The following is a 288,358-nucleotide window of genomic DNA, read 5'->3' as shown; positions in this document are numbered from 1 at the left end:
TTTCCTTGAACTATTTTACATCTAAGAAGTATTATAATATACATTTTTCCCACAAATGCTTGTTAACTAAATTTTGTTTGGTTGTTTAGTTGTTTTCTATGTTCATCATTTTGCCTTTATCCATTCAGCCATACCCCATGTTAAGAGAATGTATGACATGCATGAGAGATGTATGAGAATCGGATTTAGAATGAATACAAAACTTTAAATTCCATCATGACCTTTGGCCTTTTCTGTTCACTTTGTTGCCCTATAATAAAAAAAAAGCTCTAGATTTGATGGCTCACATCTCACTGTAATCATTACTGAGCTAATACTCCTGCCCTAAATGAGCTTTACCTCTTTATACCTCTAACATCTCTGCTACCTTTCCCTTTCCTCTCCATTTCACACCACAATCTCTTCTTTCTCTCCTTCTCTCTTTCTGTTTCTCTCTCTCTTACAGCTCTCCCTCTGTCAAGTTGCCCATGATTATGACTAGTGAGCATAATGCATAGCCATGAATAGGACTGTCCGACTGATTGTGATGTATAGTTTTTCATTACTGGTCCCCGGCCCCCGTCATTAGGCACAGGGTATATGGGTGGAGAATGGTAGTGGGGTGGGGGGTGAATGGTGTGCGGTGTGGAGGGGGGGTATCTATTTATCCACTAATTTGTAAGGGAAAAAGCCTCCCCCTCCATGTATAGTGGCAATCAGGGGACAAGGTAATCGCTGCACCTGATGAAGAGCTATGCCCAGACAGGAGATTGTGTGGAGCAGGCAAAGAGGAGTCTTGTGTGCCCAGAATCTATCCTGTTTTGTGTAAATCAGTGCAGGAGAAGGTACCATACAGTGGAAGGTAATAACACGTCACATGCAGATCATGTTTTATTTTTCTAAATCAGGAGTCTTTGATAAAAGCAGTCCATGCCATTCTCAGTACTAAAACACACTATAAGGACAAGTGGGATTAAGTGCAAGTGACTGGAAGAAAATAAAATGGCTGAAGAAAGAACTGGGGTGATGGGGCACCATGTTTGCTATGTGTATAGACTGAAGGATCACTGGAATATTTGAACAACAATTTAATGCATGGACAAAAGATAACAGCAAGCTATATAAATCTGAATAAAAGTATAATGTTCAGGGGTCCTATACCACAATACAATGCTATAAATACTGCCCATAAGGATCATGGCCATTTCATGTTTAAAAAAGTATGCAGAGAAGGGGGGGATCTATGATAACAAACCAACAATCTATACCAAGACACATGAAGTTTCCACATAAAGTATTGTTGCTTTGTAAAAACATTTTAACAAATATAAATCTTGTTTAGTCTATGTAGCCAAGAGTTTCTATACCAGAGTTCATTTTGGATTAAACAGATAGTACTACTGTATACTCTTGTGTTGACTTAAACTGGTTACATCACACTTTATTTCTAATCTATTGTTGTCTTGGAAGTGGGCAGTGGTCACAGCTGTATCCTGGTTAGGCTGTCTCAGTATCACATACAATAATATCACATGATGATGTTATTCTGTAGCTCAAGGGAAGTTTGGTAGCGTGATACAGGCAGGGCCGCTCACAGCTGTACAAGATCTACAAAAAACAAGGAGGAAGAGGAGGAAGTATATTCACACACACGCTTAGACAACAAGCAGGATGTCAACATGCTGTCAACAAATGGCAGACGACCAAATAATACTACATCATCTTAGAGGAAATGATTATAGTGATTTTGCATAAGCAATATTTACATTAGCCAAAACTGGGTATTGTTTAAATCGCCAGCTCTCATACAAACAAAAACGTAGGCTATTTATAAATTGTCTGCTACACCATGAAGGCATATTTCAGGTTTGTGAAGTTTGTTGATTGTCAGTGGCAATAAAACTTAATTGGATTTTGAAAAACAAAAAATTCAAGCATAAACGCGTGTACATCAAGTCATATGAATTCAAATATATGCGATGTTGAATTTATCCATTACATATTGCCTGTTTGCTATTCTTGCAATGGAAATTTTAACTTTTAAACAATGCTAATAATGACACAAAAAAGCCATGTTCTTAGATAGCACTGAAGTCTTATTAAGATACAATGTTCAGTGGAGCATTAGCTGGAACACGATGGCCAGGCAGGGCACAGGAATCTATTAGCCTCTGTGTAAATGGCTTGGCTCTGGAGCACGACCACTTGCTTTGTAATTATGCAGCATTTTGGCCAAGAAGCTGCAGCTCGCCTGCCCAAGCGCTCACTCATAAACAGACAACCTCCACAATTAGTGTGTTTTACCTGATAATGAAATTATGTAAATGACGCCAAGGTCCAAGAGATGCTGCTTATTTAGTCCAAACAGGTTCAAGGCCCATTACCATATTTTTGAACATCTGACTTAATTAGGAAGACGAGAGGAGTCGGGAGAGACATGAGAGAGAGCGGAGAGACAAAGACTTTTAACTGCATCCATTGGCCTCATAAAGAGGTTATTAAGAGTCAGGCCTGAAGATGGCCACTAATGATGTGTTGGGGAAATTAGGCCGATCAAACATTAAAAGCCCAGGCCTCCTCCTGTGGGCAACGCGGCAGCCAAATGGGTCAATTAGAGAGGTATTATTTCTCTGCCTCTCTTAAGCAAGGCAAAACAAGTGCAAGCTGATCTGCATAAAGTGTTTATCAAGAGCGACATGTCCACTTAGGCCTGATCACACTCAAATAGCTCACCCAGCTCGTGCAAACAAGGGGGAGTGCACCGGGACCAGAATCTGCATAGACTTACAAACAACAAACGTGTTTATTCTGACTTTGAATGCAGCAAAGATAAAGATATTAGTGACCCTACATCAAAGTGTAATTGAGTATCAAGCCCATAATGTCCCGGTTATAAATTAGAATAACCAGATTAATGTGCAAAGCGCTGGAAATGGCCAAAAATAAAGTAGAGGCATATATCACAGCGGGCCGAGGAGGAGAGGCGTCCTGGCAGAGGGTCTCCTCACAGTAAATTGTCATTTTATCTCTTTTCTCTGTGTTTTAGCTACCGCAGAGTGGCACATTTTCAATTAACCACCACACCGTTAATGGAGTTCAATTGTGACTTCAGAGAGGACATAAATTGCTGTGGGTTAAATATGCTTTGGTTTTAGATTTTGCCTTTCCTCCTGCTCTTTTTATGCTTCTCCATCGTGTGTAAAAGGCCCAAAGTGAGTGCACAGAGATGGGAAGAGTGGGCATCCTGGCAAGAAACTGTAATTCTTGTGTGGGGCTTGAAATAAATTAGCTCCTAGCCATCGGAGGTTAGGCTAACATATTAGGATTTTCCATCTGCTTGCTTTAAATCATCTAGCGCAAAGGGCAGCCTGCTCATCTCTCACACTGGAGGACAGATTGCATTATGGAGCAATATACCTTTATTCCCCCCATTTAATCCGCAGCCGAGAGCCACCAGTGAACGGCCAGAGGTAATAAGGCACGAGCCATGTGTCCAATTAGAGGTGGACAGAAAATACACACATGCAAAAGCAATATAGATGCTATGTACAGAATGCAGAATGTGAAAAACTGGTGGACTTTACCAATACCATGGGCCACACTTTTACAATACACTGACACAAATCTGTAATGCTTACACTGAACATATGATGGGAATAGACAAACCATAACCTAACCTAATCTTTATTTCAAGTTGTTTCTTTAGTTCCTCCTTCTCTTTTTTTTTCATCCTTATCTGTAAATTATTTTATTCTTCACTAAACTATATTATTATTTACTTATCATTATCAGCTATTTTATGGTTATGACATTACAACTAAATGGTAAATTCACAAAGTCACATTTTTATATAGCGCTTTTCCAACTTCAAGGCACTCAAAGCGCTTTACATCAAGAAATCGCTCACCCATACACAGACCCCGGAGGCAAGGTGCGTTAAGTGTCTTGCTCAAGGACACGATGACAGTATTCATCTGTGGGAGCTGGAAACACTGGCGATCGGATCTGACCGCTTGGCCAGTGATGTTTATGTCGAGAGAGGGATTCAAACCATAAACCTTTGGACCAGCGGACAAACACTCTGCCAACTGAGATGTACTGTACTTCAAAATGTTATAGTATTTACTTATGACTATTATCTATTTCATGGTTCACGGCTGCTAAGAACTGTTGTCCTCCTCTGTTGTATTATTTTGCTTATTCATTTTGTTTCCTTTATTAAAGGTCATAGCTGGGGGAGTGAGGTCAGAGACATTGGTGCATGGACAAAGACTGGTATTGCAATAATACCTATCTCACTCTGTGTTTATTTAAAAAAATGGTAATACATATATTTGAAACATGTTTAACCAATGTCATACCCATTGAAAAACACTTTGTTCACCTGGTGCTTTGTATTACTTCTAGCAGTGTCGGAATCAGGTTGAAACATAGAAAACGCTTAGCCAAAACCACCCAGACACAAACGCCACTGCTTCTTTTCAAGTAGCCGGTGTCTCGTCTCTGCCCGTGCATCAGTAATCAACCTTGATGCTTGCTGCTGTTGTGGCCATTGATTTTTCTGTTCCACATGTGGGTGAAAATTGCACTTTAAGTTACCCTGAGTGTTAAATTAATAATGAAACCGCAAGAGTGCCCTCTCCTGACTTTCAATTAACACCATCAGGATTAGAGGGCTGAGAGAGGGATGGCGGAGAGGAGAGAAGGAGAGATGGAGAGGAGAAAAAGGACTATCCATGACATGCACGCTCAAGGTCTGATACTCCGTCCTCTCTAGTGTAAAGATCAAGTCAGCAAGGAAAGATAGGTCCATTGTTTCTGAATATTGTCCAAAACCAACCAGATATATGCCAAGTTTATTGTAGCAGAATTATAAACAAAATCTCAGCGTTCCAACAGGAAGCTCAAACTAAAAGTAACACAAACATAGCAGCAGAGGACACAGGTGTCTGCTGACTCGAGACACACGCACACTACAGTCGGATCTAGCCTTTCTGTCCAGAGTTTTGCCAAAGGAAACATCTGTTTGATACAAATCTATTTAGGGAAGACTGAATCAGAAGAGAGAAACTAGGCGAACGTGAGCTCTTGCTATTCATTAAAAAACACTTATTCATAATAGTTATTGATTTAAAAGTTTTGTTTTCAACTCCAAATTCATTCTCAATAACAAAAAAATAAATATATGGGCCTATATTATGCCAAACTGACATGCACTTAGTAAGTTACAGTTGCAAAATAAAGATATGTCTATTAGAAGCAACAAGCTTGTATATTTAATCCTGACCATGTTAAATTATTTGCAAAGGCACATTTCATGACAACTAGGGCTTTTAGGCAATTCCTCCCTACACTACAGAAAATACTATGAATTCCAAATTTGTTTTAGATTAGATGTATTAAATTTAAGGTTTTAAGCAAAAATAGAAACCGGTGATTACAGTGAGTATATTAGTAACATGCTTTGTGATGTGTTTCTGATCTGTTTCCTTGGACACCCAAAGCCAGGTGCAGTGTGTGAAGTGTTGTTGTTCTCCACTTGATGTACTCCACAGCCCTGTGCGCTCAGATCATCCCCACTAATAACTTCCTGCTTCCTGTTTCTGACTCTGCGATTTCCCGTCAGACATAAGCATCTGTTTGAGAGGCTAATCTTTTACAGATATCTTTTTTAACCTGCTGTTATTGTTGTTGTTGGTGGGGTTTTTTTTGTTTTGTTTTTTTCTTTCCAGTAGAAAATGGTTAGCTCTTTGGAATTGTATAGTTTGTTTTTGAACAAATTTGCACTAAATTAGTTTGTAACATTAAAATTAAATCAATAAGGGACCATACATATGTTCCTAGCTTGTTCAATTGTTGTATGTTGACAAAAATACAGTATTTCATTTCTGTGGATTCAAATCATATGTCAGAGAATGATTCACTTATTTTTTTTTTATGTTTTTGTTTCTTTGATTTGGACAAAGAGAGAGTCACAGATGTAACAGGATGTTTACAGACCCTCTGACCCTGCTTTATTCTCTAGTCCTCTCTCTTTTCCAGATAAACTGGCTTGTGCCCTCCAAAGCCCCCCAACTTATGCACAGTTTCTATTATGAGTCTGGTTAGCAGCTTTCTACAGTAGTAGGAAGTATCCAGGCTATGACGTAATGCCAGTTTCCTCTCTGACACATTCATACAATGTTTTGACGCTGGTCAAGGTGAAAGCAGTAAACAGCGGCGGACAGAGCAGGACATGGATATAGGGTTAACTAAAGGTTGAGCTGCAGCAGTAAGAACAGGCAAATTCATTCAGGACAAAATGACACCTCATAATTCAGATGAAAACGCACAATTTCCTATCCTATTCTATTGTTCATCAAAAATGTGATACTGACCATAACAATGTTTGTCAAAACTACCCAAAAATGCAACAAAAACAATGTCAGCCAAATCAAAATCACAATTTGGGAAGCTGAATTTTTAAGTTTTGCAGATTAGCAGTTAATACTTCTGTCTTTTCTTAAATGCTACTATTAAAATGCGCACATTGAATAGAATCCTCATTTGAAAACAATTATTTATTAAATCTTACTCACAACTGCATTTTTTCTACAATTGTTATTATCTTCGTCTTACCTTATTGGTGTAAGTAGAGAGAGGAATGGGGAATGACCACAGCATGGTAAGACTCATCGTTGACAGAAGTCATCTGCTTGGAGGTCTGTTACAAACCATGGCCTTTGTTTGACATCTGGACATCTGTAAAAACAAGACCAAGGTTAAATTAATTTCTTAATTTAGAAAATTTAACAAAAATTGATACCACAATACTCTTTATATAGATCAAAACCATTTTAAAATTGGGATGGATTTTTTTCAATATTGATATCTGTTTAGGCGAGTATGTAGTTTTTTATTTTTGTTGTATCAATTTGTGGGTATTGGGTATAGACAACCCATTGCATTGTTCCATCACTTATAGTCAAGGACACTAGGGGAGCCATACACATATGAGTGGTGCGAGGAGTTAACACAGAAGTCCCTGACACCTTGTTCTCCACATCTGAGTCGTAAAGCTCTCTGCTCTTGTGCTTACATCAGCACTGCAGCTCATAACACTTTGTGAGCAGTGGATTATGAGCTTCTTCCACAGTAACAGGCTCCTGTACCATCTGACACCGGAGATTTCCTCTCTTCTCATTCACACTTAATGGCTGACACTGTCTCCTGTGAGCAAAAAAAATAAAAAAAATGTGATAGTCCAAATTGTCACCACTTTATCATTCTTCATATGCCTCACGGAGTTACAAGAGGCCTGACATTAACTTCCCCTTAGTGCAATACACCTCATGATTCTCACCAGTGAAGTCAGAACAGACTGTGTGAGCAATGCTTTATTTCCTCTACGAATGTAACTTTTTCATCATGCTGTTACATATTCTTAGTTGAATATACTAAATACGATGATAGACATTAGGGCTATACAGCAAATCAAAACAATTTCAATTGGCACAAAAACTGAAAGGCAATTATGTAGCCAGAAACACGGTAGATTAGTGACACTAAGAAGTTCAAAGAAACACAAACTGCTCCAATCATCATAGGTAAAATGTTCTGCTACCTCTTGCAGGCCACTGTTGTAAATGAGAATTCTTCTCAGTCAACCTGTAGCCAATTAAATAAAATTTAAACAAAGAAATAAAATCCTCAAAGGAAAATTCCACTGATTGTACTGTCTTTAGGAGCTGCAATAAGTCTAATTTAGGACACAATTACTTCCTACCTAATCACTGGTCTCTTTTCTTTGAATGATAGTTCGTATGTGTCAGATGAAAGATTGATAAACAAAAAAGGTATGTTAGTGTTCTTTAAAAATACACATTTTTGAAGACTACTTGAAGAGTACTTTGTTCGTCAAATGTTTTAAAGTAAAAAAAAAAAAAGATGGTGTAAACTTGCAACTACTTCAGAAAACAATGGCTTTTTTTGGAGCAGCTCTGAGAAGTTTTGTATGAGCTGAATATTTTCCTAAAATGCAAAACAGGCCAGAGACTGACAAAGAAAATGAGGGGCTGCAGTTGAGGTGATTGGGGAGGGCTTGTTTTGCTTCCCCGGTCCTCCCTCCTGACATACACGGCGAACACAAATATCATTCATTAACAGTAATGTGCCATCTTAATGCTGATGGATGGGACCAGGGCCCTTAGCCGCACACACACACAGGCTATAAAACACACAGAGACAATTTAAAGACAGTCCTGCTGAGGGAGCTGCAGTGGCCCCATCACTTAGCACACATGCACACACTCACACCAGCCCAGAGCCAGGCTCAGGTGTCAGGCCGTACGCTGCAAATGAAGACATTTCCTACAGCTGGCAACCTTTGATGGCTCTATGATGCCTGCGCTGCTCACTAACTCTGCACAGAGGAACAGAGAAGAAGGATGAGAGAGGCCAGCAAATACACATGAACGCTGAGCCAAACGGTCTGGCACCATCCAAGCCTATTCCACACAATGGAGCTGTCAGGAGGCTTAAAAACTACATTGTTATTAGAACAATTCATATCTTCATCAAATAGCCTGACAGAACATTACCAGGAATTAAGAACTGATATAAATAAAACAATAGCCTCAGTGTATACAAATCTAAAAGAAACTGTGTTTGTAGAAAATCCTGACTTATCTGTACTTGGTGCTGAGAGAAGGACAAGTAGCTTTGATTCTCTCTATGATAAACCTTTGCAGAATGTGACCAGAGCGCCACAGACGTCCTTTTGGTTCAGTCAAACTCTGCTGCTCCAGCTCACTGGACCCTCTCCTCCTGCAGGTCAAAGGTCGAGTTTGTCCACAGCCCTGTTGACATCGTGTCCTGGTAAGTTTTCAGGCCATGGCTTTTGGAGTGGAATGCATCTCTTATTTGATTAGCAACACAAGCATTTTAGCGAAAACAGACAGTAGCCGCAGTGTAAGAGGCAGAATGATTTCATTTAAAAATAAGTAAATAAGCAGAGAAATGAAACGAAAAAGTACGACGTCCCAGTTCCATGCAGTGCAAAAACTGATTAAACTAATCAAACTTCAAATTAGCGTAAACTTTGTTTACTGCTGCATGGGCTAACTGTGTTGTGTAGCAGTTTGTCACCTCTAGGTGGCGCCGTTTTCTTATTAAGAAACAAATCAAGTTGCTTGTTTTTTGGGTTGTTTTTTTTTTTTTTTTTTTTCAAATTCTACTTGACTTTTTAAAACTTATTCTTACATTGGTTTTATGTGCAAATAATGTAATCATTACAGAAAATAAAAGATATATATTACAGAATTATTTTATGCTGTTTTGTAAACGACTGGCATGGGTTATTTCACACAAAATTTTCACATTCACATTTTCACATTGATTTATTAGAATGCATTTAAATAGGAATTAGTTTCTGACACGAAATATTATGCCCACAACAAAAATGTATTGTTTAAAATATGACCATTTTTTGTCCATTGTCAGAGCTATTGAAATCAGGTTAGTGGTCACTTCTCACTTTCTCTAATATATTTCCTCATTTTGCTCCCTGCTCCAACATCCCATCACCTGCTGGCTATTTCGATGATAATATTAAGATATGAGAGCACGAAAAGGGGAGATTTGGCTGATGATATTAGAGGAGAGGGATGGTTAGAGAGATGGTTGCTGTCATCGTAATGCTTCTGCGACACTTCAATGTGCTATAGTCATTTGTGCTGAGGTGCCCTGTGTGTGTGCCTGTGTGTGTGAGAGTGTGTCGTAATATGAAAACTGATGCCAAAGTCTGACCTCCTCTGCCCCTCTTATTTCCATCCAGCCATTCCACCTCTTTCTGGAGTCAGTGGAGCCATTGGGGTTCAACCAGGGAGCACTTTGTCCTCATTAGACCTGTCCCGAACCAAACAGCACAACAAAGCAAGGTGGGTGTGTGTTTGAAAAGACACATTTTTGTCATTTATCACTGCATTGTTAATCAGGGGTTTTAATAGATCATATGCATATAACTTAAGTGGCAATCAATCAACAGCAGAGGGAGCAATAGACAAGATGTGCCCCCAAACTAAAGCATTAGGGAGAAAAACATTGGCTTATACCTCTTCTATAGGTTGCATAGAATAATATTACTCAATGTGAAAGAGCAATACTCAGATCTATAATGTATTATATGTTAAGTGCACAGCTAATACCTCCGCAGTCATTATTATTATTATTATTATTATTAACTGGCTACTTGTATTCTCTCAACCTGTACTCTCTCAACCGCTAGTTGTTTTACTCAGTGGGGGAACATAACAAAGTACCCATAGTAAAGTACTGTATTTAAGTACACATTTTAGGTATCTGTACTTGACTTGAAAGCTGATAGTTTTTACTTTTACTTACTAAACTTTCTACTCTACTACATTTTTGAATAGGACTGAAAAATAAAAGTATTTTTATTTGAGATCTTCTGAAAAGGCTGAAGGGTTTATTTTGAACACACCTGTAATTTGAGCAAAAAATAAATAAATAAATAAAAGCAGCTAAAAAGAAACAACAAATTCAGCTGTTTTTAATGAACAAAATTCAGCACAAGTTTTATTTTTTACTCTTTAAGTACATTTTTAAATAGGTACTTTAATATTTTTCCTTAAGTAGATTTTTTTCATGTGATACTTTAATGCTTACTATTATTTTCTAGTGTTTTTGCTCCGGTATCTGTACTTCTTTCATCACTGGTTTTACTACTACTGCTATATAAATTTCAAAGCACATTTTGCACTTGAGAATGAGTAAGAGATTCAAGAAAGATTTATCTCAATGGCAAATTTGCTACCACAGAGTATTAAATGTGCACTGTATATGTTTTCTGGTGGGGGCCTGTCGTCTGCTTGTGTCAGGGAAATGTTATTAGTTTGCCTCAAATGTTCTACAGTGTGGTAAAAAATATATTCTAATAATTTATGCAATTACTTATATTATTATTACCATAAATACTTGGCTTGGTGGAATCATCTGCTTTTCTCCATGGAGATTTTATACCATTATACCTTTTACCTAGTAGCCCTTTAAATTCTCAGCTAAATCTGCTATAAATAATTCCTTAAAAACCATGAGTATTTATTGTGTAAATATTTTTCATCTTTCCTGCTACACATTTGCACAGTGTGGCCCAAGCCCCTGTTTATATGCAAGTCTCCAGTAGGCCAGTGATATGTGAGCAGCACTGAGCATTACCATGCGGAGCAAAAGTCTTGATATATAAGTTCACGCTCTCTTCCATGAGACTTTATGGTTATGGATTATGCCCGTTCCATAAGTGCGGCTTTGTGCTATGAGTGAGGCAGAGATGTATTGGTCATATAAAAACTGCACCTCTCCTGTAGTTATTCATTTATTCAGTCTACTTCTTCATACTTGAAAATCCAAATCCAATACATTTTCTGTTTTTGTATTGGTATATTACAATGCTCAAGCTCTGGTTTGTGTTTCTTCTAGTAACCTTTGCTGCACTCTTATTCTTTTATAGCATAACAATTTTGGAAAAATATCTAATTTCAATGTGTATTTGATTTGTGATTTACGAACTGCTAAACTGATACAAAAAATCTCATGTATTTTAGCACATTTACAATTTTCATAGTACAGTGCTACAATCTGCCTTTGTCCATGTGTCTTGAAGCTGCTTGATGGTCACTAACTGTCCAGCTTTTACCTGAAGCAGTCATGTAGAATAGATAAGGTTCTCAGTACAACTGACAAACCATGTGTTACACTGTCCACTCTATAACAAAGGAGGGCTGTATAAAGGTCATTGACAAGTACAAGTACCGAGACATTGATTAAGTGAGACTCTGGGATATGTGCCAACATTTTTAAAATGTAAATATTGCCTGGTTTACTCTTGTCTAAAAAGTAAAAAAAAAAAAAAAGTAAAATTTGGATAAACTAAACAAAACCCCTACAATGGACACTTGAATGAGAATTCCAATTGTAAAGAGTTGTCAAAATTCTTCTTTAGCTTCTACCATTTTTTAATTAGATTAGATTAGATTCATGATGATGAATCTTTAACTGAATATACCCTGAAAAGGCAAAGAGACAATTGTCCTCTTCCTCCTTCAGCTCCATAAAAGTCCTGGTGCTTTGTCCTGGTTTCACCTCGCTGCAGGCTACGAGCTCTCACCCTTCTGTCCCTCCATTGAAATTTATGAAAATCATCTGTGTAATATTCAGCCATGACTGCCTCTGTGTATATATATACACACACTTATACGTATATACCAACATTATTAAATCAGCGCAAAGTCGGACGATCCCATGATTACATTGAAGTGGGGAGAGGAGACGGGGAGGAGAGTGTGCAGAGAGAAAAATCAATGGCACTTGGTAATTGCATATTAGAGCGTTATTTTGTGCATTGATATTGATAATACGTATGTTTACATTTGCCGTGATTAAAATCAATGCAGTAAAGTGAGTTATGACAGCGCGGCCTGATGGGACAGCTTTATGGCTGAGTGCGACTAATGAGGTGGTTGATGGGAAGGAAGGATCGCCTCAATCCATCTCTGCTGAATACTCTCTTTACAAGGGCCTACTATGGGACAATACTGTGGTAAGTCTGTACATCTACACAGCTCTTGTTTAGCCTACAAAAACATTATCCAGATTCACTAAATATTTTTCCCAAATATTTTTCCCAAACACAAAAGTAAATATTACCTTTTGAATGTGACTTGCCTGTTAGTTCCACAAAAAATACAAGCAGTCATAAAATGTTTAAGGCCCAGGTTTTATTTCAGAGACATGAAAAATACTAGTAATATGTGAAGCTACCAAGGTCCAAACTATTAGGGTACATTCACACTTGCACAATCACCACATCAAAATTGGGACTAACCCCAGAACTAAACCTGGACTATACCAGGACTAAACCATCTACATAAGGACAGAAACAAACTAAGACAAGTTTTAACACACCCTCACTCATTGACATTTAACTTGGTGACATTTTAACATTTTGAATAGGTGTATTTATAACAATAATTAACACAGAAATATATGTATTCAGTGTTATCTGTGTTTATAGAAGAACTCACTGAATCGTGCAGTTACATAATGAGCAGGCACGTTTCCACTTAACATTTAATCACAGTTAGCATGCTGTGTATAAGTAAAAGATTCGAAACACATACATATTGTTACAGTGGCTGTGTAGCTCTGTACAATGTTGTTTCCCAAGAAGGGGTATGGGGACTCCTGGGGGTAAGCAAGTACTTGCCAAGGAGTACTTTCAGATTTAAAAAAAAAGGTGTAATTGAATGGTATTTGAATGTAAAATATTTTATACAGCACATTTTGCATCCTTAAGAATGTTTCTGTGGGTCACTTTTGGCGTAATTTCTATTAAAACTAAAAATATAGCAGTTATAATTTGCATTATATTAGTAAATGGCTCTATAATTACTAAAGAAACACACTAATTGCCGTTAATAGGGGGTACTCAGAGTGTGAGATAAACCGTTGGGGACCACTGCTGTGCAAAATGGAAATGTCCAAAATGCTATGTCTAAAGTTAAGGTAAAACAGGCCACTGCTAAACTTACTGCTCCTTTGCTAACACTGTAGAAAGGCTTTTACTCTGTCTATTCTACCTTGGCTTTGTTGAGTGTTTGTAGTGTGGGTAAATATATTAGGCGCTGTAACAGTAACCATAGCAGGAGCCAAAGAGCCTCTTAATGTGCCCATAAATGTGTGTTGTGTTTGTCCGACTGGAACTCACTAATATAGGAATACACCATCCCTGCAGACCACAGACAAGAGAGACTCCTCTAAGTGGTGTCAACATATTCAGTTAAATGCATCCACACAAGCATCTAGTGAGACAAAAAGCTCATCCCCACTGGTAAAATGTGAAGTTAAAAGCTGAAAGACTGGAAATGTTCAAGAACGTCCAAAATGGACCATTCACATTAAATAAGTAAAGTCGATATGCTTTTAGACGGAGCCAGGAAATGACTACACACACCTGGTAATGGGGGTGCATTAGCAGGCCACAAATTCAGTTTAGTTTCCACAAAAAGGCAAGCACAAAAGTGGTTGTTTAGTCTGAATTTACTATCCCTACGTATGGGTATCTTGGTCCAAAACACTGCCTACTACCAAATGCCCGTTTAATGGCAAGTAATTATCCATTTCCTGTCAGCAAACAATATAATGGGCAAAAGTGTAGCATAGTGTTTAGTGTATTGCTAATATGGATAATTATCTTGCCAAAGGACACAGTAACAACATGACTTTATAGAGTAGCTATTATCCAGCTCTCATATTTTTGTAAGCATAAAACATTTTCTCAAATCCATTTAAACATCCTATAATTACACATAATTGACTTATGTGAGCTTTAAGCCTGTTTTGTTTCAGTCACACATGTTTGAGTATCCCTTTATTATTAGTCTGTCTACATCTCCAAAACTCAAAATGCTCTGTGCCACCTTGCGATGTCATGAAGTGTTCATTTTCAAGTTAACAGCAGTGGAGCACTTCCTGTATTACAAGGCGTGTGTTAAACGTGTGAATGAAACCAAGCACAACTCCAGGTATGTTCATGATGCAGAAACAACTTTATAATATAGATTATAAAATAGTGTAAATGAGACTTTTAAATTAACTTGATGAGTTTGTTTTCCTGACAAGCATGATAATATGACACAGTATTGACAGGCCACAGACGTTGTGAAGATGCCTTGTTTCCCTTTGAATTTCCACAGCAGACAGTTTACTGGAGGTGTGTGTGCATGGGCCTGCAGCGGGCCGGCCGATCGTTGCTGCTCCGGCCGTGGGGACAGTGAAATATAGCCACAATTAGCCCGGGACACAGTTCAATGATGATAGAGAGGCTCGGCGGCCCTTAGACCATGATTAAAAGGCCTGCCCAGCCCAGCGCTGATAGAGACAACTGAGCACACATTATTAGTCCTACCATCAGCAGCAGCTTCATTTTACTGCAATACATATGGCCTATGTTCATTCATCATTCCCTCTGCAAATATTTGGGGTTTAATTGGCATAAGTGGAAGGGCCTTAACTGATTTGTAAGGGGAAGTGCGCTAAATCCTGATCTGCAATCATACCTGATGCCTTTCCAGTTTGAGATAAGACAAAAATATTCACATTTTTTTAATTCAGAATTTTTGGCTCGTAAGCTTTATTCAACAGGATACTAGCTTGAAATGGTGGTGAAGAGCAGGGAAGTAACAATAGACAATAATAACAAATAGACAAAATTAAACAAATAGCCAGGATCCCACGAGGTTGGCACATTTGTTGCGGCTTAGATCATTCTTATCAGATTCTTAAATTTGAAAAAATATCTAAAATATTCTTTGCTAGACTTGAATGTACCCTTCTTCTCATAAAACTAAACTGTGCAGCAATTATGTAAACATGGTGCAGCACATTTACTACTTCTTTCTATTAATATATGTAAGCAGTGCCACAGTTCTCCTGTCTCCTCTGTCACACTGATAGATCAGAGCTGAGACCTTCTTTATCTTCTACACCTCAGCAGTCTCGCAACTGCGTCCCATTTACCCAGGACTCTGTCGACTTTTTTTCCGCCTGTACAGGTCGGGTTATGCAGCGTTCTGTCTCTGTTCATGGCTCAGGGTGCAAAGGTCAAAGGTGAACACTCAAGCTTCAAGGATAACAAATAGTAGAAACAGAAGAATGTTTTTATATAAAGCAATGTAGGCAGCATGAGGCTCAGACGGTAGACGGTAGATCAGTCCCGCATGGCATTTTATTTTGGATTTTGTTTTGTATACATTTATTTGTTGTTGTAACTTTAAATTGTTATTAATTTTATGATTCAATTTACTTGCATTGCAAATAGTAGAGCATATGTTTTTACATCAGGCTTAGTCAATAGGCCTAACTTGGAAACCTTTATTCATATTAATTTCCTACAATAAAAATCCTTAGCCAGACATAGGTTAGTTTTGAACTACTGCATATAAAATGAGAACAAACCTAAGTATAATTAGTATTTCAAACCCAATATAAACTCTTACACAGTTATCCATATAATCCTGGTGACCATCCCAAATTGTGTTTGTAAAAAAAAAAACCTTGACAGATGGAGGAGTGGTAATGAAATGAAGACATCAGGAGCATGAAGAGGAGAGAGGCAGGACAGGGGCGGGCAGTAAGAAGAATCGCCTCTCGCTGCTGCGCCATCAAGGGAGAAATTACACATTTTCTCAGCTTTTTTCCCAAGCCTGCGGCCCTCATAGATCAAACTGTGTGGATGTACTGGGCATTTTTTCTACATGAAATATACACAGCAAATTTAAAGTGTTCAAATTTGGGGGTTTGCTTTTTTCAGCGAGTGTAGAGTTCATTTTACCCCCTCGGGCCATTTCCTATTTAGTTTAACTCCCATTTCACATATAGTGGGGATTGAGAGTCGTGAAGGATTTTCCTCATTTAACTCTCAGTGAGTGATTTTGAGTAAAGAAACTCTGGAACTTTTAACCCTTGTCTCCAGAGAGCTAGATAACCTTCACAGAGTTACTATGGTAACCACTCCCCTTTTGAAAGGTTTGGTATAGTGCAGTGACTGAGGTGGTGTCTGGACTCGAAGACAGTTTCTGAAACCAGGTTTTGGACTTCAATCAATCACTAAGTTCAGGTAAACATGTATTTTATTTATTTTATTAAAATGGAAAGCAAAACTGTGAAGGATAGACTAACGAGTCCAAACGGTCAACCTGAAGCTACTTTGTTCCAATGTGACCATTACAAAACGTGATTGCTTTTAACCACCGATCACTGTTTAATATGAACACGTAAGTGAATCCAATCAACTGACATTGGATTCCCAATATCTCCATCAATGAACTGTAGAGCCACCTTGGATTTAGGAATCAGCCCGGTATTTTTAGCACTTCTTTAACCCAGATTTAAGTACATGCAATACATTTGTGAGTTTTTTTAGCTTTTATATTTAAAGCTAAAAAAAAAACGTGCAACATTAAAATGAGTTCTCTTTATAATAGAACTCCTAAAATAGTAATGTTTGGGACCTGACTGGTCCATTACAGTAGGGGAGGTAGGGTTTGCTGAATTTGCTGTGTAGAAAGCAAAAATCTATTGCACCTGTGTTTTTTGTTAGGGATGAGGTGGATGCATTAAAGCAGTGTTCTGTTTGGTCCTGGTTCTCATCTTCTCTGCACGCTGTAAGTCCCACTGTCCCACTGTCTTTATCTTCATGATGGCCATTTGTGTTTTATGCTGTACACGCAGGAGACAAATGAGGAAGTCGATCATTCTCAATAAATATGCAACAGGTGACTTTGAAGGAACTCATAAGGAAAATTAAATGTATATTTTGTGAAGTTGAATTGTATAACACAGATGTACTGATTTTGGGATAATGGTGTGTGTGCGTGTGTGTGTGTGTGTGTGTGTGTGTGTGTGTGTATGTATGTATGTATATATATATATATATATAACATATATACATAACATATATACATAACAACACAATACTAACAGTACATCATTGACATTAACAGTAAAATATTATACAATTTCACCATTCTCAGTACATGTTTCCTACAGTCCAAACTAATATTAAAGATTTATATGCAGGTTTTTACAGTAAATAGATAACAGTACAAATTAACTAGACTGCTGCTGACATACTTGATTATCTAAAATGTGCTTTTATCCATTTCTAGTAAAGTGAAAGATCTACAGACAATTTCAGACTGGAAGCTGATTCCACTGTTTGAAAAGAAAAGGCTACCTGAGCAAAGGCTGAGGATCTTTTTGGAACTTTGTTCAGAACAAAGCTTTATACGTTTTTCAATGGAGGTGGAGCTGCATTATTAATACTTTTAAATAGGTTTCTTAGATTTGAGTATAGAACTAAATTGTCCAGACTGAGCATTTTGCATTTATTTAGGATATTACAGTGGTGATAATGAAGTGCCTTAAATGATCATAGTAGTAGAAAAAAGTGTGCACCATCTTATAATGGTAAAACAAATGAAGCAACATTCAGTGCTTGCTAGCCAGGGTTAAATCAGGCTAACTTTTCCAGTATTATGAGTCATGTTTAAGCTATAGCCAGCAGCAAGTGACACCCCACATGAAAACACACAGAAAAAACATAGTGTCACTGTTAAATGAAATATTGTGATAGATTTGATTCCCTAGTTGTAGATATCCGCCTGTGTCCTCTCAGCAGAGCTCACATCCTGCAGCAGAGGACAGTGGACGTCCCTGACAGCACTGTCCCACTGTCACACTGACTCACAGGTCAGGCTGGAAAACACCTGACATCACAGCGTTACCGTGGTATCAGCACCTCGCTCTGATTTCCTTGTTTTGTCAGGTGTGGGCTGCAATAGAGCCTTTCTTTTAAAATAGCACACACATCCGCCTCTATGGTCACTGTTAATATGTTTTCCAAGAGAAAGAGGTTCTGTAAATCATGAATTATGTAATTCTTGTCATAAAATATGCAGATGTGAGACAATGTCCAAGTAAAAAATAAGCTTAAAAGTCCTATATTACACAACATTGACTCTCATGATGTTTGAACCATGTTATAATGCCGTTACCTCATTAAAAACATACCCGGAGTTGTGTTTTGTTTCATTCACACAGTAATCTTGTATTATTAGTCTGTCTACATTTCCAAAGCTGAAAATGCTCTGTTCCAACTTGTGATGTCATAAAATGGTAGTTTGCAAGTTAGCATCTACCTTTTACATTTTGTTTAGTAGAGATGGGCAATTCCAGGGTATGGAGTTTGAAAACTGAGCAGAGCACTTCCTGTATGACATCAGGTGGAACAGAGTGTTTTCTGTTTGAGAGAATAACTCATCTTAAATATGCAGGATTTGTGTGTGAATAAAACAAAACACAACTTCTATGTTTTTTGACAGGGAAACAACATAACATAAATCAGAAAATGGCATAATATGGGCCGGTTAAAGGTGCAATATGTAACTTTTCACCTGCTTGCCACCATAGAGGTAGTATTTTGCCTAGAATGTTCCACGGTATGTCATTAAAGTTATATTTTTCAATGCAGATTATCATGTTACATGATTTGTGGCGAGGTGACCCTTCTCACCGTGAGAATGGATGTTTTTCAAGGTACTTAAGTGATATAAACACATGCAGTTGAATAAATGCAAAATAAATATGTTTAATACAATACTGTGGAACATGTCAGGCAAAAGAATAACATCCATAGACAAGGACATAGCAGAACCTTCACCTGAAAAGTTACATAGTGCACCTTTAAGTCATCTAATGAAAATAGTTAATATGTTTGTACACAGCAAAAAATGAAATAGTGAAATATAGCCCATTTGCTATAGCCTTTACAGTAATGAAAAAGCATGCTACCTTTGCCCTGCTGCCCCTTGACAAACCCACCCCACGACTGATAGATGTAGTGATAGCCGTGATAACGCACATAAGTAGAGGGTGGATCTTCATGTAAAATTCACTTAGCTGCCATATTTTTCCGCTCTTGGGACAAGATTAATTGCGGTATAACTTGTTTCGGGACGGGGTGGAGGGCTCGCACGTTGAGAAAAATGGTTGAACCCCTCTCCCCCCACCAGCTCCTGTGTCTACCATCTCTTAATACATCCTGAGAAATTGAGGTTAAGAGGGGATATCCAGGGGGTTATCTGGCGTTGCGGCTCGTACCGTGGGGCGGAGATTGATGGTATTCATATGGTAATTCCTGCCCATTGTCCCGGGTTTGCTATAATCTGAGAGGGGGGGGCCTTCTTATGCTTCCCTGTTCAAATCAAGCTCACTGTTACTTTATCATGTCCGCAGATGCTGATCGCAAAGACAGAGACGGATGGAGAGATGCACCGCTACCAGGTATTTTGTGTGTAAATTAAAAAGGAGCTAAGTCAATCATACAGGGCAGATGCAATAAAATAGGCCTATATGATCTTAAAAGTAGTAAGATACAGTTTGATCTTCTCATGACTTAAGCTGCATTCATTCCAAACATTTCCATCAGTCTTGTTTGGTGGTTTTACATTTCTAAATCCGTCTATTGAAAACCATCGGATTGTGTGAATGTGTTATACTATCTGTCTTAGCCATCTTGGACTGCTGTTAAGAAGTATATTGTAAAAAATATGGAGATGAATGAGAAAACAACATTATTATAATTTAATAGTCAAAGTACCTTTTGTTGGCGGTTTAAGAAATACACTCAAAAGAATGAAAGGTTATTGTAATGCACAGGTCAAATATAGTAAAAAGGGACAAATCTCAGATGCCAATAGGCTATTTAGCCCTTCTTCCATTTAGTATATTTTTGCATATGCTGTAACTACAAGCTTACAGACCATTTTGTTTCAGTCAAGGCAAGGCAAGTTGTACAACACAATTCATACACAAAGTAATTCAAAGTGCTTTACAGAATAAGAAAGACAATAAAATCACATTGCAACTAATCAAAACACAAATAATTACAAATAATCATCATAAAATTTACTTTAAAAGAGAAGATTGTACAATAAAAACCCACATTAATGCTGGGTCACAACATTCTATAAGCCAGTAATATGTAATTCAGTTGGGGGGCTAAAATGATTGTTAAATGCAGTTTTTTATTGTGATATAGAAGGTTCATCGGTCTAGTCACTAATATAAATGATCAGGTTCAACATTTGTTAATTTACCTTTTGGATATTTGTAATAAAATCAATTCTAATCAGTAGAAAAAGTGAGTCGTGGCCCCCAGCTAGAAGTAAAACATCATTACATTAAATAGAATCTGAAAATCCTCAGTATCGTCATTGTATCTTCTGATTAAGTGAAACCTAAATCCCACCTTCCTTTCTTACTCTGTTGTACTTTTGGACGTCTTTTGCTCAGAGGCAGCTGTAGTAAACCTGTGTGTTCAGTCTTTACTCTCACATACTCGATCCATACAAACAGACCCATAGCTGCCATAATAAATGTCTTATCTATATACTGGTGGATCTATATATCCACTACATGCCTGATCAATAGTCATGAATCTGAGAGCATGAGATGGACATGCTGTTTCCTCCAGAGAGTCAGCCAGAAATGACCACAAACAACATAAGCTCCGATGTATGTTATAGTATTCATATAGATGTACTGGTGATGAAATGGTAGTTTTTGTTACCATCACGTACCATACAAGTTCACAAAGAGCCCAAACCATTACCATGTCCCACAATGTTATGCTTATGGCTGAGGTAATTCTTCAAGTTACTTTTAAAATGATACTTTTTTCTACTCAATTTTCTACTTTTTTCTACTCAATTTTTGCCATGCAGCATTTTATTTAGTTTTATTAACAGTACTCTTTAGTCTCTAGAACTTTGCTGAAGTGTCCGTCAAACAGTTTTTTATGCTTGTTCTAGTTACAGAAATGTGAAATGTTAGTCTAAATAACAGTAATGAAAAGTTTGGATTCTGTCTAAGCCCACATTTTAGCTCAGAATGCGAAAAAGTGAAAAGCTAAATTTGGTGCTGTCCCCATTTGGCCCCGTGCATAGTTATTCTACAGGAAGTAAAAAATGTAAAAGTGCCATAAATTGAAAGTTGGCTGTAGAGGAGCCAGAGGAGCAGTTCATTTTCAGCCCTAAACCACAGCTTTGATTAAGTTAGTCTGCAGTGGTTTAGTCCGCACACTTCGGATCAGTCTCTTCATTGACTTCCTGAAGCTGTCTGCTGGTGTGAGCACTTTTCCTCATATCACCCCACTGAACACACTCCCAAAGACACACACACTTGGGCTGGCTCCCTTACTTAATCAATACTCATATTAATCATCTAAAATATCTGCGTGACAAACCAATTATTAACGTGTGCCATCGAGCCCAATACGCTGATAATGAATTTAGTGCAAACGGCGTGGACTCCATCCGTTCATTAACTGCTGATGGCGGCTGTAATGACTGCTCAATGTCATTGGGATATTCGAGCAGTATTGATGAAGCACTGAAGCTGGTGGTCACATGCTTTCATACACATTTACAGTACATAGTTGTTGTTGTTGTTGTTTTTTCACCATGTACACATCTCTATGTACAAAAATGTTTTAACATGCATGCTTTCTTACCACTTGATTTTAAGGAACATTGTAGTTAGGAGGTGGGCAGTGGCCTACCACCAGAAAGTTGACACTTTGTAACTGCATACTGACATTGTGTCCTAAGAAACCTTCCTTTTAAAAAATCATTCCAAATACCCCTTAGTAAATGCTCGTAAGTGCCCTAAGTTCCCTAGGGGCCCCTGATTGGGAAACACTGCTACAGGGCATGGCACTTTTGCTTTCAGTATGTAGGAATGTAATATTGGGTGAAATTGGTGTGACATTGACATTGTGTGACTGTGTTAGTCTCAGACTCTCTAGCAGTAATTGAAGTTGTTAGACAAAATTCTACACCCACTTTTTAGTATCAAGATATTAAACTTCATCCATTGCTCTTTATATTTACAATATTATTGGCCTGAGCCAACTGTGACACAGGTGAAAATCTTCATATCTTTACTCCACATTTACATCTTGTCACGCGACTCCTCCTTATGACTCTTATTGATGTTTTTGCTCCTCGCTCCAATAAGCATCTAATCAAGAGCAGAAGGATCAGATGAGATCACAGGGACATGATGGATCTCCAAATCATTTACTGGGGCTGGCCCACTCAGCCTAACCACAGGTACACATCAGCCTGACTAAATCTGCAGAAAGATGAGCTCCCGGATATGCACCATGGAGTCTGGGTTAGATAAGGGGAAGGGACTACTGCTGCCATCTTCCAAGACCATCCTTCAGGTAATCCACAGCTCCGTAGGATCTAATCAACTAATTATGGACTGATATAATTATGGCTTGACTTATCATAAGATCATACGGTCTATCTGTATATTATCTGAAGTGTGAGATCCAAAGGCCATCAGTGCAAATATAACTTATTTACAATGCGTCCTAGATTTTCCTTTCCACCAGAGTAGTCTATTTATATGATATAGTTGTAATTCAAACTCATCGACAGAGCATAGTTAAAATATAATGTTCAGTATAAGTATTATATCATTTAAAATCATGTTAACCCACTTGGAGACCTTCAGGAAACTCTCAGAAGTTGTAAAAGTGTTCCTCAGTGACATTGTTCACAGTGTGAATAACGCTGCATCATGTCATGTTTTGTCACTTTTTGGGTCAGTGTACAGTGAGAACCGCTGCCCTCCATGTTGTCTCATGTCAGTTTCCTCTCCTGTTCCAACAGCTCTCACATTTGCATACAAATGAACATCTAAACGGCCTCAATGACATAATTGACTCGCAATTAGAAATTTTCTTGAGCCGGTCACTTTGCACTGGACAGACCCAGAGCACAAATGAGGAGCGACACATAGAAGGGGAGAAAAATGGCTGTGATTTTGCATATTAATGAGAGTCATTAGCTGTCTTTGGCAATGGCTGACAAGGGGACCTATTTATGCCCTGGCCTCTGCCGCCTGACTGAAGAGAGGGTCCACTGCAGCGACCAGTGCTAATTGTTTCTGAGCATGTTGTCCAGCTGATCATCATCATCACAGGGAATTAGCTACAGAGTGACGCCTTGGCTGGTGCTCTGTGTGGCCTATTATGATAACTCTGTGTAAGCTTTTAACTTCTGCTGCTCGACAAGAGCCAAGCTTTTAACATGTGCCCATTAAGACCTTGTATCCTCCTGTTTTTTCTCAAGTAACAACTATTAAATTCAGAAAACTGGAAAGGTGAGCCAGAATACCATGGTGCAAGTCGTCATTACACTAATGTTTCATATGGAAAAGTCTTCAGAAACAACTTAGTCAAGGATCCTTGAAAATGACATTGTTTGTCACTATTAGAAGCTAATTTTTCTCCTTGACTTATGAAAGTAATTTTTTAATCATTAGCTTTTGGCCCACCATGTTTTGGAGAGACGCAGTATTAAAATGAATAAACAAAAACCTCAGTTGGGTTAATGGATAAAATGACTCTTGATTAAATTCACATCTTGTTTAACCAACCACTTTCAACACTGGCAAGTGTCACTGTCCAAAGTGCTGAAATTCCGAATGACTTCATTCTCTCAATCTTCATTTATAAAATATTGATTGAAGTCAATTTATTGCAGGATTTTCCTATACAGTGACAGTGCCTATAAAATCATGATCCACTTGTCAAACTATATAATCCCTTCCATCATTGTTTCAATTAACTAATTTGGACAGTATCCATCCATAAAAAAGAGACCCAAAACTCCCCATAAACCAGCAGTGCAGATGAAGAGGTAAAGCGGGTGCCATGCTGTGTAGTTATGGAGACATAAAAGGAGAGCACACAGCCATGTCCGATATGCTGCCCTTTCTGCTAACGGCTTGAGAGGCCACAGAGGCTAACTGCCCCTGCTGCCCCCTCCACCTCTCCCACCTGGACTCACATGCAACCTCCGCTAACATGCACATATATGCCAATACACACACACACAGGTTGTATGTCTTTTACCAGCTATCGGCGACGTCCCTGCCACAACTGCCAGTGTGTTTGACCTTTCTGTCCAGGCCTAATCGGATTGTGTCCCTCTTTATGAAATCAGACGCTAAAGGTCGATGGGCTGTTTAACATGGGGTGGAGGCCCAGAGCTATGGAATTTGCCTTGGTAGTAAATTACCTTTATTATGTTTGGGCCATGTGATCCCACACTGTCCCAGAGGCATGGGGGGGTGACATGCTACATGAAGATGGGCAGCAGAGGGACAAATGCAGACAGTGGTCAAGTGGAACTTTTGTGACCTACAGAGCTGGCATTTTACTTACTTATTTCAATGATTTTAATCCAGATTTGGTGGTGGTGCAAAGTGTACAAATGTAGAATATACATGAACTCACAATGTATAGTTGTATAAGCGCATAAGTCAAAATCAGACCACTGACAAAATCACACAGATAAAAAAATAAACAAAATTCTGATCAGTTCACATTGTGTTACTGAGGAATCCACTTGGGCAGAAAGGGCATCTACACTAACCACCAGCTTCAAGAAATTACAGTATTGTTTACGGCAACCAAAGATCAACGTCCCTCACACATTTCTGACAATGAGGTTTACTCATTTTTACTCTTAAAGCTAGGAAGTTTTAAAGTCAAGTTATTTTAGTTGCTTCTATCTTCTCCACCTTCTATCAGATCATGGCAGAGGCTTGATACTGACAGAAAATATAAAAGACGTCATGCCCAATATTGGAAGTGTCTATTTCCAGAGCCTCAGCCTTCTCTTTTCCTTAATCTCTCTTGTGCTTCTTCCCAAACACAGATCATGTTTGATATGTCGTGCTGCTGTCCATTTGAGCCATGCTTGTGTCAGACTTCCTGTCTGACACAAGTATGGTTGTCATATCAACCTCTGATCCATTATGCCGGTTTGTTCCCTCTCCCTGATCTTTGGTCACATGATGCGGATGGGACATGGCAACTGTTATGTGTTCTGTATGTGAAGTCGTGTGGCGTAGGCTCTGGGCAGTGAACAGAGCGATGATGGAGCTGAAAGTGATAGGTGCAGACAACAAAGAGAAAAGCTCTTCAAGGCTCATGTGCACGTCTTCAGAGAGACTAGGCCTTAGCCAAGACAACCAGGCGGTCCACATGTGATGGCTTTGGGGTCACTCATTACCAATAATTACTACAGTACAAAAATTATACAAGTACAAATACAAGATCTTCATCATCAACTCAAAGTTAACACAAAGTTACTTCCCTAAAAGAGTTTGTTTAGGGTAATCTCTTGTAACACAGGCTAATCCAAATATTTAGAAATTCTTTTTAAAATTATAAGGTTATCAAAGCTTTTGAGGCAGTGATTGTATTAGAAAAAAATACAATCACAAAAATAAGTCTTTTCTCAGACATTTGTCTCTTTATAATTACCTGGATATACACAAAACATTATACTTTAAGTAGTGATTGGTATGAAACAGTTATGCAGTATTTGCAGTTCTTGATTTCTAAGAATGAACAATGAAACGTAACAGGATCTCAGTCATCTTCCACTAAAAGCCTCAGAGAAACTATTACAGATAAAATATGGTCATAGTCCATTTCAAACTGAACATGCACACATTCATAACCCCTTAAACCAATTGTTAAAATGGCCCGCTCTGTGGATGAGCTGCAAATGTTTTCAGACTAATACGGTTCCCTTCATCAATCGCTGCTAATGTGAGGCCAGGGTTGGTGCCATACAACTTTATCTCAGCATGTTGTCTGCAAACTCAGGGGAAAGATGCTGCAGAAGAAGTGGAACCTAAACAACAAACAGAACATATGTCAGTCCCTGCTATAAAAAGGCAACAATGGAACTTTGGTCACAATGACAAATGTATATTTTTATCAGTTTGCATCCATGTTACCATATTTGAAAAAAAGCCTACATCCCAGGTGATTCATATGCCTACAATAAAATAGATCCAATAGCCTGTTTACTATTTCCACAAGATGAAGCGAGACACGAGGCTGCATCCGAGAGAACAAGACTAGATGAGATTTTGACATAATTTATAGTTAATAAAATAGTTTTGGCTTTTATATTTACTGTAGCGCTTTTTAACTACAGTTTCTCAAGAGGTGCAAAAGGCAACTCATCAGTGCTTAATCATGTTTTTGTCCAAACCAAATGTAAACACATGGAAAAGTCAGAAGAAAAACAATTCAGTGCAGCTGCCATAATGAAATTCTGACATAATTCTGATGCAAAAATCAAGTTCCTGTTGAGAATACACCTGTGTAAATGAAATCTAAATGTGGGGGACTTTTGTCTGTATAAAATCAACTAAAAGACGATGCAAACTCTGTGGCTGCCCAACTAACACTCCCAGCACTGCAGTTAAAAGTGCTCCACATTGTGAAATCATTGGGACACACATTTGGCAACCCAACAAAATGCTCATTAGATTAGTGCACGCATAAAGCTCTAATAGTCAAAGTTGGAAAAGCTCATTTGCACATTAAACACTCCATACTCATTAGGCCTGGACTCTTTTATAATTACAAAGTCCACCACTTAAGCCCATAACATAAATACAACTACGCATCCAGCTGTACAGTAAAAACTATTGAGAGGATAGATATGCTCCATCAAAAATTAACTTGAGAAGCTTTGATAATTATACAAGTGTGTTAAATATTTAAGAGACAGCGGACCGAGAGCTGTTACGACAACTTCATCCAAACAATAACCATCCCAATGTGCTGACTACTTTGGCGTTTTGCACTTTTCCATTTGCATCTGTGCTTTGTGCTACAGAGGAAAGAGGGAGGGAGAGGGAGATGATTTAAGGTAATGAGAGGAGTAAAACATCATTAGTGCAAATTAACTTTTGTCAGCTGAGGTGATCTTGGTGGGGGCGCTTCTGCCACTGGCGGCAGCTCGCGTAATGGCAATTTATGCATTAACGTGTGTTGCTGTTGGTGTGTGTGTGAAGGTGTGTGTGTGTGAGCGCCTGCTGATGGCTACCAAGGACGCTTTCAGTCTTAAAGGGCAAGTCCATCTTAAAGGCCTTTCAAATAATGTCTACAGTGTTTTACAGTTTTACTCAAATATATGTGAGGTATATAACGGCCAAGACTGTCTGTTATTGTCTGTTAGTTCACTGTATATATAAATACTGTTTGTGCCCTGATGAAAATAACATGTAGAGTGCCACCAATGTCTCTTTTTGACTTAGCCTTTCAGGTATAGTCTGTCTCCTAAGTTCATTATAGGCCTATCATCCTTGTAGACCACCTACTTCCCCACAATCGGAGCCCAAGAAGCACTCACTTTCTCCATTTTTTGGGAGATAAATAATTTACGGTTATAGTGACTCATTTAATATTTATCCCTAAACTAGAAGAAGTTCAAGTTTGTTACCAGTGGCATGAGCTGTGGGACATCAGTTAGTGCTTGCAGTTGGATGCACTAACTCGTTCAAAATGGTGTAACTTTTGGCTTTTACTAAACTAATCAATTCTTCTCTAATTATGTGTTCCCCTCAGCGCACTCCCTCCATCTTCCTGTCTTGCTGGAGCAGTTGGAGCAATGGCGATGTTTAATGCATGTCGTTTGTGTTGCACTCAGGGCGACGGGATGGGCTCCACTCCATTAATTAGCACCAAACGATCGTCAGAAACAAGACAAACCCGGGCACAGGTCAACAGCTCTAGGTCTGAGGTATCAGTGAGGTCTGCCCCAAAATGTCTACGGTCAACAGCCGACATACACTCACACGACACTCATCTCTGGGGACTTTCGTAAGTGATATATCCATTCCTTTACTTTACTTTGAAATCTCACTAAAGCAGTCAGCCAGAGAAGGCTTTAATTCTTGATTTTTGCCATTGAAGAGTGACCAACACTGCTGATAAATATTATTCTTATAAATCAAAACTCAAAAATATCGTCCATAACTAGTCGATCCAGAGCACTGATAGATCCTGCCCCACCCCATGTCCAGTTCAACTCCTCATTCTCAGCCATTTTCATTTTTTGACCGTAGCAGTTCTTTTGCTAGAATCCGTTGGATAACAGTAACCACAGGCGTAATTGTAAGAATTAGGATACTGCTGATTGTTTATTCTTAAGTCTCTTTTTGTCTAACTAATATTCTGCAGCCAAGAGCCAATGTTTATAATACTGAGTTATTACAATAAAATCAACTAACTTGAATTTCCTCGAGGCACACAAAACAAATCTCGCACTTCTCGAACAAAAACTGCAGGGACTGGCGGTTAATTAAGCAAAGGGTGTAAATTATTTCTAATTATCACCATAGGACCCCAGCAGAGAGAGTGGGGCAGCATCTTCTATGTTAATCAAGCAATGATGAATAGTGCAGGCTCATACAAACATGGTTTCTTTATGGCTCCCCTGTGCATTGCTCTCAGCACACACCGCACACAACACAGTGGGCGTGGGCCACCAAATTAATTGTATGAAGTGAGCTGGGGAGGGGATAGTTGCTTATATCTGGATGGTATGAAAAACTTGCATTCAGCCATTACAATAAAAACAGAAACATATCTATTTGAATATAGGGCCAGTAGTGTTCTTCTCTCGGCCTATAGGTTTCATTGTCTTTTTGCTGAAAATGATTATTATAACCACTATAGTACTGAAATAAGTGTTTTTCTCACTTTTTTTGCAAAATGCTGTATCATTGGAAATATTGAGAGGGGCTATAAACACTATGTCACATGGGACATGGGGGGATATGAATCTGTCTGCATATTTCAGTTTATTACTATTTTACACAGTGTCTGTTTGTGGTTGGCTACTGAAAAGCATTGTGATTATGATAGTCCTGGCAATGACATATCTTAATCTGCTTAGTTAGTGACCAGGGGTCCCCAGCTAACAGATTATCAGCCAGATTTGAGTAATAGACTCCTCATTTGGTTTTAATGCGTTTTGCATAGAGAGCAACCTCCCCTCATCACTCTTAAAGATGAATCGGTCTCTCCGGTTACAAGATAAAGGAAGAAAAGAAACTTCTAAAGATATTAGTCTGCCAGCAACTACATAAATCATAACGTTTTGCTAATGAAGGTAATGTTAATGTACTAACATAGCCACTGTACTGCATACAACAGGCTCCACTGTTGTATGCTGAAAGAAGATAAAATGGTCAAAAAATCCAAATGTATAAAGTATTCCATTCTGTCTCTGTAATTACTGCCAAACTGTTAATCACCATTTTATGACTGACAAGTTTTTGCAAACTTCGAATACGATTTTTGACCACTTTTCTTGTATATCTCCAGATTCTTGATATTGCAAATTTCAGATAATTTTTCCTTGGTTCTCTTCACAATTTTACAAAAATAAATACAGTATGAACCATGACTCTTAAAAAAGAACATTCTCAGTGATGTCAATTAGTCTCAGAGATAAATGATTAAAGTAACTGTCTCAGAAAGTTATAACAAACTACAAACTACAACCTGCTGTTTCATCCTGAATGAACACAATGTGTTTGTTCTATTCTTCCTTTTGTCTTCCCGACTGCCTGAGGACTGAGCAGAGATGGAGGTGATGTGTGTCTCGGTGGGACGTCCTGTAAATGATGGGCAGTGCTCCTGACATAAAGGTCTGCTGTATTTACACTGAGGGCTGCTGCAGCTCCAGCTGGGGAGCTGCTCTCTCCCTGTCCCAGCCAAACGTCATCTGTCTCCAGGCCCTTATTAAACTCTTCCACTGTCTCATCAAAAACTCATTAGTCTTTCCCAGGCTTTCATACATTTCCCTACTCGTCTTCATCTCCAATAATCACTTGAGTATGATTTAGCCCAGAGCATAATCGTTTTTAATTGTGATATAAATTATTAGTATTAGATTGGGTGAAGTGATAAGTTTGTCTGAGTGAAAGAAGAAAGAAATGCATGCACAACATAGAAAAACTGTTAAATATTTACTGACTAACCAATCAAGTAAGCCCCAAACCACATAATGCATAATTATGCATTCAATTAAATGAAAGAAATTAAACAATTCTGCATAATTAAAACTTAAAACTCCATATTACTTTTCTGTCTAAATGTATTACAAATTTGGTTTATAGTGCGATAGTAAAGGGTTAATCAGTTCTGGTGTTTTTACAAAATACAAAAAAAAGAAACATATATATATATATATATATATATATATATATATATATATATATATATATATATATACCCAATTACATTTTTAAAGGTGCACTGTGTAACTTTTCTTGTGGCAAGTATGCCTACATAGACATGTTATTTCTTTCCCTGGAATGTGAAAAACTAAATTTTAGTTGTGTCTGAGACAAGCAGGTGGCCTACGCTCCACCAGAAAAGTCACGCAGTGTGCCTTTAAATTGCATTAGATTTTCAACATAATATTATTTTGTACATTTTCCGCATGTGTTCCTTAGACGACCTCATTAGACTCCAGCCCAACAGTATGGCTGTATTTGTTTACCGCCTACACAGAAGATACCACAATCCCACAACCAAAACACACACACAGACGCAATTCACCCCTAAAATAATAATAAAATAAACAAAAAAACAAAAACAGACAAAGCATCCGTGGGCCTTACCTCTCTCCCATCACACACCGGGCTCACGCGCTCAGTCTGACATGCACAGTTTGTTTGGTACTTTTAATTTGACAGGGCCTCTCTTTCTCCCCCTCCACACACATATCCCTACCACCACCACCACCACCGCCGCCGCCACCGCTGCTGCTGCTGCCTCTCCAAAACCTACACACACATAGACTTTTAATTTGACAGCGCACTAACAAGAGCCCGCTGCTTGTCAAATGTTCTCCAATGGCAGCGGGGATCTTGCACAGCCAAGGGGGTTCGCGTTCAAGGACATCTGTGAAGAAAACACACACGCACACACACACACACACTTTCAATATAGGCTGGCTGCTGGTGGAGAGGGGAAGGCTCTATCCTGCTATGCTCCTGTTGGATTTTTCCCTCTTTATCAACAGATCTTTTTTTTTTTCTATTCCCTCTTTAGGTCTTAAGTAGAGAGCTGAGAAGCCGAGATAGACCAGGGGAGATTTTGATTTTGTCACACGTATCAATTCGGTCTTCAGTCCTCAATCCAAACACCAGGAGGCCTTTTCAAGTTACTCCAAAGGCAGAGGCAACTTTGGTCCTCAAGGAAGGTGTATGTGTGTGTATGGAGTCTGTAGGGGATGTCCCATGCTGTCTTTTGCAGTTGGTTTTGGTGGGACACTTTGCTCATTAAGGAGAGAAGAGGAGACTGCAGTGACTAGTGGCTGGCTCCCTGCTCAACCGGATCACAAGGCCAGCCCCGCAGAGTGAGAGGGAAAAAAGAGGTTTCAACCCAGTGTTTGTGGTAGTAATAGATTTGTGTGTAAAATCATTAGGGGACCCCGTGGTTTTTGGTCCCAATTTTGGTTTGACGATGATTTCCCATGGACTTGCAAGTTGCTGCAGTTTTCTACCACTAGATGGAGTCATGTGTTCAGCACAAATACAATAATATTCCACTGCAAGTTGACTAAACTTTATATGCTAGACTTCCGAAGATTGAGTAAATAGGGGATCCAGCACATGTGTAATTAAGCATCTCACATGTGGCACAACATTGTATCTTTACACTATGGTGGATTACATATAGTCCTCAAATCACTATACCCAACACCCAAGAACTGCCAATTTAGACAAAGTGTAGTACAGTATAAATTGCTTTTGTATGAATCGATTGACAAACTACACATGCCAAATGGCCCTTTCAGTTGTAATCTAAAAAATATCAGTAATGATTTCCTTGGCCCTAAAAAGCCAAAATCTTGAAGTCATGTCAAAAAAGGAAAATCCAAATGTCAAACAAACAAAGAGATATGATCTCAGCGGGAATATCTCTTCCCATCTGTTACTGTGTGTTCTGGTCAGATAAAATATTGCTCATCCACGTCCAATGATCTAGAAAGCTGTTTGCGTCTGTGGCATCCAAAATGTCAATGTGTACATAAACTACTATTTCTCTTTTTTCGATGACATTAAACCAAGAAAAAATATCTCAGCAAAAGTTCATTTGTTGTGAATACTTTGGCTGATAACCCAAAGTGCATTAAGGGAAATGTGGCATGTTTTATTGTATTTTAGATTATGAGTTGATACCTTAGGTTGGAGTTGGGTGTTGTGATAATAAAAAGCCACCCAGATTATTTGAATCCTGTAAATCACAGCTAAAAGTCAATGTATAAAGCCAAGGTCTATGAAACTATCACCGCAGAATAGAGAACATAGACGATATGTTACCGCATTGCCAAGTGCTACCACTTAATACCATTAATCTTGAGGCTCCCCCCGCGCTCTGTCTCTGCTTGGGAGTACTCAGTGTCCTCTAAAAGTATAGATCTTGACCGCAGCACTTTTCCACAGAAGAGGGAAAGGCTAAAGAGAAAGCGCTGACCCCTCTTCGTCGCAATTTTCCCCTCATCAACTTGTGAGACTTCATTAACTTACATGGGGTAATTTTCTTCTTCCACTGCCTTTCAGAACGTGGGTGTGTTATGACATTTTCCTCTCAACCATTTCTTGCCTTTTAATATCCTTATCTGAAGACTTTTTGTAAGGTTCTCATTTATTTCCATTAACATTTTCCCCTTAAAATAATTAGAAATAATGTTTTTATTGCAGTGATTTTTTCTTCTTTTTGAAAACCAAAGATCAAATATGTTGAGTGCTACACTATGAAATAAAGGCTGAGGCTGGTTATAGACCATGTTCAGTTTTTCATGGGATAGAAACATTTTCACAACTATAATGTAATGCTGCCCTCTTTGGGAACATTTGTGTAACAGGTCCTAGACTCACAACTAATACACTCAGTACTGTTACTTTAACATAGTTCTCAACTGAATTAAACCATTACTGTAGTTCTAGTAATGGTTCAATTAAGAATCAGTATTAGTTTTTTTGTTCTCCTTTTGGGTTATTCCTTGTTTACAACAAATTGGTAGCTTTCTTCTTATTTCTACCTGTTAACGTTGTCTCACAGCTCTGTATGATTCTCAGAGTGCCAGAGCCAGGGCTGGAGCACAGACAAATGGCAACCAATCGCTCTTCCAAATGTCAAATGTGACATGTAAACATCCAGGAAACACCACTGTTAGACCAATTCAGGTGCTTGGTTTTTAAACAGACAGGGACTTTCCGTGAAAAATATTTATGTTATATCAATATGTAAATCCCTGCCAAACACCAAAAAAATGAAATGGCAATGATGTGTCATGTTATTCACAATTTAAAAAGCATAAACTATAAATTGCCTATACAATGTCAAATATTATTGTGAATGTTTTTGTTTTTGTTTTTCACTTTTAATCAGACCAACAAGGAGATTGCAAAGTCATTGAGCAAAGGTTAATTGTGCAATAGTTAACCAACAATCTGCATAGTTCTAAATGTTCCTCATTATCGACTTTCCTAGACTTATTTTACTTGAGAATCCATTCATTGGCATTAATACAGCAAGTTGAAGGAGCATTCAGATTTATTGAAGGCACATCAGTTGAATAAACACAATAGTTGGACATACGTTTTAGTAAATTCATTCTTTAAATTACTCAAACAAGGGGGCATTTTCTTTACATTTCCAAACAAAGGTAGGTTCTGTTCCTTAATGTAAGCAGCCCTTACAATATGGAGTTAAGGATAAACATGATTTTTAATAAATAGAGAACAATAATGCTTTTCTTCCTTCTTCTAACAGCCTTTAAGTTAACAACTACTAATCTACAATGCATCACATTTCACAGCAATATTTAATACAATTTATTATCCTAAATAACTCAATCTAATCCAGTGTATGATTAGTTTTGTGGTTACGGTATTCCTTTCAGGAGTAGTAGGAGTGGACAGGGTAAGGCTTTACTGCCAAACACAGTGGCACTAACAGTTTTAACCAGAGCCTTAAGGATCAAGTGCATCAGAATGCTAATCACAACCCCAATACAACATGTGGCACTGTGTAAAATGTGGAGCAAAACAAACTCTGTGGTGGATATGGTAAGAGTTTGTTCTGTCTGCCATGGGATGATCCTCGCAAGCATCGATTAATGTGCAATTGCACAGCTGCTGCTTGAGGTATCATCCCATGCACACAATATCAATATTTTACTCCACTGCCTTTTTAAAATGCCATATACAGACACTACAGGTGTATTTACCTTCATGGTTCAATGGACAGACTACCTCCTTTGATCATGTAACAAATAAGCTAAAAGCTTCAACACCAATTAGAAGAAAAAACTAGCTACAAGAAGTTGCTGCAAAGGCCAGTGCAAAAAGAAAGTACTGCTTTTACGTGAAATGGTAAAATATTTTAGAATTTTGTTTAATGATGTCTAATTGGATTTTATTGGATTTTAACTGTTGTCAATAAAGTAAATATTACCATTTTACACATTGCCACAGCTTTTTGCATTTATTGGGATTGTATAATTAGTTTTGTGGTCCATTGTGAGTTAAGACAAACTGTTCTTGTTGATTTTAAGTCATCATTGATTTTGACTTTGTACGTGATGTCTCCTCTTCAGCTCTGTCCCTTCTAAATCCTTCATGCACGTCACCAGAAAGCTACGACACTTGGCTGCATACTCTTCAGGAAAATCCCGGAAATGGCTGACATGCGAGCTGGAACCAAAATCAAAATACTCTGCCTGGACGCCTTTTCGCCTGAAGCTCTCCACGAAATCCTCAACGTCCTTGTGTCTTATGACTTGGTCCGCTTTGGAGTACAGGTAGTAGTGAGGCCATGCAGGTGGATTATCCCTTACTGCGTCATAGTGATTCTTGTGTATATACTTGGTCAAGGGGTACAACACGATTCTTAACATAAAAACAGTCACGGCGAAAAGGGATAGGAGGATGTACCTGAGGACGGGGCTGATTTGAGGTCCAAGGATGGCTTTGAGCGCACGCAGAGCCCCTCGCACATTACCACTACCGGGGGCACTGTCAACCACGGCCCCGATTACATTCAAGGAGCTAAACTGTTTGTCGGTGTGCAAGAACTCTACAATGTACCGGTACAACATAAAACCGCCATTACTGAAAACGTGAAAGAAAATAGGACTGCTCTCCACCTCATAGTCAAAGAGGATTTCCAGCAGCTTCAGGGCGATACTGCTCAGCTCCTTGTAGCCAAAGGATTCGGAGATGAAGACGGTCTTTATGGGGGCTGTGTAGCGGATAGTCACGCATCCCTGAATAAAGCACAGCACAGAGAAAGAGAAGAGAAGTTAATAATAATTGCATTCAGTGAATCTGTGCAAAAAGAAGAGGGCTATAAGTTCATCATACGGTTGTCACAATGCGAAAACTCATAAGGAAAAGGCGTTTCAATGCAGATAGATAGATATGAATAAAATGAATTTAAGAAACACCATTTTGTTAGCCTATAGACAACACAAAATAAACATTCTTTCTTCAATATTACCATGTACAGTAACGATCAGCACCTCTCTAAAACTACAAAATTTGGTCTTGTTTCAGTATCACTTCTTCAAATGCGTATGTACTTACTGTTTTATTTCATGTTTTAATGTTTTGGTATGGGTTATATGGATAATGATACATTTGACAAGTATAATGAATGCACTAAGATACAAGATTAGGTGAGAAACATTGACCATATGACCAAATTTGGTAGAGAATGAAAACAAGGTGAATGATGTGTATGTAAAATCAATTCTCTTTCTAAGGGGATAAGTAAGCTATTGACAGACCTGTACTTAACATACCTGTTCGTTGTAAATGGAGCTGTACTTGGACAGGTGTTTGTCTTTGCTGCCAGCCCAACCCAAAAGGATCACTACTGGCTCCTTTGTCCCCTGCCAGTGCCTCTCTGAAACAGGACACACAGGCTAAATGACACCTTGTAAAACAGTGGCATATGCAGAGGGCTAGCAGGTAGGCTAAGCTAACTGAACCATGTTACTGTACAATGGATGTGATGCTCACCCGACGTCCCTGCATCTGGAAACACGATATTGTAGTCCATTTCACTGTCCGCCATTTCGGTATCAGTGTGTATCAGCTGATGTCCTTAAGCGTGTAGCTCATTTGCACCCTATAAATCTAAAATCGAGCGTAAAGTAGTGCGATGTGAGCTTTTATTGCACGTAGAGAGCAGAGACAGGTCAATTGACTGTCACTGTACACTTCTTCCTCTTGCAGTGATTCAAGGAGAGCGGAGCAGTTCATAACGCACTACTGCCCCCATGTGGTAAAACAGGATTATTACATATGAGGCCTTGTAGTGTATGTAATGTAGTCTCATACACTGTTATTTCTAAAAAGCCAAGACAGACACAGAAGCAATGTTACAAAAAAAAAAAAAAAAGTTTTATTTATTGGCGTGTTGCTTACAGTGTAAAAAGTAAGTAGCAGTCTCCAAATTTACAGAAAAGCCACGAAGATTCATTACTATACAAAATTAAATTGTATTTTGTGAACTTCATTATAATACTATTAACATTTTATCTGAAATCAGTGTGTCGATAAATTAATTTACTACTGCAGTTCTTAATGTTATACAGTATTCCAGTATTGGTTCAAAACATAATTGTGAATGAGAAATGTGAAAAAAGGTTTATATGACAGCCTGAGAAAAGAACAGAAAGTAGTTACATTCAAAACCACTAGTGTCTTGACTCCCACACTCTCTCCATTTTTTGCACATGTGCTTTGGATGACTTGGCGAAGGTGCTTTTGACTATGTTTAGTGGGACAGATTTGCCACTGAGGTACACCTTATTGAGACTACTAGGAAGCAACTGTACGTCCTGCTTTGGCTGTTCACTCCTAGCCTCCCCCTCCTCACTTTTTTGGTCAGTGACACAAGAATGAGCAAATATGTATCCTGTCATAAAAGCATCAAACCCAGCCCTGTGTGTCCCTGTGTCTTGTTTCTTTTTCTGTGGTGAGTGGATAGGAGACTTTTTCATTACATCTTTATTCATGCTTTCCACACCATTGCCGGTATCAATGGTTGGGAGGTCGCTGGTTGTAACAGAGCTTGTGATTTTATCTGTCTCATTTGGCTCATCAACAGACTGTTCTTGAACATCTATTTCCATATGAGGTATTTTGTTTTCTGGTGCACCTTCAAAAATAGATGAATCCACTGTATTCTCGCCTGCTTTCTTCTTATTTCTTTGTCGCTTCCTCTTTTTTCTTTTATCCTCCTTGTTCTTTTCATCTTGGAGAACAATGAGGTCAGTGTCGTGGGACAATGGACACTGTGTGCCATTTGGACACCAACCAAAAGCCTGCACAGCAAAAAGAGATGACAAAAGTTAAATATAAAAAGCACACAAATAATGTATTAAACCTAATAAATCAAAGCACTCACAGAGAAGCGTTCACATATTTCCGTGTGTGCCTCTGATGAGATCACATCTGAGCACTCTCTGAAGTCCACATAGCTGGACATATGACCCCCGTATTGACAGAACTCTACTTGGACATGAGGTCCAGCAGCTCCAGAGGTCAAACCACGAAAGTTGTCCAGTTTACTGAAAGAAAAAGTAAGTTTATGTTATCAAACAAAACGGTTTATATAAATCTCCCAGATTTACAAGAGGAGTATCACTGACCATTTCTTATAGGCGTACTCCAGGTAGGATGCGGTCAGCCTGAGCTCAAACTCAGTGACATATTTGGTATCGTAAATACCCGCAGGAAACATCTCTGACAGATCAGCCGTGAAGGTCGCCAGTTGTTCAGGCAGATGAGCATAAAAACTCTGGCAAGAAGAAAATATAGCTCTGATAACAATTTATAACTAGTAAACATTTATAGAATAATAAAAAACAGCATCTTACTTAGTAGAGCTTCATATCACGAATCATGTAATGTACCTGGTATAGAAAGGCCATGTCTATGAGGCCATTGTGGAGCACCAATGGTTTTCGGGCACGCAGCAGTTCAGTGAACAGGGCCCTGATGTGAACACCCTGATAATCAGATTCTGCCTGTTATGAAGGAACAGCAAGAAGAAATACAGTAAATACTTATTAATCTATGTAGTAGTCCTTGTGTCATTACCTTGTAATTGCCCTTGAAATAGGGGATCCCATGAGCATACTGCTTGTTGAAGTCAAACCCGTGCTGCACAAGAAACTGCACAGACTGAGGCTCAATGATGTACTCCTCTGAACACAGCAGTGTCAGGTTATACACTTGGACCAGGTACGAGTCTGCAGGCTGAGGCAAAGGAAATATAATAAGGTTTACCCACTCTCTAATTACAATGGTGCTGCCAGTGACTTACCCTGTTGTCTAGTTTTTTGTAGCATGCAAATCCAAGAGAGAGGATGGAGCGAGAGCGAGCAGCGTGACATATGGCCTTATATCTGTCCTCTATAGATCTTGAACAAATAAAGCAGAAATGATTAGTAAACTAATTTCAAACACTAATAGTGAAAAAATTAAGATGCACACAGTATAACAATTCTAACAATATTCTTACTCAGCTAGTAGGGATTTCCTGTTCCCAAGACCACTCAGTTCCTAAAAAAACGAGAAAACACATTTGTTGCATGTTGTACAAATACTAGCTACAATTATATACATATACACAATTGCGGTATGCCTACAATACCTTCAAAACATTATACGATACTTACGGTGTCAAGAGCAATAAAGGAAGAGGTTTTCAATGCAACAACCATAGCAGGCCAAAGCTCCTTAAAATTGTCATTGTGAACGTCAATGACTGGAACTACGAAGGAGGACATCACTTTGCAACCTACTGCTGCAGCTTTATATTGAAACTTAAAAGTTATCTTCTTTTAAGACCGTTATTGTGTAACGTTAGTTAGTTAAGACTTCGGAGTAGGTGAAAAGTGAAATAAAACGTACAATTTGAAGATGCAAAAACCGTAAACATTTCAACGTGCTTTGGAGTTTTGTGCTTGATCATGTGACTTAAAGGACCTCTATATGGCTAAAATGCCTGAGAGATAATAAACGAGTAATAGATATAATTAATTAATCACTGCTTACACGACGCCAAGACATACTTCTATTTATAGTGAATAGACACTTATTTCCTCATTTAACTTTAAATTTCCTTTCAAACTTTAGCAGTTTTAACTGTTTTTGAAAAGGCATCCAGAAGAGCCACCCATAAACATGACGTCACCAAACTACACTGCGAAAAGCTCCAGCGCCATTTTGGCTCAAACAAAGTCAAAAATATTTTATCTTCGTCAAAATTATTTTAAGAAAAAAGCTTAACTGCAATGTAAATCGTGTTGATAACTACACGTTCGGTTTCTAGAAGTAACGCTGAACTGCATATGTAACTTTTTCTGCTTGTTGTGAGTAATTTTAACGACTAAAACCCCAAGTAATTGGTTATTTAATATCTACCTCTGGGCGCAACTCGCGACCAAAAAGCGCAGTTTTCGGTTGTCATTGAAAGCATTCGCGTTTGTGGTGGCAATGGGAGGTTGCTCTGCTCCACATTGCTCAAATTCAACTAGTATTGGCAAACAGCTGTTCAGGTTCCCCAAAGACCCAGTGCGTAAGAAGAAATGGGTTGTCAATTGTCGACGGGATTTTGAACCTACCCCTCACTCTAGACTCTGCGAAGTAAGTAAGCGGCTTAACTAAAACGAGTGTGGTTATTGCATTTTACCATGTTTTATTATATTTCCCAAACCAGGATCACTTTGAGCACAGTCAATTTGAGGAAGTAGCCAGATCTCCAGCTGGTGGGAAGAAGCTGAAACCCAATGCAATTCCAACAGTTTTTAGTATTGGAGAGCCCCCTTATCCAATTGTCACAACGTCATTCATTTCCATTCCTCTAAAACCAGAACCAGGCAAGTCATCCACTTAATCTGAAAACATGTTCATCAATCCTAATGAACTAAATAGTAAATACATTTTCTTTTAGTTGAGAAAGACTTGAATGTGGGGGACCATGGCTATGCAAGGCGCAACCCGCTGCCAGGAATGGAGGAGGAGGATGGAGACTGCCCCAGAGATGAGCAGCAGCCATGCAACCAATGTCAGCTCCTCAAGAAGCAGCTGGAGCAGGAGATGCAAAACTCAGCAAGGCTACAAAAAGAGGTACGCATTTAACATGTACTATTCAGAGATATATTTATGTTATTGTACATGACTGTGAACTCTTTTGACAACTTATATAATTGAGTCAACCATGCAACCATGGAATGTAGTTACCTAATAATAAATGTGATTAGATATGTATTGACAATAATAAAAGTAAAATTGATTGTCTTTTGTTCTTGCATATGAAAAGTTTTATAGATACTACTGACTTTTCCTCTCTCCCCATTAGGTTGAGGAAATGAAGAAGCGTTTCTATCGGCTTGACCGTATTGAAAAAGGCCTCCAGAACTTCTTATATGAGGATCAGGTCCGTGCTTTGTCCCTCACCAAACGCTCCCGACGCGCTGTCTGGTCTCCCGAGACAATCATTAAAGCTCGGAAAATTCGTACTGCTGTTGGTACCAAGGGCTACGAGTACCTACGTGAACTGGGGTACCCTTTACCCTCCTACAGGACGCTGTGTAACCGACTGGAGACTAAAATTATGGTGACCACGGACATGAGCTGTGAGGAGCTGGCTGAGCTGGGCCTTGGCCTCATGGCGACCTGTGACAGCCCCACCCAAGGAGTTGGAGACAATGATGAAGAACTCATTGGTGTTTTGTCCTGATTTGTTGAAATGCACGCTGACTTCAAAATATCTGCACAAACCAAAGAACATATATTTTAAGTCACTTAACCTGATCTGCAAAATAAGATGGGGCTGCAGATGTGTGACAGTTTGAAAAATATATGCAAATTAGGGATGGGACAAGATCTCAGAGATAAAACTGGCACAAAAATGTGTACCTGTGGAAAACAAACTTGTGAGATATTCCCTTTCATGTGTTTTTTTTGGACAAAAAAAGGTTTAACATTGAAAAATATGAAATAAAATAAAACAATTTGAGGCCAAATTTCTGAACTAAACTAAGTTGTTTATTATAAATATCTTAACTTTTTATAAATAAATTGTCAACATCTCGCCATTCCTGTGGACCCAATCTTGTGTTGTGTTTGGTCTCATGGAAATTGTGACCCGTCCCATCCCTAAAAAGATGTCTTCAGAATTGTATATATACTAAAGTTTTATTCAGGGGTATGTATTTCTGCAGCTTGTGTGTTTGGTTAATGGAGGATGGTAAATGAAGAGGTTTCTAGATCAATATTTTTGTTTGAATACACATTGAACTATTCAAGTTGTGACAACTGACAAGCCTGTGTACAGACAGTAAAAACAGAGATAAACCTTAAACCTTATTAAACCATAAGCACTTTGAATCTAAACCACAGATTTAACCATATACCGGTAATTCTTTTCATCAACCCACCTCAATTTTAAGCATGTTATGTTATGATATCTCCTTAAAGTATTAGGTTCAGTATCCAAATTCTTGCATTTAGTAATGAATGATGTAACTCTGATGATGCCATGAGTGTGGTGACAGGAATCTCTAATTGGCACATGACTGTAATGGCACTACTGATATTTTAACTATAAAAAGCTACAGAAATGTTGGAAGTCTTTCTATATTAAGATGAAATTCAGTAGTACCCTTTAACAATGTGTATTGGATTATCACTTTGCATATTGTGCAACCTTGCTAAATTTACTCTAATAAAATGTTTGTGTTGTCCAGTAAATTGAATGTCGAAACAGACAAACAGAACTTTGATCTCCTTCTTATGAGTTCAATTGATTTTCACTGTTGATCACATGATCTTCTAAAGCCGTAAACCAATCATGTCAACACAAGTAGTTTGGTGAAGTTGAAAATAATTGTTTATATTTGAGCTTTAATTAACACACTGTAGTTCTATTAAATTACAAACAAAATTGATATACATCCATACTGTGAGTCATACAGTAATAATAATAATTTCTTTATTTTGTGTTTTGAACTATTTAAAAACATGCTCTAAAATACCCCTCACTTACACTGTTGTTTTTCTTTCCCCTATCTATATCTCTGTTTGAATTGGGGGAAGTGCTATATCATCACCAAAGTCTTTAAAAACAAGCAGAGAGCGGAGATTGGACACAGGGAGCAGAGAGGGGAAGCAGGTAAAAAATATTTAATTTCTATGTATAATAAGATAAAAGATATTTTTGATCCTTGAATTACTACGCTCTAACTGTATCTTCACATATTTTAGCTTTTTAAAATGCAAAACAGCAATCATAATCTAAACAATTGGACATCTAATACTTAAGGTGCATTATATAACCTTCTGGAGGAGAGTACTTGTCACCATGGAGATGTTTTTGGATCGCTTGGAATGTTCCACAGTGTCCCATTAAACATATATACCTCCAAGTAGGCGACATCTTTTTTTCTTTTTTTGGAGAAACACATGTAATTGATTAAATACAATATAGGTAAATTTGATACCAAACTGTGGACCTTCCAGGTAGAGGAATAATGTAAATCCACGTAAATGAGCAGGCAACCTATAGTTACATAGAGCACTTTTACTTACTTTACTTTTTTTTCTTTATATATTAGTCTATATTTGTAGCTAACCCTTGCCCTTGTTTGTCTGTCGAACAAACCTGCCCCTCTTGCCCCACACAATGGCTGTTTACTGTTCTTCCATTATTTTGGGACCAGTGTGTATGACCATTTACTTCTGGATAAAGGACTCTGGACTAAAAACCTAATCTGATTGTCAAAAGCGTCACTGGAGATTTTGGACGAGAAGAGACAGCCCCTTTGTCACAGATGTTTTACATTTATTTATAGGTCTCCAGTGAGGGACAATGGGCTCTCTCTCATCTTTGTGGCTGTGTCTGGCCCTGCCAACTGGGCTCTGGGCCTCACATGTCACTCTGCTGGTGGAGGGGAACAATACTGCCACGAGGATCTGCAAGCCTGCCCCCTCCTGGGACATCAATGGCAAGGCACCCATGAAGGAGCTGCAGGGAGATGTGGTGGTAGTGGCCCTCCTGAAGGCTAGCTGACAGCTCTGTCTCCAGCAGGCGGCCAAGTAAGAATAAACTTTATCAAGTAACGTGCTATTGAATTGTGACGATATGTGACTAAAGAGTACAATTCCAACACTTGAAAATAAACTATTCTCAGCCCAGGACTAAAACAGGGTAAGACTGGGAACTAATTCAGGACTGTTCTTGGCCTAAAAGCAGGATTTCAGCATTTCTAGACAAGAATGTATATAATACTAAATGCTGGCCTGAGTTTGTGACAGCTCGGGTGCAGGTTTTGGTTGTTTCCCGAAAGAGAGGTCTATACATAAGAATCTTAAGTATTATCAATGCTAAATATTCTTTGAAAAACCCAGCAGTGTATTGTTTTAAAGGTGGTACAGATGACAACAGGACAAAGGTCAGGCCAAAGCTTTCATTGTTTAAACTCTGGATTAAGTCCAATATTTGATAATTGATGTTGTCAGTGCTAAGAAAAAAGCAGGTGCTTTCTTTTTTCGGTGGGAATGTTATGGATAGAGTCAAACAAAGCAAGCTCAAAAACATGGTATTTGACTGAGAAAGAAGGGCTAAACCAGGGGTGAAATACAGAAGAATAAATAAAAACAAATAATTAATTATTAGTTGAATTGCAAATTATTACTGTCGAATAATTATTTCGCATTTCCAAGTGCAGTATGTAACTCTTCTGGTAAAGGGTACCCCACCTAGCTGTCTTCATGGAGATGTTATTGGTTTGCCTGGAATGGTCCACAGTATGACATTTCATTTATTTATCACCTCCATGGAGATTTGTGGAGGGGTGATGCAACAAAAAGAACATTAAGTAACTGAATAAACACAACACTGATTTAATATCATACTATGGCACTAACACTAACATCTCCACCCTCCACCAAAACAGTTACACAGTTAATAATCTGTTATTGATTGCATTCGGTTTCTATTCCTGTAGTCTTGGACACCTGCAGGAGAAGCTGAACCGTAGCAACATGACAGGGGTGTCCTTCCTGATCGTCAATGAGCAGAGGGCTTTATCCAGAGCCATGTACTGGGAGCTGAAGAGGAGGGCGCCCCCTAGTGTTCCTGTGTACCAGCAAGCACCTTTTCAAGAAGATGTGTGGGACATCCTGGATGGAGACAAAGATGACTTTCTCGTCTATGACAGGTATATACTCATAAAATAGCTTACAAACATTATATTATATTTTAGTTTTGCAATTCTTACACAGGTCCAACCTTCTCTATTTCATCCACAGCTGAATTAGCATAAATAAATAAAATAATGAAAATAAAACATGTATTAACGTTTGTCTTTTTTATTCCAGATGTGGTCTTCTGACTTTCCATGTAGTCCTTCCATATAGTTTGCTGAATTTTCCCTATGTGGAGGCTGCCATCAGAGCTACTTATTTTAGAAATATTTGCAACTGCATAGTAAGTAAACATAAAAATCTGCAAAAAATACAGTTAACTACAGGCTTCTGATTACCAGGATTTTAGGGGGCAAAATCTGGTAAATGGATAAAACTAGACTTTTATGTTTTTACACATTACATTTTACACATACATTAATATACAGCAAAAAATAAAAAAAAATTAAATTAATAATAATAATAATAATAATAATAATAATACAAAAAATATAAAAAAGACTGTTTTACATATTACTCGGGATATGAAAGTATTATATTATATGTCAGCACAAACACTGAACTGGTCTTCTGTAAAGTTAATCATCTTTACCATCTGATACTGTAATATTTTTACAGGCCCATTCCAACCATACCACCAGTTTCGGCAGTTTCCTGAACAATAACTCGTCACAACCGGATCAGACGACACCTGTCCCTTCAGTACCTACAGCAGAGGAAACTAACCCATCACACCATCACCACCACCACCATCATCATCACCACCATCACCAATCCCACCAGCACCACAACCACTCACAACCAACCCAGGGATATATCCAACAAGACTCAGATCCGACACAATTCTCTGGAAAGGAGCAGTCCTAAAGTTATTGTCACTATCTATTAGCACAACTGCCATAGCAACTAACAATTCAAAAGTAAATGTTATTCAATGTGGTCCGTAAACAGGAAACTCAACACGAGGATACAACTTTTTGTTACTGTCAGGATAATATAATGACGCTGACAATGACATTTAATCCATAAGGCAAGTATAATAATACAGATATTGGTGCTGTTGTATATACACCGTAGGTTTGTCACTTGATGATAAGGTTAAGCTTTTGTAATTTTTCTTTTTATTGCTTATAAAATACCATATTATGAATGCGACCATCACACTCTAACAGCATACAGTAGTAATATGTTTAATATTAGCTGACTGATAACATTGTGAATATCTTCCTGTCTCTGTGTGGTTGAGGTGAGCCAATATGTCCAGTGAATGAAATCTGCAGTGAAAACCTGACATCAGGAAGCTGCGGGTGGATGTATGTGGAGATGTACTGACTCACTACCAACCAAACAGTAAATCAACAAGTTTACTTCATAAATTGTTATCTTTCAGGCAATACTAATGCTACTTACTACTTATATAGCATGCGCAATCTCCACATGGTTAATTGCAAATGTACCACAGGATATCAATTTAATTAGTTTGTTACAAGGGTAGTATTTGTTTTTTTCATTGTATTTACTCTGTGTGTAAAGTATACAATAAAGTTATCTATTCTTTATTGTATTTTTAACATAGCATAGTCTGACATATCTGACATATTACCAATACTAAATTAATATGAGCTGGTTGCACTGGTGAACGGAGGGCAACAGAATGATATTGTCGTAACCAGCGGGGCGTAGGGACCAAAAGCTGCGAGACTCACGAACTTTTACAATGTCTTTATTCACAATAAGTGTTCATAGAAACCAAAGTTCATTAATCAGTGTTCATAGAGACCAAAATTCATATATCCACAAGGCCGGGGAAACGAGGCAGCTTCATAGCGTAGTGTCTGGTATTACATAGTTCATTAATCCAAAGTAGCTGGGGAGCATGGGTGCGGGTCCGTGAGCGCAGAGAGACAAAGTGCACGGCAGTGAAGACATAAGACATAACAGGGCGGAGGTGCGGGTGCTGGGGAAGTCCGGAGCTGGTTCTGGGGCGGAGATCTGGAGCAGGGCAAAAAAGGTTCCAATGAGACAAAATAGACAAGCAAGAATCAAAGTACTAAGCCATGAGCATAATCACGTGACACACGCGGACGTTCCGGCGCCGAGTGACTCGTCCGAACCCTCTTATCCGCGGCAGGTGGCGTTGATTGCGCTGATGGGGAGCAGGTGCGCGTGGGAGGAGTCCGGATTCCGCCCAGCTCCGGAGACAGACAGGTGAGGGGGGAAGACGAGGGCACAGGGAGAGCAGAGCAGGAACCGTGACAGATATGCAGCCTGTGACACGGCTTTGAAAGTTGTTTAGTCATTATTTGATCGTCCAAAAGCAGTGTGGCCAATAGGATTTGTCACTGAGGACTTGAGCTTCTGCACAGCCATATGTCCCTTCACAAGACGTTAGACCAACAGTTGACCGGAGGACAAGAAGCCACTCACAGAGATGGTAAGGCTTAGAAAGTTTGAGCATATTTATATTTACATGTACAGTATATCACAAGGAAATTGCAGTTGCCAGTGTACTTTTGTGCTTATTTATGTTGTGACTGCTCATTCAAGGTGTAATCTTATCGTCCTATTATTAACATCTTGTTATGCGTTGTTTACATGTGTGGGATTCTTGTCAAAGCTATCATCTGGTTGGGATTTCCTCTGCAAATCCTCATGAAGACAGTCCCATGTGGGTTAAACTGCTTATACGTTCATCCTTGTTGTCCGACTACTGCACAATACTTATGCTTAGGTCACAAAGTGAGAACTACACTCTGGCTTAGATAGGTTTGAAGTTTGGGACTTAATTCAATTGATGTACTTCATTGTAATTTACAATAACCTTTAGTTATATTAATTTACAATTTCAGCCAATAAATGATAACTTGGCAGATAGATATTTATGGATACTATAGTGTTATTCAAGGATGCTATGTGGATTCACTAACAACTAACACATGAAGAGTTTGTTAAATAGGTGACGCCTCTGTTTGGTCAACTGAATCAACTATAAACAACTAAACAACTAAAATACTGATTAAACTATAAACTAAACATACAGAAAATGTAATTGTAATGTCTGTATGAATGCCTAGATGGGTACTTAAAGGGCCCATATTACACTATTTTCTGATCTATGTTATAATGTTCCTCTACCTGGAGTTGTGTTAATCAATTTAGTGTAATATTAGGGCCTTTAAGGGCCATGTTGCTCAATAAAAATAGCAGGTCTATTTCATAATTTAATCTAGCCTTTAAGTAACTGTGATACAGGTAAGTTTTCTTCCTACCACCACTAGAGGGAGCTAAAACCTTGTCTAATGAGCACAAAGCATAGCAAAGTCTCACCTGAAACTGAGATGTGCAGCACCATGGTAGTTTCTATAACACATTTCCACAATAAACCAGGAGGTGGCAGCTCTGGCTCAAGTTGCCTATCACTTGTTCACTCATCAAGCAAGTAGTTTATTAGTCATTATCTGTTATCTGGAGATGCGTTTGGATTAATGTTGTATAATCCATGCATTGTAATCTCTTTGATCAACTTTATCAGTGGGGGTTGTTGCATCTTGTGTCAACATTTTTTCATGATTACAACTATGACTTTTCTTTTCTCAATGATTGGCAAGTTGAAGAGCAAAGCATTCTGGGTGTATTGAGCACTCAGAAAACTAATAGCAGCTCTTGTGATGTCAATTTCAGGGTGGAGTTACCACTTGGCAAAAACTCCAGGTGTTATATCAAGGGATTCTAGAAAATGGAGGTATGTTTTGAAGGGTTTGTCAATTGCTTTGAGTTCTGATATTGTTAGACGTAAGAGTGCCATTATGTCTCTTCTCATCTCTGTCTAGACAAGAGGACAGACAAATGGCTGCTGGTCTACTCTCCAGTGCCCATTGCCTGTATATTCCTTGGATATTTGATAATTTTATGGTTAGGGCCGAAGCTGATGGCAAATAGGAGCCCAGTGAACCTCAAACCGGTGCTGCTAGTTTACAATTTTTCCATGGTGTGCCTCTCAGCTTACATGTGCTATGAGGTAAGATGTACATTATTATTTAGCTTAGTGGAAAAAGGTTTCTACCAAAACATTACAGCCACTGGCCAAAAACATACTAACAAGTAGGCCTTTCCACATAAGAAATATTGTATTGCTGAAGTAAATATTGAAGATAAAGGATAATTTATGAGGAATCATTGTGACAGGCCTACTGACAAGTATCATTCAAGGTTTTTTCAGTGAAAAGGCATATATCATTTGGAGATGTCATGGCTTTTCCTGCAGGTCCACATTACTGCATTATACTTATTTATCTTTCATTTTTGTTCATTAAAGATGTTTGTATTGCTCCAAACTACTGTGAAATAGCACCTCTCCACAGATCTAACCTGTAACTTAGCTTGATTGATTTCCTCTTCGAAAAACATACCCTTTGTTGTGTGTTTTTTTTCCATTCACACATGTTTAACACACAAATCCTGCAAATAGGATTAATTCTTCTCTCAAACAGAAAAGAAAAAAGACTCTGTTCCACCTTGTGATGTCAAGTGGTAATATAAGAAGTGCCCCACTGTGTATCTCTACTTAACAAAACGTAAAAGGTTAAGTTAACTTGAAAACTATCACTTCATGACATCACAAGGCAGAACAGAACTTTGGAGATGGCTAATAATAAAGGATGGCTCAGACAGGCATGAGTATGTAAAATGAAACAACTCCACTTTCAGCTGGCATAATGTTGCTCCTAATAGGTCTATGTGTTTTGTCCACATCGTAGACATTATCCCTGAAACAAAAAGTGATTTGCTCATGAGTTCTTTGACAAAATGAGATTGAGTGTTTATGTATGCAGACAGAGACAAACCAAAGCAGAGATGAAAGCCGCTTTTGTGTTTTCAGTTCACTGCCTCGTCCTGGTTGGCCAAATACAGTCTGCTGTGCCAGCCTGTGGACTACAGTGACAGCCCACTGGCTATGAGGGTAATGCCTTTTACTGTGCCCCCACAATAGTCTGGTTAAGTATGACAGCACTCAACATTCTTTTTGTTTTTTTTATCACCAAAAAGTATATAGTGTGCATGCAGATTTAGCATAACATTGTAAGCATGAACATCTGTAACCAGGAATACTGTGGTGCTATGTACACAGTATACAGTTGAAGACTTGTGTTGTCTCAATGTGGATACTAAGGAATATACTTGATAGTAAATACTTAGTCAGATACCACAATGATAGTTTAAAAAGTATTCTTTATGTAGACAATAGAATGTAATTTCTAACATTAAATCATATTCCTTTCTTTAATATCATCATGTCTTATATCCCTCAGTCGTCCAGGTGGGTTACATACTGGTCCATAGGCGTATACAAGTCTATGAGGTTATACTTGTTCTGATAAAGCTCAAGATCATTCTCAAGCTATTCAGGAAAGGTTCATATCTGCCCTGTAAATCTAGTTTTGATATTAGTTTTAGTTTCAGTCAGTATCTGAGTTTCAATACTTTTGACAACCCTAGACTCATGTGGAAAGTATATTTTTATGATTATCTGCCAAGTGTGTTCATAATTTCATCAGAGTCGCATTGTTGACCCTTACTGAGGACAAATGCCATAGGATATCAATTTAGTTACTTGTATGTTTTTGTCATTTTGATTTATTCAGTGTTCATATGAATTAGAGTGTTATTCTGAGAAAACATGTACAACTTAATGGTGGTTTTCAATTGTTGGTTGTTATGTGGACAGATGGCCCGAGTGTACTGGTGGTTCTTCTTCTCCAAAGTGATAGAGCTTTGTGATACTGTGAGTAATCACTGTACTCAGAATGTAGTCTATTTATTACCAATGTAGTTTTTATCTGTAGTGATAAAACATCAAAGCTATTTTAACTGAATAATGTTATTAACAAATAAGTGATGTAATACAGAAGTGATAGGTTAATTTGGGCGTTTAAATGTCAAAATTATGTGTTTTGTCAGATGTTTTTCATTTTGAGGAAAAAGAATAATCAGCTGACCTTCCTCCATGTTTATCATCATGCCACAATGATTTTCAACTGTTGGGTTGGAATTAAATATGTAGCTGGAGGACAAAGTAAGTACCCCATACCCCAGCATTACTAAAGTAGTGTACAACATGTCAAAAATAAAACAGATTTTTATTCGCAGATTTCTTCATTGGCCTGGTGAACTCTGTGGTCCACGTTGTGATGTATTTGTACTACGGGTTGGCAGCTTTGGGACCAGGCATGACCAGATATCTTTGGTGGAAACGCTACCTCACCTTTCTGCAGCTGGTAAGTTATAAATCCAGTCACATGATACAGCAAGACAGTGTGGACTTTGTGCTAGTCCCAAACCTGGATAAATGGCACAGCTGTGTTGAGAAGGTGTAACAAAAATTTGAGAGGAATTTGGGTATTTTAATTATCCCTAAAAGTAAAGTAAATATGTTCTCTATTTCAGTAGTGGGTAGTGTAACAAATGGGGTCAAAAATGTGAGATATGTGAGTTTATAGTACGGCTGAGCAATTAATTGAATTGAAATCATTTTAATCAATTTGAGTCTAGGTCTACTGCCAGGTTTTGGAGGGAAAAACTATAAATTTTTGTGGTAAATCACAATGAAGTCTGTCTGAATTGTTCATGTTCTAGAAATTAATATTGAAAGTCGTCTTTTGTTTGTTTTTAATAGAAAATTGTGATCAATCAATAAGAAGAAATCACCCAACCCTGATTTATACCAGGAAAAATCAGCAGGTTTTCAATACTTGGGCTTGTATTTTTGGTGTTGAGCGGTCTGAAGTGGTCTGAGAAAAAGTTTGGTTTTAGTTTATAGAGTATGGAATGATATGTAACACAAGTATAACAATGTCCTCACATAATGCAGTCCAGATCTGATGATGCTGTAACATAAGGCCCTCTAATTGCTTTTTCATTGTTTGGACTGGCATAACAAGACAGATTAGCGCCACTGATGCTACTCAGCTAGCTACTGGACCATCTGTTTTCCGCTTATGGAGCTTATGAGGAGACAATGCAGCGGGTAGAGGTCCCCCTTGGTCTATATAGAGCAGCATATATAGGTCAATATTGCAGCTGACTGGCATTATGTAACTGACCAGTGAGTCTTTGTTAACTGTTGGACTCACGACTTGGTTAAGATACTTGAACTAATTAAAATGGCAGTGTTTTGTTTAGAATGCGAGGTGGTGATGGAGGCGGGACTTGTAATTTTCAGTAAATGCAAGAATAGTTCAATTACCAGGACAATGGTTCAAAATAAAATTTCTTTCCATTTTCTTACAACTCAATAGTCATATTGTGTGCACAGGATGGTCTTTTGGGGTAATTTTATGTACACATAATAAAACCAAAATAAATGTAATGAATGCTGAAATAAATAAAGAATTGGTGAAAATTTATTAAAAAAATCAGGAATTTTTGAGCAGGCAAATTGGACCAAAGAAAGTGTCTGGTGAGAAAGAATAAGACCATTTACTCCTGTATTAAATGTGAGTGGCCCAGGCACTTTATCTTTCTCATTGCAAGATGTGGTCAGTGGCTTAATGGAGACCTGTTTTTCCCATGCATCTTTTTGCTAGCTTTATGTTTGTTGTTTTATTTATGTCTTATACCTTTTTAAATGACCATTTTTTTCTTCTTAGTTTCAGTTTTTCCTTGTAACGGGCCACTGCACGTACAACCTGTTTGCGGACTGTGACTACCCAGACTCCATCAACGCCATGCAAGTGGTCTATGCCCTTAGCTTGACCGCTCTGTTTTGCAACTTCTTCTACCAGAGCTACCTCAGCAACAAAAAGACTGAAAAAACATCCTAGCAGTAGAAATGCTTGTGCTATATGTAGAGATACAGTATTATGTTACATAATCCTTATTTATTGCAAATTAAATAATAATAATAAAATATTCAAGTCAAATATGTTTCATTTTATTTTATTAGACCTGGGTTAATTTAAACTGGCTTACACAAGAGTGTTATATGTAGCACTCTGAAATGAGTTCTACACATTTATCAATCTGGAACAAATCACACTGAAAACAATTGGAAAATGCGGAATGACATGACTAATATTTGAGTCTGATTGGCCAAAGCGTCAAACGAAACAAGCCACTTTTGTGAGAATTGAGAGAAAGGCACAGACCTCTTTCCTGTCCACAAATGCACAACGCTCTTACCTTCTGTTACCTTCAGCACATTTTTCACAAACAAAATAGTAAAAGAGGCTGTACACTGTGTTTGTTTTGGTTCCTTTGGGCGTTTAGTCTTTGGCTTCCACCCAAACTCAGTGCTGCTCAGTCACTGGTTCACCAGCTACTGGGCGAATTTGAACCTTACAGTGGGAGTATCTCAAGATGGATTCTTGTGAATTTGTGAACTCACAAATATCGTGATAATCCATCTTGCTGTGCAAAGTTTGGGTTATATCCTGATTTGATTATTTGATTCCTAATTTTAGTTTGAATGCTAACATAATGATAATTCTTGGTTTAAATTTGATAAACCTTATTTGGAAGTGTATAGATGTAAGTTAAATTAATATCCTCATTATTCAGCCTTAAAACCCTACCCACATTTTGCTTAGACCATATATTATTGTCCAACCTGGCAGACATTATCATCCATATCATTCACAATACATAAAACTACGCCCCTTTTTTACATTTAATCTCTTCTGCCAACACGGGCCCCCAGCACAGCCTGTGGCCCCCGTTAGCCCATCTGTCATGATACTGAGGAATAATTATCTATGTCTTCAATTAATCTGACCCTTCTCTCCCTCTTGGGGCTCTGCCATGATATCTGTTTTTTTATGCTTGAAAAGAAATTTCATGATTTTATGGTTATTTGTGATTATTGACACAAGGCAAGGACAGTTTATTTGTATTGCACAATTCATACACAAAGTAATACAAAGTGCTTTACAGAATAAGAAAGACAATAAAATCACAGTACAGCAAATCAAAACATAAATAATCACAAATAATCATTATAAAATTTACATTAAAGGAGAAAACTGCAGAATGAAAACCTTTCAATCATATGCACAGCTAAACAGAACCGTTTTGAGCCTGGATTTAAACATTGTCAAAGTAGAGGCCTGTCTCATATCTTCAAGAAGACTGTTCCACGTTCTAGCAGCATAAAACTGAAACGCTGATCCCCCATGTTTAGCAGTAGAAGAAGTAGAAAACAACAGTGCAATCCTTCATTTTAGTTTGTACAAACAACCAAACTTTCCGAATGATAAAGTAAAGTTAATGTGACCTAAACAGCCAGATAAAAAAAATGACTACAATTACATTTTAATATCATAGATTGACTTGTCGCTTCATTTCCTTTCTACAAGTCTCATGATAACTGAATGATTATTACGACCCAAATAATCCTAACTATTGATTAATGAATCATCTCGACATACTTATGTGGGCTGAAAATCAACAACAGTGGACTACATTAAACGTATCTATAAATTTTACAGGACCTGCCATTTTTGCATACGTCCCTTTGGTTCAGCTGCTATTTTCCTTCCTTTATCTCTCCCGGCATATTGGTTTTGACAGCGTTCTGTTCCAAACTCTACAGGGGGCAAAATAACAGAACAGGGCACAGAATAAAACACTTTGAAGTGACTGAATCAAAGTTCCAAAGGCAACTGCTAAAGCGAATCATTTTAATACCAATCAGCACAATGGGAAAACTTGACGAAGTTCAAAGCATTGGCAGCACACAATAAAGAGCATGCTGTGTCTTCATTGATGGTTCTGTGCACATGGCAAGGTGAAGAGTTTGTAAAATACTGTTAGTAATGCATGGACTGTGCAGCTGCAAGATCCTTGAGCCTCAGAAGGACAGACTGTATTTCATAGGAATCTGGATAGAAAATTTATAGAATGATAAAAGTTTCTATATTGAAAAAATTGAAGAAAGATACAAAATCTCTATCCATGGCTTTCAGTTTTCTGTTAACCTACAACTACAAGATATAATGTTTTCTTTTTGGTCAATAATTATTAATCACTTTTCATCATTCTTGTGTGTAATTTTGGTTATTATCACAGTAAGTAATCTGAAAGTGTGATATTTTTGAAGTCATTTACCCTTAACCTCCCCTTCCGGCTAGGAACTGACTTAAGAGGTATGAGAATATTTCATCTGGGCTTTGAAATTATGGCAACATTGTGCCACTCTATCAATGAAACGTCAAACTTCAATTGTAAATTTTGAAACTATTAACTGTATTCAAAACTGACAATTAGATGCAAGGTTCAACAAAAGGGGAGGTTAATGTATTATTTCCCTCCACTTATTCATGAGTTTCAGTTTCCTGTTTCTATGTGCCATTTTGAGGACTTTTCACCATTCAAAAGATAGAATAGTTTGTTTTGAATTGCTATAGAATTGTTCAAGGTTCAAGGTTACTTTATTGGTACCAACAGGCAAATTTCATGACCATAGGTGAGGGTAGATTGACTCTGCACCGATCTACCTGTCAGTCTCATGCCCCACCCTTCCTTCACTCGTGAACAAGACCCAGAGAGAGAACTCCTCCACTTGTAGCCCTCGCATCCAACATGCACTGGAAACAGGCCTGACTTACTGCCTGCAATGCGAACACAGCTCCTGCTCCGGTCATACAGGGACCGGACAGCCCTTAGCAAAGGGCCCCGGACCCCACACTCCCGGAGCACCCCCCAAAGAACACCATAAGGGGGGTGTTTTGAGCATCTGGAGAAGGTCAAATGCCTTCTCCAGGTCCTCAAAACACATGTGGACTGGCTGAAAAAACTCCCACGAACTCTATAGAGCTGGTCCAGTATTCCGCAACCGGGACGAAAACCGCACTGCTCCTCCCGGATCCGAGGTTCGACAATTGGTCGGATTCTTCTCTCCAGTACCCTGGAATAGACCTTACCGCGGAGGCTGAGGAGTGTGATTCCCCTGTAATTGGAACACACCCTCCGGTCCCACTTCTTATACAGAGGGACCACCACTCCGGTCTGCCACTCCACAGGCACTGTCCCCAAAGTCAAGAAAGACGTCACACAGAGACGGCCTCAGCCTTCGACTGCCACCCAGATGTCTCTGCACCGGCCCCTCACGGATCCTCCCGCAGGTGGTGGGTTCACGGGAGGATGGTCCCACATCACTCCTTCAGGCTGTGCCCGACCTGGCCCCGTCGTGAAAGGCCCGACCACGCTCGCTGTCGAGCACCCACTCCAGGCCTGGCTCCAGGGTGGGGCCCTGGTAACGTCGTCCAGGCGACATATTTGGCCTTGTTGTAGTATTTATCATGAAAGGCTTTTGAACTGCTCTTGGTCTGACCCATCGCACAGGACCTGTTTGCCATGCCTCAACAACATGGCTCCTAGGATTATTCGGGTGCTCAAACCCCTCTAAGACAATAAGGTGGCAGTTCAAAGAGGGGCTAAGGAGGGGTTACTAAACACATCTTGATCACTTGTACCTTATACTGTTTGTGTTTAAAGGAAATAAATACTATTTTCAGCCTCTGCACTGGTATTGGTTGATATTAGGTAATGGCAGATACTTAAAGTCAAAGTATCAAAATTGGTGTCAGAACAGAAAACACTGGATTTGTGCGTCCCTAACCCTGAAAGCCATGAAAGTGTAATATGTATAATGCCTCAATATCCAACACATTGCTAACACCCAATGCTCTGTACTTCGTAATCCAGGCCCTTGTGAGGCGTTATAGCCGTATTTCATCGCTGCTGAAGTCATCAATCTGCTTCCATCTTAAAACAAGTGTATTGGAGGCTTATGAACACTCAGAGCCTGCAGCCCATTTAAAGTGTATGTCCCTGGGCCTTGCTGCAGGCAGTGCTCCAGGTTGATTACTGTTGAGTGCTCAGACAGGATGGACTCTCTGCCACACGGACTCTTTGATCCAGTTATGATATGAACCAGATGACAGACGTTATTTAAGACACTCACAAAAAAGCTCAGGTATCATTGTGATCCTAATGCGCTCTCCTTTTTCTGTAAAGCACTTTGAATAGGCTATTTTGTGTGTGGATGAACTGTGCTTAAAAAATAAACTTGCCTTGTCATCATTTGCCTCTGGATGACTCAATGTTTATGTTATAGCCAGTGGAGCATCGTAATAAAGTAAAATTAGTGAAGTACTGCATTTAAGTAAAAATTTTGGTATCTGTACTTTATTTAAGTACATTTTTGGATACTTTTTACCTTTATTTCACTACATTTGAGAGCAGGAATCTACGTTTTTTAACAAGTCTGAAAAGTAAAAGTATTTTTTTTATTATTGTTTGAGATCTGTTGAAAAGGCATGTTCATAATTTGGGCAAACAAAAATAGATAGGATAGGAAAACAAAACAAAATTCAGCCTAAATCTTTATCCCAACATTAAAAAATCCGTACACTTGAAGCTTTATTAGGTCTCAAAATCTGCACAAAATACTTTTTGCTCTTTAAGTATACTTTTAAATGGGTACTTTAATACTTTTACTTTTAGGTGAGTACTATTTTGCTCCGGTATCTGTACTTTTACTTAAATAACAAAATTAAGTACTTCTTCCACCATTGCTGATAGCCTATCGTTGCCATACTTAACCAATTAGCAATTACAGCAAAAGAAGTAATAGTGTACCATGACCACATAGGCCTATATCCACATCCCAAGTACAGCTGGCTTTGGCCAATCTTATCAAAACCAATTTAACCTGAATATAAGCCGATGTTTTTACTGTTAAACTGCAGGGATAAGAAAGAAATTATGCTTCTCTTACTAAAGGTACATTTAAAAAGATGTTGAACTTTGTAGGACTAATGATTTGCATAATATTAGCCCTATGGATGATCACAATTGTAAAAGCATCCTTCTGCATTTAATTTCCAAATCTTGTGAATGAACCGGTGCATCGGTCTCCTTGGTAACACTGTCTCACCCTGTTTAGGCTGTGGTCAGCTAAAGGCACACTATAATTAATAATCAGGTTAGAACGAGAGGACAGTGAAGCGCTCTCCAGGCCGCTGCTAACTTTGGAGAGCTACACAGTGGACACACACACGCACCCACACACACACACAGGCAGCATATGCGCACACATGCCGTTGTTGATAGTGGGAGAGGTTGGAGACCGAGGGCCGGATAAGTGTGCTTGAAGGTGAGCCACTGGGTTGTTTCATACAATGAGGGTTAACAAGAGGCTGCTGCAATCTTAGCATAATGGGAGCGCACTCAAAAACAGACAAGCTAGTGTTAATCAGCCAACCAGCTAGCTAGTGCCTCCTGTCAAGTATGTGTGCGTGCAATTACCGAGCATGGAACTTCAAGTGGGTGACTTTTTAAAAAAATCTCTTATAGAACAGAAGGAAATGCCAATTGTCTCCGCTTCTACATACATTTTGCCAATTCATGCGAAATCATGTCCGGTAATAAGCACTTATGGATTGGCTTGTTGTCCAGACCGGCAGCCCATCTGTTGGTGAAACTCCGTGTTAAAGGTCCTATATTACACAAAATTGACTCTTGTAAGCTTTAATTCATGTTTTTCAATGCTGTTACCTCATCAAAAGCATACCGGGAGTTCAGTTTTGTTTCATTCACGCATGTTTGAGTAATTCTTTATCATTAGTCTGTCTACATCTCTAAAGCTCAAAATGCTCTGTTCCAACTTGTGATGTCATGAAGCAGCAGTTTACAAGTTAACAGCTCCCGTTTAGCTTTAGTTCAGTAGAAACTGGCAATTCCTGAGCTGAAATTACCCAAATGATTCTAGTGACCCCATGGAGCACTTCCTGTATTGCCACATGACATCACAGAGTGTTTTCCTGTTTGAGAGAAGTACTCCACCTAAATATGCAGGGTTTGTGTGTTAAACATGTGTGAATGAAACAAAACACAACTCCAAGTACGTTTTGATAATGATCCAACATTATATCATAGATCAGAAAATAGCGTAATATGAGCCCTTTAGAAAATTTTATCAATATGGAAAATTCAGAAATACTTTGTGTAGACCTATTTTCATTTAATAATTATTTATTTATTTATTTAAATTTTATATACAGGCTCAAACTAAGGAATGCATGTAAAGACTTGAGTTATAGAAAGCCCCAGCAATTTTGTCAAGAGTTTATTCAAGTAAATGTGGATGAATTTGTTACTTTGAGAGGATTGTTGTTTGTGGAAGATTGGGCCTATCAGAAAAATATAATCTAGAAGCTAATATGTAGGTCTATAATAATTTGGCACACATTCAATGATTATAAATAATGATTATGATAATACTCTTTTCACTTCCTTTCTTTGTTTCTCCTCAATAATTTTACTCTCCATCACCCATCATCATACCAACACTTACTCGATGAAAGCTTATACCCTCACTGATCTCTCCATATTTTGGCTTGACTTCTCCTCCATTACTTCCTTGTCCGCCCCCGCCCTCCCTCTCCCCTCCTCTCCCCTCCTCTCCCCACCTCTCTCCACCTCTCTCCACCTCGCTTCCACCTCTGATGATTGCCGAGCACATTTCATTTGACATGAAGACAAAGGGCTGCGTACACATGCGGCTTCTGTACAAGTCTTGTGTAATATGAAATATTAATGTGGGCAAAATTTGGCTGTGTGGATGGAGAGCGGTGGGGGCTTCATAATCACCAGTGACTGCCGCTTGCTCCCCCAAAGGATGGCAAGGCTGTCAGAATGGATTGAGAAACACTACAGATAACAACAACAGAATGCTTACTGTGGCCTATTTCTGTCTGTGTGCTTAATGGCTGCACTGGCACGAGGCCCGAGCCGCCGAGACACTTCTCCCTTATTAGGCTCTTCAATGGTAAAGGTGCAAAATGTGCATCCGTCAGTAGTCATGGTTAAATCTGTTGTGATAGACCTGTTTAATTACAATCACATCAACTATTTAAGAGTCCCCGCAAGAGGAATTGGCATGTTTCAAATGCAGTTATGATGTTCTCCAAGTATATTATCCCTAATTGAATAATAAGATTTAAACTGTGGATATACTCCCTCAGCAACACGGATCTGGGTTCTGTCCTTGAGCTGTTTCCATGGCTTTCATATTTCATTTTTATTGTCTCTGTGGTAATAGGCAAAATACATTTAAACAGACCTTGCAACAATGCTTTGGTCAGTCATACACAGTGTTGTCTTGTGAGAGAAAAAAAAAATCATTTGATTGTGTTGTAAAAGATATTTTTGGAAAATGGCACAATTTAGGTAATACAAATATTGCAATTCACAGTATATCTTAGTGGTGTCTGTCTAAGCAAATGCATAACACATACATTATATCAAATTATTTTACCCATTATTTTAGGAAAGTACAACCATCCTTGAACATAAAATGATTTGACTTTTTGCTTACAACCATAAAGTAACACAACACAAGATTTTGTTGCCATGTTTTACTACTCATTCATAAAAGCTAACAATTCACGTGGTCATCCTCATGCCTCCGTCACACCTGGCCACTCCCACTGCTCCACATGTCTTTACTTTGTCTCATTATGACTCAAATATTCTTGCTCCCCTCTACAGTGCAGCTCTGCGCACAAACACTGCACACTTACAGAGGCTGCGGTTGCATCAGTAGTGAATTAGCGTGCCGTTCCGCGTTATTAAACATGACACTCGGCCCAGATAATGGCGCCTTTCTTCATCTCAATTTGGAAGGCTAATCTTATTGCTTTGATTAGCAGCAGGCTCATTTGCATATCAAGGCCTTCGCTACTTTAATTCCTCCATTGCAAATCTCCTCTTTATAGCAGCAGATAAAAGGGTTCTATCTATATGTATCTTTCCTTAGCATCTATTCTTCCCACACTTTCTGTTCTGAGTAAACTTGCTTTGTCTCATTGTTTTGCGTAGGTTTATAATCAGTGCATCTTTGTAGTATTTTTGTGTATAAGACATACATCAAGACTGAAGACCAAATGATGACTTCATTCTCAGGCAGTTGGGCATTAGGTAATGGATAGTCAGGTTCAAGTTACATATTGACTCAAATTATGTTTATTGCGTTGAAACATGGTGTAAGATGTCCCTTTTATTGTATAAGCAACTTGCACTATGGTGTACAATGGTGGAAGCTTCTTGTGTAATAAGTGCTCAATGAGAAGTGCCTCATTGTGTAACATGATGCAACATAATATATTTAGAATTCATATTTTTTATTCTTGTGCTCGTTTAGGTGTTAAGGATGCCAAGGTCCTATATTGCACAAAAATGATTCTTGTGCGCTTTTTGTAGCATTAGGTTATAATGCTATTACCTCCTCATCCAAATGATAGGAGTGAAGGTGTATGGAGTTTAAAAACACAGTGGAGCACTTCCTGTAATACCACATGACATCACAAGGTGGAACAGAGTGTTTTCTGTTTGAGAGAAGAACTTTATATAATATACCAAAATCTAAATAAGCAGGGTCTGTGTGTCAAACATGTGTGAATGAAACAAAACACAACTCCGGGTATGTTTTTAATAAAGAAATAACATTATAACATAGATCAGGAAAGTAGAATTATATGGGCCCTTAAAAGAACAGACAAGGAGCATATTGTAAAGAAAATCTAATTCTCAAATTGTTGCTTAAAATGACAGACTTACACAATAGAAGTGGTTTAGTCATCACTTATTTAAGCACAATTTAGAATGACATTATCGGCCTTTGTCTGGTATCACACTTGACATTGACATTTATAATGATTGTGTAATTAACATGGGGCGACATAGACAAAGATATGAAGAACGCATTCCAGTTATATTTGCAAAGTGATACCATAATATACTGACAACCTATTATTATTATTATTATTATTATTATTATTATTATTATTATTATTATTATTATTATTATTATTCATTTCTTTCTTTATTTTTTCCACCTTCAAGGCACTCAAAGCACTTTACATCAAGAAACCCCTCACCTATTCACAGACACATTCATATACACATTCATGCACCAGTGTATGTAGACACGGGGATGAGGTGGGTTATGTGTCTTGTCCAAGGACACAACAGCAGCATTCATCTGTGGGAGCTGGAATCGCACTGCCAACTTGTCAACCGCCAACTTCTGGACAAAGCTTGCAGGTTTTCAAACAAACACTTTCATTAAAAGTGCTTTATTGTCATAGGCAAATTGTACAGCAATATTTGTAAAATATATTATGAATTGCTGGGACTGTAGGTACATTGCATAGGGCTAATCGGACCCTCTTGTTTTTTTGGAGGTATAGGCAAAACTTGAGCATCTAGAGAAGTCCAGTAAAGGAATTAAACCCAGGATCTTCTGCATGTAAGGCAAGAGTATTAACCACTGCACCAGTATTTATTTTTATTAATTTTAATTTTACTTATCTTTATTTATACAGGGAGAGCCCAATGAGAGCACTCAGAGTCTCCTTTTCATGGGTACCCGGTTCAAACACAGAAAAATAAAACACAACAAAACCCAAAACAAAACAAATAAGTAAATAATTACATTTAAAACATTAAAAACAGGTACAAGCATGAGTATAAATGTCTGTTATCAGATTATTAAATTACATTTGTGGCCAAAGTATGTAACTCAATGCAATGTCTCAGTGTGTATCTGTAAAACGTTCTATATATCTCCATATTGAATAAAAAGTGTTTTTCTTGATCCAATCTTTTCTTGTATTTATGTGTCTATACTTCACATACATCATTAGGTAGTTGAAAATCTTTGCAAGCACATCGCAGGGTTGCAGAATAAACACATGAACCTGCTGTATAATGTCTTGATTGTAATGACAACCTTTTCAAATTGCCGTTTGTGCACTTCAGACCACTCGCCCCATGTTTGAATGTGAGAATGTCTCAGATAGCGATTCTTTGACACGATATTGGCCAATGCGGCGTTTTATGTGTCTATAAAACGCTTCAAGGCCACGTTGACTTTTCACAATAGACGCTGATCTGGAGAAAATGTCTGTATTGTGTGGAGATAAGTGCAGCATCAAAAAGCTTTTTACCCATTGACTACTATTCCGGCGATTAAACATGCTTTGGGTCCAAACGCACTCATTCAAGTCCGATTCTGTTCAGATGTGATTTTATGTTTGTGTTGTTTTGTTATCTTCATTCAACCGACATATTTCATTTCCTCCAGAGTCCAAATTAACCTAATTGTTTCTCTTAATGGTGTGCTTTGAAATTGCAGAGGAAGACAAAGACGGTGTTGAGTAGTGTTTGGATGTTTGTGATAATAGATATGCAAGGTGAGAAGGCATTGGGCGGTCAATATGGAAATTTTTATTCATTGCATCAGTAAGTTTGACTAAAAACTGAAATTACTACCTTAATCTGCCCTTCCCTACTTTACGAGTTTGGTGTTGTAATACACACACTATAGATGGAAGCTTTCTCATATTTCAGACATTTTACAAAGCCCGTGTGCGCAGGCGTGAATTATTTTATGGTTTGTGATGTATAATTTGAATGTCTAATCCAATTCACTTTATTTTTATAGTACATTTTATAAAATGTGCTATAAAAATGCACAATAAAAATACAGTATAGAAAGTCAAAAATAAATCTCACTTTGACTCCACTAATCCTCACTAAAGCAATAACACTCATAAATATCAAAGAGGAGCAAAAGTATCAATATATTAGAATAAGATTATAGTTATTTGGTTATAATCTGGCACAGAACATGTTTGGGTTTATGAGCCAAAATCTAAATGTGATTTTGGCTTGTCCTTCTGAGAAAAAAAAAAAAAAAAAAATCTAAATTAACCATGTTTCTTGCAAAAATTCATATATTAAGGTTGTTGGTTCAAATCCCGCTCTCGACATAAGCATCATTGGTTGAGCAATCAGACCCACTAACCTGCAGTTTGGCTGAGTGATTTTAACTCCCAAAGTTGAATACTGTCGTTGTGTCTTTGGGCAAGACACTTAACCCAGCCAGCTCACCAGTGTCTGTGTGCACTGGTGATGAATGTGTGTGTGAATGGATGAGTGGCTGGACGTAAAGCGCTTTGAGATCCTTGAAGGTGGAAAAGCGCTATATAAAAATAATAATAATAATGGCTTACACTTGTAATGCACTTTTCAAAGCCTCTCAAAGTGCTACACTATAGTCATTATTCATTCTTTTCCACACTTGGTAATGGTAAGGTACTATTGTAGCCACAGCTACCCTGGGGCAGACTGACGGGAGCGAGGCTGCCAATCTGCGCCATGGGCCCCTCCAACCACCACCTATCATTCGCGCACACACCATTTTCATACTAGGCAATGTGGGTGAAGTGTCTTGCCTAAGGACACAATGACAGAACTTGGTCTGAGCCGGACTCGATCCTCCGACATTCGGGTTGGGGGACCAACACTCTAACCACTGAGCCACTGTCTGACCATTTGACTCATTTATGTGTCTCCGTTATTCTCACACTACGCACATGTTCTACTTACTCTTTGTCATAGTATTTCATGTTCATAAATCCAAATAACAAAACTGGTCTGAAGTCAAGTCTACCAATTCACCTTAGTACTAAATAATTCCCATTACCACCAGATGTCCTTGAAAGTAAATCCCCCTTGTAAAAACTTAATGCATCAAACGTCTATAATTTTGTAGATAAGCTAGTGCGCTGTGTCACTGAGTTTAAGTGCTAAAACAAAGGCCTTTATGTGATTTTGAGTAGTAAAAGAACACATCATAAAGCGGTTGGAGCGGGTTCACTGACCTGGATGAGGCAGTGGCCCTGATGAGCAGTCAGCAATTTACCCTGTATTCTCAAACTCCATAAACTGCCATTATAGTAGGTTATTGGCCTCTAGCTCACGGCGCATTGTGGTCATCCGTAGCTGTAATTGCACTCTGGTGTGGTCACATGTATTAGACAAGGGAGGTAGTACAGTATATAAGCGGGTTCAACTCTCCTCTGGGCACCTTGCTCTTCCCTTGTCTTGCCTCAGCACCTCACGCCTCCTCTCACTACATCCACAAAATGTCCTTCGCCGGAAGATGGGAAACTGAATCTCAGGAGGGATATGCGGAGTTCTGCAAGCTGCTTGGTGAGAACAGAACATGAATTTAAAAGTGGACTAGCTAACTTTTCTAGTGGGAGGTCAGCTTCTTGCTTGCTTGGAATTAATTAAAACTATGTACCTCCATGGAGATATGCAGGTGATGCTGCTGACCAAATTACAATTGCAATTGCAGTGAATGAGTTATAATGCTATAGTGTGAAACATTCCGGGCAAAGCAATAACATCTCCATGGAGACAATTAAGTGGCAGACCCTCCACTAAAAACGTTACATAGTGCACCTTTAAACAATAATCAATTTTCAGTGACTTTGCTGCAATGGAAGCTCACAGTTTCCTATTGTTTTAGAGAAAAGTAGCTACTTTTATTTAAGATAACACACTCTCTCACACACTCTCATGAATTCTTTTAAATCAAACACAAACCACAAACACATTCCTTAAGTGTAATGACAAGCAAAAATAAAATCTACTTCTTTAAAAATTCTTCTCTGGGCAAGGCAAGGTGAGTTTATTTATTTAAAGTAATTCAAAGTGCTTTTTCGAATACTAAAGACATTAAAATAACAATATAACAAATCAAAACATAAATAATCATCATAAAGAGAAGAGTGCAGAATAAAATAATTTCAGTCATATGCACAGCTAAACAAACTCTAGCACAGTAACAAAACACCCATTCTCCATAGGCATCCCCGACGACGTCATTGAGAGGGGCCGTGACTACAAGCTGATCACAGAGATCACACAGGATGGAAACACCTTCACCTGGACACAGCTGTACCCCGCCAACCACAAGGTCACCAACACCTTCACCGTTGGCCAGGAGACTGACATGGAGACCATCGGAGGGAAGAAGTTCAAGGTAAGGGCTATTTGCAACTAAAGTCAGCTATCAAAATATGGGGACTGTGGGTGTGGGCTATTAGTCTCCCATGTTTCTTTCTTTCTTTCTGTTTTATATTGTTGAACATGATACTTTGAATGCAATGCTGAGTGATTCTTGGTGAAAAAGTTTAATACAATATGTGTATTTTCTCCTCATTACTAGTATTTTGTGGCATTTATTATTATATATTTATATTTATTACTCTTTTCAATACCTCTTTTTAATATATTGAGAATGTGCAATTATATATAAATACTTTTCTGTGCTGTATATCTTACGTACTTCCATAGTTTGAAATCGACCTTTTCAAGACTGAAATGCAGTTCCATTCATAATAATTTCCCCTTGTTTACAGGCCACAGTCATCATGGATGGAGGCAAGCTGACGGCTACCTTTCCCAACTACCACCACACCTCAGAGATCGCTGGAGGCAAGCTTGTTGAGGTAATTTAAAAATCTCATACTTGAAAATCTAACTGCATCGGACATAACTTATAACGATAAAATAAGTATCTGTCTGTCTTTCTGTTTCCATAGACTTCCAAAGCCGGGTCTGTAGTGCTGAAGAGAACCAGCAAGAAGATCTAACTTTGACCTCCTGTAGTTAATATCAATAAACTGTGCTTAAAATACCAACTGAACTCTGTGTTAATGTCTTTATATGGAGTCGTGTCATAAAAGCATTTAGATGTAGACTTACTTTTTATGTCTAGAATGTGCACTATTGAGATGGCACTGATCTGGAGCGTAGCCAGGCCCACTTCAGCTATGATAATAAAGAGATGTAAACTTTTTATGGCATAGCTCTAAACTCTAATATAACGGTCCTTGGCCTTTAGTCAGTTTCGCAAAGTTTCATAAAAATCACACAGCCCATAAACATCAGCAGATACAATAAAACCAATACTGTAAATGAAAAAGGAGTGTTTTATGGCTCAATGAAATAAGTATGGGAAATCCTGCCAGAAATGTCACTTTCAGAGCATATATCAATCGGCAGACACACTGAAATTATGATCTTAAAGGGAAAATTAAAGGTCTTATTATTACGCAAAACTGACTCTTTTGAGCTTTTAGTCATTTTTATAATGTTGTTACCTCAAGCTCAAAATGCTCTGTTCCACCTTGTGATGTCATGAAGTGGTAATTTTCAAGTTAACAGCTCCTTTTACCTTTTGTTTAGTCGAGATTGGCAGTTCCTGAGCTGGGAAAATATTGAAGGTGTATGGAGTTTAAAAACACAGTAGAAAAAAGTGCACTTCCTGTATTACCACTTGACATCACAAGGTGGAACAGGGTGGAATATTTTCTGTTTGAGAAAAAACACAGACTATATTTGTAGGGTTTGTGTGTGAATGTAGCAAAAGAAAACTCCAGGTATGTTTTTGAAGAGGAAACAACATTATGACATAGATCAGAAAAAGCGTAATATGGGCCCTTTAAAAGAGAAAAGCTATTACCAAAAAGACACAAAAGAACATTAAACCAGATTAGAATAGAATCATAGTTCTTCTAAAATGAAATGCACGTCTCCCATTTGAACATGGCGGGAACTATAAAGTTGAGCGTTAAGAGTTTAAACTGGCAATGAGTATGTTTTCAAAAATAATAGCATATTGTCAATTTATTCTCTTTAAAAGTCAAACATTATCTTAACAATAAATAAAACCCTATTTTTGGCGGGTGACAATTCTCTTTTTGGACCCAGTTTTCTAACCCATCTTTATCCTTCAACCAATTGTTGTCTTTTCCTCCATCTTGCCCATTTCTCCATGGCTGTGGGCCAGGCAAACAATCAGTTAATTAACCAGCTCAGTCCCAGGATTATTGAGGAGTCTCTCTGAGGAGCTCTGAAAGCCCTCTCATGTCTCCAAATTTACAGCTTCATTACACGGCCCGCAATAAGGTACAAATCATCTGAATAAAAAAAAAAAAAAAAAGGAAAAAAAAATCAAAATTGCCGGACTACCTCCATCTTGTGTGCGCGTGCGTGAGTGTCTTGGCCTTGACTGGAGAGCTGTGACTCAATAGCTCCCTAATGAAAACAAAATCTGTGTTTTTTGCCTCCGAGGTGGTGATTGTTTTGGTGTGATAATGAGACATGCCCACTTGCCAACGCACAGGCAATCAAGATCTTACACTCGTGAAAAATGAGGGTTGGAAGGCAATGTGCAAAGGTGTAATTTGAACGTGTTTGTGTAGCGCAGTGCTGGTGCAATCACGCTGCAATATCACTTCCTTTGTCCGCCCAGACAAACAGGCCTAATTGGCTATTTCCTTGTATACGGCTTGTGATTGGCCATTTTGCCCTTTTCTGATTGGTCTCCATCTTGGCACCCAGGATCGGAGAGGAAATGGCTGCTTCAAGGTCTAAGGCTTCATTATATAAATAAATACATAATAATTATTAGAAAATGTGTCTACAATAAGAGCAGCTGAATTGGATTTCTCACATTAGAATTTGATAATAATTGGCTTAAGGGTTTGTGTGTGAGTTTATTCCTCTGTTTTTCTGATGCAATTGCATGTTTGGAGAGTTATTGTCAGGTAAATGACAAAAACTGAGATGCGGTTTTAGACAAGCAACAGCAAGAAAGCAATAATAATCCTCTCAACCCTCTCCTCAGCTCAAATCTAATGTTGTTGAATCATAAAATGCACATACGATTGTGTTAAGACATTGGCTGCTTAGCTGCTTAAATTTGTTTAGAGTTTCTTTAACATATCTTCATTATGTGTGAATTCAAGTTTCCAAAACCCAACTGCAATGGTGGAAATGACCAGACCACACAGGATGTCGGTTGTACTCTTCAAAGCTTAAAATAGTACATGAGGAAATCCACCATTTGCACTGGAAAAGATTACATTTTACTGTGTTAAAATAAGACTTACCAGTGGAACAAGCATACATGTTTTGGTTTACTAAAAATAAGAAAACAACAAGCATTTTCTTACTTGAAACAGGAAAGAAAAATACTACTGCACTTGAAATAAGAAAAAATATTCATGATCTACTAGTAAATCATATTTTAAGACAAAATATACTCAAGTCAAGATAACTTCTACCTGACTGAAGTACTTCAAGTAACTTTATCATCTTTATCTTTATCATTTAAGATTGTATTTTTGCAGTGTGTACAAAATTCCATGTTGCATAAATGCTGCATCATACTCACTACATGATAGAGTTTTGTTTTTGAGCATGTCTGTATTTCAGCTTTTTCATCATTTTGTAAGTGGAATCTACATTTAAAAATGTTCTACGCAAAGAAATACAGAAAAAGTGCATTCAAATCCTTGACAGTTTTTTAAGGAAAGTTACAGTATAAATAAACTAATCCACAAGAATGTTCTCTTTAGCAGCACTACCAGTCTGCTGTTTGTCGGCCCACATCTTCATATCCCTGCAGAGGCTGAACCAGTGCCCTGTGCAGCCCAGCTCCGGACCTCTCTCTGGGGGACACTGCAGCTCTTTGTTCAGCTCTCATGCCTCACATTCTCCACCACTGCCCTGACTTCTTTACATGCCTGCTCTGTGGGCAATCGAGCCTGGGCCAGCAGCCTGCCAACTGGTGATCCGAGGGTCCACGGAGACGTCCAGTCAGTCAGACCAGCCTCCATTCATCCAGGCGCTGCGCGGCTGGCTCCTTGTCGCCCTTTGGCCCAGAACAAGGCCTCTCTCTGGGGGACAGTAGTCAGCTTTGTTCCCTCTGTCATGCCTCACATTCCCCAGACCTGCCCTGGGTGTCCCCCGAAGGCAGAGGGCACAGGGGAGGAGTGGCCTGTGTGCGCCCCCATGTTCTCCACTCCTCTGCTGATATCATGGGTTCATAATGCCCCTCCATCATCTCCCTTTAGGATGTGTCTCTGCTGCTTTTACCGCTGCCCTCTCTGCTCTTTCTTTCCATCAGTTTAAAATCTGGCCATAAAACTGACAACCAGCACAGCGACAGGATCAATTTTTCACTTTGAACAATTTGTGCTCAGATGCCAGACACACTGAGCGTTCTATCCATATGAGCCACGAAATGTATGCTTGTCTTTCTTTTTTCCCATTCTTCTTACTTTTTTCACAAATGCTTCTTCTTTTTTTTTTTTTTTACAAATCTACAAATAATTTTTTCATAATATGTTCTTTCTCTTCCTTTTTTTCTCAAGTAATCTCAAGTTATTTTGGTACTTATCTTCCCTAATTCACTTCTAGGTACTTTCCGATGAGGTTTAGTTCACCGACTACTTTTAAAAGTTCTTGCCTCATGGGTCACAAGGATAACAAACATATTCACATGTATTTTTGTAAGTAGAATTCAAATCTCATAAAGCCCATGCTGATGATTCGCTAATAGTGAACAGTATATTGACCTGCACTATATAACAAAATATAATAGTTACTTACATCATAATTGATCTTGTTCTGCCCCACCCACTTTTGCCCCTAAACGCTCCAAACCTACACTTTTTTGGTGGTGGCACTTCCAGTTAAGCGGGAATCTCATTCATTTTAATGGAGAATTTGAGAAAATATGATATAAAGTAGTTTGATGTTTGTGAAATGCTCAGTGTTCATGTATACCGACGAGCCAACAATGCACCTTTTGTGTGGGAGGCTTTTAGACGGCTTTGTAGTCCAAATAGAACTCATTTGCTGTCATGATTGGCAGTCACTCCCAAAATAAAACAACCCAATGGCGCCCACAGCAACTTCCAGAATAAGGTGAAGAGTGTGGTAAGTAAAAGTCTAGTTACATGGTCATTACTGATGGAAACTTGGCATCTGTCATTCTAAATGCATAAACACTATGATCTGTAAACATGGTAAGCATTTTCTTGAAAATCGTACGAAAACAGAACCACAAATACCTCATGTCAGTTGTCATGCTCTCTCCATCTGATTATCATGCTCTTATTGCCCTGCCCAGCAAAGACCAAACCTCTTAAAGAAACCTTAAGAAACCTGGTTCTGTTTCCGGTAAGTACTCAGAGGTTTGTTCATGCCATATGTTGCAGCTGTACCACAAACTTCTAATCCTTCATTCTCCTTGTCTAACACCTGAGATTATAGCTATTCACGCCGCGTCCTACCAGTGCACCTCGTTTTAGCTGCTTGCACAACACAAAACCTTTCTCTGAACGGCAGCCCTGTCTGTACCTACAGCCCACTTCTATTGAGACAGGAGAAGGGTGGGGGCGTAGGCCATAATTAAAGATGGCGGCCTTGCTGTCACACAATGGCAGTGCACAGTGAAAGCTTTTTATTGCATGTATTTTTCTCAATAGGAGAGTGGGCAGTCTACCCTCGGTGAGCGTTTAATTGGTTTAACAGCTGGAGTGGAGGAGGAGGTTGGAGAAGAATGATGGACCAGGAAGACTTTGAGAATGAGAAAGACAAAGGAAAAGTATTTTGTTGTGGCTGGCGGTTTTGCTAAATGTATTAAGGTCGAATATGTGTCTACTACTGGGTTTAATAGTCTAATACAGGATTTTTAGAATGACTATGAACAGAATTTCAAAGAAAAATAATTCAGTGAGTCTAGCATTGATGACTGATGGTTGTATATGCAATAATGCACTAACCATGGAAATCTTTAGTTCAGGTGCTCATTCTCTTTCCGTCAAATTTCACACAATACAATCACACAATTATGGCCTAAAATCATTCAAGGTCTATCCATTGAATTGTCTTTTTGTTCATACTATTACTGTCCATCCCTTCATATTATAGCAAGAGAGTTTCACAAGTCAAATTTTACATTGTAGTTTACATTGAAGATTACTGCTGTATTTGTTTCACTGACAAGATTCACTCTTCTATTTCAGAAGAAAATAAAGCCAGGTGTGAGCTTGTTAGCTGGTGTCACAAAATCCCCACAGCAGCATCATGTCTAGGATTAATATGATTATAAAAACATATAGAGATTTTGAAAACAGTGTATCCCTGGTCCCTGTCTGACGTTTGTGTATTCTGACAGGTGTCTTTGTCCTGTAGGTGCTAGTGTGTCCTTTGGGTGGGTGCAGAGTGGAGCAGTGCCTTAGGGCGAGGTTAGGCCTTCTTGTCCTCCAGAGCTTTAGTCTAATGGAGATGTGCTGTTGAGTTTAGGGCCAGCCCTCAGGGGCAGCAGCAGGGATTAAAAATGTAATCCACTGCACATTAACGCACCAGATTGGAGATTTCAATTGAGAAGCATCATGCCATATAGCATACTGCATGTCTTTCTTTTCATCTAGATGTATTATTGGACATCTTTGATGTGTGCTGTACTTTAAAATTATAGTAAATGTAAATCATATTGTTTTAGTAGAAAGAATAAGTTTAGGTCCACTGTAACGTATCAGATATTGGAGAAAAATATAAGTTTGTGTCATATGGCATACTGTATTGCCTTTTTCAACGAAGGCTATGAACAAGCTGTTCCTAGTTGTTTAGACTGGTTGTTCTAAATATGGTATTTTAGCATAAATCTAGCTTACTGTCACAACTCAACTATATATTCTCAAGCTAATTTGAATAGAGAGCAGAATAGAGAACAGATCTAAAACCAAAGGATAAAGTATGAGAATTTTCATAATTTAAAAAGGGAGCAGTTCTCAGTAAGGTAACCCCACCCCAAACCTGTAATTATTGATGTAGGACAATATCTATCAAACTTCCCTAAAGTCATTATTACTGAATATTTCATGTGAATTGCACAGTGTGAGGCTGTATATAGGGCTGGACGTTAAAGATGTGTGTTTTGTTGACGAGGGATTTCCTCCAGCTCCTCTCCTCCGAGACAAAGAATCTTATTTCACACCTCATTTCATCTGCCGCCATGTTGTTGTGAGTCCTTGTGTTTAGGCTACATTGCATTAACTTACATTCATTTGCAGGCACTTCCCCTGACCACCTCCAGCTTATAGACCTATACTCTCCCTCACCATATAACCCCAGTGAACGCGCTGATCCGATGGTTTAATTGCATTAGGAGACTGGAGCCTGACACCTTGCACTTTTCATGGTGTGTATCATTAGCGAGAGTGCAGTGCTTTATGAGTATTGTGACCTCGCCAAAGAGACAATTATACTCGCACATGGCACAAATCCATCGCTGCCCGTCGCATCACGTCCATTCATCCATTGTGAATGAGAGTGGAAGGCATTTAAACGCAATTTTGCACAGTCAAGCCTGATTGGATAGTGGTGGCTTGTTTATCTGGACACAGAAAATAGCTCAATATTGTGCACAGAGACAGACCTAAATAGAAGGAAGCATAAAATGTGTTTAGAAACCCTATGCATCTGATTTCTGCCAGTAAGAGATGGTTGGCAGAAGATTATTAAAAGAAGCCCCTGTTTGCCTTTGACGACATCACCAAAATGTGAAGTAAAATTATGAAGTGCAGTTGGAAAAGAAACATTTTTCTATATCTACCTCGTCGTGCAAGATACATAATGAAATATCTACATATGAAAGTGGAATGAGCTCCTCACTTTAGGCTGCCGGATCTAAACTAAACTAAACTAAACTAAACTAAACTAAACTAAACTAAAACTAAACTAAAATATGTTGGAATCAAACCTAAAAGTCTTTATTCTATCCGAATCCTCACTACCAAAGCCCCTGCACATGCAGACAATCATTCAGACAATCATCAGTGCTAGTGCGGGCTGTGGTTGTTAGAAGTGTGAATTCTGGAGGTTCTGAGGGTTCACATGCAGTATGCTCTGTTAGTTTAAGAGAAAACATGTATGCGTCCTCTATATGCAGGTTAAGGCACTGGTAACCTAGGTTTAGTTGGTTTGTTTTTAAACCATTAAGAGCTCAAACTATCCCCCCTTTAATATTAACTTGATCATAATGTGCACAGTAAAAGCAGAATTTAAAAACACAATTTGGCCTGGCATAGCATGTAGAACTGTGCATCATGTGACCCGTGGCTTAACTAAAGGGAATCTTTATGGTTGTGTGGTATATCATGAAAGTAGAGGTATTGTGATGCTTGGTTGCAGATCTAATGGCTTTTGCATATTAAACGATGCTTGTCAGAGTTTGTTTTCCACATCAGTAAAAACACATTTCACAGTTTCAATTGCTTAATTACTCTTTGTGCTGTGAATAGTGGAGGAATGCTTTTAAAGGGACTTTCTGTTTCCAATGTGCACATTTTAAAATGTGTTACTTAATGTTTTCAATCTAAAAATGAAGTGCTTTCTACAAAGGTCCTTCAAGAAGCCAATTAAGAAATTATAAATTTTTATTTATTTTTTTATACCATGTTTCTTAGAAATGGCATAAAACATACTCTTGAGGACATAACTCAAACTGAAGAATTTCCTTTCTATAAACTGAATGGAGGTTCCAAAAAAAGAAGAAAAAAATGAAATACCACAAAGTACATTCATTCATTTTTTTGTTCATTAAACCCCCTTAAGAAAGTTCTAATTATTATGGCGTGTATGGTCCAAAGGTATATATATTTATTTATTCTCTTTGTTTCTCCTTATATTCTGGGTCTTCAGTTGGAATATATATTCCAACAGTCTTTGTCCCTAGTCGTGGTTAATAAAACAGCAGTAGAGTGTAGCCCATACTTCCACATAAACATGTTTATTTTATGTGCTCCGTGTATGGGTATTACCTTGGTCATATTCGGACCATAACCAAACCAATACTCCCAACTCATAACCATAAAGCACAATGATGGGCTGATTTACATAATGGCCCTGCTGTGAAAATGGAAACTGATTTACTCCTTAATGTATGTCACACAAGGTAAGTAATACACACAATAAAAGCACAGGTGATGCTATACCAGGAGCTCAAAAAATTCACTTTTTCAATAACAATATGGATGCTGTTCACTCTGGAAGGTGCAAGTTTCAAACATTTCATGCATTTTTAATTAACTATCAAATTTTGCAATCTTTTAAGAATTTGATCACATAGACCAGGGGTGTCAAACTCAAATTCACAGAAGGCCAAAATTAAAAACTGTGACTAAGTGGCGGGCCAAAACAAATATTTAGTGAAAAATTTTAACAACATTTGCTTGTTGGGGTAGATTAAATTTGAGTGTGGCGTCAGGTAGCAGATGCTAATGAGTGTCAGCAGGAGTGATGGGGCCTGGCACCAAAGTATTTGCAAAGCATTCGGGGATTTGTAGTATTGGAGGTGCATGTGCTATACTGGCGCGGCAGCCAGCGGGCCAGCTCTAATATATAATTGATATGATCTCGCGGACCAAATATAATTATATCGAGGGCCAAATTTGACCAAATTTGAGTCTGACATGTCTGACTTAGATGTTCCTCTTTTGATGAAGGAACATTGTCAATGTGAAGGAATCTGGATCAGGTATTTGTTAGCTTCATGTTGCTAACCAAGAAGCTAACATATCTCTCTGTGCAATCTAATACTATTTGTTTACTGACCTTTATTTAACCAGGATAGCTCTGCTGAGATGAGTTTTAGTTTTAGTTTCGTTTTTTGAAGACGTAGACTTGTAGGCTGAGCTTTGAATAGGACTGTACTGCTTGCCCTAAGGAGGGTTTGAATGGGGCCTGGGGGAGATCGCTAAATTACTCAAACATGGATGTATGACATACCTCTTTTGATGAAGGAACAATGCTATGCTAGACGGTAGAAAAATCCAAAAAGCTGATTTAGCATAATTCTCCCTCTTTTAGAATCTGTTGTTCTGGCCCCATAGAGGACCCTATTGTGCATGTTTTTATTCATTCAGAAAACCTATGCATTCAGGAAGAGAATATGCAAACTCCACACAGAAAATCTCCACGCCACCTCAGAATCAAACCCAGGACCTTCTTGCTGTGAGGCAAGTCTGCCAACTGCTGCACCACCAAATTTTTGTGTCCAGCTGTAACTTGAATGAGATAAGCAACTTCAGTGTAGAAGCCTTAAAAGTTCACTATAACTTCTCTGTCTCGTGGAGATGAGCAGGTTGTGCCACCAGACCAAGTTACAAGTCAGCTCTGCAGAGATCTGTGTCTTTTTAAGGAATAAAAACACCTAAGAACACTTCTAACTGAATACATGTAAAATATATATGTTTAACACCATACTGGATCATTCCAGGCAAAGCCATTTCTTTTTCAAATGGAGACCCCACCAGTCAGTGCACCTTTAAAGAGGGAGCCTCATAATCAAAGCTCACAGTAGATATGTATTTTCCTTTTTTGGTATAAAAAGGTGTAATATTGATCTTGATGTGTTAGAATTCATTTTAAGACATGAAAAAGCTTACTAGGACCTCTTTAAAACAACCTTTGGTGTATCTGTAATGAGTTTCTAGGACCCGCTACTTTGCTTTAGAAATGTCAGGCATGTCCGCTCCTTTATCCGTACCTCCCCAATCTCTCCTTTGTTGGCACCTTCTTTTCTCCTCTTACTGCTTTTCCTCATAGAGCCTCTCCTTTTTACACAGTTTGTTTTCCAGGCCTATTCTCCGACTGGACGTCCCACTGGGGGCCTGAGAGCGTCGACAAAGACCCAGGGCCCAGAGAAAAGAGCTGCAAAGACAGAAAAAGAGATGGGCTAAAAACACAGGGTTAGAGGTCGTACTGAGAAGACACACAGGATAACAGAGCAGAGAAAGAGCAAGAGGAAGACTTAAGATGGAGGATAGTGGGAAGGGAGAGGCCAATGAGGAGAGTGAGAAAAATGGTCCCGGGTACCTCTGGTTCATTGGTGCTTAGGATAATGGTGGACAGCATCTTTTGTCAAGATGTAACATACACAAAGTGGCTAAGTGCAGAATGTAGGCGCTAAATTCAAGTCAATGCTATGGTGCTGTTCCAATAAGGAAATATATAGCGTGTTTGCTAAGGGCTGGAGACAAGATTTATAGACACATTTCTTTGTTAATACACGTTGATGCATTTCGAAAAGTGAGAAAGCGAACAATTTATATCAATAAATCTAATTAAACATTATTTGTAAAGCTTTTATCATAAAAAAAATGTAAAAACAATGTGATTTACAGTCATTAAAACAGTCCTACATGCCCTTCCCCCATGAAGCTGAGTACAGATGAACCAACTGAGGAAGAATTATCAGAGGCACCATCTGCACCAGGAGTAGAGAGCCACTCGCAGCCACCAGGACACCAACCCAGGGCCCAGGGGAGAGATGAGGCCGAAATACCAACCACCGGGAGCCCACCAGACAAGCCCTAGTAGCTACAGCCGACCACCACTCCACACAGAGGGACCCCGGAGATCCTAAAATTGAAGTAAATACAATAAATGAAATACAAATGAGTCATCAAAATATGGTCTCAGCAAGAGATTTGTGTCTGTCTTGGGGAAATAGAACTTATGTCCTTGCACTACACACTGGAGGTAAGGTGAATGTTTTGCATTTGGATACAACATCAGATCTAAACCGGGTCTATGTTACTTCAGGTCGAACTTGGAGCTCAGACAGGTCTAAAATAAAACTGCACCACAGCATATCTAAACAAGAACCTACCCAAAGGAAGAAGAAAACGTGAAATTATAGGACTGTAAAGGACCTTGCATACCACCAGCGGTATACGTACCTCAGTTTGATAATAACTGGTGTAGTATTTCCCCCAAAACTACACAAATGGAAGTCTCTTTTAAATCTAAATTGTTGCAAAATAGGTCTACAGTCAACTTTTATTTTTTCATTTTAAGGCTGCCAAAGATCTGTTTGTGATTTGTGTTATAATACTTGTCTAAACATGACAGGCACTAACAAAAGACAAGCTGCACTGCTCCCAATTTACACCCACACAAACACCCTAGTGATGCCTGGATGTCTAATACTATAAATAACTTCAATCTTTATTTTATCATTTTATTTATAACAAGAAACTAATCCAGGAAGAGAGGGTCAGTTGGTGATTGGACAGATTTTGATACCACACAATTATTATGAATAAAATTTTTTGACATTTCAAAACCAACTAATAGTAGTTTCTTCAATATAAAATCAAAAGTCTTCAAAAATGGCGCCTATAAACAAAAAGCTGAAACCCATGCAGACTGATGACTTATTACAATGACCCCACTATGAGAAAAATAATGTCTTGAATTGACAATGCGTATTTGAGGTATACACTCAATGTCCTCCTGATGCATTGTGGGAAACTGAAAATCCACAGTGTTAAGGCTTTAGAAAGACCTCTACAAAGCGATGCAGTCGGTATAGCCCATAGCTCCCTATAATCACTAAGGGGTTATTTTGGACGCAGCCATAGAAGTGGAAAGAGTATAATGCAGAGGGAAACAAAGATACAAGAAAGGGACAAGGGGACAGAGGGAAGCCAGGATGGAAAAAGCTATTGGATTTGACAACAACAAGAGCGTCCAGCTGAGTAGAAAGGTGCGTGGAGAAAAGGAGAAGAGACAGAGTTGATGAAAAGAAATCAAGCTTGTGAATAAGAAGGGGAGGAAGGGGATCGTGTTGCCTGGAGGCGGCTTTGTCAGGGCGTACATTGTAGAGGATGGAGAGTCATAAGTAGCCGCTAAAAGGCCTGTGCCAGATCTGCGGAACGAGAGGGCCTCATCAGTTGGATCTATGTGCAATTTGGACAGGAAGTAAAGTGTATCCAGGGTTAGTGTTTTAGCAGGAGGTGGGCTGATTGCACACAGCCCCTCCTACTGGATAAGTACAGACGCACAAACAGTCTGGGGAGGTGGCAGGAGGTGAGGGTGGGGGGTCCACAGCATGTCCGCACTCAAGAGCAGCCATCGTCACCTCAATGTTATCGGCTTCAGCTCGCACTCGCAGTTCTGTCTGAAAAAAGAGGGACATGTTCATGGGTTTTCAACTTTCTGTTCACAGACAACACTTTGAGGAGATTTGACCATTACAACATAAAATGACAATTATTTGTAAAACAGCGGTACTTTTTCATCACCCCGAAACCCATGGATGTCTCTAATGTGAAATGCGCAACATGCAAAAGTGAAAGGTTTATAACTTTGTAAACAAGTTACGTTGCAGTGTTGTTATTAATGACCTATTTGGGTTTGAATGTGGTTCAAATGTAGGGTGAGATAATGCATAGCTTCTGACTAAAACCAATGTATTTACAACGTTGCTATTTTCAGTTATGTGCACTGTCATCTGAATGCAGTCAATTTAGTTTCTCTGGAGTATTAATTAAACTCAATAATAATCCATACAAGCAAAAAAATACATATAGGACTACTTTCGTTCTCTTCACAAGAATTTGAGCAAAAACAACAGCACGTGACAGTACTCCACACCAAAATATACCATATACTAATCATAGTACAATCCTAAGAAATATTAAAAAGTAAATAATGTCTTTACATAATGCATCATTTTTATCAAGGAAAAAGAATCATACTTGTGTTCAGCAACATGATAATACACTTAAGGAGCTAACAAATGATTGTTTTGCATACTTAGCCTACCTCTCTTTTCAGTGGGAAACTTGATAGTGCCTTCATTGTTATTGACGGAATCTTAAATAGTATTTACTGTGCACATAGATTTTGTAAGGTGTATTTATTTGAATGCTAATGCAAAGAATCTTCATATTATTTACTATGTACAAACTTTGACCATGTCTGAGTTCACTGTAATTAACAGAAAGGATCTTTTAAAAAACAGACAAAAGTGTAGTCAACAGCAAACCACAAAACCCAAAACTGTGTATCAAAAATCTGGATGTCAACAACACCTGTGTATTATTGTATTTATTCAATTTTCTTTCATAAAGCAGTCAGAAGAACACAATGTCCTTCATACTGTGTGGACCTCTCTTTACCCATTTCCACAATACATTTTTTTTTTTTTAAACAAATACAGATTTATTGTTCCTTTGTTTCCAGACACTTAAAACACACAAAATCAAATTATTATTTTACCCCCCCCCCCCCCCCAACCTCCATATTTTTAAACAAAAATCAGGTCACCATTTCAATAGCACATAACACAAAAGAACACAAAGAATATCTACTTTGATAATTTTTATAATTTGTGGCTTTTATATCCTTGAAGCAGCACAAGATAAAGAATCATTTGATTAGAGTGCCTGGTGACAAGCGCAACAAAAGAAAAGAAAGGATATTGAATAGTTGATGTTTGCAGTCTTTGTGCTTTCGATGTGAGTGTTTCGAAAGGAGAGTGCGAGGATTCGAGCAGGTTTCATGATCGTGTGTTTGTCTGTTGTGTGTGTTGTGTGTGTGTGGCTCAAGGCCAGAACACACAATGACAGACAACAATAACATTGCACAGTAGATGGAGACATAAGAAGGGGCAAGGCGAGAGCTACTCAAAGGACTGAGCTGGATATAGCACACAGGGTGGGCATGTTTACCACAGGAAAAAAGGGTCATTCAATACTAGTAGTTTTCAAACTTTTCACACCAAGTACTACCTCAGAAAAAGTCATCTGGCAGCTAAACCAAGATTAGGGCCAAACCAGGTCTGCAGTGATCTAAATGGGAGTTGGGATGCACCACACTGAAACGTACCTTCAGGAAAAAGGATATTTCAACACTAATGGTTTTCAAACTTTTCACACAAAAAGTTGTATTTCCATGCACCAGTTCTAGACCAGGGCTAGAAAAGGACTAAAACAGGTCTACAACAATATGCAGTACTTAGCACAGTTTTATTTATTTTTATTTTGAACATTTAATTTTATAGTTTTATAGTATTATGTATGAAATAAGTTAAGTTGAAAACACATTTCTGTTTTATCTTGATACAGACAAATAAAGTTATATTCTATTCTAAATACGAGTTGGGATACACCACATTAAAATGAAAAAGCCACAACTTCCATGTTTGTCCTTGTTCGTGCTATTACTTCAAGCTGAACGAGCACATTAGCTCTGTCATAAAGTCCAGCTTCTTCAGTTGAGGCTTGCTAAAGTAAAGCCCAGTTGTCTACAGATGGATTTTTGAAAAAGCAATCCACACATTTGTAAGGTCGCGTCTGGATTTTTATAATTCTTTGTATGTGAGGCTGGACCAGGGCTCCCTGCAGCGCTTACAGAAGGCACGGCAAGACAAGTTTATTTGTATAGCACAATTCGTACACAAAGTAATTCAAAGTGCTTTACAGAATAAAACTGACATTAAAATCACACAAATCAAAACATAAATAATCACAAATAATCATCATAAAATTAACATTAAAACAGAAGAATGTCCAGAATGTCCAGAACGCTGCAGCTCATCAAAAACTAAAAGATGAGAGCACATCACACATCGCACCATGGCTCTTATTTAAAATTGGGTGCAATTCAAAATGTTATTGATTGTGTTTAAATGTCTGCACTCTATGGGTCCACTTTATTTGAGGGAGTTACTCCACTCAGACCCCTGAGGTCAGCTGACCAGCTCCTGCTGACTGTGCCTAAGGCCAGGCTCAAGACCAGAGGTGAAAGAGCCTTTTCTTTGACAGCACTCAGACTATGGAAGAGCAGATCTGACAGGCAGACTCCCTCTGCCTCTGAAGCTGTTTTTAAATCTACTATATAAATAAATTGAATTAAATTAGTGAAAGTCTATTATTATTATTAGGTTTTCTTGAAGTAATAGGCCTATTGTTCCGTTTGAGAATTTAAGAAATCGTTTGACTTTGACACACCTATAATGTTGCTGTCTTCCTGTCCTCCAACAAAAGCCTACAATGTAATTGCAAGTTGGAATACACCACATGGAAACAGCTTAGCTAATTGGCTAAGTTCCCTTATTCAAAACAATGGCATGTGGAGCTACAGTGTCTTGGTTGACTTCTGTTTAAAACATCAGATAAATAATAGATTTGTTTATTGTTAAGACCCTGGATTAATTACTTCACCAGTAGTGTTTGGGTTGCGTTGCTACTGCCACTTGTGTATAGGCCTACTCCACATCATTCCTGTCATAGAAGAAACATTTGAATTGATACAGTGCTGCAGTGTAGACACCAAGGAATCACTTTGAGTAGACCATGCTTTTTTGATCATTGCATACCCTTAGAATTCTTTTTTGTTTCATATGAAATTTCAGATCTAGACAACATTCTTTTTTCACTAGTGCTTCAACTCTGTGGTAAACAAGCCAGAATCTATGTCTCCTATCACATATTAACGTACCATTGCCTGCATAAATGGATACATATGACTTGTCTTTACTGAAGCGCTGGATAGGATAATGAGAGGAATGACACACGGCAGTTCTGGAGTCAGACAGAAAAACAGGAAATGTGGAAGTGGAGGGCTAATAGTAAGGGAGGAATGAGTGAACAGGGAGAGCTAGTAAGAATGATTGCCTATTGACTTGATGAAAGTGAGGATGCATCATTATATAATTGTAAATCCTATAAAGATAGGCTGTAATAGGGCCCTCTCTCCTCCCAATGCTACTCAGGTAATTCATCCCTCCCTCTCTCATTCTCTCTCCTCCCCTTTTCTCGCCCTGTCACCCATCAATCTTTTTCCAATTACCTACTCTGTCTATCCACAAATCCATCATAATCATTTCCATGGAAACGGGTTGCATCCTCCATTGGCTTTGGGTCTATTGTTCGATATAATTGCACACCAAAAAGCAGTCTTTAGAGTAGAAAGGGGAGACACATCAGGATATTGTCTCCGAAACTAATATCTCTCCAATGCGTCCAAAGAGTCAACTTCAAAAGGGAGATTGCCTGCTTAATTTCAGTCCTGACGTCCATTTGTCAGGTGTTTATGAGTCATTTTGTGGCTTTCTACTAAGCAAGCGATAGTGTCTTCCTGCACATTAGAAGTTTGATTGTCAAATCATAACTGGTCTTTTAAGGTCAGTAACTATGTTGTTTGTAATGAAACTGGAAATTGTATTAACCTTCTATTGTATTCACACACGTTATTGACTTAAACAACAATCAACTACAAATAGAAAGTGCTACTACTACCAGCTACTATCTACAACATATCTTACATTCCATATAAAGTACCTGTTGGTATATCTTACCTTTGAGTAATTTCTTGATATTTTTAAATAGTTTTACGCTAAAAGGGAAAGTGTGAAAAACTACTGTGACACAAAATAAAATGATTACTGAGTTGTTGATGTTGCTATTTGATATTTCAGGTTGATTATCCGATCATAAAGCAGAATGAGCCTCAGATGAGTCGTTCATTTGAGTTGCCAATTCCTAATAATTCTGGAGGTTCAGGGTCTGTCCATTGTTGGATATGGGAACAAACTATTGTTCTTTATATGCATTAAGACACTGGCAACTCTTTAACTTTTTAACACACCTATAATGTTTCTTAATTTTTACCTGAATGTAGATTTCCAACTAACATCAAGTCAGTCACAATATGGTGTAAATTGCAGTGAGTGTGTATTGGGCAGACACATCTCAAAGGCATCTCACCTCCCTGTGAGGCTATTCATAGACTTAGACCAAGGACATTATCAGCTCAGGTGATAAAGCAGATGATCCATGCATGTTCCTTTGATTATCAATATGTGCAGCCATTAGTTTTGTCTTAAATCATTTACATTAGTGATATTGGACTAATTATTTTGAAATTGTGCTTATACAGATGTTTCTCTTAAGCTTATTATGAAAAAAAAAAAAAAAAAAACACAAAAAAACAACAACAAAACATTGCTGTTGAGCAAAGAGGGATTAGGTCTAAAGACAGGCACACTGCATGTCTGGTCTTGTGAGAGTCCACTGCAGTTTGGCCGTCTGACACTAGTGAGCTATCTCATTCACACCAATATGTCAGCATGCAAAACAGCCCTCGCGCACACACAAACACACACACACACCCGCACGCACGCACACCCACCCACACACACACACACACACACAAACCTCAACCCAGAAGAATTAGTCTGGGCATTGTCCCTGTGCAACCGCAACAAAAAGTCAATATAATAACATTCAACATGCCTTTGGTGGAGGGAAAGACTTGTGGCAGTGTGGCATGGCTCTTTGAAAAGATGTTTATTTGCTCTTTTGTGTTAACTGATATGCAAAAGACACATAATGGTGTAAATTAAATTTGCAGGACACTGGTGAATTGTTATGTATAAGGGAAAGCCGGGATCATTATCAACGCCTATTTAAAATGAGCAAGGGAGGGAGACTTTGTTGTTTGAAAGACAATCTGCAGGACAGTGTTGTTTTTTCATAGCTTTGAAGTGCAGAGATACTGAATAGCATTTGAAGGCATGCTTAATTTAGGTAGTTGTTGTTTGTTTGAAAATGGCATATCACATATCGGAATATATTTGGGTCTTTATTCATGTGCCAGCAGTGCTCGTTTAAAATGTCCACTCTGGTTTTGATTGAGTCTACAAAGTATCATGAGTGGTTGGGCTGATCCAAGGCTCACATGCCATGCTGATGAGAGAGAGTGAGGAGTGTTTTGTTATTGTGAGGCTCAGTGACGTGTAACATCCTCCAGCAGCCATCAATCAGACCGCACAGCCCCCCTCTGCCTCTCTCTCCTCTGTCTGCACAAACGTCTAGTCAAATCCAACACACAGGAAGTACACAGCACTCCACTGATACAATAAGAACTAAAGACTGACTGACCCGAATGTGATTTTGTGTCAGAAAGATTGAGCAATAAAAAGATCTGATTCATTCAACACAGTTTAATATAGTATAATGATTTCCTGTTTATGAACTGCTGAAATATTATTTTGATTCAACAGTGCTATCTGCATATTCTAAATCTGCATGCTGGATTGACAATGGACCTTTCTCCAAGTCAATAGCTAAACTACAAATAACCCACAGTGGGCATCACATTATACCATATGTAATCCCCCTTAAAACTTTAAAAGTCATTTTATCTTATTTTGAGTAGGCTACCTTAATTATTTTCTATCTCAATGCAATACTTTAACTCATCTTGGAGACTTGGGAAACCCACACTCTCCAGATATATCATTGCCAACCCTTGATCCACTTGACTAACCACTGTATTTTTCTTAGCTATAAGTTCATTACCAAATCTGTTCAACTGCTTGGTGTTACTTTTTAAGAGCATTCATTTGAACAACTTATAAATGCTTGGGGACTTTATGGCCTAATGTTCTCCTGCCTATATGCTGTCCACACCCACTACAAGAAGCATCATTAAAATATACACAAAAAGAAGGCAGCAGGCTACCCTAAAATGAGGCATTCTGACTCAAACCTAAATCAAAATCGTGTCATAAAAGCACAACTTTTTATGATTTTCCATACAGATGTTGTATTATATTGTTGTATTGTTTGTATGCTCTGTTGTGTTATGTTTGTATGCTCTGTTGTAAAATGTTCCACGTTATCTCTAATAAACCAAAAACGAGTGTTTCATTCCCTTTATTTCGAAGGGCATGGCCGGATGTGTGCTGCTGATAAGTTGTGTGATGTGAAGCTGGCGGCGTGCTGTCTGTGCGTGTGTGTAGTGCGTGTTTGTGTGTGCGCGTCTGCTTCCTGCTGCTGCTCGGTCCGCACAGCGTCCGTCTCGCCAGTGTTGAACAGCTCGCCATGGCGGAAGGACGCCGAGAACAGCCCCATCCCCTCCTCTCCTCGCCGCCGGCCAGCAAGCGACCCTGTCTGCGCCCTGCTCCCCGGGGTCCCGGGCCAGGGCCCGGTCACGGCAGCGGCTTACCGAGCTCCAGGTATCGCTCCCCGGAGTCTCTACTGGACTGCGCCGCGAAGGCAGTAGCGGAGAAGTGGGCCTTTGAAAGAGTAGAAGAGCGCTTTGAACGGATCCCGGAGCCCGTACAGCGCCGCATAGTCTACTGGTCTTTTCCCCGGAACGAGAAGGAGATATGCATGTACTCTTCGTTTCAGTGCCGAGTAGCCGGAGAAGAGAGCTCTACGGCGACTCCGAGCGGAACAGGGACTACGGCTTCCGCGGCTACAGCACCGGGAGCTGGTGGAGGATCTACCCCCGGTACGACAGCCTCCACGGGGGCAGCTGGGTCGGTGGGAACCGGAGACGGACTGCCTTTCCGCCGCGGTATCAGACTACTTGAGACGGGCTGTGTGGAAAACGTTTTACAAGTTGGTAAGTGCGATAAGCAGTGTTTGAAGAATGCTTTTTGGGCTTGAACACCGCGGAATGTTGAGTCTCCGCTGCTGAGGACCTTTTACTGGGGATGATTGATTGAAGTTTTCCTTGCTGTGGTGGAAAGTATGCGAAGCGTCTATCTTGGCGACAGATAAACGCGCACATTTTGAGCCCTGTAGTAAACTAGCTTTCCAGTGGAACATTTGGTTATTTTCTGCTCAAATTGACTTTGCAAAAAGAGGAAGCGCTATTAATGCTTCGCTAGCGCAGTCAACCAGCTGCTGTTTAAATATTAAAGGGCTTCTTTTGTGCCTGTTCGTTTCAGCCTGGTGCCTTTTGCTCGGGCGCACCACAGATCCGTGCGCCTCGGTGAGGGTGCTCTGTGCCGGGTCATGTGTTTTGGGGAGTGTGTGCTCTGCGGGCTCCGTCTGAACTCCGGAGAGGAGCAGGGGGAGGCGCGGAGCAGGCTGACAGACGCGGGTACAATAGGACCCTGTGATGTAGCGTCGGAGCATTCTGTTTGTGCGCGTTCCTTGTTGGAAAGTCGTTTTTCTGAACTCAGCAAGAGCTTAGGCGAGGGACAAAGGCGGTTATTGGGTCTCTTATTATGATTAATCCAACGTTAATCCCAAAAATCCTTCCAGTGCTTTTTGTTTATTTGCTGCTGCTATACTGGTCGGACCGGACAAAGAGCGGAGTCGCCACCAGCGTGGAGAATACACGCTTCTGCTTGTTTATGTTGCGGTTGGCTCTTGAAGTTTATATCTTTTCCGGTGCAAAAACTTGAATGTATTTGTTTGGTTGAATTGGTTGGAAGCCTCGCATTGCCCAGCCGCACAAAAGACTTTCCAGTCGAAATGATCGATACGCGTCTCGCATTTCTAGCTCTGCAGAGAAGGGTCTGTTTCTAAACAAAGGGCCATTCCGCAGAGCTCCCCATCTCCTCCACGCACTCTCATTAGCTTCGCACCCACGGCCACAGAGCGAGCTCAGGCACCAGGGAAAATTGATGGGATGAAGCCAATGGTTAGGCAAAAAGCAGCTCTTTATGGCATCACCGCGAGGATTTTTCTAAGACCAGATGGTAGCAAGAACCACTGGAGCTTGTCTAGGGGGTTTCACGTTGCTTCAAGGTATCTGGGGAATTGCTGAAAACTGGTGGCTAGTGCCTTTTCAGCGGGACTGCTGGATCTAATTGCATCCTATGACTGCTCATTGATTCCAGCCCTAAAACAAAATGAAACAGGAGATAGAATGGTGCATTTTAGGAAGTCTCTCTCCATAACTTAGTTTGTCAAGTTTGTGGAACCAGATTTCTGTCAGTTTACATGCTACACATGAGTTTGTTAAGGATAGTTTTCAGTCATTTTCAACTACTGACAATGTTGTGGCCCATTTTTAACACATATTGTTGCTCATGTTTTTTGTTGTATCAAGGTTTACTCAAAGTCTTGGTAAATAAATTCTATTCTAAGTCATGTAGTAGTTGTAAATGAGCTATTACTTTTACTATGTTACATTCATAATGACGACATGACATAAAGTAGGCAATGTTTCAAAAATGAATGTAAATGTTGATTTGAAATATTCATGGTAGAACAATATGGCATTGTAGAATTTGGCTACTCTGCTAATAAATACTTTTGAACTTTCATTTGTGTAATTAAGTGAACAACTTTTGGAAACAGTTTTAAAGTGTGAAAGCAAACACTCCAGTCTTACCTGCCTCACCTGTAAACCGCTCCATTCTCCCCTCAAGGTCAACCATAACAGTCAGGCGCCTACAAGGTTTTGTCTTTCTGTCAACAAAACATAACAGGAGCTGAATAGCAGTGCTCAGATAAGATTTGGGTTGCTCTTCCCTTGACTGAAACCCTGGGAACAGCTTACTCTCTCATTTACTAGTAAGAACAATTGTCTTGCACGTTTGCTCTCCACACTACTACAGTGTAGTTATCAAAGATCGTATTGCAAACCTGTAAAAGATTGCGTTTGCCTGACATGACATAATATAATCGCCACTTAACAGAGCGGCACTACTTGTTTTTTAGGAAAGCGAGATGGCCCATGTAGCTTGTAATAGGACCTGGCTGGGAAGACAAGGCAGCATGCTGACACATGCATGTTGATGATGCATGGTTTCAAGCATGGCATCTCAATAGCTTTACTCCACAATGCGTACCTACTATTGTACAATCAATTGCATACACTCTGAGTAATTATTGTTAATAATAACTGTTCAACTAAATCATTGTTATGCTTGGAACACACTGATTTTGTTATTAGGTAATATGGGTGTGGGAGTTATAGGTACCCTTTTTATCCAGGCTATGTGCTGGCACTACAGTGGGTTTCATCTCCTACTCCTTGTTGGAGAAAAAACAACAACACAGAATTTATCAACTCACTTAATTCTCCAACTGAAATTCATAGCTGGAGATCAGTTCTTATACACCTTTTCCTCATTGATCACAATTACTGCTTTTTTTAATTTAGCAATGAAAAAAAGTGGCCTCATTTTTTCATATCTGCAGCATGTCAAGATAGATTTGGGGTCCAGGTTACAGGAATTTGAAGAATGAGAAATGTGGGAAGCCATAGCACTGTAAGCACAAGATTATAAAACAAGACATAGGCCGACAACAACTTGATATTTTGATTGAATTATAAGTTCTAAAGATGGGTCAAAGCAAAAGAACCAAACTCAAAAGATGAGAGTGAATGTACATTTAGACTTTTATGTGCTGTGGTTTGAAGGGTCATATTCATTTACATGGTCTGTAAGGTGAGAATGTCAGTTATTGTCTTTCTTGTGACCCCAAAACCTCGTGTGCTGATGATAACTCTCTCCTGGCTCCAACTCATAATTGGAATAATCACAGCTAAGCGTATTTGTGTTGGTTAACCCCCCTTTGCCCATGCCTTATAAAGTCCTCAGAGAGCGGGAGGAAGGGTATAAGTCTAGGCAGAGGGAAGGGGGTTCCTTTAGCTTTGAGTCAGGCTTTAGGATTATTGGGTCATGCTTTGTTACCCAGCTGTAGAAAAACCTCTTGTTCACAGAAAGGGGGGTAGATAGTAGGATTTGAGTTATGTGTGTGTATGTGTGATGTCCCCGCAACATTACATAAAGCGGTGAAGGGTCCTGGATGCCTATTTGGAAGCAGTGGTGACTTCAATACAGTGTGGCGGTGAAGTTGAACGGGATTAAAACTAACGCAAGGGTGACTTGTCTTTCTACTATTCAAGCTAAAACTATACGTCTAAGGGGACAAACGCTTCTGTGACGAACGGATCCACCATAAAGCATGTATCCAAAACGACTGAAAAGTGAATTGCTTTGGAGAACAACTGAAATGGCTTATACTATCTAACCGACATTACGCATAACTACTTCATCCTGCGAGAAAGAATGAGTTGATGTCACTCAATACTTGAACCAACCTGAACACGGTTAGCGTCATACTCGCTAGCCCCTACTCAAAACACAACCCGGCAGAGAATTTCAGTAGTTGTTTGCATTACTAACTAGATCACATCATCACACTTTGTCACATCTTCAAGCTCATTCATGCTTTTATGTTTGTCTTGGGGCTTTTCGAGTCTGTGTGAATGTAATGATTGAGTTATAAAGCTTGCTGACTGATGTGTACTGGAGGGAGGAGCCATTATTGCTTCATGTGTGTCACTTCCTGGCAGTATGGTTGTAGGGTTCCTTGTTATGGAAAAGCTAGCTCTCTCTGGTTTTAAACTCACTCTACAGTTTCTCAACACAGTCAGGAGGAGGCTGTGAGCTCATCTTGCCTCATCTCTTCTCACACGCTCTGGTCCCAAGACTGAAAGACTGATCACACTCCTCACTTTTCATCTTCCTGTCCATCTCTCTGCCCTGTCTTTTTATGTACACCTCAACTTCTTTTTTCCATTTTCCGCACCCCATTTTGCTTTCATGTTCTTTAATGTGTTTCGCACGTCTCTGTTTCTGTAACTTGCATCAGTATAAGATGACTCTGCCTTTAATCATATTCTGTCTGTAGGATCTTGGATAGATTTCTTTTTCCCCAGTCCCATATACTCATCTGGAAAGTTAATGCAGTTCCCGGTTGAGGAAGTATGCATAGGGAGGGGTGAGGAGGGGGTGGCTGGTGTTATGGGTCCGCTGAGGAGTGAAACAGGCCAGACCGTTTTTTCGGCGACACCTTTTGTGCGTCGTTTCCAAGACTCTTGAGGATGTTGGTTGGCTCACGCTTCTCGGTAGCCGTGACTAATACACCATAGGCTTGCTATTCCTGTGTTTTGTTTCTAAATTAGATATTGGAAGAACATGCTGATGACTGTAACTTTAACAGTACAGATTGGTGGAGATGAATAACAAGTTACTGTCCTATTATTAATGTACAGATAAAAAGTAGGTGATTTCATTTTAGTAATTCAGGTCCAGTTCTTGTATTAACCTGGTCATAACCTGAGGCTGCGTTTACACTTGCACATAGACTAAATCAAAATTGGGAATAAAGCTACTGTCTGGAATATAGATCATGACAGGACTAGAACCGAACCAAACAACCGAGTCTTTACCAGGACTTGCTCAACATAGCCTGTGTTCAAAATCGGGTCTAAACCTTCCCTTGCAAACCCAGAACAGTATCGTGCTGTATTTTATACATATATTGATATCAGTCTGGTCCCCAGACCCTACTCAAACCTGGTCAAACATGATTGTGCAATCAGATTCAATTTTTTACCAGTGACACGTGAAACGAAGGTGCCTGTTGGTCACCTATGATTTACGAATAAAATCACGTTTATCTCACCTCAGATTAACAGATTTTAGTGCTTCGTCCATTGATTCTGCAGAAATCCACAATGTTTTTCAGCCCCCTGTGATTTTTTTTCCCTTTATTTTTTCTGATATGAACAGACCATGCGTGTCCCCGATTGGCTACTCCACCTGTCAATCACTTCCATTTGAAAACTGGGAAATTCGCCGGTGACCACTCACATGTTAAAGTAAAGTATTGAAGAAGTGTGTATTCTGGATCCAAGACCAGGACTAGAGCAAGACATATTTACGTATATGTTGTAGCGCTTTTTAAACTTTGCATGGACTTATTTCATATAGAATTTCTAGAAAGCAATACTTGGCACCCACATAAAGACTCAATCAGCCCAGTGAAAACCCTTCCACAGTTGAAAAGGGATTGGTAAAACAAATCAAGCCTACACTCTTGGCTCTCTTGTGAGGGATGAGGACACTAGGGTTGCTCTGTTGTTGTATTCATCAAAGCGGGTAACACCTGTACACATGTATATGCGAGACTGATTATATAAATATATTAATCAGAAGTGCTTGTTTGAAGGCTGAAGCTGGAGGGGAACATCTGTACATTTGAGACACAAAGGAGAACCAATTGGTAAGCTCTAATCCATTTGAGATGACCTTAGCCAGACAATGTTTTGCTGTAAAAAGGTCAGCCATTGCTTAAAAATCACAATGACTGAATTTCATCTTCTACACTGCCTCCTGTTTGGCCTAAGGTGTTGTCGTTGCAATTTCCACCCAGACTTGTTTAGCACAGCAAGGGAAAATGCTATTCAGTTAGCATTAGCAATGCCCATAAACAACATGGCCCCATCTCCAATTGGTGTTAGAAGGATATGGATGCATCATTACTCCCATTTTACAGCCTCCATCCTGTTTGTTTCTCTCCATTTCCAGCCTCGGGCATAGGTGTACAACCACTATAATAATGGTAGCCTTGTCTTTGTATGGCTTTTCATGCCGTTTGCCTATTTTAGCCTGTTACTGCACACTCCCACACCTGTTTTTTATTGTTGTGTAGCATTTGGCCATTGTGCATTTTTTCCTAAAATGGCGTATAGGTGCAAGACTGGACTTAAAAGCGGCTACTCATTTGATGGTAATTGCCTAACAAATGTTGGGGAGAATGTCTATTTGTAATGCAAAATGCACACAAATCTACCTTAAGCATAGATGTGCAGTTTGCCTCCCAACTCCCCAAACTCTTTTCTTTATGTAATATAATCTAATAACTCAACCCACGGGGGATTAAGTGACATGTTTGCATTTTAAATAAAAGCCGTGCCTGTGGCGTTGAACAGTGGGGAAACCCAGAATGACTGGAGAAGTGGGGGTGGTAGTCGCATTGTTCTAAAAAAGCACAAAAAACCCCTCAAAAGTTGCACCGTTTCTGTGCCATGATCTAGTTTTTATTAGGGGGTGAAAAAGCCTATGTCATTTTAATTTTTATGAGACTGCACAAGTGAAAATTCCTTTGAGAAATATTTGGATGATGAAATCCTCTGTTTGATTCTTGGTTAAAACATGTTTCATCATTCCTGTGCAACTTTTGGCATTCATTTTTGCTAGAGTAAGCTGCTTCTGACCCCTACCTTGTGCCTCATAATTTAATCCAATAAACTACATTAAAACATGCAGTCATTTTTGTAAAGTCTAAACCTTTCTCCTAGTCTTTCTCCCTTTCAAACCAATGGAAAAAAGCTCTCTTCCGCAGAGCTATTGATTACTTGATGGTTGGATAGAACTCATTCGAGCATTACATTTGTCCAAGGTGTGTATCAGGACGTGTGTGTCTCCTCTTTTCATCAGCTAAAGGCGTTTTGAGAACCCTTTTAGAGTTTGAAGCGAACAGTTCTTGAACTAAGTGATGACGATAATGTAGCTTGGACTTAGTTGAAGACTGTGGGTGGAGATGTCCCAGTGCGCAGACAGGCTCTCTTTAGGCTAAACTAATTGCCTGCAGCTTCTAGCTTCATTTAGCATGGCATTGATCTCCTCTTCTGACTTTTGGCATAAAAGAGAATGAGCACATTTCCCCAAACATTCAACTTAGAAGCATTTAATTAGCTTTGACATGAATGTTCTGCTTTGCACACTCCCCCTTGCCTTTGTCTGTTGGCAATTTAAGACACAACTCCTTTGGTAGATTTTTAAGATTAGTGATATCAAGAAATGGTATAAAGCCTATAACAAAATATTATGTCTGAAATCATCATGCAAAGACACAAGTGCATTTGACATTGTAACTTATTTTTGTATACGCATTTGAACAAGTATTGATCCCAAATAAATGGACAAGAATAGGACAAATATTGACATTTCATGAGTAGCTTGATCTATTGCTGAAGTAGTAAAAAATATTATGCTAATGTTAAAGACATTACAAAGTTACAATATATATCTATACTAAGTTGTGTTTTTATTGTGGTATTTAAGTTGGTGTCGGACCTTTTCCTTTGTATCAAAATCGTGTTTGAAATTTTAATATCGTGACAACCCTAATCTTTTGGCCATGTTTTCTCCTCTTTCTTTCCCCCTCGTGCCTTCCTTTGTGTTGTATCCAGTGCTTCTTGATCTCCATGCAGATGTTTTGAGCTTTCTCCTTTTGAATGCTGTAAATTTGGCTCTTGATTGTGGCCCTCATCTCAGCTGGAAGTGGACAGTTGCAGATCACAGATATCGGGCCGACTTCACAATGCTTTTTGAATACACACATGCTTGTGTGTCGCTGTCAGTGTGCACTTCCTCAATTGTGCCATTACCGCTGGCCCATAGGAGGCTATTGTGTGCGAGATGGCCATTATAGCCGGATTTGAGACTATTTCCATACATTTGGTTGGGCTTTGATCTCACAGGCGCCACACTCTTTCAGCACATGCTTTCTACGTTTTCGAGTTATTCTTAAGCACTAATGACCTCGACAAGTGATTTGAACTTAAGTCATTGCACGGATTTATCTGGTCATTTCTTTTTACTTTTCACACTCGCCTGCTGCTTTTATCGCCATCACTCTTTTACCCCAATTGTACAGATAAGACTCTAAAGGAAGCACTTAGCTCCTAAACTATGAATAATTATATCACTTAGAGACCTAGTACCCAATTATGGTTATTCACATTGTCAGTGTGCATTAGCAAATTGGCCGTGGCCTCCTGTATGGTGGATTTCAGTCATTTGGTGTGTAAATCTTTGCACATTGCTTCTTAACCCTTAAAACAGAAATGGAAATAAAAGCATTTAGTGCTTTAGATAAAACATTTACTGCACAACAAATATTAATCGGAAATGGCTTGTTGACAAAGTGGTTGATCGTGGAGTTGTTTGAAATAAGTTTTTCACTAGTCTGTTTCATGACTTGTTTATTAAACCGTGCCATGGCTCTTTAATCCAACTTTGCTGTTTCATCCCCTTACCATATCAATATTGCTGTTATTGTGGAATAATAACAAAATGTTGTGAAGTGAAGAATCCTTCTTTTTTCACAAGAGACTAATTTAGAAATGGCTGTAATATAATTGTGGCATTACCTATTGCTATTTACCTGTAGAGAAATGCCCATTATTCCAGAGCATTTTGCTGCCCACCTGCTCCTAGCTAGATTTCAGGAGGTTTCACCAGCCTCAGACTTGCCCGTACCCCATTAGGCTGAACCCTTACCAACAAATGAATGTCAAGATGGCTGCAGGAGGCTGGCGTGAAGAGCAGGGCATAGCCTGGGTGTGAGATGGGAAAGAGGTGTGAAGACAAGAGCTTCAAATGTAGAGGTATATAACCAACCTGTCACCTCGGCTTCAACCATCCCCCCACTCACACACTAGCACACACTCTCTCTGCAATCACCAAAAAGAGCCAAAGGGGCAGGAGGGCTCTCATTAGGCTCCCAGCAGTCCATCACACACCAGGGGTAGAGCTGAGGAGAGGAGGCAGAGCGGAGGGGGACGGGGGGGATGGGGGATGCCCTGAGAAAAAGGGGTAGGACCAGACTGGAATGAATTGATAGGAGCAGTCAAGTATACCCACACACATACAAGCACTGGCAATATGCAACGTGATTAATGTGGTCAGCAGGCGTGAGAATGAGAGCGGTCAGGACCCCTCACCCTTCAAACGCACACATGATCACACATACACACACAGAGCCATATGCGTTAGTGTGTGGGTCACCTCAGTCTGCCTTCAGCTGGTCACACACTCCCCCTTATAAGAACCAGCCTTGCACCCAAACAAATATGGCGGATATAGACACTGTGAATGTCTCTTGGCAATGTAGTGGTAGCAGTAGTGGTGGCATTTTTATAAACCTCATTGTGTACTCAAATGTTTGTTAACCAGAAATTATTATTCAATAATTGTCTTCCCAAGAACTCAACTCCAACTATTTTTTACATTTTGTACTCCTCCCAAAAGGATAGCGCTGACATGTTTTTTAAAAGACCGTTGACCGTCAACTGAGATTGCCAGTAAGAGTTCTCCAGATATGATTGATGTGTTTTATTTTATTTTTTTTCTTCAATGCTTGCAGAAACACTTGGATACTTTTCAGACAGGCAGCACAATTTGAAAAAAAAAATAAAAAATAGAAAGTGCTTATTGGAAACTTTCCCAGTTTGACCTTGTTGTACATTAAAAATACTTTGGTATAAATCCGTCCTTCCTGGTTGAGCCCATTGTTTCTTTTGTGATTTTAAAGTCTAATTTCCACCTAGTTAAATTTTGCCTCAAAAAAGGGAGCATGTGGTTCGCTAAGCACTTTTTCTGCCACGCCAGCAGAAGCACAATCTTTATGTGTGTGTGTAAATCTGTGTTCAAAGTGTGGAGTGTTATCAGTGGGATGAAACGCCACACTGTAACAATGGGATTAAAGCCATGTGTTTGAACCAAGCAATTAAATCCAATCTTATCTCATCTGCTTCAAACACCAAGCAGATCTCCATATATTTTTTTCAATTTTTTCTCCTCTTTAGCCTGTCACTGCTGATGGAGTGAGTGGTCATCCAGAGTGTAATTGGATGTCTCAGTGCTGCTTCACCGTATGCTTCATCTGGTACAGTTAAAGTCATTATATTTTACCATTAGGAGTCTTACATGTCTTCTTTCAGAGCACATGGATGCAGAAGAACAAGTGTGAAGGCAAGTGTGCGAGCGGTGGGGGGTAGCAGTGTGATTGGAGAGGTTTTGTCAGGATAATTCACGGTGATTGGAGTCTCCTTAACGCTGCACTGAGAGGCAGAGCTGCTTGACATGTGTGTTTTGTCCTCCATGTTTTCTTTTTACTTGCCTCAATAAGCAGAAGATTTCTTTTTAATTTGCAGTATGTATGTATGGTGTATAGGAGAAGAGACTTGTATGGGTGTCTACACAGAGCACCTGATTGCAGAGTCTGTTTGGAGCTACTCCCAGAGCTGACAGATTGTTTTACAGTGACCTGAGCTTGCTGCTCCAAAGCTGATGGGCTTTTGGTGAAAGAAATGATTCCATGCAATTTGAGTCCAGCTGTTTAGCCTTTCAAATCTTATGAGAAAGAGCAAATCTATTGTCAGCTGGCTTTGTTTTTCACATATTGTCTGCATTTTCAAATCAATAATTTCCATATGGAAGCTTGGCCCAACATAATGAATGTATACATTTTAGTCCTCTGCCGTCACCACATAAATAGTAACGTTTCACTTTGAAAATGCACTGGTTTACCAAAGACTTTTCTTTTCAGTTGCGTGGTTTGGTACAATCAAGACCCAGACAGTAGCAGCCATTTATTAGGCTGCTGTAGAAAGGACACTTGCTTGGCCAATTTGATACATTCCTAATATTGTGGTCAGCTCCCAAAAGAGCAGCTCGGACTACAGTCACACAGTGAACAGACGGACTGACCCTGGCCTACACCCCTAGGGGGTTCCCATGCTATTTAACCACTGCTTTTGTTACAGTGGTCTATAGCCGAGCCTGGCACACCTTTTAACTTACAAAGAGCATTTCAGTTGGAAGCCAGTGGTTACTAGGGGCCCTGGGGCACACTGTCAGAGTCTTATGGTGGGAAAACCATGGACCATGGTTGGACCCTAGTACTCACTTGTCCACTTCCTGCCCTTTTCCTTTTCTTCATCCAATCCACCTCCTCTCTTTTACCAGACGTCTGTGTGGAGCAGTGACCAGTAAAATCCATTCAGTACTGAACTCAAAAAAGAGTGCTATGAATTAGCAGGTGCAGTGTGAGGAGCATGCTATAGTCCAGGCAGGTTGCCTTTGTGTTGAATCACCTAAGGTGAAGCCAGGCTCTGTATTTAGTTGCCAGGTGACTCACTGAGACACCTATAGACATTAGCTGTCAGCAAAAGACAGGGCTGCAGATTGGGTTTGATATCAAATACCACAAAGCCAGGAAAGTCATTTTTCTGTGAAAGCAATGCTAGGCTACAGAGGGCCTGCCAGGACCAGCTCTCAGCACTGTTGGTGCTCAACAAGAATCTGAGTTTTTTTGGAAAGCTAGGTTTCCCAGCAACTACATGAAATCCATAAATGTGCTCTTCTTTTTCTTGTGTGATAAAGCAGACCTCATAAGCACACAATAACTAGTGCCACTCTCCCATTGCAAACAGCATATCACAATGAACAACACATAGACTCACTGGGTCAACTTAGTGGTCATGTTTACACACTAACTCTTAATTGGATTACATTTAGATTCTGGGAAGTTGCGTAATGACACGGTGTGGATTAGTTTAATTGTCTTAAAATGAGGATCTGTCTAACCTGATCAACATGCTTTGAATCTCCAACCAAATTATAATCATAGGTTTATACCTGCATTATAAAAAACAAAAAACAAAAAAAAAAACAATGACTTCCTCTCCAAATAACCAACATAACATATCAATCACGCATCATTGACACCCATTGCATATTTCTACGTTTGTACCAAAGGTTCCTCTTCAGATTCCTTGAAGAGATTTTCATAAATCGTGTAAGTATGTGGATGAACTAGCTGCACATTGCATTAGCAGGTATCTCTGTGTCCTGTTCTTTTGTAGTCTGTCTCCCCCTCACAACTCTGTTGTGTCATGTCTGTCTGCTAACTTCAGGGGGAGTTCCCTTCATCTGTCTCTCTGCTCTCCCTCAGGTCCTCTCTCTAAAAGGACCTCTTCCTTTATCGTCAGTATTGAATGTGCGTGTTAGCCAGTGCGCAGGCTGCTGTGACATTTCTATTGAGTTCAAAGCCTAGAGTAGGGAGTGTTTATGACGCTAGAAAAAAAACGGTACGATCTCAATGTCTCAGCCTGTCGCACTCACATTCAGACTATAAGCCCTTAAGCATGTAAACTTAGAGCTCCTCTTTGGTACCATTTTGCATTGTGCACTTAGTCATTCCTTACTAATGATCACTGCATTGGTTTCCTATTATAGAAACTTAGTCAATGGATTCTTTTCTATTAGAAGTATGCCAGGAGACATCTGAGCAGCAGGACTAGTTTCGCATAGGTAGCATAGGTATTCTTGTAAGGGAGATCAGATGTTTGCTGCCTATAACATTAGCAGGGTGTAGCACTCCAAAAAGGACAATTATAAGTAGGACTGCACCCAATACTTGTATTTATGTTCTTTCACTTCATTGAGCCAGGACCCGCAGCAGGCACTGGGGCAGATTGCAGCCGAGCGTGATGAAAATTAGCTCCTCCATATCCGAGACCATGGTTCCCGACCAGAAAAAGGTAACTTGCCCTCTCCGGGTGGGTGGTAAATCCTTGCCTCAAGTTGAGGAGTTCCAGTATTTTGGGGTCTTGTTCACGAGTGAGGGAAGGATGGAGCGTGAGATTGACAGGCAGATCGGTGCAGCTTCTGCAGTGATGCGGTCGCTGTATCAGACTGTTGTGGTAAAGAAGGAGCTGAGCTGAAAGCTCTTGATTTACTGGCCAATCTACGTTTCTGCCCTCACCTATGGCCATGAGCTCTGGGTAATGACTGAAAGGATGAGATCGCGGATACAAGCGGCCAAAATGGGTTTCCTCTGCAGGGTGGCTGTGTGCTCCCTTAGAGATAGGTTGAGGAGCTCAGTCACACAGGGGGAGCTTGGAGTAGAGCCACTGCTCCTCCATGTTGAGAGGAGCCAGCTTAGGTGGCTCGGCCATCTGTTCAGGATGCCTCCTGTACGCCTCCCTAGGGAGGTATTCCAGGCATGTCCCACTGGGAGGAGGCCCCAGGGAAGTTCCAGGACACGCTGGAGGGACTATGTCTCTCGGCTGGCCTTTGAAAACCTTGGATTCCCAAAAGAGGAGCTGGAGGACGTGTCTGGGGTGAGGAAAGTCTGGGAGTTCCTGCTTAGATTAGTGCGCCTGCGACCTGGTCCCGGATAAGTGGAAGAAAATGGATGGATAGATGTTCTTTCACAACAGGTAGTCATGGTATAGTTCTAATAATTGTGGCTTTAAAGATGTACTATGTTCTTTTCTGGATGAGTATGTTATTGCGGTGCCTGGAGTATTTCACTTCACAGCATTGAACAAAATTGTCCATCTTCATGGAGACAAGCAGGTGGCATCATGACAAAGTTACAAGTCAAGTCTGTGGAGAGACAAAGTATATTTGAGCAGTAAAAGCATTTGTAATGAAATAAGTAACTTTAATAGATTTGAACTTTAAGTATGTATTTTAATTTAAAGAAAAAATCATAATAACCCTTTGTTGCATGCACAGGTATTGGATGTGTGGCAATCTGATTCTCAAAAATAAAGTGCAGATCAAGCAACTTTCAAATCTTTCTTTAAGCTATAAGCCCTCTTCTGGGAGGCTAATAAAATGAAATTTAAATGTCTTGTGGGAAACCTTATTTTATCATAAACCTGCACTGCTCATTACTCTACATTTAACACTAACTCAAGTTTCTGATCCATAGAGACTGCTAAAATCTATTTTACGTTTCACTGTCCTTTTTGCAGTTTAAGTAGGGAAACGTATCCACACTCACCCATGTTGAAGTGAAAAATGCCAGCAGTCATGACGAGCTAATGCGCCATCTTTCTCAGCTCTATTTATTAACGTATTTCTTTTTGGGACGGAGATAACACGATTAGGGCAAAAGCATCCACGAGTCAGCAGGAAGGAGACAGTCCCTTTTAACCCCCTTTGCTCAAGCACACAATAGCAGCCTGTGTGTGCCTAAGACTTTGGGATAGCGCAGGTTGCTATTGGTGTCCGCTCCAGATGGGACCTGTGCTACTTTCAGCTAAAATAAAGCTAGTCCGCAGAATCACTCTGTACATTCTTGGGCTCCGAGGTCTGGTTTGTGTCCAGTAGCACTTGAGTTGTACAGGATCACAGCTGGGCCTTGTGGATTGGGCCAAGATCAAAATGTTAAGACTAAAGATGTTACAATATTTACACATTTTGTTTTGGCACGATTAGACAGGGCAGTAAAAAGCGTGAAATAGTGAAGACTGGGGACAGACACACAGCAAATCTATCTTTTTTTGGCCTCCATGGAGCTTAACATGAGCTGTGATGAAACCTCTTGTCCATGGGGCGGCACTTGAGTTCACATTCCAGTTTTAAATAATTCTGTGCCAACTGCAGATTGGACAAAGACACATTGTTAGGTTCAATTATTCACCATTATGTAGTTTTTCAATCATTCATGGCTCGGGAGAGAGGTTTGGGCACTATATTGTAATCACTGCAAGATAGGACCACAGCCTTTGGAGAGGTCTGTGCAAGGTCTCCAGGTTTTTGAAACCTTCAACAAAAATATGTACAAAAATATGACTTTTCGAGGTCAATGCAACAATCAAAGACTGTCTATTGTTTGTATTGTATTTAGCCTTTTGACTCTTAATTCATCCTGTGTTTTTCCCTCCCTCTGCCTTACCCTCTCTCTGCTGATACAGGGGTCTATTGCATTTCTGTCAGTGTTACTGTGAAGAGGCGCGGCAGCGTGGCTCCAAGAATGCACACACACATTCCCACACAGACAACTACACACACACACTCGCACATAGTGGCCTGGCAGCTTCGCAGGTCATTGTATTTGGCACGCGTCCACGCTGGTCCCTGTGGTCCCCTGCCTGACTCCTGCTCTGGCAGACGGCTCCTGCTGAGTAAGGAGGCGCTGGCTTTTCTTTCGCTGCTTCTCTCTCCTCCTCTCTCTCACTCGCTTTTTGTGTATTTCTTTTCAACTTCTCGCCCCCCGCTCGCCTTTATGTCCACACAGTAGTGTCGTTGGGTCCTTCGCACATGTTAACCACATCCTACTGCCCACACACATCCCCACTGACAAGAGAATCGGTAAACTCAAGGCACTCCCGTTTACTGACGCCGGCCTGGTCCTATCAAATCCTTAAAGGTTTTACTGCTAAGCCTCTCCACATGCTTTTGAATTGACACGTTGTAACTAGATGTTACGTTTTAACTCCAGCCATTAGTCATGTCTTTAGTTTTCCTGCTAGCGATGGTGTCTCAACAAAGAAGATTTAGAGGTGGGGCATGTGGGATTGAAGAAATACCTCTACATACCCTTAAGCTATAGATGGGATTTCACAATTTGTATAGAATAGATGGCCTTGCCAATCCTCTCAAAGTGACTCAGATATTTATTGCATATACAGTGGTAAGCCCATGGACTTCATTGTAGCTTTTGGCTATTGTTTATTCCTGGCCAACCCTGAATTCACTGAAGATGATCCTCCCAAGTGTGATTAACGGGATATGTACATTGAATGACAGAATGAGTCACTGGTATAGGTGTTGAGACTTTTGCCTACTGTAAAATTACAATGCTACTCATATTCTTAAGTCAGTCTGATAATAACAGTATTTAGGGCAGAGCATTTAAGGCCTATACAAGCCAGGCAACATTTTTATCATACACTAGCAGAGAAGTTATAAACATGTTTCAAAGTAAATTAGGTTCAAGCTTTTTTTTTTTTCTTCTCTTGACTGTGTAACTTTTCTGGTAGATGGTTTTACACTATTACATTAAAATTTTTACAGGGGAAGCACATTATAGCATTAGTATTATTCTTGGCAATAATAACACCTGTAATTAAATAAATGCTAGTAGTTATGTTTAATGCCATACTCTGGAGAATATCATCTCTATGTAAACAAGCAAGTGGCACACCCTTCACCACCGCCATACATGCTCTATTATCTTTCTCTGGAAACATGTCAGCAAACATACAATTTTTTAGTTGTGAAATCAGCGCTGTGAATGGAATGGAGTTGTCCTGTTTAGTAATGCAGTGTGTTACCTGGAGTTAATTTCAAAACTTTGTGTATATTTGCGCCTGTCTGGATATTTCACTGTCATACCAAGGACGAGCGGGCCAGTCCTGTGCCAAGTGGTGCCAGGCCAGTTGGCTGTCTCTCAGACTTTTGTTTTGTGTGACGCTCTGCATTCAACCGTACGACACGCATTGTTGTAAAGAACCATTCACTGCCTCTCCCTGTTGTCCCTATGTGGTGGATGGATATGTGTTTGTGTTACATAGCCCTGACCTTGTGGGACAATCTATAAAAAACACATAAGTGGACAATTGGACAGCAATAGAAAGAATTGAAGAATGAATACTGCACCATGTAATTATGCTCTTAATGGGCTCTTGTGGCTGACCGTGCCAACTTGAACTCTCCTTTCATAGTTGTTAGTCCGTAAGAGTGAGCTGTGTTTGTACAGTTGCTCAGATTCATTTATTTACTGTATTTAAGCTTTCACAATATCCTGTATTGACAACTGACCATTCAGGACGGGGTGATATTTTTTATTTTTGTTTTATTGAGATCTAATAGAATCTATCTAATAGAATTACACATAATATAGTCAAATTTCCTCCTCCTAAGTCTGATTTCAGCCTCAAACAACTTGCTTTTGCTGGCAGAGGATTGGCTGCCACATACATCTCAATTAAAAAGTCCCAATCATTGACCATTAGAGATGATTGACTCTGTCTCGATTAAAATGTGATTAATTGCACAGCCCTGTTTGTATATTATGCATTTTTAAATCAATTCATTAGAGACTTAGACTTCAACAGTCTGATTTTCATTCTGTTATTTACTTTGAATGTCAGATGTATCACCCACTTACATTTTCTTACTTTTTCTTACTTAAAGCATTAAAAGACATTCATCGTCAGATTTTCCTTCCCTGCACTGACCCAGGGAATATATTAAAAATGTATTTTCATGATATTAATTCTCCAAAGCACTAACATGTTTCTGAGTTCCACTCCGCTGCTTTCCTGTGTCCAAAAAGCTGTTTTTGAATTTACTAATTTGGCACTGAAGTGCCTTTCAGATGGCCTTCTTGTTCTGACACTTTATGGAAACAAGGGCTGCACTTCATAATCAGATGCTCATTGTCTGAGAGTGCTGGTTGGACAGACAACTACAGCACTTTGAGAGTGAAAAACACTTGTCTCGCTACTTCAATGCATTCTTGATAACGTCATTCTATTCCATTTCCATACAGAAAATGTAAGTTATTAGTAAGCATCCTTAATCTAAATATGCATAGGTCAATAATGACGAGGGAAGGTGTCTGAAGAGTGGTCATTGGTTCATTCAAGTTTAAAGAAAGGGTACAATGCAATCATCAGAGCACATTCAACCTAAAATTACTCAATTATATGATGTCCAGTCAGTGCATTGTACAAGAGCTATTTGGGTAATCAGCATATATTGTTTGTATTGTATGACTTTAAAATAGAAAGTTAAAGCCATCTACCAATGTTTAGTCAGTAGTGTTATCATACATAGTTTGCATTGTACAGAGAAGGGTAAAAGGGGTCATCTGCAGTACCTTGCTCGCTTAAACAAATGCAAATTCATGTTAAGTCAAAACACTTTTATGCACACATCAACTTTATGATCTTGTCGGGCAAAAATGCTGAACAGTTTTTGCCCTGTAGGACTGGTTTCACAAGAGTGAGTTTTAGTGCCAAGGGGAAGTAACAGGAAGTAGGGAATGACTGGTTCTTAAAAACTCTATGCTAGCTAATTTGAGGCGAGATTTATGAGTTTGCACGTAACAACAAACATGCACCATGTACGGAAGTCTGAATCAGCTGATATTTAACCAGTTGTGTGCCAATGTGGGCAGGCTTTAGGTTAAAAATTTACAATAGTTTCTTACACCATTTCATTTTTTTTCATGTGATGTAATTTATTATTGGATAAAATATATGTGTTTCAACCAATCACGTGCAAATATACTACTCAAAAGTTCACCCTCTTAAACATTTTCAGTGGGAGTTATTGATAACATTATATAATGTAGTAACACATACACATCTGGTATAATTGTTTTAGTTGTTTAGTGAGTTAGCAGTGCAAATGGAAATACTTGTGCCGCTGAATGACCATTACTGTCCATCACCACACAGTATGAATCCATTCTTTTGTGAGTGCCTGGATGCATTATGTGTCATGAAAAACCAGCCAATGAATGCACACGGAACACCATCATGTCTGTCAGTTTTATAACAATTGAGTAATAAATGTGTTTGGCAAAAAAGATTATTGATCGGAGAGAGAGAGCTCTATTTTCGGGTGCATCACATACAAACAGAAACAGAGCGGCTGAATGGGAGCACTGAGTGATTGGTGAGCCTGGTATTGTGCGCGCCCCGGTGCCTGTCGTAAAGGTCTCTGTCCCTCTCTCTCCCCCTGAGCACTGAATGAATGTCTAGTGATTGGAAACCTTCTCTTTTGTAAACTCAAGTCTGTGCCTGAAAGCATTGTGCAGCATTGTTTACCAGGCCTTTCTCCTTTGTTCTGCCTTTGATATGTGTGTGTATGCGCGCTCACTTTGTGTGTGACAGTTGACATTATCAGATGATTGCTCCCACGGCTCTGTTCAGGACACACACACACACGTATGCCCTTGTGTGCCTATGACAGCTGACATTACTGTACGGCTCTGTGCCACGAGAAAATATTGGTTGATTGTTGTGTGTGTGTGATTATGGTCGAATTGTGTCCTGACAACTATCTTTTATGTGGAAAGCAGCAAGGCCAAACTACAAAGAAGCGATGGCAGAATCATCAATGAAGATGGCATTTGCATGAGATTATTCTCAAACTCTTTTATATTTGGTTCACGGAAAACATCACATTAATATTTGCACATGGTATGATCTGCATATGGCCTTACAGTGTTGCAGCTCATGGTGTGGTCTGGTGCAATGGCAGATGCTCTCATTTGAAATCTATAAATGCACCTCTATGGAGAATAATGCTCACTTTGTTGAGCTTGATCCCAGCTTAGACAGCTGATTCAATGGAGTAGGCAGCTTGCACCCATATAATGCTGTTGTAGCTCTGTGTACCAATGAGCCTCTTCCACAAAGCTCTATTCAGCTCTGTAGCTTCTACCTGAAAATGTTAGAATCTTCTCTTCTTTGTTATTCCAATGTTTACATCAGATGTTTGTTTTAGTGAGTGCCATATTGTCATATTCATGGTACCCCCCAATCACTAGCTGCTCTCCCCTGGCTATCACCACAAGGCTCCTAGCTGCTGCCTGCTTGCCAGTTGCCTTTCACCCATTGTGGGCTAACAAAGGCAGGCGAGGCCCCAGCCTCGAGGCCTAGTGCCTGGGTCTTAAAGGGGGTGGTGCTATCCCCATGCAAATCTATGGAGCCGTCATAGGGGAGGGCACACATGGGGGAAGCCAAGAAAAAGCAGGTCACGCCCAGATTAAAATTCAATGTGTACCCCTTGAACCAGTGTCTGCCTACGTCAGCAAGCTGTCATACAGTCATACAGGCCTGGGTCGGCACCACTGTAGGCAGTGGGTTACATCACATACAGAGAAATGTTGTGAGCAGATGAAGATGGTCATGAGCGGGTCTGTGCACTTGAACACAACTGTTTCAGCTGTGCTCTACACTCCTTCAGGCTGAGGTGGGAGGGAAGGGCTCCTCTTAATGGGCAGTAGCGTCATAATGCATGCAAGACAAAGCTGATTTGGTGATGCATGCTTCCTTTGTGTTGTTTAGAGGGAGGGGGGTCTTCATAATACTCAGTCAAACAATCCAGTCCCCCTCTGTTTTGGGCCCCATCCCCATATGGTGGCTTGGCTTGATGAGTACTTGATGAAGTCAACCAGAAGTCCCTGGCCCCAGTGTGTATGTGCACATGCATATCTGTGATTGCTCTCAGCTAATGGAGGAATGGCTTTCCCATTGTGAGGCTGCTGCAGCCATGTGTGTGTTCTCAGGTTGTACATAGGCAAGCTGTTTTGGCGATATTTTATTATTCATGTTTCATGCACTGTTGTGCAAAGAGAGGCTGATCGGCTCTGTAGGGGTGGAGGCCAATCAGAGCGAGGAGAGATTTCTGAACTCCAACATTCTGCAGTCACCATCAGCAGAAATGTCATGACCTTTACATTACACTCAACTTCCTGCAGAATAAATGCACTAAAGTATTTGAAAATAATGGGATGTTTTGAAACCACCCTTTTTAGACAATCAGCATCCACATGATTATTTTAGATGCCACCTTGTGATAAAAGTCCTTTTCATCATCTTTTGGTGAATGTTTGTGACTAGCGTCTAACTTCCCTTTGAGGTTTTTTTGAAATCTTGTCCTTCTCTTGACATGGCCAGGTCAATATGCTCTTCTAAAATGTCCTTGAAGTTACTTTTGCATCCAGACATTGATTTGGCTCCTCTGGTCAGATAACACATAAAAGCACTGATTAATGATGTTTATTTGCTCTCATTTGCATTGTGCTCAAACTCCTTATGCTAGACTTTGTGCCTCACAAATGCTCCACGGAAAGCTTTTTTGTTTTGGCTTTTTGTTGCCACCTCACTGTTCCTTGTGTTGTCTGTGCCAATTCAGAATGGAGCCATTTTGTCTCCTTCAGTTCCTGAAATGAAATATAAGCCTCTTAAATGCATACTTATCTTGGCCTGCAGACTACGCTTGAAGAATAAACACGCACATCGCACACACACCAAAAGACCATTGTAATGCCCGCTCTTGTTGTTCTAACACAGCGCCTGCATGCGTTTGGCAGATGGTTGTGTCTTTTGCTTTTTGCATGCCGCCGTATTAAACAAAAAGGCTAAGGCCACGACTGGTTTAAGGAAAAGGGCAAAGTGCGAGGGACATGCAAAAGGAGGAGACAAAAGAGCAGCAGAGGGAGAGACGAGGACAGAGGGCCTGGCATACGAGAAGGCAACCAGGAAATCCATGTGTAACCCAAACATACATTCAGTACAGAGATGAATGCAGGCACTGGAGGTGGATGATATTGACAAAAATAATATTTACATTTTTTTTATTATATCGCTAACAATATTTAGATTATATTTTATCAATGCATCAGGAATGTACTCAAGTGTGCCTGTAAATGTCTTGGTTAAAGTTCAAGTCTAGCACAAAACATGAATGGACCTTAAAATTAAAACCATAAAAATGTAGAAATATCACTTTATGGCCTTGTTTGGGAGATTACATTAGATGTTTCTGTCTCATTTTGCTTATCTTCAAAACATCAATAGCAGTAATATCCATTTTTCAATATATCTCCCACTTCTAGCAGGCGTAAACTCACTTCAGAAGAAACATAGAAGTAAGAGTTTTAGGGAGACACTGTATTAATCAATAGGTACCCCAATACTGCATTCTCAAAGAACATGTATTGACTATGAAGAGGATAAAATTAAGCTTTTGTTGTGTCTTATTCTTACTGCCTGGAGCCATATCTGAACTGAGTTTGTATGAAATTTACATATTCATCTGCGATTGGTCCACGGGTGTTCACTTTCTGTGGGAACTGACACAAATGCCATTTAGGCTCTAATTAAGACTTTTGCATACAAAGTACAGGAAGCAGCTGTGCATATTTTTCCATTTTGTTTTTTGCCCTTTGAATGTGCTTTTTCTTATTAAACTAGACAATAACACCCAGGCTTTATCACCTGCCGGGGAGTGACACAAGTCTGTCTGCTCCAGAAATTGCTTTCGCTCATCTCTTTGTAAAGTACGGCACACAAGGCCAGCACCACAATAATGCCAACACACAACACCAAACAAACAACTAACCCAATACAAAAGCAACACATTTTTATCTTTAATGTAGTCTTGGGTGAATTGAGTCACACCTTACTGGCAAAGGACAACACAAGACTTTGCTAACCTCTATTGAGCTTTTAGCTCTATGTATGGGAAGCGTATGTGAAATATTTATGTTTTGCTTCCACTATGCATAACCTTCAGGCTCGTGTGGCAGAGCATCACAATGGTTTGAATCAGCCAAGTGACTCTCCATTAACAGTCCAATGTATGCCTCCACCGTTAGTGCTTCTTTGGCTTCACCGCTTTTCTTTCAGTCGGAAAAACCTTGATTGAATTTCACAAAGCGTTGGGCAAAAGGACACGGGGCCTCGTTCCATCTATCTCTCTCAGTGTTAGTCTATTATAGCTTTTATCTCTGACATACCTGTGTGGAGAAGCACGGCCCATCTTAAGTGTTCCTACTTCATTCTGATTCTATTGATCGACTACGCGGTCTTTACCTGGATTTCGCCAGTGTAATGCGGAACGTCAGCCTCCTTTTAGTGTAATCTGGTTTAAGTCCAGTCTAGTGATGTTCGGACATATCGTCTTGTTTTTCAGTCTACAGGTTGGTATTTACACTGGTCTCATTCAATTTTAATACTTTATTTTCTTATTGTTCACAATTCATGAAGCTCCAATATCGGGCTTTAGCACAGATTTTGGGAGAAAAAAAAATTGCGTTTACACCTGTGAATAGATTTGCGATATATGTTTTTAAAAGGGTTCTGTTCAGAGAGCACTTTGTAAACAACTTCAGGAGCATTAGAATTTGAGAGAAGTCATGAATGCGAATGTGAATCCCATGAATTTCAGAACTTGTTTGTAGACGTCTAAACTACAGCTGCAACATGATTTTTCATACTCATATCGACATATTTAGTTTTTGTAGACAATACATTGCATTTGTAATATTGTGACTTATTTCCTATTCTCAGCGGTAGTCCCAACTATATCTCCTGCACATTTTGATACTTAGCCGCACACATTGAAGTGCAGTTTTTGGGAGAATCTTTTCAGATCCTGTCCTTGTGTTTGTACAGCATATTATCATTTTTAATAACCTTTTTGACAGAATTCCTTGAACTCCGCAGCTGCCCTTCCCCCTTCTTCCTGTCCATCTTTTTGTGCTGCCCCCGTCGCAAGAGAATGGACCAAATCAGGGGATCAATTCAGTGTAATCTTGACAAATGAGTCCCGGCGGTTAGCAAGGACTTTTTTTGTGCACGCCTTGTTTCGTGTGTGTGTGTCTGCTTTCAATACAGAAAGAGAAAGAAAGAGGAAGAGAGAGAGAGAAGAAGAGGGGGCTGCTGGGAAATCACAAATGAATCAATCAGCTGTTATCACATCAGCAAACAGGGAAGGAGTGAAGGATGTATAGGCCGATGATGGATAGGTGGGTGTTTGGATGGACAGAGGGGTGGGGAAGTTTCAGTGTCGTTGCACAGATAGATGGGCGATTGAATACCAGAGCCATGTGGGTGCTTGTCTATGACTCGAAAAGGGGGTTGTGTTAACCTTGAAGCCATCAGGACAGATGGGACATGGGACAGGCCCAGGGACATATCGCGGGGTGTGCCGGAGATGACAGGATGCAGGGAAAGATGAATTCTTTTAGTGGAGGTTTTGGAAGGGAGAGAAAAGTAATATTCTTCCTGCTGACGACGTGCTTTTCTTGATCAAAGGTACAAATCTCATCCAGGAGAGAGGGAGGGAGAATTGGTTAAAAACCCACAATTTGTGTAGAAGTGAAGATTTGAATTTCTTTCGCCCATTTTCTCAAGTTGGTATCAAGTACGGCGAAACCTTGAGTTTTGTATGCTTTGTTGAATACTGTAGAAATATAACTAAATAGTCGTGAATGTGGAAAGTTCAGTTGAATCACCATTCTTGGTAGGACTAAGTTTTAACTCTGCTCCAAACCACATACTTTTACTGACAACAGACTTTAGACCTCTGGATTAAAAAGACTGAAGCTCATCAATGACGGTATGAAACAATTTGATCTCTAATCTATTCAAATTTGACAGTACAGGCCTACAATTGATACTGGTTGTTGGCTTTGACTGAGTGGCCACAGCTTTCCTTTGTCCATATTCACACATCCTATACCCCATTTCGTAATTGGCATTTATAGCAACAACACCATAATTGTTAACTGCTGCTCCCCCAACTTAAACTGGTTAAGTCTATTAGCAGAGTGGGGTCATCGGGTTGATACTGTGACCCCCTCCCTTTTGGGTGGCTGTGGTCGTCTAGTGCAAACAAATCACTATTCCGCTGACATATGGACGAAAAGAGTATTTAAATATTTACCTAATTTTAAACAGTGATATCTATGCATTGCAGGTCATCCAGGGGTGACTGTAGAGATTTTGGCTTACCACATCTGGAGCAATGAAGGACAAATTAACTCACAAATAGAAACGTTATTTAAGTGTTCTTGTAGGCCTGCTGTGTCATCAGAATGATTGTATATTAAAATGTGTGAATTATATACTGCAGCCCTTTCAAATCACCAAGCCAGTAATTATTGCAATACCAAATAGGTGATTCAGTGTTGCCTTATGGGTGGCAGAAGAAAGCAGGCCTCTTTTTGGCAGCTGTTGTGTGGTGTAGGCGTTGCATGTGGGCAACATAGATGAATGAAATCAAACAGACTTTATTATACCACTTGGGGAGAGCAGAGAAGCTTTGGTTTTGACTATGGTTTTGTCTGCGTGTGTGTTGGTGAATCCAAAATTTTTTTGGCTCCCAGCCCTGTCTCCGGCTCCCCAGCTAATTAGGGGTTAATGGTCTGTAAGCATGGGGAGGCTGTCTGCATTCTGATTGGCTGAGGCGGCTCTGTGTGGGCGGGGTTGTCTTCGAGTGACAGATGGCAGAGAATAAGAGAGGAGGAGTGGATGTACTACTGTGTATACATAGCAAGCGCATGGGGTTGTGTTTACAATAGAAATATGGACAATAGGTATATCGAATTTTTTTCTTTAGTTGGTGGTTGGATTTTAGCTTCTTACAATGTTTACCCCTATGTTTTGCTTATATAAATGTGTAAGCTATAATCCTTGTCACTTATTTCGTTGAACTAATCATATTTCAGATTATATTCGCAAAAATCAAACTCGTACAGGAGTGTCTGTAAAAAGAGACACCACACACACTTGCACACATTTGCAGCCAAGACTTTTTTTTTTCTTCTGTCAATGGATTAAGCCTGGATCATTGTACTTGGCATCTCTCCCAGTTTACACACTCGTCAGACCGCTAATTCACCTTTGTTATAATTCATCTCTTCTGGCTAGAGCTCTGAAGGTTTTGAGGTGCAGGGATAAAAGCTATCTTGTGTAAATATCGCAGCAGACTTTGGGGTTCTCTGCTCTCAGTGGCATTAAGAACAAAAGCACGACTGACTCCGAAAAGGTCACCCGGTTCGCTGTGTTCACGGGTGTCTTTGTAGTGTCAAGTGTCAATGCATTTCAGCTGCACACAAACAGAAGGTCGGACAAAAAATATAAAATGTTTCATCATAGCCTTATTGATTTACCAAGCAAACAAAAAGGCAACACAGTTTTCCACATAAACAAAGCAGATCAATACATGCCTTGGATTATAAAATGGAACCACATTGTGGACACGTTTAGCTATTTGTTGATCCATACAAATCAACCATATCATTAGGACCACCTGCCCGTTTCTTGTCGTCGTAATGTGTTTTGACTAAAGTTCAAATGCTCTTTTCACTTTTCTCCAACCACTCCCTCCTATTGGTCTGTATTTTGAGCAGAGCAGCCATTAAAAAGGCAGCCTAAGTGGTCTGATTGGGTCTCCCTGTGTTAATAAAGATGGTCAACCTCTGTCATGTTCTGAGTGAAGTCTAAGGTGGATTTACAATTAAAGTGAAGTGTGAACTTTCTGAAGAAGCAGACTTAACTCTTCAACGCAATATAGAAATGTACATGCATCTGAAACAAATGAAATTGTGATCTGTAGCTTATTCATTCTTTTTTTTTTTAGCCAACCCTTAGGTCAGAGGACAGGACAACACATAAAAAACGTACTTTTTAGAAAACTACAAAAAAGGCAAAATGTAATTAGTCACATTTATTAAAATTCTGATTTAATTTAGTCACAGTCTTTCCAAGATTATCGTCACATATTGTCTTGAGATTTTTTGCAATGACTTGTAATATTCAACAAGAAGCACTGAAATGGATTAATAAAATATTTAGATTGCTTAGGAGGACCATTTGAGAGACACGTTAGCTCAATCTTTTTATGACATGCAGGCCCCTAATTTTTCTTATCTTCTGGCCCACCTTTGCTTTCCACTGTGAGTATTTCTCCTGCAGAATATCAAATTTGGTGTGTCTTACGGTGAGCTGCGGTTAGTGCAAATTGGCTCTACAGGTATATCCATTATAGAGCCGTCGGAGGGGCTAGAAATCCTCTTTTGACACATTTATGATATTACATTTACTCTGAGACAGTAAATTGGTTGGACAGGCGGGACGCAGCGGGACGTTTCAACACTTTTGGAGGACTCTTTATGTCTCTCACTGGCAGATGCACTAGACTGTCTTCTCCCTTACACTCTCTGTCACTGTCAGATGCCCCGTTTGGAAGGAGTGGGCACTTTGTACTGGGCAGACATGCACTTGTAAAAGCTAGTTTTGGAAGAAAAATGTTAGAATGAACAACTTGATTTGTTAGGGAAGTAGAATTGTAAAAAAAAAGTGTTACCCAAATACTAATGATACTACAAAAATTGTCTTTTGACTAGTTATCCATGCTGAAAAATACAAAATCTGTTTTAGATTGGTCTATCGCTCCGTCTCTTTCAGAGCTGAAGTCCACATGGTAGTAATAAAGAAAGTAGCCTATTATTTTTGTGTTAAAATTGCATTCTGTTGTTTTAAAAAAGACAATGATTTATCCTTGTGTAATCAAGTTGCCTTTTCTTTAGTAGTTTGAAATTTTTGGATCATGACAACACTGCATGGAAGGACATTTTATACCTGGAAAAATATTTCATCGAAAACATTTTTTTTTACATTTTAATATTGAAAATGAATTCTCTGTAGAGAATAAAACAGATTTGAAGTAACATGTAATGTGTCGCCACTTATCAGATGATGTATTGTTGTAATTTAAAAAGACAAAGGGAGGGCATACTGCTGGGTTTGTATGTTGGTTACTAGGTCAGTAGGTCAGATGCTAGGGCAGTTTCAGCACAGTTCTCTGATTGTGATACTGACATTATTAAAAGAAAAAAAAAATATTTTGAAATCAACTTATATTCATTTTTATTATTTTGTTTCTGTCAAGAGGATGCTTTTTTATTTGCTATATTTTTTTTTTCTGTCACCTCCTAATTGCATATTGTGCCAAAGGGATAATCAATAGAGTCTGTATGATTTTCAATGATTTTTGTCTACCCTGTTTTTTTCCTGTGCAATATGAGCTTAACAAAATATTAACTACCATGGCTCCCACTCAGTGCTGACAGATGCACCAAACCATAAAAGCCTTAACGGACAATGGCGGCATGCTCCTAGGCGCTAACAAATACATTTTAGCTCAACCAACTTAATATCTGCCTATATTTCACTATGCCGTTTCAAATGTGCTCAAATGGTGGGCTGGGGACTTGTGGTCAGCGTCTATCACGTTTGGTCTCCTGTCTTTCGTTATCTTTGCTCTGTTAATTAGATCTCTGCGTGTGTGCGTTTGTGCAATGGATTTGGTGTGATCTTATTGTGAGAGGATTTTTTTTTTTTTGCCAAGGAGATGGCTTAACACATTTCTTATTAGCTTGCTCCACCATGCTGGCCCAAACCCCAGAGCCTAATTGTTCATGTCTGTCCCTATGTGTAATACAGTGTGTATTTTTAACGCTGTTGTTTGTTTGTGAGCAATTTGGAAGTTTTCTCTCTTAATAACTGGTCTGTTTTTCAGTAGAAGCAGTAGGGTTAAGTACGGTAGAGTGGGTGTTATTCATTGTAATTGTGCACACAAGAAAAAAACAAAATTCTCACAAATTTCAGTCCTGAAAGCACTTTGAAAATATAGGGCTGCACCATACATGGGAATGAACAGAATGCTACTTTTAAAACATAAATTGCAAACCATATTATCTCAAATTAGTATGGATGCATGCCGAAATTAATATTTCTGTATCATAGTATTCTGTATGCAGCTTTTAACCACGTTTTCCTACTTAAACCTTTGCATAGTACCCTATACCCGTATACCTTGTGTCATAAATAATTGACCCGTCATAGTGAGACGACAAGATAGATCTGATACTCTCCCCTCTTCCATCTTGTCCTCCTTACCCAGCTTATCCTATAGCATCTCTTACCGCAACCTACTTCTTTAACCTAATAGCACATATATAGTGTCACGCCCACGTTAGATCATGTGTAATGTTAAATAAATTACTTTTGAAGTGTGGCCAACCAGCCTTATGCTCACATGTCAGTTATGTCCCCAAAGTGTTGCGGCCTCATCACACCGGAAGTAGGAAAAAGTAGTGCCAACAAAGGCTGGTTATTCATTTACATCCCCCGCAATTAAACAGTGCTAAGACTACAGCTGTTGGATTGCTGGTGTGTATGAGAGGAGGCCATAAAGGGGTTACATTTGGAACGCGTCCAGGTAGTTTCGCAAGCTCAATTGGCCAAATGGTGGCTTGTTAAGGCCAAAAAGAGCCCTGTGTTCCCGAAATAGGCTTGTAGCGACGCCCCTAAGGTTCAAGGCACATGCCAATTAATTAGGATATTGCAGAAAAGGGAAATTATATTGGCTGTTCTGTGACATGAATACTATGCGGTGTATTTACTGTGTGTAGAAGTCAGTGTATGGAGCAACGGTACAAGCAAAACCATCATGGCAACTGTGGGACTTAACGACCAGTATGTAAGTTTTCCAGCATAGAAAACGTATTGCTTTGCCTGGAATGTTCCATAGTATGGTATTACACTTACCTAGCATGCATTTATTCAATTATAGGTGTTGCTTATTTCTAAAAATGCATTCTAAGGCTACTGTGAGTGGGGTCACTTCTCCACAGATACGACCTGTAAATTGGCCTGGTGCCATCTCCTGCTTGTATCTGTGGAGAGAGAGATGTTTAATATCGTAGTGGGGTTATTACACACAGCAAAAAATAAAAATATATGGAAACCAATATGTGGTGGGCCTTTTACCAGAAATTGTGCACATTTAAGCAGAGTATACCAGGAACAGTGGTCATTGTCATTCCCTCAGTTTACAGGTTTTAATTTGAAGTTCGCCTATGTATGATTAGATAAACAAAGAGCTGAAACATTATGAGCATCCATATATTAAATTCTTTGTAGCACAGGAAATTCAAGTCAACACTAATTATCCATCATAATATTGTCCCAAAACCACAGAGATTTGAACAGGCGTTAAACCAGGATAAATACATTTTCCACAATACGACGTGTAATTGAACCCTGGATTCTCTTTCACACACTGTTACTTAATAATGGAGCGACCGGAAATATTCCCACCCTTTCTTCAGTGAGTACATGGAGACAGCAGGCAGGGATCAGATGGCCCAGCGCCCGGTTGGAGACGTCTCATTAGGAGCGTGTTTTGTGCTGAAGGTTCACTCTGTATGTTTGCTCAGCTCACGTTACCACAGATGCCTCTTCTTTGGTGCTTCCTTTGTCCATGATCGCCCGCTAAAACAAAAGAATCATTCCTCAAATGTTGAATAATCATTAAGGAGTCAACACATCTATTTCCTTAATGATTGTTGAAAGAAGATCACCGTTTTTGACCGTTCTCTTGTTTCGCTTTTTCTATAGGGTTTCATCTGAGCGGGACAGTAACCGAACCGGCCACGTCATCGGAGCCAGAGGTCACGCACAAAGTGGCCATCAGCTTCGACAGATGCAAAATCACCTCGGTCACCTGTGGATGTGGGAACAAAGACATTTTCTACTGCGCCCATGTGGTGGCACTATCACTGTACAGGATCCGCAAGCCTGAGCAGGTAACAGCCCTATATATAATTTGGATGCATTGTATTTTCTCGTGTCCCTTGATACTGTAAAGTGAAAACACATACCACCTAAGCAGAATCCATTAGAATATTTATACCCTTTTGCCTTTTGTCAGCAGTACACAAATGCAAAGCTAAGTAGTTCTGTATGTAATGTCATGTTTTTTTTACATTGTATAAAAAGGTTGGATTAGATTTGTGGTCTGAATGTGAGCAAACGGGAGCTGTAAGAAGACATACTGATAACCTTGTGTAGAGAAAAAAAGAGAATAATGCTTTTTATTAACAAATGGTAGCCCAAAACGATATAAAAAAGCAAGCTTTTCCTCCTTCAGAATATACAGGATTTCGAAGTTTAGTCACTTGTCTCATTTTAGTCATTGTCACACTAGTCTTTTCTCTTTGTTTTCGTTGTAAATAAATCTGAAATGATACTGTGGAGGGTTAATATAAATTTGTATTAAAATGAGTTTGTATTAAGTGAAATAATATCTTATCTTCTGGTTGTGCTTAGGTAAAGCTGCGGTTACCCATCTCAGAGACATTGTTCCAGATGAACCGGGATCAGCTGCAGAAGTTGGTACAGTATTTGATAACAGCCCACCACACGGAGGTTCTGCCCACGGCACAGAAACTGGCAGATGAGATCCTCTCCTCCAACTCTGAGATCAACCAGGTCCACGGTGAGAGCTTTAGTCTAAGTGCTAAAAAAAGACCTCTTGGCATAGTCTGAAAGTTCTAGAGCTGCAGTCAAAATCCTAAAAGGTTTTCTGGTAGTTTGGTACAGTGCAGAGATATCTTCTTAGCAGCATGCCAGACTTAAAAGCTTGCACTTGCTGCAGGTTTGTTTTACGCACACAGGTTCTGATTTCCAGGACAAAGTAAAAGTAATTTCAAATGTATGTTTTGCTAGTTTCTTTCCAACATAGCTATGTCAAGAAACAAGCAAACAACAAGTCCAGTGATGAAATGGATGCCAGCGAGAAGGGACAGAGGATAAGAGGGGAGCACTAACAGTCAGGGAAATGGGGAGACACATAAAAGACTCTGAGAGAAAGCACAGAAAGCAGAGAGGCCCACTTAGAGGCAAACCGCGAGACTACAGACATGGTTTTACAAAACAAACTGCTTTGTCCTTCCCCATTCGCTAAAATGTTGACATTCTGCAGCCGGTCTGTGCAGGAAGCCGCGCACTGTGTTTCCCGTCTGTGTTTGACAAGGGGGATCATGGGGGTTGAAGTTCATTCGATCCAGGAGTGTGGCTTTGATGAAGGAATGTGTCTGTTTGCTGTTGTTGCTACTCGCGGCCAGTTGGAAACACATCTCTGGGCTTTCCTTAAACTTTCTTCCTGACAGATCAAAGCATTGCCCCCACCTCCTTCTCTCTTCTGCTCCTCTTCTCCTTCAGCGTACACACGTTTCCCTTTTGTATAACTATGCACCACAATTATTGCTGAATACAGAAGGATAACAATAGCTTCAGTTAACTATTAGGTTAAAGGTGCACCATGTAACTTTTCTTTAAAGGTTGCGGCACCTGCTTGTCTCTACGGAGATGTTATTCACCTGAATTATTCCACCACAGTATGTCATTACACTTATCTGACTTCATGGAGACAAGCAGGTAACACCACAAGACCAACTTACAGGCCAGATCTGTGCAGGGGCAAGCCCTCTAACAATAAGAACAGTCATTTTTTCAAGCTATAAAAACAGCTGTAATCAGGTAAATGCAAGACATATGTTTAATACCATACTGTGGAACATTCTTGGCAAAGTAATGAAATGTCCATGAACACAAGTAAGTAGTGATGGAACTTCCACCAGAAAAGTGACAAGTGCACCTTTAAGTCACATATATTGGGAGTCACAAAGGTGCACTTTAGACAAATAGTTGGGAGGTAAATGGGAGTAAATGCCTATCTATGTAGTATATTTTTAGTAGTGCATTAGCTTGAACTACATTTCCCATGGTCCCTTGCTGCTTTTTAAGGTGCAAAACTGAGAGCAGGAACAAATAATCAGTGGGATATAAACATACCTTACTGAGAGCAGCAAATCCAAAATGGAAGATGCTAAGAGAGATCTATTCCTTGTTGTTAAGGTGTTTTTAATGTCCCTGTGTGCTCTCTGCAGGTGCCCCAGACCCAACGGCAGGCGCCAGCATTGATGACGACAACTGCTGGCACCTGGACGAAGACCAAGTCCGAGAGCAGGTCAAGCAGTTTCTGTCGCAAGGAGGATACTATGGCTCAGGCAAACAGCTCAACTCCATGTTCGCTAAGGTATATCACATTCTGGGCTTTGTTTACTATTAAGAGTTGAGATGAACAGATTATTGTTTTGAAGATATGTGAAATTTGAATATTGGGTATAATTTTTAAAAAGAGCTTGTCAACAATGAAAATGGAAAAAGCTAATGTTGTGAAACTTCTGATAAATAATGCAAAGTGACATTTCTGCACTTTTGAGATTTTAAATTATACATTTAAAGGCATAATTTAACACATTTCTGTTGACGTGACCCCTGTTTAAGATTAGTAAATGCATAGGATTTTTTTGTTCTTTCTCAATTAGTCATGTCCTCAGCTTTGTAAATTGCAAGAAATTGAGTTCACCCTCGTAAATATTTGTTCAAATAATTGGTCTAATCGAAAATGAAATCTTAGTTTTACAAATTCTGCACAGTCTAAAGAAATAAAAGAAACTAGACCTAACATTGACCCTATGGATAACACAGTGACAGTCCACCTTTGTTATTTCAAATTAAAGTAACTTTCTCAAAAATGCATTGTATGGTCTTTTATCAGTGTTGTTTTTTTCCACAAAGCCTAAATCCACTTTTCCATGACTCCCTTCAAGGCTGTTTTACCTCAAGACGTCCTCAGTGAAGTTTAAGCATTCGTATGTTTAGTTTAACCAACTCTCTTGTGTCCTTCCAGGTGCGGGAAATGCTGCGGATGCGAGACTCAAACGGAGCTCGGATGCTCACCCTTATAACAGAGCAGTTTATGGCGGACCCACGCCTGTCACTATGGAGACAGCAGGGCACAGGGATGACAGACAAGTGCCGACAACTTTGGGACGAACTAGGTAAATAAAATCTGAGAGAGATAGGGTGAGAAAGACGCATTTATTTTCCAGATTAGGATTGAGTGGCTTGCGCTTTAGTTACTCCAAAAAATCAACAGTCAGGCACGTTGTCGGGTAAACATTCATCTAGTCAGTAAGCTATTAGGTCGCTCAGTCAAACCAGGCACAAGCGTCTCCTCTTTTTCTGCCTGGACCGCTCCTTTAGCTCCCTACTTAGAGAGAATGGTAAAGGCTGCAAATCAATAATGCTTCTCTGCTTCTGTGCAATCGATCTGGGCATTTAGGAGGTCAATAAGAACACTTCCTGGGTGAGCGAGGGAGATTATGACACAGGCCGATGGAACAGACAGCCCGTCACAGTGTGCTGCCAGACACACTGCCACATCTATCCGTGACCTCAGTCAACACTTGATAAGACTCACATATTTGACATAATCGTATTGGAGTTGTTTTATTGCTGACTTGCCACAAATGCTTACTGCGGATGAAAATAGAATAAGCGTAAGCCAATTTGTAACAATTGTATCTTGTTCCCCAGGTGCATTGTGGGTATGTGTAGTTTTAAATCCTCATTGCAAAAGTGAAGAAAAGACTGGATGGCTGAAGCAGCTCAAGAAGTGGGGAGACATGGACGTCTGCCCATTGGAGGATGGTAACTACGGCAGCGAGCTCCCGAATATCACCAACGCACTACCGCAAAGCAACCTCGCACAAGGTCAGTACACACAGGGACAGTTAAAGAGATTAGAGCATCACCATAAATACAAATAGTAAATCGAGTGTTGAAATCTAACCCCTGGTCCTGTCTCAGACTCTCTGTCCCGGCCGAGGAGGACAGTGTTCAGCCGAGCTGTGGAGGCGTGTGACCTCCACTGGCAGGACAGCCATCTGCAGAGGATCATCAGCAGTGACTTCTACATGTCGCCATCCTACCAGCGGGAGGGCGAGAGCCTGCTGTTCAGCCCCCAGGGACTGCCTCTCTGGCTAGGTAAACATGGATTTATGCTGCATTCATTTAGCCATCCAGACATGTGTTTTCTTATGCCTGCTAATCAAGACCTGTACCATTCTGAAGGAATGATTTTACTACATAGTGTTACTACTATATATGCATAGTATTAGGTTTCATAAATAAATCACAGAAAGCTTCATATATGTATGTAGTGTCTAATTCCACTGAAAACACACCAGTAATTCTGCTGATATTAGGAGCAGTATCTGCAGTGAGCAGCTTCCAGCAAAGATCTGTCAGATTGTGCAACTTAAGCCAGCTATCAGACACAGTGGCATTGTGCTGAGGCGGCAGTGCGCGCGTGCACCAGCTCTGTTTGTGTGTCTGCTGTTTGAGAGAGGGCTCATTCATTGCTGTGTGCGGAAAGTCTTTGATGTAGGTGTGACTAAACTATAACTGTTTATAAACCAGACCACGTCCCAACGGCTTGTGCCCGAGTCGACGCCCTCCGCTCCCACGGTTACTCCAGGGAAGCTCTGCGATTGGCTGTGGCCATCATCAACACCCTGCGCCTCCAGCAGATGAGGCAAATGGATATCTACAAACACCAAAAGAAAGGTAAGGAAAATGAACCTAAACTGAGGTCTACTGCCCACAAGTGTTCCAGTCACTTACATGTTTGTCCTGTTTTAGAGCTTCTACAAAGGGGTGTCACCTCCACCACAAACCTGGAAGGCTGGGTGGGCCATCCACTGGACCCCATTGGCTGTTTGTTCACCACACTCACAGAAACCTGTAGAGTAGATGACGACAACAACATGGACACTGGTGAGCAAATACAGTGTTAGTCTATTCAACTATAGAGATTTGGGTTCCTATACCATCATTATCTTTTCCTGTAAAAAGAAAGAGATATTATATAGAAACCTCCTTCATTTGCAGCAGCAGTGCACGTTTACTGCTTATTGAAATCTGACATTCATATTCAACATAACTACACAACCATGACTAATATACTCATGTAGACTATAATGAAAAATCAAAGAAATGTGACTATTTTGACAAGATGTTCATTTTGAATGTCGCATCTTTCTGCACATCATATCCTGCGTCATTACATTTGTATATTGCTTTTTGGTGAAGGCGCTTATGAGGCTTAGCTGCTGTCCGCTACACCTCAGACTTAATTATTACGCGACACATTAGCAAAGACCTTATTTACGAAACACAAGATCTAATTCCTTGCAGCCTTCTCCTGCTAATGCCATGTAATCCCGAGCAGAGGTGAACACTGGCCTAGAATGACTCACCAGACAACGGACTCTGATGGTACTCAGCCAGGGTTACTCAGAGCTATTGTGCTTAAAACGGCTATAAACTACCCTAGCTTTCTCATTCACACCACTATGCGTATGTATATATATATATATATGCTGAGTATAGAACCGCCATCGCCATTTGCATTTCTGACACTGCCCAGGGCCTTTTTTTGCGCCAGAAGCCATCACAACTGAGTAGAATAGGGGTTGGCTCTTCCTATTGTCACCAGGCTACAGGGAACTATTGTCAGTTCAAACAATGCTGACCACTGGCACACTCGTTGATGTGTGAGCGGTAGAGATGGAGTGAATTATTGTCTTGAGCTGTTTTGGGAATTTGAGAAGGCAGCCATGATTATTCGGAGTGTTTTTGTGCGAAATGGCCTGGTCTCATTGCCTTTCCCCCTCAAGAAGACAGCTGCGAACATCTGTTGACCACGTATCAACCAATAAAAATGCACACTTGTCTTTAGTAATTTTAAACCGACCAATAGGCATCACAGTTGGAGCGAGACCAGAAATTCAAGCCGGGGTTTATGTCAGAAAAAGTCAAATCTTTCACACAAATGCACACAGGATTGCAGGGATCTATTGCTCAGAGGGGATTTAAGATGATTGGTGGAGAGGAGGGGGGTGCAGCCAAGAGCAAATGGGCACCAATCAACAGCTGAGACTTCCATAGCATCTGTTGTCGGTTATAGCTTTCAAGCCCGGGTCAGCCAAGCGTCCGTCTTAGATTAGACAAGCCACATTTCTAATATATTAAATCCAGCCCTCATTTTAAAAACAGAACAGACTTTTCCCATAGATTTTCCAGTTATTGAAAACATTCTTTGTTCCTTTAAAGAGCAGTTCAAACGAGAGGCAGAGGTTAGCCGTTTGATTTCATTGTGTTGTTCTAGTTGAATTGGCCTGTTTTTAAAGAGCAACTACACCCATTGTAATTATAAAGGGTTTATAGTTTGTCAAGTGTGAGTTCCTTGGATTAGGGCTGAGCAGTTATTTATTGAATTCTATTAAAGGTTGTGTCGTTCCTAATCTAATCGAAAGGTCTACACCCAAATCCTCTGTCAGTAAAAGCATGTGGTCAGGAGTTCAGATTTTGGAGTAAGAATTTTCTTTTTTTTTCTATAAGTCTATAATTTTAAGGTTGAGTAAATTAACATTGAAAGCTAGTTTTTGTTTTTAATAAAACGGAATAAAATCAAATCAGAAATCGTGACTGATCTATATTAGGGGAAAACTAATGTGATAAAACCTACATTACAAACAAGTACTTCAGAAAGATCTTTTACATTGTTGCAACATTATTTGTGATGTGTTTTTACTCTTGAATATTGCACTATAAAATAAAAACAAATCTAATTGTTGTGTATTTCTTCAGATGGTGACCCCAAACCTCCAGTCTACAACCATGTCCCCGTTTGGGGCAGTCCTGATTCCGGGGAGTCTTATTTGACCCTTGCCTTAGAAGTGGCTCTGATGGGAATGGGCCAGCAGAGGATAATGCCAGAAGGCCTTTATGCACAGGATAAGGTACAAAAACTGTTTAAATATGAATTTCAATGTGTGATTTATCAGTTATCACTGCCATTAACTTAAGTATATAGAAGTATGTAAGTGCTGTGCAAATGGAACAGAAAATGTCATTGTAATTACACTGTCTGCTCCTTGAAAAACAATCAGAAAATCACTTATGGAAACATTTCTTTGTGTAAATGCTAATCTCCTTAAGAGTTTAACATGGCTTTTGCTTTTAATGCAAGTAGAAGGTCTGATTTAGTTTTAGTCTAATCAAGAAGAGGCCGCTTTTGAATTCCTGCATGGAAGCTTTCACTAATCTCGGATAAAAAATCCTCTTTAAAATATAGAAAGCAAAGCTAACTATACAAAGTATGAATGTTTTGTTTTCAGGTTTGTCGAAATGAGGAGCAGATCGTGGCAAAGCTTCAGGAACTGGAGCTTGATGATCTTCTAGTTCATACACTAAGGAAACAGGCTGTCCAGCTACTAGAAGGTACTAGTGTCAATATTACTCTCACAATTTACATACTTGATTCTTAAGTATGATTTTTGAATTTTTTTTTTTCCTTTTTCTGTAGCTGGTCCATTCAGTGGCCTTGGTGAAGTCATCCACAGGGAGAGTATTCCCATGCACACATTCGCAAAGTACCTCTTCTCTGCACTGCTGCCCCATGACGCAGAGCTGGCATATAAAGTGGCTCTACGCGCAATGAGGTACAAATCCCAACAGATCCTTTTTGCCATATAGTGTAAATGTGGAAAAATCTTTTAAATCTTTTTTTTTTTCGTCTATTAATTGCAACCAACATATTTGGAAACAGAATCAAATAGAATAGTTTGATTCTTAGCATGTTCCTTAAAAATGTTGGACAGCGTTGTAACTGCATAGCTTTTTATTCACACTCAAAACACTCATACATATCTACCTTGCTAAAATAGTGTCACAAATCAACATTAATTACAGAAATGCATTATATAATTGGCCAAATTTCCACATGCTTAAATGCATAAATTCTGTGTTTTTAGGCTTCCTGTACTTGAGTCATCCGCTGCCTCCGATGTTGGTCATTCCCATCATGGCATCTCCATTGTCCCGAGCAGGTATCCACGCTGGTTCACTCTGGGACACCTGGAATCACAGCAGTGCGAGCTGGCCTCCACTATGTTAACTGCAGCAAAAGGTAACTACATTAAAGCCTCCGTTTATTGATTCACAAGCTTTCCAGACAAAGAATAGAGAATATAATACTTTTAACAATAATGAAATTAGCAAATGCAAAGACTACACTAGGACTAATTCAAATTGTGCCTACACAGTGATTCATTTTAAGCCACATGTATTGTAGCATGACTAAACTAAATCTACAAACCAAGGTCTAACATTAGAACTGATCCACAGCTATTTTAGTTTAATCTTTAACCTTTGCATTTTTATGTTTTGCTGTATTTAAATCTTACACAACTGTGTCTAGGTGACATGCTGAGGTTACGGACTGTGCTTGAAGCCATTCAGAAGAACATCCACTCCTCCTCGTTAATCTTCAAACTGGCTCAGGATGCATTTAAGATCGCCACGCCAGCGGACAACCCACCCGACATCACGCTGCTGAACGTAGCTCTGGAGCTTGGACTGCAGGTACAGAGGGTGAAATGGAGCGAGGGATAAATATGCACCAGAGTCTGTAATTTTCACAAGTCATTTTACCACAAAAAACGGCAGCAGGGCATTGGTCAGCACTCAACTGTTTCCTGGAACATGTAATTTTGGCAGACCTCCGCAGCCTCGCTACAAATGAACTGTGCAAACATTGCATGGTGTTGATAAAAAAAAAAAAAAACACACACACTATATAATTAAGGCATTTTGGTTTTACAGTAAACAGCAAAAAATGCCCTCAAAAGGCTGGTTTGCTTTTTCTCACCATTTAGAATGTCTGCAAATTCCCCTGTAAAGCTGCAAATTAGGTTTTCAATATGCATGGGCAGCAATTAGTCGGCTCTAACTATAAAGGCACTAAAAGTACCTGTCACTGCGATTCATGGCAACTGCTTTTATCTTTTGTCATTTCTGGTTTCTCGAGATAACACGCTGTACATTATTGGCAGAGAGCCTTATGTAACCACTCTAATGTTATGCAGGTGATGAGGATGACTCTGTCCACTCTGAACTGGAGGAGGAGGGAGATGGTGCGTTGGCTGGTCACCTGTGCCACCGAAGTTGGTATGTGTAGGTTTTCTTTCTTCACACCTAATAGAAAAACTGTATTTTCACGACATTTAAACATTTTGCCTGTCCTGTGTCTCAGGTTTGCGGGCTTTGGTGAGCATCCTGCAGAGCTGGTACACTCTCTTCACCCCAACGGAAGCCACCAGCATTGTAGCAGCCACAGTCATGTCCCACAACACCATCCTGCGCCTGAGCCTGGACTACCCCCAGAGGGAGGAGCTGGCCAGCTGTGCACGAACCCTGGCCTTACAGTGTGCCATGAAGGACCCTCAGAACTGTGCACTGTCTGCTCTGACACTCTGTGAGAAGGACCACATCGCCTTTGAGACGGCCTACCAGATTGTGATCGACGCTGCATCGACAGGAATGACATACTCCCAGTTGTTCACTATCGCCCGCTACATGGAGCACAGAGGGTACCCCCTGAGGTCTTTTAAACTGGCCTCCCTTGCCATGACCCACCTGAACCTGGCCTACAACCAGGACACACACCCGGCTATCAATGACGTGCTGTGGGCCTGCGCTCTCAGCCACTCTCTGGGTAAGAATGAGCTAGCAGCCATTATTCCCCTGGTGGTCAAAAGTGTGCACTGCGCAACAGTGCTGTCTGACATCCTGCGAAGGTGCACTATGACTGCACCTGGACTCGCCGGCATTCCCGGGAGAAGGAACTCTGGGAAGCTGATGTCGACAGACAAGGCCCCACTGCGCCAGCTGCTGGACGCAACAATCTCGGCCTACATCAACACCACGCACTCCCGCCTCACTCACATCAGCCCGCGCCACTACGGAGAGTTCATTGAGTTTCTGAGCAAAGCACGGGAGACTTTTCTGCTGGCACAGGACGGACATATTCAGTTTGCCCAGTTCATAGATAACCTCAAACAGATCTACAAGGGCAAAAAGAAACTGATGATGCTGGTCAGAGAACGCTTTGGCTGACCCAGCCACCCTGAACAGGGACATTTGTGAGAAAGTAAAATTTATTTGTTTTGATATTTAAGGTTTTTAAATTTCTGTATTTTTGTTACTTTTCATTTTGAGCCATTGGTTGACTATGTTTTGTTATGTTTCTTGAATGTGAACCAGGATGTGTTCGCAGTATGTTGCTCTACTTCAGTGAGACTGCAAAAGGGGAAGTTGGTTAAAAAGGACACATAATTTCCCTTGAGTTTTGTCATGTTGAAATATCAGCAAAAGGCAGGAGATTGTGATGACAAATGGCACATGTTTTTTTGAAAACCAAAAGATTTTGTTGGTGGAGTAGCTTCTTTGAGCCAGAAAATGCTTTGTACTGGGTTTTAAAATGTGGCATTCCAAATACAGCCCAGTGAGGTGAACATGAGTTACTGTCATACCTCGACTGTATTATTTGTCAGCTTTAACTTCTGTCAGAAAATGGCCTCTTGTTTTCTTCAGGGCATTTCACAGTAGACCAGACAGGATACACCACTCAAAACATGCTGCTGTTGCCTATAGCTCATACCATACGTACCTGCTGGCTAGTGCTTCACCTCCAGCATCTGACAGTGAGCAGTCCCTCCTACAGGCTCCGTGTGCACATAGAAATACTCATGTACTGTGACTGGGATAGCTACATCCCACTTTAACAGACACCTTCGCACTGCTGTACTGCTGTTTGTGGCCAAATCTTTGAACACCTCCACTTCAAACACAGTATATTGTTAACCTTACCCAACTCGGTCTGTTTCATGCAACCACTTATCCAAACTTTTTGTGCTTATTTTGTTGACGCTTTTCCATTACCAGAATCTTTTAGTAGTTATGGAGCTACTGGTCCTGTCCTCTTACATTCTAGAGGTAAAATTCCCATAAATTTCAATAAAATGGAAGTAATATTAGCTGTTTAAAAACTTGCTGGGGGCAAATCAGCTCTGTGGTAACTACTGATAACAAGACACCTTCTTTTCATGTTTTTGATTTATATGATACTTCTGAAACTTTTTTTTAGATTGATTTGAGTTTTACTGAATTTTTTTGGACTAAAGATGATTGTCTTGAATATTAGTTACCACACAGCTGGTTAGCCTCTGTTATGCTTTTAAACCCTTAATATTAAACATTTTCCAAATGTCTATGGGGGAAATGAATGGGAAATTTACTTAGGCTGTACTGTTGAGCTCCATTCAGTTGTGACTTGTAATGCTAAGATCTGATATAGAATAGTTACCACCAATACAACCACCACTGTCTGCTTATACTTATACAAATAATCAAAAACTAAAAGCCATAAAATGTATGTAAATAGGCAGACAGTAACAGCATACTTTACTATTTGCTGGTAATTTAAAATGGAAATGTCCTTTTGCCACTTAACCTGGGAATGCTTGTGAATCTAGTTACGCCTCCGCACATAAAAGTTGCTGATTCTTGCCACAAAGCAGTTGAAATCTGTCGGACTAAACATTGTATAAGCACTTCACACAATTACCTCTTCAGTATGCTCCGGCCCGCTTACCGTTTATTTATTGATTGCTTGGTGACTTTGTATGACTGATTCGGTGGCTAAAGAAACAACATATTCTCACATGGGAAAAGCAAAAGGCTGAGATTTTGAATAGAGATGAATCATGTGCATTTTACATTCCCAAATGTTATCTTAAAACCTGGGTATATAGTCAGTCACAACTCCAGGCCTTTTTTGAATTGAAAGTAACTGAGCAAAAGAAAGGAACAAGAGGCTACAAACTCAGTTCTCAGGGACATCACTTAAAGAAACGAAACAAAAAGTAGTAGCATTTAAGATATTGTAAATATGAAAGTGTCAATTCAGAAAATTGTAAAGTTATAATTATTTATGATAAGTATGTTATGTGTTTTTCTTAATTTTAATGTTTTGTTGTTTTTGAGTGGGGATGTTTCGAATGGGGGGAGTTTGACAGCATTTTTTTTAAATAGCAAAGACTTCAAGGCATTACTCAGGTGCTCCAGTGTACATTTCTTTGGCTAAGGTAATTTCTGTTTTGTAGTTAAACAAAGAAAAAAAGTGAAGCATGGAAATTGAAGAAGGCATTCAATGTAAAAATTAAACGACTATGCAGAAACCACTCGAACGGTATTGCCACCTCTTCAAAATGGCTGCCTGCAAAACTGTGCAGTATGGCAAATAGAGTGGACCACACCACTACTAAATAATGAATAAAGAATGACGTTGGGTGGTCAAAGGCAAGAACCAGCATGCTAGCATCGAGGCTCAAAATGGTGGAAAATGCCTTTCTGACAGATCAATGTACAAAGTTTATATTTGCTCATTTTATTTATCAAAAAGCCTTTAGTGTCTTCTTACATTGGGACAGAACAATAAAAGGAAATTCCAGTTGTTATGGAAACGTGGAACGGCCCATATTTTAGTTCAATTTTATTATTAATACATTTGTGTTAGTCAGGAACAGTCTGGCTTTTAATATCTCCTCTATTATATGTTCTTCACGTCCTTACAAGTCTACAGTCTGTTTTGCTTTGTAGCTTAGTTTACCAGTCTAAAACTTGGGCCTGGTGATGGTTTACTTAGAGAAATAGTTTTATATAAAAAGGGGAACATACTTGCTGCCTTTCTGTGATGCTTCTTCTTAGACTGACGGCATTGCAACAAAAAAGCTCCCCTCTCCTCTTCACCTTTCTTCTATTTGATTTCTCTGGACATGTGTAGGATATATTTCCTGGTAGAAATTGTTCACTAGTTCACCCGCTGTTTTCCCTGTTTTGTTTTGTTGTTTTGCTTCTTTCTGACTTAAGGGAAAAATGAAAAGTGTTTGTTGCCTCTTTGTGCTACTGATTATGAAAAAAGGTATTTCCAGTATTTGTTGCCACAGAAGTATGATAGCGTATCATCAACACTTGTTCTGTTTTTTTTTTTTTTTTTTTTGTTATTTTTTGTGCAACTTCTTGAGCTACTGTCTATAAAGCAAGAATTTATTACTATTTATGTAACGCTACTACCATTTTATATTGATTTGTGTTGGAATCTCAGTGCTTTTCTATGAATAAAGTGTGAAACACGTTACATTGACCATTTTATTCTGTGACAAAATATTTATCATTACACAATAAGTCAGGTTGCAGCCACTTTAATAACAGCACAGGGAGTGTACATACTTCATAAGATAAGATTGTAGTTGGCCTGCCTAGAATTAAAGTCACTCGGTCTTTATTTAAAAGCATGTGAATGTTCTCCAATTAACTATGGTATGTTGTTTGTTATTGTATTGGCTCTACTGCACTGTGCAGGCTGCCTTATCTTTATATATGTACAGAGGTGGAAGATGTATGAAAATATATGGACAACTATAGGCTCTAGCAAACATTTTATAATATGCATATCTAATATTTTATTAATACTAAAATAAAATTATAAGTAAGGCTTGATACTCAATACCAATCATATAGAGTAGGAAATTATAAATATTCTCTACTTTGCCTAGGCATTGTATAGAAGACCTGAAAGCGTTTAGGCAAATTAGAGAAACTCTAAAATCCTACTAAACCGTTTATTACTGGATAAATCAGCCTTTCTTTTATTCTCTATTACCTACGTGTCTTAACAGTTAGCTTTTTTTCTGGCAGATTTAAGCTACTTCACATCACTCACTGCCATTCTTCAGTTTTTAGCAGCATTTCAAGCATTATTCATGGGATAACTAAAGACAAGGTACAATATAAAAGTAATATAACAATAAAAATAGCACTTAATGGGGCCTACAAAGAAGGTTTGTTAGAATAGTTTACATTTAGGCTTGATGAAAGGGGCTTGTCAAATATGCATAGACAATATACATCCAAGGCATTCTATTCAATGCCTAGGCAAAGTAGATAATAAAACATTTATTTCCTACTTTGTCTAAAACACCAGATATTCTATAGAATGTCTGGATTATCAACTTTGCCTGTAACATGTAAAATTTACAGAATACAGAATGTTATTTTCAACACAAAATAACAGCTCCTTTAATTGTACCGTGTGGTCTTGTTCTGACATCAAGACCCTTCTAAAATTTTTCAGCAAATGTGATTTTTGTTCAATATCAATACTTCAGGACAGGTCAGCTTTAAAAGGTTGTCGCTTTATTGTTGAAACAAAAACATTTATTTAGGGCACCTCCATTTCCTCCTCGTTCTAGCCGCTCCATACTCCTCACTTTGAAATCCACTGAAATATTAAACCACCATTTTGTTCTCACTGGTTCAAACTCTCCATCTCAATCCTCTCCATCTCTTTTCTACCCCCACCAGCTCTCATTGCATTAGTGATAAATCAACCATAAGGAGGCTCATATAGTTTCATCAATCTTTTACTCATTTATCTCCAATCAGAATTATTTCTCCCTATCCCTCCTTCACCAATTCATTCTTATTCATTAGAGATTCCTGCGGCGCCTATACGAGCAGACAATCAGGCCACCAGGAGTAACTGTGTGTGTGAGCGCGTGCATGCACCACTGTATCCTGATTGATTGGCTGGTGATAAATGAGCAGATTTATATTAATTATCCAGATAGATAGCCAGAGAAGTGATTGCTGAAGGCCCAATTTCTTTCTAAACTCTCAAACTCAAAGTAGTGTTTCTAATGTAGACTAGAAAAAGAGAAATTTAAGCTAACTTTATCATTTTGTAGAAGGAAAAGAGAAGTATTTTGGAGAAGGGTGAATTCCTCTAAACAATATTTGTATTATTTTATAATCCAAGTACAAGTAGTGCAGTACAGTTGTCCAATTCTGCTACCACCACTACTACTACTACTACTACTAGAGTACTACTAGAGTACTTGAGTAAAAGAATCTTATTTCACTTCTCCCCGTCTTGTCTTGAGGCCAACCATTTCCCCCCTCTTCTTATCTTATCCATGAGACCAGCAGGCAGAGGTGGCCACACTTCCCCAAAGAATAACAAGGTAATAATAATAACCAAGTTAGGCCTCCCTGCCTGGGTCTGCCCTGGGACAGCTCCCAGTGAGACATGTCCTGGGCCTCTCTCCAGGGGGGCTGTCACAGGACACCCATGAACAACAGCACAACGATAGCTCTGTATAATGCTCTATGAATACTGAACAGAATGATTAAACATGAGAAAATGCACAGCTTCTGTAAAACTGGCTTAAATAATGAAGTACATGGAGGGCGTACTATTTCCATACAGTAACATACTTCAGGGTTAAAAAGTGAACTCTAGTTTCTAGGCTTTCATGTTCTGTCCTCTGCAAAGGTCAAAACACAGTGTCGTTATTTATGGATTTATGCGACCTCCCCTCAGCAAACAGGAAATAGACCGTATTTTTGTTCTTTTTATCATATACACAATATATTTGAACCACTAGGGTTTTCTATAGTTCCATGAGGAAGCATGTGAGCGCTAGAAGATGTACACTGGATTTGCACATTATGTCCCAGCTTTTATTAAATTATAGGAAGTCCACGTTGTTGTTTCCAGATGTATATTAACTACAGCAGAGAAACTATTTCAGTAGAATTCTATTAAGACACATTTGGATGGTCTATTGAAAAATGTGAGGTTTTGATAAAGGTATAAAAACTCACAACTATTAAGCAGAAATATTAGATAAAATATTTGAATATACAGTACTACAAATATATAAACTGAATTGTGTCTTGAAAAAAAAAAAAGCTATTACGTATTGGTATTTACATATACATTTGTTGAGTATTTTAGCAGTAGTTTAAAAATGTGGCATAAATATTGAGCCATATTATTTCCATATCAACCCTGAAACAGTGACAGGACGCCAGCAAAGATGGACAGTGGCGGCTGCATTAGTGTTGAAGTCGTCTCTAAACCCAGGGCTTGTGTCTTTCCCTGTCTCCCTCTATAAGCACTATGGTAATAACGCCTATCAGTCTCTGTCATGGTGCGGAGGTGTGTGTCCATTCATGCATGTGGTCAGAGATACTGCGCCTGTGTGTCAACGGATATTTATCACATTGTGGGAACTAAAATCTATATTCATGAGGTTCAGAATGATGAGAAATTAGGACCATTGCCGTAGTAATTAACAATTTGGGGGAAAAGTCCTCAAAATTTTGCCTATGACACTCATATTATGGGGACAAATGATGTAAATCCTTAATTGTTAGATCAAGAACATGGTTTAAAGTTCATAGATGGGTTACAATAGGTTAAGATTAGGGTTTAGGTTAAAGGTGCACTATGTAACTTTTCTGGCGGAGGATTCACAGTCATAGTGGATAATATTGCTTTGCCTAGAATGATCCACATGGCATTAGCTAATTCATACCCATGAGACACGCAGTTATAGGTCAGATCTGTGGAGAGGTGAGCCCCCGTTGTATTTTTTATCATCAAAAACATCTGTAATTGAATAAATGCTTGATAGATTTACTGTGGAACATTCCAGGCAAAGCAATAACATCTATCTGGAAACAAGCAGGTGAACAACTTACATAGTGCACCTTCAATTTTAGTCAAGTAATAACTATGGTTAAGGTGATTGGTCTTTATGAAATGAATGTAAGTCAATGTAATGTCCCCAAGACGCATGGAAATCCAACTGTGTGTGTGCTTGTAGGCGGGCACTGATGAAGCGCTGATAGTGTCCGTCTATGGCAGATGATGTACAGCCTGCTGTCTCTGCGGGCAGATTGGATTTTCAGGCCTGCTGATTCGCTGAGAGATTGAGCCCGGACCTCCTTCAAGCACACACACACACACAAAACAATAGCATAAAAACGCATCCACCTGCTGTGTCCTTGTGCATGGAAATAGGAAGTGAAAGTCGCACACGTTGTCAAAATATGGGCGATCTGATGGGCTAACCAACTGACCTTCTGTGATGAAATACTTAACTTTATTAAGATGTCACCCTTTTGTGCTTTGGGTTAAATACATATACATGCTGTAGGAACAATAAAAACATAGTAATTAGATGGGTCGGATTGAAAAATAAAAACTCCACAGGCAAACTTTATCATTAGAATTTCTGTTATAGCTCAAAATTTTACACTAACAAGCCCTTACACTCTAAACGCAGTATCTCAATTAACCAGTTAGATAGAATTTTAGTGCTAAAAAGTCTTCACAATGTTGCCAAAGCCATATGAAGATGAAACTCAATATATGGTGCATATTTGTGACATCACATTAAGGTGACGAGCTCTGGATTGTGTATTCACCAAACACCTACACACACACACACTTCTGCTCCTGCCAGTGCCTCTTGAGCAGCTCATGTGAAATTGATCTCCATTTGTAAAGAGCACAGATTCATTGTTGTGGGCTCGCTGCTGTCACTTTGGCCACAGCTGGTCCTCAGGGGCAGTACTGCAGCCTCTTCAGTCTTATACCTGTTGACAATCACTGCTGTTTACCCAATGGGCCACAACAAAGGCCTTTGTGTGCCTCTGTGTGTGCGTATGTGTGTATGTGTGTGTGTATGTATGCTTATGGTACTTTGCTCAGAGCACAACGGACGCACGTGAATGGACTGATTTCTCCACTTACCATCAACATAACTTTCGTCTAGCTTGTTGTAACGCACAGTGCAGTTAGTCATGGGATCATTTATTTTAAAATATCTGTATGGTACTTTCTATGGAGTAATAATCAGAACGCCTTGGATTTATATAGTAACTCTCAAGCTTGATTTGTATTGCATTATTCATTCACACAACACTTGATTTTGGCCTACATCTTCTGACCACCACCAATCACTCCCAAACCACATACTATATAGAAAAGGTGTGTCTTGCCTAAGGATACAACAGTAGTATACACTGGTCTGAGCTGATAGAACCGTGAACCACCACTGGCTAAGCACTTAACTACTCATATCTAATCTATTAATACATGAAACTATTAATCTTTGTCATGAACTGGATGCCTTCCTGATGCATTTCTGATCCTCTCGCTTGAAGACACACTGCACCCTGCTTATGATGTATTTTAAACACATTATTTATGTATTAGACAGAAAATATTTATACATGTAAATGTAGCTAAAATATGTATATTAGTTTTACTCACGCAGTACTTTGCATTTCACGGTTAGCTGAGTGCAACGCATTTGAGGAATTTCATACAAACAAAATTTACTGTAGGCCTAGCTTGATGAAAAATACATTCTGCCAGTAATGTTGTTCTGTCAGACTTAAAAGTGTTTACATCAGGTAGGGCATCAGGCATAAAAGTTCTTACAGGATAATACACTGCCACAAGCAAGAATTTGAAGAGATATAATATAAATGTATGGTTTTATTACAATTTTACAAGCAAATAGCTGCCATGTAGGGATATGATGAAAAATAATCCATACATGCATATAGCTTTCCCTCTTCTCTAATTGAAAAATATTGTAGTTTATATTATGGTGACCAGTGACTGAGTGAACCCCATAGACCCCTGCGTATCAATCTGGTCATGTGATGTTATGAATTTTGCCTGAATCTTTGACAACAACAACAACAACCGGATTTGGTGGAATCTGCTTATCGGCCATTCTTAGCTGCCACACACAGAGGGGGAAAAACACAATTTAGGATTAACTGATCTCTAGGCTCTCGTATGTGCATGTACATAATGATTACAGAAATAATGCTGATGAGTACAAGTTTAAGAAAGATTCTGCCTGGAAATGTAGCTTTGAGCACTGACCAATCAACAGCATGCATAAGACAGAGAGGTTAAACTTTAATATTATCTATGGGAAATCAAATCAATGTTATGATCAAGGCACAAAAGCACAATAAGCTTTAACTAGATTAAACAATTGATTGAAATTACTGTTTTTAGACAAATTAATAATTGTTTGTTTGTTGAAAAACATTTGAGGGGGTCGATGTAATCCCTCATTTGTACAGAAGTGATCTGTGGTAGAAGAGGTTTCAAAGGTATCTGGAGTCTGGACAATGATTTTGAAGAGGACAGGAGTACAAAAAGGTTAGTGATTTGATCCCTTCTAACCTCAATTCATATTGATGTTGTGCCTTTGACAAGACGCATGCATAACTTTGCCTGTAAATATGTTAGTGTTTAGTTGTAATCATAGAACTCCAGCCTCATCTTTGTCAGAGTGCCCCAAGGCAGCTATGGTTTCAAATAGCTTTCTGTGATTAAACGTGATTGAGGAGTGAATCAACAATGGACTAAAGTGCTTCAAGAACCTTGTGTGGGTCTCCTCAATCCCCCCTCTTCACACAATAGCCATGATTGGTCAGTTGAGTTTCTTAGTAGATCCAGGTTTTTGATTGGTCATCTCAAGAGCCCCTGACCCTCAGCTGGACCAATCACGTTGTTTATTGACAAGATTCAAACGTGGTGACTAAAACAGCCAAATCCCCTTGAGTAGATTTTAACAATGCAGCCCTAGTTAAAACAACAATGGGTATACAAGTGTTGCTGAGGCAGTGTTAGAGGATTTCACATAAAAAACACCTCCGTACTTTCACTGAATATCATGTACAACTTCAGACAACAGGAAACAACCAGTGTTATTGATTTCAAATACACTAAAAAGCCTATAATTTATCTAAGCAAAGTTTTAAAAGAAGGCTTTTAATTTTAGGTACGCTTTTCTTAAAAAAATAATAATAGTATTTGTCAGCTGCCAAAAATCAAAAGCCTTTGTTTGTAGCTTGCAGATCCATTTCCCGACCATAATCACAAAAGGCTGCTTGAGACAGGAGCTACAAAAGGTTTATTTCCATCTATAATTGAAGTGGTGGATTTGATCTGGAGAGTGCGTTTTTCTCACTTATAATCATCTGTATGGATAGTATTCACTTGTGTTATGGGTGTAATCCGTTTAAAACATATACATTTATCCTATTGTGTCAGATCAGCCACAAGAGGATGAGTCTGAGCATTTGGCATGACAGATTTATTTATAATAGTTTTGGCATAACACATTCATATACTTTATTTTTAGTGCTATTTAAAGCAAATCTGTGGAATAACATGGAATGGATTCATCTCATTAAATATGCATGGTTTATGGTCACTTAGCAAGCATAAAATTATTTTAGTTTTCAGTTATTTTTACTAAATAGTCAAGGTTCAAATCATGTCTAAAATGGTATCGTTCTGAAATGATTATTATAGGAACACACACACAAATAGTGACTTATACGATGCAAAATATGAGATGCTGCGATTGTAACATTATGCCTGACTAATGTGCTAAGCTAAAGTGGTAGAGAAAATTTACTCATCATTAAATCTGTTTGATCATCCGTTTTGAATGCTGATGAACTGCCTCTACAAAAGCACCCACGTTTTCTGGATCCATGTCTGGGTACAGGCCATGACCCAGGTTAGCAATGTAACCTCTGGTGCCAAATCCCTCCAACATGTTCTGAACAGTCTCTGAAATGCGGTCCTAGAAACAAAAAACAAAAAAACAAAAAAAGAGTTATAATAATAGTAATATAGCTACTTTACTACTACTGCCACTACTGCAATGTGTTATGATAAATAGGTCAACACACATCACAATATAATAGACACATTTATTTGTGAATATGTGTTTTCTTCTTTTTGTTACTTTTCCATTTTGATACTTTTGTTATTCTACTGCTGCTATTCTTGTACTTTGCTGTTGAAATGCTAAATTTTTTTCATCATTGTAGGGACAAATAAAATTTCAAATAATAAGAAAAATATGGATAATCTGGGGAACTGAACTAACCAAAATTAAAGCCACTGTACCTGATTTTCACCGTCTTTAACAAAACTAGTTCATTTTAAACTGTGTTGCTAGTATCCCAATTATTCACCGATAAATTTATAAGCACAACTTTCAGAGGCAAGAGCAGAGTTTTGCAGTCATTGTAATGCTAACAACAACTAGCACGCTAGCAGCACACCAGCATTACTCTCTGGTTCACAGACAATAAAAACACTCTCTCATTCAGACCCTAAAAGATACTTTCACAAAACATCTCTACTGGCAAAACCAATTTTACTTCAATACATGAAAAAAACAGAAAAAAGACTGTTTAATCTGTTTAATTGATGCAGGTAATACAACATTCTTCAGCCCTGCTGATAAGATAAGATATGTTGTTGGTTTACCTTTGGAGCGTACAGAGCGCAGGGGTCCATGTTTCCCTGTAGGCTGACCTTCCCTCCTGTGCGCTCCCTGAAAACAAATAATTAACAAAGAGTAACCATTTAACAGGTGGCTTATGTATTTGATGAGCAGAAAAGAACATGTGTTCAGTGATGAGTAATGGTTAACTACAGACCATGGTCAAACAAGCTTCTGCCCATGCAATTCTTTATTACTGGGGGAAAAAAGTGTCCCACCTCTTGTATATAGACTTAATATATTTAGATATGTTGTATTTACTTTTGTTTTATTTATATAAACATCTGAATATATCTGACACATCCTTTCCAATTTTTGCCGTTTTAATTATTTTGAATTGTATAATTTTTTGAGCTCCTGTATCCAAGTAATTTCCCATGTAATTTCCCCATGTAATTTCTCATATAATTTCCCAATAAAGTTTATCCTAGTCTTTGTTTAAAGGGATGTAAGATATCATGGCACTTTCACTGTAACAGTTGTAGCCCTTTCGAGGATAATGAAATACGATCTAAGTTTCATTTTCTTATATTGTATTTAACCCAGAAGAAGAACGTCATAATCAGCGTCTACAAGACTGAAAGGGTATTGCATTTTACATCAGAAATGTATTCCCATGCGAGACAACAAGGATTCAGTCTGGCTAAATGTGGCTTACATCGCCCCCTTTGGCCAAATTCTTTTTTACAACAAAAATGTATATAAAGTTTGATCAAAGGGTTTCCAAATTCCCGAGAAAGCTAATTACTATGCAGTTCAGAAACATGGTGGCTAAATAGTTTTCACTACTATAATGTGAAGTGAAATGAATCATAATTAAATGCATGTAATTTGGTGAACCTCCATCTTAGAACTGTTATAGATAAATGTTACCTTGCTGATCGTGGGTCAATGGTCCAGTCCAGTCCCACCACCTCATAGTGAGACTGGGAGAGATCCTCCAGGCCATAGTGAGCGTCTTTAGCAAACACAATCTGAAACAAAGCAGCAAACTCAAGTCACATTATTTTTACTATTTTTTTTGTTTGTTCCCTGATAACATTTTTTATTTTTTTCATCTGTTGTTTTATTATCCCATTACTGTTACAAGTCAAATATTTTCCTCATAAAAGCAAATATTCTGGACACAAGCCAATTTATTCAGGTTTTACAAATGTTATGAACTATATTTAGCCCCATGGACAACAAAAAGCAATGAAAACTATGAATCCAGTTAGACAATTTGGAATTAGTATGTAATAATCTCAAAATGTACACTGACTATCACGCTGTTAATTATTATTTATGCATATATGTTTACATGTATGTATCTTGTGTCATTGTGCATTTTTATAGATTTTTGAATTATTTATTTTTCCTTTTTCTAAAAGTCAATTGTTTGTTTATGTAGACTTTAATATACAATAGGTTTTCTCCTGTCTCCTCTCCTTCTCCTCCTAATTTCAAATTTAACGTGTACATGTTCAGTCATATTTGGATTGTATCGCTTTCAGCTTTAACCATAAGAGCAATGCTACCTCCTAGTGGTGACAAAATTAACACACATGCAAACAAAACCAGCTAATGATGCCTCTAGAGAGAGCAGTGGAGATCAAGCACCAAGAATAGACTAGAGCTGATACAACACTGAATATAATTATAATATTAACATTACACAATAACAATGCACTGAATTTTAATTGCATGTTTTTTATACGCCCAAACTCACCATGGGAACATCCTGGCCTGTCTCTTTGAGTTTTTCTTTCACTCGTTTGGCGATGTCTCGGAGGTATGGAAGAGAGAAGTCCTTGAATTGAACCGGGCCAAGAATACCTGCGTGGGATTCAAACACCTGCAGAGCCTGTACAAGATGGATGTAGTTATTATTGCAAAGTTTTTAAATACCCTAAATTAAACTTTATTTACAATGAAGAATTATCAGAATGGTTGATCATATCATAACCTAATAAACAAAGATTTATACAGCATCTAATAAGGTTTTGACATGCCAATCAATTAAAGCGATATGGACTAATATATATATATATTTTTAATGGATTAGAAATGCTTCAGTGGGTCGGTAGAGGAATGTCAGGTGGTCTTCAGAATCATAGCTTTAAGACAGAAGAAAAAATACAAAGACAGGTGTCTCAGATTTTTTCTCCTGTTTTTAAATTAGTAAAATAATAATAATAAAAAAAAATCTACCTGAATGTAGTGTATTAAAAATGAAGGTTTATGCCTTTAGCTATACAACAGCTGTGTCTGAACTGAACCGAACCTGAGCACATTTATATATGCATATGTTTGAGTCTAGACACAAATATAGACATAGGTACATTTCTGACTTACCTGTGCCCCTGCTGCCACCTGTCCCAGCAAATACTCCACAATGACATCTGTGAGCATCTTCAGCAGGATGTGGCTCGCCTCTGGGTGTCGGTACAACCAGCGCTTGGCTTTAGAGTGAGTGTTTGAACCTCCACCTTCAATCATGTATGACATCAAGGTCCACTGATGAAATAGTCAACAAGGTGGGTAAAAAAAAAGTCATAAGAAGTCAAGTCAATGTATAAATAAAGAACCATAAAAGAGGAGTGTTGAATGATTCACAAAGCACATGGTTGGCTCACTGTAATTTCTTGCTTACATTTGTCCTGTCAAATACTTTTTCTAATCAACAATTTAATACATGAATGAAATAACAAGAAATTAGACAATTACCGGTAAGTAACTGGGATACCTTCAGGTAATTCTGTTATAACCCCAGGTCTGTGTGTTTGGTGTCATTCCCCTGTCCATGTCACCCATCACTAAAGACACTACTCCAGATAACTAAAGGCTAAAAAGCTGCTAAAATATACTAAATAACTTGCCCAACAATGAAGTTCTTCAGGCATGACTGAAGTTCTTCAACACTTGGCTGAAGTAAATATTTATGATTCATATTAAATAACACTATTAAATTGCATATGTGCTATAAATAATACAGCATATCTATGGGCGGGAAGTAACTATTCTATAAATACTTGATAAACTAAATATACTAGATTTTGGGGTAACTGTGCTTTTTTGAGTAGCTTGTAATTAAGTGAGTATAATTAAATTATAATTAACATTTCAAATCGTAGAACTAGCTCCTATCATCAACAAAAAAAAATACACACATACATATATCTTCAGTAGCTACTGTAGTGCAGCACATGCCAATCAAGTTTTCTATAAAATATTGAAATGCTACTAAAAAGAATATGTTCAGTTATGCAAGCGTACTTTTATTCTACAAATTGTCACCAGTGATTATATCTAATATCATTCTACTGTGTAGTTTCAGTGCACGTATCATAACTCACCGGAGCTCCAGTAAATCCAATGAGTGGCACTTTTCCCTCGATCTTGTGTCTGGTTAGGGTGATGGCCTTAAAGACGTATCCCAGCTCCTTCTCTACATCCACTTTGGGGCATAACCGCTGCAGGTCCTCAGGCTCCTTTAGGGGGTCAGGGAACGTGGGCCCTTTACCTGCAACCATCTGCACGTCCATACCCAAGGCCTGTAAAAAGTGTGAAGAGGTGAACTTTATAGACAAAAAATAAAATGTAGGATACACTGACAGCATATGTATGATTCTGTAATGAGATTTTGAATAGTATGAGGATTGGAGACATGATTTTCATAGAAGAAATATGTTAATAAATAAAAAATAATTGAGAGACCATAGATTACACTGACCTGGGGTACTACTAAAATATCAGAAAAAATTATGGCAGCATCAAATGAGAAACGTCTCAGGGGCTGAAAGTAGATGCACAACACATATCAAATATATCTTTCATACCTAGAAAAGTTCTATAAAATTGTAAAAAAATATATATATATATATTTAGGTTAAATCTTTACCTGTAGAGTAAGCTCACAACAGGCTTCTGGTGAGCGACATGTATCAAAGAAATCTTTTCCAGCTCTGGACTCCCGAAACTCTGTAATATTACAAATAAATCATTAATATTTTTGTGAAACATATATGCTAATGTATAAATGAAGGGCATAGTAACAAGCAAAGTTGCACCTGGGAGGTACCGCCCTGCCTGCCTCATGCACCACACAGGGACATGCTCCGTCTCTTCTCCTCGAGCTGCTCTCAGGAACGTGTCATTCTTAAGCTTGGGGAAGTTTTTGGGGCTGAAAACAGACATGTACTGTTTTAGATACATTTTAGATTTTTTTTTTTTTTACATACATTAGATACATTTGTGAGATTGACATGTGTTCTATTACAAATTGGTGGGGAAAAAGACACTTATCACATAATTCATTTTCCAAAGGGACCATAAACTTGTGCCATTTTGAGCTTAGAGCATAAGATTTTGTCTCACCTCGAAGACATACACCTGCATAGAGCAAACGTAGAATGAGGGTATATAGTAACTCAATGCAAAGAGCGTGATGTAGACACTACTAAACTAAACCAGCCCCAGTGAGCACAGTGATGGAGAGCTTAAAACAGAGATAAGGCCCGACAATGCTCTTATCAAACTCCAGCACAATAACGGTCATTTAAAGGGTGCATGACTGTTCCATACAATCTATCTTTAAAAAAAAAAAAGAGAAAAAAAATTTCATTCATGAGCCTAAACATTTTAACGCAATATCAACATGTTAGCCAATATAAAATGATAATAATGATAATAATGATCAATCAAGCTAAATTAAATGTAAAGGTGCACTGTAACTTTTCTGGTGGGGGGTCCCTCATCATTCCAGTCAAAGCAAAAATCATCCAAAGACGTTTTTGCTTTGACTGGAATGTTTCACAATGTGGCATTAAAGATATCTATCTCCATGGAAACGAGCAGGTGACGCCAAAAGTTACCAAACATGGCTTACCAAAGTTTTCATAATGCTTCAAACACTCATAAGCAGGAGCAAACACATTAAGCAACATACATATAACACAGTGAGACACTACTGCATAAAATCTACTCCCAAATATAATGATAAGACCGTGGATCAGACCTGTACATTAGTTTGAATGAAAGATTTCAGAAAGACAATGTAGTACGACACTATTCACAAGGTACACGAGTACATAACAAGGTATTAAAAGAGAATACTCACAGGATAAGTTCGTCCTTGCTCATTTTAGCAGTAGAGATGAGTCTGAGGAGTTTGTGGGACGTGTCTCTGCTTCAGTGTCGCTAAAATCTGCGCCTCCTCAACTGTCATCTCCACTCGTTTGCACAACACTGCACCCGCTGCAGGGCGCGGCCATTTTAGAAAGTCATGTGACCAGGAAGTAGGCGCCTTTTCTAAATAAGAGTAAAACATTTAGGAGACAACAATGTTTATTGTACTTATTTACAAGTTTGTCTTCTGTTTGTTTGCTTTTTGAGTGATGATCGTTTTATAAAATTTATTTATTTGGAAATATTATTAACAAGCTGCTTTAGCCGTTGTCACAGCCGCAGCTCACACTGAACTCTTAAACACAGATTTAATTCAGAGCTTGGTTTTCACAAAACCTGAACTTCGACTCAGAAATAACGAGTTTTCGCGAAACCTGTTAGCGACAGAATTTGTAAAAGTTTGAGCTTCAGTCTGTGTAAAGTCACAGGGAAAGGGGAGTGAGCCTCGTCATGTGACCAGTTTTTATGACTCTATATCTTTCCACATTTTAGATGTAATTGTACTGTAGCTTATAAATACAGGGGAAAAAGAAAGACCCTTTTGTTCAGTGCATGTAACAGAGCGAAATGAAGGAACTAAACCAGGAGCCTAATAAATTCGCTGTGTGTATGATACACATCGATGCGCACATGAACCAGGAGCAGGAGTGGCTTTTCCCGATGATCAATGGTCCTCATCCGCCATGCAAATACGATGGAATATAAAGTTATCATCCTAGAGAATCTCGGGCTCATAACCTGGCTGTTACTACAATGATCTAAGCACGCAAGAAAAGTCAGACTCAGTGACACAAGGAATCCAGGGATTGAGCGTCACTAACTCAGTTCAGCCACTGATCTCGCTTCCTAGTATAGAGTATTACCCCTCAGAACCATACACTGTACTGTATATGCTCAGATCTGAGGCCCACTTCTTGACAAATCCAAATATGAAGTCTACCTCTTGGCTCACAGTGCACCAAACACACCACCAAACATCACCACCGCTGCCCTCCTGATACAACAGGAACAGAGCAGGAACAGCAAAACTAACAACTACAGAGCTATTACAATAGTTTGTTATTATACTGTATCGTTTCTGCCTCAGCCCATTGAATTCTCATGAATTGGATGTACTTGATTACAAATGTATGCCTATGGTAACTCATGCTTTTATACAGACTAGTTAGGATGCAATTGAGATTAACTTCAAATTGTTAGGGGTGTCATTCTTTATGTAGCATCCAGAGGACGCCCTGCTTTAATTAATTTGAGGTCCATTAAGTAAAAACATTAAGGATTTTGAGCAATAATTTTACCAGGAAGTGTTGAATGCTCATCATGTTAACATCACGCTTATATTTCTCACAATCTATCCATCCATTATATAGCTTTTTTTAACAATCTGTAATAATCATAATCATCAGTATATTGTTTTTTAGTTCCACAATGTCATAAATACCCAGTTACACACTCTCTTACCAAACTACACACATAGGCACACATATTATTCAACAATATAAAACATTCTGTACAAAAATACTAACAATCCAATAAAAAATTAAATGAAAAATGAATTGTCTTTGACTAGGACTGCTCCTGGTACTGTGCTTCTGTGGCGGTGTAAAAGTCATCCAGGATGCTCTGTAAGTAGTCAAAAGTGGGCCTATCCTGTGGTTTGTCTTTTCCAGCAAGACAGCATGATATTGTACAGTTCAGAGGACAGTTTACAGGCTGGGGCATCCGATATCCACGCTTGAATACTTGACATCACCTCCATTTTGGTCATTCCTTAAGAAAAAAATGGACAAAAAACACGTAAGTAACATGTGCAAAAATGTAATGACACATACAATATTGGGGTTTATTGTTTACATCTTTTATTACATTTACAGTAACTGGAAAGCTAATAATAAATGGATTTACATAGAGTTATAATGCTAAATATATACCAAAAATAGTGGAGTAAATTTGCAAGACCAAGTAAGTGCTGAATGTGTTTTTAAGTATATACAGGCTTAAAGCAGTAACAATGTCTGTATTATATTTACCTGGATAGGGCATCTTTCCATAAGTGATAATCTCATAGAGCAGGACCCCAAAGGACCACATGTCGGACTTAATGGTGAATGAACCGTAGTGAATGGCCTCTGGTGCTGTCCACTTTATGGGGAATTTAGCCCCTGGAAGAAAACACAACACAGTTAGAGACATCTGGATTTGTCTCAGATTGAATAAGAAATCAAACTGGTTTCAGCTGCAACAACATTATCCTCTATAGCTGCAGTGTGCATTGTATGATTACAGTTGGCCATTTTTGAAGGTCTTGTTCTTGCATCTACTTGTAAAAAAATTTTGGTTAATCCCTTTTTTTCTCTTTACAATAGGCCAATTTGTAAAGGGTCTGGATAGAGTTATGATTCATATTTGAGATAGTTTGAAATATAGAGCACACAGCAATTTCATTAGGAATTTATTTATTTAGATAGCGTACTCGAAAGGCTCCATGCCCCGCTAGTGTTTCCAATTTTTCTGATAGCACATGTGTTTGAAATTATTATAAATGGAAGTGTAACAAAAAGCATTCTTTACACTTACACATTGACATTTCACAACTATATGTCACTTTCACAGGTGTAAATGGGAATTAGATACTGTCTGTGGTTCAAATCAAATAAAGAACCATGTCAGTGTGTTGGTTTGAGAATAGGTAAGTGAGGACCACAACTGAAAAAATGTATTAAAATTTGTCTTAAAATACTCAATCTACTCGGTCCTCTGTGAACTGAAATGGCCCAATTCCAAAATGTCCCTTGGCGTTCGCTCTGGTGGACTTTTCTTTTCAAACAGTGGACTTAGTTTCCAGACAGTTTGAAAATGTCTGTAGATCTTAATAATTTTACTAGAAATTCGAAAAAGCACATTTTAGATAATTAAGTGTGTCAATATCAGTCTAGTTAATATGTACTTTTCTATATTCACTTTAAAAAAAAATCTGCACATAATGATCTTTAATATTTGTTTTGACTGTAGGAAACATCTTGTATCAGAAATTTTGAAATTCTATGGTATTTTACTAAGTTAGTCTTATAATGTAATTGTAATGAGATTTGTATTTTTAATGTGTATCCACCTCACCAGCAACTGCACATGGAGAATCGCAGTAGCTAAATCTGATACAAATTGTTTCTTTTATAAGATTGTACATGGTCCCAGACATATAAAGAATAAAGAAATGAATAACAGCAGACCAAAGCAAAGAACTGAGTAAATGATTATCTTCCACTTAATAAGGAAGTAAAACAGGCTTGTTAAATACTGCCCAGCCACAATAAAAAATATTACCGTCTCTGGGTGAATATTCGTCATCTTCTATCACCCGTGCCAATCCAAAATCTGCTATTTTACACAGTAGACTTTCTGATACCAGGACGTTCGCCGCTCTCAGGTCTCTGTGGATATAATGCTTCTTTTCTATGTAAGCCATGCCCTCCGCTATCTGAAAAGGCAGAGCAATGTTCATGGGTTTCAACTTCCTGTTATATGTCTCATTTGGGGGACTTCTGATTGAAAAGTTTAGAAAAAGTTTAGAAAAGTTTGGAATTGTTAATTGCTATGGCAGCTGTAACTGTAATTTTTCATTATGCTGGAACTGAAACAAGAATTCAAACTTGTCAATTCAACTGAAATATAATAGATGTCTGAAGAAATAACTATGTTTGACCTTTTGTCCATTGATGGCTGATGCAATGTCTTTCAGTTGCAGCGTCTTACCTCACTCTAATAAAACATGTTTTTTGCCACTATACTCGTCTGTTCTATATGCATAACTGAATTAAATTATTACCATTACCTGTGCTGAGAAATCTATGAGCTTTGGTAACTGTATTTTGCACCCCATATCCGTTTTTAAAAAGTCCAGTAAGCTGCCTAGAAACACAAATTTTACAGTTAGTCAGAAAACATTCAAATGAGTCAACATACAGTTAGTTTATTGCTCACCATTTGCCATAAACTCTGTGATGATATAAATAGGCTGTGTTTTGGTGACCACGGCGTAGAGTCGCACCAGGCGTTCGTGTTGGAGGGTCTTCATCACATTGGCCTCGTCCAAAAAGGCTTGTACTGTCATCGTACCCGGCTTTAGCGTCTTCACTGCCACTTTGGTTGTGTTATTGTAGAAAGCTGAAAGGACCAAAAGTTTGATCATCAGAATATCAATGCCATAATATGATTCAATCTGCTTTTGTACAGTGTAGAGCTTTTGTGAATTTGAAAAGCTGGCTAGAGGCTAAACTGGCATTCTTTTTAAGTTTCATTAATTCAAAAAGAGGAACTACACTCCATAATAGCCTTCTGAAATCCCCTTCAACATATCATGCAAACCCATATATTTCCTTGTAGATAAATAATCGTGGGTGGTTATGGCCCACATAATGCCCCACATGGCAAAATGGCTTGAACTCAAGGCCTATATAAAGTAAGTTGGTTGTACATATTGAATGCCCAGCTAAAACATGTGTCGCATTTAGCCATATTACTCACCCATCCAAACTTCTCCAAACTGCCCAGCTCCGAGCTTCTTCACCATCTTAATGGAATCTTTAGGAATTTCCCATGCATCCTTATCCCAGGGTTTCTGAGCTTTAGGTTTAGCACATGGATTGCCCAGTTTACGACATAGTCCATCAGCTTTCTCTAAAACCACACCATAGTTTATTAAGACATACAATCATGGAACATTTTATTTACAGTTGCACTATGTAACTTTTGGGAGTAACTTTTTGTCTCCATGCATGTAGATGTACTCTTTTGTCTGGAGAAGAAGGTAACGGACGCTCCCTCACAGAGTTACGTAGTGCAGCCTTAAATTATAATAATGATTACAAATTACAATGTTGAAATACAGGGTCTACTCACGTTGATAGTGTTTTATCATTTTGCCAATGTCAGGGAAGGAAATCTTTGGAGAGATGTAGAGACCACCATTGTCCAGTTTCCTGATTTTGTAATGCCTAACAATATCCAAGCCTTTCGGGCCTGCGTCCCGTATAGACAATGAGTAACCTGCAAACAAGAAGAAATAAAAATCTGAATTTTAAAGAGATATTGAGTCAAAAGGGTAAAAATGATCAAAAATATTCACTGCTTAGCAATTATACTATAGATTTTCCTCACATTATACATATACACATATGTATACTATACACTGTTTATTTTAATTGTGATATTTGAGTAATCTAAAAATAAATCCACAATATTTGAAATTGGGATGGTAAAACACATTCTCACTTTTCCACTTCTATGTCGTTAATAATTTCTAAGTACAATTACAATACCTTCTGAAGTCTCACTCTCCCTGATGAGAAAGGCCCCAGGTTTGTTAGCTGGAGCCAGCAGCTGCCTCTCTGCATCTTTTCTTGTGATGCTTCTGAAAAACCACCTGAATAAAAACAATACAGAAATGAAAACTGGTTACTCATTATTAGATTATTATGGTTTGATGCAATATTTTCTATAATGCATTGGCTTTGTATTACTGTAACAACACTTTGATTATTAACATTAACAGAGTAAATTTACGCGTGTATTTTATGTCTTACTCTTCTGTTTCCATTGTGTCTGCTTGTGCCACGTAGTTACAGGGAATAAATCCTTCTCTGTTGGTTTCCAAAGATTTTGCCTTCCACCACTCTCCATGTCTATAACAACAATATGAGAAAAACTTAGACATTTTTTTTTATAATAATAATAATAATAATAATAATATGTATAATGTAATATATATGTTGAGGATTTCCTATGAAACATTGATTTATATTTTTTGAAGATTTCTATGAAACATTGATATTTTGGTGATACAAGCTTGTGTGAACTTTTGACTCCACACTTGAGACTCTGTGTCTTGTGTAACAGTGTGAATGTTCTTAAAGTGAATCAGTCTACATAAGAAACACTCACTCTTCCAGGACGACCAACTTTTCGCCTTTTTTGAATTGTAAGTCATCTGCGTGTGCTCCTGCATAGGCATAAAGACCCACCACGATTTTCCCATTTTGCTCTGAAAGAGAAATGAAATAGAATAAAAAATTGAAAATGTTATTTTTACCGCGTGTACATTCGAAATAAACACTTCTGTGGTTGCGGTGTGCTGATTTTAACAATAGAAGAGAAGTTTGTCCAAAAAAAAAGTAGGGATGGGTTAACGAATTGAATAAGGCACAGTCCCATCACCTAAGACATTCTATTAAAAAAAAACATTATGTGGTAAATATAAATTAAACAAAATCATAACTATAACAACTGACTTTTAACAAAACTTAAACTAAATTGTAACTGGAGGTAAGAATTAAACTAAACTGTAGCTTGTGTGACCTCATAGTAAACGGTCGTGGTCATGTTGTTTACCTTCCATCTTCTGAAACATCTGACCAGGCAACAGGGAGGGATCCTGTAAAATAAACAGCATTTTATTGCTAGTTTTGAGAGGTTTTCACTAATAACAGCCATTGCAATTTTCCTCATTTCAAAATATACCTAAATCCTTGGAGTTAGTATAATATTGCGTATGCTTGCTGTTCTCTTGGCTACTTACTATACATTTTTGTGCAGTGGAGGTGGGGTCTCTGACATAGTGCGGATGATCGGTGGTATGTACAGTAGTCTGCGGGTCTGGCTTATTCTCCACTGTAAAATCGTCACATAGTTTTGACTCCAGACAGCCCATGGTGTCTGCACAGGAGGAAGTGAAAAACATGAAGTATGAAATGTTAACACAACAATAAATATATTGAAACCAACCAAACTCTTAACACCTGTCCAATGATCTATTGCTTCCTCTTATTTACTGTTATCATAATATTAACTTTTAAACTTTAAAAATTTCAATGCAAAATAAAATGCTCAATACTCAATAATAATGGTTTTGATAAGACAATCGTAATTAAATGCAATGTTTTTTATACGACATGATGATATTTTAAACACAAAGAAAGGTACTTTGATTATTATTATTATTATGAATATCATCATCATCATCTTCGTCATGTGATCTTATTATAATAGTTCTTCAAGGCCATTCTAAAACTATTTATGCCATTTCTACAGCACTGAGTATCCTACAGTTCTACAATAAATTCATTGTTATTCAAATTCAATGACTTCTTGGAGTACAGGATTTGGTAAATATTGCAGAATATGCAGTATAAAATCCAATCACTTATTATGCAGTAGTTGTGGGGGTAAAAAATATGGTGATAGGCCAGAGAACCACAGAACAAAAATGTGTGGGACATTTGGCCAGCTGTTGAAGACCAGATTCAAACTTTTAACTCTGAGGTGGGGGACTTCTCTTAGATAATGTGTTGCTTGTATTTTTATCTACACTTGAATGAAGCTGTGTAGGATAATGCCTATTGCTATATTTACACATGACCTAAACTAGTTTCGATTAGGTTTCTCGAAAACGTCAACTGTTACATTCTGTTACACTTTGTACATTTTAATTTCAGCTAACCACAAACCGATATTAAAAAAAGGTTTACCAGCAGGTTAGACATGTATTTCATCTGCGTATATTTTTAGGAGGGCTCTGATGATGGGGTGAGTTTCATTAACTATAATACTTACACATTAACTTCATTTTCAATATTAGGTAATATTTATCTACAACCGTCACAATGTGAATGTTATCTATGTAAGAAGAGGTATTTCCTTCTCCAAGTGGTCACTGAAAAACTGGACGGTCCTGGTTTTATTAGGACTTTCAAGGGTGTTTGGTTATGAATGGGCACCTTATAGACCCAACTTTGTTTGTGTTTACCCAGGATTAACACATTTCAGCAGATAACATCTCAGGTGAAATCGAGGACACAGCCAACCAGTAAAAAGTATGTAGCATCGTGTCATTTAGTCATAGGGGCGTCAAGCCTGGGTCAAATGATTCGAGTTATTTTTTTTTACTGACGGAACCAAACCAAAGAAGCCAACTAAACATTTTACAGCATTCAATTTCACAAGCCACTGAGCAGTTCCTCATGTACTTCCCTGCTTACGCCTGCATCCAGGAATCCAAAGAGTACCAGGAACAGCAAATACTGGATTAAAAGTATAAGGCAATTTTTAAGATTTTAGAGGGATTTATGTGTTGTTGTTTTTTTTTTTGGTTTTTTGGGGTTTTTTTTTATTTACCACAACACATTGAAGAGAGACTGCTGATTGGCTTATTAGTATTTCCTGAAGGTGCCAAAATAACTAATGCTACAACTAATATATTTGGGTCACAACTAAGGAATCCATTACAAAGAAAGCAGATATAAATATTGGGAAGTTTAATGACAATACTTATACTAATATTTATATTTTTCTTGGTTATAAACCTGTAAAAAAACAAAAACAAAAAAAAACTATTTATTTTAATTAATTGTTTTTTTCTTACCTCAAGTCATGTAGCCTACAATATATTCCAGTTTTTTAAAGGTTTCCAGTTTCAGGGCCTTCTGTGAATGAACAGATGTCAGTCTAGCGGTTTGTGCAGCTTGAGCAGCGTGACAAAGACTGGTAAATAGAATGAGGAACTTCACTACACCTAAGGGGATTTTACCATTTTACTCAAACTTCCTGGTACAATTGTCTAAAGGCTATTTGCACGGTCCACTGAACAGTACCCCCCCAGTGGTCTTAGTGAAAAGTGGCTTCTTTTCATATAGATTTTAATAAAAAGCTGTATTTATGTAAGTGTGCTATGAAGTGACATTATAGGCATGTGTAGCAAATGCCTAAATTAATTAAAATATGTTCATTAATCACCGTTATACAAAAACTACTAACATGCCTATTTATTGATGGTTTATATTTTGCCCCCCAGCGACCCCTGGTGTTCAAAGTGCACAATAGCAACTGATAAACAGTAACTATCAAATATAAAAACTACTATATAGAATCAAATCGATGTTATTGTTTATTTAAAATTATAATTGTATAGTTTTTGGGTTTTTTTATAGTGCTGACAAAACCACACAGTCACAGTATCACAGTACTGGAGTTTAAAGAATGGTCATTTATTATTTTGCCACCTGCTTGTGTAAAAAAACAACAAAAAAACAAAGAGACAAGCACCGTGTGTGTACATTAACATTAGCAGTATCATGCACCTGCCTGGACAGTACATGCTGGAAAATGAATGAATCGTTTACACAGTGTTTTTATATCGAGTAACTAGTCACATGGCAGTTTAAGGCCGGATTATTATAAAAGATTATGTTGATATTTTATGTGGTGTTTATAAAATGATCTACATGCAATAATGATAAGTAGACACACCACAAAGCACAATGGCAGAGGATGTTAGTGTCACATAGAGGAAGTTATGTGTGTGTTTATGCTTGGCAAAAGTACTTAAAAAAGACATTGCACTACCATCATTCATCTTTCTTCTCTATTTTTGGCCTATTTTACCCTTTGATATACAACAGTGGTCTATTTTCACAGCTCGATATTTCCCCTGTATTTGTTTTTTCTTAACAGCATTGAGAAAGGAAGCACAAGTTATTGGCTGTATAACTGTTTAAATGTTACTCTTACTATTATACTTATATATGGCAAATCGATATCTTTTTTCATTCTCTCCATTCCACATGTCTTTTCTTGAACATAATAAATTGTGCAATTGTTTCAATGATACATTTTAGTTTGGGTTGGTAATGGAACAAAGAAAAAAAAAATGTTTAAGATTTTTTTTTTTTTGTACCATGTGGTGCAAGAGTTACTAATTTACCTCACTAAAAGGGATCACTTAGATAATTTCAGGTACTTTTTTTGTTTTTTAACAAGACAGGAAATCATAACTTCTACTATTGCAGAGGTCTATAATCTCCAGGGATTCTAATCTTTTCTTTGTTACATGTGAACACCATAAACCTGTCGTTTGCACAGTACAATAAGGAACAACTATTTTCACTTGTAAGAGCACACATGTTCATGTCACAGCGATGTCTTTTCAGTGGTCCGAGTGTCTTTTATAGGTCCTTTAGTGTTGTACAATGACACATCCGCAGCCTCTACCCTCCAGCGCCGGATCCACACATTGTGAATGGCTTTACAGTGTTGAAGATCCTTGTGCTGGCTGTAACAGTATGAGTCAGGTTAGCTGTTCCTCTGCCCGGCCTCCCTCTGGGCTGAGGGCATGCTCTGGCCGTCCTCTGCTTCATCGCCTTCTGTAGAGAGAAAGAAAAAACAAAACATGATTCAAGCATTATTACTGTTTCAAGAATACTGCTTGATGCATCGGATACATTGACAAAGGATACAGCATTGTGTGCAGTTCAAATTGGGCTGGGTAATGTGAGGATAAAAATCAAATCAGGATTATGATTCACAGGTTCTCTCTTGAATGCAGCTCCATGCTCAACAAAGACATTTCCCCTATTGGCCTCAGCAGTACTCTGAAGTGACAGGTATAGTGAGCCGATTACAAGGAAGTGTAATCGTACAGAAAAAGCTGATAACTTAATAATCTCTTCAAGGCATTAAAAAGATACTAAGTCTAGATAAACCATGATAAAATAAAAAATGAGTTTTGTAGATTCAAAGGATGATTGCAAAGAGGATGTATGCTGCACTAAGATTGTAACATTATTTCTTTTAAATATTACAATCATAAAAATTATTAAATCAATTGGTGCTGTGTAATTTGTTTTTAATAATTGTTCACAGTTGTTACAAGAGTAGACATGGTTACAGTTGATTTTATTTGTAATTTAGTTTTATCATAATTAGTTCCAGTGTTGCTTGCTAAATTGTAAACTTAGGCGAAATTCTATTCATTTTTGTAGAGCCCAAAATCACAGTAGCAGTCGCCTTGCAGGGCTTCACAAATTTGTTGATTTAACCAACTGAAAGTTAGAAAATCAAACCAGCATTATAACGCTGGATGTGTAGAAGGTCATGATAGAGACTAAAGACTACTTGCATATACTGATATATGAAGTAATGAGAGACAATGCAGTGCCAACACTGTAACATACCTCCACCTCCGGCGTTGATGTGCAGTTGGGACAGGGACAGTGTGAGGGGCATCTCGCGTCCGTCTGGATCTGTGGGACTCTGAAGGATGTCATGCATGGCGTTCCTCCGTCCTGTCCTGCCCGAAGCGATGAAGTCTGCATATGTGGCCTCAACATCAGACATTGCTCGTACATTGTTCAATCAGCTGCACCTGGATAAAATAAGAAAATCAAGTTTTCATTGCATTCATGTAGCGCTGCATAAAAACATTTTACATAAAGTGACTAGTGGAATAAGTTTTTGTATTGGCCTATAAAGATGACATACAGAGTAATCCCATACAAAGATGAAAGAGATAATGGGGTGTGGGACGTTCTTATTTATGAGCCACCGTGACATTAACAACAACCACAGCGCATTGTAAAGATGGAACATACTGATGCATTAGTAGTGACAGTGAGTGCTGCTGGTGAGACAGGCTGAAGGGAATGAGGTGAAACTACAACAGGCTATAGGCCAGGCAAGCACACAGTTGTGGTGTTTAGCGACATGGATCTTTCTAGAGTATAATAACACAGAATAGCCTACCTTGTGTGACAACAGTCCAGTGTTGTGAACCGGCTACATGCTCAGGGAGTGACTTCATCTACAGGGCAGCGCCATGGGCCCAACAGCCCAGCAACAAAGCCTCAACCAAACAAACACAAGAACACACGCTTAAGGTGACGCACGGTGCACGTCTGCAGGTTAGAAATGCATCGTGTCTTCAATTTAGTCAATGCGTAAACGTAATAAAAGCATTATTGTCCGTGATATCGGTAAACGGTTTGGGGAAAGCCAGAGTCGATTCTCCACGGCCGTCGCATCTTCCTCCTTACTGACCAATCAGAGGCCAGCTGTCATAATCTGAGCGCTGATTGGCTGTCGCACACAAAGGGATGCGAGGAGAGCTCCAGGCAGCGACAGGGATAATACTTCATTTAATGTCAACTTATTAAACTATGCTTCAGGATTTCATTTACATAAACCTACACAAACACACACACACACACACACCTTGGTAACAAACGCCTATGTTATTCCGTATCAAATATTTCAAATGGTGGTTTTGACACTTCCGAGTAACTAGAACCAGCCTATTCTACATGAGTGTGGTCACCTTATTTTGTTGTAAAATGAGATACATGAGATATATTTGCTTTGTTAACAGTTGGCTGTGACTTGATGATTCGGGATACCGATGATATCATCACTAAAGTGCTGTTTATTTTGCAATGCATTTTCAGACCACACAAGGGCGCCACGTGACCTACAAATTATTAAAGAAAGGGAGGAACTAAATGTTACCCAAACAGCACACCACCTGTTGGCGAAGTGATTCTCCTCTTTGTTATTGGGCTACCAATGGGAATGGGTCTATTCTTTGTCAACATAAGTATGGTAGGCCTACCTTTTTATAATTAGGTCAATATGAGCCTCTCGTGTTTTTCCTGATTTTATTTTATTTCTGATTCTGTGTAGCTCTCTAGTGTAAGCGTAGCTTGTATTCCAGGTTTAATTAAAGCATAACATAAATGCATCTTTTAAAATGACTGTGTCTCTCTCTCCATCTTCTTCAGCCACAGCCTCTGCAGTGATGTGTTTATATGAGTCCTAGACTCATCCTCTAACACAGGCAGTATCTTCAGTTGGAGCACGTCCTCTCCTGATGGACACTGAGCAGCTCCACTGGAGCAGACAAGTGGAGGGCTTAAGGGGACTTCAGTTTTTAGATTAGGTCAGATGAAACTTTAATGATCCCTGTGGAGATGTCAGGTCATTAGAGGAAAGAGAGCAGATAAGAATAGCTCACATGGAGTAGAGTGAAACAGAGTGTTGAAGAAGTAAAGCATCTTTTGAGTGCTTCAACCACTGTGAGAATAAACAGGGAAGATAAAAATTAATCATAAAATTTAAATATTATTGCTGATGATTTTGGTGTTAGCGCAAAATCTGAACATTAATTTATCTTGTGCTATCAAGCAAACAGTCTCATGCACAAACAATGTGTGCAAGATTTAGATTCCCATTGAAGCTCTTGACTGTGGCAAAAAACAACTCCCAGCTGAGTGCACAAAGAAGTGCTAGACAAAAGAAATTGTGAAGGAGACAAATATAGACTGAGCCAAAAATGAAAAGGAGATGCACAGTCAGATAAACAGGGTGAGACTCAATATGTCTCCTATTGTCTGTTCATTTCCTCCTTTCAAGGCACGTTCCATGGTTTAGAAATACAAATGTTGAATTTAAAGCCGCCCTTGAAAAAACAGAAACACACCATACTGACAAAAAACCTCTCAAATACATTGACTTATTTGTTTTTGCTATTGCTATATTGCTTAAAAGCCACCAGCACAACACATGGATACTCTGTGAAGCATCAAAACATACTTGAGCCTTCAGAAAATGTATAAATCGACTATCGTTTTTGTTTCCCAATGAAAAGGTTGCTTAATAGAGACATTTTATCTCTGACACGTGGTGAACAGCACAATGATGGTCGTCTTCATGCATCTTCCACATGCGCAATACCTCTCATCACCTGTAGGAGTCGCTGCTGACGCTGGTACCTGGTTCTGTCTGTCAGTCCGTCTGGCAGCAGTGTGGTGGGTGAGGAGGGGGGTAGTTACGGTGCGAACCAGAGAGATAGAGATAGAGTGAGAGAGTGGGAGAGAGAGAGAAAGCTCGCACCTCTGCCGCTCTGCCTGGCTGCTCCTGTGCGCAGTCCTCTGAGCCACGCCGCTTCCTCGTCCCCTCCCTCCCTCGCGCACAGCTGGCTCTCCTCAGCCCTATCTGTTGGATGCTGGCTGCGTTTGCCCGGTTTCCTCACCGCTACTACGGACTATACTTTGAAGCAGGAATGATGGTGTATCGCCTACTTTGCATGGTGTGATTTTGGGGGAAGCACGCGTCGGAACCGGAACGGGGAGTCCAAGGAGGGAAGAAAGAGAGACTCTCCATCCCCATCGAGGGAATTGATTTTACAGTAAGCAGCTGCAATGTCATCCCCCCGTTTTTGCTCGTCTCGCACCTCTAAATGCTTGGGGTTACGTTGCCTAATATGACAGGATGCTGGGAACATGTCTGGTTGCTATGTAGTGCTGCTAAGTGTGTGAATGGTCGAGGCGTGCAGCAGAGGGACTGTATGGGGTGCTGTGTAAAAGCGTTGTGGTGCGCTCGCATTGATCGTGGGTTGAAAATGGAAAACCCCCGTTCTAGGTCTATCCATCCATACTCGCCATCCTTTTAGCCATCCTGCCATCTATCCAAGGACGGGGTGTGTGTTGTGTGGGGGTTGCATAGGAAGAGGAAAAGAGGAGGGATAGAGGGAGCGAGGGAGGAGGGGTGGATTGGGATGTTGCTGTTGTGAAATCGGCTATTACTTTCAGATTGACCTAAATATCCCATCATCAGCGCCTAAATAGACATACGGCATCGTGACCGCGCTATGCTGCTTTTCAGAGCCGGAAAAACAGACCTAAATAGTCCCATTGCCTTGACTTGCCTCAGCCATCACATCACGAGGCATGTGCAGGGATGAAGAGCACCTTGCTGCTGCTTGTCTGCTTGCTCCAAAAAAAATAACACCGTGGTGCGTTTGTAAGCGGCTCCAGGCTGTTTTTCGTCCCCTACGGTAGAGTAATTAATCTCATTCATCACGTTGCCAAGAAGATTACTTGTGATGTAGGAAGAGGAGAGCTTCGTCACTATTGAGTGTGAGTGACCCAAGGCCAAAGCATGATGCAAGGTACATGGAAAAGGGCATACAGACCTGAATGATCTCAAATGGATGTATTTCATTATGACCATGCACCCAAGATAGTAACAGCTTTCTATCCTTATCAGCCTTCACTCACTGACCGCATCCACCATATCTCCTTTTATCATTGTTCATTCTCTAAAACACATTTCATACAGATAGTGATCCTGTTTTGACATAAATAATTGACCACTACAGGTGAAAACTGCAAATGCCACAAACACATATTCTTCAGTCTTCAGTTGGAAGCCTATGGTTGTTTGTTTGGATGAAGTTTAATGCCACGTTATGGAAGAATATAGACAAGAATATAGGTAACACCACCAGAAAAGTTACTCAGTGCGCCCCTAGCAACTGTTGCAAAATCACAGCTAAGATGGAGGAGATGCCCAAGACAACAAATGATGGTGCCATGTGAAGGAAGAGCTTTATTGAATAGCAGTGGTTCAATGGTTTAATGAATTTGCAATGTACAGACAAATGAAAAGTGTTGTTCAGGGACAGCTGTGGTGGTCCATCCATGTGGTTTCTTCTTTTTTCCTTGGGGTGTCATAGTCCTTTAACCCCCTGGTGTGCAGCGGTTGTGCAGGTCGTATATACCCGATGCACTCCCTTACACAGCCTTCAATAAACTCCCTAGATTTGGTTGTTTTATTTTGCTGTCAGGTGATTATTTCAAATGGATGTGCAATTACAAATGGTCTTTGAATGATTCCCTTAAAGCTGTTTTGTATCTGATACAACCTTATAGGGCAAACCCATTTTGTTTCAGCTTCGGTGTAAAAATAATTTGTCTTTGGTCACTAAAACACCTGACAACATCAGTTTGGGAGGTGCTTGTTGAAAGTTGAGAAATTGGGCTTTTTGGCTGTGGCTGCCTCCAATACATCAAGTTACCGCTGACGACTTTGAAAGAAACCTGGTTTGTAATATGGGATGGTATAGTTTGTATAGAATGACGACAGTATTTTATCAGCTGACAGGTTATAATGGCAGTGAAGTGAATATATGGAACAGATCTTGAGCATGATATTTGTGTGCAAGACATAGAATTAAACAATTTGCTTTTGCCGATTTTACTTTGGTCTTATATCTGTGTAATACCTCAGTCACACAGATAGGTTCCATAATGGTCCATGAGTATATACTAGTCTAAGTGGTCTTATACTTCATTTCTGTCCTGTGAATGTAGCTTTTTTCTTGATACTTGCTCAAATAAGTATCTAATTTCAATGTTAGTTTAGTATTTTACTACTTTTGACAACCCTAAGGCCTACATATCTTCCACAGTTTGAAAATCAGGTACCCAGCTTTAAGGAAATATGAAAATAGAAGAATTAGGCAGCCATAATGCTATTTTTGCCTAAAGCTGGCAATTAGTTTTGATCATTATCACACTTTATGAGTACCAAAACACATCATTCTCGCTGTTTGGGATTCTCTGCAGATTCTCATATGGTCACACATCTCACAGTCTTGTTTTCCAGTGTGCGTTTGGCCTGCCACTGTGCGCACAAACAGCTTGTGTTTACTGGCAACTTTTGATTTTACAACATCTCAAAAGTGAACATCCAAGTTGAGGTTTCACAAACAGGTAAAGCAGCCAGCCCAGCCAGCCTAGCCAGTGTCTCTGTTACACAACATTAGGCAGATCAAAGAACCACTGATGCTGCTGCTGTTTACTGTAAGATGCTATGGACCATTACAGGAAGTCTGGGGTCCCTTAGCCCCCTCCTCCCTCTCTCCCCTCTCCCTGTGTGTGTTGGACTAATAGCTTAGTGAAAGATGCTAGTAACCATAATATTACAGTTTTTATATTTAAATAATTGTCTAAGATGAACTATGTAATGTTGGAAAATTCTTAATAGCTTCCTCTCAAGATAAATGACTGCCCTACAGAAAGAAACAGGGGCCAAAAAGTTAAGTTTCAACATTTAAAAATGCTAAGAGACTGCCGTTGAACATATGCTGCTCTTAAAACATAAAAAAAAAAAAGTTTATAAAGCAATAAAAGCAATAAAACCTTTCTTGTCAAAAGCAGTGTTCAGTTAAAGGGCATACATAAAGAGTACACATCACCATCTGACCCACTTTGGTGCTCATTTTACATATTTTACTTACTTCAAAGTAAATGTTGTTCTGCATCTGTGACAGCACCCTGTGGATTTCACTGTACGTATGATAGTTATTTGAAACAAATTTGTATTAAAAATAGCAAATATGTAAAGGAGGTCCATAATCTTTGAAAGTGAAGAACAAAAATGTGAATCCAGGAAGTCAAATTTTAATGCTGGGCTGTGGAAAATAAATTATTATTTTTTATTTTAAGTTCAAATAGTGAATTTATTGGATCTCTAGTTAGAACACAGTGTAGTAACCGTAGTAACCTGATAATCTTCATTGATAACCTTGTTCAGTAAAAGGGGCAGACAATCAAATAAAGGGCAGGGACATTGCTTGTTGTGGGTCATTGTGTTGTAATCGCTGCATCAGATTCAAATCAGAGCTGGCGCCTCCCTCCTTCAGTGAGGTGATGGTGGAGATATCACGTATATCCTGCATGGTCCAATGTCTCTTTATTGTCTCAAATGGCCCATGGCACTAACAGAACATGCTCAAAGTTTATTTTTGTTAAAGATGGTAAGGGCTCCACAATTCACTACTGGCCCAACTACTACTACTACAAAGCACAACACAAGCTTATTTCTGCATGGGACCCACTTTATAAAAGTCAGTACCTTACATTGTCTGTCCTACTGAGTTTTCTTTTTCCATGTGATTCTTTGAGTACTTGGATGCACTCTTGTACATCTCTCAGGGACCTCAGTGCTCAGTGACAGATGGTGATAAAACATCTTTCATATTTAAATAGATGCTTCTTCCGGTCCATCCTTGCACATGACATGAGGTTGACTAGCTCATCACCGCACACATTTACTATAGTTTGAGACTCAGCTTTGCAATTTTCTAGATTATATTTTATGTCCAAATCTCCCAGCAATATTGACAAAAAACGGATGTGTTAATATCTCCAATTCCTAAATTCTTCAGTTGACATTCATGCGTGACACAAAAATACTATGTCTGTATGTAGTATGTATGTATCTTTTAATAATGATTTAACACTTTTTTGCAGCTTTTTCTTAATAGGCCCATATTACGCTATTTTCTGATCTTTGTTGTAATGTTTCCTCATCAAAAACATACCTGGAGTTTTGTTTTGTTTAACACATAAACTCTGCATATTTAGGCTGAGTTCTTCTTTCAAACCACCACCTTGTGATGTCATGTGGTAATACAGGAAGTGCTCCACTGTGTTTTTAAACTCCACGCACCTTCACTAGAATCATTTGGATGATTACAGCTCTGGCCTTACCGATTTCTACTGAACCAAACGTAAAAGGTAGCTTGAAAACTACCACTACACGACATCACAAGGTGGAACAGAGCATTTTGAGCTTTGGAGCTGTAGACGGACTAATAACAAAGTATTACTCAAACAAATAACAAAGAATTACTCAAAGATGTGTGAATATAACAACATTATAACATGACGTAAAGCTCAGAGTCAGTTCAGCGTAATATAGGACCTTTCAACATTTTTCTACATGTGGTAATTTTTCCCATCTTCAAACTATTTCAGTATTATTTTGTATAGTATTGCTGGGTTTTAGGTGACATCACAACTTTCTATAAGACAAGAATATTCAATACAGATGGAGGGTGGCAGCTAAAATACATTGCAATCATATGGGAAACCTGGCTCTTCTGGGACTATGACGTCAGTGTTTCAGAGTCTGAAGACCACCGTCACACACCCATCTCTTCTGTCAGTGAATATAGCCGGTTTACTTTCCTGACACTTTTCACATTGTCCATAGTTACGGATCACACAACTCCAGTGACACCGTGGTTGCTGAGCACTTCCTCTCTGGGCTGCCTGGCTAATGGAGGGGGCTAAAACAGGTGCACTCTGCGCCTCTGTCCTGAGTGCTTTTCCCTCTCCTCCCTCGGCCTAAAGAGCAGAGCAGAGCACAGCGGGGTAATGGCTGTTTGTAGGACACATCGTTTTTCACTTGTTCGTCTCACTCCACGCCTGAGTGGCTACTTCAGAGTCTAAAAAGCCCCATGACTGCAAAATTACCTTTTATCTCTATTTTTCAACCTCCTGCCATAGTTTGTATAACTGCAAATAGGAAAAATGCAACCTGATTTAAGTTAGTATAGTGTGAAAAGAGGGAGAGGTGTGCCAAAATCCTTCAGCTCTACTTGCGTAAATAACAGTTTCAGTTTATATCATGTAATTAATCAAGCTACACAAATAGTATTCATACCATTGGAGCTGTCCCATATCCAAAAGGTCCTGTTCTGTTACTCCTATGGGACATTATCTTGTGTCATCTTAGCTCTCACAAAGATTTTGGCGACAGTAGCTCAGTAGATACAGGATTTGTCCATTGACACAAAGTTTGGTGGTGGGATTCCAGCTCCCACAGGTGAATGCTATTGTTGTGTCCTTCGGCAAGACACTTAAGCCACCTCGCTCCCAGTGTCTGCATACATTGGTGTGTGAATGGGTGAGTGGTTTCTTGATGTAAAGTGCTTCGAGGGCTTTGAAGGTGGAAAACCTCTATACAAAAATGAGACCATGTGACCATTGTTTGTATAGACTTGCATGGATTTTTGGAGTGTCATATGATTGTAGTGTCAAAATATATGTCTTTTTTGTTAAAATTGCTAGCACTGGTTTTAAAAATATACACATAAGTAGGTTTTATAGTTTGTGTGCAGCATTATAGCCTTGATAAAAGCCATGTGTGTCTAGTGTAAAATTGGGAATACACTCCACAATTTGCAGAAAACACGATTTATCCTCTTGAAATCCCTGGCCCATAAGGGGAAGCTCTTGGTCGCCGCTCTCCATCACATGTTTACAGCTAATTGGGACTCTCCCCTCTCTGACCCCTCCCCCCTCGTACACAAAAAGAGTCGTCCCTGCCATGACAGTGGAGTCCGGCTCATTATCTATAACATAGGTCTGCCTTGTTAAAGCGTAAACTGTCAGACTGCACCTGGCTAACATCACCACCACCTCAAAAAAAAAACAAAGCAAAAACAGGAAATTCTGGATCCTGTTGCCAAGGTAACCACAACTTGGCAACAGGGACTTGGCCACGTCCTGCTCTGCGGGGGATTGATTGGGTGAGCGATGCAGCGGCTGGGTGGATTAGGAGGAGTATTATTGTCTGCTAAGTTCGTAGACACACAATAATGATGAGATTCGGGAGAAATGCACACCTTATATACAGGTTTGTGATAAAATGTCAATAAAATGGAAGGACAAATGTGGCCTCGTCTTTGGTTTCGAGAATTGAAGTATATACAGCTTTTTTGGGTTGTTTGCTTCTCAGCCACAGGTGATATTGCCTGATAATTTCATTTCTACAAAATACACAGGGTTGGATATTTTTTAGAAGCCACATATTTTTCTGTAATGTCTTGGTGTTCTTTGTTCTTTAGTGAATATATCAACAGTGGCTTAGAAGAAAAGGCAGGAGGCAGAGCGGGAGGTAGCAGAAATGTTAAGGTTTTCTTTGGGGGTAACCAAGGTAGATGTCAGTGTTCCTGTAAATATGATAGAAGACAGACTGAGATGGATTAGGAAAGTTTAGCAAAATCCCAAAGAATGATGCTGAGATTAAAACTTCCAGGCAAGAGGCCAAGAGAAAGATCAGAAAGTGCTGTTAGAGGTAGTGAGAGAAAACATGGCTGCTAGTTATCCCATATTACACTGTTTTAAGATCTAATCATTTCAGACCTGTAATTACCAAGCTGTACTGAACAAAAGGTAAAAGGCAAGATTAACTTGAAAACTATCACTTCATGACATTACAAGGTAGGACAGAGCATTCTGCGTTTTGGCGATATAAAGGATTACTCCAAAAAATTTTGAAAGAATTAAAAACACAACACCAGGTAACTTTTTGATGGGGTAACATTTTAGCATGGCTTCAAGCTCACAAGAGTCAATTTTTTGCAATGTAGGAACTTTTAATGACTTTATACCGTAGTAGATTATGACTGAAGTAAAAATAATATAGTTGTTTACATATTTTGTGAATACAACATGTCATGATCCGCACTGTCCGCTCCTGGTTTTCCTCCCTGTGTGCTCTTCCCCCTCCCTCACCTGCTTGTACCTGGAGCTGGGCGGAGCTCTCGGCTCCTCCCGTGCGCACCTGCTGTCCATCTGGCTAATCACCACACCTGCCGTGGATAAGAGGAGATGGGGGAAGACACTCAGTGCGAGATTGTCTGCATGTCCTCACCCTGTCTGTGTCGTCCTCACTTGTTCCTGTCATGCTCCAGCCCTGGATGCCTCCTGCCCGCTCTGCCCTACGCCCGTCTGGTCTGCCTGTCGTCCGGTGGTCCCTTCATGTCCCCGGTCCCTGTGTTTCCTGTGTTCCTGCTCCCCTGCTCACCTCCGGATCACCCGCTGTTCGTACTTTGTTCAATTGTTACAATAAATACTGTAAATCTGCCCCGAGTCTGCATCCCTTGGTCCGCTACACACACCCGTTACGACACAACAGAATAAATGTGCCGTGATAATGACCAGTTATGCCTATATGTTCAGCTTCTGTGCTGACAGGTTTTGGATCTACTGGATCTGGATTTACTTGTTTATGGACAGACTAGCGTAGTGAGTCACACAGTTACATTTGGTTGACAATCTATCATAATCATTTATCATACATTTATTTGCCTTATTCTGGAAGTTGCCATGGGTGCCACCATTGTCGTTCGGTATTTTGCATCGTGGAGGTACTGATCTTAACAGCAAATAAGTTCTATACAAATTATAAAGATGTTTTAGAGTCTTCCAGAGAATAGGTGCACTGTGACTTGTTGGTGCACCTATTCTTGAACCTTAAACCTTTTACACAAATCAACCAACTTATATATAGGATTTTAGCATCAAAATTCTCCATTGAAATGAATTAACCAGAAGTGCCACCACAAAGACAACATGGTTTAGTAGTATTTAGAGGCAAAAGTGGGCAAGGTAGAATAAGGGCAATGAAAATGTGTGTAAATACTGTGTAAACTATTTTAAAAATTAAGAATTCTTGTGCAAACCATCTGTTTTATGATAAATTATAGAGTAAAGATGCAGATTTCTTTGTCAAGTTAAACAGGTGGGAGGAGAAACATGGTTTTCAGCACATTCACCTGGTTGTTCCACTGTTGAAGCAGGTGTGTGGGTGACTTTATGCAGTGCCCTTCTCTCGTTTTGTTCCTGGACTGACCGCCTCTGTGTCCTCCATTTAGCTTTTTAAAAACTCCAATGTGGAAGTGGACCTCATTCATTCTATTATAAAACTGGAGAGTTTTAGACAGGGAGAGGTTCATTTGGTTTAGTGTGCTGTGGAGGTACAGTAAATGTGGTAAAAAGGTACTAGTAAAAATAGTAGTAGTTGTAGTAGTAGTAGTAGTAGTACTTGGAGGAGGAGTAATAGTAGTAATAATAATGAATGAGTAGTTAGTGTTAGTAGCAAAAGACAAAGTTTAAATCTGTCAACTGGACAAATCGTAAGCGTGAAGACGTTTCGCCGCTGATTTAAACTTGTGCAGTTGTGTTTACTTTATTTTTGTATTTACTAGAGTACTTACTTGACAATCATAGACTGTATAAAGAAGTGGACTAAGTGAGTGTGACGTCACCCATATCGTTCGTCTCCAGTCAAATGAAGCTCACAGACGCTAACAGTTATAGGGGCGAGTTTGGAGCCATTTTAGGAATTCCAAGCGCGAGTATCATAGCAACCAAAGAGTCAATCCGGAGTGAAGCCGTTGAAGTTAACGCCCCTTCTCACCGGCACCGCTGGTTTAGCAGGCAGTGGGACTCTTAGCAACACTGTCAGTCAAAAGAAACGCCTGATTTGTCTGTTATTAATGTTCATATCTTGAGTTACGGACACAATAGTGAAATACCAGGATCATGCAGGGCAACAAGTTTGTACCTTTGCTGATTGAACAATTATTTTTGAAAATGACCTCACAGCATAACACCTTTACTCATAGATTTTAGTATTTTCTATGTGTGCCAGCTTTATAAACATTTTTCTTTGGATGCATTGACTCATGAGAATCAGAATAGTCAAAGTCATGGTGGTATAATTGTGTGTGTATTTTATATTTCTCTTGATTCCTTTTACACTGCTGTGAAATCTTCATCTTTGTCCCCGTCCGCCCCTTTCTCCACAGTTCTATTGTTTGTCCTGGATGTAGTTTTTTGCTGACAAAGTACTCTCCATGGAGACTGCACAGTATCAATGTATTCTTTCACTTCAGGCTGTGTCCTTGAAAGGTTTTCTCATCATTTTCTCTCAGCAAATATTTGAGACCAAAAGAGGTGGCCAGCATACAAAATATTTCAGATTTACCCATAAATTTAGACATTATCTATACATTTTATTAACTGAATATGCATTTTTAGTCATTGTAAGTTAGTCATAAATGCTGCTGATAGTGAGAGTCGATGAGTGAAAAAACAACAACATTTTGTTCTTTAAAAAGTAACAAAGTGTAACGTGCTTTCAACAAGTCTCATATCTTTGCTCATTAATTATGTCTGGAAGGGCATCTGACATAAAATTAGTCCACAATAGGAGATTATGATGACGCAGACTTCCACAAACCATTCCACTATATTCCATTGAGAGAGACCCAAACTTTTCACAGGCTTTGTTTTGAATTTTCTAAGCATTTTTGAAACTTGAAAGGGCAGCTGTGGTTGCCCTTGTCCTCATTAATTCCTCACCCCTTGGAGACATTTGCTTGCTTGCAGGTTTTGTAACATTAGCCGCTTGTGTCGCGTGTGTTTTTTTGTGTATATGCTGCTGTGTGTGTGCGGTTGTGGCCGAATTATGGGAAGTGGCGTCTGGCCCAGTGCTGCTGTGCTTTGTCTGGCTCTAATGCCTCTTTATTCAGTGTATAGTCCAATAGAGTCACACCCAGCCAGCACTCTGACAGCCACTAATCTGCTTTTTATCTTTAAGGTTTGCTCAGCACTTCACTGTCCCTATCAGAGCTGTGGAGATGTGAGTCAGTTGCCCTGCACTTAAAAGGCTGCGTATAGTATTGCTATTAGTTGTTATTGGGTCTTGTACTAGTGAGGCAAGTCCATTCTAATGAGGTATTATGGACAATGTGGTTCTAACAGCTATCTATAATATGATTACTCTAAATTCATTATCTGTAATACTTGTGTTCTAGCAAATACCTTTTTTTTGCTTGAACTGACAATACACGTTGATCTATGCCAGCACAGAGCATTAAAGATGGGGTGCCTGACCTTAATTAGTAAACAAAGAATTTCCTGGAAATAGGAAAACGGCATTTGTGACCAAATTAGATCAGTGCTACCTGCTTGTAATCATAAAACATTGTATTGATCATAAACCCAGAAGAAAGAATCATAAGCCTTCTCGTAAGCGTAAGGATTTAATCAGAGTTAGCGGCCCATCTGAGCTTTACTTTGCTCATCTGGAAAAGCTGTTCAAAACCTGTGCACATGACTCCATTCCTGTGAATAGTAGCTACTTACAAGGGTTTATGTGAGCTAGTTATATGTTGTGTACATTTAAACACCTTCTTCCTCCTTTTTCGCTTTGAAAATCAGGTAGTATTAACATACAAAAGATCCTATGGCAGGTATATGGATTTTTGTGGACCACTGCGATGCCGATAAAAGAGGCTTTGGAGTTGCCAATGGCCGACATAAACAGCCGATATATTTAGTGATGTAATAATAAATTGTAAATCTTCAACTGATTATAGAACTTGGGTTTGGCTCTATTAAGTTTTCAGTTGAGTTTATTTAGGCTACATTTACTTTGTTTCTTTACAGTTTTAAGGATAGTAGATGGGCCAAGTGTTATTTTTGCATGACAACTTAAGCAGGACTTTTGTTGCTGGCCTAATCGGCATTGAAGTTAACTTTTATTCTAGAGTTAGTATAGTTCAGAGTACTGGAGCATTTAAACTTAGCTCTGCCTCAGAGCAGCAGAGGTATGATCAGAGCAGCAGTACACAGCGGTATAAACGAGCGCGTGACTCTGGGGCTGCATTCAGGGGAAGTACAGCATCACAGACACATAGACAAACTACATCACAGATACATTTTGATGCAGCACCATTAGGACATGAATCTGTCTGTAAATTGGATTAAGTGTAATATAGAGAGTCTAAGCTTTATAACGAAGTATAACATGCCCACATAGACTATCGGCCCATATTGTCAAGATTTTGGACAATTGCTGATAAGTTTCCAAGTGGCTATAGCGAACAATAATATCGGCCAACTGATATGTATTGGTTGGGCTATAATAGAAACTCAGATAGGTTCATTACTCAGAACAAGAGAGTCTAGTTACAGTAAAAACAACACTTGATGAGAACTCTACATGCAAGATTATTATAGTAATAGAAGGAAACTAATTTTGCACTTTTTCAGTTTGAAACAATAACCCACTGCGGTATTGTCCTGACTGAAAGATGGCATTGAGTCACAAAGGAGGGAATTTGCAAAGAAATCATTTCCTTCTTGTCTGTTGTACAAGCCTGTGTGTGTCAGTTAATCCTGGTGCCACAAAAGACAGGATGACGCTGGAGTTTGCTAACACCGAGGCCCTTTGTGTCTGCAGATGAGTCATTATTCATTATATGTGCTGACCTATCACACATGCAGGTAATTACAGCCTGTCAAAATGCTCTTCACTGCAAAACTGCTTTTAAGGAAACTGTTTGTCATATTCAGGTGGCAAATAATGAGACACAGAATCAGCCCCTAACCCTAACCCGCTCCACTCCAAACTACAATCCTAAATGCCCTGAACAAATGCAGTCTCAAAAGTTTGAATAACTCAAATCCTGTGGTGATCCAGCTTGCATCACATGGTATAACAAGTTCAGTCTCTGGAGAAATTCCCTTTGACAAATAGGCCATGACTGTGTTGTTTCAAAGAGCACATGGACAGAATAAAAAACAAATGCATCGTCAAGCATCTGATTCACATACAGCTCATATACACAATGTTGCCTTATCCTGATTGGCCATTTTCTCTTTATTTCTGCTCTAAAGAAAATATTTTAGGATAAATTAGGTGATAAAAATGCATGTTCATGTTGCACTCCCTGCGCCATCTGCAGGGGTGCCATCATGACTGCAAATGTTACTCTCTGCCCCCTTAATACAGATGAGGAATAGAGTTGTCATCTCAGGAAAGCTTCAAGGGATTTCTGTTTCATGGCAAGTGTAGCATCTCGATGACTAAGCAGTGGTTTATTGGCAAGGGTCAGATCCTGTGAGATGGTAACATCCTGCTCACCATGTGTTAGTGTGAGTGAGCGCATGAGTTATGGATGGGGATTCCTTATTAGTGCTGTAGTGCGATAACATGAGTGTACTTATCTCGACCTGCAGGCTAAATGAATGGATATCACTGATTCGACACAGGGAAACTCTGCCCTCATTTAACTTGTTTCTCCATGGCTTAATTAATAAAAGACAGTAATTAGACACGAATGCATTGGAGAAGCCCGTAGTGTCATGGCTGTATTCTTTGAGTCACCTCTAACCATAGATTAAAGAATTTGTAGAAAGTATTTGACAGCAGGATGTCAAAAGTTCAACATATGCCCGCTGATCTGAAGGCTAGTGGTTTGATTTCCACTCTTGACATAAACATCATCGTAAGTCATATCCATTGACCCACAGGTTGGCGGTGCAATTTCAGCTTCCACAGATGATTACTGTCATTGTGTCCTTGGGCAAGACACCCCCAGTGTCTGTGTGAGTGTGTGAATGAGTGAGTGGTTCTTTTGACTGCCTTGAAGGTGTCTGTGTAATTAGGTCTAATACATAATAAAAGCAAAAGTTAAATCTGTCAACTGGACAAAACGTTGTAGGAGTGAAGACGTTTCACTGCTCATCCAAGCCGCTTCTTCAGTTCTGGTCAGATTGCTTGTGGAAATTGCCTTATAGCTATCTGAAGGAAGGAGCTAATTACACTGAAACTGTAAACACCTATTGTTTACAGTTTCAGGTTTAATGGCAACATTCAACCTTTAATTGCCCTCGTGGCTTGCTCTATTGTTCTCTTTGTTTGCTTTGAGTGAACCAGTTTCTGTCTTAAAGTGTTTGTAGGTTTGAAATAGACCAGAATCTCAGACTGAAGTTTTTCAGAGCTGGTGTGTCTGTAAAATTCCACATTTTCAGTTGTATATGAAGTAATTATCTCCCATATACAACTCCATACTCAGACCCAAAACAAACAAAGGAAACAAAGAGAACAATAGAGCCAGCCAATAGGGCCATTAAAGGTTGAATGTAGGCCATTAAGTCTGAAACTGTAAACAATAGGTGTTTACAATTTCAGTCTAGTTAGCTCCTTCCTTCAGGTAGATACAATGCCTGCCCAAAAAAAAAAAAAAAATCACCACCAAAAAAAAAAAGGTCACACACATTTTGTTGGACCGCCTTTACCTTTAATTACACTACACATTCTCTATGGCATTGTTTTGATAAGCTTCTGCAATGTCACAAGATTTATTTCCATCCAGTGTTGCATTAATTTTTCATTGCATTGATGGTGGTAGAGTCTGACCGCTGCACAAAGCCTTCTCCAGCACATCCCAAAGATTCTCAAAGGGACTCTGTGGTGGACAATCCATGTGTGAAAATGATGTCTCCTGCTCCCTGAACCACTCTTTCACCATTTGAGCATGATGAATCCTGGCATTGTCATCTTGGAATATGCCCGCACCATCAGGGAAGAAAAAATCCATTGATGGAATAACCTGGTCATTCAGTATATTCAGGTGTCAGCTGACCTCATTCTTTGAGCACAGACAGTTGCTGAACCTAGACCTGACTCGTACCTATAGGCTATCTATTTGCTTAGTTAAATCCAGTTGGCGACTATTTTTTTTGGCCAGGCAGTGTATAAGGGAGTGTCCACCAGCAATGTGACCAGAACTGAAGAAGTGGCTTTGATGAGCAGCGAAACGTCTTCACTCCTACAATGTTTGTCCAGTTGACAGCTTTAACTTTTGCTTTTACTATGCCTTGAAGGTGGAAAAGTGCTATATAAAAATGTGACCTGCTACAACTTCTTTTAGGATTGGTTAAATGCATTGGACACATTTATAATATATACCTTACATTTATAGTACTATTTTATGATTTTGCATACTCTACGGTATAATTACCACTCACCTCTCACCACTTCTCCGCCTGCATGTTGACGTCGCTAATTCTCTCCAAAGCTAATTTTAAAAGCCCTTTAAAGATAAGGGCATTGGCATTTAAAACCTGCTGTTTGTAAGTATCCTCTTGGGTTGGAGCACAGATACGAGCTGGAAAGTGCAGGGGGAAGTGACGCGCTGGGGACTAGGAGGCAACGGAGGCTCTATATGCACGGAGCAGTCTTCAACACTGACTGTGCAAACCAGTGACACATGAAATATGAGAGACAGTAGCACTCCTCACTATTTATAGCAGCTGCCGGAGAGCCAGAGAGATAGAGGAATCTGCCACACTACATACACTCCAGGGCAGAGCTAGCATCACTTTTTCACTCACTAAAGAGGAACAGTGACCAAGATGTGCACATATGTCAGGGAGATTGCCATGCTACAGTACTAAAGTAACCAATGAATTGCACCACTAGCCTGTAGGTCTACCAGCTGAACTACTGTGACTGTGCAATAGTTTACTCAGATGTTTTGCGAAGAAAATGCTTTTACCCAATAGATGTCAAATTGGGCAGTGCGAGTAACAATGGAATCATGTAAAGTATTTTTGATGGTAACAGTGGTCTAATGGTTGTTCACTGCCTCACAGCAAGAAGATCCCAGGTTTAATTCCAAGGCTAGTTAGGGAGTCCATGAACCTTGCATATTTTTTTTTCCAGTTTTGAAAATTCCTATCAACCTCAAATAAGTCCTCCTAACTCCTAATTAGGTATTCCTGACCATGAACCTGTAGCTCAAGGTCTGGAAAACAGTTCCTATGCAGTGTGGTTAAATCCAAAGGAGAAAATGACTCTATGGTGATAAAAAAAATGCACCTTAATGATGGATGCACAATGTAACAGTGATCAAGTAATATAAGAATTAAGTTAAATTAAGTTATTTTTTTCTTGCGGAGAGTGCACCACCTGCTTCTTTCCTCTGGAGATGTTATTGCTTTGCGTGGAATGTTCCACAGTATGGTATTAAACTTAAAACATTCACTAAATGCATGTAAGAAAGATAATGGAAGGTATAATGTCATACTGTGGCATATTCAAGACAAATCAATAACATCGCCATGGAAAAATTAGGTACCCTACTACATATTCCTCCTTAAAACACGCATGCAAAACAATGAGATCTCCATGGAGCCCAGAAATGTTGCATAGTGAGTTTATTTAAGATAACAAACCGGTGTCATATTCAAACAGATGCTTTGAGTGAGGCCCAGGTCCATGGTTTTGTGTTGCCTCTGTGAACACTCAAACCAACGCACATCTCCTCTATGTTGTTGTCGAAGCAGCTGAACTGTCTGAGGGCTGCTGGGAACATGACAGCATGTCCTGTTCTTCTGGAGAGATAATTGCGAGACGAGGCCAAAGAAAGACTGTGGCAGACCAGTCTCACGGCTCAAAACACTGTGTTCAATGTGTGAGGCTTTGGAACGGGAGAGATTCAAAAGTGTGGCTGAGCAAACAGACTGTTGGGCAATAACCACTCAATATTGTAGAAATTAACAATTCAATGGAAAGGCGCAAATTGCTGAAGACAGTAGAAGATTGGCATTGATTCTATGCTGTAGTGGGGAAGATATAGGTCATCCAGAATCCACTTATTGTTGTATTATAAAGACACACCCAGGATATGCATTACAGAAAAATAAAAGCATTTGGTTGGAACTGTCTCTATCTCACAGCGTGACTGGACCAGGACAGAGGCTCAGAAGGTAGAGCAATGGTCATATCCCGAAGATTGATTATTTAACTGTTGCTCCGTCCTGTTCATACTGTTCAGCGGGTCCAGAGGGAAATCAACCAACACTGCCTTATGTGTTGTTGGAGGACAGCTGATACTGTATGTACAATTTGCTTTACATTGCTCAATGAAGTCTTTAGCTATACTATAAAGTACTGAAACTGCATTTGTTCTGACTGACCTCTGCTGATGATGTTTTCTGATGTTATTATGTTGTTTCCTCATCACAAACATACCTGGAGTTGTGTTTTGTTTGTTTCACACATGTTTAACACACAAACCCTGCATATTTAAGCTGAATTTTTCTCTCAAACTGAAAACACTCAACATTAAAAACATGGCTAAAACCTCACGAGAGACAATTTTGTGTGATGTAGAACCTTTAGGATCTTTAGCTTGATGATTTACTTCAAAATCAGCAAATCTCCCTAGTTACACACTAACTTATATTATGTCATCATCACATTTTATAACATGAACTTATTTTAGCCTTTTGATCTGGCAAAGAAACAAACCCACAAATATTTAATCTTTTTATGTGAATAATACATTCTTTATTAGTACGTCTTCTCTACTTCTCATTCAGTAACTCAAGTTTTCTTTCCAGAGGTCTTGGCTGCATTGCTCAAATTAACATTGTCTCCTGTGATGTCACTTACTCCAGGGATAAGCTGTTCAAAGCAGGTTGTTACCTTATGCATAGCTACTGGATCTAGTGTGTGTTAGCGCCGCTCAAAGCTGCCAATGCTAATTCTGCCACTGCTAATACTGCCACTGCTGTGAAACTACTACAGGAGGTCTTTGTAATGTTGGCCTCCCTGTGCCGCAACCTTACAGCGATGTGATGGTTTATGCAAATATATAGCTTTGGTAATGGTAGTGATTAAAACAGACACAATCGTACTATTATTTTATTACACGGTTGGAAGAGTCTCAGAAAAGATTGTCTATGCTAAGATGGTATTCTTGATGTTTCAGAGCTGCATAAGTACATTTTCCAGCAAGTTATACTATGTTCTACTATGGAAAGTAGCTAATGAGGCACTATTGTGAAAAGCAGAGAAGTAATTGTTACCGCTAACAATTGTGCAAAGTAATTCAAAGTGCTTTACAGAATAAGAAAGACATTAATATCACAATACAAACTAATGAAATCATAAATAATCATCATAAAATTAACATTAAAAGAGAATAGTGCAGACTTTACCTCCTTAGGGGTGACAGTAGCTCAGTAATATATATTTTTTTTTTGTTATACTATGCTTAAAATATATTATGGCATTTTTAAAGGTGCCCGTTTCCATGTTAATAATACTGTTTTTCATAGAAAGCCCCACAGTACGGCATTAAATCTATCCATCTTCTAAGAGACAAACAATGGAATGAAGTACATTTTCGAGGTATTTTGAGTAATAAAAACATGTAAATGAATAGATGCAAAATAAACGTGTCAACTTCCATACTGTAGAGCATTGCAAAAATAACTTCTCCATGGAAACAAGTTGAAAAGTTGCAGAGTGCACCTTTAAGATAACATGCCCCAGTTTGTTCAGCCATCTAGTGTATTCATTCCATCATGTGAATATCACTTAAATAGTTTTGTTGTATTGCTCAGTGTGAATTCCTCTGTGGTTTTGGAAAAGGCTGTTGTGAGTTTTAATTTGTCTTAGCCCACTCTTTATCGCCGTCACTGTAACCTCTGTAATTATCGCATGTGGTGAAGACGCTTGCTCACCCGGAGGATCTGAGGGAAAGATGTTTAATTCATGATGGCGATCGTATTTTTAGCTGCCGGGGGCCTGTTGTTTGGAGACAGAGATGTATCGTTAAACAAGGGATACTTTGTAATGAAGAGGAGGATCAAGACTTGAGTGAGCACTTTGTTATGTGTTTTCGTTTTAACTTATATCCACTGGGAGGATGCGCTCAACAAGGTTTTTGCTTTTTTAGACTTAAAGTGCATACGGCAGCTTAGACTACTAATTTCTCTAAGACATAGTTAACATCATTAGATTTAAAGTGTTACTAAGAATTTGCCAGGTCTTTCCTGGTTTTGTAATTTTGGTTTCTAGTTTATGATTTTACTTCCTTGTTGGACATGTGCAGAAGATATGACACATGTTACCTAGCAACCATAATGTTAACAAGGGCCAAAGTTCTCTTAATTTATGATTTGACAAATAAAAATAAATGACAGCACCTTAATGTTTGTTAAATTAATGCTTAAACTGTCAGAACAATGCCTTCCTAATGCATAAATTGTCTTTGCATTTTCATATTCCATCTTCACAAACTGCCACTTTCACAAATATAGACTAAAATGATGATAAATAGTCACCTCAAGTGCTATCCCACCAAACCAAGTAATAAAAAATAAATATCTTAATCTGTCAAATGCACTTTAAGGGAGGCAAAGCACACACAGCAGATCAAAATTGGGACTAAACCTGGACTAGACCAGGACTAGAACAGGACTAAACCAAGTCTACATTTGGACGATAATTGACTGAAACCAGGAGTGTGGACGCACCCTTAAAATCTACATAATCTGAAGTATTATACATTATTATATACACCTGTGGATGTTTTCAGCCAATACTGACATCTGATATTTGACTTGCTGTTAGTGGCTCATACAGTAACTGATATTTATCAATACCGATATTAAGCTTTTAAAATCTATAGTATAACCCAAATTTATGTTAAGTTATAATGAAGTTTACAATTAACCTATCAGTTTTGTAAAAATAATAACAAAATGTATTTATAGGATATAAATTCATATTTTTACTCATGTGTCTGTTCAAAAAGATAAATCTGGTAAAACCGTGAATGACATAGGCACAGGCAGACCGAGGGCAGTGCAAAAATAAATAAATATTGCTGTCAAATATCAGCAAAACTTTCAATATCGGACATGTACCTGTGTAATCCCTCAGTCGTCCAGGTATGATCCATAGTAAAAGAAAAATTTGAATCTGTCAACTGGGCAAAAAGTTGTAGGAGTGAAGAGTGAAGCAACTTGGATGTGCAGCGAATCGTCTTCACTCCAACAACTTGTTGTCCAGTTACAGATTAGAATTTTTTTTTACAGATATCTGGGGAAGTCCTCCAGTATTGCCATTAACTGATAACCGATATACCACCCCTATTGGAGAGGCAAGGACGTGCCAAAGACAGCTTGTCAAAAATTGGATATGAAACGCTTTTTGAATTTGTGTCTGCCTTTTGTCTATGTAAAGATGGATTAGCCCCAGCATACTATACAATCCCTTCAATAAATCGGTAATGCTTGAAAACCATGGGTTCTTTTAAAACTGTGTCACAAAAACAATACTAGGCATATACTGGGTCAAACACAATGTGAATGACTGGCTTAGGCACAGGCGCTTTACTGCTCAAATCATAACCAGCAGAGGTCTCCCACGGCTGTGCTAAACCTACAGCTTAAGACTGTTCAAACCAATGTGCTGGCAGTATTTAAACATCCCTGTAACATCTTCATTATGGATTTTGCACTCAGTAATCCTCACCTCTCTCACTTTACAGTATTTCTGTCTCAGACTATAGGAAAACAAATGCTAATAGATTTATTTCAACTCTAACTTTCATATTTACTTAAAGGTGCACTATGGAACTTTTCTGATGAAGCATCTGCCACCTGCTTCATTACTTTGCCTGAAATATTAAACAATATGAGATTAAACCTATCAGTGTTGCTCTGATTCAGGTACATGTGTCTTATTGCTCAAAAATACCATGAAAACCATCAATACTGTGATGGCTGTACTTGTGGTGTTACCTGCGTATTCCCGTGGAGACAAGCTTAATGTCATACTGCAGAACATTTAAAGGGCGGTGTACATTTAAAGGGCCCATATTACTATTTTCTGATGTTATAATGTTGTTTTCTCATAATAGACATACCTTGAGTTTTGTTTTGTTCATTCACACATGTTTAAGACACAAACCCTACATATTTAGGCTGAGCTCTTCTCTCAAACAGAAAACACTCTGTTCCACCTTATGATGTCATGGGGTGATACAGGAAATGCTGCACTTTGTTTTTAAATTCCATACACCTTCACTAGAGTCATTTGGATGATTTCAGACCTGGAATTGCCAATCTCTGCTGAACCAAAGGTAAAAAGTAGCTCTTAACTTATTACTGATTACTCAAACATATGAATGATCCAAAACATAACTCCATGTATGTTTTTTTTTAGGAGGAAACAATGTTCTAATGTGGCTTAAAACTCACAAGAGTCAATTTTGCGTAATAGATGCACCCCGGGGTAATCAGATTTGTCAATGGGGCACATGTCACCTTCTCGTCTCCTTTGTTAGCGTCTACGACTCATGCAGATATGCCAGTCTTATGTGACAGCTCCTGGTGCGAGGGGAGCCAAGTGAGCATCCGAGCGTCGAGTACACACCCCAAAGACATGGTCAAATATGAGACGTGTTCTGACTGGAGGGTGTCCTTGAAATAACTTTATTGAGACAAACAGTTATTAATATGCATGATCTGGGTCTAGTCCTGGATTAGTTCACTGCTGCAGGATAAAACGACGCCGGATATTCTTATTGACTCAGCTACAAAATGATTTCCTCTGGATTTCTTCATCGTGCAGCGACGAGTGTGTGCGTGGAATTGAACACGATGAGGGCTGAGCAGCAGTTAGTGTCTTAAAAGCTTAATGAACGATGAAGAAGAGACACAAAATATTCAGATTTAAAACCCCACTCTAACTTCTTAGCCTAACAATAGACAAAAAGTTTTGATGTTTTAGGGCCCTGAAAATCATTGAAAAACATCTGTCTTTACTGTGCGTGGGCCTGCATCTCCACAACCATGTCTCCACCTGCTCTCTCCATGGAAATGTTGTTGCTTTGGCTATAGAATTATTAAGAGCCAAACCGGAGTGTGACTGTTGAAGGTAATGCCCTTTCCCACTCATACCAATCGTTTAGCAGCGAGTCAATCAAACCTTTTGCTAACACTAGCGAGAGCGACCTCAGGGAAAGAAAACACCAGATTAGCATGGATTAATATGAATATTTTCAGAGCAAAATTATAAAATTATGAGCATGAGAGCAGCAGTTACGGAGAGAGGGGTGACAGTTTTTTCAATAGAAAGTGAACTGGAGCCAGAGTCAAGAACATAGCGTGTGTGTGTGTGCATATATATATATATATATATATATATATATATATATATATATATATATATATATATATATATATATATATATATATATATATATATATATATATATATATATATATATATATATATATATATATATATATATATATATATATATATATATATATATATATATATATATATATATATATATATATATATATATACACACACACACACTCACATATATATAGTGGTTGTAGAATTAGATAAAAAAACAAAAAACAAAACAACATTATTTGTTGGAGAATTGAAACGGAAAGAACTCAATCCCAGGTTAGTGCAACTGAAGCATACATCATATAGATGACTTTACTGGAACATTTGAATCAAGCAAATATTAAAGTGCCTTCCTGTTTTATGTCAAGTCAATAAAATGATTGAATGGTCATTATATTATGGATTTCAGGCTCTATATGGTAAAATGTCAATATGTCTTGATTTAAAGTAGTAGCTTATATATTGTCAAATCAATGCATGCATTTCCCAGTTCTCTTAAAGTACTCCAATAGCTTGGTAATTCTCCAAAACCAATTTTTCATGTTATATTCTTAAACCATTCAAATATCGACTGTTTTGTAATGCCCTCATTAATGTATCTAGATGAGAACAGACTCCCCTGTGTGAGATGTGTGCAGATTCTGATAAAATGTTAAGGGAAAACCAACAAAGGAAATCGACTGGGGGGTTATTCCTGCTTCATTTTGATGCAAAGCAAAAAGGAAACACGAAAGCATTGTTCAGTAACACCTCAGAGGGTTATAAAACTGTAACTGTACAAATAGTGTAATTAAACTGAGATCCCTGGAACAGTGTTACAGGAGTCAGTGGGTCCCTGTTCAACCTCTGTCTCCTTATAAGCTATTCACAATTATCACGACTGGAAAACATACACTGGATCCTAGCAATAATGTAATTTGGGGATGTATGTAATGTATGTATAAATCAGATCATGCTTGCAAGATTTTGTCAGTAACTTAAATTAAATCAAATAGATATATATGTTTTATATATTTTTGCTGCTAATCTCTGGAAATGTATTTTACATTTATTTTAGGCAGATATGGCCCATCTCATTCAAACAAAGAATATTTCAGTTTCCTGGTGAAAATCATAATTAATTAGATAGAATCACCAACACTGCTTATTAATGTCTTCATTTAATTGCTGTGTGCACATGTTAAAATTACTTTCATGCTTCTAACAGTTTTATAGTGTGCATAAATAATGATAATAAAGGTGATAGCTGGAGCCGAGTGGGCAGAGGATGAGTCACCGTGAGAGCAAATGTGTGTGAAGTGACTGTTCCCTGGAGATGGTGGCTCTAGTATTCCTGGCACCTTAAACACATTGCTAATTAAAACCGGATCACACAGTAGCAATGCTAATTGAAATACAATAAAAAACAACCGTGGCTTTCAAATGAACACAAACTTGTACTATGGAGTTTCACATTATGTCCCGTATGTTACAAATATTACTAAGATGTCTGTTAATCTGGCTGTGGTACATTTTCTAGCTTTAGTATAAGCAGTTATGGGCTGCTGCATGACTGGCTTGGTTCCTCATTTGAAGTTAATGTCTAGGCTGTACATTAAGGTTATTGCTACTTCTTGGAATACTACATTTTTTTATTACATCGTTTCCGACCGGTAAACATCAACATATTCTTTATTCACCAATGGACTTCAGTTATAGTTTTATAGACAAAGAATGTAAAGAACTTCTTCCATTTTGCAGTTTAGGCCTATTTTGGTGCGGCTTTTATCCAGTTTGGTTCTGATATGGTAACTGTCCATCCAGCTTCAATAGATTTAATGAGTAATTGTCGACTTTGTGTGGGACACTGTTGCCTAGCAAATGAACAAGAGTTTTTCAGTGGAGCATAATTTCATCTTCTTGTCTGGCTGTGGTTTTCATTAAAACATTATTTACATGAGTCTACAGACATCCCATGTCAAAAATAAAAGTGATTTTGCTTCAACATTGACAATATTATGTATGTATATCATTCATGTATTGTAAAAAAGTGAGAAACATATCTTGCAGTGAAAATCTTCTTTGGGCTTACACAACGCTACAAAATTCTTAAGATTAGGTGCACTCATAGATTATAGACATAAATGGACATAGCTAACCAGCTAGCCGCTGCATTGCAAATACGAAGTAAGTGTTCATGGGTGTGCTTCTGGCTTCATCGACTAGAAAACTGTCGTCCCTCTCTCTGTAACTGCTGCTGCCAAGCTCGTCATCTTTGACTCATAACTCAAGATATGAACATTAATAAGAGACATATCAGCTTCCTTCTTTCCTCGAGGTCACTCCCGCTAGTGTTAGCAACAGGTTTGATTGACAGTGCTGCCCGCCCCCTGCCAAACCAGCGATGTGAGTGGGAAGACGAGACCTTCAACAAACTCGCTCCTGATTGGTTATTTGGTTGCTATGATACTCGCAGTCGGATTTGAGTTTATGGAAGTCGACTCTAAATTGGCCCCTATAACTGCGAGACTTGATGACCTTCATTTGACTGGAGCTGAACGCTATGGGTGACGTCACACTCACTTAGTCCACTTCTTTATACACTTTGTCGGTGCACTACAAAACTTTCTTGATGAAGGGTCCGTCGGTCTCCATAGAAATGTTTTGGTTTTGCTGAAACTTGTGCAAAATAGGTTTACTATGGAGCATTCTAGGCAGGCTCGGCATCAGAAAAGGTTTAGATTCTTTTCGTTTAGTTAACATGAACACATTTTAACTTGCCATGTTTGCGTTCCACAGGCAAACACAAACTCAATAGCAATGTCGAGTAATGCAAGCAACGATGACTGTAACAACATGGAAGCAGCAGAACCTTTGGACCAATCAAAGTCAAGCGCGGCATAGGTCCAACGTCTGTAGTAATTACACTGTTAATCTGAGCGTTGAAGCATTGTTTGAAAGTGGAGTTGTGGGTGCAGGGTCTAGACAAAGAGACAGATGATGAGTAAAAAACAAAACATCGCAGCTTGTTCTAATGAGGCGACAGGGGACTGGCCGTCACACACAACAAACAGGAGCATCCCACAAGCATACAGCAGACTCGCCACACTGCCTTTGTGAGCAGTACTACACACTCGTACTGCACTGGGTGAGGCTTATACACATACTCTGAGGAACGTAACTATTATTACTTCTAAGGAAAGAGGGAAATGATTTGATACTTTTATTTTACATGTAAGAATAAGAATAAGTAATGTTGTCAAGGCTGTGATGAGAGTCAATACAGTTGGGAAAAGTAAGAGGCTGTACAAGTAATAGCTGCGATAGGAGCTACAGTAAAAACAACAGCTCATTATATTCTACTGAAAATATATTAGAATACAACTTTGGATAGATTTTAAATGCAATTATATCTGTGATTATTACCACAGCCTTTATCCTTTAAAGAAGATCTAGTGTGCTTGTGTTATTGTAATTTGCACATTTTAAATTGCAATATTCATCTAAAATGCCTTAATAAAAAGTTCACTGACTCCTGCGTTAGAAAACTTTGATGCCCAATGGGTCCCTCTTATGAAAAGCCGCAGATCACAGTAGCGAGTAGCGGATTTCAAAATGACTACATGATGCCGCCGACTCCTACGCGTATCAGCGATTAAGAAAATAAAATTGAAGAATGAAGTACGTAGAGAGCAGTGGGTGTCGTCTTGGAAATAATCGATTCAAGATTGCTCAAACATGCACGAATCACTCCAAATACAACTTTGAGAGGGTAAATGAGAAGAGAAAACAACTATAACATGGCTAAAAGCTTTGAAAAGTCAATTTTTTTTGCGTCATAGGTCTGCTTTAAGATGTCCAAACAAAACAAAGTACAACTGTCCACCCACAATTGCTCTATGTACTTGGACAACTGGAACTGCTTATAAGTATTTCTGATCATTCAATTTAGTGGTGTTTGAAGTATAACTATAAATTGTAATGTATTTTGGCATCAGAGAAGGACATGCTTGTTATTATTCCATGGTGTAGTATGGTATGTTTTAGTTGCTGAGGTAAACTAGTATTTGTTGTAAATATTAATAGTCCTTTATACGAACTTTCTTACTTATGCAGCTGTAACTTTCACTTCTATTTGGTTAATAAATGTTGATCACGTTGAGATGTGCGCTGACTGCTGTCTCAAACCGCACTGATGAGATTAAAGTGTCCAGAGATTATACTCAATATTCCCCATGTCACCCATGTCAGTCAGCTCTGCGTTTACAATGTTACAACAACGCCAGAGATTAACGCTCTGAAATGTAGCCCTAAATACTTACTGCATTATACCACACACATAAATATAGACTCTAAAAACCCCAAGATTACACTACAGGGGAATAAAGCCTTTAGGCCTAATCCATATTGTAAATCTTGTCTGTGGCTGGGATGCAGAGCCCGATAACCTACATCCAGTCGTTATTGGGGAAAGCTGCTTTGTAGTGGTCAGTGCTGTAGTCAAGGCTGGGGAGTTGACCTATATTTGGCTGCTGGTCTCGTCCGCATAGTTAAAATCACCAGTTATAGACAAGACAGACAATGTATGGACAATATATATATATATATATATACGGAAGCATCATATATAGCCCATTATTGTTGTAAAATGATAAGCATTTTGCATAATAATAATAATTTGCGATGATACGGGCACATCAAGTCCAGAACAGGATTACACACAATTTTCCCCATGAGAGGGAACTTGTAACTGTTCTTCGAAATTGCAGTTTTCTTATTCCATTTTGTTATATAAAATGACGTTACACCACCACTGAGAGCTTTATGTGTTATTTTTCATTCACTCTTTAGTCCCCACTCTGTTATTGTGTTATTAGGTTATTTCTGTGGCCACATCCGTGCTGAGTCTGACAGATGGAAAGTGACTGCCAATCCAACAGTCTCTCTGAAAACAACGCACGAGGCAAGATAACATAAGAGAACATTTGTTTTTCATATTATGGGGAAATTTGTTGCAGCAGAAAGTTCAAGAACGGAAGGAGAATATGCAGTTTGGATGATTAAAAAGAGACTTAAATGTCAATTTTATAACAAAAAGTTTAGAGAGTTAAGATACAAAAAGATGTAAAGATAATAAAATACAACATGATGTCAGCAAAAAATGGTCTGGGCTGGGATTGAACCACTAAACTTTGGATTTGGGAGAGACCACTCAAACCACTACTCTGTCCTGTTAACTGTACAGTGATAAATTCAACAGATTATGAATTTAAAAAATGTAATCTAATGATTTTAGTTTGACTGTTGTGTAAGTCTGTAAGGCAAGGCAAGTTTATTTGTATAGCACAATTAGTACATAAAGTAATTCAAAGTGCTTTACAGCAGTGGTCCCCAACCACCGGGCCGCGGACCGGTACCGGTCCGTGGATCAATTGGTACCGGGCCGCGGGCCGTCCAAGAAATAATTAATTATTTCTGTTGTATTTATTATCTGAGTCTGAACAATCGTTTATTTTGAAAAATCTTTTATTTTGAAAATGACCGGATTATCTCGGTTACATTTCCGTCACTTGAGCGCCGACAACTTAACCACTTAGCGTTCCGACGGCCCGCCCGCGTTACACGTTACAGCAATGTACGTGTATTTCTGCGTCACCCACACAAACATTCTACACATCAAATGAAAGCTACGGCATTCATTTTTCTGAATATGTAAACCATTTACACCTCGAATCACCACAGTGCTGACAGGAAAGACGTTTTTACAGAGAAGTCAGAAATGTGAATCTGGACTTCACTTACCATTGAGCGCTCTGGTTCTGTCAAACATCAACATATTCACACGAAGTTGGTCTCATTTGTTCCGTAAAGGTCCAGAGAATATAATCCAGTCAAGAAATTATGTCCACAAAGGAAGTTAGAGCCTCCATGTCCAATCTGCTGCAGGAAAGTGAAATCTGTTCCGTCACTTCTCCGCGTAAAAATACGAGACTGGATATAAAGATCCACGCGTAAAATTATGCGCGCGTATGGCGTAATTTTACGCAGCAGTTTTGCGTTTTAAACATGACGAAACGGACAAAACAAAGGAAGTGCGCGACCGAGGACACTGTGGATGTTTGTACAAGTTAAACTAGAGGCATCTCGGACCCGGAGCGGTTCGTGGAACCGAGTGAAGATCTCATGATGGACTGAGGAGTAAAGGGACCTTATGTTTTGATGGACTGGATGCTGTTCCTGATCGGTAAGCGTGGTTTATTCTGCTATTAACTTAATTGTGGGTCAAATGTGTATCATGTGTAATCATTAGCATTAGCATTAGCATTAGCATTAGCCCCCCCCCCGGTCCGCGGTAAAATTTTCAAGCGTCCGGTCCGTGGTGATAAAAAAGTTGGGGACCACTGCTTTACAGAAAAAGAAAGACATTAAAATCACAAATACAAACAAATCAAAATATAAATATTCATAATAAAAGAAAAGAGTACAGCATAAAAACCTTTTCGTCATATGCACGGATAAACAGAACCATTTTGAGCCTGGATCTGAACATTTAAACATTGTCTGTTCCAGGTTTTAGCTACATAAAACTGAAAAGCTGACTCTCCATGTTTAGTCCTGACTCTGGGCACCAGCAGGAGGCCAGTCCCTGTCGTCCTCAGAGTGTGAGATAGTTCAGATGGCGCTAACATGTCAGAGAAGTAAGATCTCTGCAGGCTACGCCTAATCTCTATGGGGGTTCTAACGTCTAAAAAGTACAGTGCTAACCTTTGAGTCGCAGCACATAAGGGTGTACAATTACAAATATCACCTTCAATGCTCCTCTTTACATCATTTCTATAGTGAAAATTTGATTTTATTTTCGTGCCCCCAAGGATTTTTTTTTATTTTTTATTTTTGGCAGCACAAGATAAGCCAATCAGTGTTAAATGTTAAATAACCATTTGATTATTACACGCCACTCTCAGTCATATGACAAGGATGTTTGCTCTAAATAGATTTCAAAGGCAGCTTTTATCAAAAAAAAAAAAAAAGATCACAGACGACTATCTGATTAAAAATTAAATGCTACTTAACATTTCTTTGGAAGATTTCTTTGACTCAACAATCTAAAATTTATCACAATCCCATTTGGCCCACTGCAAACTATTTTAAGGATCAGTCAATAGGCTTGATTATGTAAAAAATAGTATAAAATCAACCTGTAAAACATGCTGGTGGTTTCCCATTGTGAGATTATAAAAGTGTGGGTATATAGAATACCAAGTGACCACTGCTGACAAAAGGCCACATGGGTCGTTTATTGTCTTTATGGGCGACTGTATATTGTGGGAGAAGGGAATGGGATTGTGGGTGGGCTCAGGTGCGTTCATGCGTCGCAGGTTCAAATCAAAGCCACAACCTCAGGTCACCCTCCTTCTGTCACCCTCCGCTGCCTAATAAAACCAGAATGAATCCAAGAGGGGAGCTGTCCGGGTAGGTCATAACAAGGTGGAAAGCAGAGGAGGAAGTTTCTGAAATAGCATATGTCAAAGTTGTTGAACTGGCCCAACCCTGTGTATGGGGTAAGTTGTTTCATCATTATATACTAGTATTTTTCATTTATTTTTGGAATGTTTTCATCCAACAAACCTAATCAAACTGAATAAAAGTTGATTTCAGTAGTTGTAATTCATCATCGTCAATAATTGTCATAACACAACGCAATCTCTATATGATTTAGAATGTGGGCAGGCAGCGTAAAATGTTTAAAGTTTAATGTGGGATGCCTGAGAAAGAGGGTTAAATATGACCAAGAATAGAAGTAGCACTAAGGAGAAGAGAGGGACTTATAAAAAATTCAAGAAAGATGAAGAACAGTGGGGATTTTCTACCAAATGGATGACGAGTGAAGGCAGGTCAGCCATATTAGCAGCTTTTACTGACCACTGCTGCGGTTATTGTGGTACTTCCCCCCCTTTACCACATGTATGAATGAATAGGTTTTTATAAAAGTGAATATCAAACCATTGTAAAGACACTGTTGAGAATGAGTGCATATGAGGAGTGATGGAAACATATCAGGCTGAAATTTTCTGGTGACAGGAAGTGACAAACAATTTGACAAATAAGACACTTTTTATTGTCCCTATATGAACATTTGTCCTCTGCATTTGACCCATCCTTCAATGCTTTCTTCTTCAATTTTAATCTTGGTCAGGAGTATCTCAGCTGGAGGATCTGACCTATTGTGTGCTTTGGGTTGGGTAACAGCCACTTTTGATCCCTCTGTTTCTCTTAGCCTTTCCTGTAAACTTTTCCTCTTTTTCCCTCCCTCTCTCTGTCTCTCTCTCTTTCCTTTTTCCTATTTTTGTTTCTTCCCCTTCCTCCACCCTCGCTCCTCCCACCCTCTCTTCTCCCACTCTCTTGTCCCCGGTTCTGTTCCCCTCCCTTGTCCCCCTCTCTCTCTCCTCAGTCCTCCCTCCATCTCTTTTCCCACCCTCCTTTCGCCCTTCATTCTCTCTCACTCCTCTTTCCCTCTCTTCTCCCACTCTTCTTTCCTCCTCTCTTCCCCCTCCTCTCTCACTACTCCCTCCCTCACTTCTCCCACCCTTTCCCCCATTCTGTTCCCCTCCCTTGTCCCTCTCTCTCTCCCTCCTTTCTCACTTTCCCTCCCTCTCTCCTCCCACTCTCCTTTCCTCCTTTCTCCCTCCCTCCTCTCTCAGTCCTGCCTCCCTCTCTACCCCACTCTCTTTCCCCGTTCTGTTCCCCTCCCTTGTCCCTCTCTCCTTCCTCTCTCACTTCTCCCTTTCTTCTCCCACCCTCTTTCCTCCGTTCTGTTCCCCTCCCTTGTCCCTCTCTCCCTCCTCTCTCACTTTTCCCTCCCCCTCTTCTCCCACCCTCCTTTCCTCCTTTCTCCTCCCTCCTCTCTCTCTTCTCCCATTCTCCTTTCCTGCTTTCTCTCTCCCTCCTCCCTCCCTCTCTTTTCATACTCTTTCCCCTGTTCTGTTCCCCTCCCTTGTCCCTCTCTCCCTGCTATCTCACTCCTCCCTCCCTCTCTTTTCCTACCCTCTTTCCCCCGTCCTGTCCCCCTCCTTCTCCCCCTCTCCCCCTGTATCCCTGACAGGCCTTTCATCAGTGCGTACACGGCTGATGCTGCGCTTACACCATCTCCAGGCTGCATCAGGATTACACGGCACATGTGAAGAGCCGTGTCCTCCTCCGCTCACTCCAATCGGAGCTGACACACGGCACCAAGCATGTGTCTCTATGTGTCTCCATGTGTCTCCATGTGTCTGTGTGCGTCTTCTACGTGTCGACACTGTGTATGTGTGATGGCATGTCTAACACACCACAAGTTACTTGTTGACTTGAATGATAATGAAGCTGCAATGGAAAATAGCAGCACATTTTACCATGTAAACAAATGAATAAAACAACAATGGTACTCACGTTTGGGGTCTAGGAACGACAAAAAAATCTATAACCGACCTGTCAAGATTTTTTTTTAACGATATATTACTACCAGTGGTTGAATGTAACAAAGTAAAAGTAGTAAGTAGTAAAGAACAACTTACTTACTTTACTAGTAAATTTTTAAGTTTTTACTTTTACTTCACTGCATTTGAGAGAAGATGTCTGTACTTTCTACTTCATTACATTTTTTTAACTGGACTTAAAAGTATTTTTTATGATAGTTTGAAACCTGCTGAAAAGGCTGATCATGTTCATAGTTTGAGCAAACACCAATATAAAAGTAGTAGCTAGGGGAAGAATGAATTATTGCTACTAAACAAAATACAGCACAAATTGATTAAAAGCAATACATTTTAAATGGGTACTTTAAAACTTTTACTAAAGTAGAATTTTCCTTGTAATACTTTTACTTTAGTACATTTTGGTCCGCTTTTATCATTATTTCTCATAAAGGGCATGAGCTGCAACATATAAATATGAACTCTTAATGTACCATAGAAGTGACTTCTTCCTCCACGTCTCAAATATTACTGTGTGACACACAAATGAAACAAAGCGCCCCACTACTGCACAGAAATTGTACACAAGATAAATATTGATCCACCAAATAAATTGTTCCATCTTTCATTTATTTAATAATCGATACTGTAATTATCATGACAGGCCTAACACGAATACAAATCAATACTGAAACTAGTCTGTCCTGACCTTTAACAAGTTTTTTTTGTTTTTTTTTGTTTTTGTTTTTAACACTGTGGCCATGTTTGGATGTACAACATTGGTCTCTGATGTATGGATGGAAAAATGTTTTTTCTTTTTATACAAATAACTCACATTATCAAAAATGTTTAAGCGCAGCTCCATTCAGTGCATATTTTTGTGTCCTTGGCACTTCATCTGCCTTGTATCCGGTACATGCATTAGATGTTCTGAATGAGGATTTGTTTGTAAAAGCATATTTAAAGTATAGCTTTATAATTATACTCATTTAATCTTTCCTACTTGTGTTGCTGCTGGCTGAGGTATACTTCACGATATGTTTGTCACTGAAGTTTGGTTTGTCTGCATTTTTTCAGATTTTGTGAGAGGTTAATGACTTTTATCAAGGCATAGGACTGTCATTGCAGACTCACTTGTGACTCCTAGTGGCTGTTTTTGCCTATACACACAGCAGAAGTAAATTTCGAGATATCTCCCTGTCGTTTGCAGTAGTTCTGTATTTATTTGTGTTATCCCTGTCTTCCACAGCAGCATTTGACATGTTGGCATTGCGTGTTCTTCCTTCAGAATAGTAAGAGTTTGTTTTTGTTATGTTCCAGGAGGTATGCCAGTGCCTGAGGTGGCGTCTGACACTGCCTGTGCTGCCACCATGTTGAGCCCCGTCCTGAACGCATCCAACGGAGACAGCTCGGAGTCCGAAACCACCTCAGCTATTCTCGCCTCCGTCAAGGAACAGGTCGGTACAGTGCAGGGTGGAAGGAGATTGGAGGAAAATAAGAGTGGTGATATTTCAGAAAGATATGATATCAATTTAATTTGCAATTTATTTTCAAAACCAAGCTTCAGTTCACAGTGCATGTTTTAAACTTGTAGTATTTCAAAGAAGATATAATATGAAGAGCTGAACTAATACAGGAATTATATGCATTTCAGCAGTGGTCGAAGAAGTACTTTGTTACTTAAGAAAAAGTACAAATACTGGAGCAAAAAATACTCAAGTTAAAGTAAAAGCATCACATGGAAAAAAAAAGACCTACTTAAGTGAAAGTATCAAAGTACCCATTTAAAGATGTACTTAAAGAGCAAAAAGTAAAGTAGTGATTTTGATAAAGATTTGCGCTGAATTTTGCTCAACAGAAACAATTTAATTTGTGTATTTTGTTTGCTCAAACTACAAACATGTTAAAAATAAACCCCCGATCCATTTCAGCAGCTCTCAGACATTGATGAAAACACTTTCACTTTTCAGTCCTGTTCAAAATGTAAGTAGAAAGTACAGATACCTGCTCTCAAACGTGGTGAAACAAAAATAAAAAGTATCCACTTGAAAATGTACTTAAGTAAAAAAACGCATACCTAAAATGTATACTCAAGTACAGTACTTTACTATTTTTACTTAGTTATGTTCCACTACTGCATTTCAGAGCATGTTTGTACAGGGCCAAACTACAGTGATCCAATGAGGTTCATCTGGTCTTCCGCTAATTTATTTTAATAGATTCTCTTTTCAGACCAAGGTTCAGTTTGTTTTCATCAAAACTGTCAGGTACGAAACAAAGTCAGTCTTGGTCTAAAAAGAAAAAAAATCAATAAAATTGTCAAAATACAGTTTTAGTAGGTTTTATGAGACCCTTTGGAGACTGGACATTTTCTTATTTTCACAACGTTACAGAGTTGGACATCTGGACTAGTTAAAGGGCCCATATTACACTGTTTTCTGATTTACGTTATAATGTGGTGTCCCCATGCATCAAGAATATACAGAGTTGTGTTTTGTTTCATTCACACATGCTGAACACACAAATCCTGCATACTTAGGCTGAGATCTTCTCTTTGAAAACACTTTGTGATGTCATGTGGTAAAACAGGAAGTGCTCCACTATGTTTTCAAACTCCATACATCTTCAGTAGAATAATCTGGATGATTTCAACCCTGGAATTGCTAATCTCTACTGAACAAAAGGTAAAAGGTTGTCAACTTGAAAGTTGTCACCTTGAAAACTACCACTTCATGACATCACAAAGAGCATTTTGAGCTTTGGAGACATAGACAGACTCATAATAAAGGGTTACTCAAACATTTGTGCATGAAACAAGACACAACTAACAACATTACAAAATCATAAAATTACTTAAAGCTCAAGAGAGTCAATTTTGTGTAATATGGGACCTTTAAGTTGAAAATGCTTCACCTAAGATTCTTTCTCATGTTTGATGACAGGACAAACTCTTTTCCTGCCTTCATTTTAAAAGCTATAGCCCATCCTTTGAAACCTCACTCCAGGATGAACGAGGGGATTAGATCAACATTTAATTTGCAGGTTATATCATATTACCTCTATATTACTGAAGTCTTTGCTGTTTGCTAATTGTGGCTGTTCAGTTTTGCAGTCTGTTGCGATTTAACCTTGTAGCCTGACTATACGTACTTGTGTATATGTGTTTTGGTGTCACGCTTAATGAAAGCTGATTACCAGGCGGGCTGTGGTGTGTATCCTGCCCCCAGTGCTTTTATGATAAACAGGGCCCAGGGTAAACAGAATGATGGAGGTTCTCTCTGAGCTGATGTGTCACAAATATGTCGCCCGCACATTTTGAGCTGTTCTGGGATCCACCCGCAGGATACCGCCGCTCTGTGTCATCTTAAGTGTCATCTCTAAACCTCAAAGAGCTCTGGTTTATTTTAAACTAAGGATAAAAGTGCAGTATCATCTGCCCTTGTGGGTTTTACCTGCAGGGGGCACTACAGGGAAGTATCTTCTTTGGTTATCAGTGTGCAGTGTTTTTTGTTAAAGATCCTATGTTATGCAAAATTGATTCTAGTGAGCTTTAATCCATGTTACAGTGTTGTTACTTCAGCAAAAACATACCTGGAGTTGCATTTAGTTTGATTCACACATGTGATGTCATCTAGTGGTTTTCTCATTAATACCTACCTTTCCTAGCCCCATAAACATAGACAGACTAATAATATTTCTAGCATTTGCAAAAGTTAAATTTCTGGTGATATTTTATTCCTAAATTTGAACAGAATGCTATGGGGTTTTATGACTATCATCAGTGAAAAATAAGTCCAGAAAATAGAGAGCATGTTGCTGATGTGACCTCTGTATAGTTCCCTGTTGTGTTAATGTCTGTTGCATTTCATGTTTTAATTAGAGAGTTGTCATTGGAACATATTTCACATTGGAGCTGATAATGAATTGATGGTCCAACAGATGGCGTGATAGACTGACATGGACACACTTGCAGCCTATGTGCTACTAGATGTGTTAAAATACAACCCAGACTCTCTGTTTCCACCGCAGGACTTGGTGCAGTATGTAATGCTGCTGGTGGAGGGTGTGCTACCTGCTGGTCTCCATGTAGAGCTTATTCAATTCAATTTATTTTTGTAAAGCCCAAAATCACAATAGCAGTTGCCTCTTAGGTCTGAACAAGAAAACTTATTTAACCAACAGAAAGACAATTAACAATTATTACTGCTTTGGCTTGATTGTTCCACAGTATGGCATTAAATGTGTCTATCTTGTGTTTTTATAGTTTACAAATACCTTGAAAAACACTTGTTGTTGAAAAACACTTGTAGGACACACACATACACACGCACCCCCCCCCCCCCCCCCCCACACACACACACACACACAAAAACATAACATATTGATTCAGTTGTTTCTGTTAAACAAAATTCAGCACAAATCTTTATCAAAATCACTACATTTGAAGCTTTATAAGACCTCAAAATACCTTTACTTTTTTACATTTTTAAACAGGTACTTTAATACTTTTACATAAGTAGATTTCATGTGATACTTTTACTTGAGTATTTTTTTACTCCAGTATCCAGTATCTTTTACTTAACTAACAAAATTGAGAACTTTTTCCACCAGTTTAATTCAAAACTGTGGAACATTCCTGACAAAGTAATATCCACTAGAGCAATTACCTTTAACTTTAAACTAAGTAATAAATCCTGATATACTTTCACACATTTTGGCCTTCATTGTTTGTGTTACTTGAGCCTAAATGAGACCCACACCTAAACAGATGTTTCCTAGTCTTGTATTATCTTGGGCTTTAACTATTCATGACTCTTCTCCAACTCAGGGTATATTTTTGCAAAGGTTGAGTTGATGTTCCAGTCACAGTGAATGGTGCCTACAGAACGTCCTTGAATACTGTAGGCTGTAAGTACAGCCGGAGAAAGGCACTCTCGGATGGCACCGGATAAAAATAGAGGTAGAGATGCTGAGAGTGGAGAATAATGGATCTTACATGTTTTATTCCTATATTTGAAGTAGGTCATATACATATGCATCTATACGGTGTTTTATAAAGGCAGTGAGACAGGAGTTTTAGCTGGTTGATATACGGTGGGACAAATAATTAGTCAGTCCACTCTGCCTCTGCTGGAGTCATTTTACTCATAATCTGGCACCACAGTGAAGTTATTTATTCGTCAAGCCAGCCATTTGTCAAATCCCCCCATACTTGTTTACAGTGAGCAATATTTCAATGTTTCTATTTTTGGACTGAAGCCAAGGTTGTTGTAGCTTGGCTCTGCACACACTATTTACTGTTCAGATTGTGTCAGAAGAAATATGCCCTGCTCTGGACATTTGGCTGTGTTCAGGTTGGAAATCACATTATAGACTTGATACATGATCAGCCTTAGTCAGCATTTTGGGGGAACTTTATAGCCAAGTTTGGTGCATCATCTTCTTTTGATTGTTAAAGGGGCAGTATCCCCGATTTTTGTACCATAAGTGAAAAATATATCCCTCTGGTCACCTGAGGAGCCTCAAGGATCCTTTGGAGCAACTTTTTTTTTCTAAAATCAATATTTTTGGCTGTGTTGAGCTTAGTTACGTGCAATTTTCCAAACTATCCTGGATTTAGTCCACTTTTAAAATGATACCATGATTTATCATTTCACATCAGTTCAGAGGCAAGAACAAAAGGGTATGTGCGTCACCTTAAGGACCCTCAAGAGTCCTCATTTTCAAATGGCCATAAAATACACATAGATATTATAATTTTTTTTATTCTACTTTCAAAACTCTCTCTTTATCTACTTCTACTCTGCTCATACATGTGCAGACTTGATAAATCGATTTTGCCATAAAAGTACACCTGAAGTGAACTACAAAACATTTAAAAATATGATATTTTCTTTTTTTTCAGGTGTACTTTATGGGAAAATTCGCTTGCATAGCTATGCATTGAATATATAAAGTCTGCACATATATGAGTAGAGTAGAAATAGATGAAGAGACCTGAATTTTGAAAGCAGAAAAAAAAAAAATGTGTTGATTTTATGTTCATTAAAAATGGGGACCCTCAAGGGTCTCTAAGGTGACAAACATAAATGTAATTTTAGTCCAGCACCCATAATTCCCTTCTGTCATTCTGATGTTGAACCATGACAGATAAACAACTGCCACGAATCTTGAGGTTGCCGTGTTGAAAAATCTGTCTGCTATAATTTGATTTGAATGAAACAGCTAAATCAGGCCTGTCAGAAGAACTAGAAATGACTACACCTGGTCTGCACACCTGTCGTCACCAAATCACTACTTGAGGCCCAGTTTAAACATAGACTCACACATATTTTAGTACAGTGCCAATCCTGCTCTTTGCATGTGCTGAGTCACTCCTAAGATCCTGCTGCTATTTTCCTCCACTTCCTGTAACTTACATGTGATTGATTAGCCATTTTCGGTTGTATTTATCATGTCTGTCAGCTTTTGTCGCTGTATCATTCTTCATCTGAACTGTCAACAACACATCTGCTATAGCCTGAAGCTCAACGTGCTGCCATAAACGCTTGTTGTTATAATGTGAGATGTGACTGAAAAAATCCCTGATATCGTCCTATATCTAATGACACATCAACTCCATGGCAGGGCGTATTGATCAGCTGTTTGTCACCATAGCAGCAGAAAGTTGCAGAAAATTTCTTGTCAGTCCTGTCAAATTGTGAACCCTATGTGTTTTAATGTTTTTGAGCAGCACATCAGCCGCAGTGAGGCTGTTTTTCTGTAGCTGTCAAGACAATCAAAGACATTTTGATAAAGGATAAAGATTTTCTGACAGTTTTCGACAAAGAGAAAATAGGCCCATGGTACTCTTAGTAAACACCTCAGTAATATTATTTGCCTATATTTCGTCTTCAGTTTTGCCCTATACTTTTGAACATGTTGTAATGCTTTTTCCTCATCATTAGCTTTGCTCAGAGCTGTATTTTGAATGAAGCGTACAAAGTTCTGCATACAAAGATGAGGGCTCTGTTTACACCTATCTCATATCTTCACTGACAAAGGTGTATTTACTTCTCTTCTTAAAAAAAAAAAGAGAAAAAAAAGGCTGCTATGAAAAGACAAGATTCGCCAGCATCAATAAGGCAGTTTAGAATTAACAAACTATAAAATAATGACATTTCATATTTTATATTTTCATTATAAAAGCATTTTTCCCCAACAGAAAGAATCATAAACACCTATCTGGAGCTAAAGTTGCCAAACAAGTACACTGTGTTCCTTCACTTAGTCAGACCTTTATTGGTGTTTTGGCTGTTTATGCCATTAAAGGGGATTTCCTGTTCTTTCTCCATCTGCTTCAGCTACATAACTTCAATTTCCATCAGGCTCAGCTCAGAACATACCTCATGCTTGTGGTATTCTGCAATTTTATATTACAGGCCAAAATGTTCTCATAACTTGATTCTCTAAAAATACTGTAATGCTTTTAGAAGAATGGAGGCTGCGATGTAAAATGCTTCAAAATATCCTATAGAGAAGAAAAGAAAAATGAACGCAACAACGGGTACATTTTTATAAAAGCAGGTTGGTTAGTGGATAATTTATGCAAGTCTTGTTATGTGTCCATATAGCCTGTTCCAGTCAGTATAATTAGACCAGCAAAAGCATACATGCACTTATCTTATAATTCAAAGTTGCCCTACTTGTAAATGGTGTCAAAACATAAAGGAAATGCATATCTCCGTATCTTGAATGCAATCGTTTCCTGTTAATTGCGCTATAGGGCAAATTATGCGCTATATTCTTTGTCTTATCCTCTCCGCGGTAATAATGGGTTCTATACAGCCCATCCTCCCACACTTCCTGCAGCTCCACTAATGTTGTTTATTAAGCATTAATTGAAATTTGTTTAGCACCGGCTAGGCTAACTCATTAAATCACCCAAAATAGTTTTTCCCAGTGAGACATTTATACAGACTAGCTTCACAGTGGATGAAATATTTATTTACTTTTACTTTTTATTCAAAGAAGAAGGGGAATATGTGATTACTTGATATAGGGAGGGGTTGCATGTGTTGGCATTTAGCAGTCTCCCTCCTCTTTACTCTTTGGTTATGTTCTGCGCTTGTGGGAGAAAAGTAGACAGTAAAAACAGTTTGGGTTATGTGTTTTATCCCCTTGCACGCTGTCTTAACATTAACAAAGCTTAGGGGCATAACATGTCAAAATAACACATTGTGGTGATGTTATTTGGTAGCAGCGCTGTTACAGGAAGCTTTTGTAAGTATTAAACTAATAGAGGCTGGGAAAACATGAAGTGATGCTATTCTAGGGTTGGGAAAAGCTTAGAAAATCAGATACTGACTTGAAACTAGATACTCATTTGAGGGGGTATCGAAAAGTCGCATTCACAGGACGGAATGAACCTTTCCTGAATAACTTTAGAATGATCTTGAGCTGTATCAGAACAAGTATAAAAACTGTGCTATACCACTATGGAACCTGCCTGAACGACTGAGGGATTAGATATAACATAGATCTCATGGACAATGTACTGAGAGGTTTAGAAGTGTAGAGGATTTTAACTCTTCAGCACATAGACGTATAAAGAATCGGACGGAGGGAGCATGATGTCACCCAATTGCGTTCGGCTCCAGTCACATGAAGCTCATCGAGGCTAGGGGTTATACAGGCGAATTTGGAGTCATAGCAACCAAAGAGAAAATCAGTAAAAAGGCTCTTGAGAGTAACCCCTCTTCCCGCCCACACTGCTGATTTGGCAAGGGGGCAGAAACTGTCAATCAAATCTGTTGCTAACACTAGTTGGAGCAACCTCTGGCAGCTGATTTGTTTCTTATTAATGTTCATATCCTGATTTACGGACACAGTAGAGGAAAAAAATACCAGGATTGTATAGAGTGGGTTAATATGAACATTTTAAGACCAATGACTGTCTGACAGCAGCATTTACGGAAAAAGTAGCAACAGTTTTTGAATGTAAAGTGAATTGGAGTCAGAGTCGATGGAGCCGTAAGCGTGCCCATGAGAACAGGTTAGCTATGCCCGTTTATATATATACAGTCTATGGCTCAGCAGCAGTATATTTGCACAGAGAAAGACAAGCCACTTAAGTGTATGATCAAACTAACGCACTAAAACCAATACCAATACCATATCAAATACACAGTACCACCTCCTTCTATCACTCTTTATCTGTATCTGTTGACCCATTCACGTTTGTCTTATTAACGCCAGCCACATACTTTATTTATGATCTACACCCACTTTCATTGCTCCCTCTGTCAACCTGAACATAAACCATTTAGAGAGGCACCACGTATCATGAAACGCAGATGTAATTAGCAGCTTTAATGACGAGTGCGTTCCATTCATCGTCTGGAGCGGGGCTGGTCTATAGGCCTGTGAGTGTGATCAGTGGAGTGGCTGACTGCTAGACTTAATGTGGGTGAACTGGAGTTAATGACCCCATACACACCTACTGTATACCGCCCGGTGCTGTTCAGAGCGAGCTAACCGACTATCAGTGTCGTAAATCAAACGCCGAGGCAGCTCACTCTATTGCACGGGGAATGGATGGGTGACAGTCAGAGCAAAAGTACTGGAGGTTTTGACAAAGAGCCGTACTACATGGCAACAAAAGTAGTAACACTTTATAATAACTTGGCTTGTTTTGACCTTATTCCTCCCCTCCCACTTTTGCTTCTAAATGCTCCAAACCATGCTTTATTTGTGGTGGCACTTCTGGTTAAATGGAGAATTTGGAGATGTTTCGCTGCTAAAATACGATATAAAAGTAGGTTTATTTGTGTAAAATGTTCAGTGTTCATGTGCACCAAGAAGTTAACAATGCACCGATTCTCTGGGAGGCTTTAAAACAGGTTTGTAGTCCATGTAGAACTTATTTCCTGTCAAGATCAGCAGCCCCATGCAAAATAATACAACCTGAATGACGGCGCCTATGGCAAATTCTGAAATAAAGTGAATAGCCATAATAAAACATGAACAAAATCTTAATACATAATGAGCAAATAGTTTATCAAGAATGATTCAGGCTTTGTAACTACTTATACCCCAGCTGTTAATGTCTTGATTAAGTAGTTACTAAGTCTGAAGGATTCTGTAGAACTGTCACGATAACATATTTTGAATTGTCACAAAGAAATATTGCGATAAACATTATTAAGTGGTACCTAAAGGGTTTTTTCAATATTGAGTATATAGGTCTATGTAATGGTCCTCTGCTTGAATGACAATAGTGAATATTTTTTATTGAGCCGGTCAAAAGTATGAATTACTGTATTATATTTGGTGTTTTTATTTTATTTTTTTCCCAGCTCTTGGACTGTTGTATTGTAAAGGTCATAGGTCAAGGTACTTTTTAATTGCACATGTCTCTTTTTGCCATTTTCTCTCATTCTTTTGAGTGCATGAATGGTTATGACCTGACCTCTCTGAATAGTTTGTGTCCTTCAACAAGAATCCAGTTCATCATTCATTTTGCAGCCTTTTCTGAACCATGTAGGCAGTGTATGGGCAATGGGCAGCGTACATACTGGCCAAAATGATTCAGTCTTAAAGCTCTGGATCACATGAACAAGCATAAAACACATATTAAATGAATCATGATTTGTTTAATCTAATCAAATCATATAAGCCTTGTTCATATACATGAATAATTATATAATATCTTCAATTGTCATAAGGTACCTCAGTAGGGCTAATATTGTTGTACCTTTGAGTTCCAGTTGGACCTCTGGCAGTGCTGGCCCGGATCCAGCCCTCAAAGTGGTTCAGTGCATAAACAGAGAGTGGAAATACAGTCATGAGACACAAAACCTGAACCTGGCAAAACAGTCCAGTTTTGCTTCATGTTCTCTCTGATCTGACTCTGTGGGGACAGGCAGATTATATCAGCTTGATTAAAAGTCCAGAAAGTTAAAACAGTAGAAAGATTTTTAATGAATATTTAATTTTTTGTTTCTATTTTGTATTCTGAAATTACACATGGTTTATATTATTCGACATATTATGTTTAAGAAAGTGATTTAAAGGCCTTCTCATGCCATGACTGGGTTAGTAATGATGTATATTATTTCTACCACTGATCTAATTTACATGTGTACACTAATTGCAAACACAAATTGTCTCCTTTCACCTTTTTATTGCCCGGTATTCTTATGCAGATTTTTGACTGTGTGCAGACTTTTATTGCAACCTGTACTTTAGTTGCCTGGTAAATCCAGAATGGTATCTCTCTTTTTTATACAGATTGATATCAGTTTGGTCTCCATGTCCTCCGTTGCGTCTCAAGTCCGGTCAAAATTCAATTCAATTCAATTCATTTTATTTTTGTAACGCCCAAAATCACAACAACAGTTGTCTCGAAGGACGTTCATGTTTTGGTTGATGGGGGAAACCGGAGTACCCGGAGGAAACCCATCCAGACATGGGGAGAAACATGCAAAACTCCACACAGAAAGGCCTGGGCGACCCGGGGGTCGAACCAAACCTTCTTGCTGTGAGGCATGAGTGTTGCCACTCACCATGCTGCCTACACACAAGAACAAACAGGAAAATCAAACAACAGGAAAAATCAGACAAAACAAGAAAATCGGCCAGTGCAATCAGATTTTTTTTTTTCTTTTTAAGTGACACATGTGAAACAAAGGAGCTGACTGGACACCAATGATTTACAAATAAAATCTAATTTATCTCATCTCAGATTAACAGAGTTTAGTGCTTTGCTCATTGATTCTACAGAAATTGGCCATGTTTTTCAACACCCTGTGAATTTTTTTCCCTTTATTTTTTCCGACCATGCGTGTCCCTGAATGGCTGATCTACCTGTCAATCACCCCATCCAAAAGCAGTGGAGATTCACCGGTGACCAGACTCACATCTTCATAAAGTATTGAAGAAGTGTGGGTAACACTTTAAAATACGGTCCGGGACTTACGGTGGTAGTTAGTAGATACTTGACTGGTAGTTACGGTGGTACTTACAGTGGTAGTTTGTGGTACTTACAGTGGTACTTATAGTGGTACTTACAGTGGTACTTATAGTGGTACTTACAGTGGTAGTTTGTGGTACTTACAGCGGTACTTATAGTGGTACTTACAGTGGTAGTTTGTGGTACTTACAGTGGTACTTACAGTGGTACTTACAGTGGTACTTATAGTGGTACCAGAAGTGATACTTAGACTAATAACTACTGGTACTAGTACTGGTACTTACTGCAAAATCATATGAAGTGAATGGTATTAAAGAATATGGTGTTATTAGGCATATGAATCTTTGATTTCATTATACGTTCATAGAAAATACACAAGACAAAACACTGTGAAAACACAAACACTTTATTATGACAAATTTCACATTAATACGACAATCAGACTGAAAAGAAACTTCCAATAATGACAATAACAAATAAATGACATGTTTTAAATGAACATGACAGTGATACATACTGTAAAATATCAATACTTTAACTGCTATTTTAAAGCGAGACATTATGGTACTTGCACTATTAATTACTGGTACTTACTGTAGTTTATACTGGTAATTACTAGTACTTTCCGTGGTACTTACTGCTGTATGTACTGGTAATTACCATAATAGTTACTATGGTAATTACCAGTACATACAGCAGTAAGTACCACGGAAAGTACTAGTAATACTATTTATACTGGTAATTACTAGTACTTTCCGTGGTACTTACTGCTGTATGTACTGGTAATTACCATAATAGTTACTATGGTAATTACCAGAACATACAGCAGTAAGTACCACGGAAAGTACTAGTAATTACCAGTATAAACTACAGTAAGTACCTCTAATTAATAGTGCAAGTACCATAATGTCTCGCTTTAAAATAGCAGTTAAAGTATTGATATTTTACAGTATGTATCACTGTCATGTTCATTTAAAACGTGTCATTTATTTGTTATTGTCATTATTGGAAATTTCTTTTAAATCTGATTGTCGTATTAATGTGAAATTTGTCATAATAAAGTGTTTGTGTTTTCACAGTGTTTTGTCTTGTGTATTTTCTATGAACGTATAATGAAATCAAAGATTCATATGCCTAATAACACCATATTCTTTAATACCATTCACTTCATATGATTTTGCAGTAAGTACCAGTACTAGTACCAGTAGTTATTAGTCTAAGTATCACTTCTGGTACCACTATAAGTACCACTGTAAGTACCACTGTAAGTACCACTATAAGTACCACTATAAGTACCACTATAAGTACCACTATAAGTACCGCTGTAAGTACCACAAACTACCACTGTAAGTACCACTGTAAGTACCACTGTAAGTACCACTGTAAGTACCACTATAGGTACCACTGTAAGTACCACAAACTACCACTGTAAGTACCACCGTAACTACCAGTCAAGTATCTACTAACTACCACCGTAAGTACTGGTAAGTCCCGGACCGTATTTTAAAGTGTTACCGAAGTGTGTATTCTGGATCCCAGGCATGCACTTTAATGAATTAGGTGAGAAATAGATAAAATGATGTCTTTAAGAACCTCTATAGCGATAGTAGTAATTCTGTGCTGATAGCTCACTATAGGCACTAAGCAGGCTTCTGATATTGTAGTCTTGGGACATGTGTACATCCTGGCACTCAGATTTAAAGCTTAAATACAGCTGTACATACAGTACACAAGTACAACACAAATCTGTCTGACTGAGGATAAACACTTAAGAGTATCAAATCTCTTCAGTCTGTTTCTCCTTCTCTGCTCTGTGTTATAAGATTTTTTTATGTCAAAGATGGCTTTTCCGTCTTCTTTCTCCTCAGGCTTCTGTCTTTTCAAATATCTGTTATACTGAGAAAGATTTTTAAAGGGCCCATATTACGCTATTTTGTGTCATAATGTTGTTTCCACATCAAAAACATACCCGCAGCAATGTTTTGTTTCATTCACACATTTAACACGCAAACCCTGCACATTTAGGCGGAGTTCTTCTCTTAAACGGAAAACACTCCTCTCCCCCTTGTGATGTCATGTGGGAATATAGTATATATATAGAAGTACTCAATACACCTTCAGTAGAATCATTTGGATGATTTTAGCCATGGAACTGTAAATCTCTACTGAACAAAATGTAAGAGGCACCTGTTAATTTGAAAACTACCACTACATGACATCACAAGGTGGAACAGAGCATTTTGAGCTTTGGAGATGCAGACAGAATAATAAACCAAGATTACTCAAACATGTATGAATGAAACAAAACATAACTCTATTATAGAACCTTCACGTATTCTATGGAGGATTGGATGCATATGTCAAGGTATCGAGACCTTGTTTATAGACTTTTGTTATAGATTAAAGTCCAAAATTCTACAAAAATTGTATATTTATAAGGGCTCAAAAGGAAGGATTTGTACCATCATGCTCCCGTATATATTTCTCAGCTAAACCAAACAATTTACTTGCTACATTTGCCATGCTTATTTAAGACGACCCTTTCACCCTGGTCACATTCCCTGACTCATGTTCATGTTTGTTCTACCAACTTAGTGGAAAGTGATCAGTGTTGACAGCTTATAATGGTATTAGTTACAGTGATATAAATGACATAAAAATGCTGTTTCAAAAGGCAGCGCATTCTACATGATTAGATTAATACCATTTACACCATCGTATTCTCCAATGCCTCGTCACCGCCATACCTCCTGGACCCATCAGTGCGCGGTATGCTTGCACTTAATCATAGCTTTTTCATCCTTAACGGCGCGAGGACAACAATTAACTATGCCTTAATGAGCGGCTCTGACAATCAAGTGCTTGTCGACTGATTGCATTAGCCAAGATTCACTGCTAATCTGCTGCCATTACTGCAGACACGAGGAAGAAAGATGGAGAGGGATTGTGCTTTCACCAGCTATCAGAAACATCCAGAAATACCCATTAGTGCAATTAGTAAGGTAGAATAAGTGTCAGTATGGGCCAGTGGTGGGCAGTGAGATGGGAGAATGAAAGAGATTGTCCTGTAGCGTTTTATAGCAGCGTCCTGTGATTCCTCACTGTAAAGCAGTCTAATTGTGCCCTGTGGTCTCCGTGTGGCATTTAGTTTTGGGGACGGCTGGATCAGAAAATGTCAGCGCGGCTCTGAGGCTTTGAGTTAGTGGCTTCGGTTATTATTTTAGGCCGAGAATGATTTAGAAGAAAAGTCATCCTGTGGTGAGGGGACTAACGGAACCTGCTCAAATGTGTGTGTTTGTGTGCGTGTTTGAGGGAAAGCAGTAGAATAACAGTTAAGATCCACTCATTCAGATCAAAGTCTTGTGTTTCAGTTGCAGTCTGAATGCAATTTCCTTATCATTATGAGATAGGACCATTGCTAAGGCTGAGTGATATGACGATAAAAATCACATCCCTGTGACAATCTGCCATTTTTGTGATTTCATCATATTGTAATTCAGTTTTTCTGTTCAGCGCAGCTGTCTGCTCAAGCGTATACCTGTCTTTTGAAGCACGATATATCGCTACAGAGAGACATTTTGCTATAAACAATAATACTGAAACTACTTTAGGTCACTAACACAGTACAGTAATGCAGGATAATCCCAGTAAACCTATTTTTAAATAAAAGTACCATTAAAAAACCTAAGCTGCAATAAATGACAGAATTTCTACCCCCCACTGCTCCAATATCATTTAGCCACAAACTATGTTGATGCAGCTTTCATGTATTTAACCATAAGTCGATATAGTATTTATCATGACAGGCCTACTCAAGCGCAGACACTTTTACCCCATCCACTATTTCTGTTGTTCAGTTTGTGTCATAATATAATAAACCCAAATTAGTCCAAAGAAACTCAAATACTTTGTCCAATTTTAGAGACTTGTCTTGACCTGATCTGTTTTTAGTTTGCTCCGATCACAGCTTGTTGACCCACTTATGCTGATGAATCATGTGGTCAGTGACTATGGTCCAACTTACTCTCAGCCAGGCCAGATTTGCATTAGAAATTTGCATTAGCTGATGTTTGCATGTGCACTATATTTCTACTGGTCCAGTCTATAGTGAGAAATAAAGGAAAACGTAAGAGGAAACTGGATTGCATTATTCTGAATTGTGGAACAGTGCAGACACCATGGAGCTTCAATTAGACTGCATCTGGGTAAGAAATGGGGATTTAGTATGCTGTGTGGAGGCTTGTTTTGATTTTACAACAGGAGTCTAATTTGAAAAACATCTCACGCTGTGCTGGGCCTGTCGTCCAAAACAGCTAGTTAGATGCAGCGTACTGGTTTTTGACTCAATTCTTCTCATATCAAGCTATAGAACATCCCTAAGGGTTAACTACTGCTGTATTATATGTGCTGGCAGACGCTAGTGTGACTGTGCATAGTAATGATGCATTTCAAGTTGGAAAGGATTTAGCCTGTCCACTAGACCACCTTTTTAACTGATGAAACAAACCTTTATCTTTCAGAAGAGGTCCCTAATCAGAATCATTTGTGAATTTGAAAGTCTTTAGAGGATTAGTCCTGATGAAGAATATGTTCTAAAGACGGGAGCTCCGTTTCACATTTGTATGCTATAAAATTGGTTGGGGATTGCTTAAAGGTCATAGAATTCTATAAGACAAGCAGTTAATTTTCCAAAAGATTTATTCAGGCTATGTACTCTCATATAAATCAAGAACAAAACTTTTTGCAATTGTTGAGCTTGTTTTGGTGTGGAAAAAGTAGTCTACTAACTCTTAACCGCAGTATTTAAAGGTTCATTAAGTGTTTAAATTGGACATGTTTAAGGCCATACTGTGGAACTTTAACAGGCAAAGCGATATCATCTCCTAAAGACCTACAGATCGCATACTCTCCACCAAAAAGTTACATAGCGCACCTTTAACTGTAAATACAAACAGCGTGGTAATGAGTTTGAATCCAGCTTAATAAACAAGAACAGAGGATTGTATCGGAAAGGGCATCTGATTTAAATGTATGCAAAGTCAACTTTAAATCACTGAACACATTTATCTGGAGCAGTAGTTTAGTAGTAGTATTTCCATGTACTTTTATATCTATGTATAGGAATGCCTGCTAGCCTGTTACTCTTGAGAGCATCTTTTCTTCCCTTGCCCCCCCCTCTTCTTAGTGGTGCATCAGGAGGGAGGAGGGGGGAGGGGTTCAGATGGCCTGGACAGAGAGTGAGCGGGCGAGCAAGTGAGCGAGTGAGTGAGGGGAGAGGTGAGAGAGCGGCGGGCTTTTTTGGCAGGGCTGGCCCGGTGTGGTGGGAGGGCCCATTGTGATGCAACGTTGCATACATAATGCCACGGGGCTCTAAATGCAGCGTTGCCATGGCGACTTTTGTGCCTGGTTGAACTCGGTGTGTGTGTGCCCCAAAGGAGAGAGAGAGTGAGACATAGGGACTTGCAGCCAGCTCAAATGACACTTGTAGTCTTTCTTGCAGTCCCCAACACAGGATAGATGAGTTTTCCACCCAGGAACTACCAAGCTTGTTTTTGTCCAGGGGGGAGCACAGAAAAAGCAAGGATATTCAGTCTGCTGGCGTGTTTGCAATGAAGTATGGTCCATGTGAAGGTATGTCCAACTGTGTCTCCTCTCAGGCGAAACAAAATTTCGTCTCCTTTTTTGTGGTACTTTTCCACAATTTCTCGCCATCACGGTCCCCGGAGACTGCAGTAACAGGTGTCGGGCTGTCAGACAGAATTGGAGGGAGCTACAGGGGCGAGAGCAAAAAGGCTTTTGTGTCTGTATTTTTCAGGGAAGTTGAACAATCTGAGAGCTCACAAGCAAAGATAGTTAGTCAGATCGCTTACAGATGCAAGGACCGTTCAGGCTGCAAGAGCAAAACAACAAACCAGCTTTATGTCTCGTACAGAGCCTTCTACGCGAGCAGATTGGGAGGTTCTGATGTACTTCCAAAAACAATTCCAAAAACAATGACTGGTTTTGGACGCTCAATGGATTTTTCGATTGTAGACTGTAAATGTATAAGTTAAATTCTTTAAAGGATGTTAAGGACTTCAAAAGTGTTGCATCTTGCTGTGTTTCAAGTGATTCTACCATTTTGAGATGAACACAACTGCAAATGGGTGTTTTTGTAGGTTCTTGTGCAGAGTTTTATGGCTCAATGGAATTTAACCTTGAACTTAGAGATGACGGATACAAGAGAGAGAAAAAAAATTCGCATCAAAAATTCTCTCTGAAATTTATATCATTGATAACTATATGACTGAATCTCAATCTTGATTAAAATGTGTTTAATTGTACCTCTTGCACTTTACCTTGTGGGAGGTAGAGACCAGTGGCTCACCAAATATGTTCATTTTTGTTCATAGTTGTGGATATTTTATTTCTTTTTAGTCTTTTGTAAAGTGATTCTAAAAAGAAATAGCTGTGTCTGCATATGCTCCAGTTGCTGCCTCTAATTGCTGCACTTTATATATGACAGTTACATTTGTCACATACTCCACATTACTACTTTAAAGTATTCCTCCGCATTTAGCACTTTTCCCTTCTGCCTCTCTCTTGTGCATTATCTGTGCTTTATGTAGAAACACAAGGCACTTTGAGGTCAGCTGCTTTATATAAGCGTCATGGTGTTGTTGGTCTATATGTGCACTGACCTGTATGCATCTTTTGCTCCACATTGTTGTCCTGTGAATATGGAAACCACACGGCCAGGCCAAGAATCAATGCAACTTCATTTGCACATGCCATGAGCAATGCACATTTTATATATATATATATATATATATATATATATATATATATATATACACACACTGTGCTCATGGCATGTGCAACTTCATTTGCACATGCCATGAGCAATGCACATTTTATATATATATATATATATATATATATATATATATATATATACACACACACATATACATATAACTAATCTTCCAAATACTGTCAGATTGTAAGATTAACTCGTGCAGATCACCAGATGTTTCTGATGGTCAGGACTCTTTTGTGCATGTAAACATGCACCAAAAATCTGATCTGATTATTGTAGATATGAGTTTTAGAAGCCGTGTAAATGTATCTACTGTCTGAAACAGGATCAGATGGGGATTTTAATGGAGCACTTTGAGTAACTGTGGTGCATGAAGCTTTGTGGCTAAAATAGGAAGGGTTTCAGAAATACACACTCAAATACTCCAATGTAAGTTGAAATGTATTATTCATTGCTCTACCTTTAGATATTGTAATGGCTCTCAAAGTCGAGCTGTGTAATTCACTGAGTACTGAGTAAATACTTCACGGAGCTCGAGTCTTTATTTCTCTTTTTGTTTGTAATTTGGGTAAAACCAGTGGTGTTTATTCAGCTGCAATTACTGCAGAGTAAATAGAAATGCTATAATCAGCTGCTGGTTTGTTTTCTCATCGAGTAATTAGTGGTTATTCCTCACACAGCACGCAGCATGAATTAAGCATGAAGACATCTTAAAAGAATGCTACATTTTATTTGCATAGCCCACCTGTGATTGTGTCCATGAATCTGTTTTGTGTCATTATCCATGCAAAATCAACCAAAACACAACAACGGGATAGTTAATAGATATGGACATGAAACTTGGTGAAAGTACCTGATGTCTCTATTAAAGTATAAAATAATAGGCCTACTAACTTACTACTACAACTGTTAACACAAGCTTTGAATACATTTTCTACCACTAAGGGTCTGTTCCTGGTTTGAGACAAATTTAGTTTTGATATAGGCTTTGTTTTAGTCCTGTTCTAGTCAAGGTTTAGTTCCAAGTTTGGTCTTTAAAATAACATTTAATCCTTTTATTTCAGCTTTTAACCAACCATCCTCTGGGATAAATAAAACCATCTAATTGATTGAAACAAATAATATCTATTTTTAAAAATGTAGATATTATACCCAGAAAGATCATCTGCAAACATATACTGTATTTAAAGATGTAAAGTCATTTTTTTCTTGCTTGCCAAAAATCCAAGTATTGTAGTAAGATTACACAGTCAGTCACATCATTCTCTGTCATGAGTCTGTAGAAATAAAGTCTCTGGAAGTATCTCGGTTGCACATAAACAGGTTTGACATTTGGACGGCTTTAGTTTGGTGTTGCAGTGTCAGAATCTTCTTCGTTCTCTCTGTGTATGTCTCTGTCTGTCTGTCTGCTGTGTGCAAGTGGCAGACCTCGCTTTATCTGCTATGCTCTCCCTCCACAGCTTGCACAGTCCATTTCACAACAATTAAAATGTGTCAGGAACCAGCCAGCCAAAAAATGTGCAAAATAACAGTAATTAGAGCTGTACAACATTAGTAAAGATGCATAACGGTCTTCATATTTACATTGCATATTTACCTCATTTGAGTAGCCTGTTGTTTTAAGACTTGATACTTGTAGAAATGCTCGAAACAAAGTAATGTAGTAGTTATCCAGATACTGATCAATACTATAACTTCGAAACTAGATGCCAATTTGATGCCAAAATTTCTGAAATAAATAGAAAATTTAACCTTTCTGAATCATTTTAGAATTGTTTTGATATATCAGAAATACTAGCAACGTAAAGATTCAAATTGAAGTAAATAATATATTGTCGAAAGAGAGAGATTTTTAAATTCTCTTTGTGGTCTTAAAATGGATGTTGATTATGAAGCTTTTTACTTATAATCAAGCATAAAATTGAATCATGTCAACACTTTGTGAGAGTGGATGGTTGATGTGAAGTTTTATCTTTGTACTGACTCTGCAGAAACAAGAAACGCTATAAATAATGGCACTCCAACTAACTTTTCCTTTTTCTGTGTAGGAGCTGCAGTTTGAACGTCTAACCCGGGAGCTGGAAGCCGAACGTCAGATTGTTGCCAGTCAGCTGGAGAGATGCAAGCTTGGCTCTGAGACTGGAAGCATGACTAGCATCAGGTGTGTTTGCATGAGTGTGTCATTTTGCACCTGCCCTGGACCCTCCCCTCCACATTAGACCTGCCCGTGGACCAGCTGTGCTCCTGCAGGTCCCTCTTTTATGTGGAGCCCAAATTCCATGTCTCTTGTCTGCTCTGCACTTCAGAATCACTTTACTTGCACCAGGATTTCTCACCAGATGGAGTTGGTGCTCTTGTTCCCACACACTTGCTAAATTAGCTTTGTGCTATTTCACAACGTGCTCAACATGCCCAAGTTTTAGCCTTCATCGGTCAGCGACTGTTGCTTGTCATGTTATAGATAAAACCGAATATACATTTTGTATCTTTCTCAAAAAAATAATGGCTTTGCACTTGAAGGGAAACTAATCCTAGAATGGGAAATAATATTTGAACTGACGAGTGATCAAGGCTATTACATATTGGATGGTTTTGTATTTAAAGGTCCTATATTATGCAAAATGGACTCCTATGAGCTGTAACCCATGTTATAATGTTGGTACCTCCTCAAAAACATACCTGGAGTGGTGTTTTGTGTCACACAAGTTTGAGTAGTGCTGTATTATTAGCCTATCTACAGCTCCAAAGCTCAAAATGCACTGTTCTACCTTGTGATGTCATGAAGCAGTAGTTTACAAGTTAACAGCTCCTTTTACCTTTAGTTCAGGGCTGAATTATCCAAATGAGTCTAATGAAGGTGTTTGGAGCATTTCCAGTATTACCTCATGGCATTACAAGGTGGAAAAAGTGTTTTCGATTTGAGAAAAAAACTGCAGAATTTGTGAGCTCAACATGTGTGAATGAAACAAAACACAACTCCATGTTTAAGATGAGGAAACAACATTAAAACAGATCAGAAAACAGTGTTAAATGGGCCCTTTCATATGAAAAAAAAGTATAATTACTGAGCCCTTGCACATATTGTTTTCAATTTGAGTTAATCACCTTGTCCCAATAGTTATAATTTATGCTGAGTCAATGTGTTTTAATTGCAAATGAACTTGATTATAACTTTGGATGTGAGCTTTAGTTCCTTTCATTAAACATCACATAGTCCATTCACAACATTTGAAAATGGAGATAGCCTAATGCATTCACCCTCCCACTCGGACCTATGTAACGTGATTATAGTCGGCATGTACCTCTGTCGCCCATAAACTCACACATAAACAATCGCAGGGCACCCACACAATCCATCATCTATTCTCCCCTTTGATTCCTTAAGTGAGTTGGGATCCCATCCGTCTCAAACTAATTACTCATCTGCCGCCATTGTGCTGCTCATTGCACTTGAAGACGTAGCCGAACAAAGAAATGGCTACATGGACTGAAAACCGTTTTGTTCACGGCTCTAATTAGCTGGTGCGTTCGTTTAGCTTCTTAGCACTGTCGCATGGCTCCCGAGCAATAGCACGAGGAGATGGAGGAGACAGAAGATCCAAAAACATGTCCGCTCCACCACTTCACCGCGCAGCTGCACCACGGATTGAATAACGGCTGCCATCTTGCTAACTTGATTACATAGGTTTATTGTATCGAGGGGCAGAGTGTATTAGCCATTGCTTTTTATGTGCTGTCCGCTTTGTTTGACTTGGTTTGTAATTACCAAATGGACAAATGATTCAGCCAAACACGAGTCCACTAAAGCAATAAGCCTCGCTGAGGACGGTCGAGCATTGTGCTGCAAGGATTTATTTTTCAATTACCTCAAAAACATTCCATTGTTTATTCTTAGGGAGCTTTATTTATCTTGAGCAGTCTTTGCGAACACAACAGGCAACATTTAATCTGTACAATTTATGGTCAAAATGTATCTGGAAAGGAGCCTACACAGAACTGGGTTGATCTGTAGAATTTAAATTAGCCATCATATAAAGAAAAGTTTGGTATTGTCCTTCAAAGGGCGACAGTGGTGGAGTTAGTTGAGTGCTTGCCTATCAACAGCAGGGTTAGAGGTTCTAACTTAGCCTGAGAGTATTGTTGTTGTGTCCCAGTAGGCAACACACTGCTTATTTGGCAACCTGTGCAGACTGGTTGTTAGAGATAAGAGAAGAACTTAAAGGGCCCGTACCTGATTTCAAACATGAGTCAGGTTTAGTTTGAACTATTAGCGCCACCCACTTAGTCTGTCACTGTGATATTGCACCATGACACAGAAACAACTGTCTGGGATAGTGTCATGCAGCTGTTCCCTTACGGTCTTCCAATTGTTGCTGGCTACTTGTTTTTTTGTCACTTTTGAAAATGCACCATGACAGAGAATCAAGTGTGAGACAATTGGCTCCCCATGATTCTTTAAAACACTGTGTCTGATTGGGTAGAAAATGGTGATGTTATGCAGGCCTTTTAGTTATTACCATGTAAAGTGCTATGTAAAATAACTAGATTTTATTTTGCAGTTTCAATTTAGCTCTTATTTTGCAGCTTTTACCTTATAATGGTGTAAAGGACTTTTATAGAAAAATAAATGAAAATCTGAAAAAATTAGGATTAACATTTAACAAAAAAGGTTTACATCACAATTACAGAGACCAGAATTTCAAAATTATAAACTGGGTTGGAATGGTTAATAGAAATAAAACTGTGTAAAGAGTGTGTAACTTTATCCATTATCGATTCACTTGTGTCAGTCATAATCTGAGGGACTTCAGTCAGTACAACAGAGTGCATTTTTGTGCTTTATTGTCATTTTCAAGCACATTTTTCCATATTTTAGCTAAACAAATAACAATATATACCTCCTTTACTGTCGGCGGGGATGAAATTGGTCAAAAATAGGGAAACCTTGGAAATTTCTTGCATAAAACTGGAACAAATCAATGGTTTGAGATAAATCTGCTGGAACGGGGGACACGGGACACAAAACTGGGACTGTCCCGGGTAAATAGGTACGTCTGGTCACCCTTATCACAAGAGATAAACTACTTCCTAGAGTCAGACCCACTGCTTTAAATGATCAAACCACAATGGCGGTCATTAACATTCTCCACAGGTGGTGTTAAATCAGATTGTAGCTACTATTATTAGCAGATTACCACTAGCATTAGCCAGAGCCATGCTGCTGCAGCCTGTCCTCTCTCAGCACACCTCAATCCACCCTCTGCTCTGGTAAGTCAATAATCAATAGTTGTAGATGCGATCTGTGAGAGGCTATATTTAAAACGAACAATCATGTCAATTCAAGTTTGCAGTTTGATTCGCTGTTTGCTTGCTTCTACCATATGCAAAGTAAAAATCAGAACAGTTCTTTTTTAGGTTCCTATCTGCTAGACGGTTTTCACACCTGCATTTAGATGTGTTAGCCTCCTGCTTGCTAGCCCTTGTTACACTGTGCCTGACCTCATAGTGTCAGCTAGCGTGCCTCTCTTATTGCAAAAACAAGTGAACATGCTACCTATTGTAATATGTGCAATGTATGGAGTTTGAATGGGCTATTAATAATCCATAAACCAAACAGACAGCCATTGAATAAAAGCGGGTTAGGTTTCCGTTCTCTGAGTAACCCGCGGGGCCATAGATATAATATTACTACAGGTGTTATGACTAGGGACAATACAATGGATTTGCCTGCTGTCTTGTCCCAGAACAATAGTGCTGCATTGTTGAGTGAGTGTTCACCTTCTAAATGCTGTGGAAAAAAAGCAGAATATATTTTCTATATTTACTTGTCATCTAGCTTGTTTGATTTTTAGCTTGGTAAGGATTGAATTATGAATGAGCTTGCAGCCTGGTGGCACACTGGGGTGGTTTCAGTTTTAAAATCCTCTGTTGTTCTGCAAAGACTTGAGAGGTGTTAATGGGAGTTTCAGCTGTGCCTTTGTTTCCAGTCTTAATCAGTCAGCACAGGTCACAGAGACTGCCACAGCATCTGCCACTGCTTCAACACTTTAAAACCTCACCCTGCAAATGTGCAACAAGAAGAAGGGCATATGGTCTATCATTAGTCATGTCTGTTTACTCATTTCTACAGGTGGGAAAAAGAGCGTTCATGGCAAACGTGCTGTTCTTAGAAAATGTTTGAGGAAAAGCAATCAGCGTAATTGCTGTTTAGAATTGGATGCATGCACATTAACGCCTACGACCACTCTACTCTAAGCAATTTTTCTGGTCTACTACTTGCTACTTGCATTCCCCAGCAAAGCCATGACTATTGATAAGTTAGTGCAAGTAAGTGGAAAGAAAACATTGAGTGCAAGTGTTCAGTTCACTATAGTTATTTAAGATTTGAGATTAGAATGCGACTATAGACTATTTGTCGACTTGTTGTATTTTTTGCCATCTGTTTTGTGTTTTATAACAGCAGATGATGTTATGGTTGGCACAGGCAGATCTAGTTCAGTTTAGTCTTTGGTAGTTTGGCTGAGATTTGGTTTAAAAAATAAATAAACAAATGAGCAGACCACATTTACATGCAATCTGCAAACTGCAGATGGACATTTTAAAATAACTGTCAATTTAACCAAATGTCAGGACAATTACCTCTAGCAAAACTGGTATTTAGCTGTTGCGATCATTTGATTAGCTTTAATTGGCTAACTTGTTCAAATTATGTTTTTAAAACTTTAGAAACTTTTAACCCGAAAATACTGAGGTTCAAAACAAATTGTGATTTAATGTATCTATTTTGAAAAGCACAATGCACCTATTTCTCATTAATGTTATTATAAACCTATTGGAAACCTGCCCATTTTCCTTTTTTTTTCATTGCTGGTTGCACACTCGGTGGTAAGACTGAATCATTTATTAGGAGACAAACTGATCAATAGCATAGTTCATATCTTGATTCGAGTGGCACATTAGTACAAAATCACTAGCTTTTTCACGTCATTTCGGAGGTATTCAATCTTGTCATATAGCCTTGTCATCTAAAAGTACTTTGATACTGAAGGAATAGTATGGATTTTTGCATGTACAGTTTTCACATTCTCCTGTCAGTTTTCTCATACACAATTTTTTAATTTTTTTTTATAGCTGTTACGTTTGACTCATAATCTATTGCTCACTGACTAAAAGCCTGTGTGGCTGCTCGGCGTACTAAGTGCATGCATTAGTTTTGGCTCTGCCCATAGCGCCTGGGGTGACCCACTGCAGGTGTCTGGCGGGCAAAGGCGACCCGTCTTGTGCACCCAGCGAGTGCCTATTATCCTCGGTGCTCTGCTGCCAGCTAACCCATCCTCCTGCTGGTCCTCCAAGCGCAGAGGCTAATGGAGATGTTAACACTGTACCCGGTTTTAACAAGGGAAATAACTAACGTGACCGGTGAATATTTGATGCTCTACTGGCTGGTTCAACAGTAAGCCAAAGTAACATTATACATATTGCTGTCTGTTCTTGTTGCCCTTGATTTTTGATTTGCATTTAGTCTGTTGTTTAAGTGATATAAAACAGGGATTCCCTTGTGATGGGGAAAATTGACTTGCAGGGATGAAATAATGCTAAAACATGCTCTTAGTAGAAATACAAACATTTAAAGAAACATACTAGACCTATTGGTTTCACTTTACTATACTAATTACTACCTTTACCACTACTATCATTAATACAAATACTATCCACATATTCCTTCTGACTTCTACACATGTTACAATGACATTTATGATGATTGTTAATGGTCTACTGTTTCCATAATTACTTTTGTTGTGCACCTTTTAATGTTACTGTACTTCTGTCACTATTCTCTTTATTAGTCTCAAACTACTTTTTACTTCAAAAATGGATTGGACTGGAGGGAGAAAGTGGTTAAATACTGTTTTACTTAAGCCCAAAGAAATCTGTGCCCCTGTCTTCCCTCTCATTTACCTGTGATCCTCCTCCATTATCCCGCCGGCTTCACTACGGCGTGTTAATGTCCTTGGTGTAACAGAAGAACCGCTGTCACTTGAGCTAGTCGAGCTGCTCACCTTGAAGAACTCCAAGTGAAATCCTCCGAGACAGAACCGCGAGTGAGGATCAGTCACACACCACTACAAAGACGCCAGGCGCTAAGACACAAAGAGGGAAGAAAGGCCCGTCCACTGAATGCACTCCTGTTTGATTGATTTCTGGAGCCAACTCTGCCTCTGCTTCAGCCTTCTCCACTCACACTTTTCCCCCTGTGATTATATTCTGACAAGTCTGGGCCTCCCAGGACTGATGTGCTGTGGAGTGCTTTGGCTTATGGGGTTCACTGGTCATTGTATAAGAATGAAGTAGTAAGATACAGACTTGATCGTAACTGCAGTTTGAGCTTTAAACCATGTTAGAGTGTTGTTACCTCATCAAAAACTTACCTGGAGTTAAGTGTCTATACCTTTTCATATCTACACCTACATCTCTTTTGTTCAGTAGAGATGGGCAGTTCCAGGGTTGAAATTATAAAAATGATTCTAGTGAAAGTGTATGAATAAAAACAGGGAAGCACCACACGACATCACAAGGTTTAACAGAGTGTTTTGAGAGAAGAACACAGCTTAAATATGCAGGACTTGTGGAGTAAATATGTATATATGAAACAAAACACAAATCTAGGTATGTTTTTGAAGAGAAAACATAACATTGATCAGAAAGTAGTGTAATATGGGCCCTTTAAAGGTGCACTATCTAATTTTTCTCCATGTTATTTACTTATCTATTTTAAAATTGACATGGGTTGCTTTTCCACAGATCAGACCTGTAGCATTGAAGTAGCAACATCTCCAAACACACAGAACAATCACTAGCTGGTTGCAAAATCAGAAACGGAATTTTAGCCAGAAATGACCTTGAAATTTCCCATTAAAATGTTGGGATGCTAGTTATTTAGTGATGTATACAGTACAGTATCATATGTGAAACAATTGCATTAAGTTGATCAACTGAACTGCTACCACATGAAATACGTATGTGTAAATATTGATATGCACAGCAGGTGACTTGCTGTGGTATCCTTGATTGCAAATTTGAAAAAAACGAAATAGAGCCATAGTGGACAGGGATAAATAATTTGCTCAAAACAGCGTGTGTACTTTTTATTTTACTATACAATAAAACGTAATACTTGTCATACCCCACTGATTATTGAATTGTGAACATAACCTCCTTTCTATTGTCATTGGTGTGTTTGTTTGATTATAGTGGTCATTTTGGAGCGCTCTTTGACTACTGAATGATCTGGAGTCACATTACACATTCCCCTTTTAAATGTCAGAGCTCTGGCGAAATGCAAACAGACTTTTAGCTAAAGGCCACTACCTCTCGCCCAACACTTCCAAATGTTGAGTACGACTGAGGTGAACATGTGGTATTTCAAAAAGTTGGAAATTATTTAGCATTTTGCAAAGAGGAATAATGGCAACCAGAGCTTCAATGGCAAACGCATTGAGGAAGTGAATTTTCAACTTGCACTGATGCAGGTTTGGCAGGATCTTGATGGTGACAAGGGTCGATGGTCCGTGTAAGCATCTTATTGATTTCTCCAGCAGTGAGACGGGATGTTGCAAGATTTATTTATAAGCAGAGTTTTGTATGATCTATATGGCATTGATCTTAGACCGTGAGGAAAATAAGAAGAAAGTAGAGATACCAATTATGTAAAATATAGGTCATGGCTCATTGTCTGATTGTAATGAATTATAGAAAATAGGGCATAATTTGAGAAATGTTTGTTCATACATTTATAGACTTCTATTTTAGTTTGTTTGTCAATTTGTCAGAAATCTAATCTGGGTTTCCGATAATTTATTTTAATAGATTCTTTTTACAGACCAAGGTTAAGTTTGTTTTCATACCTGACAGTTCCAACTGCTCAGTGGTAGTACTCCTCAAAGTGGTCACGTGATGTTGCTTTGACATGTCCGATCATCTGATTTAAACAAGTTTTGGTACTGTTTTCCTACCGGTAGAGGCAGGACACAGCGCCATCTCTAATCCGACTTCTTCAGGACAGTATCCCAGGTGTGTGAATGTTTAACTCCCCCTCGTCCTGGTTTAAACCCTCAATCTCTGTATTTCGATTCCTTCCTTAATCCAGCAATGGAAGAAAATCTTGTCCGAAATCTATTAATGTGAAATAACGTAGAAAAGCTGGTATATGCAAAGTAATTTTAGGGAATTATTTATGACAGTTCTAATTGTAACATTCAGAACAGTACTGGTACTACCATAGAAGACAGACAGGGTTTGTTGGGATATCTTTTTATTTTTATGACAAAGTACATTATATTAATCCTATGAATCGAATATTGTGCTTGCCGTATGTGGTTGTGACTACTTGGGTGTTATGGGTCTGCCTCCTGACCATGACCGTTTGCTGAAAGCCTCTGTCCTGTCCAGTAAATACAGAAAAAAATCCAATAATATGATAATAACTATAACCATATTCACATTATGGAAGCAAATGGAGCAAATAAAGCAGTAATTTTATCAATATAAATTCTGAACCATGTATTTATAAGATTTATTAAAACCATATAAAGCCAAATGTTTAGAAGAGAAATTAAACAACATTTTTACAGTGGGTGTGAGGTTGTGCCACAGATTACTGGCTCAGCAGGAGGCAGAGCGAGGATGAGGGGGGCAGACTGTTGATCCACTAGAACCTGGCCCCTTAAACACACAAACACATGGGCTCTAGTCTGTGAGGCCAGACACTCAAAATAAGGCTAATATCAGACTGCACAGACAGATCACTGGGGGTATGTGGCATAGCCTGAGACAAAAATATTGATCTACAGCAGAAAGGGACAGGACTACCACTGTGAAATCCAATAAAATATATGGGCAATGAAGGAAGATGCTCCTCTGGCAAATGAATAAAGAAGACATGGAAATGCTATTTAAGGTAGAAAAAAATAGGCTTTTATATTAAACAAATATAAAAGTGGAACCAATCCCAAAGGACAGACTTTTAAATTTGATAAACTTGACCTGTCTGCGTCCCCAGATACGACCTAGATACAGTACAACCTTTTACTGATAACAATTCTAATGCTGATTTCTTCTTAGTAACAAAAAAAACAAACAAAAAAAAAAAAACATTGAATAAGGTCTCCAAGTTGTGTATGTTATAATTTGGTGTTTTGGTTCTTAAGATAATTATCCAATCAGAAAGCAGAATTAGCCTCACATGAGTCTCTAATTTGGGTTGCCAGTTTCAATGTGGAAATCCAATTAGTTTAAACCTAAAATGACTCTCTCTGATCTGAATCCTCACTTCCTAAACCCCAGCACCTGCCGCTAATGATTAATCAGTGCTAGTGCTAGTGTCCTCCAGTAGTTTTTTGTTTTTGTTTTTTTAACTGTAAGAGTGGAGGCTACAGACAGCTCCTTTAACCTATCCATGCATTTCAGAATTATGAAAAATCGGGACTGTTGCGATAACGAAATATTGCATCTTTTGACTATGAAAAAGTCCTCAAAATGTTGCAATAACAAAGCTGAAACCCACAAACTGCTCCAAGACATCTCCTGTGAAGCAACTAATGACCTAATCTATTATAACTGTATCTGTATCTGTATCTGTGTGCCACGGTCCAGATCAGCAACATTACGACATGTACTTCCTTCTGTTATGGGTCTACTCCTTCTGGCCTTTGCATTGTAGAAATATTCTGTAGGCCTATTAAACTGTAAAAGAATGAATCCATTTTATTTTTATGGGGTTGTTTTCTGACTGAATTGAGGAGATTTAGACTAGCACACCTAAACTGAATGCAGAATTTTCTATAAATAAAACATAACGATGACAGACTGGCAGCACCTGGGAGTCCTTCCTGTTCACTCTGGCACCAATGAACAATAGGAGGCGGTGAGAAAATCATACAGCTCTCAATACGTAGACCAACTGTTGATGGCTAAACTTAATTAAGGTAATTCTTCAAATGCAGTGATTGCCTTTTCAAAGCCAAGAGCACCTGGGATTCGGCTGCGGCAGCACAATGGGACTGAATACAGATAGTGGAGCTACTTGGCCACAGTCAGACCTGGAGCCGTGCCACACACAGGAGTTACTGGGAAAGATCAATGCTGATAAGGAGGTCTGGCACGCGGCCCCATGTGCTTACCAAAGGTGTACAATGGATTGGGTGCACAGGGCGTGGCGTGGTCAGTCTTGATAAGGGTCGGTGGTCTTCAAAACATCATAACCTATTTAGAAGGTAATTGTATTTCATGTATTTATTAAGGACAAACCGGCAAATTTCAAACGTTGGTTGCAAAGAATGAGGTTGTTGAATGTTTAATTAAAATTGGATATTGCATTGTAAGTGGTGGTCGATTTACTTGTTAGCTTGATAAATTAAAGTGGCTGTACTGTGAAAGCAGCTCTTAGGGTGAGAGAACCAGGAAGTGCCCTGTTAGCATGTTAGTTGTGAACGCAGTTGTGAATAATTAGGATGTCAAGGAAGTGAGGAGTAACTTTAGATCACAAACACGAGCTTAAGATCATTTAGTAATATTACGTAATTAAAACCGTGATGCTAATATTGTGATTTAGAATAATTCTCTCAAAGCTAAATCCCAAGAGTCTGTTTTGTATGACAGCTGTGTTTATTTATAGGCATTAAAATTCATATTTTTTTGTCCTGTGATAAGTTGAAAGCAGTGAGATGCTGACCCAGTGAAGTCACCAGATTTCAGCTTCTGTTCGCACCAGCCTGTGAAGTTATGATGTGCTGTTTTCTGACGCGCTTTGTTGTCCCAAAAGCGTTACAGTTTGGATTGTGTTTGAAGAAATTCTCAAACGTCTGTACAGTAACGCCAGACAGAAGTGAGATGTTATTTCTGACATCTAGACGTATCGCATTTTTTGACAGATCTCAGTGATTGGCAGGATTGGTCGTCGTTGGCAACTCGCTCTATTTATCAGAGGCAACAGACACCTCCGGGGGCAGTGTGTCTCTGGGCTCTTCACAGACCGGTGGAGGGCAGGGACTGGTTGATCCCATGTGGCGATTCAGCATGTCATCCTCCTGGCTCCTCGTTTCCCTTCTGGCCTGAAGTCAAAATGGCGGCTGTGCACACTGGCAGTCTGCGAAGTCAATCTGACCAATTTAGTGGGTCATGGGACACTTCTGTTTCCTCGCCTTAGCATTTGTTGAGAGCATGCGGACAGGCTTGCAGGAACAGAGCTGCATCCCGCTGTGTTTTAATCACTCGCTTCAAAAGGTCTCATGTTTCTCATCAGAATACAGGAGAAAGGAAAACCTTCCCCGCTCCTTGGTTTCAATTGGTTTCTTTACATTTTAGACCTCATATCTCCCTCACCTTCAGTGTCCTAACGGCTTTGGCAGCTCATGCTGAGCTTTTAAAAAAAGACTGAGTCTGTCTTACATTTTATCAGCGGCAGACTTGAGCCGTGTAGACACTTCGGCCATTTTCCTGGTGATGGCAATCTGCTCCAGCCACGCCAGCACAATTTATTTTCAGTTTAATTTCATTCAAAAATACCCCATTGTGCAGGAAGTGGAAAGGTGCGCAGCAGTCTCATTTGTATACACCAATATAGTCAGGACTGATGGACAAGCGCTATCTGTTCAAAACGCTGAAGTTGTTCCAGTTGATGTGGGAGGAAGAGATCAAATCCCCAATATGGATGTAAAATCTTAAAGGTGCATTACGTAACTTTTTTGAAGGAGGGTCTACCACTTGATGAGACGATCAGGAGACCGGGCGATATTGCCTCTAATGCTCAGCAGACTTATCTATCTCTATGGAGACAAGCAGGTAGCACAGAGGGGTGTTAGTCCCTGCTCACAGTCACAGTGCATGTTTTTCACAGTAGAAATAAAAACACCTGTCTGAATAAATGTAACTACTGTGGAACATTCTATGAAAAGCAATAACATCTCTTGGTAAACAAGCCAGACTGTGGACCCTCCACTAGAAGAGTTTTCACCTTACTCCTGTATTGGATCAGTGCTGCTTGTTCCAGGTCTTGAGTGTGTTGGTGCACACTCATCTCAGCTCATATGTGCTTCCCACGTATCTGAGGATCATATTTCACCAGCTCCATCTCCACTCTGACTCTTTTCAAACCCACACTTCAAGGAAAAATTCAGATTAGTTGTATTGGTAGAACTTGCTGCAGTCTTTTTTTTTTTTTTTTCAATTTATCAGTAGGGACACACTTGATATTTGAAAATAACACATTCAATCTTTATACCTGATTAAACTGAATGGAATATAACCCATGCAACATTATTATGCAAATCACTGTACACCTGAAAATTCCTTATCTGCAGAAACCTCAATAGCTTAAACAAGACTTTACAAGTGTGCAGTTATAATGCCCAGACCTTTTTTCTAGAGTGGTTCAAAGTATTATGTTGTATTCATTCTACTTTTTAACTACTAGTAGGCACTTGACCAGCAGTGCAGGATTTGTATTTAGATTGTCAACAAGCAATTTAATGCAATTTGATAACAGAGAATGTACGGTCAGGGGTAAACACATTTATTGAACAGTGTAAGTAGAAGACCACTTGACAGGGAGCAAAGCTTGATCCTATTTGAATGAGTAACACATCTTATTTTACTGCAAATCCCAGTATTTTACTGTAGAAGTCTTAACCATTCTCCAGAGGATGCTGATATCACCAACCCTGTTAGCATTCACCTCTCCAAGCAGGCAACAGTTGGCTTTTTGTTCTTTCAAAATTCAAAATGAGGTAAAACAACTTATCCAGGAAGATAAAGCGCATTTTTACAGTGTACTTGGGCTCTACATGTGTGTAATTAAGGCAACACAATATCTATCCTGGGAAGTATAATCTCTCCTCAGTGTGGTGTATAAGCAGCTGCATGTGCAGGCTATAGTGGCAACAACAGGTTTTTAAGATAGATCCTCATTGTGTATGCAGCATGTTTGTGTTTTATGTTACCACTGCTGTGAGATGGGAGTTTTCTCCTACTGCTGGCAATATGGTCCAGATCGGCTTGTTATTTCAGTCCACATGAACACATGGGGGCTAATTAGTCATTATTGTTATTCTAATTGGTAGCATTGAATATACTATACAGGATAAAAATAACATAACTTATAGATTAAATATGTTACACTAGCCTACGCAAACATTTTATGTCAATTTAAACTGAAAAGTATTTAGCCCTATCTTAAACCCGACAGTCAACATAGAGTAGCTGTCAATTTGATGACAGCTAATGATGTCCAAATAAAAAAAATAAATAAATAAACAAACATTATTGGGCAGAACTAACATTTTTTGAAAACATAGACCTAGAAACAGCCCATATATCTCCTCATAAGGTTTGCAAAAATCATCTTCCTAATGTATTTTTATGTAATTTTACTGTATTCACTTTCAGTTTAAAAGCTTGTCCATTTATTTGATCTGGCAGGAGAACAGCATTTAGAATAGACAAACAAAAACACAATTCACCGACAGTCTCAACGTAGCAGATGGATACTGGCACTAATATATATTGTTTATGTGACCTGGAGCTAGCCTTAGGTGTACTTCCTGCTTTCTCTGGGATTGTAGAGCTGACTTATAGGTCTCTTTAAAGCCATTTCCGCTTGACACGCTGCCCGTCTTATGTGGCAATATGGCAGTCTGAATGAAACTCCACTGGCTCTTGCTGTTACTCACATTATGTTTGACTTTCTGCTGTACCTGAATGCCTGGAAGGGTATTTCTTAAATGTTAACAAAATTAGTAATGCATCCTAACTCAAGCTCATTTTGTGTTTGCTAGAAGCCTTTACGTAAGGTAATAAATATGTGTGTGTAGGCACTCTGTACTGAGTACTGGCTTAGTACTCATTTGAGGAGCGACACTGTCATCAATACTAATCAATACATTGATGTTACAATTCTAACCCACACTTCCAGGTGAGACTGTATACTAACACTATACCATTCACCATTTAAATGCTAAGTTTAGGCACATATTGTAAAGAAGTTAGGACCATTTTTCATTGGTTTGTGTCAAAATACCCCCTGTCAGCAGCATATTGTACAGGTCCATATGCTGGTGGTAGGGTGCAGAGGATCCTTAAAAGTAAACCAATTTGCTTTTTGAAACACATCTTTAAGGAATAACGATGCTGGTAATACCATTTTGATTCACACAATAATGATGTAAATAATATTTTTTTTATGTTTGTTAAAAGGTCATCAACCATAAGATTAGACTAGAATAAAAAAAGTATCCCAAAAGTACTCGACTCAAAATACGTTTTGGCACATCACAGATTTCTAGCTGGATGCTGACCCCACTCTCTGTGTTTATTAGAGCGTAGAAGTGGAATGTGTCCCCTGGTTTATATAGGAACCCATGTGTCAGTGCTGTATTTCATAAACAACATAAAAAATATTTGTGATCATTTTACAGATTTCTTGCTCGCCCTGAAGTCAACCCTGCTCCAGACATATTGTTATGTAAAATACAAGAGGCTAAAGTCTAGACCAATCGGAATGTGAAAAATGCATGCAGTGGTTTGACAAAGATGATTGATCAATGCATTAGTTGTAAGCTTGTTGCAGGGTTATATAGGGCTGCACAATTTGGTAAAAATATCAAATTGTGAGTGTGATTTGATATTCGATTTATGTTTTAATAATGGAATTCTGTTCACAGTTCACATTTTATACACATCCAGAAGACCTGACAAACTAATACAAGAATCACATTACAGCAACTATTTTTACAAATCTAAACTAACTAAACTCTGCAGAATAAAGCAGGTAATTCTGTTGTTTGTGGAAGAAATTATGATTTGCTAATTGCGTCCATTTGAAATCGCAATTTTGATTTGATTGTGATTAATCTCGCAGTGTTAATGAAATACTTTCTCTTTGAATGTAACTTTTGCATAATGATTCTAGAGTGCGTTATTGTTTGATGGATTTCCAAATCTTTTGTTCCTTTGTTGTACTTTGCCTCTATTATCCAACTCCTCTGTGCAGGGGGACCATGCAGTTATTGTGGTCTGCAGATAACACATAATATGCAGGGAATAGCAATAGCTGGATTATATGGATGGGATAGAGAGCGTGTTTGGATACAATAGTGTTTTTTGTGACTATCTCTGGGATCTGGTCTTTGAAATCCTTTTTATAGACTTTCTTTTGTTCATCCTTTGTTCTTGTCATTTTCTTTTTCTTGCTGTTTTTGGCTGCAGTTATCCAGGTTATGGCCAGAGGAGTGCCCTTATCTAGAAATTCTTCCACAAATTGCCCCAAATCGCCCCAAATGTGCTCTTTGAGGTCGGGATGTACAACGGGACATGATGATTGAAATTACAGTGCATTATTTGGTACTGTTCGTTTTTAGTCTGCTAAAAATGACCAAAGTGTTGCGGCTATTAGCCAAAATGTACTCAGCTTAAGTGTTATCATTGTTAGCTTTTATCCGACTTATCATTTACTTGATTTAAATGATACCTCAATATGTGAAGCCTTGTCCCTTTGGTCAAAAGAGGCTAATGGCAAATGTTATCAGAATTATAAATCATTTTTCTTTATCCCCAGTTTGGGCTGTGGTTTTGGACATAAAAAGCATTCACGTTTATTTTTGAAGAACTTTTTTAATATCACGGTGCTCATCCTCAGTATTGGCACGATGTCGGGACCTCACAAAGCTAAGGATTCAATTATACATAGTTTTCTGAAAATGTTCTTTCTTAATGTGCTTTAGAAGTATTTGTTTTATTGTTAAGAAACTGATTCAAAATGTAGATTTGAATCATCAAAAGCCTTCTTGGTCAATGAGAGGTTTATCTTAATTATGTACTTTACTTTAGTTAGCTACATAAAGCCAGCTACTGTATACCATGTAAAACAAAAATCAGTGACCATATTGACAATAAGAAAACTGTCTTATTCATAACAAAAGGATTTTCAAAGATGCTTTCTAATGAGATTGTAATTCGGCAAGGTCATTTTTTGTACTGTATCTTAAAAGAGTAGCTAAAGGCCTTTGTAGATAATCCAGCATTGTGTCAGTGCAGTGAAGCTGTAAACAACATTGTCCTTTATTTGGGATTATGTTATTTAGGATTATGCAAATGACCCAGAGCTAGGAAACAGGATACGACACTGACAGCATTATTCACTCATCAGCCATAACATTATGACCACTCAAGGGTGAAAGGGAAGTGAAATTAGTTACAGTTTTTTAACATGGGGAAGTGAAGTGGCCTTAGTGTGCAGTAGTTAAAATAGTGTTGCAGTCAAGGTTGAACAAACTGCTTCAAAGTGCTGAGAAGATAGTTTTATAGTAATTGTTTGTTGGAGTAGTATAAATCATCCATCTTAAAATACTTGGAGGTGGCTGAGTTAACCATTTTCTTTAATTTCCAGGTCAAATAACATTTACAAAAACGTTTCAGACCCTGCACCTAATAACCTGTGTCTTAAACATAAAGAAACTGGCCAGCTCTCTACAGGTCTGGGTCTGGTTCAGTGAGTTTTCCTAACACGTCTCTGAGGCACATGCATTTTGTCATTAGCGGTGATGAAGTGGCCGAACAGTGGCGTGACCTGCAGCACACGGCTTTTGATCGTCCTGTCAATGAGTCCAACCCTCAGTCACTAATTACCCTGCCACAGCCCATCGACGCAGCAAAGGGATTCTATGGGAAAACACTAACTCTGGTGTTTCCTCACTGCACGGCCAAGAGGTCAGTCAGCTCATTCACATAGTGGTCAGTTTATATACTATAGAGGAGGATGAGGGCGGTCAGAAGAAATGTGACAGGTTGGTACTTAGTGCTATAAGACATGTGATAGCCTTGTTGAAGATGTCATTGTTGTTAAAGGCCCTGTACCCTGTTTTTCCCATGTATTTGAGCAACATTTGCCCTGCCTGTACAAGTATATTGTATAAGCAGCTCTTGAGGTCATCTTAAGGGTGATTATATAATTAAGGGTACGTTTCACGTCAATAAAAAGCGATCTCAGAATACTCATATATTACTATGAAAAATGTTGTAATGAGGCTCATCCCATTCATATTAGCAAATCTAAAATCTAATGTAATTCTACACAAACATGTTATCCAGATGAAGTGGGTACACAATAAAACAGGATGATTCTTTCAAAGAGCCAGGTTCAACCCGAGCTGAGACTTCATTGTGGTGTTAAGTTTGTGACTTGAAAGTGAGCCATTGCAGTTTTATAAGGGATTCCTCAGGCGTTAAACAGCTTACAATTTTTTTTTTTGGACAAGCACATAATAAAATATTACAAATATACAGAAAATAAATATACAAATAATGAGCACAGAAGTTTTAAAACACTTAAGTCAGTCTTTTCTTACATTTAGGTTGTTATATAACTCAACATTTTCTACTAAGATATGGATTTTGGGGCTTATAAATTAAGTGAAACTTTGAAATTTGAAAAACCAACAACATAAAATTGTTATCTACACCATATAAATTGATTAATTCTGCAAAAATCAGTAGTGCCATCAGGTCCTCTAATTTTGGCCAAAGAGGGAGTGGTGTACATTGTACATTGATAAATGCAGCCAGCTTTACAGTTGTGAAAACCACTTTTAAAATCTTTGCAGTGAATCATTAAGATGCCCAGAATGCATTAGGTGAGTGAGGGTTGAAAATGAACCAGTTCGGTTTCCACATTTTTAAGACAGTAAAAATCAGGTACAATGCCTGTGGTCAGTGCCTTTTAGTCTCAACCATTTTGTGAAATTGTATGCAGCGCTAGTCAGAGTTTCTTTGTCTGGGCCTTTGTAATTCTCCTTGTGTTTCTGATGAAGTCCTTCTCCTTTACAAGTGCTAATAAGGTATACTGATCCAAGTGGCACTATACCCAATAGATGGACTAAAGCTCCTTTCATGGTGTGAACTGTCTAGCAAAAATCTACTACAAATCACTTCTGTTTCTCAGTTCATGAAAAGAGTATTTAAAAGAAAATCACTAACTCTCTTGTAGTATTTAGGGGTTCACAATGTGTAAGATGTCCCCATTCAAAGCGAGTGGAATCTGATCATACAGTCTTTGAATTTATTTAAAAAAAAACTGTCTAAAACAACCCAATCTTTATAAAACCATTTACAGTTTAAAAAAACAACAACTCTCAGTTACATTTGACCCAGTAATACCAAAGGGTCAAAAAAGATGACCTGTGAATAAAACCTAAAGTAAAAAAACGGTTTTGACTGAGAAAAAAGAGCAACACATTTAACATTTAAGTCACAGCAGATCCAATCATCATTATTCTTCTCAGCTGTAGACCGATACACTCTAAACTCGGTCTGTTTTTGGATAGAAAACCCTATTGCTGGTTGCATATTGTGGAGGTAATAATGGATGATGAATGAGGAGCCTCCTTTAGCAACAGAGGGTCCCATTAACATGTAGCGCTTGACTCCCTTTTGTAATCTGTCACACAGCACATAAACATACAGCACACGCACACACACAGGGCTAATCAATGGCATGATTTAAACGCATCTGTTCTGTGTCTGCAGGGAGAGAGGTTATGGATGGTTTGGGGTGTGGGAGAAGCTAAAGTTAGGTTATTTTTATTTAAATTGGTAGGGATTCTTCTCATAAAGGATCATAAATGCAAATTTATAATTAAAGAGTCAAACATGCAAGTAAACAAATAATCAATGTAAAAATTCTATTGGCCAAAAGTGAGAGCATCATTCCTGCGGAAGTAAAGTAAATCTCCATTTTTCATACTTTAATTTCTAGCTGATCTTATTGCACATCAGAACAAAACAGCCCTGAACATTTGATATACATCCTATAAACACTTAACCATATCATAATAGTAGTAATAATGTGTCAGAGTATTAACATCTTACGAGTTTTGCAATTGAAAATCTCACTCACTCAGCCATTGCTCACTTTTTTCTCCTCAACTTCTCCAGCCCTGTTTAAGTTGTGAAGGCCAGAATTGCCTGTGAGCCTTAAGTCCTGTGATAAGTGGTGGAGGTCCAGAGGTGAGCAAGGATGAGGAGGAGAGAACCGGAGAGAGCTCTTACTCACTGCAGACTCTTGATTCAAAATGACCCAAGGAGCAAAAGAACTGATCACTAAAACCCCAGGTCAATTTGAGCAAGAAGCACTTAACACTAGAGTGATATTCTTGTCCATATAGTTAAAGATAGTTGTGGAAAGAACTCACGGATGATGCTTAGAAGTTCAACTTGTATAGACAGGTTTGCTTGATTGATGTAGAGTATGCTGTGTTTTTTCATAATCAGAATATATCTAAAATGTGATCAACTTTCACGCTACAGGTTCTTATGATGATAATTATATAAGTTAACCTAATGAACATTATCGAACATCTTTCCTTTAAACATTTCTTTCAAAACACAAGAATAGGAGTATTGTAGTATAAAAGGAAATATATATTTTTTGCATCCCACTGTGGCAACTGGCATTCCCCGCTATCTTCCATCAAAGTACTAACCAAGCCTAACTCTGCTTAGTTACTGAGATCAGACAAGCTCAGGCTTTGACAAGGTGGTACATATGAAGCCTAACCAAGGCCATCCCCAAGGTCTGGTCCTTGAGTTGCATGAAGCCCTTTCAAATCTAACAATGAGGCTGTCCATTAGCATCAACAAAAGCTCTATCTGAGTGTGAATGTTTGTGCATATATGGTATAGAAAATATCTGATCTGACTTACCTGCAGTACATGTTTGAATACACATTATACATACTGGTACTTATTGAAGGTTATGTTTCATTATTTCTGACTTATTTTGGATGTTGCTCTTTTCAGAATTCTCATTTCTCTGTTTGTTTGTTGTACATTGTGCCATTTTGCCCAAGGCCTCTGCATTCTTCAGCTAAATGCAATAATCACTTAGAATGGGGACGCTGTTTCTCTGTCATCTTTGGTGTTTGTTACTGAAAATTGAATTATAAACTCATATTTGAAATACAATTCAGTTTGTCTGTTATGGCAAATTGAATCATTGACTTTATATTCTAATATTGTTCTGTCTGTGTGTCTTTTACAGCTCTGCAGAGGAAAAATTCAGATGGAATAACCAAGGTACTTATCTCTCACACTTTGATAGCATTTTGGGTTTTATTTTTTCAACACAATAAAGTCAAGCACATGATAAATTTGAACAACCAGATTCTCTTTAAAACAAGTTATTTATCTAAAGTCCTCACTGGCAAAATAAATACATAAATATACTTTTGCTAGTTTTGCAATCAGAAAGCTTCAGTAGTGGATAAGTAATGGTTTAAGAATACAAATCATAGTAAGCAGTATTTACACTTCTGAATCCTCACTTTCACAGTTGAAGTCATTGTCAAGCGTATTAGTAGTAGTCACTGCAGCAGTATAGATACTATATAGAAACTTATATAACTGAAAACAAAGAGTTGCAACTATAATAAAAGTCATACTCAGTTTTCTTTTTGAGGAAAAAAAAAAGATTCTCTATATAATAACCAAATAACATTTCAATATATTATCTGTAATATTTCAGTAACAAGATAATGTATCTTTTTTATGCAATAGAATGCATTTTTCAACACTAAATATCTCTAATTGTACCATTAGGTTTTATATTTTTCAACATTATTCTAAAGCTTTTCAGGAAGTGTCAAAATATCAAATTTAGCCAAATTAGCTAAAGTTTAGTATTAAGTAGTATCCGGGTTTCAATTTGTTTTGACAACTCTAGTACTTTTTAAGTGTTTACGCATAATTATGAACATCTAAACCTGGTTGTAGACAGATGGCAAGTGTTCTAGCCTGCAGAGGAAACCCTGATCCAATGAACGTGAGCCTTTTGAAGCATTTAAAAGTCAAATGAAGTCACCTCTTTGCTTCTGACAGGTTCTTTTGACAGTCCTTTAGTCCGCTCTATGAACACCAGTACCCACAGCACCCATGCATGACGCTGGACTCTCCTACCGTCCTCTTCCCTCTCCCTTCTGTGTCATTCATGTGAGGTTGAGATTGTCCTGGAACAAAGTTGGTGACCTCCGCCAACAATGAGGTGCCTAATACAAAAAGCTCATAGTGGAGTCTGACTGGTGAGAACTGTGCTTACCCATCTGCTGAGGCTTCTTCAAAAAAAAGGGGGGAAAAAAAAGAAAGACCAAATTCATTCTGTCACGAAAGTGGAAAGTCCCATCAGGGATTTTGATCTACGAATCATTAAGAAGCTATCACTCCAGCTCTGGACAGGTTTAAAATTGAGTTTGGGCTGGGGAGCATGAGGGTCAGTAAATTCACCTCCGCGCCAGGGAAAGAGATGGAAATGTTTCAGCCATAGCATCAGTATCAGTCTCCACAAGTGTCACTGGAGGTCAATAACTTATCCAACTAAATCCACTTAGAAAGCACACACATTACCATTACCTCTCTACCAGCACACGATTTATGTCACTCTATCTGGCTCATCTGAGTGTTTGTGTCACATGTGAGTGGGCAACAACTTTTAAATACACCAATATGACATCAGGCTTTGTGTGCTCTTCCTTACTTTCTAAACTTTGTACTTAACAACTGTATCAATAATTTCAAAGCAATATAATTTGGTGGTTTGGTTAGAATTAAAAATCTAAAGTAGAATTGCAAAAATAATATCACTTCAAGCTAAAATGCTATTACCATCCTTTAGCTAATAATAATAATGATAATAATAATAATAATAATAAAGAGACTAAGTAAGAAAAAAGCCACTTGAGTACTGCAAAATAAACTAAAAATAACAGAGACATTATTGGAGATTGTATGTGATGTGAACAGATGAGTTGTAATAGTTTTTTGAAAGATTGTAGTGCGTCTGAGTTTCTAATGTGAAGGGAAAGAGAGTTCCAGATGGTGGGGGCAGCAATTTTGAAGGCTCGGTACCCCAAGGTCTGGTGCTTTGGTTTGACTGGGAGTGAGGAGGTTAGAGTCAGATGATTGGAGGCTGAGGGAGGGTCAGGGGGGCTGGAGGAGGTCAGTGCGGTATAGAGGGGTCTAGTTCTGGAGGGCTTTGTAGGTGATCAGGAGGATCTTGAAATTGATGCACTGCAGAATGGGGAGCCAGGAGCTGTTATTATTGTGCTGGAAAGTAGCAGCTACAGTGTCCCTGTACCAACATGCCATCATATTATAAGGTATTATTAGTTTGCTGTAATCTCTTGGTATAATTTTTTCCCTCATGTTTTCATTTCTTGTAACAAGTGTAATGTCTATTTATTGAAAAAGTAAGTTGTCTGGATTTGTGCTTAAGTGGTTTGGGAATAAACCAATACATTGTGTGCTTGCAGATGGACAGAAGGACATAGAAGAAGAGCTCACAACTGGCTTGGAGCTGGTAGACTCTTGTATCCGATCACTTCAGGAATCTGGAATCCTGGACTCACAGGACGCTTGTACAGGAGACAGTAAGTCACTATACTTCACTTGTGGTGTCAGCATTACTGTCAGTGGTCCCCATTTTAGATTTACGAAATAGAACAAATACTAATAATTATACATTTATTCAACTAAGTCCATGTTCTTACTTTTCTGTCAGTCAAGGTTTAAAACAGCAATAGATGTGCTTTTAATTGAAGCATTACTAAAAAACAAAGAATAGTCCAAACTGAGAACTAGTAGTATTATGGTCCCCCCAGAGGAGCTGGAGGAAGTGTCTTGGGAGTGTGTGTGGGAAGTCTGGAAGTCCCTACTTAGATTGTGTATACTATTTTTACCTAAACATTGTGTGAAGTCTTGGCCTCCCCTAGAGTTTCTCTGTTTTAGTCTGATCAAATTTCAGCAGGTCCCAGATGATACCTGTGTGTGCTGCTCTGTGGACCCCATGGGACAGAGGAGCTGTCAGAAACATGAGGGGTTTGATATTCTAATCCTCCCCAACTGAGGAATCACCTCTCCTGCTGGTTACATTCACACAGAGGGACTGGAGTCATGTACAACACCATGCATACAATAAGCACGGGGTGGCCCAAACACATCATGAAAAATTATATAGAAGAGTAATACTTTTGACAATGTGTAACTTACAAGATTTGTAAAGATTAGTTATGGCTAAAAGTTGCATAAAGATATAGTTTAAATGATTGACCATCAACCTATCCATGTGTTTTAGAGTGATGACACAGTATCACCATTGCCACAGCAATTAATAAAACATGAAATGTACTCAAAATGGCACCTAGCTGGAAACTGAAACCCATGAATTACTCACATTGAGCTAAGCACATGTAATGCATGTGCATTCACATACATTAAGAGAAATTTACCTCACATAAAACATCTTCATCCTTCTCAAATAGTTAATTTAACAGCTACATAACCAACCATCCATCCATTTTCTTCCACTTATCATGGATGGCCCCATGTCACTCCTTCGGGCTGTGCCTGACCAGGCCCTGTGGGGAAAGGCCTGGCCACCAGGCGTTTGCTGTCTAGCACCCATCCCAGGCCTGGCTCCAGGGTGGGGCCTCGGTAACGCCGGTCCGGGCAAAGTAGCGAGCCTTGCTGTTCAACTCATCATGAAGGCCTTTTGAACTGCTCTTGGTCTGACCCGTCCCCTAGGACAGAGTTTGCCACGGATAACCCTACAGGGGCTTGAAGCCCCCGGCAATACTGCTCCCAGGATCATTCGGCCACTTAAACACCTCCACCACGTTAAGGTTCAAGGTTCAAGGAGGGAGTTATATAGCTTTTCTTTAAATCAAAAGCAATAAAAATAGCTTTTCTTTAAATCAAAAGTAATAAAAATCTCTGGCATGTTCTAAAGTCAAGAACTCTTCCATCGAAGCGATTAATGACCAAATTTGTTTGTAATGATAATGAATATGAATAATTAAAAAAAAACCATCTATTATCAGTGGTGTTGCCAAGAAAGCACAAGGCTTTCAGTTGGATATCTAAAAATAGACATCCATGAAATATTTAAAGGTGTCAATAGAAATGCTGGTCACGACGCAGAACAAAAGCCACATGCTATTTTTAGACCTGTACAAGTTTGAGGAGCCCTTTGAGCTTATTTACATTATATTATAACACTAACACCATGTAGTTAAGAGTAAATACATTTGAAAAAGAAGCTAACAGTTTCCATATTGTTCAGTGTCGCTCATACAAATGCAGTCGCTGGCCTTCATGGTTGCTGTAGCATATTTATGAGACCCCTTCTTTGCTAAAACCCCATGTGAAATGCTCTTAAAGTGGGTTACCAGATCTGCAGAAGACTATCCTCCATCTTTGTACATAAACATGAGAGGTGAAAGTACTACTGTTGCATTTTGTGTGTGCACTTACTTAGACTGTCCTGACCTAGTAAACCTATCTACCACACTTAGCTTAATATCACTGTTAAATAATGCAGTGTCACCAGTTACAACCCCCCCACAGAGTTTTACTTTGAAGTACTGGTCTAGCCTCATCCATATTGTTTTGATTTATGACTAGAGCCACCGGTTTATAATCTTTCTTGTGTTGCATTCACTGACCATTGACATGCTTTGATTCATCTTCAGCAGCCACATACATTTTAGCTTTTATTTATTCATTTGAGTACTTTGAATGTGAGATACTTACTGCCAAACACAGTGATATAAGTGAGATGGGAGGGATTGTGTTTGTAGAGGACAGCTTTAGAAGTCCTTTGAGACACCAGCGCAATTTGTAACTCTATCTAGCGCCGATACACAGCAGTGATGTTATTTTTCTCTACACAAAGTTGATGGGAGGCACAGCAGCCCTTTTAAATAAGACATGAGGGTACAGCGCTCAATAGAGTCTGATGTTTTTGCTGCTGACGGCACAAAAAACGTTAGCGAGGACACAACAAACAAGTTCATATGTCAAGATAACTTATACAATATATTTACTTGCACCAAAATTGAAACCTAAAAACCTCACTCTGGAATAAAACCTATAACCTTCTTGTTGTTCAGCAGGATTGTTAACCAGAGACCTTTTTGCATATAGGTTTTGGGTCTGGTTTCTTGGTTCCCCTACTACTTTTCTCAATGTAAAGGTACATTATGTAACTTTTCATGTGGGGGTCCAATACCTGATCGCTTCAATTCCAGGCAAAGCATCAACATCTCTATGGTAAAAGGAGACGGAACCCCCACCAAAAAATACATAGTGCACATTTAAATTTGAAGTATTCAATATTTCAGTATTGAGTAATGCTATGTATTGAGTAATATATTATGCAATGCTATTCATTATGTTCATAGTAACATAGACAGACCAAAAACCCAATTATTACTGCATATTATTAGTTACTGTTCTCAGTTGTGGTGGTCTACTGCAAATGAGGCTATTTCTTCCACACCAATTAATTTTCTTCTTGAAAAATGCACCATGGAACATCTATTGTTTTATATTTAATCAGCATTTTGGCGCTGGTGTGTGTGTGTGAAATGTGCCATATTTACACTGGATTGGATTGTGTTTTCAGTGTCACTGCATATTAGTATATATTGCAGCTTGAACACAAAAAATCAAAATGATGGTGCTATTTTACCCCTGAATTTAACAGATTTGGGGCAGAAAAGGAGGGACTAAATAAGTGAAATAGATACGGGAACAGACAGCCCCAGAGAGAGTAGGCTTTGAAGGGAAGGCAGTGAAGAAATGTTTCGAAATTGAGGCCAAGAACACAGTGAGACATAAGGGTCAGGGAGCATTAGAGAAGACTGGAATAACATAGTGGCTAAAAAGCAAATGGCTGTCTCTTGAAAACAAGGCCAAAGAATGGCATTTTCTGCTTCCTTTCAAGCCCCTTATCCATCTCTCTGAGGCTGTTAAGGAGTCAAGGTTTTTATATTGTCCATTCATTGTCAGTTAAAAAAAAAAAAAAGTCATGTGAAAGATGAAATGACACAAAAAGTATAGTCATTTTCTAAGATAGGATATCACTTAAAAGTAGGGCTGTGCTTTTAATCACAACGTAATTGCAATTCAGTCATTTCTAATTGTCAGTGGTCAGCTTGGGTCTTTTCAACTGAGAGATCTACAGTCAATCAAGTCAAGTAAAAGCATGTGGTTTTGGAGGAGAAAATTTGTTTTTTCTATTCAATTTTGATTCTTGGTGTAAAAAGAAAAAACATTGAGAGGCAGCGTGACTTGATGCTTGTGTTTCTCATCTCTGTGCATCTCTAGGACAAGGTCTTCTGTCACAAAGTGCTCTGCAGCTCAACAACCAGGACCCGTATGCAGCCGCGGGTTACCATAGCAACCAGGGCCTGGCGCTGGGGGAATCAGTCACCAGCCGCTACAATCAGGTGCGCACAGAAAGACAGGTGACAAATGTGCCTTTTATTCACACTTTGCAAACAGGGTCATTCTGACACAAGCATTTTGGTTATTTGCTTTTGTTTGTAGAGAATAACCTCTAGGTTTTTCTGAAACAACCAATTTTTGTGTGTGTGTGGGGTTTTTTTTAAATCTGCAACAATAACACAAAACAATAATACAGACCTAACTAAAACTAAAATCACTACAAGTTACATCAATTTTCAATGTCAAAAATGAAGTTAAAAAATTACTTTTCTCACATTTCAAGCTATGTTGGCTATTATTTCTTATGCAAAACAAGTAGAGACATATTTTCTTCTACGTTTTTTCAGATGCTGCAGATGCTGAACTTAATATATTGAGTGATAATGGTAACAAGGACAGGTAAAATAACTCTTCAAGAAAGTGGTTCTGAAAGCTCAAATATTCATAAACATAGCCTGAAAAAACAGTTACACCTTTGTGGCACTGACTGAATACTTTCTGTGGTCTGATAGAAAGAATAGCAAAGAATATCTCATCAGCTTTTGTACTATATTCTATAGTAAGATTGTAAATCCTCAATGTATTTTATGAATAAAATAGAACAGGGCAGAGAGACATCACCAATTTAACTTTGTATTTAACAAAAAGCTGTCAACCTGTCTGTGTCTACATTCACCTCATGTTTCAAGTTTAACGTGTAAAGGACCATTACATTCTATTACAATGAGCTCAAATGAATGTGTAAAAGTGATGTCTCTTGTCCACATTGTCAGTTAAGAAGTGTCCTTCTCACAGACACATTTCAGGATCATTTAGTGTTCAGATTTCACAGCGTTGCTTTTATGACGACTCAGATAACTGCGCATTCTTGATCAGTAGTCAAGGCTCTCTGGTTACTTGCTCCAGGGAGATTTGTTCTTGTTTCTCACTAAAATGAGTGGAACAAGATGACTTTGATTTTAGAGGAGTGGCACTGGACTTTTGACAATTATAGGGAGCATTATGTAGGATTTCTTACATTACTTGAACTGTTCTCACTCAAACATGATCTAAACATATTCAAAGCAAATCTTGATTTTTCTGATTACAGTGATTGCACACTGTAAAATGTATCAATGTTTACATGTTGTATTTTGATTTATACGTTGGATAGAGTTCCTCACTTTGGGTTGGCAGATCCTTGACTTTGCAATAAACCCAAATGTGCTCTCTATTACCTGATGTGTCCTCCGTTTTTGACAGTTAAAGATGCACAATGTAACTTTTCTGGTGGAGGGTCTGCCACCTTTTTATCTACATGGAGAGGCTTTACCTGGAATGCAACATATTAAAAACACCGGACCTGTATTTGAATCAGTGCAAAAATAAATGCGTTTAGTACAGTATTGTGGAACATATCAGGCAAAGCCCTGACATCTCCATGGTGATGGCTTCAGGTGACAGACCCTACTCTAGTAGGTTACACTTATTTGTTGCAGTTATCTTATGGTCAGTAGGAGTGTTTGTTTGAAAATCAACTAAGATAAATATGATCTTAGAGGAAAAGATATGTTTAAAAAAGCAAGTGGTCAGAACAGAAATGGTCTTATGGATGGAGTCATTTAAAAAAATGTTCAAAACAATGATATGTAAGAGATATAACAATGTAAATATTTATTTTTATGTAACTGAAATAAACATTCCTTCATTAATTTGTTTATGTAACAGCTATTATCTTGTGAACTCTTTTCACAGTCAGTGGCATCTCCAACCAAGCTCCAGCGCCTGGGATCGGTCTCTGCTGACATGCCCAGCTATGCCACACTACAGAGGGTATCTTCACCAAAACAGTCCCCTAGCCGGCTCGCCAAATCCTACAGGTGCCTTTCTATATCATTTCATAACTGGCAAATAGACTCAATGTTGCCTCATTGTCAGGAATGCATTTCAGAGGAACCTCACTTACACCACATCACAAAGAACGCAGCTGTAAGAAGTCAATACAGTTGTTGATCAATAGAAGAAAATTACTTTTCTTGGAGCTAGGATTTCTTTTGATAAGCCCCTATGTCTGCTGGCTATCACCCTATTCCTCACAACCGTACTGGTATTATTTCATATATTACTTTATAATCATAATCAAAAGAAAGACAATCTAAGTAAATATACAAGGGTAGCTATATGGATTTTGTTCTCAAGCCACATGTCTCTTCTTTGTAGTTTTGTCAAAAAGCACTGGTGAAAGTAATTCAAAATATTACACTTGGAAGCAATGAAACACAGACCAACCAACTTCAAAGACACATACATTGATTTCATTATTCTAAGTAGTAATGATTTATAGCTATGTCTCAATCCATGGTGATGCTTTCATGTTTCAGTCGTAGTTACTGTGCTGGTTATAGTTTGGTGAGATGATCATAACAGCCTTAAAGCCACTTAGAGACTGGACATTGAGAGAGTTAAGGGGCACTTTGCAGTCTAATGGTCCTGTTCCATTATGTTGGCCAATCACATGAGACACATTCAAAAGTAATGAATGGGTGCCGCTTTAGTACACAGAGATACAGGTCAAGCTTAAATATCTATGAACTGTCTGGACCCCACCTGTGCTATAAAGGAAGAGGAAGAGTGTAATTTTGTGTGGTGTTTAAATGAGACATCGTCGACTGGGCATTGGATGAAGAACCTAATCATAACCCCAGTGTTATTACTGTGACCTACTTTTTATATAGCCTGCATCTATATCTTTTATTATTAAGGATTTTATGATATTGTACATTTCATGATTTACTTATTTCCAATATAAAAGTTGATTCACTTTTGCTTAATTACCTTACAAAATTAGCTACCACTAGTAATTTACTTAATATCCTAACTCATAATCCACATCTTAAAGGGCCCATATTACTTTTTCTGACCTATGTTATAATGTTTCCCTGTCAAAATCATACGAGGAGTTGTGTTTTGCTTCATTCACACATGTTTAACACACAAACCCTGTATATTTAGGCTTTTTTAGTTCTTCTCTCAAACAGAAAACACTCTGTTCCACCTTGTGATGTCATGTGGTAATATGGGAAGTGCTCCATTGTGTTTTTAAAGCCCATACAGCTTCACAAGAATGATCTGGATGATTTTGGCCCTTGAATTCCCAGTCTCTGCTAAACAAAAGGTAGAAGGAGCTGTTAACTTGAAAACTACAGCTTCATGACATCACAAGGTGGAACAGAGCATTTTGAACTTTGGAGATGTAGACTAATAATAAAGTGTAACTCAAACAAGTGTGAATTAAACACAATACAACTCCAGATATGTTTTGATGAGGTAACAACATTATAGCATGGCTTAAACCTCACGTAAGTCAATTTTGTGCAATAATAATAAGTAGTTGCCTGAATCATTCTTAATAAACTATTTGTTGATTATGAAGTAAGTCTTTGTTCATGCTTTATTTTGTCTTATCAAGGTGTAGTGGAAGATTAATTAGCAATAGTTTGCCAACAAAAAAATCATTAGTTAAGCGATAAAACAATATCCTCATACCGAGTCTTTGTGTCTCGCAGTACATCCTCTCCAATCAACATGGTGGCATCAGGGGCAGCCAGCGCCTCTTCTCCTCTGGTCATGGGAGGATCCGCGGGGGGTAACCACAGCTCCTCACCCCTGCACCAGCTCAGTTCTGTGGTGGGCAACTACGCCACGCTGTCCCCCACCAAACGCATGCTGCATCACATCGGAGCAGACACCTATAAGATCTCTCACGAGCTGTACGCCAATGCCACTCTAAAGAGGCCTGGGAGCCTCGCAGGTAGAGGTCAATGCAAAACTTTATTACTCTATCCGTGTCTGTGCTGTGCTGTGGTCTCATGTGAGGTGCTGTCCACTTTGTCAAATTAATTGGATGTATTTTGTATGCACAGAACAAACATAAAGTTCATTAGTTAATTATCGCCATGTTAACTGGGGGGTTATAGGTAAATAGAGCTCGGGATTGTGACATTACACATCATCAGAATTTTCAGTTAGCCAAAACCAATAATTTTAAGATGAGGAATACTATATTTAGCGGCCATTCAAAAGTATTCTGACACTATTGAGTGATAGATCCATCCTGAGCTCTGAAGTGAATGTGTTGTTTGAGGAGTTTAGAAGGTTTGACAAGGTCATTTCACATCGATACACTTGCCATAGAGTTAAGCGACCATAGTGATGGCAACAACACTGACAAGAAAGTGTTGTTAGCAGTTAGCAGTTGATGCAAGCTTACAACAAATAGTATTACAGCCCCCAATAACTTGCGGGTGGTCATAATGTTCTGGCTAATCTGTGCTCATATTCACGTACATGTTTATTTATTTTTTTAAGCTCAAACAAGTACTTTCTAGTGACATCTCTAGAGGACATCAGTCTTCATGAACACAGAGGTCATATGAGCCTTCTTTTCATTCAAGATAATTGGTATTCAGCAGCGGCATTGCCACAACAGGGAGGAAAACAAATTTCACACAGATTTGATGAAATTGGCTCGAGGTTTTTTATCTGAAATTTATTAGATTGCAAATGTTCTCATGAATTTTTGAATAACTTAGACAAATGGGAATCCAATCAGGTTTCAAACTTTCTGAAAAGTGAAATCTGTCATTTTTGCATTAGTGTGTTCCACTACAATGATAAAGGTGAATTGAGTTATTCTGACCGGAACTCATTTTCAACCAAAATTCCCATGTTAGAAATATTCACTGTGTCTACCCACTCCTCTGTTACAGTAATACTTTGTGAGAACACTAGAAAAACCCATTTGGCATCATAAAATTCTTTTTTCCAGAGGGGGTTACAGTCAATTGCAGTATTGTCTTTTATTTCTTTTTACAATTCCCAGTCATCTTACTGACACAGGCAGTTTATTTTTGGAAAACCTTGCAAAATGACTTTATAACAATTATATTAAGAGGCTACTACTTTTCAGACGCTGATCTCTTGACTACACCATGGATTTCCCCTCACATCCTTTAACCTCTGCTCTCTGTCTCCGCCCTGCAGGCTCGCGGGGCTCCTACAGTTCCCAGCACAGTCACTTGGGCTCTGAGCTCAGACCTCTACAGTCTCCAGAGCACCACATCGACCCCATCTACGAGGACCGGGTCTACACCAAGTCTAACCTGAGAGGCCAAGGTGAGCCCAGCGGGGATCATGGGATTGTAGAGTAAAGACCAGAGACAGAGAGATGTTTGTTCAAAGATTTATGCTCAAATACAGGCAGGGAAAGTTAATGTTGGGATACAGTAGGTATGGGTAGAGGGCTCAGATGTAGAGCATATGAGGCAGAATCACTATAGATGTGACAGTATTATGTCAAAGAAGCTAAAAGAAAAGTAAGAAATGTGTTCTCTCATGTAGACCTAGGGACCAAGATGCAGGCATTGATAATTTAAACAAAAACAATAACAAAAAAACATGAATATAAAGTTATTTAATGGTTTATTAATAATTCAACCTTAGTAACTATTTAATTAAGGGATTATTATGATTAGAATAGTTACATGCATTTTCAAATCTTACTTTTAAGTTGATTTGTAGGCATATAGAATCATAAAACTACTCTTCAAGTGCATTTTTTCAGCGTTATCTCCGTAAATAAACATTTGCTGCCTTAAATGCCTTACCTGCTATTACATTAGGTGGATGTATAAAATATGAGGACTTATTCTTTCCTCTAAAATAAAACTACTGAAATAGCTTGAGTAATTATCCAACAAATTGCATTATATATAGCCTATGACTTGAGGCAGACATCAGAGAGTTTCCAGTTTTAGATTGACATAAAAAAACATTACTCTGGCACAGGGAGTGAGACGGAAATGATGCCGTGTACTTCAAAGGCAGGTGTTTTTTAATAATGCCACCTTATGTCAAAGCTACTCGGGATATAAAACACTACTTAGAATAAAATGCTCTCCATCTGATCATGCGTACCGGCGTTTTACACTATCAGGTTGGGCAGATCCAATTGGGGTCTCGCTGGTAATTTGTCTCCCAGTCACAGTCTGTTAACTAATTAGTTTCAAAGCTGGGAATTAATCTCAATTAATCTCATGGGCGTTAGTACGGGCTGCTCCAAAATCTAAGCAAATTAGCCATGTAGAGAGCCTGTGGTTTGGTGGCCACAACAACAATGCCAAAGTATAGATTGTCATTGCTCATGATATTTGGAAAACAAGGGCTTTCATAGGGTTTCAATTAGTTAGTTCAAATAGCTGTTAGACAACTCAAAAACAATGGTTTAATTGTATTGACAAATGAACAGTTGAGAGACTAGGCTCAGTGGGTGTCATTGCGGGATAGGGATAATTTTGTCAGCGTAAATAAAGTGTGATTTAGCTAGTAGAAGCATTTGCATCTAAATCTGAATACTATCTTGGAGGAAGTTATTAAAAGAATATGTGTGTATATCAGGGGTGTCCAAACTTTTCTCATTAAGGGCCACATATAAAATCACAGACAAAGCCGAGGGCCGATTGAGGGCCATAGACTGGTCACCAGTACAGTGAATACTTCAAATGTGTGTTATTATTACAAGTTAGACTGAACCACTAGACCTTTTATTCATACTTACATCCTCAATGAAACACATTAAATATTTGATAAGGGCTTGTTAAAGTAGATTTTCAGAAATATATAGTAAAAAGTACTGTTTAAAGTAAAATAGGCCAATTCACCTGGAAACTTGAGGGCCAAGAAAAATTGGTCCGAGGGCCGCATTTGGCCCCCGGGCCGCAGTTTGGACATGCCTGGTGTATATTGACCAACCATTGTTACGGTTATAATTTACTTTCTCAGAACTGTTACTTTTTTGTAGTTATGGGGTGTAAATAATTTGAAAATGATTAAGAAATTACCTTTGATATCATGTTAAATTTGCTTTACTGCGTTTTAACTTTGCTACTGTCAATGGTGGAATGTAACAAAGTAAAAGTATCAGTATTTTTTATGATAGTTTGAGACCCGTAGAAAAAGGTTTTGTTTTTAACACGTTCATAATTTGAGCAAACAAAATTATAACAACAAAATAAAAGCAGCTATAATAAAATGAGTGATTCAGCTGTTTCTGTTGAACAAAATTCTGCACAAATCTTTATCAAAATCACTGCATTTAAAGCTTCATTAGACCTCATAAAGCTTTTTAAACAGGTACTTTAATGCTTTTACTTAAGCAGCTTTTTCATGTGATACTTTTACTGAGTTTTTTTTTTTTTTCTGTTTGCTCCAGTATCTGTATTTTGACTAACAGAAATGAGCACTTCTTCCACCATTAGCTACTGTATATAATTTCACCCTTTAACTAAACATGCTGTGTGATGTGTGACTTGTTGCCATCTTAAGTACAATGTATTTGCATTGTACAGCATGGCTTTTATGTGGGCTTTGATATTTCTGCATGCATGGTATTTGATATACTATGAAAGCTGATTTAATAACTGTGATGGCAGCGGCGGCAAATATTGAGAAGTGTTATGGAAATAAATGAAGTTATATTTGTTTATTTTGGGATAAAGCCTCTCAATATTTCATCACAGCTTTTTGAATGCTATAGTATAATAATCCAGCTTCCATATCAGACAACCTTTGCAAGTTTATTACGGTGAGATAATGATATAATGTTATCTGACCTGTGAAGATGTTGACTTATTTTGCAATATCGCCTTTTTCTTTTTGCTTCTTCCCCATTTTGTTTGGTCTTCGACTGGTGCTCCTTGTCTAATTCCTTGTGTGTTAACTGTCATTGGTCCCATGTTGTTACTGTTCGATCTCCAGACCCTGTAGTGAACCACTTGTACCAGGAAGTCCTCAGTTATTTGCTTTCTCCTTACACTCCCTCTTTAGCCCCGCCCTCTCCCGGTGTTGACCCAATCCCCTTGCAGCGAACGGGAAGCCAGAGTACTGCGGGGACCTTTCAGAGAGCCAGCTTCGCTACAGCGGGAGGGGCGTCTGACTATGGCAACCCGTACCGCACGCTGCAGTTCTGCCCGTCCACCGAGTCGCCCTACAGTAAATCAGGACCCGCACTGCCCCCCGAGCCCGCCCTGGGACGCTCTCCATCTGTGGACAGTATTCAGAAAGACCCAAGGTAAGTACATAGCTTTACTAACAATCAGCTATGGCTCGTGATGAAGCTTGTGTTACTGCTCCCTTTTTCCACATCCACTCAACGTACTGAGGGCCAGATTCACCAAAACATAATTAAAAACAACATTTTTAAACTCATTTATTCTCACTAGTCATAATAGTCAGTGCCATGTGTCAGTTTTTCACATCTCAATGAAATGAAAAATGAAAAATGGGTTAATTTGTAATTTGTGATTTTCTTTATTTATTTCTTTTTTTAAGTCAACAGACCTAATGTTACTTAGCACATTAACAGATATAGTCAGTTTAAGCCACAGCTGCTGAATCTGGGCTTTAGTATGTACAACACATCACATCTTCCACTGTCCTCTCTGGTTTGCTTGGCGCAGAGACCTGTCTTCAGTCTTATATGAATGCTGCACACTTCGCAGTCCAATTTAAAAGTTTGCTATTGCTGTTAAGAGTGGAGCCCCTTTTCTGTCAGTGCCAATCACAAAGTGCAGCAGGACAACACAGCTGCTTTACCTCAGGACATATGCACAGATATATGTGTGAGAGAGGGAGAACATAAAGAGTATAAGTACAACTACACCATTAGCGTAATGATGTTGTTTCACTTGTTTGGATAAAGTTTGAAATCTCCATCTGTGTCCTGGACTTACCTCCTTGTATTCTACCTAACTACTGTCAAACAAACCCAGCAGCCAAACAAAGTTACTGTATAAATAATGATGTTGTTATCTATCCTGAACGTGTCAGATAAAACAGGTTTAGTTTCCATGATTACCTCATTCATTGTCAGGTGTTTATTTCTCTCCTGCACATCACACATCTGTCTGTCTGTCTTTTTGTTGGTGGGTTTGTAGACAGACATCACATCTGCATTGCTCATTCACTGACTGACTTGAGATGCATGGCCTTCCACTCTCCTTCATGACATGAAGCCAGTGCCTGAGACATGTGCAACTTGAATGCTGATGATAGTAGCTAAAGAGAGGGTCTAACATTGCCTTTGTTTTGTCTATTTGTTTTGAATCAACACATCTTAGCTTTATCCCACGAATTAAAGAAAAAGACCTATTGTGATTGTGTCTGCTATATAGTTATAGTCTATGACCTCAGTTGATCATTATGTTATAATTTGCACATTTGAAATTGCAATATTCATCTAAAACGACTTAATAAAAGAAACATGTCCACCTTGTCCAAAAACTGTGGTGCCCAATGTAAGCTGGCAACAGTGTAAACGTCATCAAAAGAAAGAGCCGTGTATTTCTCGGCCCCTCCCATGGACAGATCACACTAGTAGCTAGTTTCTTTCATTTCTACCACAATTGTTACACTATGTTCTGCACGTATCATCGATTTAAAAAATTAAATTGAAGAATGAAGTAAGTAATTTTGCGTCTTGAAAATAATTGATTAAGGATTGCTCAAACATGCACAAATCACTCCAAAAACAAGTTCGAGAGGGTAAATGAGAAGGGGAAACTGCTATAACATGATTAAAATGTCTGAAGAGTTGATTTTGCGTAATAGGTCTGCTTTAAACAAGAATGATACAGGTTTTATAGAACTTACCGAGTAGTAATTCCATCTTGATTTGACCTAGTTTAGCAATGCAGGCCAAGTGGTCCTCCACTGGGAGTCATATGTCTCCATGTCTCCGCTTTTTTCTTCTCCTTTACAGTTACATTGTGTATTATGTCACAAATTGACCTCATACATTTTGTGTTTTACATCTGTCGATTAAAACGACCCTCTCTTTACCTCCATACCACCACAAGCATGTGCCCATCCCACTGATCACTGCCTGAGAACCAAATGTTGAGAGAGAAAGATGATGGCTAGATTTTTTTCTATTTACTATTTTTTATTACTACTACTTTTAAGTATCTTTTGAAAGACAGCCAACCTATACCTCTCTCTTGTTTCTCTCTGCCTGTCCCCCCTCGATAGGTACGACCCCGAATTCCTTGTGTGGAATCAAAATCAAGCCGAGCAAAGAATGACAAAGTAATTCCAACTATTTATTATTATTATTATTATTATTATTGTACACATTTTGTCTATATATTTTACATATGTCATTCACAGTAAGTTTCCATCTACTTTATCAAACACTATCACAAGAGGCATGGCATTTCCCATCTGTATTGTGGTCACATTTTAATATAGTTTTGATTTAAATTGGGAAAGCTATTTTATCTGATTCCTTGTAATTCGGGCTGACTTGTGTGTGTTCTTTATTCTCTCCTGTGGCTTCCGTCATCTCCATTGTTTTAGTGGTTTTAGTTTTTATGTGTCTTAATGGTCTCTCATTGTGCTTTGTGGCTTGTTTCATTACTTACTGTGCTGTCGCTATAACGTGGGATAAGGTAGATCTAGGGAAAGCCAATGCAAATGGGAAATTATTCAAAGAAATTGGAGATCATACGGATTACTACAGATGATTTTTGTATTATTTGAGTAGAAGACGAGATAAGAACAGCTGCAAATCCAAATTAGATCAAGAAAACACATTTTATTATTCATTTAACTACTTTGTAAACTCAAAATACAGCTTTAGCCATGCAATTTAAAGGTGACAACAATACAGCATTTAAATATATCTTTAATCAATACCAGCTTACAAAAATTTCACACATACAAACTGTAAAATAAAACCTACATGTCTAGCACTATGTTTCAATTTGGACTAGCAGCTCCAAATGTAACTATCCCACCAGATTGCCCATACATCTGCCTTAAATCCAAATTCTTCTTAGTATCATGTCCTCTAAGTAAGATCTCATGGATAGCTTGAGCTGGCCTAAACTGTTACATCCTCACACTGTCTGCTCCAGTTTAAATTTGAGCTCTTATGTAAGGCCCCATCTTGCAGAGCGTAGAGGTGCCCGATGTGATTTCATGCTCTTAGAAGCCGCCAGGAGCTGTGATCCATACTGACCATGTGGAGACACGCCATTGTGTTTGTCTGTTTCTGCCTGGCTTCTTCTGACCTTTCCCCATCTCCTCTGGCCTCACCTCGCATTCACAGAATCAACTAAGCCAGCACACAAATCATGCATACTCATCCCTGCGTTCTGTTGTTTATGGCTGCACAATATACCACACAAATGTCTTGATTGTGTTAAGGAAATAATTGATAGAAAGTAAGAAAATCAAAGTAAAATGTTGTTTTAGCCTAAGATACCTGGAGTTGTGTTTTGTTTCCACACATTTATCACACAAACACTGCATATTTAGGCTGAGTTCTTCTCTCAAACAGAAAACACTCTGTTCCACCTTGTGATGTCATGTAGTGAAACAGGAAGTGCTCTACTGTGTCTTTAAATTTCAAACTCCACGCTAGAATCATTTGGATAATTTCAGTCCTGGAATTTTCAATCTCTTCTGAACTAAAGGTAAAAGGTAGCTGTTAACTTGAAAACTACCACTTCATGACATCACAAGGTGGAACATAGCACTGTGAGCTTTGGAGATGTGGACAGACTAATAATAAAGTGTTACTCGAGCATGTGTGAATGAAACAAAACATAACTCCAGGTATGTTTTTGAGGAGGTAACAGCATTATAACATGACTTTGTGTAAGTTTATACGGTATTGTGTCATAAAGTATAAAAAAGCATCTCAATAACATAATCCACAGTTATCAAAGACTGGAACTTTTTCTCATTTTGTTAACCCACATGTCCTCCTGGTTTGACACTTTTTCAATGCCATTTAACTAGTTTTTTTGTTTTGCATTTTCTTTTTCTGTTGGTGCCTTTTTAGGTCTTCTCTCCAGGGAAGGCTCTGTTCTTTGTGGCTATTATTGTGTTCGCCTTTTGAAGGAGTCTTATTTCTTTTACACTGATTGGAGGTCAGGAGAGGACAGAGGCAGAACAGAGTGCAGACTGTTTCACACTGCTCAATGAATATGTTGAATCGCTAACTAAGATTTATAGAGTACATGATCATATACTCCAAAGCCAAACTGATGCTTTCCACCGCTATGACTTTATAGACGGTATTATGGTCAGTCTTTATTACCTTTTGTTTATGTGATTAGACTCCCTCCTTGGTACATTATACAAACTCTGGTTAGACCTGAGTTACAATAATTGTATTGTAGTAATCATAGGAATTGTTTTTCCTTTATGCTGTAAACATAGATGTACACAATAAGTCAAAAGTTTAGAAGACATTAAATATATGAAGCAAGATATATTGAATTATGTAGTAAAGCAAAAAGTCAAAAAAATTCACTAAATATTTTTTGACAAGGCAAACGGTGGCTATGGTGGCTACTTTTTCATTGCTGCATAGTTCAATATATTTTACTTCATGTATTTGACTTCTTCTCTTTGTATATAAAATGTAGAAAGTAATAAAAAAAAAACATTGAATAAGAGAGTGTATCAAAAATTTTGACTGGTAGAGTAGTTTAAATAAAAATAATTGTAACTACATCCATCCATAATCAAAGTAGCAGATGTGTACTGCAAATGTTCGTATTCTCTCCATAATTAAACAAATTAACACAACCGCGCTGTTGCAATTTGTTGGATAGAAATTGCAACAGTTTATATGGAAGTAATTGGGCTAAATTCATGTAAAACCGTTTTATTTACACAGTTTCGTATTACAAAGTCAAAAGATTTAAACAATGAGATTCTCTATATCAGACAGGGGCTTGGGATGGTTTCAAGGGCAGTTACTGACTGGGGTATTTCACCGTTTGCAGTTACAATAAAACAAGTTAATGGACTTTGCAGTTTAACATTGATTTGCCCATTTGTTACCTAACAGTCGTTCCCAAGCTTTCAAAGTTGTCTGCTCCAAAGTTAATGTGGTTAATCAGCATTCCTTGTCCCCTCTCTCCCCTTCACTCAGTGGGACCCTGTCTGTCTCTGTGCACAATGACTCAGCGCTCAGCAGTGGCAAAACATGCTCAGGAATCGCAGGCTCCAAAACACTATTCCCCAAAAGCCTGACTCATAGGAAATCCTTTCAGCCCGATATAGCCGTGATCTGCCTCCAGCCTCTCCATAATTCATACGCTGTGGATGTATTTACTGGGTTTAATTGTGGGCTCATTGTGGTGTGAATGCTTTGGCGGTGTGACAGAAACACACATACAGCATAAACAAACACAGGAGGGGAGAGCCCACCTGGATGGACAGGGACAAAGAGGAGACAGTTGTAGGAGATAGTACTTTTTTTACATACTGAAGTTAATTTGGAGAGTGTGCAACTTTTTTGAAGGAGAGTCCGTCATCTTGTCTCCATTGTTAGCTGGGCAGGTTCCACAGTGTGATATTCAAACAATCAGTCTTCATAGAGACAAGCAGGTGGAGCTACTAAGCCATGTTATAGCACGTTACAGGTCAGATCTGTGGACTGTGTACCCAGCTCATAATAAAAGTGCGTGTTTTCTTTCATTTTTTCTTTTTTTAAACTTTATTTATGAAAAAAACCCAGTACAAAACATAATAGGACTTGACATAGATAGAAACACGAGACAAAGAAACAGACAAGAAAATGATAAATGGTACAAAGCATAGGACAAGAAACAGAAATAAAACAATGATCAGAGCTTGGGGTGGGTTGAACGGTGGGCTGGGGGCTTACAATGAGTTAATGTTTTATTATTGAGCAGGTAAAATGAATGAATGAGTGAGTATAGTTATGAAATCAAAACTAGTAGTCAGGGTTGAGTCTCCATTCTCTTTCATTTATTTTTCCTTTTCCTTTCTTCCCTTTTTATTTTTGTCTTTTCCTTTCTTTCCTCTCCCGTTTTTGTTTTTTGTTTTTTCTTTTTGAATGTTTTCAGTGTGTTTAAAATAAAACACCTGGAATTTACTCAATGTAAGATAGATACATTTAATGCCATTATGTGGATCATTTCAGCATTCCATCATCTCCAAGGTGATAAACAGTTGCTGGACCTCTTAAAAAAGTTACAGAAAATGCAAAAGAGTTTAAATATTCCTGTTTGATTTCTATGTCCATCTATAAGGTGAAATAGTCAGACTAGATTGCTTTACTGTAGCTGAATGAATATTTTGCTAAATGGGATATTGTGTTAACCTTGTGACTAACTGATCATTGCGTATCTCATGCAAGGCCCCTAGTTTGGGTAAGCTCCAATGTCCTGAAATTATATAAATACTAAATCTAAAATGGCTGCCTTACGGATACATGCTTGATAAAAATGTGTTGAGAAGATGATAGTTTCGGGCAGATTTTTAAAAGCACTGCTATTTGCCTCTGGTGCATTAGAGCAAAAATATTTTGTGATAAAATGATGACAACTGGAGTGGAAATGTGCCCCATTTGAGCTGGTTCACCTGATATTCATCTGTCATGGTTCAGCGGCGCTCAGCAAGACACAAATTAGTCTGTTTTCCATTGTAAGTCTGCAGCTAATAGCCTGGATAGCTGGACTTTGATAGCTGAAATCATTAATCTATTTATTGTCAGATTGTTGGCCTTTCGGTGATGTGAAAATTGATGTTTTTCTGCTAAAAGTATTTTTCTATTAGACAATGGTAAGTCATTCCTATTCATGGGTTTTACCTTTCTTTCATACACAACATTTTGAGGATGTTTTCCAATTCAAAAGGTAAAATATTTTGCTTTAAATGATTAATTGCTGTGACAGAGGTATTACGTTTTACCTAAGTCCAAAACCCATGCATAGACAACAGATACTATTTCTGAAGTTTAGAGAGACCCATTTGAAGTATATTTTTGATTATATGTTTGCTGGCCTCATAAATCCCCAGAGTGAACTGTTTTGTTGGGAGTTCACATATTAGTTGTATTTATTTCTGCTAACTCCATGTTTTTAATGAGGAATATGGCGTAATATGGACCGTTTAAATATTTTTTAACAAAGGTATGCATAACAAAAGCCATAACAGTAGGGAGGTTTGATTTTCAACAGATTTAGCCCCTTTGGTTCGAAACTGTTTTAGCCAGTTATAAATTAGTGTAGACTTTTTCGCTGGCAGTGGAGTAACTTGTCAGGGGCAGAACCCGTGGACCTTTCTTTAGATGTGAAACAAGTGGTAGTCTAGAGTTCCCGGGGAGACTTTGGACAGTTTTTAGATGTGAAACCGCCAGAGTTGTTTAACTTAGGTTTTTCAGAGTGGATTTCTTTTACAAGGTCGATATATATGTGCTGGATTCCTGGTATTATAATAACACTGATTTAGTATTTGGGCATCTGGTTTACATAGAGCAATGGGTGCATTATGTCATTTTTCTGGTAGAGGGTCAGCCGAGTACTTGTCTCTATGCGATGTTATTGCTTTGCCTGAAATGGCCTGTAGTATATTATTAAAATGTATGTATCTCTATGGAGACAAGGCCAAAATACAGATCGGACCACTGATACTATGGATGTTTAAAGTGAGTAAGGTGAGCTTTGATGGTTCACTCCTGCAGCCGCAACTATTCACTTTTATTGCACTCAAATGTTTCTTTTTCTGATTTTCTTTTTTAGTTTATGTCTCTTTTTTCTTCGTCACAATAACTCTCTTGCATGCTGTAGTCATTCAGAGCATGTGGGTGTACGACTGGGAGCTGACAACTAGGATCCATTCTGTCAAGTGTTTTTTACATGCAAGCTACCATTTGGCTCAACTTTCTTTTGGATCGTACCAAATGTATATACATGTAGCTTGTTTTAGTGGGCAAGCTGAAAGTCAAATTATTATGTTTTGAGAGTAGTCATTATGCTATGGCCTGTTGTACATTCAGTAGATACAGTAAGAACAAATCAGATGTAGATGGAGTCTTACACTTATTGTATAATATAAGTCTTCTGGTTTAGGTTTAGCCCAGGTTTAGACCAATTTTATTTAATTTTAAGAACTAACAATAATATCCCTTACATTTTGCCCTCTATTGCATCAGTCCCAAAGAAGTCACATTGGCCATTTTCCTGGAGCTCATAATCTTTAATGTGCGATGCCAATCACTATTCCTCCATTGGTTCCTACTACACTTTATGATCACCCCTCTCGATCCAGGCCTCACGGTGTCCACACAGCCACAGAGATGGATAACCAGCGTCATGTGTATCTCTCCTCTTATCGAGTGTCCCTTCGTTCTAATTACAACACACAAACACATGTGACAGCCCACCGCGCTGCTAACGCCGCCTTGTTTTATCAAGTCAATTAGCCCACAAGGTGACCTACACAAGGTTATGTCACCTCTAATCACAGTAATGGGCACTGATACTAGTATACGTGCATAATAGTATTAATACATGTGGGGTGGAACGTGCCTAGGAGGATGCAGGACATGTTTGAGGGCATTATTTCTTCAGAGCGCAGGCATTTTGACTTTGTTGGTTATTATGGTCGTTACTGTGTTTAGAATGTCATCCCGGTATTTTTGGTTTATATAAATTGTTAGGTTTTCATTGATGTACCCATTGGTGGTTTTGAGAGTCTAGAATGTGATGATATTATATTGCCAGATGGTGTAAATTTCTGTTAGTGATTAGCCCCTAGAACTCACTATATTTCAACAAAAATCTGTAAACAATGTTGATCTTAGTCATTCCAATCTGTATTCAATATCATTGGCCTATAAAATGTTGTGATGTCAACAAAACCCAGCAACATATTCCTCTTAAATTCTTTCTAAAACCAAGGATTTAATGGCTGATTTCTAATGCTATAAACTGATTATAACCATGACAACACAGACACATTTGATTTATTTGTTCTGCTTTCAATAGGCCTACATAAACTTAGAGATCTGAAATAATTGCTTTAATCACTGATGAAATGTCTGATTCATTGTATATTGGTCTCAAAAATAACTACAATTTTCCCTGGATTTATTTATTTGTAATCATTTTATACTTTATGCTCGTGTTAATGTCAGACTGAAGTAAATTTCCTCCACTGCACTGTAATACGACACATAAAAGAGAATGAACAGCCTGGAGGTGAAACAATGCAGCCGTTTCCTGCTGTTGGCCTTTGTGTTTTATTTGATTTTTTATATGCGTGAATCCATCATCAAGAGTAGAGGCCACTTATTCCACAGTATTTAGACGAGTTGAACTAAGAAACAAAGATGTTGTATTCAAGACCATATATTTGACAGTTGTACTTGCAGAGGGATGACAAGTCAGTGGTCTCTTTGCACTAGTCTGAACTTTTACTGGTTTAGAATAATGCTGTAGATTGTTTTATTGATGTGGACTGTGGACAAAATTGCCACCCGTTTAAATCATATTAAATTAATCAAACTTAATTGCAAAAACCAACTCCTCATCTTCTGTCTTCATCTTTGGCAGTCCTGGCCGTTGCCGTTGGTTACAGAAAATCAACTTGTATAAACCTCCCTTCCTTTTTCCTTTGAACATTAGCATAACTTCAGTGGCTCACATCTGATCGTTCTCACGGCCGTCTCTTTCTCTCCCTCGCACCACTGTACATTTTGCACTTCAAGGCCCAGCTAAGCTCCTTGTGGTGGAGAGGAGCGTCTTTTTGCCTAAAGCCAGCCTGGAGGCACATGCACTCAGGTTCCTCTGTCAGACCAAAGCACTGGACCAGTCAGAAAATAAGAAGGAGCTTCTATTGTTCATCCCCCCGACTTACCATATTCTCAGATCAATGGGATTTGTGGTTATCATACCTTTTATAAGTGTGGACACGCAGGCTTTGGTCAACTTCCACACTTAATAATGGAGTATTAAAAGTACTAACTGCTCTAAGCTTATGTTTTTATGTAACCTTTTTATGCTGTTAGAAGATGTGTTTCATCATGTGCGCAGTGTGGTTTCGTATAGACAGGATGTGCAAATATGCCCAGGGCTGTGCTAATCAAACTAAGATGACACTACAAAGTACTGGCTCTTTTCAAAATATAGTTTTCCTTAAAGTGGTACTGTTTTTTGTCTGCCTCATGTTTCTTTCTGAATATTTGTAAATGTAGATTGATTAATGAATCTCATTTTGTTTTGTTTTGTTTTTAAAGCTAGTAGCCCATAAGCAGGGGTGTAGCAGACAATTCTGAGCCCTTGGAATGAAACGTTTTGCAAATGGCCTCCAAAGCTAGAATCCACCCAGCCAGAAATATTTGTGTTTGAAATACACAGATGAAAGAATTGAGTTTGTGTTTATCGCAGAAGAATAAATGGTAGATATCAGTGGGGAACTTGATTATGCACTTTCGGCTGCCTGCTATTTTTGAAAAGGTCTTTATAGAGAAGAAAAGAAACTAACATTGATTGAGGTGGTTAAAGACATTTGTGCTAATCCCAAGCTCTGATAAACAAAAAGGACTGTGTTTGTAAGGGCTCATGGGTAAAAGTTTGCTAAAACCATATTATGTCCATTGACACAGCACAGACTGAGGCAGATGATTTTCTGAGGTGACCTTGGAATAAGAATAAAGCTCATTAATCCCAAAGTACATACATACATATCTTTGTTTCTTTTCCTTCTGTTATTTGCATTCAGTACACCACTATGCACTTAAACCAACAGATGCTCTTGTTCAACAGTGTTTCTTGCTTGTCTTCTGTATTGTATTTCCTGTGTGTTCTCAGAGAGTTTGGCTGGAGGGACCCAGAGCTGCCGGAGGTCATCCAGATGTTACAGCATCAGTTTCCATCCGTTCAGTCGAACGCTGCAGCCTACCTGCAGCACCTCTGCTTCGGAGACAACAAGATCAAATCTGAGGTACTCAACATACCAACAATATTTATGTGATAATTATCATCATGTCATGATTTCAGATGGAGGGAAGGGGTCTGTGTTTCTATGGGAGATTCACTGTTTTTGAAAGAAATATCAAAACTTATATAATACAGAAATGTTGAACCTTCTAATTATTTGTAAAGTATTGGTTCCACAAACTTGTCATATTATCCTTATGGCTTTAAGAGTTTTCAGCTGACCACAGTCACTTTATCCTTAACTTGTGCATGAACCAATCCTAAACTGACACCTCAAACAGTTTGCCCTTGAAACCTCTACCTTATCTCAGTGCCTTCAATTTTCTTTTCTTTTGAAATGTTGTTGATGTTCTTTTGATATTGACCGCCAAAACAACAACATAAAGAAAACATAACCCTTTTGGTGTAGACAGGCAATAAAAACATACATAATTATTTACAGCTTGCCCTGGGTTTGTCCTCTGTTGCTCAAACACTGTATCAAAGCCAGCTACACAGCACCATGGCAACAGTTTTTGTCAAATGTTATTTCATACAAAAGAGCCATATTATATCTCCCAAACAGGGCTGTACTTCAGCGTGGTAAATGCAGAGAGGCCTTTACCTGTTAGTTCAAACCTCCACATGCACAGTGCGTTATATGAGTGTTATTGGGGTCATCATGTACAGCCCACACAGGCTATTTATCATTGTAAAAGGTTTGACGTCAACACAGAGGAAGACATTCAAGGTTTTGGGAATAAGCCTGCTGCAACTGCAGATTTTACTGAAGTACATTTTGCCTAGGGCTGTGCAATTAATCACATTTAATCAAGATTGAGGTTCAGTCATTTCCGATTGTCAATGACATGCTTTTTAGAGAGGTCCACAGCCCACCCTCTGTTGTTAATAAGGCAAATTGGATTGAAAATCTTGATTGTAAACATCAAGTCAGCCCTACATCATTAGAACAATATATAAATGTTTCAATTACATACAATACATCATAGATGTTTATTGTTTTGTATTGTTACTGTCTGTCTGTTTTTTGAATGGACCACGAGTTCGAAATAAAGATGAACTGAACATCAAATTTGGGATTAAATTGGGACTAAACAGAGAACTGGATCTGTACTTGAGCAGGACTAAACCAGGACTAAAACAAGATTAAACTGAATACATATAGGACTGAACCGGCATCAAATTTTATTTTTATTTTTTTATAACTTGTGCAATATTGTGTGTTATTACTATATCAGTAGTAGCAGTAGTAGAAGTAGTAGTATTTTTTCTACCTTTATTTAATCAAAAAAGTAGTAGTTTTATTTTGTATGTAGCATGTATTCCTTGCAGACACTTGACGCTATTGCAAATACCTCCCTTTCCTCACCAGTGCTCCTGTCTTCAGCAGTGGCCATCAATTAGCCTCTTGGTGAAACTGCCGCTGTCTGTCTCTTCAATGTCGGCTCAATCCAATGCAATTGCTCTTTATTAATCCCCATGGAGACAGCAGATTTGAGGGCAAACAAAGTTCTCCAGACATCAGTGGCTCATAGGAAAGGCTGAAAAATATTCTTGGTGCCAGCATGTTGCACCAATTTTACCGCTCTTTAGGTGAAATAGTGGCCTACAGGTGCAAAGTGGAGAAAGCTGTATTTTCTCATGTCCTTCTGCCTTGTATCTGCACCAACTCTACTACAGCTAAATCGGGTTACGTGTTTTGAAGTCTGGCCTGTTTTGGCTTTGTTTAGACGGTAGCTGGGAGATTCACAAAGGCCGTAATGTCTGCCAATCATTTCTAGATTAAATACAAGTAGAATTAGGTGTTTATTTTGCTACAATTTTCCTACTTTTGCCTGTTACTTCTGGAGCATCACACTTGAATTTTACGACTTAACAGTTAACACAAGTAATCAGTTAACCAGGAATAAATCAAATGCAAACTAAACTAAACTAAATGCTAAACTAAAAACTAAATTAAGATTATACCTATAATAGTTGTGATTCCACTGGTTTATCCTCCATTACAATAGAGCTCAGGTTTCAGAAGTAAATTTTCCATTCATTTTTCCCATAGACTTTTCCAAAAATTCAAATATTAAGAGTTCAAAGGCGTCACGGAGGCTAACCAGCTATGTGCTATCTAATAACAATAACGTGGTTGTTTTAAGTGTTTAAGGCTGTTTAAATGTAAGATTCTCCTAAATATTTTAATAACTTTACTTATAAAGTTTCAAAAAAATATTTTAAATAAAATTATAGGTCTTGTGATCATTAGTTAACACATGGCTGATTATCCCCGAGCAAGCTTTTGAACTTTTAGTATTAATCTTTTTGAAAAGTCTATGAGAAAAATTAATGGGAAATTTAGTTCTGGGAGCGTGTGGTGGGCAGTCACTGTGGAGCTCCATATACATACTTCTTATAAATTTGCTGCTCTATTTGTAATTATATGCTGTTCCCCAGGATGTTCACAAAACAGACAAGTTCCATTAAAAATAGAAGAAAATATCAGAGTCTTATATTTTTTTATGCTTTGAAATTGAATGTTTTCAAAAGCTTCATCTATTTTAGTGCAGTACGACTATTTTCCACCCTTCCTGATCAAATCCTCTCAATGCTACTTTCATTTATAATGCCCGTAAAAGATAGTAACAAACAGGGAAAAAAGAAATCTGTTTTTGCAAATAAACTTCTCTAAATTCATTCTGTGTCCTCTTCTCAGATCCGACGACAGGGTGGGATCCAGTTGCTGGTGGACTTGCTTGACCACAGGATGACAGATGTTCACCGCAGCGCTTGTGGAGCTCTCCGAAATCTGGTCTACGGCAAAGCCAACGACGATAACAAGATCGCTCTGAAGAACTGTGGAGGCATCCCCGCTCTGGTCCGGCTGCTCAGGAAGACGACAGATGTGGAGATACGAGAGTTGCTCACAGGTACGAACAAGAGATCAGCCAAAACATTATGACCAGCTGAATTAAGCAAATATATAAGGGTTTGGGAAAGTTCAACTAACTGTTTTGTGGAGTCCAAGGAATAAATTTCATCAATGTGTTGAATGAGATGAGATTCTCCAGGGGGAAAGAGCAAGTTTTCCCTATTGTTTATATTATTTTAAGAAATAGCAATACACAACAGGCCTTTGAAATCACAATATGTCATGACAAAAAAAGCTGTGTTCACAATAGAACAAGTCTACAAGTCTGAATGTTGTGATGCCATCAGAAACCCAGCGGGTGAACAGTGACCGGTGATTCACATTTGGAGTGCTTGGCCTGCACTATCTGTTATAATATAACATTCTCGGAGCTTTGAGACAAAAATAAATAAATAAATGTGCATGTAGACAGGTAGAAAGCTGTCAGACGCTGAATAGTAATTCAAAAGATTTCTGACACTATAACTATATGACATACGAAATTTATCAGTACTGACTCAGAATTTTCCATGGCTCTTTTGTTTACTTTATGTATTGCTTTGAGTAATGCATCTCTATGGAGGTTTTACTCACTTGCAGCAAACATGGCAGATTTTGCCAACAACAATCCCAAGTTCTATACAGTGTGTCACAGTTTACAGTATTGTACTAGAACATTAGCATTACACACATAATACCCTGTTACAATATCCAATAGTAATAGTTGTATGCTTGATAGCAGTATGACCTTGGACAATGTAAAATGTATCTTCAAATGTCGGTCTTTGGCCTGGCTTGCAATAGGCTTAAAGGATTACCAGTAATACATGCACTAATATGTTGACTGCTCTACTGTATATAGCCAGTATATAGCCGTATGTAGCTATAGTGAGAGCACTTTCACCTCTGGAGCAGATGGACACATGACAGAGCTAAAAGAGGAATACAGCTCCATTTTCAAACCTGCGTATATCCAGAATCCTCCAGGGATTTTATTTCAATCCACATGCCAAATGAGAAAAATGGATTCCTTTAACCAGGGCCCACACTTGAGAAAAAAATCTCTGCTGTACATCTCTAAGGAGCGTGTATTTCCAGGCATGTAGAGGATAGTGAGTTTAGGTCTTCTAGTGCAAAAGCGGTCGAGCAGTTTATTACTCTGTCATGCTTGGGGATTTTTCTTCAATACTAATTAGAAAACACTTTTGACTTTCAAAAGCCCTAATCCAGTCATTAAGTTGTTTTTCACTTTCAGTAAACCATATGTTGTAAGGCAAAGCAATAAAGCAATAAATTGATACTAAAATAGAGAATGGGGTACAATTTAAAGTGGAACTAGACACTAAATCAACTGTTTTGCTACTAAACTGTGTATATGGTGTTTTAATAGCGTTACTGTTCCTTTTTGGCTAATTTAATGCCAACTAGGTCAATTTGGAGCTTTGTGTTCAAAAAGAGTCAAAAACTGCCTCCAGTGGCTTTTGTAAATTCAAATATTATATGATACCACACAGGAATGATTAAGGCCAGATGTTTCTGATTACAAACAAACATTTTTATTATTGTCATTATATTATTGTCCACATGTCATTATCCTGATATCGATGCAGATTTGGTACTGCCAGAAAATATTTTGAGATGGACAAACATAGGTATAAAAGCATATATATTTCCATGCAAGCTGGTGACATCTCCAGACCAAGTTACAGGTCAACTCTGTGGAGAGGCAACCCTGCTTCCAATAAGAACGCAGGTTTTTCAAGGTTTGTTTTTTTTTACAATGAAAACACCTATCATTGAGTGAAAGCAAAAGTTTAATGCTATTCTGTGGAGCCTTCCAGGCAAAGCAATGAGATCTCCATGGAGGCAAGCAGGTGGCGTACCTTCCTCACAGTGCACCTTTAAATTGAAGCTCTAACCAAGCCAAACCAGTATGACATATATTCCAGTCAGTTTCTCTACGCTCTGTCTCCATCACAGTATTGAGCCTTATAATCCATCCTCACATAATTTATCATTACTGCAAGATTTCCACAGATGAAGGCGATTCAGTGTGCAGATTTATCCTCTGATCTTATTAGCAGAGAAGTGTTGGAAAAGTAATACACGCGCCGCACTGTAGAGAAGCTAGGTAATTAAACCCAGATGATGTGATTACATTGCAAAGTGCAGCCTTCTCCCCGAACCCCACACCCCCAAGGCCAGACCGCGAGCCTTAATCTGTTTGCATTTTGCAGACACTTGACATGACAGATGACATGTGCTGACAGACAATTGTTTTCCGTGTAATTTAGTGTAATGAGACAGTGCTTTGAATGTTAAAAAAAATGCTACAACGTGAGCGGGTTTAGTTTTATACTCTATTATCCAATACTTGTGTAGATAATGTGGATTTTATAGAGTTGAGAAAATGCATCTTAGCCTTGAAAGCGTGCTTAAACATGATTTTATATAAAGGTGCACTGGTAGGTATGTCTTTTCTCCATGGGGACTTTATTGTTGTGCCTGGAGTGTTCCACAGTTAAACATTTAAAATATCTGTCTTGCATGCATTCAATGACCAACGTATTTATAACTGAGAAACCTTTACCTTTAAAAATATGTATTCTTACTGTGATCTGAACTTGACCTCATCTTCTTGTGTCCGTGGAGATCGCTAAGTTCAATGCCATACTGCAAAGCAATAATATTTCCACGGAAACGAGCATATTGCAAACCCTCCACCAGAAAAGTTACAAAGTGCAAGTATTTTTAAATTGTTATAATCCAGGTTTCAGAGGTGATTGGTTGAGAGGCAGAGGTAGTAGTCTATGATTTGTTGACAGGTGACAAGAGGCATGAATAAAACCGGAAATACAATTAGTCTTAAGTTGTTCCTAATACATATATTTTCTTGCACAATATCTCAATAACCACACTTTCGCAAAATATTGTTTAATAGAGAGATACACTTGGCACAGACAGGCTTATAGGCCAAGACAAAATAAAAGGTTTTGCATGCCGCCTGAGTCTTATGGAAGATTACCATATAAATTAGAGCTGCAATTCAAGGCACGCTGCTCTGAAATCCCTCCTGTCACAAATTAATCAAGGGAACGAGCGACCGGACATAGACTCTCTCTCCTCTTCAAAACCCAGTGGAAATAACTCCCTCTATATCTGCGCCCCTCTGTCCCTATGCACTGTTAGTAATTGGTCTTGGCCCTGTCCTCTCTGCCTCTAGCCCGCTATCTCTCTCCTTCACTGGGTATTTTGAGTCAGAATCACAGCGGGGTACCACACTGGCTGTCTCTCTGGTCATAGTGCATTCTCACCCACATAGATTGTTATGGTGTGAAGGTTTAAGCACACAGTGGTAAAATGCACTTATAGTTATGGTGAGTGATCCCTTTGTTGATATGGACTCAGTTTGGGTCTGGGTTTGAAGGGTTAGGCTTGATATCTCAATCTAGGTTCTTGCTGTTTATACTATGCAGTTTCAAGAAACATATTGTCCATGATATATTGTTGTTTTGGGGGTGTTATGACATTTTAAATTATCAAATGTTTTTTTTTTATCTCAGTGAATAATACCTAAAAACAGTGTATTAATTGCATGGACTCTGCAAACGCACAAATAAATAATGATAGTAAAAGGGCATGTGGAGGCAGAATTATAGCTATAGGCCAAGATAATTAAGTATTTGAAGAGTTTAATAGCAAAAAACAGATGCCTCCATTTTGAGAAATTGCCAAAAAGTGTTTTTCTTTTTATTACCATCTTCTAGAGATAGCTGCAATGGCAATAATGTATAGTGGATTTTATCAAGAAGATTGGAATTATCTTTGATAGCAGTAAAATACATTTGGCTTTTGGAAATATTTCTATACTAAGAGTAAACTGGAAGCCTCCGATGACTTCTTCAAATGCCTCTCATCTGTCATGTTATTTCAAAATACTGCAAAATAAATGTTCTATTTTAATCTGTAATATTGATTATAGACCATATCGCCTTGCCCTAATGCTTTGAACATTGTTTTCTCATGAGATCAGTCTGTGTATACCACCATATCCAGTTTATTCCCTAGAGTAGTTAGTTGCCATCTGTCAGCCATAAGATCCATAGTGTTTGGCATTCACTCTTCACATGCTTGCCGCATTGTGTTTGTTCTGATTTTTTCCCTTCTTGTAGCATATATCACATATAGTGAAATACTACACTCAGTTGATGAGAACTGACATTCCGTCTTATTTAGGTGTTTTTGTGATTCCACCTTTTAGTCCCAGATGAGCACTTATTATTGTACTTATACCTATTTTTACCCATAGACCTCCTGTTGCGCGCATCTTCTGTTGAAAATACTGCTGGAATCTAAGCTGACAGGTTGTTGTCAGCTTCAATGTGAGAAACGTCACTTCTGTTCTGTGTCTGTACATTTAAGTGCACACAGGTTTAAAAATCCATCCGTGATTTAATTGTAGACTGGGATCAGTGTCACAAATTCATGAAATATTGTAAAGGCGCTAGTTTTATGGAGCTTGGTGCTATTCGGTTCAAAGACATCATTATTATGGAAACATGCTACATCTTTGCTCCTTATATAATTACTCATTACCATCTAGCAAGGAGAGGTTTTAAAGGTGGATTAACAACTGTGCTTGAGATATAGTGGAATGATACAAGTGGATAAAGTGTTTTCAATATAAATGCACTGCTTTCCATTTCCATAGCAAGATTTGTGGCATGGTGGCGGGGGTTGTACGGGGGCGACAGTAGCTCAGTTAGTAGTGTTTGTCCACTGAAAGTTGGTGGTTAGAATCCCACTATCGACATAATCATCATTTGTTGAGCGGTCAGATCCACTGATCCACAAGCATAATTCCAGCTCCCACAGATGAATGCTGTCATTGTTTCCTTGGGCAAGACACTTAACCCAACTCGCCCCCAGTGGCTGCGTACACTGGTGCATGAAAAGTGTGTGAATGGGTGAGTGGTTCCTTGATGTAAAGCTCTTCGAGTGCCTTGAAGTCGGAAAAGCGCTATATAAAAATGTGACCAAATGGTGTACCCTTACTTGTATTATTGTATTATATTAAGTAGTGTATTAATACTTGCTGAGTTTGTATTTGCAAGAATGTGAACCCAGTCTAAATACCATCTTGTATAATTCCCCTATGCGGTACAGTAATTCTACAGTAATCTCCAAAGCCAGTCCTTCCACATTGATGTTGTCTTTTTAATGTAACTTACTAACTTGCCTGACCTTGGCCGGCGGTAGTGTGTTATCTGCCCGTGTCCAATGGTAACGTCATTAGGGGACACAAACTGAGTAAGCGTGATAGCTGCATGTGATTCCACTGTCTCATTAATACATGGCTATAGGCCTGTGTGGAAACAGTCATTAAAAGTGATCGATGGACACTCGTTATGAAAACAGAAGGCTAGCTCATGCAAAGATTTTGTTTGGACTGTGTTGTGTATGTGAGAAAATCTATAATTGTTATTCTTCCAAACACTGATCCTCGTGATAATCCTTATTGATTGATTTTTCTTTTAAAATACTGATTGAAAACTACTGCTGAGTGCTTGCTGATTTTGGCACATGACAGTAGTACTTTTAAATGCAGTGTCAGCATTTGAAAATGCAAAAACTTACCTGATTTAAAGGTGCACTATGTAATGTTTTTGGTGATGTCTGCCAGCTTCTTCTTGTCTCCATTAATCTCCAGCAGGTAATTCCAGCCCAAGTTACAAGTCAGATCTTTGGAGAGGTGAACCTAAGAATGCATGTTTTCAATGTGTTTTCTTTGCAATAGGAAGATAAGTTTAATGCCATACTGTACAACATCCCAGGCAAAGAAACAAGGTTAAGGTCAAAGTAGACTTTATTGTCCCAGGAGGGAAATTTGTCCTCTGCATTTGACCCATCCTTCAATGCTGTTGGGGTACCTCATCAGGAGCAGAAACAGCGTCCTCATAGAAACACGTTGAACAGTTATGCAGTATGTTGTTGTGCAGCTTTAAGGAAAATAAGTTGTCACCACTATCTCAACGCATCCTATTTACGAATTGCTATGGTGAGAAAAAATCTTGAACCACACAGAGAGCATTGTGGACAGTATTTACAGACGTGCAGCTGGCTCTTGTTGACCCCCAAAGCTTAATTCAACACCTTTGTTTCCAAACCTTGCTTCTCATAATGGTGAAATCATTGCCTGCAGAGGGACCACACGAGAGCCATATTGTGCAGCGTTCAACATTGAAGCTGTTTTCTTAGCTGGTACAAAACCGCCCTGTTACTGCTGCCAAGGTTGCCCTTCACTCCCTCTTTACAAAACAACAACTCCTGATTGTTTAGTGGCAACGAATGTGGCAATCAGTCAGCTTTGATATTAGCTAGAAAGAAAATATTCAAGATGTACTGCGATGGTTAGCGTTTCTGCAGATTTTTATATTTTTTCCATAACGTGGTCATTTTTAGAGTTGCAGAAAATAAAATATCTATAAAATTTACCTTCAGATTTAGTACTGTAGCTCAATTCATAGCTCAGTGGCTGTTTGCGTATATGTATACGCAAACATGCATTATTTAACCAGAGAAAATGCCATCCCTTTAATATATAGTAAAAGAAAATTTCAATTCTGTCACTATGGATCGTACCTGGACGACTGAGGGATTACACAGGCATCCCTTTAATATGTCCAAAATGTCTCTGCAATTCAGATCGAGATTCAATCATTTCTAATTGTCTGTGATATGCTTGGGTTTTTTTTAATGGAGAGATATGCAGGTCAATTGATGTTACTCAAAGATTTGAAAATGTCATCCTCACAGTAATAGACAGCCACAATATTCATTTCCTTTTCCTCCAAAGCGCAGGGCATTATGACGTAAGACTGAAGCAATTACCCCTCTGCATCTGATCTGCCATTAGCTGCCTGTGTGTATGTGCGGGTGTGTGTGCGTGTGTGTGTGTGCGTATACATGTATGTGTTTAGCTGGATCCATGCTGATGTGTTTAGTGAAGTGTTCTCTCCTCTTCTGAGTCTCACATCAAAGATTGAATCCTTGAGTGGCGCACCTCAGGGAGATGATGTCATACCTCACTCACAAAGACATGCCCCAAACAGCTGACTGGGCTCATCATAATAAAGAAATTAGGGTTGCACCGATCCAGCTTTTTCAGTTCCGATACGATTATGGCTCTAAGTAATAACCAATAGCAGTGCAGGGACTAAAAATGGAAAAATGTATTTATTTATTAAATTGTGTTAAGTAGCTATTATTTACCTGTCAAGTAACTACAAAACAACTTTGCATTAAAAGTTCAATAAATAGTCTTACATCAATATATAGGTCCAACCATGATATCACCAGAGCCAATATTTTAGAGCCGATACCTGATTCATGCATCTCTAAAGGAAATGTACTTGATCCCCGGTCAGTTTTTTAATTCTCTATATCTACAATTTATAGCGACGCATACTATTTGGTAACATTTCGATTTGCATGCACCTCACTGATCAGAAAGGTTTGTAATATTATTTTCAGTGTACATTGACTGTTTAAAGGTGCACAGTGTCACTTTTCTTGTGGGGGTCTGGCACCTGATTGTTTCTATGGAAATGTTATTGAACTATCTCACATTCATGCAATTACAGATGTGACCTGTAACCTGGCTTGGTTGAGCTACCTGTTTGTCTCCATGGAAATCGATAAGTAATGCTATAATGTGGAATATTCCAGGCAACACAATAACATCTCCATACAGACAAGCAAGTGGCGGACCCCCCAACAACAAAGTTATGCAGGAGGCCTTTAAATGTAACCAAATATGTGTATTAGTTCCACAGTATCACACTGGGGTTAAGTAGAAATGGCCAAAGCTCCTATTGATTGCCTTTTTACCAGCCAATAAACTATTAAACAGTATGATCCTGGATGCACTGTGGCATTTTTATGAAGCATAATAAACAATCTCTCAGATAAAACAACAGACTGAATGTCCCATTAAGATCTCATGCATAAGGGATTAATGCAAAAGTCAGTTTGTCAACCAATTTTATTCGTTTTAGTGGCCCTGTCTTACTCTTTTATTGACTTTTGTTTATCACAGTGTTGTTATTGAATGCAGGATTCCATTTGACTTGTATTACCTTGGTCTTAGAAGTATGACCAAATCCTGCCTTTTTCACACTTCTCATGTCAAGACAAACAACTTTATTAAATTTTATGCCATATAGTCTTCCTATTTTCCATTCAGCTTGGTTTCCTTGGTCTGAGACAAAACATGCATTTACACATATTTTATTTTATTGTTTAAAAGTTTAGAATAACTAACTACTTAAAATGTGCCAAATGAATGTGTCTCATATGTGTTTCATATGGCAACATTATCCAGAAGTTAGCACGCCCTCCTTTCTCTTCTCTGGGTGTCGTAAGTCTTTAGAAAAGCAAGATAGCCCTCTCTCCAGTGCGTGTGTTCTACTAAAATGTTCAGTCTGCATTAATAAGCTGTAATTACATGAAGCGCAATGTGACCATGGAGGATCTTTTTACAATGCTTGCATGTATAAATAGGCCTAAGTGTTGGATAAGTGCTCTGGACTTACACAGACATACAATTAAGAATGAAGAAATGTGCGAATGGACAACGGTTGACGAGAATTATATGTTATTATTATATGAATATTATACCAGTGAAGTGGTTCTCATGTGGCACATGAAGTCTGGCCTGAACCAGAAACCTGATTTGAAAAAGCTTTTGGTCCCTGCCTATAAGTTTATTTTTGTTTTATTCTGGTTAAAGGGTCTGTTTGATGTAATAAATTTAAATTTGTGATCCAAAATGTGGCCACTAAGTGCTATCTGTGTCTAATTATGAAATGTTTTAGTGTTTTATTAGCAGCTTGGCTCGACGCCCAAAAGTTAACATACTTAGAAACTCATCATGATGAAGACATAATTTTCCATGTCTTAATCCTAGATTATTAGTTTGAACCTGATGATTTAATCCTGGTTTAGAGTAGTTGGATATCACTGGGATTTAAATCTGATTGACTCCCAATTTAGAGTTGTTCACAATTCAGTTGGGTTTTAGACTTTGTTTAGCTGATGTTTAGCCATGTGTTACCTCTTGTATTTTAGACTCTAATTCTTCCATTTTATCCAGTAGAAGTTGCTACATATTGCCTTCTTTGTGTATAATTGTGGACAGTGGTGGTTAGAAAAGCCATGTCTCTTGAGAAGGAAACTTTGGTGGATTGTTAGAGCGTGTGTTTTGGTGGCTGACGGAGGACGTGAACAGTAATTGGGAGAGGACAGAAAACTCCTCCATTTTCTCGCTTGGCTGCGCCGCGACTGTACGGAGAATTCAGGAGAGGATTAGGAACAGGAGGCGAGCTTTTTGTAAGTGATTTACCGCCCTCACTGCCTCTGCCTTGTACTCTATTAATTACACTCGCACTTTGGTGACCGCCAGCCAGAATGGAAATGAATTAAAGGCTATGTTTGGGAAGATTAGAGCTTTTAAAATTCTGGGCAGGTGCAGGTTGGCGGTGCAGGGTGCTAATTGCAATACTCACATCTCTCTAATTGTTTTTGCTTTATGACAGTGACGGTGATGGTGCAAGTCAATAAATGTGATGACAAGGAAATCTGTTTATCCTCAATGAGTCACTCAGCATTCATTTATGATAAGATGTGACCAGTGTCCAAAGTACAGCGGCTGTAAAATCACTTAAGCAGAAGTTAATTAAGAACGACTACAAATTTTGAACATGTTTACTCAAGCGACTCCGTGAATACAAAAATGTGTATAAAACAAATTTTTTATGATTTTCGTAATTAGCAACTGTAATAATTAGTTACAGTGTGACTGACTCTCCTGCTTTGTAATTTCACAGATTCTCTCCCATTAGCCCACAATATGCATCTTTGAAAGTTTTTTGCCAGCAGGTTATATTACGACAGAACAGAACAGTGAACCCTGTGAGGGTTGGGGATAGAGAGTGAGGAGAAACATTGTAGGAACCATTTTGACTGCCTTTTACCTGTGCACCTCCAGCCTCTATGGGGTTTAGATGTTTGGAGTGGAAATGCTCAGGTATAAAGGTAATTGGCATCAAATGCTAGAAGGTGCAAATGCATATGGTTTTTGACTGTGTCTATAGATATTCCACTGTGTTATTGTGGTAAAGAAATAAATTTATTTAGCTCCTATTTTTGGTACCGTGGAAGACTTCAACTAGTAGTGGATTTTACACAAAACAAATTAACCCATACAGACATTCAGTTGGAGCCAATCTCAGGCTGGCATGTGTGTTGCATATTCAGAATGCAAGAGGTATAAGTGGGAAAGCTTCCAATGAACAACAAGAATGGCATCTGTAAATAGCTTAAATGGAATATATTAATATACATTTTCATCTCCTGGGAGTTTTCAGTAATGTAAGAGAGGTTGGCAGTCTTTCTTCTGCCCACCCCATTAGGCTATCAACCTATTTATTGTACATTTCATTTTTACTACTCAGTGCAAATGTAATCTTTCACTGATAATATTTAGTGTAGTGTATTTATTGTATTGAGATGGCACATTGTACATTTTTACTCATCAAACTTGACTACAGTGCATCTCCGTTTACTTAAAATCTCATGTCTCTCTTGCCTTTAGGAGTCTTGTGGAACCTGTCCTCCTGCGATGCTCTGAAGATGCCCATCATTCAGGATGCTCTGGCAGTTCTGACCAATGCAGTGATCATCCCTCACTTGGGCTGGGACACCTCCCCTCACACACAGGACGACCGCAAACTGCACCTGCACTCCTCACAGGTCCTCCGCAACGCCACCGGCTGCTTACGGTCAGTTACTCACAAAACACAACATTGTTACTATTTAGAGATGAACAGTATTGATGTCTCATAAACAGTGCCAAAATGATTTCTTTCTAGTAACCTGGTACTTTCATGTGTCAATACAGATCTAGTATGGAAGCTGCCCTAGTCTATGTGTATTCATGTATCATTTTCATTTTGTCCTCTGTGCAGCAGACGAACTGAAAATAGAAAACAGAAGAGCAATGAAGCTAAAAAGGCAGCTATATGTTTACACCGTTGTCATAAATAATACAACAAATTCTATACAAATGATTATATAAAATGATTACAACATGGACCTGAGTAAATAAAGTTATATAAATATTGGATATCGAATTGGCTGAAAAAATCCATATCTGATCGTGCCTAGTATTATTATTAGAGGATGGCGTGAGGGTGTTGTATGTAGTTGAAAGCAGGATTATTTTTAGTTTGTGTTATTTTTACGCACTCTGAACTGACAGACTGAAAATGAGTCACTACTATTTAATTCTCTTGAGATGAGGTAATATTCATGCACTTGTCTGCTAATAATGACAAATACAGTTTGGCTGTTTTGGTTCACTGGCTCCTAGTATGCTAATGCGCTTTTCTGGTGGATTCATTTACTGTAGGAAATCTGCTTTACTTTGGTTGTTCCGCTGTGGAAGAACAACTATTTGCTTCGTATTATTTTGTATGAAGTTTAATATAGATGTTTTGGGGTTTTTTTTTCCTAAGTTTAGGACAAGCACAATCAAGACTGTAAATCATTTCTATGTAGTAGTAGTAGTAGCTAGCAGGATGACATATGAGAGTTTTGAGAGTTTATAGGGCCTGTACCCTTTTTTTTCATGTAGATCAGGAGTCTCAAAGTCGCGGCTCGAGAGCCAATTGCAGCCCGCGAGATGATAGTTTGTGGCCCGCAGGACAATATTTAGTTTAATGTTAGTGTGGCATTAGCAGGGTCAGTCTGAAAGCACCAAACACACGTGCCACTTGGGCTATGTACTCCTGTCACAAAAGATTCAACAAATAATGATGTATATCCATAAAGTCCACAAGAATTGTCATATTTCCTCACGTATGTTGAAAACAAAGATGACATTTGAGAAGATTTTAACAAATCTTTTTTGTGGAATACAAATGCGGCCCAATCTCACTCTGATTCTGCCTCTTGCGGCCCTCAGATAATTTGAGTTTGAGACCCCTGATGTAGGTAATACTGTAAAGCCAGTTTTGTCTTGCCACAGCACAGATATTTTGTAACGGCAGCTTATGGGGTCAAAATGAAACCTTTGTATGCATGTGCATTATGAAGCGTTTTTATTATACTTAAACCAGAAAGTAATGGTGGTGCTTAGCCTGCTAGCTCTTGTTACCAGTGGCATGACAACAAAAATCTGCTCTGGCCTCTGAAAATTGTGAAACGCGCTCATCATGGTGAATTGTGATGCTAACATATGTTATACGAAAAGTGAGGAATAAGTTCTGATCAGTGTCTTTAAGATAGTCCCTTAAAGATGCGGACCTCGCTCTCAGCTTACAAGTAGAGTGTTAAGGTCTGTGTCTAGAGGCAACTGCAATGTTCCTAAAAGAAAGTCTGCCCTCTCTCAATCAGCCTTTTCCTATAAAGCCACCAAGTAATGGAATAGGCTTCCAGACAATCTAAAGAACATGACTGATTTTTACAGCTTCTCACGGGCTGTCAAAAATTTGATTCTGGAGCATCAAACATGCTCACACTAACAATACCAGACGGGTATTTTTCCATCAGGTGTTACCCTTGTGGGTATCACCTGATTGCCTCCAGATTACCAGATCAAATATTACAACATCACATTGCACATTGCACATTGCACTTTTAACTTTTAACTTGGACGGGTACAACATTACATTACATTGCACATTGCACTTTTAACTTTTTAACTTTGACGGGTACATTGTCATCAGATGTTACCCTCGTGGGTATCATCTGATGGCCCCCAGATTACCAACCCATAGTGTTACTTCATTACGTTACATAACATTACATTACACTACATTACATAACATTACACTACATTATATTACATTACATTATATTACATTACATTACATCACACATTGCAATTTTAACTTATATTTACTTTACTGTATATTTGTATATTGTTCCTGTGTTATATTGCTCACATTTTATATTGTATTGTATTATAATGCTTATATTTTATATTGTATTGTATTTTTCACCTGTTCAGGGACTACAGACGGAAACTAGCTTCGGCTATAATCTGGTGCAAAGCATCTATTAATGTTTTTTGCACACTGTCCCTTAAAATAAACTAATAAACTAAACTAAACCTGACTGTATTTACCACCGCTGTTGTTTTGTGTACTTTTTATTATGCGATACAAATAAACTTGCCTGTTTTGTTGGCTAATAATTCTTTGTGGACATCTAAAGCAAACATGGCTTCCTATATGTGTATAAAACAAAAGTGTATTATACATTATTCTTTTCCTTGTTCGGTCCTAATATTATGAAGCAGTTCTGTCCATGGCGGAGACTGATTGTAAATATTTTATCGCAAAAGGAGGAGTAATGGATTCTGAGCAGATTTCCATTGCCTTGTATTCGCTCAGTGTTTTATTCATATGCTGTACGCTGTTGGAATAAATCAATAGAGATATAAAGAACATTTCAAAGCCATTGTGTTTTTCAGAATGTAAGTGCTTTGATTTAAAATTTGAAATGTGATTAAAGCATCAAAGAAAGTGAAAACTACGTGGATCTGACTAATGAAATTTGCACAAAAAACACTGTAGAATTATATTTGTTTGTAAAAAAGTGTTTTGAAATTGCAGTTCCTCTTTCCATTGTGTGAAACTCAATGAAGCACTCAGCATTTTTGATGGCATCATATAGCAGCATTAGCGGTCTAAAAATGCATTCTAGTGTTTCATCTCTGCAAAGTTATTTTCATATTGTTTTGATTTTCCAATTTTTTGCTTAAAGAGACAGACACAACCTATTTTTAAGTCTTATTTTAGCCCCCATAAGTGTTTGAAGTTAAAATAGTTGCAAAGTTGTTAAGGAAGTGCAGGGACATTTTTCATGTAAAATAAAGCAGCTTAGCGATGCACAATTAGCTTTGAGCAGAGACTAGGCCATACATTTTACTGTACATTTAACACGAGCAAGTGACAAATTAGAGAGCTCCGCAAAGTACTACACTGTGGTAAAGCCTTAAATTATCCTTAAACTGCCGACTTTATCATCAGATTCATTTCATAATTGATTTCATGTTTCCAAAGCCGTACCATATCTCACCGGCTTAAATCTCATTAAGAGGAACGACTCTGCTCCTCTGATGCATGCACCCATTCTTGTAGCCAAATTGTGGACTGTTTGATCATGCTCATAAACCAGTAATAACTTTCCAAAATAAAAACTACCAATATAACCGATATTCATGCGTTTTCTAATATGGTGGGAAAAATTATATGGAAAAATCCTATAAACAGGACAAAATTAGAACTTTCCTGAACATTTTAGAATGACTTTGAGCTTTTATCAAACTAGTGAGTATTAAGCCCATATACCAGGGGTGTCAAACATATTTTCACACATTAGCAAAATAGCTGCCTTCAAAGGGCCAGATGTAAAATAAATCTAACTACTTTTTTAACTTGTTAATTAACTGTTACTACTTAATTAACTGTTACTTGTTCAAGTTACAAATATTGCATTTGCATTAGCCTAGATGTGAATGTGGCTGTATAACTGCTTATATCCTGATAAAATTACATTTTAAGACCATCATACCTTTTAGTTTACCCTGTCGAGGGCCACATGAAATGATGTGGAAGGCCACATTTGGCCCCCAGGCCTTGAGTTTGACATATGTACCAGAGACTGTATAAAGAAGTGGACTAAGTAAGTGTGATGTGATGTCTATAGCGTTCTGCTCCAGCCAAATAAAGCTCGTCGAGTCTAGCAGTTATAGCGGCGAATTTGGAGTCGAGCTCTAAATTTGGAATTCCGACCATGAGTATCATAGCAACCAAAGAGACAATCTGGAACCAGGTTGTTGAAGGTAATGCCCCTTCCCGCCCACACCACCGGTTTGACAGGGAGCGAGCACTTAGCAATACTGTCAATCAAACCTGTTGCTAATGCTAGCAGGAGCAACATCAGGGAAAGAAGGCAAGAAGAAAGTGAACAGGAGCCAGTGGCGATGGAGCTGGAAGCGCGCCCATGCTCACTTCTTATTTGGAATGTGATGGCTAGCGGGTTAGCTATGTTCATTTATATATATGAGCCTATTCTTTAGTATCAAAATGGTTACCAGAAGCTTCATATTCTCCTTTACTAATAAAACAGAGAAAGGCTTGAAGAATCGTCAACTAAATTCAACTTGTGAATGTAGTCAACGTACTGTAACTGGCTAACTGACTCCAGGTAAAAACTGGAATAAAAGTTGTCGCATTCTCTTCAGTATTTTCTTTTTGAGGACTTGGCACCGGTGGAGGCAGGGTTGAGTGGGGATAGAGTGGGCTCGCTGCCATTTCAACATTTGCATTTCTGTCTGCGAGCGTGTCTAGTTTCTCCCTGTGTGCCTCTGCTCAGTGCTGGGAAGAATAGTAATTTTGAGTAGCTGGATTCCGGTACAGTTACACTTGGATTTGGCGGTATTCAGTTACTTTCCTAAAATCAGAGAAATACATGGTACAACATTTTCATGCAGTTTAAGTGATGCAGAAAAAGTGAAAACACTGCTCTTGTTGTACATGTATGTGTGATTTTTCCTTCTCTAATCAGTGATAAATAAATGCATTAAGACGTTTTATTCCTCTGCCATGTTTTTTTCTGTATAGTAAGACATATGGTATGTATGGTAGAGTTAGATAAAGGCAAAAAATACTTACAATTTTCTGCTCTGTATAACAATATATACTGTAGTGTAGAAACATGTTTTATTCCATATCAATGTACAAAGTCTCGGTCTCTATGTGGACCTGCTAAACTGGTTATTCATCTTTCTCATGCCTCGTTAGGAAAGGCTGGAAGTTAGATTAAAGATTGAATATTTCATGGTTTGCTGTACGGCTGGCCACCTGCTCTTTCCGCTGCTCCGTCTCTCCAATATTTTCTCATTTTCTCCGCCCTCATCCCTCACTCCAGCTCTATCAGCACCCATGACTCTATCTCAATCATATTAGCCCTCCTTTATCTAGCTATTTATCCTGTGCAGACAGTCTGAAGTGGCTGTCTCCACATCCACACAAACAAACAGTGCTAGTTTCATCTCTTACTGATCTTACACTTATAAATTAAATTATAAATTACACTTAGGATTGCAGTTAATTAGAAAAGATTCAGCTTTAAAAGCTGAAGGAGATGCCTTGCATTGCTTTGGGGAAACAGTCTCTCCAATTTGAATTTTAAAAATTGTCAGAAGTAAATGTACCTGATGTAATTTGACCTACATTGCCTCTTGTAAGGATGTTTTCTTTAAGTTATATTTAAGCATATTTGCTTTTAGAATGTATAGGTATAGCTTACTCGAAAATTGTTGCAACTGTGTCTTTTAATTGGATAATTCTTCAAACTAAATGACTGCTAACCTGAACCCTATTGTCTTCCAGGCTTGTTTTCATGTCACATGTCTCATTTACATAATATGTTGTTTTAGCTACATCTTTAGTAAATACTGTAAAATATTAAGACAACAACAGGTAAATCTTATAGAGCTAATCCAATTACAGGACAGGAGCAACTATTACTCAATCTGACATGACACAAAATGAGAGGATTTGAATGCAAAATAATTTTGGTCACATTATCAGCCGATAATGGCAATTATGACATTATACTGACAATTCTGCCTATAACATTTTTGCCGATAATTTAATCTGATAATTAGAAGCCCAAAATACACTGATTCAGCCAGTTTTTCTGTGAGGTTTTCTTTTTTTTTTTTTTTTTTTTACCTCAGAGCTCTCTCTGAGCCCTAGCTCCGCCCCTTGCTCTTGCCCCGGGCAAGAGCAAAGGACAAGTGTTTACATAAATTCTTTTGCATCTGGAGGAAAGATATTTCAGTGAAGCTGTTTTGTACCAGCCCCACGATATGAGAGAAGGGCTACAGACTTCTAACATTTAATCTAAAAAGTCATCTAAAGGTTTTCACTGCAGAATGAGTGAAAGTACTCTGAGGCAGCCCTGATAGGCAGCAGAGAGTCCATGCATTAGTGGTGTAGCTTGACATAGATGCTATCGGGCTGACGGGCTTGGACTATATGAGGCTATAGTTGTATTTTAGTTCTCAATCAAGCGAGATGATGCATGGTGCTTGTGTCACTCAGAATCCATCTCTGTTAAAGGAGCAACCATGGTGCTGCAGGCCCACTCCCTTCCCTCTGCTTCCTTCTCTCTGCTGCTTTCCCTCTTCTCCTGTCTCTGTACTCTTTTCCCTCTGCTCCCTTCCCTCTGCTCTCTTCCCTCTGCTCCTTTCCCTCTGCTCTTTTCCCTCTGTTCCCTTCCCTCTGCTCTTTTCCTCTGCTCCCTTCCCTCTGCTCCCTTCCCTCTGCTCTCTTCCCTCTGCTCCTTTCCCTCTGTTCCCTTCCCTCTGCTCCTTTCCCTCTGCTCCCTTCCCTCTGCTCTCTTCCCTCTGCTCCTTTCCGTCTGTTCCCTTCCCTCTGCCGATTTCCCTTTGCTCCCTTCCCTCTGCTCCTTTGCCTCTGTTCCCTTCCCTCTGCTCCTTTCCCTGTGCTCTCTTCCCTCTACTCTCTTCCCTCTGCTCCTTTGCCTCTGTTCCCTTCCCTCTGCTCCTTTCCCTCTGCTCCTTTCCCTCTGCTCCTTTCCCTCTGCTCCTTTCCCTCTGCTCTCTTCCCTCTGCTCTCTTCCCTCTGCTCCTTTGCCTCTGTTCCCTTCCCTCTGCTCCTTTCCCTCTGCTCCTTTCCCTCTGCTCCTTTCCCTCTGCTCCTTTCCCTCTGTTCCCTTCCCTCTGCCGATTTCCCTCTGCTCCCTTCCCTCTGCTCCTTTCTCTCTGTGTTAAGCATGAAACCCACAGATAGACTATGACTCATCTGAAGCATATTGTTAATAATAAGGAAAATAGTGGAACATTAACAGGACATAGGAAGTCTATAATTAAATTATATTGAGCTTATGAGCAGGCTACAACCCTGTGCTGTTACTTCATATTTTTAAATGTCATATTTTTAAATAGTTGTATGTATTATATGGTCTGCTTTAGTCACATTTTAGACCTATACACTACAACAAACAAAAAAGTTTTACATTTCAGAATTAGGTTTACTTAAAATGTATTATCAGTGACACATCTTAAAATGATCAGTTACTGGTATTTTTCATTATTACTGGAAAATTTCATTATCACGCATTACTAATTTGATCTCTTACAGCTTTTGTAATACCGCTTAAGTCTCACCTTCAGAGTCTGCAGAATCTATGTCTAAATGTATTCTTGAACTAATCTTGAGGCTCCATGCTCTGGTTGCATTATGTAAAGTCAATTTTCAGTCTGAGAGCTTTTGTGGAGTGATATTCCGAGTTTAAATTTGCTGGGGCTAGCACTTACTTTCAGGAAGACTCTTTTCAAAAGTAATATTATCTATCTATCTGAATACAGGGAAATTTAGGGCAATCCAATGGAAATGTGCTTCAGTGAGCCTGTAAATGTCTTGGTTGAGATTCATGTTTAGAACAAAACATTAATTAACTATACATTTAAACACAAAGGCAGAAATATCATATCTCCTTGTTTGAACCATTGAACTGAAATGTCTTTGAATTGAGGAATTGGAAAAAAAGAAAATATGTCTTTTTCTTTGCAATTCAATTCCATGTAGTTCTATTTACAGCAGATTTTAACATGCTTCCTTATTAATGCCATTTTAAGTGCTATTACAAGAATCAGTATCGGTATGAAAGTTGAAAACACCAGCACTTCTTTTTGACTACCGGATGGAGCACACTACCTGAAGTGTATCATTCTAAGTGCTATATCAGTTGTATCAGTTTTTACCATGTTGTCTTTCAGGAACGTGAGCTCTGCTGGAGAGGAGGCCCGGAGGAGGATGCGGGAGTGTGAGGGTTTGACAGACGCGCTGCTCTACGTGATCCAAACGGCCCTGGGGAGCAGCGAGATCGACAGCAAGGTACCAACATGCACACAACAGCCCACAGTGGAGCCGCCTGCAGCCATTCAATATACTGTACACCAATGCACTCACATTACATCTATAATACACAGTCACGCTGCTCTGACTCCCCACTTCCAGGAGCCGCAATCTATATAAAGATATGAGCCACTCTATCCAAGATTGAAATGTAGTGCACATGGATGAGTAGTTATGCTGTAGAGTACGTTTAAATTTACATATGTTTACATGAGTTCCCTGAATCTGTGTTTTATTGTTTGTTTCCACTGTATTCAAATGTGGTTTGCATAACAACTTCTGACTGAGGCCGTTCCCTATCCGTAAATTTACATGATGATTTGTTTTGCTTATTTTTTTAATCTATAAAGAAAATGCACTAGTATAATTGCAAATGATAAATAGTCTTTGCATGGCTTGAAACAGGCAAGAGCAAAGTGATTCTGCCCTCGCATATATCAGTGATGAATATTTCATAACCCTGCACCAAAACTATTCGTCTAAGTTTTGTATGGTCATTAATGCTGGGTGTGCTAGGCCTTAATGTGAGTAGGGTTGTCTCTCGTACGATCTGACCTGTAACTTGGCCTGGAGGCATTCCTTCATGGACATAGATAGAACGTTTAATACCATACAGTGAAACATTGCAGGCAAGGCAAAGCTACAGCTCCAAGGAGACAATCAGTTGGCGCAGGAAAGAGCCTACCAGAAATGTTGCATAATGCACTGTAAGGGGGGGAGATTCGGCTCGTAGTCTGTCTTATATCAGTTTTGTTTGGCACCTCAAAGCTAGAAACAGCCCTGTCTCTTTTATTGATGTCAGTGTCCTGCTTCATCTCTAAAATTAGATTACCTTCCACATTACAACATAGACAACATTGCCTTCCAGCTTGTTATTTTTACAGTGTTGATATATTTGTCAACCCAGATTGTCAGTGACACAGAAAGATGTCTTGAGAGTGTTATGTAGTGTGTGCCTGACCCTGTTTGTCCTCTCTGTGCATGTGTCTTATTTGAAGGCGCCTCAAAAGGAGAAAAAAATATTAAATCCACAAAAATCCTTCCCTAGATCAGAGTATGTGACTGTTCAGTGCACAGAGACTTTCAACAATAGGATTAGTCTGGGCTGCAGCAGCTGTCTGTGGCACTGGGCACACTGGGACGGCTTTTTAGTCTCTGTATTTAAACATGTCGATAAATATGCCCATGTGTAGTTATTCTGTAGTGCATTATCATAATTATTCATCTTTTGGTATTTTGTGTATAGACAAATAGATTTATCGATGAACAAATTCAGTACAGTTCAAGCTAAATTCAGAGAGCAGTCAATATCATGAAGCAAAAATGTGTTGCTCCATTGCTCTTTGTGGCATGATTTTTCATATATTATTATGATGAGCCAATAATCACTGTTGTAGAAATCATTTTTTTTATCTGGGTTTTTTTTCTAACTTGTAGAAAAAAATTTATAAACAGCAGGAGAGCTTTCAAGTAATAATTCAAGTTTTGCAAATGTTACTTAATGGCGTGTAACATTCTGTTGAAATAACCACTCATTAGTTTCCTGATGCAAAATCATAAACTATATTTGCATAATTAAGTTGAGTTGATAGCAGATAACATCTTGTTTCCAGCCCACCAACCAGAAAGTCTATTTCTTCTTACTTTTTTTTTCTTTTCTTTTTTTTTACCCTGAGCTATTTCTGTATCCCTCCCCACTCACTTGTTTGCCCTCTGTCCTCTTGTCTCCCAGACTGTGGAGAACTGCGTGTGCATCTTGAGGAACTTGTCGTACCGTCTGGCCGCAGAAACCTCCCATAACCACCAGGGGGGGTCGGAGGAATTGGACGGTCTGCTGTGTGACACTGGAGGAAAGGATGGAGAGAGCTCCGGCTGCTGGGGCAAGAAGAAGAAGAAAAAGAAGGGCCATGATCAGGTATAGCTACATACAGCATATCAACTCAAATCAACAAAAATCTACCAGGAAATAACAATAGTGAGAATGATGTGCCTCCTACTTTCTTTCCAATTCTGGACGGTCTGGAACATAAAGCATATCAGATAGCCATTCTTATTTGGGATGTGCCAGTCACAACCACTAATTTGTAGTACATACTTCTCAAATGTAGACATCTCCTCTTAAATATCCTTAAAATATGTGGGAGCGAAGGCATTTGTTGACTAAGGGTGGTACCAAGGTGAGTTAAATGATAGAAAATGTGTCCCTAATAAACTGTCCCACTCAGTCTGGCAGCACACAGCATCTGTTATTTAGGGCTCAGCAATAAAACATTGACACATTCAAGCCTCTCTTCTGAAACCTGACATCTTTCCTTCTCTAAAGATGGATCAAGCTCCAGTCTCTGTGGACCTCTATCATTTTTGGGTCTCTCCAGTTGTGAAGACTGTGATCTTTAAGATTTGGTCCTTACATTTGGAATATGTCCCTCAGTACACATATCTGGGCTTCACATTTGATGAATTTAGGATTTTTGAAAGTGAGGTAAAAATTCATGTTGCTTCAGCCAGCCAGCCTATATAGGTGAAAATATTCACCTATATAGTGCACAAGTTTTCCTGGGAGTGCACAAGTTTGTTCCAGTTTTGGCAGCACAGGGTGATATGGGCTGGGTCCCTGGTTTAAGCCAAAGAAAATGTGATATGGTCAGATTGTGAAATCGGATTATTAATCTACTTGATAGTAGAGTATCTAAAAAGGTCTTTAAGTGGAGTAAACCCAAGTCACCCTGGGTGGCAGAGCTATGGCTGTTTTTGCGGAAGCACAACTTCAGTATGTATTCCATAACAATTTGACATGCAGGGTCAACAGAATAAGAACAAAACTGGTGTCCAGTTATGAAGAGCAGTGGCTGAATAAGATTTTGGTTAAACCCAAGTTGCGGACAAATAAAAGATATGTGTAAGACAAAATTTTATGTCAGAGCAAATTTGAGCAGAAAGCAAAGATCATTGATGGCACAGCTGCGACAGGGATCCTTAGAAACTGGGAGGGTTTCTTAAGTTTCTTAAGTCCCTCAAGAAGAAAGACTTTGTGGTTTATGTGAGCTGGGAGAAGTGGAAAGTGAAGCTCATTTTTTATTGTATTGTCCATTTTATGATGAATTTAGAAATCCTTTATTTGATGAATGACCTGATATGTTCTGGTGTAATGATGACAACAAGATGAAATAGTTGTTTAATTCTAATGTTTATAAGTTAGCTTCATTTCTTTTTAAAGCCTGGAAGAAGCTGCACATTAATTAGTTTAAATGAGACTATTGGTGTTGGTAACACGTCTGGCAACTGGCCTATTGTATTTTGTTAATGGTATTTTATAATCCCATTAAAAGGCTTGAGATTTTTGTATGCAAGACACAATAATAAAAAGTATCTAAATCAATCAATCAAATCATGTATCATACATTTACCTGATGAGAAATTATGTGAAGCCAAATAAGCATTAAAAGCACAATTAAACAGAACATTATGTATATGTTATGCCTTTATCTCCCTAATATATAGAAAGTGAAAACTGATTTTCTGCCTCGAGCCATCGCAACCATTACTTGGCAATTTCATCAAAATTCAACCGAGAATGAGAACCATAAAAACATCAAATAGAGCATTTATTACAGCACAATCTAAATCATAAAATATTCTCTTCTAACATGAAAGATTTTTATAAATCATTATTACAGTGAAAAATTCTGATTTGATATATGTGCATTATGCATAAGAGAGCTGTGGTGATTTGATGATTATTTCCTCTGACATAGGTTAACAAATGGTCAGTTTATATATGCATACTTGAAGAAAAGTATTCACAAAGCAAAAAATATTCCTGTTCATTTGAATAATTACAGCCAGGACTTAGTTATTTCCATGATGTATATAATGTGCATATGCAAAGATAGCCTATATGGTATGCATCATTGTCCTGCATTCATTTCAAAGGGGTAGGCACTGTATATAATGTTATAGGTTATAAGCAGTTTGCCCAGTTCATTTTGGGTTCATACTTTCTGATGTATTTATGAATATTTATGGGAACATCACAGCTCAAGGCACACTTTGATATGCATGATGTTGTTTGCACATCTTCTGACATGCACCTGGATTATGTAGGTATCTTCAATGTATACAGTCTATACAGTCATAATAGACTTCAGAAAAACTGTCAAATGTGCGGAACGCTTTGATCTCAAAACAGTCTCAAAGACTTAAACTCCTCTTAATCTGAGCTTTTAAAAATACATTTTCAAAGAAACCTCAAACATGATAGAGACATCTTCATACCTGTACCCTAAGTATGATTTTATGGTTTGTAGCTCTCGTCAACCACACTCAACATAAATTCATCTAAAAATATCATTACTTGAAAATCTTTTCGAAATGCGAGCGGTGAAATATGCTCTCGTCTCTTGTCATGGTAATAAGCAATCAGCGACACATTCTGGTGGAGTGGCAGGCTTCTTTTTACAAGCCATAGTAACAGCTCAATTGAAAACCAAACATTTCCGGTAGATCAGGAAGTCTGAATCAATAGCTTTTTATTCATCAGTTGGTGATGGTTAGCGATGGGTAGTTAGGAGCCTTGCTTTCGACCAAATACTAACTTGTGCATAGCCAGGAAGAATGGGCAATGTTGAGTTAACCTATAAACTAAATGTGAAGAAGTCAATCGTAAGCTCTCCAAAATAATAATATGTGCCACGCTTTGGGCTTTTTGTCCCTCTGCGCCTCCACTCCAGTGCAGCTGCGGGTGATTATCGTCAAGTACAGACTGGGAGTGTGTTGGCGAAGCTCGAAATGAGGGCATTAGACGAGGCAGTGTGGAGGTGACAAGAGAGTTTGGCTAGAAATTAAAAAAAAAAAAAAAAAAAAAGGACTAGGTATCAACAAAACACAGACGCAGTAGTATTTTTCACTCTTTGTGCATATTTTTTTTTTTACAGTTCAAGCAGATATAATTGGCTAAATATTTTCTTAGAGTACTGTAATCTTGAGTGGATCATATATGTAGGCATGTTTTCATTAGTTCATGGTTACATTTTATGATTATAATTACTGCAGTGACATTATTTTTTTATGATAGAGATTCCCTTCTTCTCAACATGATGAAAAGCCACTGTCGATAATAGTCATATAATCAGGCTTGCCTTATTGATATTTGCCAGTTAATTCTGCATTTGTGCAGCTATAGTATTTCTCTGACGGTATAAGCAGTATTATGTTGAATGTACAGTCTTAGTGTAATTGTAAGTTCAGGCTGTGTGTTTTTAAAGGGTTAGATTCTAAAAACTATCAAGATATTTTACTGCGGGATTTTTCTGTCTGGGAATGGCCAAATTATCAACTCAAATGTACACTGATACACCTGATGTCCTTCCTAGAATAAAGAGTAGCCCTTTTAGACATCTATAAAAATGTCATCAATATTATATGCCTGCCTTAAATATGTACATGTAATTTATCTTATTTAATGTTGCCATATTGTCATTCTGTTTAGACTCCACTAACACTGACTCATTACTCAAATATTCTCTCCCATTCTCTAGCTGACAAAACCAATTCATCCCCAAACCATATATCTCCCTCTGGTCTATTCTAAAGTGCATCTCTTCCCCTCCTTCTTGCAGTGGGATGGTGTGGGCCCGTTTCCAGACTTGGCAGAGCCCCCTAAAGGCATCCAGATGTTATGGCACCCGACCATTGTGAAGCCCTACCTCACTCTGCTGTCCGAGTGCTCCAACCCGGACACGCTGGAGGGGGCGGCCGGTGCGCTGCAGAACCTCGCGGCTGGCAGCTGGAGGGTGAGCAACTGGCAGCTGCCATCTTGGATTCCTGAGAAAGGGCAATGACAAAAGCTTAGGAAAAATCTACTGAGGACAGCAAGTCAATGTAGATTAACAGCCAAATGGACTGACAATAACACGGTCGATGTCCTGGCAGGGCAATATACTTCTGGATTTCCTGCACGATCAATAGTATCTGTCTAATCTAAACAATATGGTGTATTTGATGGTAAACAAACCTAGTGACTTCTGAGACAATTTGAAGTGTATTTCTAATATTTATAGGCTCAAAATAAGTTGTTAACACACAGATACTGGGATGTGTTGGAGAAGAGGAAATCCTCCTTTAGAGCAGGACTAATCCAGCTCTCCTCCAGTACCCAGTACCTATAGACTGAAAATGAAGCACAATCGAAGCATCTCAGTTTCAAAAACATTGTCCAGATAACTACATTTGAAGCTTTCTATACAACTGCTGGACAAATGAAGGATTACATCATCTAGTTTGGCCAGAATAGTCCATAACATGGCATTAAACTAATCTGTCTCGACAGAAACAATCAGACACCACAAAACCAAGTTTCAGATCATCAGAGCTGTGGAGAGACAATCCCAGTAGAAATGCATGTGGCAATAACATCTTTAATTGAATAAAATGAATGCCATGCAGAATCTCTGGAGATACACACAGAACCACAGCCTTGTGTTTATCATACATTTGTTTGAAATGCCTTTGTCTTGCTTGTGTGCAGTGGTCAGTGTACATTCGGGCTGCAGTGCGTAAAGAGAAGGGGCTGCCCATCCTGGTGGAGTTGCTCAGGATAGACAATGACAGGGTTGTATGTGCTGTGGCCACGGCGCTTCGCAACATGGCTCTGGACATCAGGAACAAGGAGCTCATAGGTAATAGTTGCAAAGCACACAACACATTTTATCACAATCCCATTACATTGCACCACTTTGTTTACTTTGACCGCTCAAGTATATAGGCTACTTAGTATATAGATCCTAATTTTCCTGCTAAGTAGTCCTGAACAAGCCTAGCTTAAGGTCTGCAGATGGGAAGTTGCACTGTGGTCACCCACTACTCTTGATAGGTTGCCCTAATGCTATTGAAAGGTGGGGCAAATTTCCCTTTGTGGACATAAAGGGAAACCCTATCTTGACACATTAGGCTGGGATTATTAATTAAGTGTAATAGTAATAATTCATTCCTGACCCTTTGTAGCTGTAGTTTATTGATCATAACTAAATTATTTGCCTTAATGTTGCCATCACTGCATTAACCAATATCTGCACATTATAAAGACCTAGATTTAAAGTGTTTTTCAAAATACTATTTATTGAATATTGTTGTTTCCAACAGCATGTGTCACCACCTTTTTATGCTTTTCAAAAACAAACTAAATAAACTGCATTTATACAACCTTGCTAATACAGAAACAAATCTACCAGTGTGAATGCTGATATAACTTGACTGGTCATGATAAGAACATAAGAATCCATCATTAAAGTAACATTTAACGGCACAGATACAAGTCAGATATTTGTAAAGCATAAGTCATTCCACGCTTTTCATTGGAGACCGGCTGATGTCTTTCCTCCAGTCCCCATAGCAACAGCCACATGCCGCCTTCCTCTTATTGTCTAAAGCTGGAGGCAGAGTACCAGCGTGTGGCCATTCATGTGCACTGTGTGGGCTGGGCTGTCAGTCTTTACAGTGTACGGCTGCCCCGGGCTCACATGTATATTCTGATTTGAACAGATTGTCTCTTTCTCCTCTTGTGCTCTTGACATGATCAAATCTTGTTATGAGACATAACATGGTTCTGTATTGGACTGTCACACCACTGTGTAAATATATCAATACTCCTGGCTAATACAGACCACTCTGCTGAAAGCCAACTGGTGTTTTACAGTAAAGGTATAGTTTTGGTAATAGTTTGAATATAAAATTAGGTACAGTTCTGGGTAATTAAGTACACTGTACACAGTGCTCACGATCCACTACTTGTTAAAGTGAAATATGTTTTCTTTTTCGGTCATTTATGTTTAACAACTCGCCTAATAAAGCAGTGGCAGCTTTCTTAATTGGTTTTAATAAATTACTTCAAACGAGTCTTTTTTATTTACAGGAAAGCTGGACTTTGGCGCTGTAATCACATCCTTGGAAACTGTTGCTGCTTTTTTGTCTATGAAGTAAAGTAATTCATACGGTTCTGTGCTTTGAAAAGTTTGAACCTGGTTTAATAGCAGACTCTATCAACATTTGCATAGCTGCTGTCAACTGAAAAACATCTGCCAAATGTTTATTGTATGTTGCATATCTCTGTTACTTCCTCTGTACCTGTTAGTATAATAGTGAAAGTGAAGGAGCAGGACCATGCAAAAGTGTTTGCTGTCTGTATGTTTGATTCTGTATTAGACAGTTAGACAAAGACCACACCACAGCGTCTGCGGGCCATGACCTGGTCAGCGTCAAGAGCAAAGGTCAAGCTTAACCTGTGGCGTCTGTGTTTGGTGAAAATGCAGTCAGCTCACATCAGCTCACCCACTCATGTGCTTGTTATGAATTTATTTATAAAGTGTTCTTTGTCTTTTGCGCATGGGGCTAATCAACCATGGGGAGTAGGCCTAATGTGATACTTTTTGAAAACATGACAATTTTTGCTTTTATACAGTTTTTGTTTTGTATTGAGCTTACTGTAGTTGTAAAAAAAATAGTAGATGTAGACGTAGTAAGTGTTGTAGTTGTTGAAATATCACGATCACAAATTATATCACGATTGGCATACTGGCATACATCGTAAAAAATGTAGCTTCAGATTTGAATTTCAGTCGTTTTCACTTGTCTCTGCACAGTTAACCTCCATTACTCACCTCTGTCCCTTCCGTTTTCCGTGTCTCTGTGTGTGTCCTCAGGTAAATACGCCATGAGGGACCTGGTGCACCGCCTGCCTGGAGGGAGCAACAACAACAACAGCAGCGGGGGAGGCGGAGGTCCCAACAGCAGCCTGGTGTCCAAAACTATGTCAGACGATACCATCACGGCAATTTGCTGCGCTCTCCACGAGGTCATAACCAAAAACATGGAGAACACTAAAGCCCTGAGGGACGCCGGCGGGATTGAGAAACTCATCGGCATCGCCCGCAGCAAAGGAGACAAGTAAGATGAGTGATGAGGCAGAGGGAGGGAAGGTAGAAGGCGAGGTTTGAAGTTAGTGGATGTAACTGGTATCTCAGGCGGCAAGTAAATGGATACTTCAGAACATTTCTAACTATCAATTTAGTTTCATGTATTACTTTTGCTTAATATCAAAGATGCACTATGTAACTTTTCTGGTGGAGGGTTCACTGGCTTCCTGGTCTTGAAAGTTCCACAGTATGGCATTTAACTTATCTATCTTGCATTTATAAACATACATTTTTCGCATCTCCACAAACACGATCCTGGGCGAAAAGCAGATGAACCCTAAACCAGAAAAGTTACATAATAAACCTTTATTAGTACATGTATACCCCTGTTTGTAACCCGTTTGAGGATTTTTGAACACGTTTGCTGTTGCAGATGTAGCATACTCAAAATAACCCTTTCATTGTGGTATAAAAACAACCAATTGAAGGGTTCCCTAATATTTTTGCACTACAAACTAAACAAATCTATCCATTCTTTTTTGCTTATAAGAATTTCATCCTCCCTTAACCTCAACCCAAATGATTATTTTGCTTCACAGTGCGTTGTTTACCACAGCAGGTCACCAACATGCCCCCTGCTCTGAAAAAACACTATGTAGGTCGGGACACACAGCAGTTAATGTGCAGCATTTGAATAAATTGTACTGGCATTATGCAAGACCTCAGCAGGCGACTTTACTGTTTAAGGAGAATAAGAGCACATTGTGACCTCTCCTCTCAATATCAGGTGCTCTGGGAAATTATTAGCAATGCAATTCAATGTTGAAGAATTTAAAAGATTTCTGAATTATGTGTCTACCAACTTGAGCAGAACCTCTTTTCTCATGAGCTTAAGTCACCACAATATGAAATGTTGTAAATATTTATGACGGTTATATCGGCAATGTAATGTAATGGTTTTCTTCACTCTCCCGCAATCAATCGATCAGTATAATTAATCCCGAGGAGCAATAGAAGCACACTGAGCAGTTAAAATATAAGACTAAACAGAATAATTCAAACCAAGGTGTTAGTGCATCTTAACAGGAGGTCTGGTCAGGTAGGGTGAGTAACATCCCTCGGGACAAAAATGTCACGCCTCTGCATCCTATAGTCCAAGGGGAGTCTGGTGAACTCTGGAGACACAATAGGAAAGCCCTCTCCTTTTGTTTCTGTATATTATCTCTCATGATATTAAAATAATACAGAAATACTGGAGGGAGCATCTACATTTTCCAGTTTATGTCAAAGCCACACCTGTCTTGGACCTCTCTGACTAGCCACAGATGCATTATCTTGATGTCCCGACCCAGGACCCAGTAGTAGTTGGAGGATCAGCGATTGCTACATGAAGGGCCATTGTATATGTATGTTATATGACTTCACCAAAGGCTGGTTAAGCTTTATTCTGTGTTGTTTTTGTCCCTACTGAATTCCTAGACATAGCCCCAAAGTGGTGAAGGCAGCATCTCAAGTTCTTAACAGCATGTGGCAGTATCGAGACCTGCGCAGCCTGTACAAGAAGGTAAGTTAATCAATACACATCACAAACCATCTAGTTTTCTTTTACCACTATTTCAATTACAGTTCAAAAATCTATATTATTATCATATTGTTGCATCAGCTTCATTTTCCAATTAATTTAGGTAATTTTGCAACATGGTGAATAATTCACAGCAAGCATTTTCTTTTATTGTATGCAACCATAATTTTTACTTGCTCGTGTAGTTCTCTATTTTTTACAGTAATGTGTGTACTATTACATGTGACTTTAATGTTTAGTTTTATCCTTTAATTCAACTTTTGTCCCCTGCAGGATGGATATTCCCAGTACCACTTTGTAGGTTCTTCTTCGACGATAGAACGTGACAGACAGCGACCTTACTCTTCGTCACGCACCCCTTCTATCTCTCCGGTTCGGACATCGCCCAACAATCGATCAGGTTGGCCCCCTCCTCTTCACCCATCCCCACTTCTTCACACACACACACACACACACACACCCACACACATGCGCACACACACACACATATGCTGGGTTTCCATCCTTTTTGGAGGCATTACATTAACGGTTGTACTTATAACTACAACTTGATTAGCCTTAATAAAGGATGAAAGAAGGTTCAGACTTTGTAACTATTTAATTAAGGGCCGAAAAAAAAGCATTTGGCATTAATTAAGTAGTTACCAAGTCCGACTCATTCTTAATAAGCTTTTTATTAATGATTCTTCATGCTTTATTAAGGCCAAATAGGTGTGGTTATTATAAAGTGCAACCACATTGACATTCATTTCCTGGACACTTATCCTATCCTTAACCATTAACTACTTCTCTAACCTAAACACTAATCCCAATCTTTTTTAATCCATATCTTAACTGTAAATCACATTATTGATCGTCTCCACAATGAGATAAAATCCCGCCCACAAGCATTGTCCCCGATCCCACCATCACTCAGGCCTTCAGGACAGAGCAGTCGAACCCACACTTCTTTTCCACAACTCAAGTTTGCTTTAACCTTCACACAGCGACAGGCTCCAACTAATGACCCTTCAGTCTGTGAGAGCCCTGTGCTGCAGCGTTTAAGAAATGTTTAAGTTAAATGAGTTCAGGACTAGCCCAGGTAAATGCAGTGTTTGGTTAAGTTTTTGAGTCTCTATGGGTCTCCTTTGTATTGAAGACAAATATTGACGTCAATCCAGTTTTTAAAAATTCATGCAGACACTGAGACACTGAGAAAAATATTCTTGAGGCGCAACAGTATAAAGTATAAAGAGGAAACTATTACTTTGTCGCTGCAGATTTGGGGATTTTGAATGTTAAAGCGCTGTGTAACTTTTCTGGTGGAGTGAGCCTACAATGTTCCACAGTATAGCATTACATTTTAGAGACAAGCAGAGGATGCCAAGTTACAGGTCAGATCTGTGAAGAGGAGACTCTGCACACAGAATACATGTTTTTGAAGGTGTTTGGAGGCTTAATGCTTTAGTATTTAATGCTATACTGTGAAACATTTTAGGCAAAGCATTACATCTCAGTGAAGACAAGCAGGTGACTTTCCCCTCTACCAGAAGGGTTACAGAGTGTGCATTTATGTTTAATAAACTAAATAACATTTTGTTCTGATTGAAAAGTGAGTCATTCTGTCTCTCAATGGTAAACTGTACTGTATGGATTATTTTGTCCATAACTAGTTCACTGGAGATGTATCTTGATATGCCTCTAAAAATATTGACCACCAAAATGAATCTTGTTATCTTCAAGAAGCCATTTTGCGTCAACTTGGTTATAATCTAACCATCTAACCACCGACCACTCTTTTCATTCTCACTGGAAATCCCCCCTTCTTTGTTGTTACCATTTTAGAAAAGGCTTCCAGCATTTCCACTGTGAAAACCCCACAGAGAACTGATCGAGTTATTTGTTGGTGAAATCACGGAAAATATTCATTTTGTGTGTGTGTTTTGTGTGTAGCGAGTGCGCCTGCTTCCCCTAGAGAGATGATGGCACTGAAGGAGAGGAAAGCAGACTATGAGTCAACGGGCAACGCCACGTACCATGGCAACAAGGGCGAGCACACATCCAGAAAGGACGCTATGAATGGTGGGGTTTTTTTTACTCACAAGACCCTTGAAAAAAACAAACAAACAAAGTTCATTTTCGGCTTTATATCAAATTTAAAAAAAAATATTAAATTTGAGCTTTAATTTGGAGTTTACAACAACACTGATAAATCATATATATTCTAACATGGCTAAACTTATACAGAAAATAATTGAGACACACATAGATGGCTACAGTACACTTCCCAAAAGGGGACGATGCTGTGCTTTTATCATTTTATTTCAGCATTAATATTTTAAAATTGAAGCTAAATCTGTCATATAATAGATTTCATGTTTGATTTTTGTCTTTGCAGCTCAAATCTCGGGAGGATCATCAACTCTCCACAGAGGGGCGTACGTGTCCCCTACTGATGACCTCAAATATAACCAGGTATGACCACTGCTTTTCTATCCTAATATCTATGAATCAAGATAAAGCTGCCATAAGCTAAAACAGAGAGAAAAGGGTTTTACATTTTTTCTAGAGTTTGCATACAGTAGCTCTAGTGAATTGAAAATGCACATACCAATGCAACCCCCTCATTCATGAAAGAGGCTATGCAGAATGAAAGATGGAAAAGGGCTACTGTGAAAAAACTTGAGGGCAAATTAAGCATGAGGCAGTTACATCACTTGAATACCCATGTGTGAGTTTGACACATCTGGGTTGAAAATTAAAGTGGTGTGATGCAGTGTATAAGTAATCAAAAGAATATCTGGTATACTGAACTGTTGATAACATCACAGTTACAACATGGCATTTGTCACTATCACATATTTTCAATTTAATATTATGAGAGATCACACTGTGTGTGTTCAAAATCTCCAGTTTCTCACATCTGCATCTTTTATTACAGTGTCTAAAGAATTAACTCATGTTGTGTTTCACAGATTGCATCTCAAGGGTTACCGTCCGAACCATACCCTCCATTTCAGAACCCTCCTCCACCAGATGCTGGCAACTACGAGGACCAAGCCTTTTATGACCCCCAGGTTCATCCAGGAGGGCGGCCCCCGCAGGGCGAAATGCACCTACAAGGCCTCAAATCCACTGGTAACTATGTGGACTTCTACTCAGCCTCACGGCCCTACAGTGAGCTCAACTACGAGACCAGCCACTATCCGGCTTCTCCAGACTCCTGGGTCTAGACAGGGAGAACTGGGGAGGGGACTCTGGAATAGACCCGCCCCATTCTTCTTGTAGCAGCAACAGTAGCAGGACAATGAGACAATGCAAAGCGGACTAAGCACTCCTGCTGCACACACAGAGGGACACAGGACGGAAGAGGAGCAGCCGTGCATGTGCATGCCACCACCACCAAACCTGACAACACATTTTGTTTTTGTCTTTAGTTTGTGATACATGACGCAATAGACAGGGGGCTCTCCTGCACTAACAGGCCCTGAACTAGGATGGTGAATAAGTCAGACAAGAAGATATTGAAGATATGATGAATCTGAGAGTTGATGGTTTTTTGGAAGAGATAGATGGATCACTTATGCGTTTGTTAAATGGACCGGAAAGTATTATGGATTTGCAGGAGTCATCTGTACATACGTGGTTTACAGTAGTAACATGGCTTTTAGTAACGTGAAGCACAA

The 288,358-nt window shown here is 38.7% G+C and overlaps 11 protein-coding genes across 15 annotated transcripts; 6 read left to right on the top strand and 5 right to left on the bottom strand.

The window, feature by feature from the left end:
* Positions 1-34,045: 34,045 nt before the first annotated feature.
* Positions 34,046-36,746, bottom strand: tmem53 (transmembrane protein 53). The gene is made up of 3 exons (XM_033983038.2): positions 36,535-36,746; positions 36,315-36,418; positions 34,046-35,777 (listed from the first exon to the last, which is right to left on the bottom strand). Exons 1-3 carry the CDS (start codon positions 36,587-36,589, stop codon positions 35,070-35,072), a joined length of 867 nt encoding a protein of 288 aa, XP_033838929.1. The 5' UTR covers positions 36,590-36,746; the 3' UTR covers positions 34,046-35,069.
* A 145-nt stretch (positions 36,747-36,891) lies between these two features.
* toe1 (target of EGR1, exonuclease) lies at positions 36,892-39,519 on the bottom strand. The gene is made up of 8 exons (XM_033982319.2): positions 39,204-39,519; positions 39,047-39,087; positions 38,849-38,945; positions 38,623-38,781; positions 38,436-38,549; positions 38,172-38,320; positions 37,928-38,090; positions 36,892-37,844 (listed from the first exon to the last, which is right to left on the bottom strand). The coding sequence occupies exons 1-8, from the start codon at positions 39,312-39,314 to the stop codon at positions 37,215-37,217; spliced, it is 1,464 nt and encodes a 487-aa protein (XP_033838210.1). The 5' UTR covers positions 39,315-39,519; the 3' UTR covers positions 36,892-37,214.
* A 229-nt stretch (positions 39,520-39,748) lies between these two features.
* Positions 39,749-42,300, top strand: si:ch73-382f3.1 (uncharacterized protein LOC100151273 homolog). Its single transcript, XM_033982320.2, has 4 exons — positions 39,749-40,173; positions 40,247-40,406; positions 40,481-40,656; positions 40,889-42,300. Exons 1-4 carry the CDS (start codon positions 40,024-40,026, stop codon positions 41,267-41,269), a joined length of 867 nt encoding a protein of 288 aa, XP_033838211.1. The 5' UTR covers positions 39,749-40,023; the 3' UTR covers positions 41,270-42,300.
* Positions 42,301-42,668: 368 nt separating this feature from the next.
* selenop2 (selenoprotein P2) lies at positions 42,669-46,305 on the top strand. Its single transcript, XM_033981935.2, has 5 exons — positions 42,669-42,703; positions 43,383-43,626; positions 44,538-44,750; positions 44,911-45,019; positions 45,355-46,305. Exons 2-5 carry the CDS (start codon positions 43,400-43,402, stop codon positions 45,601-45,603), a joined length of 798 nt encoding a protein of 265 aa, XP_033837826.2. The 5' UTR covers positions 42,669-42,703; positions 43,383-43,399; the 3' UTR covers positions 45,604-46,305.
* A 627-nt stretch (positions 46,306-46,932) lies between these two features.
* Positions 46,933-52,652, top strand: elovl8a (ELOVL fatty acid elongase 8a). The gene is made up of 8 exons (XM_033982321.2): positions 46,933-47,170; positions 48,418-48,478; positions 48,567-48,754; positions 49,616-49,696; positions 50,462-50,518; positions 50,695-50,809; positions 50,884-51,011; positions 52,383-52,652. Exons 1-8 carry the CDS (start codon positions 47,168-47,170, stop codon positions 52,554-52,556), a joined length of 807 nt encoding a protein of 268 aa, XP_033838212.1. The 5' UTR covers positions 46,933-47,167; the 3' UTR covers positions 52,557-52,652.
* Positions 52,653-64,646: 11,994 nt separating this feature from the next.
* On the top strand, positions 64,647-66,298 carry LOC117385603 (gastrotropin-like). Its single transcript, XM_033982896.2, has 4 exons — positions 64,647-64,794; positions 65,457-65,632; positions 66,012-66,101; positions 66,195-66,298. Exons 1-4 carry the CDS (start codon positions 64,728-64,730, stop codon positions 66,243-66,245), a joined length of 384 nt encoding a protein of 127 aa, XP_033838787.1. The 5' UTR covers positions 64,647-64,727; the 3' UTR covers positions 66,246-66,298.
* Positions 66,299-85,034: 18,736 nt separating this feature from the next.
* Positions 85,035-128,710, top strand: zswim5 (zinc finger, SWIM-type containing 5). Its single transcript, XM_055228311.1, has 16 exons — positions 85,035-85,659; positions 115,375-115,562; positions 116,086-116,254; positions 117,708-117,856; positions 118,514-118,664; positions 119,203-119,379; positions 119,476-119,652; positions 120,088-120,234; positions 120,310-120,444; positions 122,320-122,471; positions 122,850-122,952; positions 123,038-123,173; positions 123,486-123,640; positions 123,932-124,095; positions 124,599-124,680; positions 124,766-128,710. Exons 1-16 carry the CDS (start codon positions 85,134-85,136, stop codon positions 125,626-125,628), a joined length of 3,474 nt encoding a protein of 1,157 aa, XP_055084286.1. The 5' UTR covers positions 85,035-85,133; the 3' UTR covers positions 125,629-128,710.
* A 6,642-nt stretch (positions 128,711-135,352) lies between these two features.
* urod (uroporphyrinogen decarboxylase) lies at positions 135,353-142,023 on the bottom strand. Its single transcript, XM_033982912.2, has 10 exons — positions 141,859-142,023; positions 140,810-140,922; positions 140,641-140,720; positions 140,473-140,535; positions 140,096-140,293; positions 139,095-139,256; positions 138,469-138,603; positions 137,634-137,734; positions 136,745-136,811; positions 135,353-136,049 (listed from the first exon to the last, which is right to left on the bottom strand). Exons 1-10 carry the CDS (start codon positions 141,879-141,881, stop codon positions 135,885-135,887), a joined length of 1,107 nt encoding a protein of 368 aa, XP_033838803.1. The 5' UTR covers positions 141,882-142,023; the 3' UTR covers positions 135,353-135,884.
* Positions 142,024-143,371: 1,348 nt separating this feature from the next.
* On the bottom strand, positions 143,372-150,464 carry lyn (LYN proto-oncogene, Src family tyrosine kinase). The gene is given in 14 exon segments (XM_033982838.2): positions 143,372-143,579; positions 143,581-143,696; positions 143,957-144,088; positions 145,251-145,404; positions 145,759-145,835; positions 145,908-146,090; positions 146,451-146,603; positions 146,826-146,972; positions 147,245-147,348; positions 147,509-147,607; positions 147,867-147,966; positions 148,314-148,356; positions 148,501-148,637; positions 150,343-150,464. Coding segments are annotated over 13 exon segments (1,527 nt in total). The 5' UTR covers positions 148,633-148,637; positions 150,343-150,464; the 3' UTR covers positions 143,372-143,492.
* Positions 150,465-150,962: 498 nt separating this feature from the next.
* On the bottom strand, positions 150,963-153,796 carry LOC117385486 (cAMP-dependent protein kinase inhibitor alpha-like). The gene is made up of 3 exons (XM_033982776.2): positions 153,498-153,796; positions 152,930-153,120; positions 150,963-152,119 (listed from the first exon to the last, which is right to left on the bottom strand). Exons 2-3 carry the CDS (start codon positions 153,090-153,092, stop codon positions 152,049-152,051), a joined length of 234 nt encoding a protein of 77 aa, XP_033838667.1. The 5' UTR covers positions 153,093-153,120; positions 153,498-153,796; the 3' UTR covers positions 150,963-152,048.
* Positions 153,797-155,731: 1,935 nt separating this feature from the next.
* On the top strand, positions 155,732-288,153 carry ctnnd2b (catenin (cadherin-associated protein), delta 2b). 5 transcript variants are annotated; one of them, XM_055228275.1, is made up of 24 exons: positions 155,732-155,934; positions 187,724-187,860; positions 207,204-207,316; positions 227,243-227,277; positions 229,506-229,622; positions 233,362-233,483; positions 235,216-235,340; positions 237,027-237,271; positions 238,504-238,635; positions 241,345-241,588; positions 243,547-243,603; positions 252,156-252,288; positions 254,989-255,202; positions 265,838-266,024; positions 274,064-274,181; positions 275,935-276,117; positions 279,821-279,994; positions 280,729-280,879; positions 282,899-283,142; positions 284,591-284,675; positions 284,967-285,093; positions 286,626-286,754; positions 287,071-287,147; positions 287,648-288,153. In XM_055228275.1, exons 2-24 carry the CDS (start codon positions 187,729-187,731, stop codon positions 287,903-287,905), a joined length of 3,402 nt encoding a protein of 1,133 aa, XP_055084250.1. In that variant the 5' UTR covers positions 155,732-155,934; positions 187,724-187,728; the 3' UTR covers positions 287,906-288,153. The 5 variants fall into 5 exon arrangements, with proteins under 5 accessions (XP_055084250.1, XP_055084249.1, XP_055084253.1 ...); XM_055228274.1 differs by having other exon boundaries at positions 237,027-237,277; XM_055228278.1 differs by lacking the exon at positions 243,547-243,603.
* Positions 288,154-288,358: the final 205 nt, after the last annotated feature.

Source organism: Periophthalmus magnuspinnatus, chromosome 17, assembly GCF_009829125.3.
Source record: "Periophthalmus magnuspinnatus isolate fPerMag1 chromosome 17, fPerMag1.2.pri, whole genome shotgun sequence".
NCBI classification, from domain to species: Eukaryota; Metazoa; Chordata; class Actinopteri; order Gobiiformes; family Gobiidae; genus Periophthalmus; species Periophthalmus magnuspinnatus.
Note: the sequence above shows the minus strand (reverse complement) of the source record. Positions and strands in the feature narration are given on the sequence as shown.

What these genes read in the sequence shown, in the direction of transcription:
- urod (XM_033982912.2), bottom strand. Translation starts at nt 141,881, where the DNA reads ATGAGCAAGGACGAACTTATCCT. An exon ending in GGCAGGGCGGTACCTCCCAG is followed by an intron (nt 140,721 to 140,809) that starts GTGCAACTTTGC and finishes GTAATATTACAG; the next exon opens with AGTTTCGGGAGTCCAGAGCT. An exon ending in GTTGTGAGCTTACTCTACAG is followed by an intron (nt 140,536 to 140,640) that starts GTAAAGATTTAA and finishes ATCTACTTTCAG; the next exon opens with CCCCTGAGACGTTTCTCATT.
- LOC117385486 (XM_033982776.2), bottom strand. Translation starts at nt 153,092, where the DNA reads ATGTCTGATGTTGAGGCCACATATGCAGACTTCATCGCTTCGGGCAGG. An exon ending in CATCAACGCCGGAGGTGGAG is followed by an intron (nt 152,120 to 152,929) that starts GTATGTTACAGT and finishes TTCTCTCTACAG; the next exon opens with AAGGCGATGAAGCAGAGGAC.
- si:ch73-382f3.1 (XM_033982320.2), top strand. Translation starts at nt 40,024, where the DNA reads ATGGGAGGTTGCTCTGCTCCACATTGCTCAAATTCAACTAGTATTGGC. An exon ending in CTCACTCTAGACTCTGCGAA is followed by an intron (nt 40,174 to 40,246) that starts GTAAGTAAGCGG and finishes TTCCCAAACCAG; the next exon opens with GATCACTTTGAGCACAGTCA. An exon ending in TCCTCTAAAACCAGAACCAG is followed by an intron (nt 40,407 to 40,480) that starts GCAAGTCATCCA and finishes ATTTTCTTTTAG; the next exon opens with TTGAGAAAGACTTGAATGTG.
- zswim5 (XM_055228311.1), top strand. Translation starts at nt 85,134, where the DNA reads ATGGCGGAAGGACGCCGAGAACAGCCCCATCCCCTCCTCTCCTCGCCG. An exon ending in GGGACTGCCTCTCTGGCTAG is followed by an intron (nt 119,653 to 120,087) that starts GTAAACATGGAT and finishes TTTATAAACCAG; the next exon opens with ACCACGTCCCAACGGCTTGT. An exon ending in CTCTGGAGCTTGGACTGCAG is followed by an intron (nt 124,096 to 124,598) that starts GTACAGAGGGTG and finishes AATGTTATGCAG; the next exon opens with GTGATGAGGATGACTCTGTC.
- LOC117385603 (XM_033982896.2), top strand. Translation starts at nt 64,728, where the DNA reads ATGTCCTTCGCCGGAAGATGGGAAACTGAATCTCAGGAGGGATATGCG. An exon ending in GGAGTTCTGCAAGCTGCTTG is followed by an intron (nt 64,795 to 65,456) that starts GTGAGAACAGAA and finishes CATTCTCCATAG; the next exon opens with GCATCCCCGACGACGTCATT. An exon ending in TCGGAGGGAAGAAGTTCAAG is followed by an intron (nt 65,633 to 66,011) that starts GTAAGGGCTATT and finishes CCTTGTTTACAG; the next exon opens with GCCACAGTCATCATGGATGG.
- ctnnd2b (XM_055228274.1), top strand. Translation starts at nt 187,729, where the DNA reads ATGCCAGTGCCTGAGGTGGCGTCTGACACTGCCTGTGCTGCCACCATG. An exon ending in GTCTAACCTGAGAGGCCAAG is followed by an intron (nt 238,636 to 241,344) that starts GTGAGCCCAGCG and finishes CTCCCTCTTTAG; the next exon opens with CCCCGCCCTCTCCCGGTGTT. An exon ending in GCCCGCAGCAAAGGAGACAA is followed by an intron (nt 283,143 to 284,590) that starts GTAAGATGAGTG and finishes CTGAATTCCTAG; the next exon opens with ACATAGCCCCAAAGTGGTGA.
- tmem53 (XM_033983038.2), bottom strand. Translation starts at nt 36,589, where the DNA reads ATGGCGGACAGTGAAATGGACTACAATATCGTGTTTCCAGATGCAGGG. An exon ending in TCCAGATGCAGGGACGTCGG is followed by an intron (nt 36,419 to 36,534) that starts GTGAGCATCACA and finishes GTCCTGTTTCAG; the next exon opens with AGAGGCACTGGCAGGGGACA. An exon ending in GCTCCATTTACAACGAACAG is followed by an intron (nt 35,778 to 36,314) that starts GTATGTTAAGTA and finishes TGCTTTATTCAG; the next exon opens with GGATGCGTGACTATCCGCTA.
- toe1 (XM_033982319.2), bottom strand. Translation starts at nt 39,314, where the DNA reads ATGTCCTCCTTCGTAGTTCCAGTCATTGACGTTCACAATGACAATTTT. An exon ending in ACAAAAAACTAGACAACAGG is followed by an intron (nt 38,782 to 38,848) that starts GTAAGTCACTGG and finishes CCTTTGCCTCAG; the next exon opens with CCTGCAGACTCGTACCTGGT. An exon ending in AAATATGTGAACGCTTCTCT is followed by an intron (nt 37,845 to 37,927) that starts GTGAGTGCTTTG and finishes TTTGCTGTGCAG; the next exon opens with GCTTTTGGTTGGTGTCCAAA.
- elovl8a (XM_033982321.2), top strand. An exon ending in CAGCTTACATGTGCTATGAG is followed by an intron (nt 48,755 to 49,615) that starts GTAAGATGTACA and finishes TTGTGTTTTCAG; the next exon opens with TTCACTGCCTCGTCCTGGTT. An exon ending in TGATAGAGCTTTGTGATACT is followed by an intron (nt 50,519 to 50,694) that starts GTGAGTAATCAC and finishes GTGTTTTGTCAG; the next exon opens with ATGTTTTTCATTTTGAGGAA.